Source organism: Columba livia, chromosome 2 (genome assembly GCF_036013475.1).
Source record: "Columba livia isolate bColLiv1 breed racing homer chromosome 2, bColLiv1.pat.W.v2, whole genome shotgun sequence".
In the NCBI taxonomy this organism is placed as follows: Eukaryota; Metazoa; Chordata; class Aves; order Columbiformes; family Columbidae; genus Columba; species Columba livia.
The window spans coordinates 31,570,939-31,824,580 of NC_088603.1; the positions used below are offsets into that span (position 1 = coordinate 31,570,939).

Below are 253,642 nucleotides of genomic sequence, written 5' to 3' on the forward strand. Positions count from 1 at the left end.
TTGGTATGCCTTGGGAACTGCACTCTGAGCTTAATTTGGGCCAGGCTCGTTTTTCCACTTTGAAGGAACAAAATGAGAATTTAACAGTTCCAGGAGCCTCTAGGTAGTTGCAAACTGAGGGCTCTAAAGCATTCACGTGGGTAGAGCTCAGCCCACAGTATAAAGCATATTTTAGGGAGCTTGACTTTTAGAACAGGATTGGACCACCTCCCTTCCTATCAGTGCAGGAATAAAACCAAAATACTTTATTCCCCTTTCTAGTGTCTCCTATGTATATTTTAAGAATTATATATGCAAGTGAATTGCAGTTGTGATTTTCATATCATTTAGGGACGTCCACAACTCCTAAGTCAAAAAAAGACGAGCTTTTGGAAAACACCATCTAAGACAGCAAGGGTGCAAAGAGTAAATTTCATCATAAACATTGCAGAGCTATGCAATATTTAGGTACAAAAACTACTCATGTACAAAAATAACAGAAGTCACCCCTCCTTCTCATTCACCCCCCAAAATGATAGCATTTGAAATTCCAGCATGGAGCAATTTCAGAGACTCATGTCATGCAGAACTCTGTCACTTAGGGCTTTCAGACAGGAAATTCTGCAAATTTGTCCTCAGATTAAATGGTGCCGTGCAACCCAATCACACTACAGGTTTATTTTGAATGCTTGCACTTGGTGATGCCTCTGGCTGAAGATGTCTTGTATGTTTTGGCTCCTGCAGAGTTTGTACTAGAAAAACATTTTGGCACAATTGACATCTACTGTTTAATCTCTTAAAAGAGTAGGGAAATAAAATCCCTTTAATTGGTGTTAGGTATGTACATGTCTTGAAAGGTTTAAGACTAATTTTTAGAACATGAGCTAAATATACAGCCTGAACTAACTTCCTATCCAGCCAAGATGGTCTTTCTAGATGAAAGATGAGGATGCAGAAAGAATGCAATAAAATTGCATCAGAAAAGAGGCTTACTGCCTGGCTTTGCTAAGTAGGGGTTAAAGAGATGTCTACATGGCAGTCAAGAAGTAGGATTTAAAGTTTGTCTGAGGATGTGTGCACAAGCTGCAACTAGTTGGTCAAATGATGATAAACTTATAGACTTAGCAGAGAAAAGTGTGGACTGAAAACTTAATCTGAAATTAGGGGCAAATATTTAGGTGGCTAACCTGTACTGAACTCCAAACTGCCACAGCTAACACTTCAGTTGTAGGATTTATATTCCTATCTAGTCATAATGAGTAAAAAAATTCTGACAATAATTTGTTCGACGTATATAATGAATTCAAACAGTGGGAGTGAAATGAGGAATGGCGGTGTTACTGGAACTTTTCATCTGAAACTCTGTTTCATCAATAAAACTAAACTGCTAAGCTTCTGTGAAACTGGTGCTTCTAGCAAAATCTCTACCTACTCTGATTTCTTGGTACAGTTGCTGAGTGGTATTTGGAAAGTGTTGCTGGACTGGGGTTTTTCATGAGAATTTTCAGAGGAGAGTTTAGACGTGCTCTTCCTTAATTGACTGGATCCATAGACTGAAAAACAACCTTGAAAACCTGGAATAATAGTGCCTGCTTGCTTCAGCAGACCCACCCATGATTGTGTGCTGTAATTTTTCAACAAGATGTGGAGGTAGGACCTGAGGAAACCCATAAAAAATGTTTGGTTTGGCTTTCTGGCAGTTTTCCCCAGCTAGAGCGCATGAAAAGCACTGAGGATGCAAGATCCTGCTAAATTTCCATCGAGCGCCTGCCTCGAACACCACAGAACATTCTGTACATCCCAGAGCAGGGGATCGTATTGCTCTGCTCACCCTGGGGACAGACACCAGCAGCAGCAGCAGCAGCAGCAGGTCATCAACTGGAAACTGGAAAGCTGCCATCTTTTAATTAGTTGCTCACTACTTCATAGTAATCCTATTTAAAATCCTATATAATGCAAGGTCGGGTTTGCTGTACAAGCTGAGATAATGCCAAGCCAAATTTTTAATCATATAATTAGTCAGCAACACCTTTTTAGATGGAATAAATATCATCTCCTCATTAAAATTAGGGAGTGTAATATATAGCCAGGTTCTGTTCTTTCCTATTCTTAATCACTGTCCGGATGAACAAAAATGTTTTCCAACTGACTCTGAATTCAAGAAACCTTTTTTTTTCTTTTCCTTTTTTTTGTTAACTAAAGACAACTGCTTTCTATACAACTTAACCTGGATTTGGTCTCAAGGTCCATATAGACAGTCTTTCAGATACCAGAAACAAATTCTCATTCCTTTTACACCTTATGCAAAGGTATTTTAAGCCGCTCCAGTTTTCAATGATTCAACCAAACTGCTTTGTGAGCAATCACTGGATGCATTTTAAGAGCAAATAATACTACTTAATACAAACTGTACATGAGAACTTAAAGCAAAGGATATCAAAGGCATCAAAGTCTTATCATCACTGTCTGTTGCAGAACTTAATAAGAGAGATTAAGTGCTACTTAGTCACACAGCAAATCACTTCCTGATTCAGGAGTGGAACACGGGTCTCCTGACTACTGATCCAACATCATGGAGGAAAAGGTCCTCATCTGGATCTAAAAGGAAGATTTCTCACATCTGGTCTCTTCCCCACTTCCACCATCATACCGCTTCACTACTTATTCAGGATGCTGGGTTAAAATTTGCTCGTTGCTGGGGCATTTAAAAAATAAATAAATAAATAAATAAGGCAGTAATTTACAGTGGGTGGGTTGATATTAATACAAATTAATAAGGTTCTTCTGTAAATATGCTGCAGTATATTGTGTAATATAATATAATCCTAGTAATCTGAGCCCTTGCTGCTGCTCTCTGCTATTAAATCATTGCCAAAAAGTGGGGAAAAACTGCCAACCTTATGTGCAAATTATGAAGTGTGTAGATTCACAAGATTCTGCCTTATTGACAAAAGAAAACTCTTTTTGAAACAGACTGATTTAGATAGCTGATTTCTTTAAATACGTTTATTTTACCTTGCAGGCGTCATCCATTTGGGCAGGAAATTAACTTTTCAGCCAGTGATCTTTTTCACAACACCTCTTAAAATGATATTTTTGTATGGAATGCTAGCAAGAATAGCTCTGTATGAACACACCCCAAGAAAAAGTTTACAATTCCTGACAATACCCCAAATATTTCAGTAGGTGCAGAGCATACAGGCCCTTGGCATTGAGTCAGAACTCCAAGTCCCAACTCACAAAACAGCAGAGAGCTGCATGCAGAATTTGGCAGGTCTGAGGCTTCAACCTCACCCCAAACAGGCAGACAGGCAAGCAGCCAACCTTTCAAGAACTACCTCGGGATGCTGTAAGTCTCCAGCTCTCAGCCTGGACTTTCCACTGACCACTGAATCATCCCTCCACTCTAGTGGATTCTGTTCTAATGGGTTGTCTTGGGGGATTCCTCTCAACAGCCTTCTTGATCATTAAAGTTCACTCTTTAATTCCACTCCTCTCTGCAGGATCCTGCTCTCCCTCATTCACCTACTCTGTGGAAAATAGATGAGTTTGAGGCTTCCCAGTTTTATAACAGATTTCTTACTCAAACTTACAACATTCTGACCTATTTATCTAACCTACTTGAGCTTAACAGCCATGACATGTAGCATAAGTGTTGCCAGGGATGAACAAAATTAGTAAATAGGAACAAAAGGGAATGCGTCGCCTTTTGCTAATGTGTTCTCAGATAGTGGCAAAGTAGAAGCAGTTCTGCACCTGGAAATGATCTCACAGCAAGCCACTGTCCCAGCTCACCATCATCTCAACTCTGCACTCAGTCTGAAGCATATTTCTCGTTGCACAGGCTGTGTCTGTGACAGGATCTTCTCAATTTTGTAATGGAAGCATTCTCTGGAAAGAGCTGACTGTTACTTTTCCAATGAAAAGTGACCAAATGGAATACGCTCATGGAAAGTCATTCTAATGAAATGCTGCCCACCCCCCCCACCCCATCCCTCCCCAGTGCCCCTCTTCATTTGCCATAAAACGGTATGGTTTTGGTAAATGCTGTCAGTTGTTTATTTTAGGGAAAAAAAATAGTTTTCCACAAGTCATTTGTAAAGCCAAGACAGAGTTCAGATTTCAAAATTTGTGGGAAGTTTTCAGTATTATATTTCCACACTTCCCATAAAAGCTTTGGTACTTGTATATGTTCTTCCTCGTATTCCTTATTAATAAGCCAAAGCAATGACATAAGAAATTGCTAGAGATTCAGCATATAAGACCTTAAAAACTTTTATACCTAAAGAAAGGGAAAAGGAATGTAAACATTGACAAAGTGAGAAAGCAGCTACGTCTTTTACCAGTGTCAATCCTAACAGAGTTTTCACTTGTTCCACTGAGAAAAATAGATTTCCTCATCATCCTTTCTTAGTTTGAACACATTTGCCAAAAGGATTCTTTTCATACTAGAAAACCACCTTTATTTTTCATGTACAGTGTGCTCTGAAAACACCTATATTTTGTATCCTGAACTAGTCTGTATTCAAGGCAAGAAATGCTAGTCTCTTGAGATGGGTCTGCTTTATTTTTTTTTGGCAGATTCCAAAATATAGAAATTTGTCTTACTAACAAGTATAACAAACACACATGACAACACATCTGAATTGACACTGCTTATGCCATGTGGTGACCAGAAGTGCTAGATAAATAAAACAAGACTAAAACAAACATAAGAACCTGAAAGGAGAAAACTGGAATGCATAAGATGGCCGATAGGCCAAGAATGAGACACATTGGCTATATCTACACCAGTACTTCAAACATGCCAGAACAATCCTGGCTTCTGTAAAAAACTGGCATGTCCTGGACCATGACTGTACTATTAAGTTCTCTCACCCTGCAAGTACAGGGCTGGATGCAACATAGAATTTAGAAATGGTCACTGGTGCGTGCCAACTCCTGTACCATGGGCAGAAATTGTCTGGCAGGACTAAGTGGCCCAGGCCTAAAACCATCCTGGGGCAGCTGCAGCAATTTAACTGTGCAGTTGATCAAATGCTGGCACCCAGGAACATTTCCTTGACTTACAAGTATGGATGCAGCCAGTGAAGCCTCTCTGATCATTAATAATAGATGTACACTATCACCCTTCTCTTTCTGTGGAAAACACTAGCAATGTTTCAGAGATCCAGCCTGTTGCACTGCTAGCTCTCTATTTTCTCTTTATGTAGTATACTCATGGAAAAGGGCAAGTCAGTGGAAAGTTGTCCTCTGAATTGCTGGAATCACTGGAAAAGAAAGAATAAATGAAGCAGAATGAAAATGTGAGTTAGAGATGACACTTTGGTTTTCTCCAGGGCTGCCCTGGAAAAGGTTATTTTTAGGATTCTCTTTGTAGTCCTATGTAGTACTTGCATACCTTTTCTGCCTTTATAGTTACATATTTAATGTTTAAGCACCAAAAAAACACACACATACACACACACCAAAAACAAACAAACAAACAAAACAAACAAACAAACAAACAAAAAAAAAACCACAAAACACAAAAACCAAAAAGCCCAACCAACCAATAAAAAACCAAACAACAACAAAACCCCAAAACAAACAAACAAATATAGGTTTCTTATGCATTCCTTTGCAGTCAAAGTAATGAGTTTCCTTAGCTATCTCCATAATAATTTGATATTATTATAGGTCTTGAGTAGATACAAATTTTCTTTTAGAATTTATATCACAAAGTGGATTCAGTAAAAGTCATTTTACTGGTTAACAAAAATAAGAAAAAAAAAAGTTATGATGGATTTTAACTTATGGTTATGCCATTAGTAATACATGCAACCTTGCAGCTGCAAAATATAGAACTACTTTTACTTCACAAGCATTTGTCCAAATATTTTCTTTCATTTTGATCCAAATAGTTTCACACCCACTGAGTTAGACTTTGACTTTCAGGTTCTAGCAAACTGAAAATTTCAATCAGCTCCTCAGCTAGAGTAAATTGGTGTAGCTCCACAATGGAGCAAAATATCAACTTCAATGGAGCTACACCGATTAACGCAGGTTGAGGATCGGATCCTGATCAAATTGAAACTCAATTGAAATTGCTGTGCTTCACCTGGTGTTTATTCACACCTCACATCAAAACCATGCAAAGCTATGAATTTTGCATTATTCTGATCCAAAGCCACACAACATATATGCTTAAAATTGAGTTCAGGTCATTCAGGAGTTCCACAATGCTAAGCAAATCTTTTGATAAATATGGTTTGCGTTACTAGTTTGTAACAAAACTCCACACCAGGTGACTTTTGTGTGGTCTGGTGTTTCATTGTGAACATTTTGCACTGCTCTAATGAAACATGATTTCTAAGACAACTAGGGGAGAGAAAAAGGTTCTATTCAATGTTTTACCCATGAGTTCTGCAATATGCGTACAAATGGTGACCACAACATGAAACTCCTGCTGTCTAAAATCTGAAACCCAATTCCCTATTAAAGCACCTAAATAATGCTTAATGTGATCTTCTAGAGAATCTGTGCAATGGACTGCAGCTCTCGTTATTGGTAGTACTGCAAGTCAAACCACTTTGCCTTAGGTCTTTACATAGTCTGGGATTTCATCAGAGATTGTAAAGGGATTGAAACTAGCTTTTCAGAGGTATTTGTGCAAAAAAACTACCTGGAAGTGCAGGTGGCCATCTAGGGCTAGACCTAGTGTAGGCACTGGGCTCTTTAGAAAGAGACAGGAAAGGTCCTGTGTGTCAGGACAGTCTGCATTGGCCAAGGAGCAACACACTCACAAGAACCCTCTCACCTCTCTGGAGTTTTGTTGGCAGTGACAGTTCTGGGCTTGTGGGATCAAGAGCTTGGAACATAAGGCTGCTCAACCTAGACAAAAGTATTTGCATACGCTTACACATTTATTGCATGTCCATGAATCTGCTGCATTGCCTTTTCCATGCAAGAAATATGTATGCCACATGCAGAGTAGGCCAGATGCCTCCAAGATGCTTTGAACTCATTGTATTTGCCCTGGACAACTGATTTGTGTATGTGGTGTAGATTTGATATCCACAGGCAAAATGCATGTCTGAGATTCCTGGATTGCTTCAGACAAAGTTTTCGGGTAGAAAAATAAGATATATAGAAGGAAACTGTGACAAATGAAAGACTTATGCTAGTGAGGCTTACAACATGCTTATAACTTCTTTCACTCCCCTTAGCAGAAAAGGAGAAAGACAAGACAAGGGTAAGTATTCCCATCTAGATGTGTCCATAATGTGGTGTGCAGCAATGAATCCTTTCAGGTGAGGTATTGTATGTGGGTGCTTCCTCATGGGAGAGTGCTCTAAGCTATTGGCTCCTATATGCAGCCCTGACATGCTGAGCTCTTCAGAAGAGATGAGAGAGGAATGTATTATTTGATACTTCTGATGAAGCTTTGGAGAAAGAGGAGTACCCACCTGCTCAGAGTTCGGCAGGTGCAGCAACACAGACAATCAAGTTCTAGCCACATGGAAAAAATAAATCTATGGTGAGAGGCCACCTGAACTTAAGAAGTTGTAGGGTTAGATGGCACTGAGGAGGAGAAAATCTCAGGCTTCATGTGGCACAGTTCCCTGTAAGAAATTCCCTAATTTTTTGCTATAATAAATACATTGAATACCTATGATACATTGTGTAGGATTTAAGAAGAGCTAAAGTACCAACATCTTCAACAGGGAAGTTCCTTACACTGCTGCAGTTTTGTTACTGTCCCTTTCCCAAAACACCACCATTTTAACATGGCTGAGCCATGCAGGATCTGTTTGTACATGCACTTCACTAAGACACTTCAACTCAGCATTGCTTTCTAAAACACATAGTCTGGCACAAGACTAAACTTCTCAGAAGGCAGAGAGCCAAGGCTATCTTCTTAAAGATTCTTATTGGTAGAGGAAATGTTATATTTTTTATATAGTTCAATGTTTATATCGCTCCCAAAGTACAGGATGCCTGAGGGAAACCCTTTCCTAATCTGCAAAAACCTGAATTAATTTATTCTGTCTTTTAGCAAAGTGACAAGCTATTAAAATCCTGCACATTCCCATCTCTTAAATTAAAGATGTATTAACATGAAGTTCCCCAGATGAGAGCAGATGACCAAACAGCTGCATTACTCCCCACCTACCAAGAAAGATGAACTCCTGGCAAAGGGTAAACCAAGGGAACAAGTCCATGGGCTTCTGCTCTCCAACGCCTTTCAAATAACCCTGTGTGGCTACTTTACTGTGATTTTCAGATATGGTCTCTTGTATCTTTGAGAATCTTGCCCTTAGCACCCAATTCCCATTGCATCTGGGCATTCAGAGGGTTCAAATGTATGCGTTTACATCCTGGCTAATACACTGATTGGTTCTATGCTATTACAACACTTTGAAAATCTCCAGTGGTGATCTGACCATTAAATCCAGCTATAAATTAAACAGGTTAGCATTTTTCTATAGCCTTTTCCTATAGGGAAACAGCATGCTTCTTTATTCAGTATAAGGTTTACTGATGGCATGATTCTTTAGGCATGAAGACAAGGATGTGTTATATGCAACAATGGTATAAATGTCTGAACAAATCATTATAGTATGTCACCATTTCCCTTAGAAGCATCTCGTGCTCTTTGGATTGTAGCCACACCAGTACTTGACTCTAACTTCCACTGTCTTTCACAGAAGAACGTCATGTAGGAACTAGGAGATGACAAGATAAAAATAGCTAAGCTTTCCCCATTGAAATTTCAAGATGTGAGAGAATGGAGAGAACGCTTCCTCTGTCCCTTGGGAAAATTGGTTGGCACCAAACCCAAAATCTTCTTCTGTGGTCTAGCATAAAGTACTTCCCTGGGTAAAAATTACTTGATGAAAATGTTTATTTCCAAAGGCTTTCTATTTTGGGTCTTCAGTGTGTCCATTCACAGATTAGGAGAGACCTTAAAGTTTTTCATAGCACAGTGTTTAACTTTTCTTAGGCTACCATCCCTTCCCAGTCCCGTAAAAAGGTTTACATACAATAGATCACAAAGACCATAAACCGAAGACAAAGACCTGCAGAACGCTGTTGAGGTAATTCTTTGTACTCTGTACATACCACTGCTGTATATTTGAGGAAAAGCACAATAAACTATCTGAGACATCTGGTTTTATGGTTGCAGAACACTACAATGTAAAAAACAGACTCTACAAAGCACTCACATTTCCACCAACTTCAAATGATCCCGAATACCCAGTGGAGAGCACCAAACTGAGTGACTGCTCTCCCAACTGACAACAATAGCTTGATGTTAAATGAGACAGATTCTCACGCTGCCAGTATGCTGTACTGTCATGATTTCTTTGCTCTCCATATGATTAAATAGGTGGCAAGCAGAGTTTGACAACTGTGCATTTGCTTTATCATCTTCTCTGTTAATTCCACTATTAGGTACTAGATCAGATTTCAGTGCCCTGTTTCAAAGAGCACAGCATCTGCTTATCTGAATTTGCACTGCTGTCTCTAGTCAACAGACAACATAAATTCTAAATAAAACTGCTTACTACAGCTATAGTTCTGTGATTTCTTCCAATACATGAAATACATTATCAAAAACCAATTCAGGGATCATGTCATAATGAAGCTGAAGCAAAGCAGCTCTCGGGCAGCTGCTCAGCATTCCTCCTTCTGCCTTGTGAAAGGAAACAAAGATTCCTGTTTGTTATCTAAACCCCATGCCCATAGCACAGCATCCTCCACAGCAAGCTAAAAGCACAGTGGCCAGGAGCAACAGAGCTGGGCTTTGGAGAAAGCAAGTGCTTCACTAAAGTACATTGTTCCTTCCAGGGAAGTAAAACAAATGCACCATATTACCCCGACAAATTCTAATAGTCCTTCAAATTCTCTGTCATCTCAAGGAAGATGTTCAAAAAGCCTCCTCAAAGTCCACATCTTCAGATTCTGGAGAACACATCCAGGTAAGGATGACTTTTCCTTAGTGAGAAGAAGAACTGTAAGACCCTTCAGCTCCAAGACACTTGTGCAAGATTTCAGAACTGCTTTTTTTTTTGTCTGCTGCCACTTTCTTCCATCTTTTGCATACTCTTGAGCTTGAGTTTAAACATCATGATAAAGACTGCTGCAAAGTACCCCAGGACTTTGTGAAGGCACTCTACCACCTGCATAGCAAAAATGTTCTTCAGTTCCTTTGCAGCATGTGGCTCAGTAGTGAGTTCCTGCCGGAGCTCTGCATAGCAATCTCACAGCACCCCAGATCCCGGTAGGAAAACATTCTGGGGGTTGTTGTTAGGTTTTTGGTTTGGATTGTTTGTTGTTGGTTTTTTTTTTTTTGGCCATGGTGGTGGTGTTTGGTGTTTTGGTTTTGTTTTTTTTTTTTCTTACAGGCTTCCAAAGTATTTTCTTGAAAGAGGGCCTGAGTTACGTTTTCTGTACTCACAGGCAGTGTATAGAAAAAAAGCAGCAAAAAGTAGAAAAATCAAGCAGTAACCACCATATACCTAGTTAGATGAAAAACGTATTGTATTTTCTTTCTTTTAGTTACCAAAGAAAACTTGCCAGGGTCTCTGCTTGATGCTATAAGTTGCCAGTCAACAGCTGTCAGCTTAGATCATGGGAAGCTACAGTCCTGCATGTTGTGTTCCTTCAGCTAAGGATGACAGTGTAATAGTGCTTGAAATCTTGGCTTGGTTCACTCTTGCTCTGGAGCAAGTAAGTGAGAATATAAAAAAGTTTTCTGAGTAAACTTACCACTAGTAAGATCTGTTTTGATAAAAAGGTAAGAATAATCCAGGCATCAGCCTGACACAGAGTTAGCGTGAAATGGACCCAATGTCTTTATGACCAATTATGGCCCTAGAAGCTTTTGTTTTGAAAACAGTAGGTTTGATGATATCTGTCTTCAGAAGGAGGATGTACTGTTTCCTATATGACATACTTTCTGTATTGTGTCTTGTTTTCCTGTGTTCTCTGTTTTTCAGGTTCTATTTGCCTCTCAAATATTTTCTTGGGTGATATCCCATTTTTATTTCATTGCTTTTTGCCTTAGAATAGCAGAACATTTATATTATGTGTTGGAAAAATGTCGGTTTTATGGATGTTCTGTCTGTATCCTGTGCCAAGTAGCACATGAATGAATTCACTGATCTGACAGAATTTAGACTAAAATTTAAAGGACCCTCTTAAATATCCAACTTTAGTGAAAAAAAGCTACTAAAGAAACCTTAGATGTTTGGCACTAAGGTTTCTTTCGCTCAGTGTAAGTATACCTAGCTCTATGCATGGTTCATCATGAATGAAGTGGTTGAGTCACCATCCCTGGAGTTATTTAAAAGATGTGTAGATGTGGCACTCAGGGACATCGTTTAGTGGTGGACTTGGCAGTGCTAAGTTAATGGTTGGACTAGATGATCTCTATGCTCTTTTCCAACCTAAATCACTCTATGATTCTATGATTCTATAAATATTTATTTAAATGTCAGATGCGGCATTTGAATCTAGGTTTTTCATAGTCGTCCATCCTAGGCATTTAATATTCATATAGGCTATGTTTACCCAGAGCAAGGACAGGAAAGAGGTGTGCTCACCTATACATTCTGGAGGAGGAAAGTCAAATATGCCTAACTCCTGCCAGCTGAAGCAATGTCTGCTGTGCTCAGAGGAGGTGCTGCAGGTTCATTGTGGTCACTGAAACAATCGCTACCAGCTGGAAGGAGTTAGTTACTAAGACTGGCACAACAAAGGCCAGAGGTTGTGCCTAGCAGCCAAATCATGTCTAGCTATCAAAGCATCTCACTGAAGTTCTGTCTCTGCAGGGTACTGTCCAGGTACACAGACACTGTGCACACAGTGGAAGAAAATCTGCATGCTGCAGGATGCTTTTCAAAGTTCATACTGGTGTTCCCTTGGAAAAGAGTTTGTTTTTTCTTTACATTTCAAGCTCCTCAAAACAGGTAACTCTTTATCGCTGCACAAGTATCAGAGCAGGTATAGCCTTTAACTGAAAAAGAGAAGGGCTGTACAGCCACATGAGTGCAACCACATCATGGAACAGTTGTGTATGTTATCCACATGGTACTTACGGATGTATCTCTCCAAAAAGTCCCTACCCATGTCATTCTGTGTCGGACTGCACTTAGTACAGTGTGGTCTGGGCTGAGGGAGGACCCTCATCTCTATGCAGTTGAAATCACAGATGCTAATTCTTCTGCAGGCAAATATGGACATGTCAGTAAAGAGAATGGTTGGTTAACCAGTAAAGGTGAATATTTCCCTGTGACTGTAATCGTTCTGCATGGAGCATACTCTCATGGATGGGAATTGTTAGCAGTTCATTTCTGTTTGAGAACCTGAATTAGTCAAACAAAGCCGCAATATGGCTTTTTGGGCTCAGGCACAGTTTCTTACCACTGCTTCAGGGCCCTGCCCTCATTTTCTTCCCAGCATGGCCAGACTTGCTCTGGCATACTCTCCATCTTGAACCACTGGCAACTTCTTCCAGATGTTTCCACTACAGCAGTCACAGCCCAGAAATATGGACAGCACCGGTAGCATGTGAGAGTCAGGCATGTTTGTACCCACATGGCATCCTTTTTCTATTGCTTTTATTGAACACTTCTAGATAGAGAAAATATTTGTAGGAATCAAGTTTCATTTCTGAATAATTACACATAGGAAAATGAAATGAGTAATTGAATTCCAATTAATAATTCAAGCAGCTTTAATATTTGAATCTATAATCTGCCAGAGTGTTATATGATCTTATTTCCATTTGATTCCTGAGAGGAAGTGCCTTACAAGCACTGGTACATAAAGTTGTCTCTAAACACAGACACCATCCATCGTAAATGTTTAATGTCCAATCATGAATTACAGTACCTGTTTTAAGTGATCAGCTACTAAAGGATGTATTTAAAAAAAAAAGAAAAAAAAAAAAAGAGGACGGAAATAAGGATTTCTTTCAAGGAAGATTATTTCCTGCTGTTGAATTTCTACATCTCAATAAAGTGCTGCTACATCTACTGTGCATATAGCTGAAAACTGAAACAAAGATCTTAGCACGGAATTTCAGCTACAACACCAAATATTTCAACCTCATTTTGCATGCACAATGATTTAAAGCCTTGGCTATCTGTATACACGTGATACACTACAAAACAGGGCCCACAAACTTTTGTTCAGTTTCCCAGTGATTTTTTCCTCAATCTTTTCTACTATTACAATTGATTGTAGCATTCCTGATAATTTGTAAAGTGTCATTTTTATTGCACACACCCATATTCACTTGCAAAAAATATACTCCATGGATCCTCTCTGAAAAATTCCTTCTAATCACGATAATATCTTAAGAGTTGAGTGACACATAATGAATGAGGTAGAGTCAGCAATAAGTGGTAAAAGTCAGTTCCTTACTAAAAATAAATAAAATACAAAGGAAGGTAAAAATAATAGGATATAATGGAGAAGGGAGGCAGGGGCAAACCTCACAGACTGTTTCGGAATTATTCAAATGCAGAAAAATGGCGAAAAATTCACAGTGGATCTGTTTCTCAGGGAGTCTGGTCCAAGTCTTATTGGCAAGAGGGAAGAGGCAGACTTCAGAAATATGAAATAAGGAGAAAGACATAAAAAAATGGAGTGAGGGGAAGGACTTCATGCCACTTTTTTCCTTTTGGCCTTTATACTCTACACACATTTTCCTTACTCTTACTCATACTCATTCGTCTGGGGGAAATGTTGGGATTGGGAAGTGATCCATGAGAATGAAGCAGCTTGAAAAGCATTATATTAGTCTGTGGAATAAGTAATACTTCAACCAAGTGAAGTAATGGAAACTGCTTCACCCAAGTCATTTAAAGTTGGACTGAATAAGACACTGGAGATTATGCTGAAGGGAACAATTCTGCATTGGCAGGAGTATGGACTCGATGACTTAATAGATCTAGTGTCCATATGCCAAATCTTGAGATCCGGATCCAGTTTTTATTACTCTATCGTTACTGAAGCTGAACTTCCATTCATGTTATTGGGGGCTTACCCTAGCACAAGGAAAAAATAATGAAGAGCTTCAGGATTTATGCAGAAAAACAGAAATAAAAACTACTTCTGTAGAATTTAAAAACTTGACTTGCTGCATAATAATTATAAAGTCTAAGTGCAAAAATAATGGATCTATATAGAACGCGTCTTGAATAATTTCTAACAGCATGCCCAGAAATGTTACACAGAATTTATCCAGTTTAATTAGTTAAGACTCACCAGAACCTTGGACCAGTGAAAAACTTATTGCACACTTGAAATAAGTCTCTGTGTGTATGTTATGCCATACCTGAAATGGGTGAAAACATCTGTGAATAAAATATTGTGATAAAAATTAAATTTTAAGTATACTTTGCCATTTAAACACAAGAAGAGTATTAGAAGCTGTTACTAAAAAGCACAATTTAAATATAGGCAACACTGTTTTTCCCTTTTCTTCATTCAATATCAGTGGGGCATTTCAATGTAAGTGATAGAGGATTTAGGCTAAATGGAGTCTGTTCTTCTTGGTGTAAAAATGTGTGTAAAAGAATACAGGCTCTTCAGAGATTGTGCTTAATTTTTATTTGGTTTAGGTTTAAAACAAAATAGTACTAATTAAACAAAATTATTCCAGAAACACTATTAACACGTTTAAAATGAGAGAGTTGATGGTGCGCTGGGGACAGAGACCTGTATGTCCTTGTATGTACACAAGGGTTAGTTTAGATGGAGTTAAATAGTGCCAATTTTCACTGTATTCCCATTCACACCAATACCTGTTGCCTGCTAAGATTATTCCTGACATGAAAAAGATGAAACAGATCCCTCTGGCACACTATAGAAGGATCATAGACAGAAAAATCAAAGGCTACATTGAGTGTATTGGAAAAAAAAAAAAATCGGAAAGCCGAGGTTGCAAATTCTGTATTTTGTGATATACAGAATTATACATTAGTTACAATAAAGTTAAAACTTCCCAATACGAGGAAGAGGACTGGGAACCATAGGACAGTGGAATTTCTTCCCTTCTAACAAAAAAATAAATTAAAAAAAAAAAAGAAAAGACATTTTAAAAGTTCGTTGGAGTCTTATTAAAGATTTTTACACTATATTGAAAATTTTTGGAGAAACTTCCTAAAATTTGTCTTTTTAGGAATTCTTTTGTGCTTATACTGAGCTGTAGTATCCCTGAAGGGAGGAGATTTTTCTCTTATCTTTCTGAAGTAAGTTTGTTGCCCAACATTACAAGGCTACGAAAAGTTACGTGTGTTCCCAAAATGGGAAGAATGGAAATCTCATCTGATTATTGCTTTCTTTTCTGTTTGGTTTTGTTAGTTAGTTAGTTTGTTTTCTAGATCAACACAGAGGCTGTATGAAACCTGATGTATCATCTTTAAAAATATCACTAAGTCAAAACAAAACTCATCAGTGAGGATGTCCAGATATGGGGAAAAGAGCTGCTGTCTTGCAGCAGCTGGAGAAGAGATGACGGTGATGAATTAACCTTGGAGGGACTCGCAGTTGGGTGTGAAGACAGAACGACCTGTAGCCTGACCCTGACCCTACCCCTGTCCAGATGAGGACTTAAGAGGAAGGTCCCCTTTTGTACAGGGCAAGTCTTAGCTGGCACAGCCAGCTGGGTGGCTTCTAGGTCAAAGAAGTTTCCAAGGCTAAACAAAACCAGATAGATCTGTCAAGTCTGAGCCATCAGTGGGACTCAGGCACTGCCTCCTCCCTTGCATTCCCCTGCAGGTGAGGACACATTTCGCAGCACATTGCAATGCTTTTTCCTTCATGGTCCTACATGTCCAACCCGTCAAGGGCAGAACATTACAGCTGCAACGTATCAAGAGAAAGCAAAAGGGGGCAGTGCCCCCTACCATGTCTCAAACTCCGTAGAAGGCAATCCCAAACTGCAGCTTAGGCTCAGCTAAGCTAAATCTGCCCACATGAGACAGTTTCCACCTTTCACTGGCACAAACCCATTTTGCCAGGTACTTTGCTGGACATACCAAAAAACTGTCACATCCCAGAGACAAAAAGGTATAGAAGAGGCTGAGGAGAAAAGACAAATGATCTGACGTCGCTGATCTGACAGAACAAGCGTTCAGCAGCTAATATTGATTGCACAACTTTAGAGGAGCACAAGGGCTGCTTTAATTTGCACCACCTACCTAAGCAGCTTTGGTTGACTATGGGCATGGGGAACAAGGGCAGAAGACATGCAGAGATAGATATTATTAATACTGTGATATTGCATTAGTAGTTCATGGAGACTGAAACATGCGTCATGTCTCCCCCCAGGCTGTTCAAAGCATGAGACAAAAAGGATAATTGCTGCCTAGAGAGCTTACAGCCTACACGGTGACTAGAACTGCTGCAGTCCTCCCCAGCTCCAGATACACCCTGTAGATGCACCTGACTGCTTGGCCCATCATTATTTTTAAACAAAATGTCTTTCTGCTTCCTTGGGTATGGAAGGCATCACTTTCACAGTATGCTTCATCTGGAACTGTATTTAAGTAAACTCAAGAGAGCATATTCTATATAGGCAATACAAAATACTGTGTGATTTTTTTGCTGTTGTTTCAATAGATAGGCCTTGAGTAATGTCAGGGTTTATGGCTTTTATTTTATCCGGAAAGACTACTTTTTAACGGAAGCAGGAAGCAGTCGTTGGACACACTAAGTCACAATGTATAAATAGCCCTACTGAGCGTGCAACAAAGGCTCTTTTGTGCTTTTTTTTTTTACCAGTAGAGCAAATCATATATGAAACTTAGTAGCTTAAAAATACTTCATCCCTACTTATGACACCTCTACCTTATAAAAAATTACTAAGACCTCTATTTAAATTTCCACCAAAAGCACATTATTTTCTGTGCACTTCTTAGGAGAAGTAATAGGGTACTTGAAATAATATTCTTTAATAATTATAGAGAAATTCAAGAAATTTTCTGTTGTCTGATTACTAAGTGGAGCATACAGTTAATTCATCTCAAGTTGGAATACATTTGTGGAAATATGCTTCTCTATATGGTTTCATATTTATTTCTGCAAGGTGAATACAGTGACAGGATTTTTTAAAATTAGACTATGCTTTTTTTTTTTTAATTATTTTTTTTTTATTAAATCAAAACCAGTAGAGTTCCTGCTTAGCAAGTGTTCTGGACCTCATTTTAAGCCATTTGAAGGAGGTCTGAAGTTTATTGGATTTTAAATAGATCCTTTTCTCCATCAAGGCTCTTTTAAAGGATACTTTAATCTGTCTAATTTACATTCAGGAATTTCATCTTTTACTTGCCAGGCTCTGGGACTGTCAAATCCTTGGGCTTCTTATCAAACTTAATAAAGTGAACATATATAACCAGTAGGATGCATTTTTTCTTATTTTTATCCAAATGCCATTTTCAATCCAATTTAGGTCATATAGGATGCCAATTTTGTACAGCTAAGAAGCTAGATGGGTTTTCCAAAGAAAGATTATCAGTAGTAAGTATAAACATATGTCAGTTCATTAACTCTTAAAAAATATGCAGCACATCAGACTTCATCCCCTCCTACATTGTCAAATACTACAGTAGGTCCTGCTTGAGGTTCTCATACAAAGACTCCCAAAACCAGTGGAAATCTTTTGCTTCCCTAGAGGGGTTCGTACTTAGCAAACCCCGATACACCTGACCATTATATTGAGTGGTCTTGATCTCATCTTGAGATTCTGGACAGATAAGCCTATTCCAGCAACTGGTTAGAATAGATTCCAGTGAAATGTCCTCCAGCTGCTCTGTAACTTAAAGAGTTATTAAGTCTTACAGCTAGAGACAGAAGTTGAATTTGCCTATTGTCAGTCAATCATCCCCTCTTCCCCCTCTCTCCTGCAAAAATAGTACTCCATTTTTACTTGTCTTATATAAGAAGCTTTTTCCCACTTGGTTAAAATTAATACAGCTTCTACACAAGGTGTTGATATGCATTTCTTAATCATGAATATTTTTTTCCAGTGTTACTATAGAGCTTAGGAAGTATTTTTTTCCTCCCTGTACTTTGAAAAAGAAAGATTCTTTTATTTCCAGCTTTAGGAGCAACCAAATCTAAATCCATGCTAATCCCTAAAGTCAAGTAAATTCTAACAGCTCCTCAGAAGTAGTACTAACGTTACCAATTACTTTCTTCCTCTGCTTAGCATGATGCAAATCAATACAGACCAATGAAAGTGAGTTTGATTTCCCTGCACAAATGAATTAGTTGGTACACCAAAAATCAGTAATATACCCAACTTGAATTATGTCCTAAACATCTTATTCCTTGTATACACAGAATATAAAATTAATAAAGTATTCATATATTTCTTAGGCTTAGTGAAAAAGTGAGTCTGTCTTTAGTGGAGCTTTGTACTCTGATGGCCATAGATGAGGATTCTGCCAAATCAAATACACACCTTTCATTAACTTTCATGTGAAGTGTCACTGTTAGCTATAGTTAAATAAACATTATAAGGTAGATTTTCTTATCTCATGCACATGAATACTGGACACACAGGAGAAGGACAATCCCTCTGTTTCTCAGTCTTCAAACAGAAGGAAAAAGTGCTTGAGGACTGACTTATTGCTTGTTCTTTGAGCAACTGGTGTGTCATTAAATCAATATGTAAGATTCCAATCTCTTTTTTTGCAGACAGGCAGCCATAGAGTACTCATTCAGAGATAAGCCTAGCCGATCTCATGTCTTATGATGATAATGAAAAAACATCTAGAAGTCTATACCACTTTTATTTTAAATTCAGGGATAGCAGAATTAATAAAACATATAACAGCACTTTTCAGCACCCTCTCACAAGAATGGAGAACAAATTTCTGTCTTAAATACATTCAGATCCATATATTCAAAAGCTTTAAAGCAACCACTTCTGTGCTCTTAAAGGAAAATGCGGATAATAACTCGGAGGGCTAAACCTGTCCCACTAGCACAGCCCTATGTGAGAGGCTCCTCCCAGCAGCCTGTTCGCCAGGGTAACTAAGAAGAGGGAGCATGATTCAAAATATCTTCTCACCTCTTTCCATGAGCAATTCATCTGGTCCCTCTTGAGCAGTCAGCACACTGATCTCCATGCTAGCTCATTTACAGCAGCTGGTTACTATGGTTGTCCACTGAAATCTTTGCTCACCTCCCATTGCTGTCAGCCAGTTCCTGCCTCTGCTGACAGAGAGAAACGGAAAATCAGGCACCCAGGTCACGCTCACCTGCTGTCACCTGGGCTTGAGCGGGGAGGGGGAGAGCCTCAATATTTTTCCTTCTCCAGGTCTATCCCAGTGTAAAGGCTGCTAGGACAGTGTAGCATCAAACTCCTTGATGAGGCTACAGGCCAATATACATCAAAGGTATTGCAGTAATAGCAAGGACTCACATTCAGTGATATAGAGTCATCGGTGAACATATATGGCTAGAGATAAAGCCTTTCCCAAATACACAGCCTGGGATTTTTGTGTTGCACCTCCTGGGTATGGAACTATATGACAAGTTTTATAAAACAGTACATCAGAGAAAGCAGAGGTTTAATAGCTTCTGGTCATGAGTCAGGTCAGAGGGACAGGGGGATATGCCTGTGATCCTAGGGCAGGTAGTGTCCGTAGCTCTTGATTGTGTTTCCAGCAGCTATCATTTAGAAAGTCTAGATCACCTCCACCAGAACAAAAAGTAAATATAAAAAAATCCACTCCAGTATCCCACAATATGCACACTTCCGCCAGCAAGTAAATACAATTCATTTTACATTCACACTTGAATTATTGTTATACAGCCAATAAAAACAAAATATTAAGCTTACTGAAGAGCAGTTTTAATTTGACAACATTTCTGAAGTGTCTGGGGAAATCTGCTGTCTATGAATGCTGCATAAATTCTGCTGTTGTTTTCTACAGTGCTGCAAAAGGAGAACTTCCAAGTGTCGTTCATAGCAGGAAATGCCTTCAGCCCATTTCTACCCACAACCAATAATTCTTAAGTTAATATCTGGTGGGCCCCTCCAAGCGCTTCAAAAAAGTATGCTTTCTGCAGTGGTCTCGTAAGAACTATATGACATACAAAAATTGGCAAAACAAGTTGTGCCATCTCATAATGATGTGTTCTTTTGTCAGTGTTGTTTACTATAGCAGTGATGCAAGTTGTGATTAGAAAAAAAGTAGCATACAGTGCCTAAAAGAGATTTTTCCTTTTTATGCATTTTTACTCTTCCTTTGCTAAAGAAAAATAAAAAATCCTACTCAAGTCCCCGCTGTCCTGTTCCTACACCATCCTTCCTCAAATCCCTCAGTCATAAAGTGTTGATAGTTTTCATCAGGATTTAGAATAGAAGAATGGGATTTTCCATTCCACTTATCACTATATTAAACTTACTTCCCTTTCATAACAAAGTTTCATCCTACCTATTTATCATACTATTTCTTACACAAGACCAGACTTAAAATATCCCTGTATTTACAAATGTTTTATATGCCAGAAGACTAAAGGAGCTGCGTATAAAGCCTCAGACCATAAGTCCTGTTAACAGCAGCTAATAAGGGGTATCTATGAAGAAATTCAAAAAACAAGGCATACGCAGCATTTTTATATATTCAAATTGTTATCACAGTCCACACAATTTATAATGAAAGCTCCCCAATTTTCATCTCATCCACCAACTTTGTACACCTTTGAAGCTGGCCTATTTCTATTACTCAGATAGCTAGAACTTGAAGTGAGTTAATTGCTGTGACATTTTATACTAGCTGAGGATCTGGTTCTAAACTTCTAGCCATATCTCATTTAAGACTGAAAAATACGCATCCTACCAAATAAATCAATTTGATATTATGAGAGACATATTAGGAAACAAAGCTAGACAATTTGTGAAGTGTTCAGGTTTTGTTTTGTTTTGTTTCTAAATAAAGGTGCATGCTGGAAGATACTTTTATTTAATGAAGTACATTTTTTTTCTATAAACTCTTCGAAGTTCAAAGAAATAGCAACATAAAAATCACAGAGTAAAAGATAGAGCATTAAAATCTCATTGTGGTGTACACTAGAGTCATTTGGGTGATCATGCGAAAAATGAATTTTCAAGCTACTGTCCTGTTCTTTACATTTTAGCATTAGCTTCAAGATTATGCATTTCAGAAACAGACAATACCCACTCAGTTAGAAAGAGATTACCTTAAGTCTTCTTTATGAAAAAACAGGGATAAGTGGGAACCTTCACCTCACATCTATATCTGTTTTAACTGTGCTGACCCCGTTTGTATTTCGCTGCATCAGTGCTGAAAGTCTTGCTCTAAGTTGAAAGATCAGAGATTTGAGGAGCTATTCCGTAATTCTAGTGTTCTTGGTTCTGGCTATTTGATCACAGTAGTTTTTAAGTGGTTCATCAAATAGACCTGGGTTTACCTTTTTCAAATTCCATTATTTAGAATAGAAATAGTCATCTTCTTTCAATTCATAAGGCTAAAAAAGTCAAGTCAAAGTACAAAAGTAGAATTTCTTGGTGTGTCTGCTCTATCACTTTTTGTTCCATTTTTTGAGTGACTGAGTATTTGATTCAGCTCAGGCAGTCACCACTCCCAGTTCCTGAGCTCCAGCCAGGTCTCTCAGGCCCATTCACAATTCCAGCACTAACTTTCCATAATTATTTTATTTCCTTAATCTTCCCAAAGGCTGGTTCAGCCCCAGGTGGGCCTCAATCCTCTCCAAGTTCAATAAGACAGTCTCTTACTCCCTCTGCTATCCTGTCTCCTCCAATTTTGATTTTTGCTGGCAGCCTCACAGTGTCTCTTCTTCTCTCTCTCTTTTACACACACAAAAAACACACATGCACACACACCATAGCATGGGAAATACCTCAGTCATTTGGAGAGAAACAAATTGCAGTTTTCCACATCTAGAAAAGCAGGGAATGAAACAAAGGATGACCAAAAAAAAAAAAAAAAGAGCATGAGGGAGAAAGTAGGACCACAAAACTTTAAATAAAAAAATGGAAGGAAAAACCAAAAGAGTTTAAATATAGCAGTAGAAAAACAATGAAAAAAGTTTCTCATACATAGAAGGATGAGAAGAGAAGAAAATATAAGAGATATCAGAGATAAACAGGAAATGTAAAAACGGAAAAACCATTAAAAAAAAACATTAAACCTAAATAACCCTAAGCTCAATGTAGCTACTGTCATTTCTACCTATCTGTGCAAAATACCTATCACTAGATGTGTTTAAAACAAAGCCAACCAGTTTCATCTTATTGTCTTAATCTTAGCTTATCATGCAGTACTCCTGAAGTCGAAAATGTTAAATGCTGGAATATTCCCTCATCTTTTTCCACAACATGTTAAGCTGGAGTGCAATACATATCATTATGCAAGTGTAATGCTGCATGCTACACCCTGGTGTAGCATGTAACTCCAGTCTACAGAGACTTAGTCTGTTGGCTGCTGCTTAATAAACTATTCAAATACGTGGCTGATTTAAAGCTATGGCTAACCTGTGGAATCCAGGCGTGCTTCCCAGCTCCTACAGCCGTGTGTGTGTGTGTGTGTGTGTGAGTGTGTGTGTGTGTGCTCCAGCTGCACCCCGGCTCCGTGCTAACTCCCCTCCACCCCCACACCCTGGTTTCCGGCCCAGCCAGGTCCCCCCCCAGACAACGGGGGACACGGCTGTGGCACACACCCCACAGTTCAGACAGAGCCTTAGGGAGTCATCTAGCATTACGCTTGCAGCAGCCTGAAACAGAGCTTTGACTCGGGGTAATTATTTTGTGAGCTGAGCCTTGTACGATTGTTGTCCGCTAATAGTTTTGCTGTGAAAGAGCATATCTTTTCTGTCTCTCAAAAGCAGAAATAATTTCCATGCATTTTTTTAAAGAAATTACTTTAAGAGCTTGTACCATATCTAGTCAAAAGAATATGAGCATGCAGCAGGGCCGACCTGGTAAAGAAAGACACGACAATTTGGTAAAAGCAATCAGAGCATTCACGTGGCCACATCACCGTGCACTGAACTGGAAGTCTACTCCTAGGTGTCACTAGTTCAGGCTTGGCCATCTGTATTTTTTCAACAATAGCAATTCACTTTTTAATGAATGTTTAAAGTCTCAGATCCCCTGGGAGTAACAGCTATAGAGAGCATCAGTTATTGCAGAAAGAACAGGGATTCTAGGAATAAACAGAATATTGTGGAATCGCAAACGGGAACCAGTGACTTCATTATTCTGGAAAATGTCTCCTTTCGAACCACAAGGAACTCTGACAATTGAAAAGGTTTAGTCTTGAACAATGGAGTTTTGCAGAGACAGAGTGAAAGCAAAGTTGAGCTGCCTGTGTACTTAGGGCAGGTCTTTATTATGTGCCATATATTATCATGTTGTTTTGTGTTTTGCTTTATCGTTGTTGCACCTTTATTAAAGATGGGCCAGAAATAAAACCCAGATGTAAACGTACCTGTACTTCCAAGGTGCTTGGCTTTAGCTAAGAACCCGGCAGCTGAAAGCCATCCTCAGTATGTTTTATTCTAGAAGGTTTACATTCTTCTCCTCTTAAAATAAAAAACAAGGAAAACTTTTAAAACAGCAAATAAAATCTCACTGTTGTAAAATAATTACATATTATGGGCTTTTTTGCTGTCGTTTAAAGGAATCTGGTCATGCAGGTACGGGGAATGACTCTGACTTTAAAGAGAAATTAAAGAGGATAGCAATTTTGCTCTCTAGTCTGCAGAATACTAAGAACACAGGACACATTCTTGTCCTAAAGTCAAGGGATTTCCTTTGTTTAGGCTTATTAGGCGAATTACAGTCTGGTATCTTGCAGTCAGACACTGAGGTCTGCACTGGATTATTGAGCTGCAGGACACAAAACCATATAAAGCAAGAGATGTCATTATTCCAATGACAATAGAGGAGAAAAATATCCACTGCTGACAGGCCTACTCACTCACAAGTCCATTGGTGTCAACATACATAGCAGCAGAGACAGATAGCTTAGGAAAGAGTTTGTTACATCTGGTTAAAAGGGAAGTGTAAGAGCTAAAGGGGAGCAAAATACTGTGTGTCAATATTTGCCCTACTGAGGAACAGCAGACACATACTGGAACTGAAGGATACCATATATAAAGAAGTAAGTAACCACATGTATTATTTCAGCCCTGTGCCCCAGCTGTAAAACATTATTTGAAGTTATAAGGTTATAATAGTTGCACAGCTGTGGGAAGGTGAGGGTCATCCATTTTACATACATATTCAAATTAAGAATGCAGGGCTGCTGGTACAGACCAATAGCAATGGCCTCAAGGGTAGGAATGTACAGAAAGACAGTCAGAAACCTCTTTTTGTTTTCTCTTTTGGAGATGGATGTGAACTTTTTCACTCCTTTCTTGGTTGTGCATGGTTAGGCCTGAAGATGGAAAACAATGAATGACCTTGGCACTTGAAGTACAGATTCACAGAAAATTCAGGAACCTAAGTAAAGAAAAACATCCAAAAAGGCCTGATTTACACCTAAATTGCATGTTGCCTAATCCCCTAAGTGCTTTCTTTTTCAATATTCAAATGTATTTCTTGAATCACACATTTGTTCATGGCTGGAACTGCCACGGCTGGATTTTCCTCAAGCCACATCTGGATACAGAAACTAGATGTTTTCCGCATATGAATATGTCTGCACAGAAATACACAGGTCACATGTACCTCAGCTAGCTCTTAATGAACTAGTCTGGGTACCAGAATCTCATAACGTATCACTCCCCACTGACTACGTTTTCCTGCTTTGATATGTCTTCATTATGTCTCACTATGTCAAAGAAAAGCAGAATTGCTGAGGTTGGAAGGGACCTCTGAAGTTCATCTATTATGAACCCCTGCTCAAGGCAAGGTCAACTAGAACAGATTTCTCAGGATCATGTTCAGGATCATGTTTTGAAACATGTCCAGGTATAGAGACTCCACAAACTTTCTAGGCATCCTCTTCTAGCGTTTACTACCCTGATCACAGTGAAAGAGTTTTTTCTTATGTTTAAATGGAATGTCTTCCGTTTGAGTGTACTGGTTGCCTCTTGTCCTGCTGGAGCTTGGGCTCGACAAGCTTGGGGTCTGCTGCTGGCACAGCTCCCAGCCCCTTGTCTGCAACAAGGACACCAAACATTTTCTGTAGCTGCAAATCTGCAGGCGGAGCAGGTTTGCCTGATGCCAGAAGTTCAAAGTTTGAAGCCTTCACCTTCATGGTGTTCTCTGACACCAACGGCTCTGCCTGACCCTCCCTTTGTACAGTTGGACTTCAGGCTTTTGCAGCTATGAGGTCTTGGAGAAGTTCTCATCAAACTCCTTTTCTTGTTTCTGATTCTGTGTAGTCTGTAGACCTTTTCCAGCAGGTGACACAGATCCTCTATCAATAGGGAACTCTTGCAGCCAAGGACGACATCTCCCCCAGTCCCAGCCTCAGCGAAGTATCCCTGTACCCACAGACTGGCAGAACTTCATCCTCTCTCAGAAGCTCAGGTTGAGTTGATGCTGGAGGAAGTTGCTTTCATTGCTGCCACATGACAGGTCATCATCCTGCTTGAGCACATGTACACCACCTTCCACAGAGTTTCTGGCCCACTTTTGTGCACCCTTCTGCCCAAACTGGCACAGACCGCTGCATCTCCTGGTTGCCTCTTTTAGTTGTCACACATCTGTGTCACACATCTGTGTCACAAAGATATGTTTAAATCTCCTGAGGGACATAACCCAGCTGATTATCTTAATACAGGACTGACAAGACATGGCTCCCTAAAGCACAACAACACATGCTGTCTTCAACAATGCCAACAGAAACACAGAAACACTGGAGAAGTAATTCTTCTCCCTGGGATTTGACATTATTTGCTGAATATTGGTACAATTCTAGCCATGTTTAAAAATCAGACATTGCTATCCTCTATTTTTACTCTGGAGTGCTTCAAAAGACTCTAGTAAAATCTGCTCATATCATTGAAAATAGTTAGAGGCATCCTTTGACCTTCAGAAAATGAGTACTTCCTATTCACTTGCTCTGGACAGTTCATTGTTTTCCTTTTGACTTTAGATGCTTCCCTGGTCAGCTAGTTAACTGTTCTAGATCATTATTTGAAGCACCTATGTACTGGGAATCTGGACACCTAACTTAGGGGACTACATATTCTCATACAGCTCAGAAGAAAAATACTTAAAAGTCATTATGATTTTACCCTATTGAAATTTCTGGAACTTAGATCCAAAAAGAAGAGTAACGTCCCTAGATACCACTTTTGGTATGAGTCCCAGGTCCTTAAATCTCCAAGGACTAGACATTCAGATGCTCAACACATCTTCTCAGTATATGAATGAAAGCAGAGTTCATTGCAATGCCAAACAAATAAGAGCTAGGAAACTAGCTCCTGGTGTTGGATTCACGATTGCTCAGCACCGTCCACGAATGTAATTCTGTATCTCTCTCATTCCTATTCTAGCAAAGATGATGAGTCAGTAACTATTAGCTGCAGAGCGGAAGGATTTAAGACCTTTGAGAAGCAAATTCCACTTTTAATTATGGAAAAATGAGAAGAGTAAATTGAACACCACCATCATATAATAACCTTCAGTCAACAAGGAATAAAGTAAGAGCAGAGTCAAGATCAGAAATTCAATCATTCCTTCTGTGTTGGGAATTGTGAGACTCTTAAAAACAGATCCACCAGAAATCATGCTTACATAAATTGATTTATTTCTAGTTGCATCTGGTAAAACACATATAACTCTGCACAAGTAAAATTTCAGAGGAGAATGTCCACTCTCTCCCATTATGGCAAATAATACAGAATGGATTGTGCATATACATTTAAACCCTCTTTAATTTCCAAAGCTGCCTACTGAGAATGAGCTGTGGTCTCTGCCAGCTTCCAAATCATACCCAGCTGATCTTTTGGAGATCAGTAATTGTCTCAGAACAAAAACCTGCAGGGGACTATTCCACCAGTTTAGCACTAGAGAAAACCCATTCAGGCACTCAAAACATCCCCTGGAATAGTCTCATCTTCCGGTACAGAAATGGCCAAATAAATAAATAAATAAATCTAAATTTTTAGTGTTTTAGCTTGTTTTTATTGGTAAATGGACTTAAATTTGTATATTTTTAAAAGCAAAATCAATATTTTAGTTTGATTTTCCAAAAATAAACCATCTGTAATAGTGCTGTTTGCCTATCTATCTGTCTATTCAACCTGCCTGTCAGTTCTCCTCAAAAACTTGCAAGGAAGGAAGTGAACATAAAATACAAATTCAAGGAGCCAGACTTCGTTAATATTCAAAACAACCTGTATTCCTTAAATTCAAGTCACTATGCAACATGTTTATTCTCTCTTAAAAGCCTCATTTCAAAGAATAACACTAGAACTTGATGTAGGAATTGTAATTACACAAGAAGAGATCATTCAAACATTACATCTACGTTCAAGGCTATAGTAAAAGCAATCACTCTGTAAAAATCACAGGTATCCAGAATGGTGACCTGGTTAGTCTCTCACAAGACACTGTGACTCAGAGGTGTACAGGCTGAGGACAAGAACCAATAGACGCAAGTTGGAACACAAGAAATTTTGACTAGATATAGGAAAAAAGCATTTACCATTACAGTGGTTACCCAGAATGTCCATGAATTCTCCATCCTTGGTGACACCCAGAACGTGACTGGACCAGGCACTGAGCAGCTCGGTGTAACTGGACTTAATCTGAGGAGTAGGACAGACTACACAGACTCCAGAAGCTCCTTCCAGCACACACAACTTTAAGAGTACTTACATGGAGTCTGTGAGAAGAAAAGAAAGAGCTGGTGAGAGAATTTAAATCCATTCTAATTAACTCATGAAATAATAGTGAATCTTGAAATTGATTCGTATTTCATTGGTAACTAACATATATCAAAGGATGTCTGTATATATTACTGGCTTGCTTAGATACTCTCTCGCCTCTGTTCAGTTGCAGTCATTTGAAACCCCTGTGATCTCTATTTTAGTAATCTCTGAATTCCTGGATAAATCGTAAAAGATGGGAGGCTTCCAAGGCTGTCATCAATAGCCTGTGACTGATCTGTATAAAGTCTCTGGATTCACAAAGTTAAGTGAAAGATATATACACACGTAGCAATATACCTAGAAATAGCAGAAATCAATGTCCAAGAACACAGCCTTGGCAAAGTCAAATGGGCCTAGAGATTCCTTGAATCTAATGCAGGATTGAAAGACGGACAAGTGGTATGCCTTAAGGATACCAAAGCAAAACAGAAGCCAGAAGACTTCAGATGAAACAGTCACAAGAGTGTAGACTTGAGAAGAGACATGGAACATTGACCTGAGTGCAGAAAACACCTTGGTGTAGGTAAGCTAGAAATGTTATCGGTGGTTTCTACTGTTTTCTTAGGAGATGGGATTTTGTGCAGATTCTTTATAAACAAGCAGAATTGTACCCAAGTGAATGTTGTACCTAACTTGTACTACACATCTCTGAATTGAAATGAATTTGCAGGGCACAGAAAATGAGAGCCAGAATGAAAGAAATTAGGTGTGCGATGCAATTGCCAAACACATGTACTATGTGGTATTTGAAATCTCTGAAGATACCCAGTCAGCTCACTAGATGTCACTCCAGAAAGACACAAGTTTTCCTTATCTGCCAGCCCCACATAGGTGTTTCAGGTGCTGCACGGTGTCTCAAATGGCACCCACAGTCTATGTTTAGGCAAGTGAATTGAACTCAGGTTGTTCAGACAGAACATATAATTCCTGTAATCTAGTTTCACTTGCCGTTGCAGAGGCTAGAGCTGCCTGTTTTCAGGTCCCATGTTACATATCCCTTCTTACTCTCATCGCTCTCATGCTATGGTGGGATGAAATAAGGGCCGTTCAAATAAAAAAAGTAAAGGGAGGCCTCATCACTCATTCCAGACAGAAAGAAATGACATGTCAATTCAGGTAGCCCAGCAAGTCCTAAGATTTCTATTTCCAAGCCAAAAGCTTTTGGCTACAGAGGTGGTCACAGACACTTCCATCTTTCTCTTTGGGCAGGAAATACTACTCTTCATTGTTACAAATAATATCCATTGAAGCACTGGAAGGAAAAGACTGCCCACATGTTCTGCGACTGATGCACTCACTTTTCTGAAACCAGAAGGCAAATCCTACTTCCGTTAATATTTAAGTCTTTATTCACGCACACAAAAAAAAAATCACAACAACAACAAAAATCCCACCAAAAACCAAAAACCACCATTGTAGCCTGAGGTTAGACCATACACATTTGATATGATACAGACAAGAAACTGTACTGGACTTGTTTCAGATAAATTTCAGGGAAGGAGAAAGGTGTGGAACAGTTTCTATTTGATGCAGGTTGGGCAGATCAGGACTGTTCTACTTTGAAAACAGACCACAGAAGCAGTAATGAAGGTATAAAAAACACTGAATGGCAAAGAGGAGGTAGATAGAAATAACAGATCATGGATTCTTCCTGTACAAGGACTCGAGGTTGTCACATAAAACTATTGGCTTGCAAGCCCAAAGTAGAGATTCTTCATGCAAGACACTTCGTGCAAAGCACACACAAGCTCTGTGAAACCTCTTTAAAGAGTGTTGCAGGTGCTACAACTTTATATTGTATGAAAAGTGATTAGAAATATTCATGAAAAAAATTATCAAGGACTATTAATTACAGAGTTAAATGGCACATGACTGACTCCAATTTGCATTGGGACAGAAAATTTCAGTACATGTCTGGCCCTTAGCAGACACATTCCTAAAGCATGTACTTCTGACTACTGTCAGACAGGCTGCTGTGCTGGAGAGGCCTCTGGTCTGTCTGATACAACCATTCTTATATTCTTAAATCTCTTACCTAAATGAAGCAGAGCTGCACTTTGCAACGAGGCTGCTTCCAAAGAGAAAATCCGAAGGTAACATATGGCTCTGTGATTTTGAGCAGAAACGCCACCCTGCAGTTCCAAAACTCCTTGTTCATATATTCCCAGCATTATCTGATGAAAAGAACAATAAAAAAGAACACTTCGCTTAAAAAGTCCCAACCAGCTCCAGTGTTATCCAAACCAAAACTCCACACTTTCCTGAGGTTTCCCTGCCAGAACCACAAAAGACATTGGCACGTTCTACAGGCTTAGGCACCAGTAAAATCCAATACGTATCTAAAGAAGACTGATTGCCCGTCCTTACTGCAATGATTTTAAGGCCCAGTGCTCCACAGGGGAGAGGTACAAGACAGCCAGGAAAGACATCGTGAAAACAGACTGTGAGCATATAAATCACCCGTGCAAATCAGACATGGAAGCTAGGAAGATGACTCCTATTTGGAAGATTAATTACACTGTGCATGCTAAGGCAGAGAAAGCACATCTTTTGCTGTAGATAAAATGCAGAATACTGGGGGGACAAGAATGGAATAATCCTTCTGACCCCAGTGAAAACATTGGCTTTATTGAGCCAGGAACTGGAAAAGCTTATTTTTTTATCTCGTGCTGAAATATAGCCCCCATACCATAGCTGGGAGGAGGGCTGGGGCACATGCCTACACTGATTCCATCTAGTATGGAAAAAATATATGTTCTTACAATGATTTTCTTACACCAAAGAATTTGTCTATTTTAATAAGTCCAGAGAACCTAGGTGTCTGGTGATTTCTTGTCATAAATCAAGAGCTCATTAAAAAGAAAAAAGTATGAAAAGAAGGCAAAGATTCTGGCAGGAGTCTTGAGAAAACAATTGAAAAGCATTTTTGAAGTTTCATTCATTTTAGTGCAATATGTGCAAAGGCCACAGCTCGCAGCACTGGTAGTTCTGAAGTCTGTCAACTAAGTACCTAAAAGCTCCTGAATTTACTGAATTTTGGGCCATGGATTCAGTTTGCTGCCTGTGTCTGGATATTTCCTGCTTAGAATAAAGCGCAAAGCTGTGGTTGTGGGAGGGAGGTACAGAAAGTCACGCTACCTGACCAACAGGAAATTCAAAGTGCATCAATTGTAAGAGTCCAAAGAGCTGTTGAAAAGTAAGATAAGGTTCAGAAGGGGATTACTGTGTCCTAAATGTGATATTTTTATTGAGAGGGCAGTGCTTAAATTACATTTTTATGAGCCAGCGTGGCATACCATCACTTTTTCATTTTACTGGGAAGCTTGCTGGGACTTCTCTGGTTCACAGGTGCAGAACGGATTAATTTTATCCTCCCCTGAATAAGACCTTCTGTCCCTCTGTAGCTTCTAACTTGGAAGCAGCATGCAAGGATACTACAAGACAAAAATTGTTACATCATCAGACAGAGCAGAAGAGAAATGGGAACAAAAATGGATAAAACACTAAGACTTGATTCAGCAAAAATATTTACGTGCGTGTTAGCCTTAAGCATCCCTGTTCAGTGAAGCACTAAAGCATGTTCTTGGGCTTAATTGAAGTTAATGGGATTTACACAAGTCCTGAAGGTAATCACATGCTTCACTGCTTCACTAAATCAGAATACAAGTATTATAGGGCAAGGTTTATCCTCAGGGAATTCCATTGAAATACAGGGTGATACAAACCTATAACTCATTTTAAGAGTGTTTATTATTAAAATGCATGCACAGAAATGTGTTAAGAGGAGTGCAGGTTGCACAAGGGCTGAGCCTCAGAATAGCACTTTGTTTAACAAGATATCTGAGACATAAGACCTGTTTAAGTGTAAAATCAGAAGTAACTACAGGGAAGCCAAGGCCGATGCAGCTGAAATCAATATTAAACCCCAGAGAAGGGGATTTTCTAAAAGTATAGGGGGAGGGGAAGAAAAATGGACAACAGGTCCCCAGAGAGCGTGATAAATGATGATGGGTTAGGCAATATAGTTCTGCTTCCAAAAGCCAGGCTTAATCCTCACTCAGGAGTAGACATTGTGCCACATATTCAATCTATCCCTTAGAGAGAGTCAAAAGGATCAAAAGCATCACACAGATACTTAAAGGGAAAGGTCATATTCCCATTGAGGACTAATGACTATATCCCTTCCTGCAAGCTTGGGGATTTCTGGCGAGGGAACTCAAACGGCAATGTTTCCAGCCCTAGCTCTGGCTGTAGGGCGTCTGCTGTCACATCAGCTCCATGAACCCTTCGCCTTTACTCCCAACTGCCCCCACACTGTGCGCTCGCAGCTCCCTGTGCTGCTCCCACAGCTTTTCCATACCTTTCAGCAAAGGGATTTCTTTAACATAATGGAGCTCTGTGATCAGATCACCCAAAGCCACTGCAATGTCTCAAGACTACCAAAGCCTTTGTGGTTACAGAAGAATTGTAGAGAGCTGCTATAATTTAAGAGCAGGGATTTTTTTTTTCCACTGTAGTGGTTCAATGTGTGTTGTGCGCACACATGTGCTTCAGCACAGATGGAGATTCAAATGAATATCAGACCCTTTGGTGTGAGTTCAAATTTCCTGAAGGTGTTGGAATGTCTGTAAAACATCAGATGCCCTTTTGGTTGTTTTTTTATAAATACATTTTAATTCTCTGCTGATTTGACATTTCACTTTATTTAGGAAAAATGGGGGAAAAAATGACAACATATTGAAAAAAGTTATTACGGAAAAAAAGAACAGGGAAAGGGAGGGAGGCTCGCATGTCCCTGGCAGCTACCTGCCTTTCTTATACAAAGCCACCTATGATTCTTCTACAACCACAAACAAGCCAGGATTTCTTTGTGCTCTTTCCAGAAAGGAAGTTCAAAATATGTACATCTACTCCAAAGCTATCAATCTTTTTTACAAGATTATTAAGGGGAGTAGAGAACCATTGTCATCTTTCTTAAAATAATTTTTCCCCGAAGCTTCAGGAATCTTTAAAGTTCAGGATATTTTTTCTTTTTTCCTTTCTAACACATTTACCTCCTAAAAAATAGTTACCTTATGACTGATTTACTTTTGTATCAATAATGTCTATTTCTCTGTTTCTTCGGAGAAAAAGAAAAATATACATATAGATATATATATATCCTAGCTGTATTTAGAGCCCTGCATAGTTGGCTTCAGTTTCAGGTTGCTACTGTCAACCCAGACAAGGTTGGAGAGGTTGTGCATCCTCAAACACTGAAGGATATGCTCCATGAAAGATTTTCTAAATGGTCAGTGAGACCAAAACCAACAATCTCTGAACCTTTAGATTTTCAAAAATGGTTTCAATTGCATATTGAAAATAACATAAGGCAAAACAGCAACAAAAATCAGAGTCAGGCCCCTAAACAAATGTCATCACTGCTTAGACTTCAGTGAGGGTGTTAATTATTATCACAAAGTGAGGAAACCACAGAATTGTTGGACCAAACACGCATTTCATGTGGAGAAAGCAGTACAAACAAACCAAAAACATACATCATTTTCCATGAAGCACAAAGAAGATCCATCTATTTATTCAACAAGCCTTAGGGATCCTCCTCCTGTACAAACTATCTAACGTACTACAATATAACTTGCATCCTGAGGCTATTACAGCCTTTCATATGCCTGTAATTTATTAGCTATCTCAGCTATGAGATTACAACTGGAATAATTCTGAGTGCTGTTAAGAAGGAGCTTCTTGTATCGTATCTACATACACTGTACTATGACACTAGCACTGGAGAACCAGCCTTCTCCCATACACCCACATTTGCAATTCTTTAAGAAGACTTTTAAACTAAACTAAAGCCATTAAATTATTCCACCTGGCTATGTGACATGGGATATAACTACAAGCAAGAATTCATATGCTATACCCTGTGGCTGAGCCACACACATGGTGAAAGACATGTAATTTTCAGTGCAATATGACATCAGGAGCAGTGATGCACATGGTTATCTCAGAGAACGACCAACACCAGGAACACCACATTAGGGCAGTAGAAAGGCAAGAGTAAGTAGTTTTTGAATGATCTCTTTAGAAGGTGTCCTCTTTCCCCCTTCAACCTCAAGGTGATTTGCTACCTGCAGCTGAATAAAAAACGACATATGTATGTATCTATACATGACCATTATCTAGCTGTGGCACAAAGATTTTGTTATCTATGAACCAAGCTAGCGATAAAACTACTTACCATGTTAAGGGCAAAATAGAGGTTAGGCAGTTCACTGATCTGTAGTCTCAGAATTAAGAAATACAGATGCTTTCCTGGTATGCACTCGTTGCAATGAGCAATTTTTAGAACACCTCCTTGCTAAATACTGATGTCACATATGACAAAAAAGCCAACAAACTTAAGTTATGTTTCTATTACAATACTTACCTGAATCATAGCCACACTGCCAGACGTTAGTTTTGGACTGGTAACCAGTAATATTTTATAGGTATGCACAAAGGCTGTACACTGGTTTCAACAGGCAAAATCTAGGTTGACAGAAGGGAAAATCTGCAAGTGCTTTACAAAGGAGATAGAACAAGTTCCACAAACTGAAACTTCAAGTCAACCTTATTGAACCCCTGGAAATTCCTAACAACAAAGTCCTAAAACTGATTTACTGAATACAGTTAAACAGCTTTAGTTAAAGTCACATTTAACTGAGGTCATTCCATATTAGCAATTTGAGCTAACTTACCTAGTTTAACTTACACCAGGTTTACTATGATCTAGTTTTTCAACTAACCCAAAACAATTCAATTTCTGCATTTTCTAACTGATTCATGAATTAATTTTTTAAATATGTCTCATACTTAAAAATTTGTGAGCGAAGCCAATGCTGCAAAAACCACACCTTTCCTTGAATTTACTGCCATCTTTTTAGAAAGTTTATTTAAAAGAATATAACCCAAATATGTGCTTTGCTATGAAACGTGCTTTTCAAGTTCATTTTGCCAGAGAAAATACTCATTTTCCAGAATGGCATATTTCATTTGCTACCAAAGAGGACTGACTGTAACATAAAGCGAGTGGCTCCTTTAGAAGAAAGAGAAACAATTTGACATGGTAGGTCTGGTATCCTTCTGCAATATCAAATGAAGCCCCACATTTTCAAAATGATGCATGGGAATTTAACCATGTGGTGCCCATTAAAGTCAATGCCAGCTCTCACGCTTTATGAGGTCACCAGAAGTCCTCGATGGAATTACACCCCTGTCCTGCATGGCTGATTCTCTTCTATCACAGACAGAGTCTGAAGCAAAGCCCATAAAGCCAACAAAATTGTCTGCAGTCAGTTTGGTCAGGTTCAGATCAGATATTTCTACTGCAAAGAGAGAAACAAGAGAGAAATAAATTACTAGACAATTGCTATTTTAACAGCATGGCATAGGTCCTCTGTTGATACATATTTCTGTATAGCAAGGGGGAAATTATGTCTTCCTGTGGTCGTGCTGGAGGCATTTGATGGGAAAGAGAAACACTGGGGAATATTCCTTGGAAAAACAAAAGGACATCCTGTGAGAATGCAATTATAAAGTAATTCTTTAAGCCTACCTAACAGCTATCATACAGCATATCAAGTAGAACATACTTGAGGAAGAAATATCCTGAGCTCTCTGTGCATCACCTGCATTTTTAGAATTTACCATACTGGTTCACATCTGTCAGTTTTGTATTTACTAGACTGAATCTTTTAATATCCATCACACATTGATAACATTCAACTTCCAAAAGTGAAACGTGGCACCCAGTTTGCACAAAGACTTTGCACATTGTCATGTTTTAAAGCACTCAGTAGTTAATAAAAGACTATGGTCTATTGGTATATTGGTTTTCGTATTCTCTTGGTTGGAATATGAGCTTGCTTTAGCAATAAACTGATATGTTGATTGAACACTTTCCAGTTTTTAAGTTTCAGGTTGTGTTTCTGGGGTTATAACACTAGAAGCATGGCGACCTGCTATAGTTGCCTGAATCTGTGTATGTAAGATATAATAATTTTATGCAGAAAGTAGGCATTTAGAACATGGACCTGCAAGTTCCTAGGAGTTTGTGTGCATATCTCTCATGGTCTGGGTTTCATCAGAGTACAGTGTCCTAAGCTTATTGAGAATTTAGCAAGCAATTTGTATCCACACGTGCGTTAATACATGCATATCTTGGGGAAAAAAAAAAAAAAAGTCTAGAAAAAAGCAGACACGCTTATTGAAGGATCTTTGCACAGAACTAATAAATAACCTCTCTGAGAAATGTAGCCAATTTGGAAGCATAAGAACAATAAGAATTATTGCCTCATTTTTCCATGGGTGCACGGTGTCTTCTGTTTAGTTAGATTTCTGTTATCGAAGGCTATATAACACATGAGAAGGGTACCTTGGCCAGCTGAAAACATGGGTAGTACAACAGTTATTTTACAGCAACCGACAGGATCAGATCAGACAGAGAGGGGGAAAAAGATGATGCTTTAATATGGCACCTCTCTGAACTAGGGAAAATAGATTATTCAAATATAGCTGTACTGCTTCTGCATTCAGGTGTCTTCATACTTACTGCCGCATCTGTCCTCAAGCTGGATAGGTCACCTACCAGATAAGTGTGAATTAACCATACAGGGAATGTAGCGCTGTATCAAATGAATTTCTATAGCAGCTGTGGAGGTTATGGCAAAGTTTCAGAGCCTTTGAATGGCTGATCCCAGCACTATCATCGCTTTTCATTTTCCAAGAAAGATTCTTTTAAGAGAGGCTGGAGTATATTTTCTTCTGTCTTTTGTTTTGGTCTCTGTTATTACTATACTTCGGAAAGAAAAAAAAGTCAGGAAAGTTCAGAGTGGGGCAACTTTTTCATTACAGAGGATTGAATCACCCAGTAAAAGACAGAATTTACAGCAGGAATCCTGTGAAAGAAGCATTGTGTACCTATGTTCACATCCCAACCTTATGATATAGCCTGTAATATTTTGCCTTTTGCAGCCAGACTGCCATTCCTTGCCTTTGCTTAAATGAGCAGTCAGAATACACACAGCTGGCCTGGGTTATTCCCCTAGCCCATCATCTTTTCACCCCTCTGAACATCAAGGTTCATCTAAATTTTCCTGATAAAGACACCACTATGCAGAAGGGAAAATATGCATTCTTTATGCCGTACAGCTGAGTAGGGCTAAATGACTAATATCAAGTCCCAGGCATCAACTTAGAAGGAGCAAAGGGCCGGTGCTGTGAGTGGAACTGGGAGTGGGGGGAGGCTGGTGTGGTGGGATGCAAAGGGGACACGCCAGTCCTTGAGCTGGAGCCAACGCCAGTTACACAACATGGTTTAAACAGCACTACCTCAAAACTGCGTGTTTGTTTCTGCAAAGTGTTCGACTTCCATCTCAGTGCCCTTTGTATGAGCTGAAAGGAAAGCTATTTGAACTCTTCTTATAAACAACATAACTTAGGTACATACTTAACATGAATAAATACTTTGCAAGCAGTGCAGAATTATTAATTAGCAGCTTACATTGACACTCCAGTGCCCTGTTTCTGAGGAAGAAGTCACAACCCCGACACAAAGGCTGGTATACTACAGACATGCAATAACAGAGCCCTGGTTTTTAATAGGAATTTTAGAATGAAAATATTAAAATAAGCACTTTGAGGCTGTCACTTAAACTGAACTTTCAAGTCCTTTTACCCTTACCCTCTACAGGGATTGTTGTAATGAAACCCTCACCATGGTCACTGGCATGATCACCCATACAGAGCTCCTCTTTTCCTCCCCATCAACTTTAACAGGCTGAAGCAGCGTGGTAAAGAATCAGAGAATCATTTTGGTTGGAAAAGACCCTTAAGATCATTGTGTCCAACCATAAATCTTTCAAGCCCTCAATGTTTCTTCAGCAGAGCTGAGGGAAGAAACAGACTGTCATTCACAGAATCACAGAATCACAGAATGTCAGGGATTGGAAGGGACCTCAAAAGATCATCTGGTCCAATACCCCTGCCGAGGCAGGAACACCTAGATGAGGTTACACAGGAATGTGTCCAGGCAGGTATTGAATGTCTCCAGAGTAGGAGACTCCACAACCTCCCTGGGCAGCCTGTTCCAGTGCTCTGTCACCCTCAATGTGAAGAAGCTTCTTCTCATATTTAAGTGGAACCTCTTGTGTTCCCGTTTGCACCCATTGCCCCTTGTCTTATCGATTGTCACCGAGAAGAGCCTGGCTCCATCCTTGTGACACTGACCCTCTACATATCCATAAATATTAATGAGGTCACCCCTCAGTCTCCTCTTCTCCAAGCTAGAAAGCCCCAGCTCCCTCAGCCTTTCCTCATAAGGAGATGCTCCACTCCCTTAATCATCCTTCTTGCCCTGCACTGGACTCTCTCCAGAAGTTCCCTGTCCTTCTTGAACTGAGGGGCCCAGAACCGGACACAATATTCCAGGTGTGGTCTCACCAGGGCAGAGTAGAGGGGAAGGAGAACCTCTCTGGACCTACTAACCACCTGCCTTCTAATACACCCCAGGATGCCATTGGCCTTCTTGGCCACAAGGGCACAGTGCTGGCTCATGGTCATCCTGTTGTCCACCAGGACCCCCAAGCCCCTCTCTCCGATCCAGATGGCTGACGGTGCGTGGCCAAAATGAGCGAGAAATCTGGGAAGAGCAAGCTGAACTGGAACCAGCGAATACAGAGTTAAATAGGCGCTGACGTCATCTGTCGCTAGGCAGCCTGTTGCTGTCCCGCCGCGCGGCCGCTAGGGGGAGCCGTGACTGAGGCCGCCATGACGCAGGAGCGCGGGTTGCGCGCGGGGAGCGGGGGAGCGGGGTTCGCGCCGGCGCGGAGCGACCTGAGCAGCACAATGTGGAACGTGTTAGCGGGTCGCAATGTGGAGGGCAGATTGGTGGCCATTTAAACCGAAATGATTCCAGGGTAAAGTCCGACACTCAGCCGACACGTTCTGGAGGAGAACGCGGGAAGTTCTGAAAGGCGTTGCTGGGGATATCGCATTTGAAAGCTGATTAAAACAACCCTTTCCGTGCAAAGTCTTCAGGTTGTAATTGGAGTGGCTATTAGGAACACTTGCTAGGAATTCAGCAGAGATCTAAAAGAAAAATGTCTTTGTAATTCGCAAGTAAAAGAAAAATAGCTGATGAAAGGTGTGTTTTGTTTTTTCTGCCATTCTAACTTCATGTTTCCTTCTGAAATGTTTCTACTGTTTTCTTACTCAGTATTTTTAAACTGGTTTTATATTTTCTTCTTCAAATAATTGGCACATAATGGGTGCATGAATACAGATTGATGTAATCTTTGAGATTAGGCTCCCAGGGGTATAAAATAGGAAAAAATTAATTGATTCTTCAGTTTAAAAATATATATATATATATATATATATATTCAAAAATATATGATTTATTAGGAGGAAAAGTAACTCATGTTTTCCTGTTGAGTTGTTATAATACAAATGGTAGCATTTTGAACTCTTGGCCTAAAATAGTTACATTGAGCTTTGATCCTTAGGACGTTAACAGACGGGAAGCAGAGGAGTGAATTGGGGTGAATTTAATAGTATCCAGAGATAGAATAATTAACTCTTATGGTGCCTATTAGCAGCTAGGGTCTGAAGGAAAAGGGCTTTGAAAAATAAAACCAGGAAGGAAAAAGAGTAATTTTTGAATGTTGTTAGGTATATTAGTTGTTGGAGAGAAATGGGCTTGTTCAGCCTTGAGAAAAGAAGGCTCAGGGGAGACCTCATCAGCATGTTCCAGTATTTAAAGGGTGGCTACAAAGAAGATGGAGCCTCCCTTTTTACAAGGAGTCACATCGTAAAAGATGATAGGGAGATTCCGACTGGACAGAAGAGGGAAAATTTTCGTGATGAGAACAGTCATTGGAATAATTTCTGCAGGGAAGTGGTGGATTCCCCAACATTGGACACTTGTAAGATTCAGCTGGAGAGGGTGCTGGGCCATATTGTCTAGACTGTGCTTTCACCAAGAAAGGGTGGACCAGATGATCTTTGTGGTCCCTTCCTATCTGTTTTTCTATGATTCTATGAAATTATGACATCCTTCTTTAATATGAGTCATGAAATGAAAGCCAAGTTCATGTTCTTTATCATCCACCAAAGAGGATAACTGTTTGCAAACAGGCCAAAAAGTTGTAGGATACAGGTTACTGTCACTGCTCATTTCTTGAGCTTTTATTCTCTTCTTATATTAGTGAACTTTTCAGTAAATTTAAGCTTTTCAGAATGCATGTGTGAGTACATGGAATAGCAAGCCTTCTTACACTGAGGAGCTACAGATCTCTCCTTTCTTTCCAGCTTTGTTTGTAAAGTAGGTATCAAATCCTATACAGTTAACATAGAGACCAGATCTGTGTAGGTTTAACTGACAGAGGACTTAGCACTATTATACTCCCCGATTTACCTCTAAGTGTCCACATCAGTTCGTACTGCCCAGTGTAGCACATCTTCTTTGTTGTAATAACAACCTGAGCTCAGGCTGTCTGCAAATGCAGCACCTTTATGCCTGTTCTATGGTATTAAGAATCTTCTAGGAAGGACTCCGAAAGTAGCTTTTTCTGTTCAACAGAACATAGATGGGGCTTGGAAAGGGTGTGTTGGCCACAGCACAGATAGGCTGAAATGCAGATTCAGACCTGCGCTCAGAGCCCAAGGTGGCCGTACTTGTGCGTACCCTCCTCTTTAATTGGTGTGTTAAGCATTGGTCTGTTCTTACAAAAACCATCAATGTGCCTGAAAACAACATGCAGGACGTATTATGTAGCTAACAGAAGCCTGTAGAGGGAGAGGTAAAATAAAATTATTCCATAAATATTGGAGAGATGTTCCTGACATCAAAAGAAGCACTTCATTTCTCAAAGTCTAAGGCGTCAGTGCAGGTGACAATGTCTTTCGAAGTGTAGAGTAGATATTAACCCATTTCATTAAAGCTGTGCAAAAACTCAGAAAGATGTACTTCACATCATTATGTATTAAATACCAAAGAGGAAAGGAAGGAAGGAAGAAGAAATCTCCCCAGCCTTTCTGCAAATGCATACAATAGAAGTCATTGAAAAGCCTCTCAGTATTTTGCAGTACTGGACAGTAAATCAATGTAATCTGCATTTCTGCAGTAGCAGGAAACTTTCCAAATGATCGCTATAAATGGAGCACATGTTTTACGTATAGGTTACTATTTTTGGCAGTCCATCAAACCCCTTTGATCTGTAGACAGTGGGGTTTCATCCAGCCAGCAGGACAAGAATAAAAGGCCCATATTCTACCTTGTGCCAAGATCCACTCAGAGCAGGAGATGGGGAGCCGGTTATGGTCACACAACTCAGCAGCTGCTCCTGTGTCAGCTTGAGCCACAGCAGAACTTAGATAATCTTACGTAGTTCAAGGACACCCTAACTAATCCAAGCTTTTTTTCAGTCCCCAAGATGTGCCCATTAAGAACCAAGAGCACTCTTTTCTGCTTCTGTGGGTCTCTCAGTCACTCCCTGTGCCAGCACGGGAAGAAGAATTGGCACAAGAGCTGTTTATACCGCCTTGCGCTGGCTGCACAGCTCCCTGCACAGGGAGCATCCCCCGGGGGCCGGTTAAGCCAGAGCTCTGCAACACCTGCACAATACAAAGTGATGGAAACCAGCACAGAGTGTCTGGCCTGTGGGTCCTCAAAAATGGAAAAAGGCAGATGAAAAAAAAAACACACAAGGCAAGGGAAACCAGGCAGCACAGGAGGATTAGAAAGAAAAGACCCAAACAAAAATTTATAAAATTCAGCAGATCACTTCCTGATTGCAACAGAGCTCAACTTCAAAAAAGATCCACTAAGCCCACACTGCTGCTTCCCAGGACGGACAGTGCATCCGTCTCCCTCTCCTCTGGTTCCTCATCAAAGATTATGTCAAGATTTATGTCTCCCTTTCTGAACAGTTCTGGGAGTTTAAACTGAGCCTCAGTCCATTGCAGCCCCTGCACAAAGGAGTGAGCAGCAAAGAGAAGTGTTTTGCTGCATGTGGATAATGCACTATGGGACACGAGTGTCCGATATCCATGATTTCATGGCTCTCCAAGTTGATTCCAACCACAGGGAGAAGCCATTGTTGACAAAGAGAATTGTAAATATCTAATTTACCCAATACATTCTTTTTTTATTATTATTACTCTGAAATTCATTGCACTCATGGTATATATATAAATACATATTCATTCACCCGTCATCAAAGCATGCAAATCTTAAAACCCCTCTGCTGTTCTGAGTGACATATTTCAGGAATAACTACTCAGAAATAACTGCTGTAGATGTGTCTGGCTGCTGAACATGAAAGTATGGGTGCTGCTGACTGCCTGGCAGCTGGCCCAGCATTTAACCCTGCTGTTTTAAAATGTCGTAAAATAAGCACAATTTAATCTTTTGAAACCTTTTGGTCAGTGACTGTGATTTCCGCAAAAAATTACTTCAAAGGAAAGACAGGCACCTTTGTTGATGCCTTTTTAAGCAGTCATGAGTTCCAAATTATTTTTAAAAAGGGAAGCAGAAACCTCAAAGTGTGTAACACCTCCTCAGGATTAGATGCTGAAGCTATATGTAAACTGGGCTGTAAAAATCGATCCTCCACTAGCGATGTGGCTAAGTATGATATAATTAAAAGATAATGTCAGTGGAAAAAGAATATCATCGTAGACTAATGGGCTCCTCCTGACACATAAATGCCACAGCAAAGCCCCTATTTTAATGAAAAAATACCTCTAAGAAGCCAAGTTATTTTCTTTTCAAAGCAGGATGTGTTGAAAATGTACCTTTTCTGTTGCTATATTTCTATTTTGCCAAATGTCTGACAGAGTTAACACCTCCACCTTGCAGCGTGCATACAATGCATAGCATTCCCCTGTGCCTCCAAAGCACTGTGTTTTACCTATGCAAAAGTCAGCTTACTTCTGCAAATAGTGTTCCTTTCTGTTAATAAGTTGCAGTCTTAATATAGACTGAAGGGACGGTTTTCTTTCCAAACTTAGATGTGAGGAAAAAATTTCCAGATTTAATCATTTGACACAGATTCCATTCTACTTGATTTAGGGAATGTGGACATTCCTAGTCATGAGACTATCTAGGGATAAAGTGACTATTTTCCACCCCAGTCAAGCTGAGCTAAAAATGGCATTTAAACACATAGGGGAGGAAAAAGGGGCTGTGAAGATACCTTGAATAATTAAACAAATTTCCAGTTTACATCAAATTACTCTTTTTGCCTTCACACGCACGCACACACACACACACACACGAAAAGCCTGCTCAGATTTGGTTTGGAATAAATATCTTTTGGCATTGACTATTAAAGCTGAGTGATATGAAGAGCATTTGATCCATCAGTGTATGCTAGGATGCTCTGAAAACGCCTACCAGATGTGGCCTTCAAAAGTCTTAGGCGTCTTCTACTTAGTTCCTGGCTTTAGACCAGTCTGAGGAAAGAACTGGCTGATGAGCTGCTCAGACCAGGCTGATCTGGACACGATATGGACAACTATTGTCACCTACAGAACTTTAAAATCGAAAAGGGAGGTACCTTGCAAGACTAGGCGCCTCCAGGATTAGGCAGCAGCCAAGCATGGGTTTCTGGAGAGCACTTTTGGATACTGTTCCACCTACATCCTGCTTTAGGTGCCTAAGTCCTTTACTAGAGCTAGCCAGAAAGGCTAGATTCCCATTGAAGTCAAGAGCAGGATTTACAGTAACTTAAGTGAATTGGTTCAGGCCCTAAAATGAGAACCATGTGTACATCCTTATGAAGAATATGGTCCCTTCTGTTTATTCATTGTGACTTCTTGCTATATTGAACCATTCACGTGCACTAATCCACAAATAATACGTCAAAAGAGGTTTTGGAGAGTAAAGAGAGTTGTGGATGTTCGTGGCCATCGTCTGTGCTATTCTCAGCGGTTCTGGAAATACGGCAGCCACCCTGGCTAACAGACCAGTCAAGCCACATACACCATTCAGGTCATACATAAGCTGTAATTGTATTACTCGTTTGGCTCGTCAATACTTTTCCATGGAGCCGAAGGAAAGGAGGGCATATGGAATAGAGAAGCAGGAAGACTAATGAATGAGAGAATATAACTTTCAGCGTTTTGGCAATGTTTTCACATCCATTTTTTGCTCCACTCCCCTGAGGTCACAAAAAGCAAATGGCATATTCATTTCCTTCCATCTGTGCTATTCTGAACAGCAAACGGGAACTAATATCTAAACTTTCCTAATAAGCAGGGGTGGGAGGAGAGCTGGGTAATAATTAGCTACTGGCTAGCAATGCCTTGTGGATGATGTGACTCTCAGAGTGATGTTCGTTGTAGATGTATTTTTCTTCTTCCTCTCCTTATTTTGCAATGCAATGACACTTTAAATTAAAACTTAAAAAAAGCCCGCATTCTACCCAAATCCTACACGTCCCGCACGAAGCAGCAGGAGCAGACCTGTGCAGAGCCAGGCCAGCACCGTCCCGTTTTCCTTCAAAATACATGCAATTCCTTGTAAACACTGGGATGAGGTGGCTGGCTAGGAAGCCGTGGTGGTGTCGGATGTGTGGCCATGGCCCCCCTTCCCCAGGGACAGGCTCAGCTCCAGCTGCAGCTGCCTCCCCCCGCTGGCTCCGCAGGAGGGGGCAGCTGGCAGGGCCTCCCCGCCACTGCGCCGCCTCAGCAGCTCGTTCCCCCCTCCCTGGGCCGCAGAAACCAGAATTTAGTGACCTGGCGATGCAGCAAATAAATAAATGAATGGAGCTGGAGAACTTGCTGGAGAGGGCTGCGGGCCGTGCTTCCCAAAGCGAAGGAGAGGAAAAGCGCTTCTGTAGGCGTCTGGCTGGCTGGGTTCCTGTCAGAATAATGATTTCAATGTTACCGTGATTTCACTGAGCAGCACACTGGGGTACATAGGGTCTTGGTAGGCAATTTTTTACAGTTGTGAATGTAAATAAGGCATTTATTCAAATTAACCCTCTATTATGCAGAGAAAACATAAGCTGAGAGGCAGCGTTGCCGCCTCAGTACTGGATTGCAGTGCGTTTATGCAGCAGGGAGCAGGACAGGTCCTGAGCATCACCCAGAGGGCATTGGCTAATATTTGCATTTAAAAATGGGGTTCAAGAGCAATAATTCTGCCACTGACCTGCTTAGCAAGGCAGCTCTACACCATGGCTTCCAGTCTGTAAAACAGGCATAATGTTAGTGCCCTTATGCAAGTCTCATAAAGCACACTTGTGTCACTTGAAAGCACTGGACACACACTTGGTTGGAACCAGATTGCTGCTGCAGAACAACATTCACAATTCTGAAGGAAAAAAGATTGTGTAAGAAAAAAAACAACTTGAAATCCTGAGCTATTTCTTTAAATAAAAGTCTTCTAAGCGGCATTGTACTTATGTCATCCTAAAAGATTTCATGTGAGAGGCTATTTACATATTTTTGTGCTTCAGTTGGTTGGTTTTCCAAAACGCAAAGCAATCCCAAGCCAGGGAACCAAGATGCTTTTTTTTTTTTAAAGAGAATAAAAATGGAAAGTTTTGATAAATGAATAATTCTTCCCTATTTCTTCAGGTCAAAAAATACATTCAAGCCCTTTTCTGTGAGGAAGTTTCATTTTCAACCGACTCATATTTTTATATGAAGATACATTTCATTAAAAGCTTTCTGTCTAACATGGTCAAGTACCACGATTTTGTATTTGGGTACTGCCAAACTCCTGCTGGGCTCCACTCTAACGCCCAGTGAGCTGAGTTCAGCTAGGAGGCTCTTTTAGGTCTTCATGACTTTCTGCCAGTTCCCTGATGCCCAGGAAACAGCATTTTACCACTATGGCAAAGCCTGCCCGCGTTTAAAATGAGGGCGGTTCCTGCCTTTGGTTAGGCTTTTTTTAATTTATTTTTTTTTAATTTTAAAAACATTTCCCTTTTATTTTCATGGTAAAAGGTATTTTCAATATTTTACAAGAAAATACTGGATGTCCTTATTAGCTTTAGGCCATAAATGCCACAAAACAGATTTAAAAACTGGAATAAGCCCAACATAAATGCTTACTATTGGTGAATATAAGGGCATACAAAACAGGGCAGTAAAGTCACTATACAATATCAGGAAAACCATTAAAGAAATCTGGAAAAGCATCAAGATGGTTGGCCTCTTTGTAGTTTCAGCACAAAAAAATTGAGCCTTATTTCTAAATATTTTCCCTAGTGGGAAATAACAGCTTGAAAATAATCCCAGATGTATTCATTTGTGTAACATTTTTCTGCTTGCAACATATAGGCATGGAAAAATTATTGAAGGCTTCAATTCTGGACTTGTATTTTAAAAATGTCAAGCTTTTGAAAAACAGCATCATTTTTCCTTAAAAGCTATTCATTTACCTGGAATGTTGGCCAGCAGGCCTACATTATGGACTTGGTTTAGTTAAGGTTGAAAAATTGCCCAAAGGCAAAAGAGAAGTAGGCAATTTTTGTGGCTCAGACTGTATACCAACACAAAATACAGCTGAGTTGATTTTTGCCCCGGCATATAAAAGAGTTTTGCAAGTAGGGGATCTTAAAAGTGATCAAAAGCTATCTAAGGTATTAAAAGGCTCAAGGGTTGTTTTTTTCCTGTTGTCTTCTTCACAACCAAAATCTGCATCCTGAGGTACAAACAGTTAGAAAGCTCTTTTCAAATGGCTACTGAAAACAATAAAAGTAAAAGCAATCCAAGCCAACAAGTAATAATTTTTAAAGAAGGCAAAATGAAAGTATGTTCCTGTTTGCTCTGCAAAACAAGTTGTTACTAAAATATTCCCATTTAAGGTAAATATCTATTTTTTTAAGGGAAAAAAAGAAACGCGTACACTCAAAGATTTGGGAAGATGTCTTGCTAAAGAAATGACAGTTTTCATTCAATCTAGACCATCATATTGAAAAGCTATTTGTCTGGATAGTACTTACAACCCAGTATTTTCTGTGGCTCATTTTCTGTGACCTACCTACAGTAAGTAAAGTTATCACAGTATAGGTGTCTAAAAATAATTTAAATGGTTGGACTTTTTTTCCCTCTCTGTGTACATGAAATATCTTTATTTTGTGCAGGGAGACTTTAATAAAATGAAAGGTCAGGGGAAAGTTAGGGAATTAAATTCTTCCTCAATAGCCAAAGGTACAGATGTGGGAAGAGCTTTAGTGGTAAAGCCAGTGTACATCAACCCTACAGGGCTGAAGGAAATGCCTGTACTCTGAAAGAAGGAGCCAAGCTCATGTTGAACCAGCCAGCTCCAAGACCAGACAGACTATTGCTGTATCGGTGCAATGCTCTGTGTAAGTTGAGTAAGTGAACAAGGCTGAGTAGTGTGGACATAATGCCAGAGCTCCACTGGCTTGGCACGAGTATCTTTGCACAGTGGTGTTGTCCTGCAGAGCTGTGCTGGCCTGCCAGGAGCCTGCTTGAGGAAGTCCAGGTGACCCCGGGCCTTGCAGTGAAGGTATAGCTGGAAGGAGCATAGGGAACCAGGGTCCATACAGTTAATCCGATTCCCCCAGGAATCATTGCCAGAACTTCTCTGGTTTTTTATTTGAGAAGAATCAAGTCTTTAGAGGATACCATAAAGGGTACCCTTCAGGAAATGTAGCCACTACACAGCCGGCAATATCCAGCTGGCTGGTTGTTCCATGAAAGGTGGTCCTTTTCCTTCTGGGGTGCAGACTGCTGCTACAGGTGCAGTCTTCCTCAAATGCAGAGCATTAGGAAGAGGTTCACACAGAACCTGAGCTCAGCTAGAATGACTCAGATGCCTCATGGTCCTTTGGGAAACACATCAGCTTTGCCCTAATGGAATAAATGTCCACACTCAGGTCACATATGACACTGGAACATGGCTCATGTGATGGGGCAATGGTGGTGAGAAGTGCCATGGATACTGCACCCTGCTCTCTGTATTAGCCTAATGGCAACAAACAGTGGTGGCTCAGCTGTACCTCTCCTCGCCCACATGCTTCAAGAAGTATTTTAAATAGGTAGTCAAAGTGGGAAGAGCGAGTTCAGGGATGGAGCTTCTATATCTGCAATACCGAATCTAGATTAAATGGGAAAAGAAGGACTTCTGACATTTCTTCTGAAAACTTTTCTTCTTCCTTAGCAGAACTACAGTTCTCTCTCTCAAGAAAAAATTGTGAAGAAGACAGGCTTATATTTTTGTGTTACTGAGGCCTCCAGCAGCCAACAGTCAGCTAAGAAAAAAACCACTGAAAAAGTGCAGGCAACGAGGTCTTAATGTACAGCTGGTGAAGCTGGCAGAGATGCCCAGGAGAGCAATCAGACCACAGACCTGAGACCTGTAAAAATGATGGGTGTTTGCAGCTCCCAGCTGCAGGTAATTAGCATATCTGAAAAGTCAGATCAATAAATATCTCATTGCAAGTTAAAGAAAGAAAAATTGTGTGGACATCATTGCTGTCTCCCTGCAGAGCACTTGCAGATGTCTTGGCAAATCAGAGAAATCAGATACGTGGCCTCTGGTTATATCCTAAGTGTAAATTCTTTTACTTACACGTATAAATAAGTCCTGGAATAGAGATAATCAAACAGCGTGTAAGCAATTCCCTTGTTCAGGAATCTCAGCTCATCACTAAAATTGCAATTACAATCAACAATTCCACTTGAAAAACAGATTTTAATATGAGATCAAGGCCAACAGCAAACTTGCCTTCTGATAACAGAGCTCCCTTCACACACAACTGTACATAATGCAGATTGAAAAAAAAAATGAGTATGTCTTTTCATGAATGAATAGTTACTTTCATGCTTAAATAAAAGAAAAATTAAAAAAAAGCCTGGAAGACTGAAATGGCACCACCTGGTGACACCTGCCACGTGGTATGAATGGCTGCACATTAGTACTTATGAAGCTACTTTTGTTGTTTGAAGTTTTGTTGAATAGCTGGCTGTATAACCATAAAACCTTTAACAGAAAACTCTTAATTAGCCATTGCTTTTTTTTTCATTCTGTTGCTATAGCTGGCTATAAAGACAATTGTGGACAGGCATGTGGATTCAGGTACTTCATTCAGAAATTACCAGAGTAAATCAAGTTATATATAAGACTCACCTCACTCTAATTTATAGTTCAGCTCAGACCACTGAACTTGCAAGTAAAATTTATGGGGGAAGAGCAATAAATTAAATTGGGTAGAAACATAATTTTAGTCCTCCAGTTACTTGTACAGTTCGATTTAACACGTAAAAAATGGAGTATAATACTAACTTGTTAATAAAATGTGCACAGCGCTGACATGTAAAAACAGTTTTATAATTGGTTGGTCACTCTGTTAGCCTTGTTGACAACACTAAATTTTCAAAACCCTACATTAGTAACATTGAGCTAACATTATAAATGCAGAAAGCTCATAAATGCATACAACAGAAATTCATTTGGCCTTTGATTTTTTGGGGGGTGTCTTTAAAGTGAAAACTGTAAAATTACCACATAATAAAAGCCAGTACACTGAACACTAATTGCCCATTTATAAAAAGCTCTTTCCCTCCAATCATGTAGGTGTGAGGCATAAACTTCTTGGGTTTTACGGAGCTGCGATTTATACTTTCAGTTCTGTTTCTCTCTGTTGCATTTCATCTTAATCTTATAACAGACGAGCTGGGTTTTATTAATCTGCATCAGCGTTCATTGGACATTAAACCTACGAAGATCCCTACAGGGTTTTAATTGTAGCTGAATTGCCAACAATAATTGGGCCTCCGGCTAACCGGGGAGAGCAGCCCACCCTGGCTGCCGGGCACGGCCACGAGCCGCAGCGCCAGCCCCGATAGCCCACTTTGTCAGCCGCCCGAAGGGAAGTTGTCAAGTCTGGGACCCTGCTGCTTTATTCCTATAACTATGTTTTAGAAACACCTCACAAGTGGAATTGTGGTTGCCTCATCCAGAAAATGTGGAAAGGATTAATGTGGCATGTAAAACAAATCACTCCTGAGCTCAGCTGAGAAAGTGGGTATTAAAAGCACTCCAGTCAAAAGAGCTTTAGTGAAAGGGTCATGGTGATATACAGTCAGCACATGTTGGGCTGGTAAAGCTGCAGGGTGTTTGGAAATGGTAATGGTCCATGGGTGTAAATTCTTTCAAGACCTCTTAAAGGCACATGTGTTTCTTGAGCATGTTCTCCAAACAAGGACCTGTTATAGGTTAGATTCACTGGAGCTTTTAAACTTTATTGATTGGTTTGTGATATTCCAGGTTTGCTTACTGGGTTGTTGGTGTTTTTTTTTTTCTTTAATGCCGTTGATAAACACAGGAAAAGATCCTGGTTTAATCTAAATCTTATAAATCCATAAACTACGTGGTATGTAGCTTTATTGTAACATATTTCAGAATGTGTTGTTTCTTTGTGCCAGCAATCGCTGGCTTCACAAGAGTTAAGGGTCTATCAACATTTCTTTTATGAACACAGGTTGGTTAAAGCATCTTTAGTTTTGAGGTTAAAAAAGTCAAACCCTTAACTTTGACATAACATTTAGTGTGCCTTTATATATGTTTGTAACATTTGTAACATAATATTTCCTAAAGTTATTAAAAAGATGGCTCATGGCAGCTTTTCTTGTAAAACTGGGAGACTTACAGTGCTTAGCGAAAGCTTTATTTTACAAGTTGCACTATTCCTTGTTCTTTTTTTCATTAGGAGTTTCGCTGTGATTTAGCATAAAGAATAAAAAAAAAAAAAGTGATAACATATATGTACCATGTAGCCCTTTTCTACCCAAGGAATCATCACCACAAGACGGAAATGTCCAGGAAGAGGTTTTGAGCAACAAGTCACCTTGACTTCCATCAGAAATGTGAGGGTTCAGTAATTTTGTAAATTAGGCCTTCTGTGCAGAAATCGCTTCACTTGCACTTGAAATGGAGCCATTTCTGAGAAGCATGTGTCAGGTGTTGAGCAGAATGCAGCCACATCTTTCTACAGACTGAGTGGCTGAGAAGAGGAACTGAAAAAAATATTGTATCTAGTTGCTACAGTACTTGCCATGATATAATTAAAATCATGAATAATCACTTCCAACACACATCATTCAGCTGAGAAGACATCCCTGCAGCAAGCGGCCTGCATTTGATTCTAGGAAAGCCTATCACAGTTGTGGTGCAAAAGCTAATGTTTTTGGATTTGGCCAGCAGAATACTGCTTTGGTGAGGTACACTAGAGATTAGGACTTTTTTAGCCTTATTTTTGAATGTATTTTCTTTTATACAAGGCCACTGTTAATGATTTTGTGTAGTCATTTAACCTGTGTTCACTGCAACATACTTAAGAAGCACAGATTGCACTTACATGATGTGTCAGGTAAAAACATTTGTTCTGAATAATTATATTAAATTGAAATAATATTTAAAAAACCTGGGGAGTTGTTTTCTCACAAACCCACAGGACTGTTATGAACAGGGACCGTGATTAGATGATCAAAACCCTACTTAGTCAAGTTAAAGTAAATAAATAAAATAACATATGACCTTGGAAAAGTTTGGGTTCTATGTAGGTTCTGGTTCAGTGCCTCTGGCTTTGGCTCCAGCTACAACCATGACTACAAATATTTTTTCACAGGCTTCAGCGATGACACCATTTGTTACTTTTACTTAGTACAGCACTGGTGAAAGTCAAGATCAATCATTCTCCTGCAACATTTCCACCATGCAATGAAGTTCCAGCCATAAAGCAAAGGGACACATGGTAGATATGATGTCACTGTCTGGCATCTTTATGGATATCAGAAAGCTTTAGCAATGCTGAACTTCAAAATTAAGTTTCCTGTCCTCTTCAGGAAGGTGAAATGTGATGTCCCTGTAACCTGTCTTGAAACAAATGTCCTGTAGCTGCTTTGGTAAACAGCTGAGATAACTGTCCAAGACACCTTTCAATGTTTTGAGAAGAGACACACAATCTAAAAAGACCAAGGCAAAAATAAAAAGGTTAATAGCAGACATGAGTTGTTGTAATGTCATTGTTCCCCATTGCAATAATGTGCGGGAAACTGGACAACACTGTAATCTGTAAACCAGATTATTGGTGTTCTGCGCAAACGTTTTAAAACCCAAACACCTGCAAGGAACAGCCAAATTCTCTGAACAGAAGACTAGTCCTTCTTCTTTTTTTTTCTTTTTTTTTTTTTTTTTTTAACCTGTGAAAAAAAAATGGGCTTAGGAAATGTTTTTCTTTAAGCTTGCTAAGCTACAGGACATGAGGACATGAACAAAGGCAAATTTTTTTCCAACAGTATACAGTTCTCTGGTAAACCAAGTAGAAGTTTCCTGTACCTAGGAAAAAAGACACTGCTTACCTTTTGTTTCAACTCTCATTTTATAACAGAATGAATCTTGCTAGTCTTCATATTAAAACCTCAAATCATCTGTTTCACTGAAACACTGAGGTTGTCTTAAATTGCAGTTCTAATGGTACGAGCTTTTTAAGTTAAATTCCTAATAGCACTGGCTCTCAAGTTTTGTTTCATTTTGAGAAGATTCTACTCTATCTCAGAATTAAACCTATAGATTCAGATTCAAAGATACTGATCGATATGTTCATCATCAACTGCAAGACCAGTCAAAGTTGGAGAATAAGCTAGAAGAAAAAAAGAGAATATTGCGGAAGCTCTCATTTTGGTGTTTACTTTTTTCAGTCAGTGAGGCTATAATAGTTTGATTTTAATCTAGTGTAATTCATTGAAAACCTCAACTTTCCTCTCTGTTAGAAGACAACCTTGTAAATATCCACTAAAGTAAAATAAATAATGAGTAGATTAAATAGGATGCCAGTGGTTTACATCCTGAAGATGATCTCTTTCTTATCCGAAGCCGAAGTTTAACTGTTGTGTCAGTAACCTGAAGGCCTTCAGGTAGCTGCAATTTCTAAGACATTTCACCAGTTAGCAGAGTTAATTTTGACAGAAGAGAAGCCCAGGGTAGAAGGCTAGTGAGTTCTCTGTGCAGCTTGCTACTCAGCTGTTCCTGTTCTGACCCACCATTCTCAGCCCCCCAAAACTGGTTTAGTGGAGTAGAGAGAGATCTAAAGCATCAAGGTCTCCCTAAAATTACTCATCCTTTTACTCTTTTGTGGAATTGCCTCAAATGCTAGTAAGGTCTAGGGCCTTGCTATGCTAAGAGGTGTATAAACATTAAGAAAACAAATATTGCATGCTTTGAAGAGCAGATAAAATTTAAAACCTTCTAAAAATAGCAGTCAGTGAGTTCACACCTTCCTAAATAAGAAATCAGGTAAGAAGAGCAGAAAAAAAAAGTCACAGGGTTTATTATCCTCTCAAGATCCCAATTTAGGAACAAAGTTGTTTCTCTCTGTACCTACTGAGCTTCATCCAGCTTGTTCAGCAAGGGCAGACCAAGAGTCAAGGTTGACTTTTTGGCAGGCCTGTGAAAAAACATCAGTGGTACTGATTAAAAAATGGAAAGAATAAAATAAAGCAGTGAACATAACAACAGGGACGGAAAAAAAGCTGGAGAGAGAATGAAAAAATTATTTAGTAAAAATTATTCTGACTTAATCATTTACATTTGGAAGGCATATACTAAAAAAGAGAAAAATCTAATTTCTGCATAATTTCTTTAAAAATTATTGTAATGCCATGCTGCAGTAAGGCCTGGTGCTTTAAAAACAAAACAAAATAAAACAAAACAAAACAAAGCAAACAGATTCTAGACAAATATAGAAATATTTTACACATTCGATTTCTTTGAATTTTAAATTTAAGTTTTTTGCTGTATATTTCTTCTTCCTTTTTTTTAGTTTTTCCAAGTTAATAGAAGTAGATATAGGCAAGCCTTGGGAAGCCTTCAGCTGAAAGTAAGAAATATCCTGTATTCACGAAGCAGCATGGATTTTTCCCCACAAAGTTGAGCAAAACCTTTTGTCTATTGCAAAAGGTTAAAAAAAGGCAAAGATAAATCCATGTAATCACTCAAGCAGGGAAATGCATAGGCTGACTCACATTTGCTGTTGCTGATGTAGGACTGTTCATGTGTCAGCCGTTTCATGAAGGGCATGGACACCACCTAGCAACCCCATCTAAACCAAAAGAAGAGAAATGTATCTGAGAAGGAGGCAAATGTCCGCTTTCTTTGCTCTGTTTCTGCTCATAAGCTGCCAGTGCTTACTTTCCAAACAGTTTTCCTGTGCGATCTTTTTCACACTTTCCATGCACTTGCCACATTTTCCCAACAATATCTTCCTCTACATTTCTGCAAGAAGTGCTACACAAAGGGCAATGAGCACACATCACTTTCAGGCAGCCTGATAATATATGTACATATGTCTGTGCACACGCATGTGTTGAAAACGTTTATGAGAGTCTTCTTGTGGCACTACTGCTTTCTTGTTCACAAGTGCCATACCAACCCCAAGCATAATATCAGAATGAAGTGCTTGCAGTTGAATTACCTGTATATTCTGCTATCCATACGTTAAATACAAAATGTACTGAAGCAACCTCAAGTTGTCATGTTATACCTCCTATTGGCTGTGGATTTTGCCATCATAAGAAAGAAAAAAAAACATCTAGTTAAGAATCTGAACAGACTAACCAGCCCTGTCTGCTAAACAAAGGAGAGCAGATACAGTAGGCAAATGCCCCCACTAACATCTTTAGGTAGCAATTTTCAGGCAAACAAAAGGAAGCACTTTTCTTTACAATGTACAATTAAATCATGGAACTCATTACCACAGGATGCTGCAGAAGCCAAAAGTACAACAGGGTTCAAAAGGAGATTAGGCTAATTCGTGAAGGATATGTCTATCAATGGCTATTAAGCGTGGTGCTCCGGATGCACCCCTGGCAAAGGAAGTCCCTAACCCACTGCCTACTGGAAGGTGGGAGGCATACTGACTTTATGCACAGTTTTAATGTTCATATATATAAAAATATTATTGTAATTCAGCACCGTAGAGAATTGTTTAGTCCTCAGACTCACAGTTCTTATTCCTACTTGAATACAATAATGTTTGCAATGCTCTTTTTTAGGGGCCCTTTTTTAGCAACTTGAACATTATATTAGTCCTTTCAAGACAAAGCAGTAACTTCTTTTAACAGATTTACCTGATGTTATTCATCGAACTTGTAGAAATCTCTCTACCTTTGTAAAGCTGCAACATCAGTTCCCAGAAACCTGGTAAGTATAACTGAAATAAAATGTGATATGTGCACACCTGTACAGCAGATGGCTACGTTAAAAGTGATTAAACCACATTTCTTTTGGTTTCTTTTAATTTGAACCTTACTCCCTTATGCTTCTACCAAGAAAATGTTAGAGCCAGGACCCCTCTAAGCAACCCAATTTACTGAAGCTGAGGATGCAGCCCTTGATTTTACAAACTGAGGACAGATAATTTTTAAACCTCAAAGAGCACATGCTGCTGCAAAGCTCTTAAAGTAACACTTCTTTTCCCATGACCTTCCATTAGAAATGTGTTTGTGTCATCTATATTGCAATTATGTTCTAATGTAAGATACGCATTGAAGTATAACTATCAAGATTGAATCTACCTTGAAAACTCAGGCTGAATCAGGTTTATAGCCTAGAGGCAAGTTGTGAATCCCATAAAGCATTGTTTGAGGGACCTGGTTAGTGTTCTGTACACCTGCTTAATGTTGTTTTTTCATAGTCACAAATGTCAAACTGCTCAGTAACGCATTGGGGTTTGAATGACAGCCATGCACTTGAGCACCAGTTATGTTTTTTCACTACCAAATTGGACTATAAATGATGAAAAAGAGGTCAGAAAGGAAGTATGGAAGCATACAAATTTGAAAGGGGAAACTGCTAATAGTCATAAACCGTGTGCAATCAAAGGACTGGCAAGTCATTGTGAATTACCTGCTCCATGAATTACTGATCTAACTGCATTATGATATGGAATTTTCTAACTCCTTTCATCTGTGGTGCAATGGCTCCTAACAGCTCCCAGATCAAAAGCAAGAGTGCCAGGAAAACTATGGAAAAAAAAAATCAAAAAACCCACAACACTGACTTTCATTATGAGCACTTATTTGTTAAACTTTTCTTAATATGCAGGCTTCATTATTTATTGATTCACTGATTGGATGTACTGTAAGAATGCCACCTGCCAAATTTGAGGAAATAGCACAGAAATGATCAGCAATGTGACACCTCGGTGCAAGTCAAAACTTGTGAGCATGTGCACATAAACACTCATAGCTTGTGCATTTCTCCACAGGTGGTAAAACGCAGGACAAACATTGGGTTTATGTGGCCTCCTTTTTTTGTAATCCAAATCAACCAAAATGCTTTATAAACAATTAGCTACATGTTAGTAATTTTACTGATCGTATAAAGTTAATGAGGCAATTAGGTTGCACATGCCAATAGCACCAACACGAAGACTCAATCCAAGGCTTACATGAGCAATGAAGACACAATTGATTTCCACAGGTACCTGTCATACATGACCCAAAACAGAATCCTAAGCGCAAGTTATGACCATAACAATAAAGCTCAAGCCAGCACATATATTAAACAAAACATACAGATAGTTCTTTCAGCTGGGCTTAGAAATTCTTACGGTGTGTATTACAATGTTTAAAAGACATTTCTAATTTGACACTTCCTTTTTAATCTGTTTTCATAGACTGGATGAGAAAAAATGAGGTGAGCTACTGTCACCTGAGCAATTTTGAAACAAACAAACAAACGAATGAATAAGTATGTACATATTTTGACAGATGTCTATTTTGTTCGGTATTTTTCTGCTGGGAAAACTCTGAGTTCGCACAGAGATGAAATTGTGAATTTGTTTCATCATGATGACAGTCTGCACAGTGAATAAATCCTTTTCAGTGCCTATCATAGGGAATAAACTGACAGCTGCATCACTATTTCAGTGTGAACATATAGAATACTTTCCACCTAAGATCATAACTGTAAATATGGGATGCGTAAGCAAAGACAAAGCAAAGACCAGTAGTATCACCTCGCTGGTAGATCAAAGAAGTGATTGTAATTTTTTCCTGAATAATTCATATTTTTGTACAGGAAAGAAAACCTCCAAAGAAAGCTACTGCAGAAGAGTGTATCTGAGGGCCAGTGCCCCCCCCCATTTCATATTTTACTACCCCCCCCCCCGGCTGCCCCACTTCCAAGGTAGAGACCTGGTAGGGGTGTCAGAAAGCTGGAGAAGAAGCTACCTGGGGAGCGGGAAGCCAGGGGAGCCCAGGCTGGCACAGGACCAGGAGCTCCGGCTTCCCGGAGAGCCTGCCTGTCTGCTTTCCATCGAAACCTTCGATGGAATCAACATGTTCCTGTGAAGTGTTTCAATATTGTAAAATCAGCGTTTTCCAACAGGGAAGTGTTCCACTGGAAATTTTTCGACCAGCTTTAATAATCAGGGCATCTTTAACATCTCACACAGAGGTGGAGCTGAAGGACATTAAATTCCCATCTGAGAGACTGTGAGCCAAATGCTCTCCTTGCCTATGGCCTCAACTGCAGCCATGGTCTTCACTTGAGCTGCCTGCGGCAGCAGGTTGGTGGCTCACCATGAGTGTCACCATCCAACAGCACAGAAGAACTCCATTGCTACAGCATGACCAAAATGATCAAATGGCTGGCACCACATGGTTGATGTGGCCAAATGTGGGGCCATAGCAAAGACCATTTGTGAATCTCTTGGGAAAAGCTGTTATTTTTTGAAATGTGCCTTCTTCAGGAGCTTGATTCATAAACTTGACAAAAAGGTATGGATTTTATTTATACAAAGATTCCATTCAAGAAAAATTTTAGGAAAAGCTCAACAAGAATATCCAGCAAAACACAGAAAATGAGTGCTTCCTGACAGTTATCAGTCAAACCACTGGCTAGAAACCTCTACTGGTGTTCACACCTCTCTGTGTAACATACATTTTCAGTGAGAGATTTCAGGAGCTTGTTCTATTAAGATGAGCTAAAAGTTAGCTAGGCAAAGGCCTACAAATATAGGATAAATCACAGTAAACAATTATTCGACCAATATTTTAAAGTGAATCTGGATGACAGGAAACTGGTGCTTGATAGGGATTTTTGCAGTGAGTCTAACAGACCCAAATATGTTTCTTTACTGCAAGAAATAGGTAAGAGAAAGATAAATGATATCTTTAGGTAGCTGATGTTGGAACTCAAAAAGACAATGCAGAAATTATTGTCAGCAAGTGTTAAACAATCAAACTACATGATGGCAATCAGATCAAACCAGCTCTTTAAATCCTATTTTGTGACTCATTTTTATGGACTGGATTTCAAATTACTGATGTCCTTCAATTTCAGTTCTGTGCAGCTGTAACATTAAGGGGCAAGAGTTAGCTCACAGCAAGTCATGCAATAGACCAGGTCTTCTAGGGTGAAATTTCTCTCAGTCTAAAATCGGCCAAATGAATCTCAGGAAGAAAGTGCCTATTTCACTCTATTAACCACAAGAGGAAGCTATGGTGACAAGCTCTGGATAAACATCTACAGTTATTTAAGCTAGGTGACATTAAGCCAACCTAACTTTACTTCAAGGTAACTTTTCATGGAATAAATTACTAGTTAAACTTGGTTGTAGATGACTAGCATTTATGTTGATTTTAAATTTTGCAAGAACAAGTTTTACTGAACAGCATAGTGACATCTGTTCTTTAAGATCTTGTCATGATAGAGGAATTTTTAAACAGACCAGATTCTGAGGCTCAGTAAATATTTTACTAAGTGACCTCAAATTTAGGATTTAAGTGTTAGGAGTCTCACTCATGTCAAACCTTACAGCAGCAAGGCAAAGAAAAAGCAGAAATTGAAAAAGCATGAAGGAAAAGGGAGAGATATACCACACACACACACACCCCAAAACAACAACAACAAAAAAAGCAGCCAAAAGTCCAGAATAAAAACAGAAACAATCTACAGAATTAGCAATCCTTTTTTGTGTCATAGGAAAACATGTTTAAACATCAGCAGATAAGCTTACTATCATTACAGGAGGTGGCCTTGAAACAAAAGCCCAAATTTAGAAAGCTGTGCAGCTGGGGAAGCTGAGCCTGAGCTGTGCTTTGCATTTGGCACAGCCCTGGCTGCAGGGTTGTGCCAAGCCCCCAGACACAAACACTCCCCCTTGCCGCAGCAGGGCCACCGGGTGCCTGGCCCAGCTCCAGCCCAGCACCAGCTTTTCCAAGTGCTCCTCATCCTGCAGACACACAGTCACTTGTGTGTTGGAAGCCATATATCACGTGCGCATCCAACATGTAAAGTCACTTTCTATCCTGCACATTTTGGGAGTTTAAATTATTAAAAATTTCATTAAATTATACGTGCTATTCCAAATTTCCCAGCTGATGCCTTCCAGCTAACCCCACCCCCAGCACAAAGCAGGAGGTTTTTTTAATATATAAAGGATGAAAAATGTACTTGGGTGCTGCTTGTTGAAAGAGGGGAACACCACATGCAGTTAGCTATAGATGAATACTCGTGGCCACTGCTGCCCCTGCCACACAGTAAAAGAAGTTACGGGTCCATGCATTTTGGGAAGTATACTGGTGCCAGCCAGAGAACATGCAAATATACATGTGCAGTCAACGCATAAGCACCTATATATATTCATACATAAATATGTGTGTACATATCACCTAAGGTGTGAGGAGCTTGGGAAATATCCCAGGGCACATGCACTTGAATTATATTTGAGTGTGTTTGTGTATATATGGGAAAGTGGGTAAGCACAGCTGTACACATGTTCCTCGTGGGCCCCCGGCATGCCTTGTATTTCTGCTGGTTTGGCTTGGTTACCTCAGTGCCCAAGTCTACAATAATGCATGTCACCCTTGTGGGTAACATTTTGTTATAAATCTAAGCATGCAAATATTTGTGTCAAAGCTGTCTACGCGTGCAACCAGTTGAGAAGCTGAAATGCCTTCAAGTAATGTAGCAACTGTTTTCATTTTCTCTCAAATGGTGTTTTGGTTATTTTCAAACCTCTGCCTTTTTTTATTGTCTTTATTCTGCTCTAAAGCTTGACTGCCTTTCTCTTCTTTGCCTAAGTTTTGGGCAGTGAGAAGAATGTGTAGGAGCCATCTCCAAATTTTAATACAAAGACAGCTAAAATTCCAGTCTGTATCAAAACAGTCCCTTGCAGAGCTGCTCAGCATTTCTTTTGTCTACACAAGCCCTCTCAGAGAAGCCATAATGCAGCCCTAAGAAGCTACCAGTGACCTTTTAATAAATACTTTTCTTCTAATGTGGCAAGGTCTTTGAAATTTAAGTTATAGATGTGACAGAAGGATTGAATTCAAGTTTGTCCTATCGTTGACGTAGTGTAGCTGGGTATGGAGGCCATACCTGTGCACTCCTCCAGTGCACTTAGCCAGTAGTTGCCTGGGTGGCCCAGGGCCTTCCCAGCAGATGTGAGAACAATGGGCTGATGGGCAACAATGGACAGGCCGGAGAGACAGTGGTTGACTGAACTCCTTTCTGGCCACCTTCACTACAATGTACTTCCAGGGGCACTCCAGGAGCAAATTTTCGAGAGTCCTGAGAGACCCTCAGGCAGGTCCCACTGTGCCTAGAGCAAGAGATAGACGCTACTGGTACACTTCAATAACACATTAACACTGTAACTGGAGAACTTGGACACTGAGGAGGCTCCCTCAGGCAATTCCTGCAGCAGAAATGACCAAACTGTACATTAACAAGATACTTGTAAATAGTAGAAAGTGCAGCTGCAGAAATGGTCACGTAGGACAGTCTTTTGTACATAGTTAAAGTAATTAGGAGATTAGATGGTTTGCAAGTACTTTATGATAGTCAATACCAATGGATCATGGACATGCTGGAGTAGTCATGTGGGATCACAGCCCTTACAGTTTGGGAAGTCTCACCTGATCCAGCTAAAGACGTCGTTGCAAGACACATTGCAATGTAGACTACAGTCATGATCTAGACAGTGACCAATCATCCTGTTTGAGAGATTTGGTTCCCCACATGAGTATTACTCTATACAGATAGGCCAAAATCTCTGAGTGTTTTGATTGGGTGGCTTTTGCCTTTCTTTTTTTTTTTTTCTTAAAAAAAAAAACAAAACATACATCAAATACAACACTACTTAAATGTAGAAAATCTAAAAAAAAAAAAAAAAGGAAAAGGGAAGTTTCTGCTAAGCATCCATCTACATGAAGCAACAACAGGAAAATGTGGACTATGCTGGAATTCAAGGAAAACAAACACAAAATTGGCAGGACTCAAAGTAAGTCCACCTGTCTAAAGACAACTTCAACTGTAAACACTTCGGAGAACTAGTTACCACCCACATTGAAGAGGACTGAAGGAACCAAGATTAATTCATCAAAACAGATCTGACCCTGACTTCCCCCATCCCAACACTCCCCTTGCTTACTCTGTCATAATCCACTTACCAGTTTTTCTGAAGTCAGTGGCCCAAAAGGGCACCTGACCAGGGCCTCCTCAGTTTAACCCTTTTTACACAAACACAAAGGAATAATATCAACAATAATAATAACAACAATACTAGTAATCAGTCTTTCTTAACAAGAATCAATAGCAATCAGTTACCTGAATGTTCATTTGAGACTTTTGTTCTGCAAGATAAGGGAGCTTGTGCAGAATAGACAAGCATCAAGGAAGAATTCTCTTCTTCCTTTTACTGCTATAAATTTGAAGCAACTCCAAGGAATTAAACCAAGTTTACAGATTCTAAAATGTGGTAAGAATTTATCCCATACCATGTATAGCAACAGACTCTTTAGCAAACTGAAATTAAGAGGACCTGGAGCAAATAAACAAATATAAGTAAAGCACTGTCCTTAAGTGAACATCAGTAGTTAAAGAAAGGGTCCTCTATGAGGCTGTAGGCAGGGATATACATTCATAAGTCCTTGTCTGTTGTGGAGTGATGGGCCAAATTGTATTTAGCCACATCAGCGGCAATGACTCTCACAAAGAACAGCAGGAGCAATAAAATTCATATGGCTAGCTTTCATACATGTAAAGGTTTCTTGTACCACGTGGCATATATTCAGTTTGTAGGAATAAATATATTAACTATGTTTTTCTAACTGAAAACATTTTCCACATGCAAACAGACTTAAAAGCACTTTTATAAAGGAGATGCAATAATCAGATTTTTAACTCTGACTTTAAATTCAAAACAGAACTTGAAGTAAGTCTTTGGAGATGTTCCTCTTTTTGAAGGAATGCACAGTTCTTGTTACCTACTTGAAGCAATGAATGGCAACACTCAGTCACAAAAACACAACAGCACTCCTTGGGAGAGGGATAAGGCTATATAAAACACATTTAAACACCAAGATGATAATAGCCAGTAAGATGTGGAAAAGACTGAGGCAAAAGTAGATTTGAAATTTTAAGTAATATCCTCAAATCTTTGCTTATCAACCTTTCCTTGTTTCCAAAGAAACAAATCATGTCAATTCCTGTTCTCCAGCTACACACAAATGGAATAATTATTACTGAAAATAACTTCTCTCAGAAATACAAGATCAGTTATTTTCACAAAAGATGTGGCCAACAGTGGCAACATGCAACATGAGCTCTTTGTTAAAGAAAACAGCATACAATAATGGCTAAACTGCCATCACATAGCAAAAGAAAATATCAGTTGTTCATCAGTGCTGTTACCATGATTTTTATTTGAGTGTGTGCATTGGACCCACATGGGCATGGGAGCCAGGCAAACAGCACAAGGAAGGAATGGGAAGGAATGAAGCAAGGAGCCCTGGTGATGACCTGCACAGCACATTTCATCTTCTCTGGAAGATGCCCATGCAGACCCATCTGTGAATCACCTCTCATTTTCTTTTTGTAGGTTTAGCTTACACCTTGCTGGCTTTGCTGAGATGCAGGAATTTTCAGGAGAAATTAACCTCTGCTCATACATAGGTAGAGTAAAAAATGCAGAGCATGCTTTGAAGAGCAACAGATGTTAGGGAAGTAGTTACTACTGCTAGAGTAGTAGTTCCCACTTGTAAGTAACATTTTGTTCTTCTTTGATGTGGTCTGTGTATATCCCCTGCCACAGAAGCCTAGCAAGCAATAAAATGCCAACAGAGGTAGGTCCAGGAACTATAATAAGACAGTACAGGTACAAACTGAGAGGCGGTAAATGAAATATTTTCCATCACTAGACTGTCTGGACTGGTGCCATAGAAAGAATAACTGCCTAGAATGCCAAGAGACCTTGGTATATCTTATCTAGGAAAACAGGATGAAAGAATAAGCAGCAAACACATCAAGGACCATAGTATTGAGCTACCAACCTAAGAGTGCCAAGATGCAATGATTTCCTTCTCTCTTCAATTTGCACTGCCACAGTCTTGTGTTATTGAGTTTCTTTGACACTTAGGAACTCGTATACACCACCTTGCACCAGCAGCACTGGGAAGAACCTCTCCTGTTCCTGTGTAAGAACAGGAGAAGCATGTTGGGATATTTGTCACACAACATCCTTCTTACATTATGTCTTTAAGCAGTTGTTGAGTTGGAGTTTTTACCTTCATGTTTCATATTCCTTGCTGGACTCTTCTTTCCTGAATTAACTACTCACTTTATTAGCCTGTGTAAAGTTTTGGCATTCTATGACAATGAATCCCACAGACTGATGGTAAAATGAAGTGTTACTTTCTTCACTGATTCAACACAGTCAAAATGTTACATCATTTATTCTGCCTTCTCTGGCGGACAATCATTAAAAGTGCATACCTGCTCACTGGACTCTAAGATTGTTCCAGTTACACGTTGACAGTTTTTATTACAGTAGGACACTCAGAAGTACTACGGACCTTGTGATTTCCATTTCTTCCATCCCTTTCCAAACAATTCTAATGTGAGTGAGAAAAATGTTACACAGGCTTTTCATAACATAATAGAATACAGAATGTTATTATATTCTCTATTGTTTGTAAAATCAGCATTAAAATACTTTTTGCATCTTTGCTGTGTTATAACTAAAACAAACTATTGTTACAGCAGTGGGTTGTTTTGCTGGTGTTGGTTGTTGGGTTTTTTTCACTTTTTGCTTTTTATTTTTGGACTATTATTAGATGTAGGTAACAAGCCACAGGAAAAATTCCAGCTAATGTTTTCTTAATGTAATTATTTATCTTGACTTTTGAGACACTTCTTTTCAAAACCCTTCTGAACTGCACTGCCCTTAAGTGCACAAAACAGACAACCTGAATGAATGCATAACTGGGGTATAGTGAAAATTAAAATAAAGCAAATACCCTTTGGGAATACATTCATATCACAAATACCCTAAAAGCTGGAACTGGTTGATCTGTAACAATGTCAAAGACACAATGTTTCAGAAACAACTGATGAGTCAGCTGCAAAAGGTTGAAAGATTTGGTTCAGAGAAGCCTATTTATTATATAATGAAACATTTCCGTAACATCCCATATTTGACATCCCATAAGAACACCAGTTGCAGGCTGAGCTAATAATACCACCTATTATTGAAACTGCAATAACATATCCCAGTATCTGACCCTCTCGCCAGCTGCTTATAAGCTTGTAAATCTTTAACCATTTGGGGCTGTAATTTTCCATTTTTTCTGTTTTCCTATGACCCATTTTTTGAGTTTTTTTCAAACTAACAAAACACTATGTTTCTTTCCAATAAAAGCTCTTGGGAGGAAAAATGTTGTCTTGTTCCTGTGAAATAAGGCCTGATGAACTCTTGTTGAGAATCTCTCCGACATTCGTGCTTTGAAATAGGAACAAAAAAATTGGGCTATAGGGAAGTTTTGAGGAATCTTTTTGCAACTCACATTGAGGTATTTTATAATAGATCCATCAACTGTTTTGAACTTCCAGAACCAGTTCCTAATACCTGCAAATGTTTGAAAGAGCACAACCCATTTAAAAGAAACATTTTAAAAGTCTTCTTTCCCTTTTGGAAAACAAAAAATGTATGCGGAATAGATTATAGATGGTAAAACACTCACCTGCAAATGATTTAATAAAAAAAGGAAGAAGTATTGGTTCAGTTTTCACCATCTCTACAATAAAAATGGAAATATGTTTGGTCACATGTCACATACAATATGCTTCATGGGTATGTTTCTTAGCCTTGTATGCTATACCCTGTGGAAGACAGGCATTTTCACTGTTGCTTTGACCTCTCAAATTTACTGCATTTTCACTGGCTAGACATTTTCAGCCCTTTTCCTAAGCTGGCAATTAAAGTCTCATTTGCAGCTGTGCTTGTGAAGCTGTAGCTTCCATTTTATCAGTTTTGAAAGCCTGGGATTTATTTGATCTGTGGAACTGTAAAATTCTGCTTTTGAGAATATAAAAAGTACATAAAATATTAAAAACATAAGAAATACCTACTATCCTTGGACAAAAAACTATTGCCCCACAGCAAGATGACGAACATGAGCAGCAAACATAAAGAAAGGAAGAGGAAGAAAAGCAATAGTAGTTTGTCCTTTTCTGGAAAGTCTGGCTTGCTGGCTCCGAGTGCATGGAATGAGCTGCAGAGGAAAACGAAACTAGAGAATATGTAAAGCTGGGAGATGAGATCATCCCCCCAAAAACAATCCTTCAAATTCATAGACACTTCTGGATTCATGAGGTGAGAATAACCAGCACTGAGGGCTGTAAAATTCATTTGTAGCATTTGAATTTGTTAACATGCATTTGCAAACTGTCTCCTCCTAGAAGGGGGAGCAAGAGATGCCCTGGAAACCAAGGGCAGAGAAACATATCTGTTTAAAAAATGCCTCTGAAAATAAGAGTGACAATAGCTCGAATCCGGACAGCCTCTTTACTAGCAGTCTACACCAATTCAATCAAGTGTTACAGCTACCTTTTAAGTTTTCATCAGCATACTATTTTGCAACAGCCTGATCCTGCAAATTATGCACCTTCCCAGGTGCGTAATTATTCACACATGGAGCCCAGTGAAAACAATGGGTGTCAGTGCATGAATAACTACCTGGAGGGCTGAGAGTCCTGAAATTGTTTCTGCACATGATAGGTAAGTTGCATATTTACAAGGGGATTTTCTTCATACGTATATTCGGGTTTTTTTCTGTTTCCAAAACTAAAATTGAGATAGGCCCATGTCAAAATACCCAGACAAAACCTTCTGAACTTTGACAGTGGATAGAGTCCAAACCTACAGCAATCTCAAAATTTTGCATGTATAGTGGCTCTTTATAGTGGGTTGGATCCAAACCTCACATTGAAAAAAATCCCCCAGGCAGTAGAACTTGGATCTGTGCTTTCCGGTTTGAATCCAAACTGAAAGTGTTGCAAGAAATGGCTCATTAGTTTATTCTGTACCATTTGCCTCCAGAAATCTGTCATTGAACAAAGGAACATCAACATTTGGAAAAAAAGAAAAAAAAAAAAAAGATATATTTGGATAACCCAAAGGCCCTCGAAGTGTTGTAGCTCAAAATCTTCTGGAAATCAAGGCCTATTGCAGAGCTGTCTTACATCTCTCTATCAGTGGAGACAAAGCTGACTTTTGCCACAGCAAGAACATCAACATTACACTTGGGGTGGCCAAAGTTTATGAAGATAGCAAAACAGATCCTCCCATGAGGTGGAGGTGAAGGTGAGGGCATGATTAAAAGAGTCAGTCAGATTTTGGGTAACTATGACTAAAAGCAGTATTTATTTTATTTTCCTTTCAACTCTTCTCCTTTATTTATGTATGGTGTTCCTCTACCCCACCTGCCGTGATAGGAAGAGTCCTTCCTCTTCCTCGTGCAGTTGTTCATTCCCTCTTGGTCTCAGAGAAGGGATGGGTCTAGAATCGGGGTAGGCCAGTTCCTCATGGGAAAACAAAAAGTGAAAAATTGAGCCTTTGTCTGATTTCTTTCCTTGTGAAGACAATTACAGACATTTATTTTGTCTCTTTTCTTGGTTCAAAAGCTAGTTAATGCCAGAGCCAGAAAGGTATCTTAAAGAAGTACCATATCCCTACAACATGCATGTCTTGTGTCCTCTTAATGGACAAATGCAAGGCTTCTCCTGACTTGATGTTGACATTCAGAGACCAAAACATGGAAAGAAGGAAGGGGATTTTTACCTCATGTTAACATCTTCTCAGTCCTAAAACAGGCTGTAGGTCTGTCTGAACTACTGCACTGGTCATGGTCCCTGTAGCACTGACGGCTACAGCCTCAAAGCAGTATGTCAGCAGCTGAGTGCAGCAGGGCAAGAAGTGTCTCTTAGCTGTGTTTCTTCGTCAATTGATGCTGTTCAGAGATTTCTCTTGGCTGTTCAAACCATCATCAGATTTGGTAAACTATTTTAAAGGCTTCCTCTTGCCAACCAGAGAGCAATGTTGAAGACTTCACCCACAATTTGGCTGGGATTGGGTTGCAAACAGCCTGCTGGCAATTTTCAAATTTTCTTCCACTAAACTGAACTGAAGCAAAGTACACTACTCAGAAGCATTGTAGAAGACATTGTCCTGAATTTATAGCCCTTTGAATTTTACTGAGTTTTCCACTAACCTCAAGCAGCTTTGGCCCTCACATTGACCCATAAGAGTCTCAGCTCTTCTCCACTTCGTTTCTCCATCAGTTATCATTTTCTTCATTTTCTACATGGCTACTATTAGTCTCCCTTCCTTTATGGGGCCACATTTGAGAATTAGAAAACAGAAAATAAAGTAGTATTGGGAAATTAAAGCATGTTTGCATTTTATACTTGTGTAATTTTCTCAACAGAAACTTAGGCCTTATCTTTCAGTTCAGTCATCATGCTTTATGAAGAAATGCTGTTTCCAAAAATGGATTTGGTCACATAGTGATTACAGAAGGATGATATTCTGGTTCTGAAGACATGCATTGTCTGAGGGGTTTGTTTGTTTTCTTTTAGATTTGTTGTTGTTGTTTCTTTTTATTTGAAAGGGAACCTTAAATGGACTTTCGTAAAACATAAATTGTTTTTAAGCTTTGGCATAATTCCTATAAGTGTTCATAACTTGTGTAAGGAAGTCATCTATCTTACCAGTCTAGGTCAAACATAGTTTCCATGTTAATTGGATGTATCAGATCTGATATGTCAATGACAGTGCTTCATTTTAATCAGCAAAGAGAGGGCTCTTTAACCTACACAATGCAGGTATAGCCTCTCCCAAACTAAATGTAACAAGTCTGGAAATTATAAAATCACAGGCACTCATTCCAGGGCCCTAGAGATGCTGGACACTGGCTTTCTCTGTGGGCTCTCACTTGTGGTAATAGAACACTGGAATTCTACACAGTAATTATCACTAAATTATAATTGCAATAATGGATGTGTTAAGTCATTCTAGCAAGACCAGTCTCCTGAATATAATCACCTAAAAAGGATGTATAGTTATTTTTGCTTTGACCCAGTGGAAACGTTCAAAATATCCCCGTGATTTTTGAAACAGTTACATGCAATTTTTGGTACTTTCCAGAACAGGGCTGATTAACCCACTAATAACCAGAAGTTTTTTATGTCATGTGCTATTGAAATATGCCTCTGTGCACTGTAGTCTCTGCTTTTAAGTAATTTGCTGCCAGATGAAGGGAATTTTTTTGAATGTATTTTTGGAAGTAAATTCCCAGTGTTACAACAGCTGTTCTGAAATGTGTTGTGACAAAAATATCCACACAAAATGATTTTTTTAATACATTTTCCAGTTATTGGGGAATAACTATTGGAGTAATTTCTTTGGAGCCTGTACATTTCACGTAGTAATATACATCTATTACATTTCAGTATATCTGTGTTTATACACATTAGCCCCTTTCTGTGCATATTCTGCCACTGTGGAGATTTAAACTCTATGAGCTCAAGACAAAGTAATCTCCTCATGACTGAGCTGTGGCAAGTTCAGTACTCAGTTCAGCAACTCAGCAAATCCCAGCATGGTGGGCATGGTGTCCCAACTCCATCCCTCTCTGGGGCAACCAGCTGTGCCTGGCCAAGCTCAGCTGTCTCCAGCCCATCTCGTCTCCAGACAGTTCTTTCGCTCATGTCGTCACTCTGTGAGTGCTTATCAAGCCGCAGCAGCGCCTTTGGGCAGTATTAATGGATATATCATGCCGTGTCCCTGGCACAATCCACACTGAAAACCAGGAATTTACACTCAAGAGTCCTTAGGGATGTGAAAAAAAGCACTGCTTTCAAAGGCTCCTGTCAGAGCATACTGCTCTCACAACTTTTCAAAGGCAGATGGCACGTTAGTCAAGAAAGCATCACAGCAAAAGATCCCCCAATCATTTTCAAATGAGACATCACTTATTAAAAGGAGATGGAGACAACAGAGATTGTATTAAGCCACTCCAGATGGAGACGGGTCTTCTTCTGGTCCTTCACACTTAGAGGTCTGATTCCCTGATGCTTTTGACTTCGGTTGCTTACTGCCATTACTGCTAACTTATGTTACTTCTATTTTATGCTAGTGTGAGCCTAAAGGAGCCAGAGAAACTGAAAATTGTTACTAAGGGCAGAAAACCCTTCAACAGATGGGAAAATGATCCCACTTGGCAAAAGGCAATGTTTGGTACTTAAAAAAAGGAAAAAGCTTTTGGATTTCAGCCACCAAATCCAGTCCCCAATCTTGGGCTGTGCAGAGTAATTCCCAGAGCTCAAATGTAATGTACTGCTGTGGATCATCCATTAAACTGTCTATTGAAAGAGGTATAATGCTAAACAGGCTGAGGAGAGTCTATCATTCAGACTAATGCTACTCTAGCTCACAAAAGCCTCAGAAATGTTTTTTGTAGGCAGGGCAACTTGGTGTTAAATAAGTTCGTTTGCTGTGAGAGCCAAGATGCTAAAGCATTAGAAGCCCAGAAGAATATGGCTATTTCTAGGGGCTGAATCATGACACAAGTATGCAACAAAATGGAAACAGAGTAAACACTAAGAAACAAAGAAAACTGCATCAGTTTCTACCTCTGTAATAAAACCTTAGAAACAACATACAAAGCCTTAAAAAAGTGCCAGAGATTCTTGCTTTGAAGGCAATTTTATAGAGGTATTTTAGTCCAGTCAGTGACCTGTTCAGAAGCTCACTGATTCTGTAACTCCTGTTGCAATAGTGTGAAATGTGTGAAATGTGTTGTTTTCAGTTGATGTCTGGGTGAAGTTTAAAACAGCCACTGAATGTGTCTTTAATATTGTCATCACCGTATGAAACACCATACACACAGTATCATAAAAAAAGCATCCTAAATGATTGTGGAGAATGCAGATTTACTTAAAAAATTATCAAAAAATAGAATGTAACTCAAGTTTCTTGAATATTTAGGCAATGGGCATTTTTAAAAAAAAAATCTCAGCATATTGAAAGGAATATTTTTCCTCCAATAGACTTGAGCTCACTATGATTGGAATAAAACACCATCATTAATCTGGTTGTCCTTATGCTTCAGTTTATAGGTGCCATGGCTATGCAAATGATAAAACATTTGTGACGTGAAACAATTAATCAAGAGGTGTATTTCTCTATTATTTGCATTGTTCATGTCCCCAGAATAAAAATGGCTTAGTGATTAGGTGAGTCATTTTAAACTTTAAGTCATGTAGTTATCAATTTGCATATAAATACTCAAAAATAATTTTGTACTTTAAAGTGTTGACAGTCTGTAGGCAGGGAGCAGAGATGACAGGAAGAGGGAAGGAGAATACACAGGACTCTTTATATGAAGTATGTGGAGTTGCTTTATGTTGAAATCTCAGTTATATCTTCTTGGTCCACAGCCATAATCCGTGACCCCACAGCACAGTCTTACTCCTCCATGGTTCTTTTGGACTTAACTGTTCTATCCCTCACTGTCCTGTGGTGTCTAAAGCAGAAAGGGTGCTAAAACATGTGTCTTAAAGACTTGGCTCACTTCTCTGCAGTGTGCTATATAACTATCATTTATTAGAGTATTATTTCATGGTTATGTTTTGCAGTGAGAAACGTGGGACCAAAAGATTGTAAGTATATTAATTCAACTTTTTTCTTGCTGGTATTTTAGAGAGATAGCCAGATATATTTACATACAGTAGTTTCCTCAGTCTCTTTGTACCTCATTCTGGTTTTGTACAGCCTGATGTTGGGTGTTTGCAAAACATTGACAACGAGTACACAGTAAGTGAGAGTTCTGGCCTTAAAATCCTCCCTTGAAAAACAAAATTGTTCTTTTTGGGATGATTCTGAGAAGCACTGAGACAAAAATTAGAGGAACTTTGTACCTTTGCCCTAGTTGAAGAAAATAGTAACAAGACAACCTGAACCAAACATGGACATAAGCAGCCTCAGCCCCCAGTGGAGATTCACATCAAGGTCATCTGTCAAATAAGCAACAGTGAAGTACGTGTGCAGAGAGTTTCTTGTGACATATGCCCTTTTCTGGCACTGAAAGTAAGTAGTCTTCATCAGACTGTGGGACAATTTATTTTAAATTGCAGCTAAAATAGATACATTGAATTTAAAGTTATAGGTCAAAAACAGAAATTAGAGGTCTTACAAGTATGATTTTTATGTTTAGGACAGTGAAGGGCTAATATAAAGAGTCTTTCTCAGCCAGCATGTGGAATAACTTAAGACTCAGTCATCCTCTTGAAATGGTAAGCACTATCTCTCAGATTTCTTAATTCTATTCAAATAGCAAAAAAATACATAGAGAAACAATGGATAATAAATTATTACAATTTACACCTCTTCATTCATCAACTTTTAGGTGCACACTCCAGCACCACAAAAGGATTCCACCATTACACATCCAAACCAGAGAGGAAAAGTAACAAGCACTCTGTAGAGAAGTAAAGAGCCTGGCCAAAAAAATCCCCTGACCTATGTCTCACACGAGAATTGTAAACCAGTAATTTAGGGGTTTTTATATGACGATCTTAAGAATCTTCCGTTGTGACTACCACTTCTGTTTCACACTTTCCTCAGATACATAACTTTCCCAGTCATGTAAGAGAAACTGATGAAAAAACAAAACAAAACAAAACAGGTTTTCCGTTGTGTGGTTTGTTTGTTTGTTTTTTATTCCTGTAAAAATTGCAATGATAAAAATATTAATATTGACATTTCATAGCTGCTCCTACATATCACTTTATAAGAAACAGATCTCCAGGACTCTGACCAAGGAAGACTGATGGAGTTTTTACTTCCTCTAGGAAAAGGTTTGAATAATGAAATATTTTATGATGTCTATAGAGACATTCTTTTTATAATGTTCTTTCTTAAGAATCTTCCTCACAAAGAATTCAGGGTTTCAAATTATTTAAACATCATTAAAATAATCCTTGAACTTGTAGCTCACTCGGTTCAGGCTGTGCTGTATAAAACTTTCTAATACCTTTCCAAACAAAACAATTACCTTCTGTCATTGAGAACTGTTCAACACTGAGGAAAAAAGTCTGATTGCTGAAAATAGGTGTCTACTGCCAGCTTAATCCTAAGATATCAAAGACATCCACACTGTAACAGCCTAGATTGCTGAAACGGCATTAGATACCTTTGTTTAGGTACCTGAATTTTTCCCTATCTCATCCCAAGATCTCATCCTTTCTGAAGATCCACAAAGGAGATGATTATCCACAATCTAGTTATAATTTATGGTGTGTAGGAGACTGTGGATGGATGCCCTTCTGGGGCAATTTGTGTCTGCCAACCAAAGATGCTCCCAGAAGGCTTGGAGTTCACCAGTGTGAAGCTGCCACTCCTGGGCAACCACCAGGAGACACCATATGAGCAATACTTTGTGTCCTGCAGCACATCTTAACAGCGATGGCCAGTGCTAATGCTTTGAACTATCACCTTGCCCCAGCTAGACTCAAAAACCCAAACAAAGCAGAACTATAGGGACAAGGGTCTTCAGTTCCATGCTAGCAGAAAACAGCTGGGGATAGTAACATCTTAAACTAACACAGCTGTCTGCAAATTGAACATCTGTCCACAGGCTAAGTATTTGGCTATATAATAAGTGGAACAAAATAGATACACTTTGAATGACTTAAATATGTGATTCTTACTAGTAGATATTCTCTTAAATCTTACAAATCCCTAAGTATTTCTTGCATTACAAATATAGCAACCCTCATTTGCCTACTTTGTGTCGTGATTCTCTGTCAACTGGAAGAGAAAAAAAAAGGAGATGCAGAAATTCTACGATGCCACTTGTACAGGATGTTACTTGCTAGGGATTATCACCATTTACTTTCAAAGCAATAGTGGTAATCACACACACACACATATATCTATGGAGATACACATGTGTCTTCAAATAAGTCCTCTTAAAACTGAGCAGTCTGTGCTGGGTTACAAGTATGGAACAAACGGAAAGTAAATTGAATGGATTGCTCACTTCCCAAGATGTTACTGAGTATGCTAAAGCCAACAGCAACCTTAGATTGTGCCATTTTCATGACTGTGGCCTACGAGGGGCTGTGTGTTTGTGAAGTGCGAGGTAGTCTTTCTTAAGAGACTCTGTTAAGCTCTGATGCAGAGCAATTTCTATGCATTTTGTCAAAACGTCCCAGTTTTATCCCCCACACTGGCTCTGTCCCACTCACTCAATCTGGCAGCAGAGTTTTCTGTTGTGTCTTCATCATCTAACCTCCTACCATCAACCTGGCAGGGCTTTCTGCTTTTCTGGGGAAGAAGTGCCTCAAGAGTGCCCTTCAGGGTCCATGGAAAATCAGCTCGGTCAAGGGAAGCTGCTGTCAGTGCTCTGCTGTCATCTCCCTTCAATGCTGCCCTTCAGAATGTAGTGCTGTGCTTTTGGGGCTCTACTTGCTACAGTTTTCTTCCAGAAACACTCAGCTTTTTCAAAAAGTATTCAGCCATATCCTTCAGCATTACAGCTGTTTGGTTTTGATTCAGATTACTCCCTGAGTATTCAGAAGGCTGAGACCACCACACAGTTGTTTGTGCAGTTGTGGAAGGAGCAGCTTGTAGTGTGTAGTTTCTCCAGTTTGAGTCCCTGTCAGCCTTGACAGGCAGGTATGTCAGTAGACCTAAAATTTGAGAGCTCTGGGGAAATTCTTCTTCCTAACCCTCTGAGCATCCACCTGAGGTTCAGGCAGTTACTCCGTATGACTTTTGTTAAACCATGAAGCAGGTGCCTCCTGCAATTAAATTTCAGCTTTAGCAGTTGGAACCTGCATCCTTAGCTGCCATCCAAGGTCAGCTTTGCAAGATGGTCAGAATTAGCCTGTCCAGTGGAGCACAAGAGGAAGAGAGCGTGCTTGCACTGGACAGAAAATCAGGACTGGGAGATGTATATCTACCAAAAGAGTGCTTCGGGAAAGTTACTTTATTCCTTGCTCCTGCATATCCCCATGTGAAAAGAAAGAAGAATTATTGCTTTCTCCTCAGAATACTGTGAGGTGGGGAATAAAGTCCATTATATAGTTTGTGAGACATAGACTGATAGACGTAAACATAGCTGGATTTGATAATAGTACCTATCCTGAAAGAGTCCCGTGGGCTGGGGTCAAGGTGGACAGTTCCTGACAGGATCAAACTGGGACCTTTTTCTAACATCTATATTTTCTCTAAATAAAGGCAATGAGCACTTATAGCTTTTCTGTCAATTAATATCTGCTATACCCTTGAGGAGGCCCTGCAGGGAACAGCCCCAAAAAAGCAGAGTTAGAAATATAGAAGATGAGTTCTCATAATTAATCTCAGGAGTGGCTGAACTAGTTTTCTCATCAATGCTAGGCTTTTTGTTTGAGCTCTGCAGTGCTGGTTTCTTACTTGCGCCCATTGCAGGAATACATCAAAAAGAGCAAATCTTCTGAGGCACACCAGGACAGTGACTGGCAATTTCCTATGGTAAACACGATATGATTTATTTTTATTAGCTATGGCATGAGTGTATATTAAAATGTGAGGGCTTTGGCCCCCTTTTGCTCTAGTATTATACAATATATGCTTCCAGTCACTTTACAGAGAAATTTTTAGACAGCTGGACCATTTTCCTTCCCATCCCAGCCCTCCAGGTTTCTTTTAAGAAACACACAAATATAGATGCCTAGCATGCCACGTTTTTGCCCTATTTTGGATTTAGCTATTGAGGAAAACTAGGAAAATAAGCATTTTTGTCACCAGAAAACAGTATTTGCTCCATGACAAATGTCAACCAGTGCCTAAGTTTGTTTCCCTCTTTTGCACTTGAAAATTATTGATCAACCACAGGAACAGAGGAACCTTTGAGTACTAGCCCAAATTGTCTGAAAGCTTTTCTTGGTTTCCCAAGCATGAATTCCACAGCACTTACTATAAAGAAAAATATTTACAAGCTGGGTGGTAGCAGACACCTGGGTGGAGTGAAATTGATAGTGGGAATAGAAGTCTGACTCAACTGTAGTTAGAGTGAAAAGCTTACCCAGAAAATACAAACGATAAGCCATTAATAGAAACGGTGTTCTCGAGATTCATCCCATGAGTCTGATAGTACAGCAAGGAAATAGCATCAGCAGTGCCAACTGGCAGCAAAACAGAAAAACAAACATCAGCAGGGTATTAGAAACTGATCTTGAAGAAAAAATGCTGTTTACAGGTAAGATATATTAGGTGAGACTTGTCCTGTGAGTGCAGCTCTTTTATGCAGGGAAAAGTCATGAAAAGAGCCTCTGAAAGCTTCAGATGCAACTGGAGAAGGATTTCCTCCGGCAACCACGAGGAAGGCTTTTGGCTGTCCCTCTAAAAGTCACTGGTGACCCCAGGCATCAAATAGGCCCCCAGTGGAGGTGGGGGCCACAGAGCCAAACCACATGCATTTCAGACACATTGAGCAACACTGTCACCAGCAGAGCATACAAGGAAGGCCTCTGGGCTACTTAAATTCTGCAAAAATCTGAATACTGCCCCAATTCTTGCAGCAGCCTAAGCTAGAGACGGGGCAGAAGTGGGCTATAACTGGCTTCACTTCTTACTCCCATGGGTGTAGAGTCATGTGCTCTTTGGCAGGTCACCCAGGCTGTCACCTCTAATCTTTTCTCACTTGCACTGCCATGGAGTCGCCTTTGAATTTAAATACAGACATATTATAAGAAAAGAAGCAGGAATACTAAACCCAGAAGTTGTGCTGGGAGAGACACGTGCATACAAGCTCTGGTTTCCCACAGGAACACCATAGCACCCACTGTGCATCTCCTCGTGTCCCAATAAGCAGCCAAGCCATACAGAACTGCTCCTGTTGGGCCAGGCCCCCCCACACAGCTTCTTCCAGGTGTGAAGTGTTTCCGTCATCACTGGGATAGCACACCCTCCTGGGCTTCAGAGGCTTTGGCCACAGAACGAAAAGGAACCATTTGTCCGCTACCTTAAAATCTCATATTTTATGACTTAGTTCATGGCAAGTCACTTCCCATGACCATAAAGCAAAGCCTAAGTGGAACAAGGAGAAGGAGAAATAGAGGGATATTCTTATTCTAATGAAAAAATGAGTAGGCACATAAGCCTAAAGTGACACATGGGAAGATGTCATAAGCATTTCTTTGCTCTGACAAGCCACTTTAGCAGTGAGAGCATCGGAGAAGACGCTGGTGGCTAAAAAGGAAGAATCCTCAAAGTGGCCACAACATTCAAGGATGTGTTCAGGTCTGAGTCAGCTGTTAATTAGGTAGCTTCAAATGGGAGAAGTAATTTATAAGAAGCCTTGATCCTGAAAAAAAATCCTATGTATTCTATCTGGAATTATGACAGGCCAATGAATATTAGATAGAAGAGAGAAAAAGAAATGAGGCAAAACAGTGGCCAGGAAAAGTCTTTAACTCCTTATCACCTTTTCATTAACATCTATCTTCTCGATCAGATTTCAGTTCATCTAGATGCATTAGACTGGCTGGTGGGATGACTCAGTCATTGAGGTGAATAAACTCTTTCCAACAAAAAAGCAGAAGGTGACCAAGTGTGGCCATGATAATCCTTTCCCCAGTGATGCAGGGAAAGGGCAGAGAATCAGATGCCATGATGGGCAGTTTTGTGGTGTTAATATAATTTGAAACAAAAGTAACCAGGGAGAACAATTCTGCAGCCATCTGATTTCAAGTTTAATGCTGCTGGTGTGATCTCGTCACTCCAAATTACTGGATTAGGTAAATAAACTTCCCTAAAAATACAGCTGCTTTGATGGTTTCTTGCATTCTGTTGGCTTGTATCTAATTTATTTATTCCCATTCAATTTGTAGAACAGACTCTTGCAAGTATTTCCCAATAACTTTTAAATTTCTACAATTGCTGAGATAGTGTCTCAGACAAAGACCTATAGGGCTGAAATAAAAATAGTGAAGGGTTCAAGATGACATCATGTTTTATGAACACAAGACGTGACCACAAATAACCTACAATAACCTTTAAAATTAGTTTTTTCCTGACTTCATAAAACAATATTTTATTTGGCAGGCCTTTATTGGCAAGCACTTTGAACAGTTCTATTTGTTTTCTGTAACCAGGAAGACACAACCAGTGTTTTCACATAGGTTTCCTCAGTTCTGTGGTTTTGCCATTTTCTGCCTCTTTATTACTGCCTGCTGCTGTTGAATATTTTTCTTTGGGATGTTTATTAAGAACAAGGATATGAATTAAAAAAATAAAAAACCTTTCTTTATAACAGCACTGGTGAATTTCTCCCATTGTAATATTACTGTATCAAAAACACAGAAATAGATCATGGTATCTAGAATGATCTGGTTGCTTTAAGTTTAAAGATATGTAATAACATACATCTGGCTACATGTATATTATGAGAAACTGAAGGAAATCAGCCCATATGTCCTTTGATGCATTAAGCAAGACCAAGGTTTAGAAATCCACCATAACTTGTAACATCATATAAAATGGAGGAAGGGGCTTAGCCAGTCACTGAACTAAATAACAAAACAAAAGCTAAGTGTTTCAGTTAAAGTAAATTAGAAACTAATATCACAGAGCGCAAGAAATGCTCAAGGTTTCTTAGGGGATTTTACCTGGGATTAGATGCTATTTTGTTTCAGCATCACAAATTTATCCTAGTTGTGAGAGCCACAACTTGAGAGGAATGTTATTCAGAGTGCTGCCTGTAACTGAATGGGACTGCTCTCTGTATTTGATACTGCTCAGGCTTCTGTTGTTTTGAGTTGTGCTGCTGTGGAAAAATATACCATTTTCCCACCACGTCTGTAGGGGTAGTTACTCTACTCCCAGTACCTTATATATGTAATTTTGGGGTTTGGTTTTGGGTTTTTGTTTGGTTTTTCTGTTTGGTTGGTTGGTTTTGTTTGGTTGGTTTTTTTTTTTTAATATTCTTTAAAAACATCTCTATAATATTTTTGTTCAGTATATTTTAAACTAAGAAAGAAATTTAGTCTGCAGTCCAAAACGCACCATTCAGCAAAGCCCATCCCTCCCAAATGTTTTGTATGTTTGAGCAGGGGCCATGCAATTCAGATGAGCTTTTCAGCTCCTGTACAGGGTTTGGACTTCCTAGTAATCCCTTTCTCTTCTCTACAGCATGAAGCTTGAGTGAATAAGGAAAGTTCCAATAATTAAACTTGCTCTATTGACCTAACCAAAATTAACTGGCTATGCAACAATGTAGCTGTCCATGTAAAAACAGGAAGTCAGATTTCCCCAAGTAACCCTTATTCACCATGAGAAAAACAGCTGGTGCTCTCCCTTTACATGCAAGTGTGTGGGGCATGGATAAAAGATGTATACTTCTGATATCCTCTCTTTTAAAAGGGTGTGTTTTTTTTCCAGTGGAAGTTTTCCAGCACTCAGTTCCTGAGAGGTAGGGCCCCAAGATAGTCTGGTCAAAATAGTTAGAATCATATCTTTGTAAGGAGAAGTCTGTGAAAACGAACAAAGAAGTCACATTAGTATAACATGAATAATCCTCCCTGACCTCCAAAGAGAAAAATAATAAAGGATTTATTACGCTTTTTTTTCCTCCCTAAGAAAGAGTAATAAGAAAAATCCTCCTTACAACAACAATAACCACTGTTTCAGAATCAGAGCTTTTGTGTCACTGTTTTTCAGTAGTTACGCTACATTTCTCCCAGTACACTGCTGGGATTTTTTATTTTTTATTTTGCTACGCATGCTTGCACATCTGCTCCACATGTGTGATCAGCAACTGGATTTTCTGAGCTGAACGTCCTGTTAAATGGACAGAGTGGGCAGATCATTCCTTAGAGAGCAGAGAATCTGCCTCTGGTGGATTGCCGCCAAATGCAATGGTGTAATAAAGAAAAGAAAGCTGCTCATTCGGATTGCTCTGAAATGAACTGTGTCCTCTCCTAAAATACCATCTGGTTAGGATCCCTGGAGGCGCAGCCCAACACACCTAGGTCTGGCAGTCTGTGTGTTTGATGGCTGTAAATGTCTCTGCGTAGGTCGACTGGGGGAAGGCAGGATCATTAAGAATTAGAAGAGGTGAAACAATTGTACTCTCATTCCCTTTCCCCCACCCAGACAAAATAACACATGAGGGTTGTGGAGGTGATTGTACTTTCTGTTGCTGAAGCTGACAGCTAATCTTTAAAATGGCTGTCTTAGGCTTCAACTTTCTCTGTGTTGTCTAAACGTTTTGTTTTCGGCTGGTGTAAACCAGCAGCAGTCTGGACTGATCATCTCTCTTCAGATTTGGCCCTCAGCACATTAATCAAGGGTTTTATAGTAAACTGTATGAAGGAGATTGAAGCGAGCCTTATGGTGTGTGTGCAAGAAAATCCAGCTTCCAAAAATCAAATCACACCAGGGACTGATAACAGATGTACAAAGTAAGAGGAGAAATTAACAGATGCTTCCCAGTTTGGGCCATTATCACCAATGAAACCCAACTCATATGGTCTATAGGTCACATTAAAAAGCGCTGTAGATGAATCTGGTTCTTCCCCGATGCTGGCAAAATTAAGATTGTTACTGCACAGTGCTGGATCTATCCTGAATACAAGTTGATTTTCTGAAGCACTATCAGTGCTGCTAAAGTCCCTCTGTGACTTCAGCAGTTAGTTCTGCAGCCCAATAAATAGCATCACACTGGTTTGAATCCCTCTCTGTAATGGATGTCCTGTAAAGCAGGAAATGTGACAGTTCCATTCTCAGTTAAGCAAATACTTAATTTTAATTTTCTTCTCAGACTCCATCTATTCTGGTGAATTAAACAGGGCCTGGAAACATTCTTGGGCACTGGATCATGATCATTTACAGTGTTAAACAGCCAGGCAAGTCCCTAGCACCCTCAAGGCTGCTGCCAATTACCATTCAAACTGCTCCCAGGCACAAATCTGAAGCAGGGGATTTCCAGAACCATTCCCAATAGGCAATTTGCAAGCCACCACCCACTTTTGAAGGTTAAGAGTGTTTACTAGAGCTGAGCTGGCTGCCCCATGCTTGTTGGCCTCAGTTCCTGGGAACCTCTGGGAATGTCTCGGCTGCCCATCCACAGCCCTGGACAACTCTCACCAGTGAGACTTAATTTTAAGCGGGGGCAGAGTCTACCACTTTTTGAGGCAGAGGGTTTTTTCTGCCTGGGGAAACCATTTTCTTTGTAAACAAGCCCAAATTATAAAACTCGAGTTATTTTCAGAGCTTCCCTCTGCAGCTAGCACTTGACAGGATTTTGGCTCTGCAATTGCCCTGGAAGCTGTTTGATGACCGAGCTCCTGTAGTAGTGTCATTTATGGGATGGATCTCAGCCTCTAGCTAATGCAAGTGCTCTGCCCCATTGAAACCAACCTAAAAATGTCCTGTTTGGTTTTCTTTTTTTTCCAGAGGTGTTTTAAAATAGCTAGCTATTGGTTATATTGTGAGTTCTTATTGTCCTTGTTTATCCATCTGCTTGTAATTGTGCTGGGTTCAGTTCAAGATGATTTTTAACTGATTTGAAATCATTAATTTGATTATTGCTTACCACCCAGCAAAGAAATGGCCAAAAAGCAGGATTCTGCCTTTTCAGGACTTTTCAAGAACTTGGATTCAACTCAAATACAAATGAATTATTATTACTAGTTTTCAAATGTCTCTTGAGCCAGACATTATAAAAAATTGCATTAGAAACAATGACAGAGAGCGTATCGTAAAGAAATTACTCCTTTGGCTAAAACTGTTATTTTAGCAACTAGGGAACTGAGAAAAACATCACTTTCACTAACAGCTGTGCTGGCTCAGTGGGTCTCAGACCAGGTATTCCAGGGAAAGTATATTGTTTTACTGGTACTTTCTGGGCTTCCTTGCCTGAAGCTGAAGCCTGGCAGGAATTCCTGAACCGACCAGCTTCCAGTCCCGTGGAGGCCTTTGTCTGAGCCCAGCACTTCCAGGTTCCAAATACCAGCTACAGACGTGACGGGTGCAAAGAGCAGGACTAAAGGCCAGGACTCAGAAGGCTTCCAGCCAGCTGGGAGTAAGCCCTGGTGCACAAACCTGGGAAGCCAGCAGCTCTCAGCCTTGACTTTGTGCTGCTTGGGGTTTGGGAAGTGCAAGGCCTTTGGTATCCAGCATTTTGGAGTCAGTGAACCAGCTTTATTCAACGGGCAGTTTCTGACAGACCATTCCATTAGCTAATTCCTGATAAAAATTAGTGGAACAGACATTGGGTAGAAAAGAAAGCAGTGAATTGAGCTGTTTATCAACTAATCACTATGATTAATTAGTGGTATATTAAAAAGTTGAACTGCCAAGCCCAAGTGAAGGTTTTTCAGTTTGGCAGTTGGAGGTGGCTGCGCAGGGAGGTTAAATGTTTTCAGCCAGACCTTAGATTGGGTTCAGAATAAGGCAGGATGCATCTAAGGAAATAATACTTACAAAATAAGACTATTAAGTAATATAAAGAGCTCTCCCATTGTTTCAAATGCAGATCCTATCTTGATCATTGTGTACAAAAATATGATTTAGTAAATAGCTAGTTGAAATTAGACAGAAGCATTAAGACAAATGCTGAAAAAAAGGTTTTCATTCATTATGTAAATCATGGTGACAGGGTAATAACTAGCTATGAAGTGGAGCCATTTTTGTGATGAACTAGATGACTCAGACCCCACGATTTGAAATGAACCCATTTTGAAGTCTGGTTAAGTTCATTTAGAGGTTTTCAGTATTTTCTGGTTTTCTCCTGCCTGCCTTTCTGGGTCCCCACTGATGCTCAGCATTCTCCTCTGTTCCTCACAAGCTCAGATCTCCCAGGAGTGTGCTTCCCTTCTCGGTGACAGCAGCACCACATGGCAGCGATGCGGCTCCTGCCGCAGCCAAGCCGGGCAGATCTACTCACACTGCCAGCACCAGCAGGGATCTACAGAACCTTCTGCAAACCAGGCTTGTGGAGAAGGATGGGGGCAAAAAATCATTTGGAAGTGGACATGAGAAATAGGAAGCTGGCTTGAACAGAAAGGCTTCCTTCTTTGAAATTTTCTTTATCAGCAGAGCTAAGCACTTTGTCCTGCATGGCCGTACTTTTCCTCATTGTGAGTCAGGAGAACTGAGAAGCAGTGATTGCCTGTACAAAATCACTGAAATTGAGTCTAATCTTCTCACCCGCCTTGGTAACTGATCTGCTGCCCTTTGAAAAGGCTTCCTGCTGGCTCAGATAGGTTTTTTAATTTGGTCCCCATGTAAGTATAGCAGAAAGCCCTTAAGCAGGCAAATAAAGCTTTGTGGAATCAAACCATTGTATCTTTTGTAATTCTACTACAATGCATTCAATAATTCAAATCTTAGCTATTTTATGGGGTCACATAAATGGAAAAGGATATTGAGGAAGACACAATGTGGGGCATAGAGTCCTGCATGATAAATAGGCTATTTTAGCACATATGGTGTCACAAAGGCAGAGCTCTTCAGACCCATGCAATAAGCCATGCCACCTGTCTTCTACTCTGCCTGGCACATGGCTTTCTAGATCCCACAAATCTTGAGAAAAGGACTCAGTAGTAATGTACTGTGCTATACCACACCACACACCTCCTCATTTCACAAATACCATGACAGCATTATGGATTGATGGGAGAAAAACAAACAAACAAACAAAAAAAGGCAAAAAACACCTACTACTGGGGAAAAATGTTTGCCAACTTTGTCTGTTCAGTGTTGTCAATACAGTTTTTAGTTACCTCAGCAAGTTATGGTTAGGTGAAAGATAACAGCCTGCCAAGTCTAGAGAGTAAACATTTTGTGTTGGTCCACCCACAAAGCATTCAAATAAGAAACTGGAGCTTGTTCAGCATAACTCAGGTTTAGCTATCTCATTTTCAAGACAGTTTGCTCTTCATGGCCTTTTACATCCCAGTCTCTTCATGTTTGTTCTCAGCCTCCTGAACCTTCCAGCCTGCTCTTTCATGTTTGACATCTGGCTTAATCAGAGTTAGGTTATCATTATATTTGTGAACATGTCTGATGAAGGTGCCTTTTTTATTACTCACCTGCAGTCTGGTTTTAAACATTAACATCTTAAATGTTGATAGGTTTTATTCTCATTCCCCAAACTGCATATTGTTTACACGTGTTTCTCCTAGGCATATAATGAAGATATTAAAATGAAAGCAAATAGATATGTGCATAAATGTTGCATCCACACAACATACATTTTATATATAGATATATATATGTGCATACTACATATAATGTATGCAATCTTTGTGCATATTTCTTTTGACTAGGACATGGCTTTAAATTCAAATATTTCTTCAATTATAACAGCTCTTAGTGATGTATCTCTAAGTTTACTTAACAGTCAGAATGGACTTGTGTTGACAGTAAAGCAGTCCAGGGGCTCAGGCCACCATGTAATTAAGGGCTCTTTCCACATGAAGTTGGTAAGTAAGTTGCACCAGGTGGAACACGACAATATAAAAACAAGAAAAGGAAAAAGAAAAAGGAAAAAAAAGAAAAAAAAAAAAAAGGAAAAGGGAAAAAAAAGAAAGAAAAAGAAAAAGAGAAAGAGAAAGAAGAAAAAGAAAAAGAAAAAGAAAAAGAAAAAGAAAAAGAAAAAGAAAAAGAAAAAGAAAAAGAAAAAGAAAAAGAAAAAGAAAAAGAAAAAGAAAAAGAAAAAGAAAAAGAAAAAGAAAGAAAGACAAGGGAAAGCTTATCCTTGATATTATAGAGCAAGAAAGGAAAAAATAAGGGTGTATTGTTCTAGGAAACAGAAGAAGGAGTTTCCAGAGGAGGTTTCTGTTCTCTTGTGGAAACTGAGGTCAATGATATTTTTCAATTCAAAGAAGATCAGGAAAAAGTAATAATGGAAAAAAAGTAATCAGGGAAAGAGTCCTTGCGCAGGAAAGGTACACCTGAAGCTCATGAAAGTATGGGCCTGGAGAGGATTGATTTGAGGCTGACAACAGCTGCTTATGAAGGGCAAAGGAACTCTGCAGCTGATGTGGCAGAAGGGAGTTAGGCCAGCAGGACACACAGCTGAGGCTGAGATACAATCTGGAAAGGGGCGCAGCTGACCAGGAGCATCAGTGGTTCTCACCGTTGTCAGAAGCGTGTGCAGTGCTGAGTTCTGGCAGTGGTTTCACTGTTCTTTCCCTGCCTGATACATACCCCTGAAGCTACTGTTTTTAGTACTTAACAGTGCACGGATCTCTAAAGTATGGAAATCCCTACAGAGCAGTGCGTCAACTAAAGTAAACCATTTTCCTTTATCTGAAGACTTTTGCTCTTCTTACTGTAATCTGCTTGGAGATTACCAAAGTTTGTCCATGAGACTTCAATCCTGTTCCACCTCAGAGAGCAAGAGTGAAATGTTTTTATTAGGCATTGCTGAGCCATATAGTTTCTTGGTCTCCATCCCTCAGGAGAAATCTGATAAAGTATCTCAAAATGTTTGTCAAAATTTCTGCTCTTGTTATCCTTTTGGACCTGAGACACTGGCCAAAATTCAAGGGGTTCAGACTGTTCCAAAGAGGAGAAACTGGTACAGGAATCAATATTTCTCTCAAACAACTTTGTACATTTACAAGGAATGGCTTGACCTTCTTTTTTCTTAGGAGAAAAACCACAGTTATTCACCACATCAACGTCCTCCTAAGTTACCTCCCCACGAGGAATCTCTCTAGGCTTTTCAGCATTGTGCAAACAGCTGTTCATTGGTTTCTGCTCCTTTTCCCTCTATACCATGGAAAGGAAAATGTTGCAGAGGGATCACAACAGAAGCCAGGCTAACAGAAGAATCAAATTAATACAGTTGTGTCAGATCTGTGTTGCACTTAAGCTAATGAGATATACTGAAAGTAGTGCTTGTAAGTGCAAACCCAGCACAACATGCAGGAAACTGATCTGTTTGGGGAATATTGTTTACAGTCTCCACAAGACAACACCTGGGTTACTATGGTTGGACCCTTGGGTTACTGTGGGGGATATCTAGGCAGGCCTTCTTTTTGATTCCATTCATTTCTCTCATATATGCAACTATTAATTTGAACTATACCCTTTCCAGCCCTCCAGCCAGAGAGCTGATATTCCTCAGTTGCTGTCAGTATGTCTCTGTGTTAGTGTGGAGACCAGTGGCGCTCCATGAACTGTTTACTTGACTCCAGGTGGTCAAAACTGCCCACTTCAAGGGACCTTCATTAGACTGTCAGTGACTGAAAGCACTGGAAGAAGCCACAACTTCAGCAGCTGTTTTCTCTTTCTATGAATAGTATATATGAAGAGACAGGTATACCATGCACCGCTTTACCGGTTCTATCTGGAGTAATCTTCTGATCTTTAATGTGGACACTGTGGATTTTAGTTTGAGTGCCTGGGATCCAAACTTAGTAAACTTAGTGGGTATGTTTTGTTGTTGTTTTGTTGTAGTTGTTTTGGCTTTTAATGCAGCACCTTGCCAAATCCTTCAAACTGGTTAGACTGTCACAGTCCTCTATAGAATATAGCCAATGAGCTATTACGAATAGGGGGGTCACAGGAGCAAATAATTGTAAGAAAAGGTGGGAGCAGAGGCAGTAGCAATTCCTGGGTGTGTGCTTCTGTCCTGTAGGAGGGGTATAATCACGTTATTTTGCTGTATAGGCTGTGGGTGAAGGGAGACTAAGAAATGATGTCTCTCAGCAAAATGGTAACAGCTCTCCCTAGCTATTCCACATTGCTTGCCGTCACCTTTAATGAATGTTTATAAAGTACTTGGGATCTTCCCATGCAAAGTGTTACAAAGGAGCCAGTGATAATTAAATGTTTTATTATGTACTTGTTTAAGCCAATGCTAACAGTAACGAGTGGAAAACCTAAATCTCTATGTCTCAAAAAGGTCAGAATAATTGGAAAAAGCTGACTGTCTGGGTAAAATGTGTGAACTCTGAAAAAAAAAGCCTCTGTGAAGAGTGTGATGTGTTCTCACAAATGGGTGGAGAAAGGGAGTCTTTTTTATTTGTCAGCACTAGTATTTAATCTAATGTGAGAGATTAAGACAGAGAGCGGATACAAACAGAATATTTTCTGTGTATGTTGCACTGATAGAAGTCAGGACTTAAACTGGATAATGTATCCAAGAGGATCCAGTATCTATACGATGTTCAAACATACTACATGTAGGTGGTCATTAGACAGCTTCAGCAAAGAAGTCCAATCAACTTATTAAGAGCTCTGAATCTTCTCTGAACTAGGGTGGGACACTTGTTATCCAAAGCACTGAATACTAATGCTTAAAACAAGTAGATGCAACAAACAGTGCAAAAGAACGAAGAGGTTGGTGACAACTGAGAACAACGGTGACTTTGCCCTGGCTTAAACACAGGACCTATAAATTAACATGTGTGCAGGTGCAATTCTGAACGTGCCTTTGTGCATGTGCACACACGTTCAGTGCCTGCCAGACAGAGATCACAGGGAGCTGCTGCAGCTCCCTCAGCCCCTGCTTGGCCCTGGCAGCAGTTGAGGAGCTGGTGATTGTTTCCCTAAGCTATGCACCAGGTGCAGCTCCTTTGGCTCCAGGCTGCCATTCACAGCCCTACACTGCACCCCCTTGGGCAGAGCCCACACCATCTTATGAAAAGAAGACAATTGAGAACCAGAGAGTTAGTACTTTGGTACTGAATTGATATTATATGTATCAATGCCCCTTGCTGTCTCTATCCCTAGCCATTACTATGTGATTGTATGACTTTATTTTTAAGATAATGTAATTAAGATAATGTAATTTTTAAAATGTAGGATTGGCTGAACAAAATACTCAATTGTTTCACCACACTTGTAAGCTTCGTGCACCTACCTACCTGTGAGCCGGTACAACTACAACAGTGGGCAGAGGTTTTAGGCTCACATTCCTCAGCCTGAACTACACATCTGGAACCTAGGTACATGGCAGGAGACCTTACCCGCTTATCCCCCCCCCCCCGCCCCGCCACACACATTTACTTCATAATATCATAAACTACATTAGCTAAACCCATTAACCAACCTTTATCATACCCAGCATATATATCATACCTAACAGGGTTAAGTTGCTAAATGGCTCGATAGATGAGAACGCGTGCTTTACCAATGGAAGCAGCCGCAGCGCGGTCACAGGCTGCCGAGCGCCCGCAGGCGTCCCCCGCAGCCCGCCGGCCGCCGCTGCGCCCGCCATGGCTGGTGTTCGACTCCCCCTGCAGGCACCGGCGCGGCCCGCCCGGCTGCAGCCGCCACCCGCCGCCCCTCGGCGTTTCGCCTGCTCCCGGGCATGTTCGCTTTCCGCCCCCTGCGGTCACCTACCGTTCACCGGCGCGTTAATCGGAGCAGCGTTCCGCAGAAAAGGCTGTTAAGGAGTAACACCGCGTGTTTATCACAGGAAGAACCTCGATATTGTCATCACTCTCTCTCCTCTTGCTCAGCATTTTGGAGTTTCACACCCTCTTTTACAGACCTCCGGTGCTTCCAGGGGTCCTGTTTTCTCCTTGAGGTAGAGCCCCCTCCTGCTCCTGTGCTGCTGCCCCCCAGGACAGGTCTCCATCAGGCCCTCTCGCCACTGCTCTGTGGTGACAGCTGAAGGACACCGATGGTCTTTTTCAATCCCTCCATGAATTCTGACACCCGAATATTTTTCAACCCCTATCAAAGACAAAAAGAGACATTTGCTTTTGTTTGTTTGTTTTTTTCCTTGGTATGAATAGTGAAAAAGGAAATTTTGAAACATCTCTTTGAGTACTTTCAATCAAAGTAAAACATACATCATCTAAATGCACATGGTTTCAAATGCTTTGTCTTAAACTGGTATTAGACTGCATTTCCCTATAACAGCATACTGCCTTGCGGCAGGAATATTTGCCACGTGTTTCCTATGGAGTCCTCTCCCCAGCTGTCTTTCACAAAGACTCAGAGATGCGCGACTCCCACCCTCGCTCAGGGCTTGCTCAGAGGAAAGTTGTGGAGGATGGTGTCCCTCAGGCGCCTGGCCAGAGAACAGCAACAAGAACGGGCACGAGCACCTGCGCCGCTCTCCTCTGAGACCTGTGTAGCCATAAAGAAATGCACAGCATTGGCTTTGGTGAATTACTTGAAGCCCATGTGTTTAAAGTCAGCTAAAAAACCCTAAAATATTCCAGTTTGGTTCCATGGATTTTTTCCACTTTGTACACACTGTGTTTTCTCCCCAAAAATTCATTCAGGTGGAAGATTTCCAAAGGTTTTCTCCTCACGTTGGCCTGGGGTGGAAGGCAGGCAGCAGTGAAGAGGGGTGTGGGGACTGTTCCCTGCTGAGGGTCCCTCAGGAAAGGATGATCCTGAGCTCAGCTGCCACCCCAGACAGCGGTCTGCCAGGCTGAGCCACTGCAGCTCCCTGGGGACGTGCCGAACTGCTGTCAGGACGGGACTGCGGCTGTGAGGTACCTGCAGCACAGCCCGTGTGCGGATCGAGGAGGCTAAGCCTGGAAATGGCTGCCAGGCAGAACAGGGAGGAGCCGGTCCTCCAGCCCTTTCCTCAGCCAGGGAGTGAGCTGTCCTCCAGCAGGCCTGAGGGAGCCTGTTCTGAGCCTGGTGGGGTTACACACACCCTGACTGGCCTTGCTCCCCTCACACTGAACACACAAGCTGGAAGTCTGGTTTCCTCTTTTAAATGCTTTGAAGAAAGCCTAGTTCTTAACAGTGTAGTCATCAGTGTGAGGACAGTCCCAGGCCTGTCCAAGAGAGATTTCAGCTCAATTCATGTTGCTGATGCGGAACATAATTAGGAATGAGCATTCATATATCTATTGCACAAAATCAAATCAGTCAAATGAGAAACATGGCTGGATAATTTTAATACACTGATAAATTCTGCAGTCCTTGCCTATATTTCAGGTACATGAGTAATACCACCTGTTATCTCTGGAGCCACTGAAAAATGAATGCAGTGAAAGAGATTTCCATGATTCAACCGGTTAATCAAGGGTTCCCTGATAACACGGAGTTGTTTTCAGCACTAGACTATTATCTCAGAAGTAATAAATTTTACAAGACAGCACTTTTAAGCTTTTACAGTTTTCAATTTATAAAGGACTTCATAAATATGAATACAACCACTATAACAAACACTACTGTGAAGTAGCCATTATTCATGTACCACAGAGAGAGAGAGATGCTAAAGCACAGAGATGTTTACTAACCTGCTGGTGCTCGTCTCTCCCTGAGCAGGACTAGGGCCCAGCTCTGCTCACTCTCCAGTCTGTACTTTAAACCTGGGACCACGTACACAATACGTGCTTTGCTCTTTAACTGGGAGAAAACAGAGCAGTGAGATATAGTAGGGACCTAAAGGATCTCTGCAACCTAGCACTGGTCTGACCATCCTGGTACCTTGTCTTTCCTGAAGTTACTGTTTTCTTGACTTCTTCCAATCTTTTTCAGATGCCTGTATCCGGCCTCACTCCTTTTGTTGTTTATTTAGGCTATGATTTCCTTGGGGCACATGCACTGTGTCTCAGTCGATATCAGAAACCCCAAATAATGCATTCAAGTTACAGTGGTGTGTTAGTTACTTCAGAAGATACATTCATGAAAGCAGCATCTGACTTCAGGTGCTGTACTTACCAATGAACATACATGACAGTTACAGCCGTAGGCCCAGGGAGCTAACATGAGGTGTTTTTGTTCCACTTACACATATATATGCAGCGAACCTGAGGGCATAGGCAAGGAGTAACCTGTTCTAGTCCATGTTGGAAGTACCTGCCAGAAATGGTAACCAGCAGCCACTCTTCAAAATTATCATTGGTAGGCAAAATAACACATCTTTGATGTTTTAAACAGCAGATCACCCACTCAGCACTGCTGACATTTTTGCTAGCTCTAATTATTTTTACTACGATTATTATTATTACTGCTGGTGTTATTGTTATTAATTCTTTGGCTTAGTTATATCATACTTGTTCTTTCCTTCCCAAGAATGCTTTTCTTCAGTACTGACCTTCTCCGGCACTGTAGAAATAAGGAGGAACATATTTCACAGACTGCCTTCCAATATAACTTTTATTTTCATGCACATGAGTCATCTCCGTGGATAATGAATATCACCTGCTTTTTTACATATATGCTAAAATGCTTTGCCAGAGTAGGACCTACAAGAAAGCTATTTACAGCCTTTATTTTCATTTGAGTGACTATTTTTTGTGTCATCCAATTAAATTTTTTATACACCCCTGCACATTTATCTCAAAGTGTACACAGGACTATGATTCCCTGCATAGAATTTTACATGTCCAAAAGTTAGACATCTATTTGAAATTACCTGAATGGAATCGAGGTACAATCAACTCAAGTAAGACACTTTTTCTCACCTGTTTTTGTAACTGAGTAGGGTGAATCACTTCCTATGTTTCTGTGCATAAATGGGATAAGCATTCTCTGAAAGGGATGCAAATAAAAAAGTTACCTGTAATTATGAAACTCACTGTTGTTTTAAAGTAGTTCATCGGGTCATCTGTACATAATTTCTACTTGATAGCAAAAAATGCAAGAAAATCCAAACCTGTGTGGAGGTGGTTGCATGCATGTAGTGAAACCAAGTGTGCACCTGCAAATATCTCGTACAGGAGTGCTCCTCAGCTTCTGGGCTCTCAACTCTTGCTATAAGTGGTACCACTGTGAAATCACAGGATCATCTGATTTACCATAACGCTTGCTAGATGCGAGTAATAAAAGCCACAGCCTAGCCCACAGGCAACCCAAAAAAGCTTCCAACAGTATTTGCTGCTCTACAGTTTTTCATTAACCTGAGGTACTACATTCCATAACCAGGAAAAACACAATTTGAGTGCACAGACACAAAACAACGTTTTAACTGCAGAGGGCAGGAAAGAGCTACTGAACAGCACCGTGTTTTACTTCCAAGGCTCATTACTTGCAATATGTAGTTTTCTAAGAGTTTGATTTCTTCCACACTATGTATAATATCACATTTTAGTCCTGAAACATCATCTAATGATCCATCTGATTGATTTATTGGGAAAAAATACAAACCTAAATAACATAAATGATCAGATTAATTCTAGAGGATATTTCTTAATTATAATCATGGACTAGAAATCATTCTGTCATTCTCGCTAAATGTAATGCATGTCACTTCTCACTGAAATTTTATTTCCCATTTTACTTTACACTCAAAATCACTTTGGTTTTGTTTATTTATTTATTTTTTCATACATAACTGCTAATGTAGGATGAGCTGATGTTTACCTGTTATCCACTTAAAGCCACTTTGAAAACCCCCAGCCGTTCATTAATGATCACTGGAGTCACTGACCACATCCAGCACAGTGCAATGCAGCTATTTTCTAACACTGTCCACATGCTTACAAGGCTTTCACCAAATTGGGCTTCGGATTAAAAAAAAAAAAAAAACGCATTGATATTTTCACTGAAGTATAAATTATCATTGAAAAAAAGCAGTTGAAGATTTGTAATTAGAGCACAGAATTTTCTGGAACTTGCCCATTTGGGCTGTATTTTAAGGTCTTCCGGAAATCTGAAACAGATCTTACTCTGGGTGTGTTTCCAGAGGAATGAAAAAGGTCTGCAGAAACCGCTACCAAGAATCCAGCCTGAGGCAGGTACGTGTTGGCAGGAGCAGTCCCAGCCGATAACAAACGCTTTGCCATCCTCCACCCACACAACCTGATTTGCGTGAATCCCCATTTTTCCATTAACCCCCATGCTAAGCATCTTTCCCAGACTCCTCTTTAAGATACTCGCATCTTTGTTATTCACTTTGCAGTCGTCAGGGCTGGTGTGGGGCTGTAGAACCCACCGTGCTCAGTATTTTTTCATCCTGTCTCAGTACCCCAGGCTGTCACTGCTGGGAAACAGGGAAGGTGGAGAGGAAAATACTGGCTCTTCCTCTACTATAGGCACTGTTCGTCTTCGGTTAGGGAAGATTTTTGATAAAATATTGATGGACACCACCAGAGGGTGCATTGCTGCCACTGTAACGCTGCTCTTACACTGTAAGTAACCGTGCTCTGTAGTTGCAAAACTTCGGACAAACACTGTACCTTTGATTTCTGTGGAACTGCCTACACAAAGGTGCACAATGGAAAGCAGGATTAAATACCCAAGTCAGTGAAGCCAATTGCTTTAAAAGAACTGAAAATGAAACCAAACACACACAAAAAAAACCCAACTAACCACCACCACAAACAAGGAGAAGTAATATAGTATTATGCCTTTTGTGCTGTGCACTCAAGGCATTTTTGCAGGTTTTCTTGAAATATCCATCATAAGAGTATTTCTTTGATCCCCTGCTAGCAGCCACTCCCAGAAGGGGTGAGAGACATCTCGTTTCCTTCCTTCCTTCCTTTCCTTATCCTGACCTACCGGTCTGGAATGCAGTTCACCTCTGAGCATTTTCAGGTGTATCATTTTCAGAAAGGTTTGCATGTCACAACACACAACCGGGGCTTACTTCACTGCTTACAAAGCCTACACTTGACAGCCAAACAGGGGAGCCACATACTGTGTCTGACCCTCCCCTGCTTCACCTACGTATAACAAATATTCACCTCACCCTCGACATAGGCAGGACCCAAGACTGAGAAGTTGAAAAACTAGTGCCTCAAGGGTGCAGTTAAGCGGCAATTTAGGCTGGTCTATGCCTGTATTGCTGCAGCCCTACATGCCCCCAGCACATCCCTTCATAACAGGCATCATGACATACCTCCTCCCCCAAAGTCATCCCACCTGGTGTCTCTGGTGGAAGCCAATCACTTCTCACCGGTTTAGCTTCCAGCCTGATAACAGTTTGGTTTTCAGCTTCCCCAGCTGACTTGCTACACAGCAGCACAACTCTCCGTAGTAGCGTAAAGGAGAGAGGGACAAACACAGTGTCTAGAAGAGGCCAAGCTACTTAAACAAAGCACAAAATCATGCCTTTAGGCTTCCTGTGCTGTCACTGGATTCAGAATGAGTCTTTGAAGAGAGATTTTAGACTCTGAATTGCCCTTTAGAAGTGCCCCTATTGCCCCTCCATACAACAGGACTGTGGATGCTTAAGCTGGAGAATTCCAGAATTCCAAAAACATACTTGGCATTAATTAAGACCATAATGTTCCCCAACCAAATAGCAAGGGAGTTGAGCACAGCATAAATACACACATAAAACTGCAGCACAATAAAAATAATAATAATAATAAACCCCCAGCATGGTTATGTGTGAGTTAGCTGAAGATGGCTGGAGGGAGGAGATGCCAAACATTCTTGAGTGCACTGCAAGGAACTTTCAGTCCCATTGATTTCAATGGGGTTTCAATCAGGCTGTGTCTCTGCTGTGGAGAGGAACTGCTTCACAAAGCGTCGTGGGGTTCCTTGGGTTTTGTCTCTGAGCAACTCCTGGCAAAGCCACTGGTTTGTAAGTGAAAACACACTTTTTCCAGTCACCAAGACTGCAAGCTGTACCTGGATTTGGCTTCTTTTCTTCTCTTCCACCCTTTGTTGCTGCTGAGACTCTGATAGATTTGCAACTCTGGCTCCTTGACTAGGTGTTGACTTTACAAACGCAAGTTTGGCTACTGAAGGGGGGCAGGGGATGACCTTGGGGCAGATCATTTCCCCTTCAGTGGGCCAGCTCCGCTTGCAGCTCAACTCCAGCTAACAGGCGGTGTTCAGCGTCAGCCCAGCAGCTGCCATGCAGGAGGTCCCTCCCTTGGGCAGCTGCTGCTCGTTTGCCTGCAGCTGGCAGCGGAAGTGACATCTGTTCTCGGTCCCAGCTGTGAGCAGCGCTGAGGTGCCAAAGCCCAAAGGCCTCAGTTCTTGATCCAGGAGCGAGGAAGGGTTTCTGATGCCAGACCATGGCCTGGCTTGCAGGGGAAGGGAGGGTTGGGGTGGGGGGAGATTGTCTCCTTCAACGATGGTGGGCTGGGAAGAATGGAAAGAGAGGGACAAATAGGGAGAGAAAGAACAAGTAACAGAAGTAGGGGAAAGAATGGGAAAAGACAGGAATGGCTGAAACAGAAAGGAAAGATGAAATTTGAAGTGACAGGGGCAGTCTGAGGCAAGGAAACAAAGGGAAGGAGGCAGAGTAATGAAAGAGATGCAGTAGTGGCAACAAATAACTACCTAAGGGAGGCAACTATCTAAAAAGGCCACCGAACAGGGAGACGCCTTAATCCAGCTGCCATCTCAGGCACTACTGAGCCTGGAAGGCTTTCCTGCCTGCAGCCTTCAGCCCGTTGTGCCATTGAAGAGGTCTGCCCTGTAGATTTTGCTGTCTAGAGGAGCTTGGTATATTCTCTCTTGCCTCCCTGCTTCTCTAACTTATTTAAATTCACATCACTTTTTCCTTGCCCAAGTTTCTTGCCCTCTCATTTATCTCTGTAACTGTGTTATAATTCAGTGTTGTGGCATTCTAAGTGAATTATAACTTAGGTTTCTGAGACAGGAATACGTGCAGCATGAAGGACAAGATCCGTTTCAGTCTGAAGATTGAAAAGCAAACTTAAATTACCCTGGGAATAAATATATTAAGGAATGCCACTTTGATCCCCAGGTTGGTGTATGCAAGCTGAGTATATATAAATGTATTTTCACAGTTGGTGCTGTGTGCTCAGCACAGGCACTGAAATAGTGTTTTTCAGATCTCAAAACTAACTGAGCATTCCTGGAAGAAATAACCCAGGAAAATGTTTATCTCACAAGTGCTTTACAGCCCTGTCAATCAAAATCAACTTACACTGGGAAAAATACAGTGGCAGTGCCTGCTTCTTTCCCTTGGTGCTTTCCAGAAGCACAAGACAAACTGAGTTGTGGTAAACAACCGACCTGAGGAATGGGCCAAGGGGGACAGACATCGTAAAAACTTACCAGTCCAACACTGAAAGGGCGGGCACTGGGGGCACACAGATTTGAACCCCTTTTGATACTTTGCCTTGGTATGTTACTGAAGGCACCCAGAGCAGCGAATTAGTCATTGAACTGGTTGCCGTTACAAATTATTTGAAACCAGGTGCAAAAGATTGGATTGATTGAGTTGGGAGGGAATAATGAAAGCAGTTTCTTAGTTTCTCAGAATTCAGCTCTTCAAGATTGGCTTTAAATAATGTAGTTATCATTGAACTTTTTGTATCACAATTGTATATAAGATATAGATAAGATATATTTTTATATCTTAATATTTCATAACAGATTTTCCTAATGAGAGCCCTTAAAGATATTCTTTTTACAAGTTTCAGCAGCTCTCCCTGCTTCAGTGAGAATTAGTTGTGGTTTTAGTAAGTGATCTTTGAAACAAACAAGAGGAAATTCCTCTGAATACTATTCTTTCACTACCTACGCAAAGAGAAAAATCTACCATCTAGTAAACTATGCATCTGGATTAACCAATCTAATAACTAAATACTTTTTTTTTTCCAGGCAGATAGGAATAGGACTAACACATCTATTATATGGACCAGAGAGACTAATCAGAAGTTAGGTCGAGGCACTACTAATACTCTGAAGGGTGCAATTCATCCCATAACACAGAGTTTTTACAGCTACCAGCCATTTATATGGCCCAGTCACACTTGGCCAGGTCAAAGGTAGCTCTCACCCAGAACTCTGGCTCCTGTGGGAACATTGTTAACGTGAGCCTGAACCCCAAAGCCTTCCTCAAGAGGGACAAAAGGAAGGACGCATCATCTGCACATCTTCGTGGATGCTTGATAAGATGAAACTAGAATTTTTCAGATCAAAGTTACAGATGAAGGAGATATGAGACAAAAAAGCTTTTGCTTATCTGTAAATGTGCTTTTCTTCAGAAATAAAGCCTGAACACAAAGCAGTGAACAGCAGCAAGTGTCTGACACAGGCTGAACAGAGCAAACCAACTATGACCCTTCTCTGGTGGAGTGACCTACAGACAGGAGAAGTTGCTGTATTATCAGAAAGGGCTAAAGCAGTAGCTGGGAACCTTATGTGTCTGTTTGGATGGCACCTAGAACAGATTGTGGGGATGATGAGGCTCTGGTGTCACACAGAAACACAAATCTGAGTGCACCAAAAGCTTCAAGGCATCCAGACCCATTTTTTGTTCTGCTGCCTACATTAGTTATTGACATGAGCAAAAAGCTTCCCGGTGATATTTTAAAGTCAACTAGAGTTGTGCCACTGGTTACAATAAGGTCACATCTCACTTTGTTTCCCTTTGCTTTCTGGTTTGGTTTGGGGGTTTTTGTTTTTAATTCCATTTTCTTCTATCTTTTTAGAGGCCTTTTTTTTTAGAGGACCATCAAACCATCTTTTTCAAGTTAGGTAGCCTGGAAAGCTAAAGAAAATAGGACTGTAACTAGCAATTCTGCCAACTGATCTAAGACGAATGAAGTAAGTTCATTTTCAGATTTCGCATGAATTGAGTTTGCAACATAGAAATCTAATTCACTCAACTTTTCAGTTATGAAAAGCTATATTCTGTATTCTCTCTTCTCATGAACGCTACCCAAGGAATACTAATTAGAGTGCTTGAGGAGTAAGGTAAGCAAGGCTGGCAGAGTCTGAGCTTTTATTTACTCTGTTATCTCTGTCCAAACGTTCAAAGCAATATGGGTGGTGACTGATGCACTAGATAAATTCCTAACAGCATGTGTGTACAAAAGGCTGCCAAGTTTCTCATGTATATAGCTATTTGTGAGATGCTATGCATAGACAAAAAACAATCAACAAGTTTCTTCATTTCATTTTATATCTTTATTCCCATTGTAAGTATTGACAGTCATCCAAAAGACCATTTAAATTTGGTTTGGATACACAATAGCATTAATCACAGTCCAGTTTTTTTTTTTCTTACTGTGGTTCTAATATTTCATGATCAGTTTTAGTAGCACTGTTGGTGTATTTTTCAGTGTTTGTAGATTATTTAAAGAGAATGTTAATGGTAAGAAAAATCCATAATGCAAAGATTAACAGTATATTAATAAAGCTTATTATATTCCATTTAAGGTTAGTACCAAGTATGTCTGATGACCTGAACACAATTTTTGTGCATTGTCTGTTCTCTTTTCAAAATAAGTTCATAAACAACCACAATATATTTTTTTATTACAGCAGTTCATTGCAGTAACATTTTAAAATGGATTTAAATCCTTTTAAGAGAATGACGTGAGTAAAACAACCCTAAAAAGTAAAAGGTTCTGTTTAAGCAAGTGACAATTAAACACAATCCAATACTAAGGAAGTATCACAACGTATAAGTTAGAGTGGATGAAGAACAGAAAGGACTTTCTGAATTCACTTCTATATTATTATGTAGGGAAAATACATCACGGATTCTGTGATTCTGTGATTGTATTTTAGTCTTCAAGAAAAGAAGAATCACAAAATACAGTGAAAGACATCCTTCATCATGTCTTTTAAAAGTCTGAGAGATGAATTTCTTCATCAAATTCATTAATGTAAAAGCAAATTCAGAAAACTTATTTGTGAAAGCTGTCCTGTTAAATTATGAATACCAATAATAAATTCTTTAGTTCCTCATTTATTTGCATAGTCTGCATATGAACAGGCATGAATATTTATATTAATAAAATATGCCTATTGTATAGCCATACACAGAGCTAATATGAATGCTTGTGTTGTACAATGTCAGAAAAGGACAAATTATTAATCAAAGTAGAGAGGACAGAAAAGCAAAGAAGAAAGCAGACGATGCACGAGAACTTTGTTAGTTGCCTTAGGATGATTTCTTTGTGGAAGAAAATGTGCCTTTGGAAACAGAACAGCCAGCTAACAACTCTTTATTTTATCGTGTAATGAAGGAAGGTTGGGATCAACACCAGCTTCTCGCAGAGATTTAAAACAGAGATATAGATAGTCAGGTGAAGGGGAAGAGGAAGGGGAAGAGGCCGAGTGTGGATGACACTATCCTAGGTTTTGTTTGCGCCCCAGAGGGGTTGGGACATGGTGGGAGTAAGGGGAGGAACGCTGGTTTCAGAGGGATATGTGCTGAACTCACAGTGGTCTTGCTCAGGACAAACCGAATATCAGGCTCACTGGTCACTTCTGGTGGGGTTATTTCCCCAGGACACTGTTCCAAGCATGACAGGTACATGAGACATTAACCTAACACCTTCCCAAGTTGCAGGAAAGCTGGAAATCCTGAGTCTGATGCATAGAGAGGGACACACGTTTTCAGGGACTGTCCTCTTCTTGTATTGCTCTTAGTGGTTGTGATACCTGGAGATACTCCACATAATAACCACTCACCATTTTACGTTCCTGCCCCAACATTCCACACTTGAATATCAATGTAGCGTCTATTTGAACTCATAACACTCAGTTCTCTTCACTGCTATTTAATACATACATATGCCAACCAGCAAGAGTCAAAAACTGTATGCATGTAGATGAGCTAACAGAATCTTCCTATTTCTCCATTACCTACAGATTGGGCTACAAAACATTTTTTTCAGCCTTAACTCTTCCTTTATGCATGCATATGCAAATACATGCATATACGTACCCCCAGAGGTGCACAGACAAAGAGTATGTGTACCACAGGACTCAGAGGAGTGACTGGAGCTACTTGGGAATGCTGGCGCAGGGGCACTGGCACCAGTGCTGCCCTGGGGCACTCCCCACAGCCCAAGCACAAAACGGGGGTTTAGCACCTCGTTGCCCCCAGGAACATCTTTGTTTCAGGGTCACCTTCATTACATGGAGGACAAGGACCTGACCCTCCAAACCCACCTTGCAATGTGCATTTCTGTTGATGTCAGGAAGGCTACACTGTATTGTGAACTCTGTATTCGCTAATAGGTATAGCAGTCATTTTAAAATAATTTCATGTAAAGAACAAGAGCTGTGCTTTAGGGTGATTTTACCTTAAATCAAATTTCATTCATGCAGTCCTAGAGTACAATACACATATATGGTTAAAGACAATTCTGTACGAAGACTGAATGCTTTAGTGTCCTCTGTGCACCTTTTCAAACAATCAATACCTCACAATAATGTCTCAGTATTATTCCTCACAGTATGTACCCAGTATATCTCAGAATGAGTTGTATCTCATTTTATACTTTATACATAATATCATACCTGCATTTTAAGTATCAAAAATACGCTATTAAAAGATCTTAATAGCAAATGTCATAAATCCAGAGTTTTCATCAAAGGGTAAAATGATTCAAGACCTTTGGTGAATGGATGATGAAAAAGAAACATTTCCAAAAGCTACACGTGATTTATGGTCTTATGCTACCAACAGCTGCCCAACCAGCTCTGGGTTTCTGTCCTTTATTAATGCCAGGATAAGAGCAGCAGCAGAATTTACTGTGTCCTGAAGCAGCAAATGGTCCTGGGGGAAAAAAACAAAAAGGAGTGGGGGAAACAATATGTTAACAAAAGTTGAAAAAGTAAACATTTAAAATCAATTACCATATGATTGTTGAAAAAAAAAAATAAGAACATTTGCACTTATTAGAAGAAGAACTTGTAAAATATATTTTAAGGAAACACAATTTCATAGTAATATACATTTTCCAATGTCTACGATGATTTAAAAAGCAAAACTATTTTTCAAAAAGGAATATATTTTAATTGCTAGAATTAACGCCATCTCTCCAGAGACCACCAAAACAGACACTTGATTCTGTCACTTGCTTCCTAACTGATGCTTGAAATCTAAAAGGTAGTCAGAATTTGGGGTTTGAAAACATTGGAACACAATTGAGTATTTAATTGAGTAGCATAGTTAAAGACCTATAACTTTAAGCACCTACTGAATCCCACCTGTAGTCTACAAACGACTTAAACTCACAACAGCATTTAAGCACTGAGACTTCAGTAGTTTAGGCCGATCTTTGCATCAAATAACATTAAAAGTAGTCTGGTTTTGACAGGCAAGTATAGAGACCAACACAGGATGAAGTAATAAAATGAGACTTTGATTTTGTGCTTCTAACTGAGCACTCCAGCTCACATTTGAAAGAGCCCTTTGTCTAATTGCCAAGTTTTCTTAATTGTATTGACTATAAAAGTTTGGCCTCCTGCTACCAGTAACATTTTCATTTGCGCACTGGGAAAATATCAATAGGTGCGGCCAGACACAGACACATCTCTGCAGAGAGAAATAGGCGGGAACAATTTCTGTGAAGCAACAGAGAAAAAGAAAGGTCTACAGAACTCTGGGGAGAATCTGGAAGAGTTTCAAATACAGAGAGGAAGCTACAAAGAGAAAGCAAGAGCTGTTCTTCATGTCCACAGTGGACAAAACTGGAAGCAATAGGCTTAAGGGAACTTAAACTGGGACATGAGAAGTTAGGGAAGTATTTTAACATAAGGACTGGAATACAATGGAACAGATTATTGGGCAGATCACAGAAACTTCATCATGAGGATCCTGTGACATGAGACCTGCACATGTGTAAATGGGGATGCAGGTCCAGTTTCCTGCCTTGGGAAGTATCTTCCTGCAGTATCTTTTCACTACAACTTTCCTAAGATGCTGCACCAAGGAATAATTTATAGATTACATGTTTGAGACACTTGGATTAATGGAGAAAGAAGAAATGGTTTCAATAACTCACTTAAAACATGTTAATAACTGCTTTTTTAACAATAAGGCTGCTGCTAAGCAGACCTAGCTGTTCAACTAGTACAGAGGGGAGATGAAGACTTAGAAGTTTGGGTTGCAGGAAAAATTGTCAGGGGAAAGGTATCCCTGGAACATTCTGAAATATAGCATTATATTTTATCATGCTGTCATTAACTTTGTGCTTTATGTAAATGGCAGGAAAATGCTAGAGAGGTAAATTGATAGAATTAGAAATATCTAGTTTATACCTGATTCTTTTATCGTTCCTGGAAACTGATACTTGCATGTGACTAGATTTTTATCCTAAAAATGATCAAATAAGTAAGTTGTTTGTTACAATTTGTAAACTCCCAGAAGATTACAATTCTCACAAATTTATGTTATATATTCCAAAGTGTAGTAAAACTATTTATTAGTGGTCTAAAAAATTGTCTTGGAGTAAGAATGTTCACCACAGCCGTGTCTTGCAGTTTACTGAGTGATGCCTCCCATTCAGTGAAGCAAGGGCTGCACAAGTCGGCTCAGAGGTCCTGCTCCTCCAGCACCTTTTGTCATGGACTGAGGGTACAATGAGGAACTCAGAATCCACCGCTCCAATTTGGAAGGGGTTTCACTCCCTCATTTCCCACAGGTATAAATGGCTGTATGACGTACACGGAGAGCAGAACTCGCACACGCACCCCTCAGATCGCAAACACTGCAATCACTTTCAAGATCTAGCAACACATTTCTTGATATTCAGCAGTGCCAACCTCTTCAAGTCCCTCATCGCTATTTGTTCCGTTTGCCTCGAGAAGCACTTCACAATTACAGACACTGTGTTTTCCAAACAGGCCTCCAGCCATGTCTGAAATTGGCTGGAGGTGTATATTTTTTTTTCCCCATTTCACAAAAAAAAAAGAAAAAAAGAAAAAAATACACCTGGCCAGGAATGCTCTTATGTTTCTCCCAATAAATCTTTCCACATCCTCTGTTGGTTACTGGATTTAGTACACATTCCTTTGCAGTAATAAATTATTTAAGTTTTTGAAGATAAAAGGAAGCAAGAGAAAGAAATTTAACTTTCACAGGAGAGACTGAAAATGACACCACAAGATTCCTTCAGACTGAAAAAAGCTTTTTCTAAAGCTAAACCTAAGGCTTAAGTGCTAATTTCCATGTTCTGAAGGAAAGACATGCAAAAAATTGGGAGCAGTATTTGTAACGCAGGCGATGTGGCACAGTAATGTGTACAGAAACCTGCATACAGAAGTGGTTTATAAACCACGCTGAAATCACCATGTGAATTGCAATTTGCTCAAAAAGAGAAACACAAAAAGTAGGCAGCACAAATTGAAATGCATTTGCAAGTTTCACAGTTACTTCACTTCTAATGATCTGATTATTAATACTATTATTATAACAGGATTGGTTCCTGTAAGTCATTCTTTTGGAAATAACCAGAAGTGTATTCTTTAAGTGAATACACACTATCTTATTTAAGACGACAAATGTAATAGAAAATATATTCTTAATTTTATATGAGCTACAGTTGATGGTTAAGTGACATCATGAAGCACATATTGAAGCTTTCAACAGCGCAGTCCTTTGAACTATTTATCATGGGAGTCACTAATTTTTCCTGGTAACGCTGTCCCAGTCTGAAGTCAGGGTCACCTACTCATTGAACAGTGTCCAGCACCTGGGCCTGCGAGCCAGCCTCTGAGTGCAGAAGAAATCAGTGCCACAAAGGTCAAGTATGTGCCGATTTTAACTTGCTTTATTCTCACAGTCACAGTCTTACTGGAAAGAGGCAGTAAATAATGCAAAAAAAAACCCCTGGACTCTTCCAGGAATTTCAAAATCATTGTATATCGTGTATCATTCTGAGAATCAGAACTCGCCCTTATGCTAGAAATTATTGTACTATCTGATAGTCATAGCCTACCCATAATTTACAGCTTTAGTTGATCATTTCTACTCCTTATTATCACAAAAAAAAAGAACAGAAAAAGAAATTTTAGCAGCTGAAAGAGAAGACATTGTTTAAAGCATAGGCATAGTGCTGACTGACACAACAGTATTCTTTCTTCTCTGAATCCTGCTGTGAATTTCACTTTAGGCCATTACTGTGCACTTAAGTGGATCTTTTCAATGTGTCACAATGATACTTAGTTCTTCCCTAAGTAGTTATAGGTAATTTGGTTGCCAGCAGTGTTAAACAAAGAACATTAAAAAGAATTTGAGTGACAGAATTCAAGAGCAACCCAGGAAAGAGAAAGAATCTTGTGGGTATTTATTAAACAAATAAGTGAGCACTTCGATTCCCCCGGCTATACCCTTAAAACCCCCATTTTTCTGACTCTGCAGTGTTACTTCTGGCACCAGTGTTGATTCCAGCTGATAGTGCCTACAGGGAGGCTGCAATAAGGGTGCCAGGACAAATTTAATCTACCACACCTAACTCCATTGCACATACAGGCCCCCAATCCTCTTTTATAGTCAATGGCATAGCACTAAATCTTTCAAACATCTCATTATTAGTTGCAGGAAGTCAAATAATCAAGCAGAACCAGGTCTTCACACGTCTAATTGCCTGCCGTGTTTGCATATACTGTAACGACGATAAAAAACAGGATGTAAGAGCAGAACGATCAATACAAATGCTCGTGTAGCCCACAAGAGCTCTCCCACCCACTGCTCAGAGTGGCAAGCCCTGAGCAGAGAACATACTCCAGCTCGCTACTCAGTGAGTGTGTATCCCTGCACGTGCTGGAGGGATCAAACATGAATAGTTCTTTCCCTCATCAACGAAATCCTTAAAAAAGACCATGACCTTTAAATAAGACTCGGAGGCACTAATGACTGTAAATGGATTAATGACTGAAGTTCCACATGATCAACTGATGTGCCAGATGCCCCCCTAAACCATTGTGATACTCACTGTCTATTCATTTCATCCAGTTGTCTTAAATGAGTCTCTTGTAAAAAAGAAAACCCAAAAAACCCTAACATTTCTTGGCCATTAATAAATAGATTTTTTTTATTGTTTGAACAGATTATTAACTGCATTTATAAGCTAAAAACAAAACTTTTACCACTTTATATTTATGTACTTTGGAAAATAAAGTACTCAGAAACACTGCCAACCTTATAAACCATAAATCCACATAACAGTACTTTGATTCCAAAATAAAATATCCACTTTGTCTGTTATTAAATAGTAAAAATATTCCAACATAACCATATTGTGTGATGGTTGTAACTCATATTCAGAATTTATTTGATGTAGAGTTACTGACTGCAGGGGTTTTCTGGTCCGCACAATAAGACTGGGAATGGATACAGGGACAGAGTTAAAGTTGTGCTTGGAATATGCAATCTGATACTTTGCAAATGTGCATTTATTTAAGAAACTGTGAGGATATCTGAATATCTACTGACATTCCCCTAACGATTCATTTCCTTGCTTCAATCTTTCTTCTTTTTTTTTTTTAATCCCCAGCTGGAGCTTCACATACATGCATTTCAATTTACATAGGTACTAGTTCAGTTTAAGCATAGCTTGAAAAACACACATGACCCTTTTTAGCTAAAAAAAATAAAAATAAAAAGCCTCTGCAGGTATTACCTCTGCCTTTTACTGTGTCCCTCCAAAAGAATAAAACAGCTGTGTTCCATTATTTGCACTCTGTTTTGCTGTAGTATTATTTGACTTTCCATTTAATACAGTTTTTAAAAATTAATAGAACTGATTATAATTAATAGCCCAGATTATAATATATAGGTGATGGGAAACCTGACAACATGATTTAAAGATGCTGCCAAACTAGGGAACAGGGACATAAACAGGGTTCTGTCTGCAGCGGGGATGGACACCCCCTGCCCTTGCTGCGCCATTGTCCGCCTGCTCCCTGGCACAGCTCCGGCTCCTGCCAGCCAACAGTTTCCCACACAATGGCTGGGCAGGGTTCAGGGGACAGCACGGGCCAGGGACTGCTCCCAGGGGACAGTGTGAATGAGGCCACCCTCTTTTGGGAAAACAAGCACTTAGCCATATGGACAGGAGGCATGCTGTGCCGTTTAGCCCCGGGGCAACAGAACCATCCCCGGCCTGCATTATTACCAGTATAGAAGTAGCATAAGTGTTGCTGGGAAGTGACAGTTGTGCCTTTCTCTCCCTACCCAAACACATCAAGAATATATTGAACAATCAAATAATCCCACCTAGAATTAGGCACAAATCCCATGTAGCTACCACATAAACAGTCATCATTTAAAAAAAGGATTAAGTGCTCTACGGACACCTTTCCCACCAAAACAGAGCAGGAGGGAGGGAGGACACAGAACAGCAGACAGCACTTGTGCTGTATCTCACCCTCCTGCCACCTCAGGGAGACAGGCTGGAGCCAGCAGAAGAACCGTGGGATGGAGCATGTCCACTGCTCCCTTCCGCAGGGTGGGCCTGGGGGCACACCAGCCATACCACACAGCAGCAGTGGGAGAGAAAAGGGCTGAAATAGTCAGTGTTCTGGCAAACATACTGCAAAAGACTGTGTTGGCAGTACAAGTGGAGCTGCTGTTAATTTAAAGCTCCATGGGATGCTGCAACTTATACTAAGGCTATGCCAGGTGTCTTCAAACATCACCTGATGTCACATACTGACAGAGTTTCATTTGCACTCAAAGAAAGTGAGTACAGAATCCAGACTCAAAACCTACAATACTTGAAGTTTTAATCTTCAATTTCTTTTTTTTTCTTTTTTTTTTTTTAACTTAAAAAGGTGATCTGAGGAGGAACTGAGGTTTTTCCACTACTAAAAATCAATCGTGTAACATGGTTTGGTGTAATTTGACCATGAGGAATTCTCTGGCAGATTCACGAAGAAGCATTTTTTCCTACTCACGATATGTAGTGGCATGCAGCTACATATTAAAGCAACCTCCATTTCTGTAACAGTACAAATTAATCCTAAGTCTCCTTTCTTCTCAAAATGCTTCCACATCACATTTTTGAATCCATGTGCCAAAGGCTCTGTTGATAAGTGACATCTCATACATAATATCAATCCAGCAATTTACCTCAATAAGAAGATAGCTATGCAGATCATTTTAAAAGATAAGAAAACTATTTCTCTGAGTATGTTTGCGTTTACTTTCAAGTAATACATAAATAATTAAGGTAGTATTTGAGTTCAGTTAGGTAGCTGAGTTCAAAACTACTTCAGCAGGTTGATAATTGAACCTCTGTATACACACCCTTGCTTCCTTTCTCAACTAAGAAAATGCAATCAGTTCTTCTTTAGTGGATATTCCTCAGAATAGAAATAATATAGAAATTTAGGTACTCGGGATGCAATGAGGGTTGAGAAAAGAGATGAGTAGTGCTGGAAGAACCAAATTGTCACTGTGCTGATGAAGTCTAACAGAACTCTTAGTTAATGAACTCTGACAGATCCGAGCTAACTTCCTGCAGTTAAATAGCTGTACATCTGTGCTATGATCAACCCAAACCCAGACAAATTGTGCATAATATGTGATAGTGTACTGTACCTCTGTCTCCTGTACATTGATCAACCATGCCTCTTATAGTTCATCATAAGAAAATTGAAAGCAATCAACATTTAAAATGACTGTGTGGATACACTGAGATCAGACAAGTATTTTAAATCTCCTGGAGTCTGTAAGGATTACATCCCTAATGCTATTTCATGTATCTCTCCACCTAAGAATATCAGATTCAAAACTGAAGGTAAACACAGCTCTTTTGAAAAAATAAATAAATAAATAAATAAATAAATCCCAAATCAAAACAAAAAGACCCAACCACCACAAACAGCCAACCCCGTAAATTGGATTAATTGCCTTCTCTAGTACAAAGCAAATAGACACAGTTCCCCTAAATCAGCTGTTCTAAACCAGCTCCATTATCCAGATGCTCTGCAGCGTGTAGGTGACCAGGGTTCAGTTCTGTTCTTTGTGCAAGGTGCTTCATCTGCTCCCCAACTCACACTTTATTTGGATTGGCTTTAAAATCCCTGTGGAGGAATTCCCATTTTATGTGCAGTCGCTGTATCACAACAGAAAGATGACATGAATCCAGCCTAGACACTAGTCCAGATGCCTGGGGAGCAAGTGAAAGCTCTGTTTTAACTTTTGCTCCAAAGTTTGTTCATTTGATGTAAAATAGACAAATGGTGTTTGGAACAACCATGAGCTAGGTGCCAATGCCTCTGTCATCCGCATAACTAGACTTTATATTTCCTTGTTCTTGTCCTCTCCAAGTCGTTTTTTTTTGTTTTCCTGTAAGAAAAATTGTTAGCGTGATCATACTGAATAATCAATAAAAATTCCTGGACCAAAAAATTCTCTTAAGAGTTTGTTATAAAAAGCATTTTCAGCACATTCAATCATTACAGCTTAAGCAAGAGTTTTCATTCAGCACTTACCCCTATCTGATCTAAGCTCTTGGCAAGAGTGAGTATGCCAGTAGTGATAGCACAACCGTCTGTCAACCATCTTTCCTTCTAAGTTGTTCAAAAAGCTACCTCATGCTTGAGCTAGCAGCCAATTCTGCCACCTGTTTGGGACTAGTATGAAAATACTGGCAGAAATAAGCCACGTAACAGATGTGGTTATCTGCAGAAGTATATTATGTGTTTGAGGTTTCTTAGAGGTGGTCTCTTAATATAGTATGTTACCAAATAAGACTATAATACAAAATGTATTCATGTTAATATATGTGACTGTACTACCTACAGGCCCTATGAAGTATCACTCTGGCAAACTTCTAAAACACACCATAAGGGTTTTTAGGGGGAAGGAAAAGAAGTTTCTTACTATCATACAGGAAAAGCGAGGCGCTCCTAAGGCACAAGAAACTTGCTTCCTCCTCTGACAACCCGCACTGCAAGCTGCTGAAAATCTGAGATTGGGCTGAAGTTGAGTGAAGCTGCGGCAAGTCTTTCCTCTGGTTTCCAAAAGCTGTGGTTCAATCTGAGAGCACTGACAAATCCATGTGTGAGTGGGATTTAAGCCTCACATGCAGCAGCAGCACATTGCAGTGTTTCCCTCAGTGTGTATGTGCGGTGGATCCTCTGCTGCCTGTTCCGCTGTGAGAGTCTATAAATCCTTTGATGGGCTGCAGCATTAAGTTCTGCAGGCGGCCAGGAACACGTAGCAGACCTACCACACACACACCCCTACCAAAAAAAAAACCCACGGGTAAAACAGTGCTGGCCCCCTGCAAAACATAACACCTCAGTCCTGCAAGTCATTTGGAGATTCGCAGCACACCAGGCACCAAGCAAAGATGGAGCCGCTATGGATCATGTGTGAATGCATTGGACACATGGGGCTAGTAGCAGAGCAAAAATGGTTCGGCACAGTTTAGCTTGTTTTTTTCCTGTTATAAGGTGAGAAATACAGCGTTTCAAGCTCAGTTTCACTCAATGATTAGTGTTTTAGCCCTAGTCAGCAGTATTAGGAAGGTAAAAATGTGTATGTGGAGAAGACGGAGAGAAGTGTTGGGGGAACAAGCTAGGAGAAAAGAGAATAGAAGAAATGACGGAGGTAAAAGATTAAGTACGCAACTATCTCGGTCCTCAGAATATAAAAAGACATACCTTTGCTAAAGATCAGGAGAATTACTATCAATGCCAGAGGTTCTCGGTGATTAGCAAACTGTGTCATGCAGTGCAGGTAAAAACAGAAAAAGTCTTCAAAGAACCAAGTAGGACATTTCTACGCAGTGAGATCTGAGGTCATCAATGTAATTGTAAAATTACAAGCAGGGAAGTATCACGTATCTGAATATTTCTCTTCACTTTTAGAGCACCATGCCATCATTACTTAGGATCTGACAAAACCTACCTAATGGAGACAGAGAAAACAGTACAGCGTTTCTTCATCTGAACTTCTAGCAAGAGCAAAAAAAGACATATTTTATGGTAAATTTAACACAGAATATTATGATATCACAGGTTTTCCCTTTCTGTCCCATCTTATGTTGACAATATAGACTGGTTGGTTGTTGCACTTTTCAAGAAAAACATGAACACAGTAGTTCACAAACATCTAAGCTGCTAATATGTGGTACAAGACATGAAATGCTTTACTATCACAGGTTACAGAATTTTGCATACAAATGTGCAGCAGCGGTTTTATATAATTTGTGACATAAAATTTGTGATTGTGGTTATCAGTGTTATATAGAAAGTCTGGGCAACTTTTAATAACAAAATGGGAAGGTCTTTGGAAACAACGAATGATGCATTTGAATTTCCTAACGGGATGCTGAAAATCAGTGCAGAGGAAACGTGAACAGGTTTTTTTTCCATTTTCTCAGTCTAAAACACACTTTTCTTTCCTCCTACAGGTGCCAGCTTCATATGGAATATTATGCATAACAGACACACAGCTCTTCAAAATAAGAAGAGGCAAGCTTGCATCCATTTCAACATAAGCATTCTGTTCAGTCATTAAAATCTTCGTTATACAACTCCTACAGACTGTGAATACTCTGAAATACAAGCACATGGCTGCAGTAAATAATTGATTGGAAACATTCCTTTTGATTACAGATCATTTATTCGAGATGGTTCAGAGGAAAAACTGTATCGCCTACTAAAAAACAAAATTCAAACTTCTCCTTTGGGGAAAGAAATAAACAAAAAACAAGAGATTCTGATGGGCAAAGTATGTGTACACATGTGCTGGGCTATTGTTCACATCCCAGTCTTGTGGCTTCCAAACTTTTAGGATGATAATATCAGTTCAGTGGGGTAAAGGCCACATTCCAATCTTGGTTACAGAAATACACACCAAAGTAACTACAGTATTACGAGACCAGTTGCTTTGCAGTTGCAGAGACTGGAATCCAACTTCAAACTCTGCATTTTGCTACCAAAGACCTAGTACTTAACTGGTTTTAAATTGTTTTCTCAAAATTTCAAAAGCAGCTTCAAAGTAACTCAAATGTCAGTGTTTAGAGCAGTGAGACACACTGAGAGGGAGTGGCTGTCCAGAAGCTCATCGTTAAACATTTGATATCATAGATTTCCCTAATTTGATACTCTTAATGAAATCTAGCTAGCTGCTTGCAAGTGGACTTTGAGTTGCACCATCTCATCGTTGTCTGAGGATGGAATGATTACAGAATAAATCACAAAACCTTCATGTTTAAGTTACCCACTGAAATTTGAAAACATCCTTTAATCAACCTTGACATTTTAAATTAAATATCCATCCTACATCTTTCATCTCACCACTCAAATTCTACTTCTCTGACCACTTGTGTGACATTTAGGCATAGTTTATTTCCCGTCTCTGGCTTCTTTTCCTGTCTACAGCTGACGGTCAACAGCCTACTGGAAGGCAAAAACCATGAATTCCTTAAAATTCAAGACTTTTATGTAAGGCCAAGCTCGTCTGCTTTCTCCCCCAAAAATAAAAATACCAGACTGATGAAGAAGTGTCCAGAAACGAGACAAAAAGTTACAAGGACATGAGGTGACATCTCTCCTTGGAGAGTAAGAGGAGAGGAGTCACCAGGGGAACAACCAGTTACAACACAAGTTATTAATAAAGATTCAATCCCTTTGTCTCGCACACCAGTATGATGCTTTAATACATTAATTTGGTGGTAATTCTGATTGTTCTCAACATCCCTTTGCACAGAGCATGGACTTGTTCCCTACTCCAAAGCACTCCTCATGCAGTAGATGTAAGAAGCTGGAAAGGAACTTGCATTTCTTGCAAGCACAAATAATTCTACAGGCAAAGGAGCTCTAAACACACTCAAGTGCACTCAAATGTATTCAAATACACTCAAAGCTGCTGTGATTGGAGAAAGTGTGTTTGCCTCTGTGTATCGTTTTCTTCCAGGAATGTTGCCTACACTATGTTTATTTACACACTTAAGACTGGACAGTTTATCTGAGCAGCACCCGAGGCCATGAACTGAATGAATTCCTATCCAGTATGCACAAGGAAATAATAATAATTTCTAAAAAAGTTGATCCAAACTCTCAATTTCTCTGTTTTCTATGTATTTGTCCTCCTTAGTTCATAGCCTAAAGCCAGTGAAAACAGAACATTTTCCCAGGTTAAAGTTTTCAGCTAAGCAATGGAGGGAGCATATAAATTTTGAAAAACTAATCCTAGAGGAAAGATGGTCCTTTGAATCTGGTGTGAGCAGAAGCGCTGGGTTTGGAAAGCAGCAGCAAACAGCCTGTGCCCAATCCGCAGAGCAGAGAAGAATCATAAAAACACACTAGGAAACCAATGCGGCCAAGTGCTGTTTTCACTGAGGGGCTGAGAGGAACAGCCTTGGACACACCGAACCTTTTGTGAAGTGTGGATGGTAGCTACGGATGGACAGGGCTCAGGGGCGTAAGTACCATTTTTAAAGACACAATCAAAGCATCCTCAAGTGAGCTGACTTGCTAGCAGTGTGACTGGCACAGCATAAAATTTCAACACAGACCGATCACACACGCAGTTACTCACTTTCTCAGCTGGTTTTTGCAGCCCCTCGGTAGCTGGTGCTGAGATGGCTGTTCTGAGCCTGGGCCCCCACCTGAGCACCCCTCCATAGCTTGAATCGCATGAAAGAATCTCTCCTGTCACTAGCTACTGACTAAACCATCGCACAGCTGGAGGGCAAATAGCCCATTCCAAAAAAACAACCCTTTGAGTATAAGCCTAGTGATAGGAAGGCAGGAGAGGCTCCAAAACTGGCCTTGTAGCCAAAACACAGCAAACAGATGAAGCATTCAGTACCATTCCTCAGGGTTCCCTGGTAAACACAAAATATATAATCCTTACAATTTTAAGGGGACAGATGTGCTTGCTTTTACATTCTGGTTTTCTTTCAGGCTATGCGAGTCCAGCGACACCACAATGACAGAGCTCACAGATGTTCTCTTACATAAAAATCAGGGTTTGCCAAGACAGGCTTCTCTTTCTTTCTGCCAGCTAATATCAGCCCAAACCACGTAACACAATAGCCTGTCCATAGGCAAATAAAGGCACTCAAAATGAAAATATATCGAAGTGATAAAACTATTGTAAAATAACAAAAAAAAAAAAAAGATTTGCCTTTTTTTTAGAAAAATGGCTATTTTAAGACTTTAAAAAGAAATAGAAAGAAATTGAATGAAAAGTAAAAAGAAAAGTAATAAAGAAATAAAGGTATGAGTCTTGCTTTAGCAGATGGATGAATTGTACTCCATAATTAGGACATCTTATTAAAAACGAAACAGACAAAATATTTTGTTAGCTATGAACACATCACTTTTTATGAGATTAGCATTCGATGTTAAGCTTATCCTTCAGGTATGTTGTATCTTGAGTTGCATAACAGAAGAGTCTGTGTTTCACAGCCTTTAACACTTTCAATTAAATTGTTACCAAAGTTTCCTTTCAAAAGATCCTAAAAGCATCTTGTGCCTACTTGCAACTTTAAATATGTCCATAACTGTCTGTAAAGATAAGTTCAGTTCTCCCTCATATCTCCTCATAATAGGCATTTGATTAAGAAACTATTTATGACAGTTTCCAAGGGCATGACTAAACATGATGTGTGAGTTTACCACATCACTTACTCCTCAGTTTAAAATCTGGGTTATCCAAAGCTGATTGAAAGCAATGGGCTGAGAACAAGTGACCAGTGCTGTTTTCATGGTGATGGGCACTAGTCTTTTTCATGGGAAAGGGGATTGATATTCTTCCAAGACAGGAAGGCAAAAGAGGTGATATTAGTGTCTTGCAGACTGCCCGCATGTGGAGTGATTTTGTTTTTCAGCTTTCCCTACAAAAGCTGAATATTCAGCTAAATATTTCTGTCGCAAATATTTAGAAGTGATGCAAGAATCATGATACGGGATATTAAGTAAATACCTGTATAAATCACCGGCATGATCTCTACTTTAAAATGTCAATTGGTAATAATATTTAAAATAAACTCAAGAATAATTGAGAGGGCTTAACAACATTATTGGATTATTTTTCACGGTCAAAAATAAAAGCAAGCAAAACACTTAAGTAGTTTTCAATCTGATAGTAATTTCGACAGCAGTTAATCATTACAGCTCCTAGGCATAAGACTACAGAGGAATTTTAAACTGATTTTTAAAAGTCATTACTTTTTTGTAAGAACTGTATTGTAATAACAACATTCACGTTTAAGGGAAACATTGTAGTTTAATGTTGTTGGGTTCTGGTGTTGATATCCACAGCTACTGAAGAAATAACTCCCACAAAATGGTGCAGCTACTCAAGGGGGAACACTCGATGGCACAGACGTGAATCTGAGCACTCGTGGCGTGAGCCCAGCTATTACAGCCTGTAGAGCTGCTATGTCATACATTTGTTTGGTTAAAAAAGGAATAGAGCTGTTTAAGCCTCATTCAGAATTAAAAACTAATTTAGCTGCTCAGATGAGTTAGGTGTTAGTTAAGACTCAATCTCCTGGTGCTTCAACTAGAAAGCACAAGATTTTCTCTGACTTTTACTTGCCCTTTTTTTTTTCCTCCCAGCTTCAATACTTGCTTCCAAGTGCACAGCTGCATTTAGAACTGCATGCATCTTTTTACATGGACAATGATTTCACATTGTTCATCTCCTCAGCCTGTATTGATTAGATGAATGCGTGGTTTGGCTTTTCACAGACATGTTTTAAAAGTTTTCTCTGGACAAAAGAGTAATCTCAAACTCCATTTCCACTAATTCCTCTCTCGATTCAATATCTCTTTGTCTTCAACAAACTGTATTCCCTTGTGCCTGCTCTTGGCCTCATCTTTCACCCCATACGCTCTGCTGTCTGTTCAGCAAGCAGAACTCTGTCTGCAGCGCTGTGTACGTGCCACAGCCTCGTCTCTTAACACCCCGAGCTGACTTCAGTCACAACGTCTCCCTCACAATGACTACTGAGATTAACTTTCTATTATTTTCTTGAAGCTTACCCGTTAGCAATTTTTGCAGTAACTTTAGCTGCTGAATACCCTTTTATATTCACAAAGTGAGATTCCATTTTCCCAGGCAAACAGATCTGCTAAGAGAGCGACACGTTCCCCTTGAGTCCATTGAGAAAACACAGGCTGTCTTGTACTTGGGGCTCGCTAAGTACTTGCTTCAGTCTAAAGATGGGGCTTAGAAAGCCTCATGCTCTCAGTTACTGCTTTCTGATTATTTCCTACTGGTTTCCACATACTGTCTCCTTTAATCAGCCCTGACACTAGCAGAAAGGATTTCCCAAAATGTTTAGCCTAACCTTCACCTGAAAAAAAAATACTATTGTCTTCATGCCTTAGTTACTTTACTCCTCTTACAACATTGATGTTGCAGCACAGATTTTTCTATCAACTGCATAGCATAATAGAAACAGGTATTAGAAAAAAACTTCCTGCCTTCCACTCCCATTAAATTTTAAAACTACTTCTCAAATCTTTGCTCTCCTTACCAATATCCCGGACAACATAATTTAAGCAACTAGTTCAGCTTTTCCCTGAGAAAGCTGCCATGGACCCTCCAATTTTCAAAGTTCTGGAGTTGGCCACTGTGATGTTACTTTCTGCTGTGACTTTAGTGTGTGTTCAAAGGAACCAATATTGTATTTACACAATAGATAATACATAAACTGTAATAAGTTATGACAGGCATTGTATTTCAAGACAATTATAATTTGCCTCCAGTAGCTTTATAAGGCATGAGACTAAATACCTATTGAGTTTTACCACCCAAGAAGAACTGTTTTGGACTAAAATGCCTGGATTATATTACTGATATAAAATAGAAAATTAACTTCAAAATAAGGAAAACAGGCTACATATTGATTTGTGAATGATCTCATTGCACACCAGCTCCACAACATTATTTTTGTCAAGAGCCCTGAAGCTATTTATAATGGCAATTGCTATCAGTTCATTTTCAATTTCTTAACTTGTTAGGCGAAAGAAAAACACAGTTCAGATGAAAAGAACTAGAAAATGCTCTCATAAACAGTTAAAAAGCAGAAGTAGTGCACGATTGTGAGATTTTGCCAGCACACTGTTTGTAAAGCATACATGAATTTCTTAACTTAGAACCTGAAGATAACATTTTAAAAAATTCGAATTCACAGAACAGTGCTAGTTCATGAGCAAAGGGTCAAAATTCAAGAAGCATATTCACCATGCATTCATTAAAAAGGCAATCCATGAATCCTTGTATCTAAGCAAGGTAATTCAAACTGCTGTGTGATTTGCAATTGCAGTTAAGGTTTGTTACTTGTGAAAACTCTTACGTCTGTTTTGGAATCAGTTCCTTCTCTTGCAAGAACTGTAAAAGCATGAAAAGCATCACAAGGCACTGACATAGATTATTTAGTTACTGCCCACTTTGTCAGTCCAACCTTATGTAGAGACACACACCCACAATTCAACATCAGCAGAACATGAAAGCTTTTGGATGAAACAAACTACCAGCAAAGACTGTTGGTAATAACAAACTCAATCATCCTCACAGGAGGTAGATACGTACGTACTCTCTGAAGTCACACATAGGAAGGTTGCACTCAGGTGCTTCAGGTGCAATAACTGAGGATGGCTTCTGGCAAGTGCATTGCAAGGCTCTGAGGGCACCCCATAGACATCAACTTTCTTGCAAAAGTATAAATATTTCTGATATTAATTGCTCATTTGTTACACATATATCCATACTGTACTTAAGCTGGGACTCTAAATCTCTCTTGGCTTTAAGACACAAAGCATTACTAGCATTACTGATAAGTGTACCTAAAAAATATTTTATATTAGTCTTGATAAAATATGTAAACTGCACACCTTTGTTTCTACTATAAACGATTTCTAAAGCATCTTCAAATGTGAGATCATCAAAAGCAGACATGAGCATGAAAGATATTGTGATCAGCCAAAGAACATTTCGTTCACCACTCCTGCTCGTTGTCCACTCTGTTCTCTCTCTTTTGCAAATTCTGTTTCTGCAACTATGGCTTGAGACATGACATGAAAAGTAGAGAGTGAAAAACAGAAGGTAGAACACTACTATACAGCTTAAACGGGTGAACTGTATAATCTAATTACATAAATAAAAGTAGGAATCAGATTCCAAAGGCAACATAAAAAAGTGAGAAATCTGGCTTGTATGCCAGTCAGAGTTGGTTTCCATGTTTTATTTAACATGAAAAGCATTGAAAGTAGCAGTGCACTACAGCCTCCTGGGGGACAGGTATCAACAGTGGCTGAATGACATCAGAATTTACTGGTAAAGATAATATATCCATCCATGCATACATGCTTATACATAAAACAGGTGAATAGGTGAATTAATTTATAGTAAGAATAAAGGCAACTTTTGAATACAAGACTACCATTATTTCATAAGGATCCCTTTGTTAATATGTATTACATGTCCAAGATCAGAATTTTTTGTGGTAGTATTTGGAGACAAGGTGTACAACTGGAGAGTTACAGATAAAGGACTAGCACTGAATTGATATAACCTCACAAATAATCCATAACAAAGCCCACGTAATCATCTGATCTGACATACATGAAAAAATGTTTTAAAATGTTTACAAAATATCCTTCTGTGTAACATAAGGAGCTCTCAGTGTCTATTGTGATGAAAGCGATATGTGGCTATAAATGCTTTATTTAAAAGCAGACAACCAGATTGACACAATCCACAAGAAATTCAGGATTACAAAACCAAGCAACGGGAGAACAGCTCTTTAAGTTGTTACTAAAATTTACTCTTACATCAGATGACAGGATCCAAAACCAGATCAGATTTAGACACAGATTCACAGAAGAGTTTTATGGCTTTCAGTAGACCTAGGACAGGAAAAGTGTGCTCAAGTCCAGAAGTACCACTTTCAAAATCCAAAGATACTCGCAAGTCAAGTAGTTCACATATTTTGACGCTATGCACCTGAGATACTCTGGTTTAGAAGGAACAAACTGCTAAAACACATAATCACTAAACCTAAAATCTGCTAAATCTCTGTATATTTTCTCTAAGTTGTCTGACTTACTGCACTTCATTAAGTGCAAAAAAATGGATAACTAAATCAGGAAGCCTCCTTCCCCTAGACCAGGGGTGTCAAACTCATTTTCACTGGGGGCCACATCAACCTCCCTGTTGCCTTCAAAGGGCCGAATGTAATTTTAGGACTGTATAAATGTAACTACTCCTACTTTTATACGGCCCTAAAATTACATTCAGCCCTTTGAAGGCAACTGTGAAGAATTTTAAATACCCCACTAATAGGATGGAGATAAAACAAATTAAGAGTCTTGAAACTGGAAACGGTTTCCTTTCCATTCTTTCTTGTGGTGAGTAACAAGGGTGGCACTGCACATGAGAAGTGTCCAACCCACCAAGATTAAGCAAAACAATTAAATATGAACATTAAAGAGTCCTAACAACTAATTGAGCACAACTGAGATGAAAAGAGAAGTTCCATAGACTTCAGCGATAGTCAACTTAATTAATCTCCTTTGCGTCTTTTAAACACCCAGATTTAATGAGTGTAGGACAGAGCATATCAGAAAAATGAAACATGCCTGCCAGATACTGTTGCTTAATTCATTGGAAGGTAGACAGGGAAGCAACAGATGAATGACACATACTGTATGTGGTTCAGAGATACTACCAGTTCACTCAAAAGTTCATTTTAACAAATGCACAAAAGAGCTCTAAAAATGTCAGCTGCATTATCTATAACCGGATGAGTTTATTAAGTCTATTCCCAAGTTACACCTATCACACCCACTCACTTAGGCAAAGACAACTGTTAATGAAGAAATATCTTCTAGTTCAATTTATTCAACCCGTGCTACAAATCTGCATTCAACAGAGCACTTCCAATTTGTCTGAAGTCACGTTTTCAAATTGCATGAATACACACTGGAGGAAAGAAATTCTACTCTTCTTGTGCATATGCCTTGCTTCTCCATACTTCAAAATTTGGGTCATTTCTCAGTAAAGCTTTTTTAGTACCATCACCTTCTATACTTCACTCTTAAATTGCTTTTTTTGAGCACTCATATGAGGCGGCTGCTGTTATATTATTTATATTTTCTTTCCTAGAAACAGTATTTTCCCCAAAGGTCTAGAAAAATTTTTAAGCAAGCAAGTGCTACAAATCCTACCATTCCTTACAGTATAGTATTGCTGGTACCATCTTGCCTTAAGTTGCATTTGTGTGATTATTTAGACTACTGAACAATATCAGTATATAAAATATACTGTACGAGTATTTAAGACAAAACACATCTCTATAGTGAGTACAATGTGGAGTAAAGTCCAAGTATCAAATTCTTATATTCTTGGATATAAAAACACATATGATGTTAATAAACATATTGATCATAGTTTTGCAAATGCACACATTTAAAAAAGGGATGCTTTAAGCAAATTTCTTGAACAAACTTTTTTCTCTTTCATCGAAAATATGCTGAGTGTAAGACTAAAATTTGTATAGAATACTCCTCTCTGTTTTGTAGTATCTCTGCTTTTGTGCAATTCAAATACAAGAGTACATTTACCACAGAAAAAAAATATATATATATTTTTAGACACAAGTAACTATGTGAGGAAATCCAACACCCATCAGAGGACAGGCTTTCTCACCATGTCTTTCTTGGTAATAATTATGGAAAGAACCCATCTATTGATTTTGCTATGAATTCATATGCTGTTTCAAAGTGTAAACCTGCATGCTCTATCACATGTAGGTGGTGGGATGAGAACAGACACATCTCTCTTTTACCGTACCCAAGAGTTTCTTGTGCGTTTTCACTCTGTAATTTTGATCATGAAATTCATTTCAAAAGCATCTTTTAAAAATAAACCTCTATCCTAATTTCTACTCTCTTCCTACATTTTGTTTAGAACACAGTGGGATGTGGTCGTGGGGCCATTCAGAGAGACCTGGGACAGGGTGGAGAACTGGCCAAGAGGAATCTTATGAAGTTCACAAGAGGGGGAGATGTGAAGTCCTGCAACCAGGGAGGAACAACCCCACGTGGCAGTACAGGCTGGGGACTGACTGGCTGGAAAGCAGCTTTTCAGAGAGGGCATTCAGTGTCCCTGTGGATGACAAGTGGGACAGGAGCCAGCAATACACCCTTGCAGCAAAGAAGGACAAACAGCCCCCTCGGCTGGATTAGTCATTGTGTCAGCAGCATGTCAAGAGAGGTGACTGATCCTTCCCTGCTACTCAGCACTGGTGACTCCACATCTGGAGTGCTTTGTCCAGTTCTGGGCTCCCCAGTACAACAAAGATACGGACTTACTGGAATGACTATACAGGAATACAAAGATGATTAGGAGAATGGAGCATCTTTCATATGAGGAGGAGAGGTTGCGAGAGCTTGGACTCATCAGCCTGAAGAAAAGAAAGCTCAGAGGCATCTTAGCATAGAAATAACTGATGGATGAGGATGAAGAAGCAGTCAGTAGTGACCACTGAAACCATAAGATATAATGAATGGGAATATCAAAATAAAAAAGGCAACAACAACTACAAAAAAACCCACTACCACAATCTGGACACTGTGAAGGTGGCCAAACACTGGAACGGTCAGGCTGGAGAGTCTGTGAAATTTGTCCTTGGAGATATTAAAAACCTGACTGGAGAAGGTCCTGTACAAGCCCACTGTAGCTGACTCCACTTTTACAGGGCAGTTGAACTAAAAGATCTCAAGAGGTCCCTTCCAACCTGAACAATTCTATGATTCTGGGACTTGGAACCACAGGAGAATCATTCCTGACAGTGCCGTAACAGGCATCAACCTGTGGGTACGACTGTCGACATTTACCAGAATATGAAGCAGAACTGGTGGCAAAAAGCCAGTACAAAAGCACAATGTACCTTATTATCATACTTTCTAAGCAGCACCACTCTCAGTTATATCATTCATCTCAATGCACTAGTAAAATCACTGCACATATATCCTCCCTGTTCTCTTAATGGACTTCTTGCAAATCTACCTCTCTTTTAATCTTCAGAGCACTATTTTGCATACAAGTGTCAACTCTGGCATTTCATATCAGAGTCCTGCTTGTTTAAGTTGGAGTGTGTGTGTGTGTTTCAAAAATGTCGGTTTTGCAGCGCAAATGAGAGTATTGGTGGATATACTGTATGTTGCTGAACAATAAGTCTTAAATTATTTCATCCTATATTACCCCAGAAAGACGCTAAAATTTTAGTTTTCCTGAAACTGGGGTTGGGTGGCGTTCTTAACCTGGGCACAGCTATATTGTGTAAGGTCACTGCAGCACTAACTTAACATTCCAGGAGTAAATCTTGCTCTGGCTGGATTTAAAACCAGTATTATACCACTGTAACAGTTTTCAGTTGATCGTATACTGCTGCAAGAACGGAATCAAGCCCAAAGTCTCAAGTTTAGTGCTACATCTTGATGTGTTTTGAAACTCTGAGAAGTGCTCTCAGAATAACAGCATATGTCATGTTCACCTTCGATGGTAAAGTTAATGTAGATATAGACACACTTGTGTGTTACAGCCTCACCGCACCACCATGAGGTTTCAGCAGAATTTTCAAAATGAGAGAGAAAAACAAAGTTTAAAAGGCATTTATGGAGAGGTTGTTTAACAAACGCCTGACAGAACACATAATTCACAGATGAGGTTTATAAATGTTCATCAAATCAGAAAGTCATCCATCACTTGCCCTATATACATTGTGAGATAGGTATTTAAACTCAAAAGAAAAGCACATTATGAAGTCTGAGCATTAGAACTGATGGACTGTTTAGAACTGTACAAAATTGCTATGTTAATACCACTTGGCTTTAACTTTCAGTGCACACTGTGAAAAAATGCTTGTTTGCTAACTGTATTCCCATCACTTCCAATTTTGAAATATCTATTTAATAACCAAAATACTGCTTAGCAATAGTAATACTTACTGTTTCCACATTCTTTTCATGTTTAGTCTATCAAAATAAATTGCCATGAGAAAAACAATCAGACAACAAAGTCTGTTCCTATCACAAGAAGATCCTTATCTACATAACATTTTTTACTGATGAATTGAACTCCATAAAGCGTTTCCCATCACAGCTGGCTTTGTACTCAATTTTAGACATGCGGCACCTTTACTACTGGAAGTGCTGCCGTCCTTGTACCTGCACTAGTGAGCACAACCCCATATATCTGCAAGGCAACCTGGATCTGTGTGTAAGATACTCATCTCACTTTTCGAGCATGTGAACAGCACTGAAACAGAGCCACCAGCCACATATTCTCAGTGGAGAGGGCTTACTGCACTTTGGGATATGTCAGGAAGTATTTCTAATTATCAATATTTGAGCAATACTACCTGTTCGGGCCAGCCTGCTCAGGATATTTTCTTTTGATGAGGGATATGAAGAAAACAACATCTGGAGGACTTTTATAGCCCCAACACCCTTTTCTTTAAAATGATTGTCTGACTTGATGATTCACTGTTGTAATTTTTCTAGTAACTGGCAACTTTATGTTGCCAATTATTTAAATATCAAAATAATATATTCGCCTGAAGCAATAAAAAAACAATAAAAATAAGAGTTGGCATTTATTACTTACATTATAAAAATTCTGATGCAAAGAGTTCATCCAATTAGTGAAAAGAATAAATTAGTTAAAAAGTACACTATGCAAAATGTTTAATGCTGTTTTCATTTAGATTATATTTGTATTCAAGTCCAAAAACAAGTAGTGAGAGTGACGGGGCTCCGTTTTGCGAATCCTGCCATCTGGCACAGGATCCCTTGGAAGAGTCACAGAACAACTGTTTAAGCACCAGCTGCTGTCGAGGAGACAGATTTCTTCTGTGAGGGGCACGGAGGGGAAAAGAACAGCCAGATGGGGGGATCACTGAGACATCTTCTCCTAAGCCCAGCCTCTAGACTAGCAGCATCCAGGCTTTTTAGATTTCAACTAAGCAAACCACCCACTCTCGGCCGCCTCTGCTCAGTGCCAGCAGCCAGCGGCCTAACAGCTGAGCAGAACTTGTGAGCTAAGGGAAATGAAGATAATTTAGAGCAAATAACAAAGGTAACAGGTAATTCCATTGCTGAATGGAGTAAGGGAAAAGGACTATTTGCTCATAAAAGGGATGCTGCTGCTGTAGATGAAAGTAAAGATAATTACATGCGCTGGAAAGACAGGAGAGGGGAAGGTTGCCTGGCAATGAAGAGAGGCAGGCAGCTGCTGCAGGGAGAGGAGGGACATGCCTGCTGCTTTCCAGTGCAGAAGGGACAGACAGCTGAAGCTCAGGTTCTGGAAGACCTGGGTTAATATTTTAACCCAAGGAACCCAGGAAAAAATAATAGCTCCTGGGATTTCCTAAATTCAGACTTCTTCACCAAGTAGGGCAGCATAAGAAGAGCAGATCAATAGAATGATATAGCTGCTGCTGAGGACCTTGCAATTACACAATACACATTTCAGGGATTCAATACACATTTTTGGGGGTTTTACTTCAGACTAGTTCAAATCTGAGCCCCAGAGCAAGTGTTCCCACTTCAGCAGTTCAAAGGAAAGCTACCCCACAAAGATTTCATTTCCAGAGAGCAGATATTTCAGCTGGATACTCTGGGAACTGCTTCACAATCCTTTTATCTGTCACAGGTGATACTGCTAGGTGGCAGGGGCAGTGACCTGCATCTCCCTTATAAGCCTCACATATGGAGTCAAGGCTTATTTCTGTTTCGCTTCCTGTTTCTTCTCTGTGTCTCTCTGTCCTTGCTTACACAAAAGTGCCACCATAAAGCCCTCAGGAGTTTCCTGTCGATTCTGACGTTGCACCACTATTTTGTCAGTGACCAATGCAGGAGGAAAAGTGACCCTGCTCCTCTGTCCATGGTAGTTACTCCAAGAGGATACCCCAGATGAACTGACTTCAGACCTCATGGAGGCACTTCAGTCTCAGCAAGGAGACAGAGTCAATGTCTTCCAGGAGTCTCTACCACCACTGCTGCTTTGCCTCTAGTCCAACACCACCTGAAGGTGCTAGAATCCCTGTATGGGACTACATCATCTTGGGATGTGGTGTGACACAGACAGTACATGCAGGACTTTGGATGCAGAGATACAGTGAAAGCATTGCCATAAGCTGGCACCATGATTTCACCACGCTTCAAATAAATTTTCGGTGCCTACAACTGTATTCAGTTACGGTGGGCAAAGCCATAATCAAAATCTCTGAGGACGTTTTGCAAACCATGGTCTTTAAACAGCACATACATACTCCATATGTAGAATATCCTTTTCTTACATGAAGTGATATGATATGATCAAGTCTTGAAACTGGAGACTTTCACATTACACAGTGAAATTCCTTCTTGAGGGACAGCAATCGCTGGCATTGAAGTCAACGGCAAAGACTATGAGGTTTTATTAGTCTATGATGATAAAAGCAGAGCATCTTGGCAGTATATTTCATAAGCAGCAATACAAAATATTATGATTCCAGAGGTTCCCTTTGTTATACTAATGTAAAAACTTAACAAAAGCAAAAAAAAGAGGCAATATGCCACTAATATATTTAACATTTGTCAACTATGCTAATGTACTACAACACTAATACCAGCTGGTTATTTCGGAATGACTCACCTGGGAGTCCACCCTCTATTCTACTCAAATGTAGAAATCACCTGAAAACATTTCTATTTTGCCAGCCTAAAGCAGCAATTAATAGCTATAAAGCTTGTCCAAGCCCCATTCCAGTGTACCGCAGTATACAAATAGAATTTTGCAGCAAATATGTCCAGGAAACATCATCTATGATGTTTCTTGTTCTTGCAAGTTGTAACTTTCATATTTATATTAATGCATTTGGGGTTTAAAATTTTACTTGTAATTTTAAAGAAGTAAATAGCCCTGCCATTTCTTTATTTCACCTTCATAATCTTGCACTAAAATGATGTTAATATGAATAACAAAGTCTCTGTTTTCTTCTAAATTAAAAATTTTACTTTGCTAATCTCAGTCTTCACAGCATAATCAACCAGTCTGCAAGCACAGCAAGTTCTCTCTTTTGAATAGGATATACCAGCATCATTGCAGAACTTAATTGCCACTGAAATGATTTTTCCCTCAGCATATCAGATACTAATTGGGTCTCCACTGTACATCTTAATAAGTCATTGAGAAATGCTTTTTAACATGCATGTGCGGTGAAATATGATGAGTACTCCGGCAAAATCATTTTCATAATTGAGTAGCTGTTAGGAATTCCATTTTCTTAAATAAAAGCATAAAACTGGAGGAAATCTCCACAGTCTCCAAACAGCCTCCAAAGCCCTGCTCCCGAGCTGTCCACAAACAAGATTGCTGAAAAACTGGAATACCATTACTATGGCAACATGGACCACAACACTAAATCCTGCTTCTCACAACCAGGCATGCAGACAAACCCTCCATTCTCCTAGAAGGGCTCCCAGGTTCCAGGCTTCTACCCAGCCTACTTTAAATTCAGCTTTCTTGAATATAATTAACCAAAACCCACATTGTTTATATACGCTCATACATAGTAGAATAAGGTACCAAAATATTGCAGAACTAATTTGAATGCCACAAAGAGAAAATACTTTAAAATAACGTTGTTTTCTTTAAAGACCATGATTGTGGAATATCAAAAGAATGGAATAAATCAAAATAATACAAGGTAGGGAAAAAAAATCCCACACAACAAAAAATCCTATTCAGCCTAAAAGCTCAGCATGAAGTAGAACCTGTCCTTATTCCAAGGTAAAGATGAAGAATTCCTCACCGCTTTTTCTTTCATTTAGATCTGATCCTGTGTGTTCACTCCTCCCCGAGAGACTAAGATTTGTATCTCCAGATCTGGCCGGACACAGCATTCCCTATAATATGTCCCTCACATAAAGCACAGCATCAGTGGTCCTGTCATCAATCACAGATGCAGAGAAAGGAATACAAATATGCTTATTTCTAAACCCCATAGCTTGTCGATACTTGAAAAGAAAGAAATCACTCCATGAGTATCTCATAAATAGCATTTACTTACAATAAAAGCATTAATAATTCCAATAGTATATCTAAAGAGCTATGCAGAAGGCTACTGATCTATCCAAGGGTAGGGGAAGGAAAAACTAATAGAATTAACAGTTCAAAAATTCTGCGAGGCAAAACAAACTTGAAAGCTATAAAACACTGTTGGAGAAAAATGTGGAATCACACTAAGATCTTGTGAACTAAAGCTGTGAATCCATACACATTCCCCTCCTTCAGTGATATTTGCCCTGGGCTACTACATTTCTGAAAGAGGGTGTCTGTGTAGAGATTTACAAATTAACTTCACTTGATTTTCAAAAACTGCTGTTCATCATTGCATCATGTTTTCAATGGGGGCAGTCAAAGAAACTCAAGTACTTCAGCTGAAGCCACTAAATATTTGCTAACTTGATACTCATGTCAATTCCAGGGTGGAGAAAAGCCCAGAAATTAAGGATCATGTTAGGCCCATTTCACAAGAATTTTGAGGAGATCACTGTTTTCATTCTGACTTTTAAAACTCCTTTCTGCGATTTGGATTTTTACTAGAGTTCTTCCTTCCTTTTTGCTTATACTAAAAACACTGCATCCTAGTTTCTTCTCTACTGAAAGATGTGAGTGGGAAAGATGGAATAACTAGGACATAACCTGCATTACTGGTCCTTTTCTTTGTATCTGACAGTTTGAGCAAAAAAGACCAGTTTTGCAGTTGCTCCCACTTTACCCTTCAAAAGGCCATGATGAACAGATACTGTTAACAATAATAAAATATCTTATCCATCTAGGAAACGGCTATAGTTTAGAAAGTGAGATGTTCAATCTATTTAAAAAATAATACGAACAGGATCTTTCTTCGATGTAGTGTGCACTCTTCATGGCTGGTAGGCCTTGAGTGTTTTTGCACGCATGAGCATGCGTAGGAATGTCTTGTTTCAAAATAAACAGTAGAAGCCTGGGTAATAAATTCATCTGGATAAAATCACATGCCTAAAATCCCATTGCCTCTGAGTATAATTATAGTAATAAAAGCGTTGCTGACTGATGAAGAAATGTACTATTTATGCTGCAGGGATTGTAAATCAACACTTCTTTATACTCAGCCAGTTAAAAAATCCAGTCTGCATTATAAAACTTCATTGGTATATAAAATAATTCACCTCTGGACTGTAGTGATTAATCCTCCTGGCTTTCTCCTCCTGCATTATTCCTTTCCTATGATTTATATTATTGTAATGATAATAAATTCATCAATTCAAGATAATACTTGCCCTTTACTGGATAAAACATGTTTATATAAAATGCACGTTCATTGTCCTAAATCACATCTTTAAGATATCTTTCATATGTAGTAAAACATTGTCTCAGTAGATTAGAGCAAATATTTCCAAACATGTCTACAAAGCACAACCCTCAGAAACCTCCTATCTTATTTTAAAATCATATCTTTAATCTTATTTTGCTCACTATATCCCTGGAGTGAATATTAAAAAGAAGGCCTATTTTACAGTTGCCAAGTGGGGATACATCATCTGAACTGCAAATTTAAATTTAAATGCTTTAGATCTTCTAGCAAGATTAAAAATGTGAGTAGTGTTTTCATCTATATTTATGAAGTACTTATTGATAGTTTCCATATTCTGTCAGTAGGGGCAGAAGAGTCTTCTCTCATCCAGAAATGGTGTGGATATTGCAATGCCTTTCCTGTTCTCCATGGAAGAATGGTGGGCAGTGGTCCACCTTCCACTGAGCCAGCTCATAATTAACTTTACGTTAGATCACTTTTTGAGAAAATAGAGGCAAAACATACTGCTCACTAGGTCCATTTCCTATTTTGAATACAAAGATTCACTCAAAAGTCAGAACTCCAATAATGAAGGTTTCTCTGTACAGCCTATTTCAAGATACTTGTGCATAAAGCGTTTTAATACCACGTGATCACTGTCTTCTTCACCCCACAAGACACACTGGGAAGTGCTGCAGACTCTTAGAAATGGTAACATGACTGCAGACCCCATGATCTACTCCACCTGTGGCATAACAAGCCAACTTCATTGCTGCTGCCCTGCTCCCCACCTTTTTTCTTCCCATCTCCTGCCATTTTCATTCCTGTCTTGCCTTTTTTTCTCCCACTCTAACTAAAATGTCTGTTTACCACTTATCCTCTCTTCTTGACACCAGGTGCCTAAGCTGAGGAGGACTGTGAGCACAAGAAATTCATTCCGCCCCACCTCAACTATTACACATTGTAAAACAGCACCAAATGGGCACAATGAGCTGCAATGTGCTCGCTGGGAAAGAAAAAAAAAGACAAAAAACCCCCAGACAAAGCCTGTGTGGGGTCTATTCAAAGGCTTTGTGGAAGTGACAGCCATAGTGAAATCTGGAACCTGGGAACAATAAACCATGATGAGTACAGAGGAATGCCTGCAAATTTCAGGGCTGTAGCTTTCACTGTCATCAACAGCGTATGTACAAGAAGAGTGTTTATATAGCAGCATCACTTGGCTAAATCTGGATTAATGCTTATAGGAAAAGAGGAAAATATATTCCTGATATTGTGTTGACTCTCCATAGCAGGATGCAGCTTATCGAACACAAAACCAGGATTTTGCTCAGTTTTGGCAAAACACAATGTTAGGACAGGCTACATGTATTTGCTAAATAAGTGAACAAATCACACTGCACACAGTAAATCTGCTTTCAGCTGCTAAGAGAACTATACAAATAAGAACATTCCTTTCTTAATTGGAGAACCATTTTTCTAATCTTACCCAACAAACAGATCCTATGTTTAAGTCAGAAAGCTTTTGGTCAGTTTTACATTAATCTTGTACTTACCTCAGTTACCAAATAAAGTCAAATCCTAGAGATACCACAACTTCAGACTAAACACAATTTGTAAGGATATCAGGTTGCTTACGGTGCTCACTGAAGCTTGCAGAAACAATAATCATGTTGCTACCAATGATAAAATCATAGCAAGATAAAGAGCCAATTGGACCAACACTATAGGAGTGTATTAGCCAAGGCTAATTAACACCAAAGTACCCGATGATAAAGCTCATGCTATAAATTAGCACACTTTAAGCTGTTCTACCCAAGGTTCCCATCCTGAGTGCATCTGATCTTACACATCCCTAATTATCCTGGCAAGTACTATCTGAAACACGGCTCTGCTGCCCCTAGAAAACGTTTCTTGCAGGTCCTGTATATTTACAGCATTTGGGTAATCGCTCTCCACTGCCAGTTTGATAAACACTCATACAAGCATTCTGGATCATTCCTTGCACATTTTTCACTATCTATATCAAATACGGAATATCAATAGAGAATCTCTGAAAAAAACCCACTTTGATAGTTTCACCAGTGTTACTGCTTTTTTAGTAAAAACAATATTTAAAATAAATTTCCTGTTACATTTTGTCTGTGAAGAAAAAGCTATCTTCAGTCTTCTCTGTTGTAGCAATTAAGTCTGTGATGGGCTTTGATCTGAGACAAGAGTGGACATCATTTCTAACAGGCAACATGAAGAAAGATCTTGACTTACAAAATAAGATGTAACTGAACGTTAACATGATTTGGGCAGACAAATGAAGGTGAAAAAAGTTGCTTTTCAATAATAACCCTGAACAGTTCTGTATGCCTGTGTGTTCGAAAGATATTGCTTATGTCCCACTTAAACAAGAATATGTAGGCGGTAATTAGGCACTGAGCCAGTGAGCCTCCAAGCAGTTTCTCTTAATGCTGTAATATTAATTAGTACAGAATATGTCCTTGCTGAATAGAAGGGGACAACAGCCTAATTCATAACAGAAAGAAGAGGAAAAATATCCACAGTTAATTACATAACATTTTTTGCCAAGCAGTGAAAAACTGAAATAGATCGTTATACAAAACAAATCCACACTTCAGATAAGCTGTATCAAGTCACCTATGCAAGATGGATAAGAGGTACCAAAACCAATACAGAAGGAAAGCAAAGACAATAATGTTCACTTTAAGAAACAATCTTGCATGTAGAGTGGGGGATGCTGGATGATGATTTTTTTTCTGTCTTTAATTTCTAACTGCCTCTGTATGAAGAAGAATAAATATTATTAGCCACTGATTTTGTTCAGCACTGAGCATTCAAATCCATCTCTTTTAGAAAGAGACCAGTTTCAAACTCCTACAGACAGAGTTGCAAGGAGCTGTTGGCACATTATATAATTATGAAATTGTCCCTGCTTTTCCACTAGATGTACGAGCTCTGTTAACAACAAAAGCATCACTACAGTTGACAGAACCACCAGCTTGCATGGCTTTGCTATTGCTGTGTCTGACACACAACCTCACCATGAAAAGCTGTATTAGAACAACCAGAAATTTTCAGCAGCTACTTTCTTACACCACTAAATTTTACCTCAACCCTCACACTTGGGATGAACTATTTCAGCAAGATTAATCTCTGATCACTTACTCTTACACACACAGAGGACGGCACAGTTTCTATCAGACCAAACCTTCCTGGACAGAGACAAAATGGGGAATCTGAGAAGCAACCCACAGCCTTAAGTGGGTCTCCCAAGTTGACCAACCCAAAACCAAGCTCTGTTTAGAGTTTTGTTTACTGCACCCTCTCCTGTGCATCAAAAACCTGTATACTAATTTACTAGATCGTACATGTAGTATTAATAGTCTCCATGAGCCTGTAATGGTAGTTACGCCATAATTCCACAGACTCATCTTTGTGCCTTCAACTTGGCAAGCACAGAGTGTGCTTTGAGGACAAAAATATCAAAGCTGATCTATGCAACTGGTATCTGATCTAGTCAAAGCAGGACTTTGGAGCCATTTTACCTCATTTTGGATAATGAAAGATCTCACAAGACAGGGAGAATGTTCTAAAACTTCAGAGCAAAGTAAGAGAGTGGATGGAACAGTTCATGTGTAGTCAGGCTTACAAAGAGTAGTTTTACTGCTGTCATTTAAGTAGAGATCATACTTTGTCTCTCAGATGTTCTATTATAAATTTTTGAGAGACACTTGAGCACGTATCCGCATAAGAATGGAAAAACTGAGTCAGGGAAAATGTTGAAGGCAGAGGCTCTGCCAAAAAGCAGCATTCACACTGCTGCCAGTACCACACAGGTTGAACCAAACTCAAATGTAAACAATCCCATTTTTTAAAATATTCTGCTTGGTGGAAACTTCAGAGATCAAAACAGTTATAAATCAAGCAGATTTATTTACGCACATTGAGAAGTAATGGGCTCTGCTTCTCAATAGAAAGTATGACTTTTCTGAGCTGGTGGGAAATTACACTGTAAGGCTTGGAATATAGTTAAAATGTTATTTAGGAGCATGAATAAAAATTGGCTTAGGAAAACAACAGCTCAAAGGATATTTTAAAAGTGAATATAATTAGTTCAGACTGCAAATGCTGGAAACTCTATAATGATGACATTTTCCTCCTTTTTTTAATCCAAGCATACAATAGGAAAATAACTTTCAGAAATTACTTCACAACAAAATTCAGATGAAAATCACTACCTATAGAGGTTTCCTATGACATACCTGTCCTTCCCTGAATGACAGTATTTTTAATAAAATGTAAACATACCTCATTCTACCTCTACTAATCCTAAATTCATGCATTTTCTTGTCTTAAGAGAATTTTCGCTGTTAAGTGTAATCTAACTTCAAATGCTATGCATCTCACGCTATCTTGAGATATGAACATATCTTCATACCTAGATGTTCCAAAACATATTGAGATGAAATGTTTAGAGACTTAACATTAGCAAGATTAAGTTGCCACAAGATTTGCTGCTGTTATCTCTTAAATTTTAGAAAGTAAATAGCTCTCAGCAACCAGAAGCAAGCAGAAGAATGCACTAAGAGATTCTTCTGGCCTTATCCTTAGTGAAGAGAAACATGTATTTATTGGCTCCAAGTGAATTTCTTTGCTTGCTTCTTGCTTGGTGGTTGGTTTAGATGCTGCTTGTAGCAAGGTCTGTGAGCTGCTTGATGCAAATGTGGGTAAGGAACACTGAAGGACCAAGGGTACATTCGCACCTTTGAACACAGTAATTGAATTGATAACATGAGGCAAGTGGCTAAATGAGAGACCATGGCTGACAAGGGCAGGAGAGCAAGACATGGTTCACAGACATCTGGGGCGCTCGCAAGAGAATGTTCCTTCATTTCTCTATAAAGGCAGATACGTAGGAGATGAAAACAATACTCATGTAGCAAAAAGAATCACACACTGAACCTGAAAGACAGTAGGTGTGCACGAAATATGTTGTGCTAGAAATCTCAAAGGCAAGATTTACCCAGGACATGAGGTCACAGCTAAAGAAAGCAGAAAACAGCCTGTCCAGACAAGACAAGATTTGTCAACATTTGCTGAACAACAAACCCAGGGTGACGAGCCACAATAGGAGCAGGAAGATCCATAGAGGCATAGGACAACAGAGACAAAGCAGAAAGAAAAAGAAAAAGGATAACAGGAGAGAAACAGAACTGAAGGATAAGTTTCCTGTCCCAGGAAACAGAAAAGAAACAGATCAAAATATAAGAAATCTTGCAACAAGAATCAGATTGTGCAGCTAGACCTACAAGTGTGAGGATCCTGGTTTCTGAAAGAGTGAGGATCGAAAGCCAAGAAAGAGGAGGTCAACATCACAGACTGAAGGAGAAAACAAGACAGAACAAATTGCAGATGGTGGGGAAGAGAAAGCGAGGAAATCAAACCGACACAAGAACAATGTTTCATATGACATTTTGAATTTAGAATGCAGACGTCACAGAATGGGTCAAAGCTAAGGGAAAGAGCCTGGATTACATATACTGAACACAAAACGACAAGGGGACAGAAATGAAAACCACATACTGAAAAACTGAGGAAACTTGTTGAAAAGAAGGTAAATGAGTAACTAAGAGAATAAAATCCTTACAGGAAATACAGATGCTCCTAAGGGCTCAAGGCAGGGCAGAAAGAGGGCGGTATGGTAAAACAGCAGGATAAGGGAGATGGAAGAACAACAAGGCATCCTTCAAAAATATGGAGACACGCCCAGATAGGAAAACTAGAGAGAATCATCATTTTTGGCATATTAAAAATGAAAACACAGTAAGGCAAACAAAACCACACAAACACACACAAAAATGAGGAACAACTAGCAAAAAGAATCAAAACCATTAATAAATCTTTCCTCACAGACATCAGAAGGAGGAGGCCTGCCAGAGAGTCTGTAGAGCCACCTGACGGTCAGTGTGTACAGTGAGCACTCAGGAAAGACACTGCTATTGAAGGGAAACTAAATTCATTCTCCACAGTGGTGTGGGGAAATTCACATGCTGGATCCCCTCTTTGTTAACAGCCTAATAACCTGTAAAATTGCAGTTAACTGTAGAAGAGGTATGTAAGAAATGAAAGAGAGGAATGGAACAAATCCTTAGGACTGTATGGCATTCACCCAACAGTTCTGATGTTCAGCTCCTAACAGAGATGCGCAATCGCTAGTTTGAAAATTGCCTTAGTAGGCACAACTGGGTGGTAGTAATCGCCAATTTAAAACAAGAACAATATGGAAAGATAGAGAGAACTGTAGGATAGAAAGTCTTAAGCCTGTGCCAGGCAATTTAACAAGAAATGAAATACCAGATATTAATAGTAGACAGCAAGTTAAAGATGATGGTAGAGTTAATGTGGTTCTGGTTTTAAGTTTTACTTTGCAAGCTTACTGGATTTCTTCAAAAGAGCTGGTGACAGTTGATTGACTTTACTGGTATTTCCATGACTTTCAACAAAATTCCTTGACAAAGGTTTTTAAGAAAACTCAGGTGCCACAATGTAAGGCAGAAGTCCTGATATGGATCCTGACTTGTTCAAAAGACAGAACTCGCTCTCAGAACAGAACCTGCATAGTTCAGGTGGGATTTGATATAGGATCTATGTTGTTTAACACATTCATAAACAAACTAGACAAATGAGTAAGCAATAAGACAAGTTTGCTTACGATAAAACGTTCATTAGGGTAGGGCTGAGTGAAATGAAGTGCAGAAAGACCATTATAAACTGAGTAAACAGGCAATAAAATGGTAAATGAAACTTAATACAGATTATTACAAAATAATGCATATGTATTTTGCATTTTAAATGATGGGATCTCACCAGACCATTATTAATCAGAAGTGAGACCTTGCAATTAGGACACTACTTTGTGTGTCTCTCTTTGTTTTCCAGCCTATGCTGTTGTTCACTAGGGGATGCTGGGGATGAGAAAATTTTACATGGACCTCTGGGGACTAGACAAGAGCTTGAAAGATAAGTCTAATACTTCCATGGAAAATAGCTCTATCTCGGGAAATACTTAACAATAAACGAGTATAGGGAGAGAATGAGGGGATGTCACATATGCCTGCCCTGATGTGATTCTCTCCTGGCATTTCCTTACAGCCAGTGTTGGACACAAGCAAAATGGCCTGGACAGACTTCTGATCTGATCCACTAGGGTCATCTTTGATGGTAATAAATGATAGCATAATAAAGCCCAAACCTGAGATTATCAGGACAGTTACTTCCATACGAGATGGGTAAGCGACACAGTTCACATAAATCTCAAGAAGGTTCAAGTGCACCAAGAAGCTACTAAGATAGACAGGTATCACACAAAGGGAGGATGGAAGAGCTTGAATTCTATATTCTATAAAAATAATTCTGATAAGGATATGACTGCACTGTGAATGCAGAAAGAGATAAAATACAACCAGTCTTCCCATAAAAATGAGATATGAAGAAAAATCCAGCTCATTTTGGAAGAGCACTTGACTGGTTACTGAAAATAATGCAAGACTGGGAAGCAGGGGTTTCAACTCAGTGTCAGACACGCTCTTCCTGTTCTATTTTCTTGATGCTATAGCTTCACCAATTTTTTAACTGCATTTTTGAATGTAACAAAGGTTATATGAGTGTTGTTAGTTGTATTAAGAGAAACATTCTTAAGTAGTTGCAGAAGTAATGTATAAAAAGGAAAGCTCTCACTCATCCTATCTAAAGACGCTTCTTTCGTTCAAAGAAAAATCCTACTGCAGTCAAGAAACAGCTTTAGCATAACAAAATAAAGTAAATGGGGGCTGGATTAATTCACATTTTTTCAAACCCAGAATCAAAAAGAGAAGAAGTCTCATTTGAAAACAATAGAAAATATATGTTGGGAAAGATCTAGAGTAGCAAAAGCAGGTTTATAATTTCCTACTGTTTCTATCACAGTTATGCTGAGAAAATGATCTTTATTTCAAATAAACTATAAAAGTTATTGCTCTTCTGATATTTTCAATCCAAAATGTCTATTATGTTTTATTTCTGTCTTCCCAAATAATTTTTAAAAGTTCACTAGGACTTAAAGGCTGTGCACAGGCTGGGGAGTGAAGGGCATTTTTCATTCTTGACATTATAGGGCTTTTGTCATAACGTGTAATATCATATATTATTTTTATATACTTCAGCATTGGGTTTGTTCCATAATGGATGACTTTCATATGAACAATCTGAGATAAGCAACAAATAAGTTTTGGGGCTTAGTATCTCAAATCCCTACAGAAACATCAAGCCCTGCTTCCAGCCCCTGTAAAGAAACCCCCAAGAATCAGCACAGAGCTGGATTACTTGATACCTGCTTGTAAACAGCAGAAGAATGTACAAGTGGAAATTAGTATTTTCAATATAGATTCGATGGCCATTGCCTCTGCTACACAAATTTTAGGAGCTACCATACCTTGAGGACTGCAGCAAAAGCCACTGAATGGTTTCAGTTACTAACAACGTACAGCTTGATGTGTTTAAATGGCTGAAGAACTTCATAAGTTTTCCTGGTCAAATACAGTGAAAATGTGCTACAAACCAAGGAAGTTATATGGTTGAAGGGATAAGTTACATGGCACAGTAAAAATAATATTAAAGCACAACTGCTATCTTTATCATTGGATACATGTAAATTAATGGAGCAGAAATTACTGATCTTTGCCTGCAGAAACCCAAATTCCACAGAAATGTTACAGATCTTTGCCATATGATTAAATACAAGACCTACTGTAAAATATTGATCAACCTCTATATTACCAGCCAAGCTAGCATCAACTCAATAAAATACCATTTTCAGTGTTGTTTAATACTTCAGCTATAAAACCAAACCTTGTATTGAAACTGGAAAAAGTTAAGTGAAAAATTTCAGCCATATTTTTTTGCTAAAAATGTGCATCGAAAATACAAAATATCATTAAGAAACTAACACAACAGAGAGCTGGTAGCATTTTCAAAATGCCTCTTAAGCACGCAGGACAATTTTAACAAGCTTCCTTTTCATTGTTTTTTTACATATTTAGAGCTAAGCCAGAAAAAACAGATGTGCTCATCTCTATAGGTGAATATTTTGGTTACCTGCTAAATGAGGCCTTTGGGGGATAGTATGGAAGCAAGATGAGAAGCCTAATTTTTGATGGCCAGTTCAATTTACAATTTTGACTAATTTTTGATGCCCAGTTTAAACAGTAAAAGAGTACAAGGAGTACAAGCATTGCTTTAAGCCAAGAATTGGAGCACTAACAAATCAAAAGTGCAACTGTCCATAAACAGCTATAATAGACTTCACAGGTTTCTGTTAGGCAAGCTAGCAATGAAAAAAAAAAAGGAGTTAAAAGCAGTCTGTTTGCAAACAAAATTTTTGTCAATATCCTTTCATCTTAAATGTGTATATGTTTCCACTGAGAGATAACAGGTCAACATCAAAGCTTCCATAAAATGGAAAAAAATTCAGAATAACTCATACTAACAGATCTGAAGATGAAACTCGGATTTGACGCTTATGGTATTTGTTTTTGAAAATGGTTCCAATTCAATGTTTATTTTCTATCACATTGAAGTATTTAGCATAATTAATACATACATACTTTGCTAGGTTGCTATATTGTATATTACATTTTCCTTTCCTCTAGAAAGCTCGGCATTTCACCTTTCCAATCCATTTGCTCCCAAAAATTCCACTCCATGTTATTAAGCTATTTTAGAGTAATATATTTTATACAATTAAAATATCCACAAAAGAAAAAATTGGCAACATTTACTGACTACCATTGCCAGAATGGCTGAACTGGGCTATAAAAGCAAGGAAGTTTAAAGACCATTTTATGAAGATATGACTTTTAAGATAAGTCTACATCCCTTAATATTTTGGCTGACAAGGTGATGGGAGAACTCTGACTTCTCCAATTATAACTTCAGTAGCTGAGGTAACTCTAAAAAGGTCATGTGTAAAAGGTATAAAACACTACTCTCATCATTTTCCACGCAGCTCGTTAAACTCCTAGAAGGTGTAACAGCTGAGACAAATCAAACAACTTTCCGACCTTTCTCTGATAGAAGCCTATACAGTTGTTTCATGAAAACCCAAAAGGTTACCAATTATTTTTCTAAAAAGCTTGTCTTCATCAGACTAGGAATTTGGTACTGCACTGTGAAGGCAGTTTGTGAAAATGCTTCATTTGAGTGCCTTCAGTAAAGCTGCACAGTTGTAATAAATCCACTGATCTGTTACCTGTTTTGGCTAGGAGAGGAGGAAAAGGAAACCAGGAAAGGTAAGGGAGAGAGAAAAATGGAGAGAAAAAGACAGCAAGAGAAAATGAGCAAGCAAATAGAAGAGCACATATGCCTGCATTCAGAGTAGACACACTAAAACCCTGGAAAAAAAAGAATAACGGTAACAATTTTTTGATCAATGTGACCCAGTCTCAGGCTTGAGGATGCCGCTAAAATCAGCAAGCAGCAGCGGTTCCCGCAATGGCACACACCAGAGCGTTTCAAACAAAAGTGACTCTTCCAGGTTTTGTGTAAATAATTTAACACTCAGCTGTTTATGATCTTTCCTGACTTAAAGCCCAAAGCTTAACCAACATTTTGGTAAACTCTGAATTAATATATTTCTTAATTGACTAATGTTCCAGAGACGTGACCTTTTTAAGTTTCTTGACATGCTTTGAATGGTGCAAATCAGATGCAGACGGCTGGTTTGGTCAAACAGATTTCAGTTCAAAATAAAGAGCCACATAGCCAGTTTACTATTTCTTTATGTATTACATAGTAGAAAAAATATTCACACATAGAAGTATTACTTTGGAATTACTGAGCTTTCTAGCTTTCAAACATTAAATTTATAACAGATTTTCCGTAGTTAAGTAATATAAATATTTCATTGACAGAAAACTTAAGAGAACTCTCCAACAATCTTGATACTAACACGTAAAAATTATAGAAACATGTTGTGCTAACAGGCAGTTGTTACAAACAGTATGACTAAATCTCTATTTTAAAACTGTGCTATTTTCAGAAGTTCCTGTAAATGTGCTTTCATGTGAGCAAGTCTGACAGACAAAAAATTCTGATGATCAAATCAACCAGATGGACCAATGTTTTTGATCACATACTTTTGAACAAAGCCTGTTAAGATTTCCACACATTTACACAGTAAAGTACATGAATGAATGACGAGCTGTTGGAAATTTCAAAACAAATCAAAGATAAAACTATCACAATGGGTCATAACGCTATCAAAGAATCAGAGAATGGTTTGGGTTGGAAGGGACCTGAAGATCACATTGTTCCAACCTCCCTGCCATGGGCAGAGACACCTTCCACTAGACCAGGTTGCTCAAAGCCCCATCCAACCTGGCCTTGAACAATTTCAGGGAGATGGGGCATCCACACCTTCTCTGGGCAGCCTGTTCCAGTGCCTCACCACACTCATGGTGAAGAATTTCTTCCTTATATCTACTCTAAATCTACCCTCTTTTAGTTTAAAGCCATTACCCCTTGTCCTATCAATACATGCCCTTGTAAAACATCCCTCTCCAGTTTCTTGTTGGCCCCTTTTAGGTACTAAAAGGTCACAATAAGGTCTCCTCAGAGCTCTCTCTTCTCACACTGAACAACCCCAACTCTTTCAGCCTGTCTTCATAGGAGAGGCATTCCAGCCATCTGATCACCTTCATGACCCTTCTCTGGACTTCCTCCAACAGGTCCATGTCTTTCTTATGTTGGGGCTCCCAGAGCTGAACGCAGTACTCAAGGTAGGGTCTCACCAGACTTGAGTAAAGGGGGAGAATCACCTACCTTGGCTTGCTGATTACACTTCTTTTAATGCAGGCCAGGCTTTCTGGGCTGCAAGTGCACATTGCTGGCTCCTGTTGAGCTTTGCATCAACCAACACTCCCAAGTCATTCTCCTCAGGGTTGCTCTCAATCCATTCTCCACCCAGCCTGTATTTGTGCTTGGGATTGTCCTGACCCATGTGCAGGACCTTGCACTTGGCCTCGGTGAACTTCATGAGATTCACCTCAGCCCACTTTTCAAGCCTGTCAGGGTCCCTCTGGATGGCATCTGGCATCCCTTCCCTCAAGCATGTCGACTGCACCACACAGCTTAGTGTCATCGGCAAACTTGATGAAGGTGCACTCAGTTCTGCTGTCCATGTTGCTGACAAAGATGTTAAACAGCACTGGATGCAATACTGACCCCTGCAGAACACCATTCATCACTGGTCTGCACTTGAACATCAAGCCATTGACGACAACTCTTTGAGTGCAACCATCCAGCCAACTCCTTATCCACTGAGTGGCCCATCTGTCGAATCCATGGCTCTTCAATTTAGAGACAAGGATGTTGTGCACGACAGTATCAAATGCTTTGCACAAGTCCCCGTAGATGATGTCAGTTGCACTTCCCTTATCCACCAATGCTGTAACCCTGTTGTAGGAGGCCAATATTATTCAGTATATTCATTAATGATTTGGACGAGGGAATTGAGTGTACTATCAGCAAGTTTGCTGATGACACCAAGCTGGGAGGAGTGGCTGACACACCAGAAGGCTGTGCTGCCATCCAGCGGGACCTGGACAGGCTGGAGAGTTGGACGGGGAATAACCTGATGAAACTTAACAAGGGAAAGTGTAGAGTCCTGCATCTGGGCAGGAACAACCCCAGGTTCCAGTATAGGTTGGGAAATTACATATTAGAGAGCAGTGTAGGGGAAAGGGACCTGGGGGTCCTGGTGGACAACAGGATGACCATGAGCCAGCACTGTGCCCTTGTGGCCAAGAAGGCCAATGGCATCCTGGGGTGTATTAGAAGGCAGGTGGTTAGTAGATTGAGAGAGGTTCTCCTTCCCCTCTACTCCACCCTGGTGAGACCACATCTAGAATATTGTGTCCAGTTCTGGGCCCCTCAGTTCAAGAAGGACAGGGAACTGCTGGAGAGAGTCCAGTGCAGGGCAACAAAGATGACTAAAGGAGTGGAGCATCTCCCTTATGAAGAAAGGCTGAGGGAGCTGGGTGTCTTTAGTTTGGAGAAGAGGAGACTGAGAGGTGACCTTATTAATGTTTATAAATATATAAAGGGTGAGTGCCATGAGGATGGAGCCAGGCTCTCCTCAGTGGCAATGATAGGACAAGGGGTAATGGGATCAAGCTGGAACACAAGAGGTTCCACTTAAATTGGAGAAAAAACTTCTTCTCAGTGATGGTAACAGACACTGGAACAGTCTGCCCAGGGAGGTTGTGGAGTCTCCTTCTCTGGAGACATTCAAAACCCACCTGGACATGTTCCTGTGCGACCTCATCTAGGCGTTCCTGCTCCAGCAGGGGGATTGGATCTTTTGAGGTCCCTTCCAATCCCAAACATATTGTGATACTGTGATCTTTTGGGGACATTAAAAGGTGATATGGCCCATTCAGCCTATTGTTCTTTATGAGAAATCTTACTATTTTTGTGTGAGCCATTCCCAAGGGAAAGGGATAGTTTTATGTTTGATTTCCTGAGAATCAAGTTATGAGTCTCCAGTTCTGCATCTTTTATTCACTGAAAATTCTATCAAGAGTAGTTTTATTTTAGAAGTCAGTGTTGTAAACCTTTTTCATCATAACAGTACTACCCATTGCAAAATATGCAGCCATGACTGATTGCAGACTGCAGTAATAATTAAGGATAATTAATGTACAGCATCCTTAAATATAAATCACTGGGGTTTTTTGGTGAATGACTTGCTAGGTGTTTGTATTAATAAGCTTACAGATGCTGATTTGTATGAGGTTACTCACACAGAAAGTTTCAAAACGGATTTGGTTTCCCTCTCTTGTTCCACACTCTGTGCAAGCGAGATCACCCTGGCTCATCACTCAATTGCCCAATTTTCCTTCATGAAAGAGTGAATAGTCCATAGGATCATGCTACTTAAAAGTTGAGTTTCTGGCTCTTGAAAATACCAAACAGTAATTACTTGGCCTTAAGTACTTCTATGAATAGATGTACGTTTTCAGATTCATTACAATCTATTATGTCATTGCAGCTGAAATTAAAAAAGTGTCATCTTGAGAGGAGAGAGGTCTCCAGACAGCATCCCAATCATTCTAATCAGACTGCAATCATTTGACCAATTCTGTGCTGATTATTAAATGAATTAAGAAGCATGCAGGGGTCATGTAGGGCATGGCTCATTTATTTCCAACAAGCTGTCAAAGTTTTAGTTTGTGATTTTAGTTCATCTGCCCTTCAGTCTCACCATCTCACTACTGGTTGCCAAACCATATTCTGCTTTGCCACTTGGATGATCCCATTTGGGGCTGTGATCCCTGTTTTGAGAACCACTGCCTTAATGTCTGCCCATAATACTATTTTTAAGGAATCTTTCAAGAAAAAGAAACCATAAACATTCACCTTTTTGATTTACCAAACCAGAGAGAAAACACTTCTAGCACTCTAAGTATTTCTTAGGCCATCAAGCATGCTGTAGATGGGCCTCTCGTCTTCAAAAATTCTTAAAGACTACAATAAATGTCCAGTGTCTTTGCATAAGAAATCACCCACACTTCAGTTTCCTTTTAGTTTCAAGCAGCTCCATAACAATTATTCTATTGTATCTTTTGGTTTTTTTTTTTTTTGGTGTATGGATTGTGATTCTTCTGGTTTTCAGTGTAATTTCTTTGTCTTAATCAAATAGCCATTTCGGATGCGAAAGCACTTGGGGCCACCTTACCCCACAGTGAGCCTGGGCACACACTTCTGTTGGGACCCAAAATTCTGTCACTGCTTCTCTGAAGTGGGATTAGCTGAAATTAATATAGTCCTATAACCAAATATATCAGCATTACTTTCATATCTTAAAGCTTTCACTGGCTTCCTGTGTCCCTCCATGCATGCTTAATTTTGCATAACTGTTCTTTTTTATTCTCTGTTAAAAGTAGCAAAGTTATTACTGAAACTTCTAGAGCAAGATTTTATTATTGTGACCTTTACAAGCTTCTGAATTTGCTCCCATATTAGAAAACGCTGCTTATATTTTCTTTTTATGTCTGTTGACTATTTTTTGTTTTTAATTCAGTCATATGACATTATTATTATTATTTTAAAAGGGATAATAGTAGTAAATAGACAAATTAGTATGTAATAAAAACATTACTGTCATATTTAAGTATAAAACCATTAACTACCTAGAATATGTTTAAAGAGAACAATACATGTGTTTGTGAGATCAAGGAAAAGTTCAGTATTATTCCATTGCTCAGAACACAGATCAACAAATAACTACTGCATGCAACCGAGGTCCCCTCCCAAATCGTGTAGTCTGAATGACATAAACCAATGCTTTTGAGATTAATATATTTCCAGCCCTGTATGGATGCAAGGTCTTGACATTACCTTCAGTATTTTTTGGCTTCTTAGCAGTTATTAATACCTCTTTTAAGTAAAACTTTGTTTCTGTAAGCATACCTTTGCTTCTTTTTATAGCTTTTCCCCCAGTATCACAATGGGCTGTTTTGCACTGCACTCTACTAGACTAACTACTATAAAAAAAATTTCTTGTCCTAATATATAATAAGAGCACACCAGTCATTGCTATTTTCAAGGTAAAGTACTCATTAAATCAAAGCAGCTGGCATTTTGCTAACATTGTCATCAACATATGCCAGTTACATCTCCCATTAAAAAACCTGATTTTTCTCCTTATTTTTAATTCACTTTGCTTATCAACTATTTCCTTCAAATCACCTGAAAAACCCTCAAAAGTTAACTCCAAGGTTCAGACTCTGGAAATTACTGAATACTGTTTTACTGTCTTTGTTTGGAATACGTAAACCATTTCTAACATGTGGAATTGTTTTAGAAAAGAACTGTCTTTAAAAATATTTTGATAAACAAAACTCAGATCAACAATATTTTCAGGATGCAAACTAGAGCTGTTGTGAAGCTGATCCAATCTTTGTATCAATATCAGTAATTTGGCATCCCATGCATGATGTTTATAAGAGAAATAACTGCGTACAAGCTGTGACCATGAACTCATTTTGAGCAAATGGAAGGTACAAAGCAGGTCATTTATAAAAAATACCAAAGACATTTCCTTTAATTTCCTTGATTAGCTTCTTGGAGTATCAAATATTTATAGAAGTACTTGATATCTCTTTTTCTAAATACCAAATAAACACTGCATTTATAAATCGAAAATGAAGACATTTTTTTAAAGCCTTCATATACTCTCCAGTACTGTCAAAAATGTACTCCAAGGTTCCAAAAGCATTTCACTTCCATTTCCAAAACATTAAAAAGTTATATCTCTGTATGGGAACTTGCACAAGAATGGCGAGGAGGTTAAATGTAAATACGCTCAATCGACTTGCAGCTGTGGTGTAGAAAAAGTGCATACATCACACTAATTGTTTTACTGACCTCGTGTGCTTGACGAGTAGAACCTCTGTTAGATAACACAGGCCTGTGGGAAACTCTAGGCACCTTATCACTATGTCTGAGATTCCTGCTTGGTTCTGAGAAAGAGCAGGAGGCTGCGCCTGCCCGAAGCCTTGAAATACAGGCGAGCTCAGCAGGCCCAGTGATCTTCTTAACAGGGCTGAACGGACCAGCGCCTGCGTCCCGGCTTGTGTTACCTCTGCACGGGAGCTTAGGTTCTATTTCAGAGATCCCCCAGTAGAGAGGTGACTAAAAGAAAACTTGCTCTTTGCAAATGCATTCCTGGCCTCTGGTTCTTCTTGCAACATGCCTGCATTGGTTCACACACTCTCAAAAATATTTCAACAAATGTACTTTTCTAATACAGAATCTTAAAGAGTCCCCTCATGTTCTTTTATATCAACGTATCATCACACCTACTTAATCATATTACCCTTATAGACATAAAATAATTTCATCTCAGTATTACCATAGTCATGTGCCTCAATGAATTCTTCATCCCTTACATTTTATCCCTGTTTTTGAATTAGTAAAATTGTGTATATCAACTGTGCATGTCTGGTAGTGATGATATAATCTGTCAGATAGAGGAAAGCTCTGTGAAGTAATCTGTCATCACTTTTCCTGAAATAAACTATAGCTTTCAGGGACTTCTGGAAACTCACTACTGACAGACATTGCTGCAACAGGCTGAGTATCCTAAACTACAGCAGCAGGTGCTTTTTGTGTTTCCGCTTCCTCTGGACCCCCGCATCGTGCCTGTATGAGATTCACCTTTCCATCCTCAAGCGTGGAATTCACCTATGGATCCATCTACTAGCTAATGGGTTGTGCTAAAAGTAAAATACCTTGGTGAGTCTCAAATCATGCTTTGGAATTTATGAATGAATGAATGAATGAATGAATAAATAAATAAATAAATGTAAAGTTTTAATGATGTCTTTTCACCTCACAAATGCTTTTGTTCACAGTGCCCCCCTCTCACTCTCCCCAGACCAGCAATAAAGTTTGGGTTATGTCATTTCTACATTCATACGTCAAGTCTTTCCGTAGGTCCTCACCTAGAAACAATTAGGTTTTGTAGATTTGCAATCAAAAGAAAACTGGATAGATATATCACGTATACACACACACAATCTGTATAACCTATTTGATAGTCATCTATCGAAACAGGGACAATTAGCAACTCAGGACTGTATCCCCACCTGTGTGAGCAGGACTTGTTTTAAAGCCATTTTAAAACAAGATAGCTAGAAGTCATTTACTTATTTTGCAAAGTGTTTTACTTTATATAATATTTTTTCCATGCTAATAAATGATGACTTTCTGTCTGCAGTGACCCTCCATAAGCATTCGAGCTTTTCATTTGAAAAAAATGAAGGCAATGTTCTGGTGCAGTTCTCTTAACACCAAGGATCAAGAATTTCCATTCAGATCTCATGTTGTTGTTTTACATGTCTGTTAGCGACAAAATGTTTTGGTGCCACATTCACAAAAATCCTCTGCAGATTATAAAAGTTTTTCCTTTTTTTCCAGATATGGTTATTAACTATTGTTATCAACATATGTACATTTGATCCACTGTCATATAAAAATCATAAAAAACTACCAATGATGTTTACAAGGAAAAATATTACTTATACCAAAGCAATATTTGCGATGTTAATTTTTGCCATAATAACACGCTAGTGTGACCTCTTCAACTTATGTTTCAAGAGTAATTCAAATTATTTTTACCAAAGAAAGCCAGAATTTTCCCTGGAAAAGTGGAGTTTGATAGTACCAGAAAAAAGACACTAAACAGTTGTATACCACCATGCATAATGGTTACTTGGGAAGACAAATGCCATAACTCCAAATGCCCCCTTCCTTCTTCTTCCCTCAGCTAATATATTGAGCATGATGTCATATTGTATGGAATATCTCTTTGGCCAGCCTGGGTCAGCAGTCCTGGCTGTGCCTCCTCCCAGCTTGTGCATCTCCTGCCTTCTGGCTCAAAAGTTCGTGACTTGGTATAAACATTGCTTAGCAACAAACAAAACATTGGTGTGTTATCAACATTCTTCACATTCTAAGTCCAAAACACAGCGCTATAACAGCTAGTGGGAATAAAATTAACTCTATCTCAGCCCAAACCAGGACAATACCTAACTCACTTCTTCCTTCACTGTTGACTAAGAAAGTTCTGCAGCTGCAAAACCTCTGTCTGCAATGAAGGCAAGGCAGCACACATTTCTGGTTGGCAGAGCATGTTTCCCATGCACAGATTTTGCGAGTACAAAGGATGCTGGAGTGCTAACCCTTTTCGTCTCCAGCTGAGGCCATTTTCTGCTATTGCAGACATGGACGCTGTTTGTTTCATCACCCTTTCTGTAACCTGAGTACCAAACATTGGTACCAACATGGGGGGGAGCCTGACATTTTCACATGCTTCTAAAAAATCTTTACCATTTATTCCTCTCTAATCAAAATGCTTGCATTTTTGCCTATAACTAGAGGCTCTTCTGAATTTTGAACAAGAACAGGCAAGAATCTTCCCAATAAATGTTTTTCATGTAATATTTCCCTTTGATTTTGTTTTAAATGAAGATTCTATCATGAATCACATAAATCACAAAAGTAGATAATTTGCATATAGAAAGAGAATTACATACCTTATACTGGATAAGGAGACCATAAACCAAAATATTTTCATTTTTCACTTCCCTTGCAAATTTCTTGATCCTACTTAGTTCTTCCATCCCAATGCTGAAAGAAATATTTTCTGAAATATCCAAGAGCACCTGTAAAGGAGCAAATATGGAAAAAAAAACACCAAAACAAAACAACATTTTTTCAAAGTGTGTGATTTTAGACTGCTAGTTTTTAATATCTCATTTTTATGTGTTAAGAACATGTAAAAATACAGACTAACAAAGGTTTTTCGTATTTAGCTTCTGTTACTATTGAATGACACCACCTATGTATTTAATGACACAAAAATTATTTCTATTGAAAGCACAGTGAAACCAGTATGCCAGAACACATCAGAACATGATGTTCTAACTGTGTATTACATATCTCTAATTAAATTAGGAAACAAACAACATTCTTTTCTAAGATCTAATCTAGCTTTCACAGATTTTTTTTTTTGTTACTATCAGGACACTAGAGAGATAGAAGTATTTTCTTCAGCATCTTAAAGGTTTTCAAATTGGAACTACATTCTTTAAAGATTTATTTTGAATCTACCACCTTTTCAGTACCACATATCAGTTACCTAAATTGGATTAAATTCAAGATAACACGTCACGTTTCAAAAGCAGAAATGAATTCAACAGAAGGTAGGGGATCAGACTGTCCTGCACTCTTGGGCATGGAAAGGCAGGTCTTCTACCCAGCAGGGATGCTGCACAAACATGGTGGGTCTTCCAGGACCTGAGCTGGTATCTCCAGGGAGGTATCAACCAGCTCAGGGCTCCCTGAACCCTTTCTCAAGGCTTACATGTACCCATGGTTCAATTAGTTTACTTGACAAAGTTTCTATTAACTGTAGAAATCAAAATTAAGAATGATGCTTTGTGTGTATAAAGTTTAAGCATCCATTAATAGCAGAAATACCTTTTCCCTTAGAAGAAACAGAAAATATTTTTCTGGCTGAATGATTCCATCTATATAAGATTTATCCATAAGTACTTACCTATAAGTACTGAATCTATAAGAGAGACGGAAGTATAGAGGTAGCCCTAGAGATCTTTTATGGGAAAATTACTTCAAGCTCCCTTTGTTCCTTAAGTTTAATTTATCCTGACAGATAATAGGCTTTTACTCATTTTTCCCTGCAACACTTTTTAAAAAGCTCTTTACATTCTAAGTGCATATTCACGAGCGACAAGACTATTGTCTCCTACTACACAGACAGAAATTAATTTTCAAACACTCATTATTTTGTTATTTTTTACTGAAAACAAGGCTATGTACTGCTTATTTACTGCTATTTACAAGAAATGTTAAAGTCTGTTATTTCAAGAGAGTGACCTAGCACCTGTTTGCCATTATGCTGTTGCGCAACATTAAAGAGATTTTCCTCACACTTACTTTTTACCAAAATGCAAACATTGGCAACTAGAGTTGAAGTATGAATATTTCTTTCTTAATAACCCTAAGTAATAACAGCAAAATAAAAATCACACCTATTCATTTAGACACTTGCATCTATAAACGTGAACACATATTACTCCATTATGAGGAAAGGCTGAGGGAGCTGGGTCTCTAGCTTGGAGGAGACTGAGGGGTGACCTCATTAATGTTTACAAATATATAAAGGGTGAGTGTCACAAAGATGGAGCCAGGCTCTTCTCAGTGACAACCAATGATAGGACAAGGGGCAATGGGTACAAACTGGAACACAAAAGGTTCCACTTAAGTTTGAGAAGAAACATCTTCTCAGTAAGGGTGACAGAGCCTGGAACAGGCTGCCCAGGGGGGTTGTGGAGTCTCCTACTCTGGAGACATTCAAAACCCGCCTGGACACATTCCTGTGTAACCTCATCTAGGTGTTCCTGCTCTGGCAGGGAGTTGGACTAGATGATCTTTTGAGGTCCCTTCCAGTCCCTGACCTTCTCTTATTCTGTGATACTCAGAAAAGTAATGTCACCTTGAGAAAATGATTCTTCTGGTTCTAGCACAGTTGGAAGGGATACTGGTTTGATGCAGACAAAAAATGGCATGAAGTTTCTCCTGTACCATTGATCTTCCCTTTTCTGCTATGGCCAAATACAGTAGTCGCTGCTCCAGCTTACAGATGCCACCAAAAAATCCAGTCAGGCACCAGGATAAAGGACAGTCTTTGAAATTTGGACAATTTATAGGAGAGAGTATGGACAGAAGTCATCATGTCCAGTGCAAGCTCATCCTTTTACTGGGATAATTCCCCCCAGGCTGGTTAAATAAACAATCTGGCACAATAATAACACCTGTCATTTTTACAACCAAAGAAGATGAACATTAGAAGGAAAAATAAAACTGCTTCTCTAAGTTATCAGATTGTTATGAAAATGTTACACATGTCCTGAAATCGAAGAACAGACAGGAACTTTCCAATTACACAAAAGTATACATAGGACTGTTCCTGATTATGAGGTTAGAATGGAACCAGCTGCTTTCCTCACTTATCCTTTCAATTCTTCGCTACCAGGAAGAAATTAACTTTAAGAGTAGAAAAGAATTTTTCCTGTACAGCTAGTACCTAAAACATATGCATTTAAATGTCATCGTATTGCTTAAAATTCTTAGTCACGTTTGCCTGAAAAATATCAATGTGGCCTTTTATATCAAAACAGAAGGGTCTTACAGGACTTGTCACTAACAATGCATTCAGGTTCTATGTTAAATGAAGTATATAACCAAGAATAAAGCTGAGGAGAATCCTACTCATAAGCCTTAGTGAAGAGGATACCCAACATTGAGTTTAATTAACGACTGCTGAAGGAAGTCTCTGTCCCCCAGCCATACCATCTGTGATGAGTTTTTGGGATCAGAATTTTAAAGGACTTAAATAGTTCCCAGTGATTAATATGAGACAATGATTTGTTTAGTTAATTGGTCATTTAAAACATACTTTCCAGTCCTTCTATTTTTTCCTTCTTGTATTTCGAAAAGACAGTGTGGTAAGTCCATAAAATTTGAATGTGTAGCACAAAGTGCCTGTTTATATTTAGGGTACTTAATTTTTTTTAAGATACTTTCAATAGATATACATGTGACTGTGTTTTAGATGTTAGCAAATTCTTCCACCTAGTGATAAGACTTTTCTCCCACTGTTTCGCTTTGGGAAATTTCAAGTAGTCGTCAGGAACAACTGATGGATCTGGAGTATAGTGAAGTGATTAAATACTATTATTTTCTCCTGAAGCTATTTTAAAAGGTGTTCATCTAAATAATTTGTTCATGCACCAGGCTGCTCAAGCAAGTACACTTCCATTAAAAATGGTGCTGGATTCCACAACGACTTCAAGACCTAGTAACTTAGTGGCAAAACCTGAGTTTCAGAGTGAGCTTGTGTATACATTATCTGCATTCATACCTACTTTTCAGGAAATATTAAGTCCAGAATATTTATAGCTACAGTTACTAAAACAAAGCTCTCAGATTCCATGTGTTACACCAAAAAAGCACAAAATTCAAACTCCAAGGTAGGAATTAGCTATGAATCAGGCGCAAAATAAGAATGCTTCTAATACTGTAGTATTACGTAGTTACGTAGTTGATTCACAATTGTAACTTTATCTGCACACCCCCAAAATTTAACAGAAAGAAATGGGTTTTTTTTATATTCCTTATAAAGGGCTAATGAAAACATCCTGAGTCCACAAAAGAGCATTCTGCATATCTAGTAGTTTTGTAAATACGCAACAGAAATAGAGGTGTATCATTACTGTGATTATCAAAAGCAGAAATAATTTATCAGTAAAATTAAAGCTCCACCCTGAACTTCCTCAGAAATAGGGTCAAGAAAAAAAGATGGCCTAGAAATAAAGTGCTATATATTGATGTTCACAGAATCACAGTAGCTTAATACAAGACAATAGCAAACAATAAGTAAGGATATAACTTTTTTCATTTTGAAAAGTACTTGATCTTCATGATATCTCATTTATTTGTTAGATCAGTAATGAAATTTCATTACTTACATTTCAGATTAAGCCTAAAATTGAGAAATAAATGCTCAGCTTTACCTCCAGATCACTAGACTACACTCTTCAGAAACTATTCAAGCCCCATATAAAATACGTATCTGTTCCTTTTTCAGGAGCTTCATATATGGTATTATATTTTAAAATCACAATATATTATCTTGCATTATTGCTGGAAGGTATAATAAGTATAGTCCGGGGGCACATTGCTTGCAGACATGTGGCATTAATGACACTCATTTCACGCAAGACTTCTGATCCCTACCTATTGAGCCAGAATTAATAATGACAGAATTAATTTGGGCTGGTTACACAGCATGGAGACTTTCCAAATCTACTCATATTTTCTCCTTTTTAACAGTCTGAGTAAAATAAAAGTCGTGTACACCTTCAGCTGTCGCCCACATGAATTGTTGCATTAGTCTGGCAGCAATATTCAAATAACGAGAATTTCATCCAAAAATACACTTTAAAACTTTGGCCACGTGCCAGAATAGATTTTTCAGTCTTACAACATCTCAATAAGTAAAGTATGTTTTTAAAGTTATATTGTAAAGTACTTCAAAGTTAATTTCTAATACTTGGACCAGAAAAGCAAACAATAATTTTAAAACTTTGAATAAACCACACAGCATAGAAAAAAATAAAGCCACTTAATTCTGCTTCAAGTGAGCATTCAGGCAGAGTCCATCATTTGCAGCATCCCCAGCAGAAATGGAGCACAACAGCAAAGCAGGAGTTAACAGTTCAACATGACTGCCCATAATGAGTCTTTTACAGAAATATACAAATAATAACTTGTCATTTGGTAGTGTTGGTTTATTTCCTGACAGCATGCAGTGCATTTGCTGAAGTGCAAAGGATGCTCTTTACAGTCCAATTTACAGTCCAAATTTACAATTTTACTCAGAGCTATCAGCATCTCTTGAAATAGTTTAAAACTAGTCTAACATTTAAAAATGTCTCACTAGATGCTTTTTACAGTAACTTACAGGAGTTACCCACCAAAATAAGGACAACTGGATATAAGAGAGGAATATTTGATTTTTCCAACATATCCACTACTTGCTGGGTTTCTTGAACAGCATGGTTTTTATCCTAAATGAAAAAAAATGTTTATAATTACTGCAAACATCAAACAATTATTTCATTAAAAAGGAATTCCAAAATCTGATATTTACCAGAAAAAGATCCACCACTTTTTTTGTTTTGTGAGTTTTTATTTGGTTGGGTGGTTTTAAGATATTTGTAATGCTTTTGTCTGGTAAAGTTATAGCTGTTTTAAAAAAATAAGATTAATTATATTACTCTTAAGAAAGAAAGATAGCCAGATAGATAGATAGATAGAAATAACATTCTTAGGTTCTTGACTGGTCTCAGATATGATTCAGCTCAAACCTTCTTGTTCACATCCAGGGACTCAAATACAGAAATACAAAACTGGCACATACGTGTCCAAAATGGGAAACACTAATATAGACCATGGTAGAAATTCACAGTTAAATGGCTACACATATGACATCCTTCTTCTTGAGACAATTCACTTCAATACAATATCTATGAACGGATATTTTAAACTACTTTCAGTTGCAGCCCTCTTGTTCAAGAACTCATGGCTGGTTTAACAACATACTGACTGAGGCGCAGAACCAGGAGAGAAAGAATGAAACAGTATCACGAAGGTCTAGTTTGGTGCACATCAGAAACACCAAACATCAGAATGGATACACCAACAGGATAGAAATAATCTTATTATTCAAATATGTAATCATGATTTACCACTACTAAGAAGATTAAGTGCAAAATGAAAAGCATGCACCCTCTTTCTACTTACATTTATACAAACAAAATTGTAGCACTGTCCTGAAATGACGCTTTGCAGATGGCTATCATTGTTGCTTAGAGATACTGATATAGATTCAACCTGATTAGGAAAAAAAAAAAAGAACAATATTACTATGTCACAAATTTGACTTCACCCTTAATTATCTGCTAAAGTTTCCACCATGATGGCAGTTTGGTCATTCAAATGTTTTAAAACTGGCAGTTGCTACTGTAAATTACACAATTTTTCAGGTGATGACAGTGAAACAGAGTCCAACACCCTGCAGTTTTCTGCAAGTTTTTGCTGAACCGTTCTGGCAGGAAAAGTCACTCTGGAACTATTGGACACCAGTGCTGCTCCCAGGGCACGATGAGGATGTTCAGCTGTGGTCAAAGATGAAAACACTGTTCATAGGATCAAGATGATCTCATGATTTTAGACCACTAATTCTGAGAAAATCTCTATAATGTTCCTATACACATTTACGTTGTCTCCATGCAACTAACAAAATCAATGGAGTGTGTATGACGGACCAGGTGCACAGGTATTCTCTAAGATTCTGCATATGACAAGACTCATTTAGAATTTCTCCTGAAAAGCATTTCCTCAATGAATACTTTAAAATACTGTCTTAATCACAGACATACTTACTTTGCAAATTTTAACTGTAACAGCAGCTAAGAAACTATCTTATACTAATTAAAATAAAAAGTAGATTCTGCTACATTATCTTCTTCAGGATTGCCTTAAGTAAAACACCAAACCAGACAGTGGAGAGGGAATTTGTTCCCTAAGAGAAGATAACAATTCGAAACAAAGTAAAAAAGCTGAAAATAAGTTCAAAAAAAACTTCATGTTGCTTCTATTAAACCAGCAAACCTCACTGTTCCATTGCTCAAATGAGCTTTATTTCTGCCCAGGAGACATATTATATGTAGCAGCAAACAACAGAACCAAGACACTGCTGTGTTCCCTCGAAATGTCACTTAATCCACAACCCAACAAAAGGACCATATACAACATTTTAAAAGGCTTTGAGCTGTTATCTAAAGCTGTATTTGTCTCTTTCTATAATACTCCTGGAGCTAACTTGTTGGCAAAGGAAGGTGGTTTGAAACCCAGAGGCTGATGTTTATGCATTAAAGACTTTAGAAACATTTTGGGCTGAAAATGTGATAATGCAGCCCCAAATAGCTGATGTTTAGTACTTCGAGGAGATTTAAAAACAAAACAAAATAAAACAAACACAGAAGGCAAGAATTACTTAAAACACTTGAAAAGCACAATACTCCTGGGCTGTTCTGTTTGAACTTCTGCAGAAATAAAACTAGAAACCCCCGGTATCTTCACAGCCTTGCACATACATAGATGAACAGGAGCATATCACATGCCAGAGTCTTTCAGAAGTTAAATGGAACATGACTCAAGGGAGAAGGCCTACATTTTTTTTTGAGATACTACAATACATGATGCTTATGTATTCTTGAGCATTTAAAAATTAATTTCATGCATCAGAGTTTTGATTTAACTTGAATAATTTGATAAAGCAGTACATTAAGCCTTTGTTTTACAGCTATATTATCCAGCAAAAATTAAATCAGATTTCCCTCTTGAAAAAGTAAGCACAGCTGCCCAACGAGAAGTGTCAACACAACATCAATTAACTAAAATTAATTATTCTATTTATCATGTTATTATCCTGTGCAAAAGTATTTTTAACTAAAATTAATATTAATCAAAGTTATCATCTACTTGGGATAGCAAAAATTACCTAAAAATACCACCTCAGTACAAAGCATTTGTCACATGATGTTGCAGTGTTTAAACAGAAAAATGTATATGGACTTTTTTAATAACTTCTGGTCATTGTAGCAATTGATATTCAGGTAGTGTAAAGAGGCAGAGATGGTAAGCTTTTAAGAACATAAAGACAGGAATAATAAATATGCTTTCTTTAATGGTTTTCTACTTATCAGATGTCCTACACTGAATTTTCAACTTTATTCAACATCTACTTTAACTAAATCGAACAATAATACCTGGGCAGTGGGAAACTGTACAAGTTGGTTAAATTCAAAATTTAAAAGTCACACTTAATACCAATCCAGCAGACAGACAATGCAATTATTAGGAAATTATTAAATGATGAAGGGAGTGGAGCATCTCCTGTATGAGGAAAGTCTGAGGAAGCTGGGTTTCTTTAGCTTGGAGAAGAGACTGAGGGGTGACCTTATTAATGTTTACAGATATATAAAGGGTGAGAATCACGAGGATGGAGCCAGGCTCTTCTCAGTGACAACCAATGATAGGACAAGGGGTAATGGGTTCTAACTGGAACACAAAAGGTTCCACTTAAATTTGAGAAGAAACGTCTTCTCAGTGAGGGTAACAGAGCCCTGGAACAGGCTGCCCAGGAAGGTTGTGGAGTCTCCTACTCTGGAGACATTCAAAACCCACCTGGACACCTTCCTGTGTAACCTCATCTAGGTGTTCCTGCTCCGGCAGGGGGATTGGACCAGATGATCTTTTGAGGTCCCTTCCAATCCCTGACATCCTGTGATTCTGTGAAATTTCTACTAGTACAACACTAGTTCATTTCCTAATCAAAACCAACCAAATACTTTTATATACTGCTTGTGGATATTTATCCAGTCACAAAAAGAACACGCGACTTCATCCAGCTGATTACATTTCATTTGATAGTAGCCCCTGGTCACTGAATAAGCAGAAGTACATCATTTCCAGTCACAAAGGTAAACACCTTCGACCCCAATTTAGTTTGCTTGCTTCAAAAGAAAAGGCTAAATAACAAAGGAAAGACTCAACTTATGTCTTGCACAGTAAGATATCTTCTGTAAAACACTTATTTATTAGTTATATAGTTTACATTATCACTGATTAAAATACCTACTCTGAAAGTACTTTGCAAGCAATAACTGTTGCCTTAACCTGTTTTTATGTTTGTTTTGTTGTTTGGTTGGTTTTTGTTTTCAGAAAAGATTTTATTTTTCTTTATCTCATTTTAATTTTCAGGTCTGTTTCCCCATTATTGGCATTATCATGTTATCGGAGTTTCTCTTGAAAATCCCCCTAATAGAATTTCTTTTGAATTCTTCTGTAAGGATTAAGGACACACCTAGAAGTTAACAAATATCCTAAAAGTAAATATGGCTGCTACTAAGACCTAGAGTGTCAAAAATATCTAAAATGGTAAAATATCGACCATACTTGGTTTAAATTTCAGATAGTATGTACTCTACAGAGTGATCCCCAATTGGTGTCTTATTTGGATTGCGTACCCTCCAATTAGCCCTTTGAAAAGGCGCAGCTTCCAGTATGGTACATTTAATGTACTTAAAATGATTATCACATGTTGTACACAAGGTTACTGTGCTTCACTTGAGAATGCCAGATATATTTTTTCTAAGGTGTTTCAAATTCAGAAGTTCTGTATATTAGTAAGCTTAAAAATTAACTCTTAGAGATTTTACAGTTTAAAAACAAGATACTCAATACATATATATTACTTTTTATAGATTTTCAATCTAAGGGTTCATAAAATGAATGACTAGGGATGTTTCAAGGAAGATGGGGATCTTGATGGAGTTCTTTGGCAGGTGCCACTTTGGAGGTATGTTTTGAAAGTGTTGAATTGAAATGTAACAATCAACGTCATTATGAGGAAAGACAACATGGATGAAAAAAGAGAAGAATGGTGCCAGAAATCATCAACTATATAAACTGCTTTAATAGAGCCATCAAAAAATTCAGTCCCATATCAGTAGGAATCCCTTCATTTTATGGCCTCATTATACATTATTTTATTCAAATGCACCATAGATTTAAGTACTTGACCAACCCAATGGTTCACTGTTTATGCAATGTAAATTTGGCCATATGTTGAAAATTTTAAACAATTTTGATGCCAGTCTGATTTGAGGTTACTAAGTTTGGAGTCACAGTGTTGGCTGATGAAACATAATGCATTCTTTGACTTACTGGCTTGGAAGAGTTTCTCAAGGTTTAATTAAAGTGATTACATAATATCTAGATAAGTTAATGCTTAAAGAAGTGCTTGCTTTTCTAATATGGGTAATGATGTCTTCCTAGCAATTGCAGAAAAGTTTAAATGGAGAGAAAGAAGGAAAACTAACAATGGATCTGATATCAGTGAAACAGAAACACACTTCTGCTCCATTGTTCAAGCTACTCAGACAAGAAAAGATCTTATTCAATTCTGCTAATGTTTTGCACTTGTAAATGCAGATATGTAATACATGTAAAGCATGATTTTCTACACTAAATACAATTTTTTTCAAACAAAATCTGTAAGTATGTTAAATGACATTTCTAGATATAAAATAGCAATAGTTTGCTACAGAAGAACATTCTAATATTAACCGAGCACACAATGCAGAAGACCGGCAGACATCAATAAAAACTTTAACAGAAGTAACATCATGGGAATCAGGAAACCTTTATTTTTGAACAGCTATTCCCCATCTGTTTCTCTGGGTAGCAGAAAGAAATGATATCATCACATAAGATATAATTAAGACCAGTCAAGATTTAAGCAATTACCAAATGTTAATCACCTTTGAGAAAATGAAAATCTTTGATTGTTCTATTAGTAGGAATAATGAAAAAGAGAGTTAAAAGCTAGTAGAAAATTCCACCAACATACTACAGCAAAGGCTTTAATGAGCATGCACTATGAGTGAAATGCACCCCATCTCTCTGCAAAAAGACTGATAAATTTGACTTTAGATTTGCAGCTCTGCAGAAATACAACTTACTCTTTAATTGGTTCAGACTTGAACTCAGACTTCAAAGTAACAAAAGCATTTCCTCTGTAACATATTTGTAACATTTCAGGCTTACTGAATTCATAAAATCTAAAGAAAATGGCCTCTCTGTTGTCTGGATCCAATTTCTCCTCTAATCTAATATATACATTTTAAGAGAATCTGCAAAATCCCCCCCTACAGCATAATTGTGCAGAAGATGTTCCTCTCTTGGTAACTTCCACACCTGGTGTTAATTCCTTATAATAAATACTGCAGTGACACAGGAGGTCTCAGTTTCTGTACTCACATTATTTAGACCATTCCTTGCAGGTTGTGACAACCAGAAACGTTACATTCATCACAGAGTTTACAGCCATAGAGTTGTACTTACTCTTATTTGGCTTTTCAGAGATTCATGAAGGAGAAAACCTACTTGGGCAGCAGCTTCCTTCACATCAGTAATAACACAAACTTGTTGTGAAAGGTTGTCTGTGACCAAGAAAAAAACCCTTAGTATTTCATACAAATATAAATTAATCAAAATTACTAATCTGAGAAACATTACCTTCAGTTCACATACTGCTGTCTCCTGGCAGAATCTTTTCAACAGCTGTAAATTTAATTCTAAGATGACTTATTTCAAGGCACAGTTAATATAACTACATCATTTCTATATTTTTATATCTCAAATATAAAATTAATATTTTATATTATTTTGTACAATGTGAAAACATCAGAGCCTATTTAAATAAAGGTGAGAAGGCATTTGTTCAGGTCCACGTTACTGACACTAGACAACAACCAAGGAAACAACTTTTTGAAAAATTCGTACCACTTACCACTTCAACAGATCATTAAATGCAAGGTCAGCAATATTGAGAAAAGCAAAAAAAACCCAGGAGATAGCATAAATCCTCTTCCCAACAATTTTTACTACATAATAGCATATTACTGTCTCCTGTTCAGGGAGGCAGCAGCCATAACTGTTCACCTCAATATCAAAAAGTTGCAGAGTCAAAGATTTCAGCATGGGGAACTTCTTAGATCTTTTGTTGGTGTGGGGAAAAAAAAATGTATAGTATTTTGTTGATACCAAGAACAATAATTTCAAGTTATCGCCTGATCTGCTCCATAAAGCAAATATTTTTGAAAACTAAGATTTTTCTCTTGCTACTGATTACAGTTTCAAGATATAGTGAGCATTTTCCTTTCTTTAAGCAAACAAATCAAAATAATCAAAGTCTGGAACTCCCACTTCTGATTCAGGATTTTATCCGTTAGATGTTGAATCAATATGCAGACCAAAACATAAGATTTCCAATGTCTTTGGGGAAGTTATTCCACAAACCACTAGAAATTTCATATATGTAAAGTCTAATTATATTTAAAGCAGACTTCAATGAAACTTCAGGGACAAAAATATACCAAACATCACCACAAAACAAATGAGTAGTGAAAGACATAAAAGAAATTATAAAAATATGGCATAACTGCTCTTCAAACAAGTCTGAATATAAAGATACATATTTGTTGCACGTGGAAAGGGTTTTTTTTAATTACATAGCACAGAATAAGTTTAATCAGATGCATTACTTAAGTAAACATCTCACTTGCTATTGTAAATTCAAAGACTTCTTCACAAAAATAGACATATAGACCCGAAAATTAATTTTAAAGCTGCTGCAGAGTTCATATTATTGAAAAGTGACTTGTGAAAATTAAACAGTATTTTGTGAACAGGAAAAAGTGAATTAACCACTGAAGATCCCAGAAGATAACTATAATGATTTTATGAATCATGGCCATTTATTATGTCCAATATTTATAATGTGACAATGAAAACAGTGGTAACAGCTGGCTTTGTATTAAGTTAGCAAGAATAGGGAGGGGGGAGGAAAGAGAGAGAACAATAAACATCTGCTTATAAACCATCACAACCAGATGAAAGTGAGGATTAAAAAAATTCATGGCCAGTTCTCACCCGACTGGAAATCACAGGATACCACAACTGTGGGAGAAATTATCTTCCCATAGATTCACCGGGCAAAAAAAGATACTGAACAAGCATCAAAGTTGGCTTCTACTTAATACAGAATAACTTTACAGTCTAAAAAATGGGTGAACGGGAAACCATATTGATTTAATTTCTTACCAGCAGAAAGCAAACCGCTGGTAGACTGAAATCAGAGAACAAGAGCCACTTGAACTTAGTACTATACACAGAATGCAGATACAAGATAGACGTACAAAATAAATAAGACTGGTATATCAGATTTCAAGGACCCAGATTCTATGGAACTAAGTAATTTAACAACGAAAGTCAAATCAGAGGTATTACAAAAATCCACATGTGGAAGAAGGCTGTGGAATCCAAAAAGGCACCATAACTTACGCTCAGACTATTCTTTTTAAAAATACGTCAGTTATCAACAGCAAGTGTCTGAAGTAACCTCATAGGAGGCTGCCCTATAAAACTGCAACTATAAAAGCTCATCTCATTCTTCTTCCCAGCCCCCTTAAACTTCTAACTTCTTGTAACACCACTGAGAAGCGAGAGAAGACCACCAGAAAAGTGACTAAGATTTGTAGGTTAAATTTAATAGAGAAGAAAGCAAAAACTGAATGAAGTGTGGAAAAAAATGTATTTTTAATCTGGAGGTGGAACATAATGTTATAGGTGGAAAGTCTATTGATAAAGTATGAAAAACTAAATTAATTATAACACACACATTGAAAAGATGCTGCATGCTTTTAAATGATCAAGAAAATTTAATAAAGTCTGGGAAATCATCATTTATAAAATCATCCTAACAAAGCAACAGTGATGTTCTAGCTGAGGATTAAAACCCAATTTAAGTGGCCAAAAATATCTATACATTAATTTAGACAGTCTGCACCTTTGCTTTCCCATGGGAAGGCAGGCTGAGTGGAGCCCTCATCCCCACAACTGCCCATGTCCCATCTCTGACAAGCTTGTGATCCCCAAGGATCTCACGGGTTCTTGCTGACCACCAGCAAAGTTAAGTGCCTGCAGCACTTCATTCCTGGTTTTCAGAAGTCCGTTAGGTGAATTCAACAGTCATTCTGCAAAGCCACGTCATGGTCATGTCACAAGGAAGTTTAATACTCAGCTAATAAAATTCTGTTTTTCTTCAGAGTGCTGGGTAATGCAGGCTGGAATGAACCTCAGGAGGCCTCTAGTCCAAACTCCTGCTCAAAGCAGGATCACCCATGAGGTCTGGTGTGGTTGCTCAGCCACTTAATCCCTTGGCTCTTGAAAACCTTTGAGGACAGAGACTCCACAACCTCTCCAGACAACCTGTTCACCACTTGGCTGTCCTCGTGGTGAAAGACTTTTTCCTTTTATTGAGTTGTAACTTCCTTTGGTCAGTTTTTGCCTGTTACCTCTTGTCCTCCCACCATGCACCACTGTTCCACTTTTCTTCCCTTCTTCCATGGCATACCTTCCCCTTCATCTGCCCAAGCTTTTCTTTTGTTCTTTTTTCCCTCACTATTATATTACCTATCAAAATCTTTCTCTTGCTTTGGCTTCCTCTTCCTCTACTTAAACTTATTATTTCCCTTAAAACTTCTTCTTCCCAATACACATCTCCCATTTACTCTTGGCTTCCTTCCAGCTGTACCTGATTATAGTGTAACTCTCCCCATACTGCATCACATTTAATATCCACTCAGAAAGTACTTTTTGCATAAAATTAACAACAGTTGAAACTTTACAACACAAAATTCTGTTAGGTTAAACATCAAATTTCTCTATCAGGAAAGAGGTAAGAATTTTCTTCATTAAAGATAAATTTAATACAGGATTTCAGAATTTGTTTCATTAAAACTCATTCTCTCTCCAGCAGGAAACTTAATTTTCAATTCTGCTGTGCCCTTCTTTGATATTGTGAAAGCCTGAGATCACATTATTATTCAGTAACACCTGTTACAGTCTTTATCCTAGGATCTCACCAAAAATTACAAATTAAAATGTGTGCATGTTTATGGCACTACCTCAGTAAAATAATGTATTAAATGTACTCTAACAAATGACTTAAAAGGTTAACCTGAAAAGCACGCCACAAACAAGCAGCAATTAAAATAATACGTTTGAATGAAGATCATGAATATCATATCCTAGGGAATTAATACCATAAGAATAAAAAGGCATCTGAATGGCAAATAGATTTTAGCCTAAAGATGTAAATTTTCTCTTAATTGCACATATCTGTCTATACATACACTTATTTTTGTAAACATATGTTCATACTATGCCATTCTTGGTCTGTCATTACAATTCCTGCTATTTTGGAAGTACATTCTATTCATCAAAATACTTCTGAAGTTTGTATTGGATTCAAAATGGCAAATTAATTTATCAGAACGTAATTTTCAGTTTCTGCACAGCAATGGCTTGACTGCTCTGGAAACTTAGTATGGTTCTCCTTGACATTTTTACTATCTCCCGCTAGAGATGCTCCTACCACTGTAAACACAAGAATAATGAAATAAGTACTGCCAAGCATTTAATTGATTCATGCTCAACAGAATGAGCCAAAATTGTTATTCTTATAGGTAACCAAAAATATCTAACCATTTTTTGTTTATTCATTCCACATTTCTCTGTAGCCACAAAAAAACAAACATCAAATTTGACACTGCCCCGACCAGTATCAGCATGTAAGAAAGAGAGGAACATTTTGTGGTAGAAGCCAAGGAATAGGGTTGTTTTCACCTGACAGTAGCTATTCCAAGGAGAACCTCCCCACCAGCCAGTCTATGTCTTTGCCTCAGAGCAGAGAAGAGCCACCGGTTAATGAGTGTGCCCATGAAAATGCAGCCAATCTCCAGCAAGATACCTGTCCTTTGATAAACAAAACTTGCACCCCTTCCCTTTCCCTTTTCCTTTCCCTTTCCTTTCTCTTTTTTAATAAAAAGTCACATGGATCTTTCATATAACACAAAAATAAGAATATGACTCCCAAGAAACATTAACAGTTTGAAGGCATTAGGATATTTTTCTTGGCACTTGCAAAACATGAGTGTACCTACATCAATTGATACTTATTTAGCCAAATGTAAAGGCAAAATATCCAATCTGCAAGTGCATGCACTTGTGAAAAAGTCACTGCAGAAGAAAGGCCCTTAGGAAAAGAAAACAGGGGAGGTGAGAGAGTCAAACTCTAAGCTACAATCCTCTACTGAGAAGAACCACTTAAAGTTTGCATGTTGGAACTAGAGTTCAAAGATACCTACCCCGAGGGCAGGAGTCCTAATGGAAATTTTTTAGGATGTTTTGGATTAGCCTGATCTTAACAACATTTCTAGATGAGTCACCCTCATTGTAAGATGATGTTTGCTTACTTCAAGACTATTAAAAATAGCATGTGCCCCCTTGTCTGCATACTCTACAAGTTTGTACCTGCTAAAGAAAAGCATTAAATTTACTGTTTATAAAACAAATGATATTAGGACTCAGACTTTCAAAATACAGGTGTAAAAGAGACTTGAGGAAGTAAGCAAATTAATAAGACATGTTTTAAGAAAACAGTCTCAAAGACAAATAACTCATTAGCCTATTCACATTAGTGAAGTGTTTCTTTTTATTGCCTTGAATATGAAAGCTACACATAAATACCTACAGTACAAAAATGTATGCATGCATGTATGTTTTTCTTACTCCCACCTGAGTTAAGTTTAGCAAGCTGAAATTTGTCAGTTATTATGTCTCATTAGGGAAGCAGTTAAAAATCTAGCTGTGCTTCTATGAAACATTTGGGACTTATTAGATATGTAGAACTACATTTGTAATACAGCAGACTATAGAAATAGTCTCATAATTAGAATCTAATGATTAATTGTAATTTTTCAGACATAATTTAATTGCCAAACATATATTACCATAATATTTTTCTTATATTTAATTTGATTAGTTACAGAATCATTAGTTAAGACATGGACAATAGACAGAAATTTAAGAGTACCTCAAAAATAAACACGACAGCAAAATAACATGTCAGACTGAACCACAAGGAACATGTTCCTTGGCAAAACTGTTTATAGGCACAAATGTAACCTTAATATTCTAGCATAAACATTAAAGTATTTAAAAATCTGTTGAAGTTCATAATTCAAAGCAAAAACCCTGCTATTTGAAAGCAAAAAGAAAAAAGTTGGGTGAATAATTCTCATCAAAACAAATATTTTTAATATAGCTTCAACTGATTTTCTAAATAGAACAAACAGGTCAACAGAAAAGATAACTGTCACTCTCTGAAGTTGAAGGAAACCAAGTTTCAGTCACTAATAAATAGAACTGTAGATGACATGAAATTTGGAACTGTAGTCGCGAAATTAAGTATGTATACTCAAATGTTCTTCATCGCTTCTGAATTCATCCAGTGATAAAATGTGCATCCCATGTAATTCATCCAGGCATAAAATGTGCATTGGATCACTTAATAATAAAGAAATCAGTTGTGAAGACTCGAACAGTACTGAGGTGCCAGTGTGAGGCCAGTGTCCTTGGTACCCTACACCCTCCCAGCCTGCCCATTTAGCTCCTGGGACATCTCCAGAGGGCCTTGGAAGCGTGCAAGGTGGCACACCAAGAGCTTGCAACCCAGCCTTACAGTTTCATGCGGGACTTCTCCTTCAGGCACCTACACGGCCTAAACCTGAAGTCTGAATCCACCCAAGTGTGCGATACGGGACTGTACTATCTAGTACATAATGCTGCATCTCAGTCCTGCATCCTCTTCAACAACTTAACACAAAGAACCCTTGTGTAGACCACCATCCCAGAGGTAACACCATTTATACACAAAGTGATATGTAGTGTCAGGAAGAGTACCCTCTTCTCCATATAGGTAGGAGAGATTGCTGGTTGCTGTGCTCAGCAACATCACAGACAACCCAGCAGCCAGTGCCAAGCATAAGTAAAATGAGTTTTAACAAGGCAAAACACAGTAAATTCCACATCAGAAGGCACATATTCTTGCCATAAACCTGCCTTTCTGGAGTTCCTGGCATCTCATTATCAACCTAAAGAAGGAAAAGGAAAAGGGAAGGAAAAAGAGGAGGTAGATATCCAGAAAACCTGTCTCTGAGGACACCTATGGCTGAACAGTATGTGAAAATTCACAAGCATGTGGGTCTCGTGCGAGCCATGAATAGCGTATTGGCACAGTGGGGACTTCTGCTAGCCAGGTTTGTATTGCCAGACCAATGAGCACCAGCAGAAAGCCCTTCTCTCCAGAGACTATCACTCAAACCATCACAAGAAACATCGTATGGAAACTGCCACTTTCTTGCAGGGGTTGCTTCCCCATCAGTCTCTGTGACACGCTTCCATGACACCAGCCGGTCCCTAACACAGAAGCTCATAAAGAGCAGTGAGTAGCTACCACACAGCAAAGAGCTACCTAAGTTGTGGGAGAAAACACAGAAGGGTAATGACACCAGGTAGGAGGTTCTGAATTTTTGAGAAAAGCAGACACTGTGATCCAGTCAATCATTCGGCTCATAGGAAAGGCCTAACTGAGCCTACCTTGGCTTGTACGATGGTTGCCGTTCTAGAAGATGATGTGCACTTGAAGGTTTCCCATAAGCACAGCACAACACAGTGGGATATTGCTATTAAGACTACTTTTGTAAAACTAGCAACCATGAGACTGAATGATGCAACAAGGGGGTACAACAGAGTAATGCTCAGGAGGTCAAAAAAAAATACACCCCCCTTAAATATACTTTAAGTGTGGCGCAAACTGTGACTTACCTAACATTAATTCATATGGCTCAATGGTCCACTAAAAATAAGTCATGTTATATCAATGTGAAGATTTGAAGCCCTTTGAAGGGCACAGAATAGATAGGGCACAATTCTCAAACCACAGACTTGGAGTGCTAACAGTGTCTATTCAAATCCTCATTAAATACAATTAATTATGTAAGATAAATCTTTTATGAGGTGTCCTAAATTGCTATGGAGGGCTCTTATTACACTGCTTGCATAAGGAGTGAAGAATATGTAAGGCTTTCCCTTCCTGAAATCATGCAATGCAACAAAAAGCAAATCTATACTTCAAGGAACTTAAAACACAGTTTTCCATACAGACCAGGCATAATAAAAGACTATTGTGGTTACTGAAGCAGGTATTTTGCATGCTGCCATAGTAACAGACCATTAGATAAATAAAGATCAAGTAAGGGATCAAGTAAAGCCTGATTTACAACCATGCAAGTCTTCATTTTTACTTCAAGCTACATAAATATTTACCATAACCAACAGCTGGAGAAGATTGCACTTGGTTTAGTGAAAACAAAAAGTTTGATAACATGGTGCAATACACATGTAAAATATGTATCTATGAATGGTACATAGAGAATGACTAATACAGCGTTTTTGTTCCAGTTATAAAAAGGAACTTAGTGAATGTTCCCTCCATCTGAATAAGTGGCATCCCCATTTTCTACTCAATCAGTTTTAGAAAAAACTGCTTGGAACGGATTTTATTTTTAAAATCAATTATAAGTAACCATCTTTAATGACTTATGTGATTAATGAAACTCTCATATAGACAGGAACATTGAAATTAATTTGCATGAAAGCTGCAGTATTGTTTCAGGTTTATAATTTTTTGCTTGAAATAATGTGCATGTGTTACATAAAATTAGCTTAAACTGCTATAAAATTTTTTTAAGCGGAACACTTCAAAATACTACTTGTTTTTCTTTCAAATAAACTCTGAAGAAGAAAAGATAGCACTGATTAAAATAATACAAGGAGTCACCTTTATAAGGATGAGAGGGCAGCAGGAGATAAACCATTTTTTCACACTGTATTTGTTTCTGATTTCCCCACAAGAAGTGTGATGGCTCTGTTCCCACCTTCCAAAGAGCTGCCCTGTAATGACGGGGATATGTGGGGAAGGAGAATAAGCAAACTGGACAGCTGAGAGACAGGATGAGTGACAGGAGCAGGGCGCTATCTCCTTCTCTAGCTACATGAAGCAACACATTTCACATAAGTTGCCCATCTGGCTTTCTCCTCGCCCACTACAGAAGAACGTCTCTAGTAAAGGATGAAATAAACTGCAAGATGAGAAAGAACTTCTGATTTTTCTTTGAAGTTTACACATCCTCATTACATCCCGAAGGCCCTTTGAACTAAATAACTCTTAAGCATTTGACTAATACTGAATGATACAGTTCAACAAATTGGCCTTTGTATTGAAAAAATAAATACAGTCTGCAGTTAAGTTCAGGGAAAATGGAAATTAAAGTGGATCTATTTGATACAGTAATGACTGAAAAATTGCCATTAAATATTAAGTACATACGTGGTAAATCAATATGAAAAATACACACGCAAAAGGAAAAGAAGATCAAAGTTTACACAGAACTACAAGTTTACTGAGACTTTTTCCAAGTTGAATATTGAATCTTTTTCTCAATATTCAACCAACATAGTCCATTCGTCAAGCTGATTCATGGCATTTACATCATTTTATGCTGTCACTACGGGCTTCAGCAAGCTTCACTGACAGAAGTGCAACAATTCTTGTTACAGCAAATGTTTACAAACATTGTAACAAAACAGCACATCCCAGCCACTGAATCTGACTTCTTCATTTCCTAATTAAAGTTACTACCAGAGGGATTTTTTCCTTCTACAGTCTCTGCTATATAGATAATACTTAAAAGTATAGATAATTTTCTGTCCTGTAAAAACATACATACACAGTTAGAATTAGGAGTTCAGCGAGAACAGTGTAATGGGATCTATATTTAGACTGGAAAAAAATAACTTGATTTTTTATAGTTTTGCACTTCTCAAAGGTTGGAAGCTTCCCTTTCTTCATTGATCTATCATTCAAGGTAAACTATTAGTTCCAATTCCTACTCATCAAGGAGATAAAATCATTGTTTAATGTTACGTTATAGTGTACCATGAAATCCATCTTATGCATACTGATTCATTCAATTAACTATTTTTGTCTTATCAGCCATTTTGCTCATATGACAACCATAATAACAATATTTGAGCTTTTAAGATTTATATGCAAACTGAATTGTTTTATCCAAGGAAAGATCACTTAAAATTAAATGAAAACTACTACTTACTTTTCCAAGAGCAGAAGAATTTCAAAAAACTGAGAAAAAAATGCTTTGATAATCAAAAACTTATCTAGATTTAATTTCTGAAAATCTCTTAATGGCAGAAAGAATTCTGTTTGGATTAAGTTTGTAAATATCCAACAGCTATCAAAAAATAAGTGGACAAAATGGAGAAACTGCAAATTTTGAAAATGTTTTTCCAGTTTAAGTCAGGTCACAACCCCATTTTCAAAGCTTCCCAGTAGCTTAAATAAGCTAAAAATACTGGTTTGAAAATATTAACCAAAGTAATTTCTGAGATGAAATATTCTTTTCAGTAACTCAACAAAGCTGATGAGAAATGGCATTTATAAGCCAAGAGATGCTCATATTGTCAATCACAGCTGAACTAATCATTTCTAGGAAATCAAAGACAGACAGTCTCCCTTCCAACCTCACAGCTTTGTAATAAAAAAATCTGAGAATCTTAGGAATTCCCAGGCTTTCCAGATGTAGAAATGTAATGTCCTGTGTTTCAGTTTGCGTCCACTGCCTGTTCTCTTTTGCTGAACATCACAGAGGAAGAGTCTGGCTCCATCTTCTTCAGTCTGCTCCATTTTGCATTTACACATATTGCTAAGATCCCCCTGAGCCTTCTCCAGGAATAACAGTCCATATTCCACAACAACTCCTCATATGACAGATGCTCCACTACCTCAATCATCATCATGGCCCTTCACTTGAATCTCTCCGGTATGACCATATCTGTGCTGTACAGGGGAGACCAGAACTGGACCCAACACTCCAAATGTGACCTCCCCAGTGCTGAGCACCTCTCTCAACCTGCTGGCAATGCTCTGCCTACCATAGCCCAGTTTTCAATCCACCTCACTGTCCACCATTCTATTTTGTACTTCATCAGTTTGTCAAGGAGAACGTCATGGGAGATAGTGTCAAAAGCTTTGCTGAAATCAAGGCAAACCATATCCACTGCTCTCCCCTCATTCACCAAGCCACTCATTTCACTGAAGATGGTTATCAGGTTGGCCAGGCACAATTTCCCCTTTGTAAATTCATGCTACCTACTCCAAGCCACCTTTTTGTCTTTAATACTTTTGGAAATCCTAATCTTGAAAGCTAGAGGAGTGTGGAACCTTTAGGAATCCTATTCAAAACAAGATTTTCAAAAATCCCAGGCCTCCAGCTATGGAGATGAGAGCTCATTCCCTGTCAAAAACAGAACTTCCAAGACTTCCCAGCCCTATCTCCTCCATACGTGCCGGAAAAATCCAGTCAGGTGGTTCTTGCAGCACATCTAATATGCAATATTTGCCCACTGTAAGAACCAGAAACTTCAAACTTGCTGCATTCCAGGAGATCTAAAGAAGTGGCATACAGACTGCCACAGTGATATCTGAGCTCTGTTGAAGCTTTCTAGCCTGTCTACGGCAACAGAACTGATCTCTGCATGGCCTAATTTACCCAAACCAGAAGCTAAACCAATACCGGATATTGCAACAACACATCAGCCACCAAAGTGAACAACCAGTCAGTAACTCACCATGCCCTAAACAGTACATGGGGTTTGCTCTGTTTTTCTGAAATAAGAACCACACTCTTTTCTCTGGAAAGACATTTTTAATCCAAAGGGAAGTTCCTTTCTCTTAATCAGTTTCTGGGATTTTATCCCTCAGTTCTCAGTGCGCTCATTATACAGTACTTAAGAGTTCTTCCTTTCTACATTTTTTCAGAATGAGTCAATCTAGATAAAGAGTAAATCTGGTTTTTTTATGTTAAACTGCTGCAAAAACACTGTTCCCAGTACAGGAAAAGGTTAAAAATTCATTTAATATGGTATTTATAAATTAACAGAATACCTCAATATCATATAGTTGCTATATCAATTTAGGTAAACAAGTTGCTGTATGTAAAAGAGTGAAGAGCCCTAAAGAGTTAATATTTAATTTTCAGTCTCCTACTTAGATTAGAAAGATGGAACACATTCAGAATTGAGCTGGAAATGAAAGAAAAAAATTGTTTATTCTTTATAAAGCCATTCAAAATTAATTTCTATTTGACTCTGTAATATACGCAGCTTTTTATAAGGTTCTCTATTCTAAGAGAAGTAAATAAAGGTAAATAATGCATAATTTAAGTATTCCAGTGAACAAGCTAAAACAACTTACCTAAGCACATTTTATTCTTCATAAAACTTTTCTTAAAGACATTTAAAACTACAGCACACAAGATTCTTAATCAGGCTTAGGAATATGCAAAGTGACAGCCACAAGGACGAACACATACCCTTAATAATCGATTCAGCTGCATACAGATCCCGCTTGTAGGTCACCTAAAGGACAAACAAGTCTCATTAGGTTTAACACAGCAGGAAGGAATGCAAAACCAATAAAACAATGCCCTGAAGGCAATTCTTTACATTTGAAATACCATAAACAAATGACATTGTCAATTTCTTAATTCTGGTAAAATATCTCTGGCAAGTCATGAGAACAGAAGTTGCAGAAATTACTGGGGACTCAAGAGAAACCTTTTTTAAATACTTAGATCTGCTTAGAACTCATTTGAAACCTAAAACTATTTTTAACCCCTTGAACAATCATTAAAACATTATACTGTATCTATTTTCACACATCTATTTTCATGATTCCTTAAAAAACTGTATTTCTACTCTATAATTTTATTGTGAAATAGATTGATTTTTATAGGACTTGTGATTGTAAAAATGACAGCCAGGGAGAAGACTCATTATTTCTTTTGCTAATATAGGTGTAATTTTTCAGCAGTGCAAGTCTATTACTGTTAATGAGAGTTTAATCCATCAGTAGGAGTCAGTGAGACTACAGCAGGCTTTCTATGAGCTTTCAGAGGATTAAACACCATCAAGATCTTCTTGAAGACATTCATCAGATTAAGGTAGATTAATCAGATCAAGGTAGATGGACAATAAGATGCTGAATATTTACTTGGTACTTGCAAAAAACACCTTTCATATCTCCCTTTGTAGCAATTTGTAGCAGTTGACAAACACAGTATTAGGTTTTGTAAATAAAATAACAGGAAACTAAAAACAGCAGCCACCCAAGATACTAACAGTCTTTGCTAGCAACGTCTTTGCAATGACATGCAGTGACATGAACTGACACAAGAATAACTCCTAAATACTTGTTGTTTTTACTGCAAATTCCTTTTATGTTAAATAAACTAATACTGGCTTTTCTGCATTTGTTTCTCTAGAGTCTGAATAACCTTTTTCTTTATTTTTGAAATGCATTAATAGGATTCCAAAAGCTCTAGTGCTGCAAAGTATATCTTACAGCAGAAGCGTACAATTGCAGGTATCAGCATTTTAGTCTCCAAGTAACCAATTATTTGATTTTAACATAAGGATTCTTGTAACCACTTTCCTTTCCGTCTCATAAATTAAGCTGTGTATTGTAGCCAGAAACAGATGAATGATATTACCTTTCTCGTTACTCACAATTTCTCCAAGGAATTATATTATTTTAAAATTAAAAAATAACTTACTTCCCCACAGCTTGTCCTGAAGGAGAAGCAACCACAGAATGAACTTAGCCTGAGAAACCATAGGTATCTGAGTTTACATACTGTTGGGAAGAATCAATGTCTTGAATTATTGAGTGAGCAATTTTGTTGTGAGGTTTCTTTTGAATTACCTGTTTCTAGAGGGCTTTTATACTGAGCTTTCACTAAACCTGTAAGAGATTATCATTTAAAAGCCTTTCAAGAAATAAAACTACCTAAGCTCTGTCAAAAGTGGTCTCACATACTCCAAGGTTCACAATCTCTCCGAGCTGCAGAAGTATTTCTAAACAGTCTGTTTTTAAAAATAAGTTACTTTATAAAGTAGACCCAGTCTTCAAGAAAACAGCACAGAAAAATGAAACATTAAGAATGGAGCTTTAAAATTACTTCTGAGATTCTGAGCCAAACAATAGCAAGTATGTTTTTGAGTGGTGAGGATTTTTCACGGTATCAGCATTAAGTCTTTAAATGCACACCAATCTTTTTGAAGTGTTCTTTCAATGCAGTTTTCACTTGCATTATACACATACATATATATTACACTCCAACAATTATATTGTTACACTATTTTATACTTTATTTAAGAGGCTGTTGCCCCAGAACATTTAAGGTCATTTTGTTTAAAAGGCATCAAGCACAGACCAACTGTAAAGGTGGTGTTGATAGTGTCATTCTGTTTCCTTTTTTGTCGTCTTGATCCTAAATAGCTTATAAATAGTTATATTAAAACTACATTTATAATAGAACTTATAAATATTTATATTAGTAAAGTAATTTGAATATTCCTGCCTGGTTATTGTCACTACAAAGAATGATTTTAATTTTGTAATTTGTTACCAGAAAGTAAACAAACTCTCTCTTGCTTTAGTTCCAATGGTAAGTGACTTTGAAATGTTACTTTTTCTAACGCACTCTAAGCAGACAGTGCTTAGGTAGAATAATTAAGAGTTAGCTCAATAAAACAATATACATGCACACACAAGTAACCTTTTTGCACAGCTTTGAGTCATTTATTGTTACAGAGCTTGTGTACCTAATAAATAAACCAAACTCTTACAAATACCAGATCTGCTCTTTAAAGGTTCGGGTCCATATAGGATAAAAACAGTTTGTAATACCTGGACTTCAGAAACTGTTCCCCACCTGTTAATTGGCTGCAGTTTTTCTGTTCCACACCCTCTGAAACCTCAACTGAACAATGATTACTTATTTCATTTCTCATTTTTCTGGATGGAATATCTTTTTGCATCTTGTTGGAAAACAAACAAACAACAAACTGGGGCCATTGGGAGCACTTCAGTTCTTGGCATATGAAATCTAATTTATCTCAGCACTGAAAAGGCTTACAGAAAAACAAACAAACCCCCCACATGTTAGAAATTACATTATTATGACAGCTAAGGAAAGACAATTCTGCTTCTGAAAGGTAATCAGTAACAAATAGAAATAGGTCCTAACCATTTTGTAGGCAAGTACCACAAGAAAATTGGCAAACTTCTGCACTTCATCAAGCTGCACAGACTGAGCACAAATGTTCTTTAATGTTATTGCTCCAAGTCACCTGCCAAACACTGTGTGACCAATAGCACAGTGCTATCCAGGCAGGACAGAGCCAGCTTCCTCTGTAGCCTCTGACTATTCGCTACAGAAATGATTTACTGTTTCACAGATCTCATCATTTTTATGCTTTTGACTTTGAATGTCTTCATAAGCCACAGAAGACACCAATGACTTTCAGCTACAAAATAAGACAGGGAATAAGATGTGGAAGTGATAGGTACTTTCATGATATGGCACCAGCATCTTTGTGTATACTATATATGGCATATTCACTGCTCAGCACCAGCTGCAGCACAGTATCGGCACATAAATGGGTGCTATTGCTACTGTCACATGTTGCACAATATTGTCAACACCGAGACTCCGTGGTGGGTTGACCTTGGCTCTGTCTCTCCCCTCCTCAGCTGGACAGAGGAGATAAAATGTAATGAAAGGCTTGTGAGTAGAGGTAAGTTCAGGGAGATCACTAACCAATTACTGTCACAGGCAAAACAGACTCGACTTGGGGAACTTAGTTTAATTTATTGCCAATCCAAATCAGAGCAGGGTAATGAGAAATAAAACCAAATCTTAAAACAACTTCCCCCCACCCTTCCCCTTCCCTTCTTCCTGGGCCCAACTTCATTCCAAATTTCTCTACCTCCCTCCCGAAGCGGTGCAGCAGGACAGGGAACGGGGGTTGTGGTCAGTTCATCCCACGCTGTCTCTGCTGCTCCTTCCTCCTCAGGGCAGGACTCCTCACACTCTTCCCCTGCTCCAGCGTGGGGTCCCTCCCACAGCAGACAGCTCTCCACAAACTTCCCCAATGTGAGTCCTTCCCACGGGCTGCAGTTCTTCACAAACCACTCCAGCGTGGGTCCCTCCCACGGGGTGCAGCCCTTCAGGAACAGGCTGTGCTCCAGCCTGGGTCCCCCACGGGTTCACACGTCCTGCCAGCAAACCTGCTCCAGCGCAGGCTCCTCTCTCCATGGGGCAACAGGTCCTGCCAGGAGCCTGCCGCTGAGTGGGCTTCCCATGGGGTCACAGCCTCCATCGGGCATCCACCTGCTCCAGCCTGGGGTCCTACCTGGGCTGCAGACAGATCTCTGCTCCACCGTGGACCTCCATGGCTGCAGGGGGACAGCTCAGCCGGCCTCACCATGGTCTGCACCACAGGCTGAAGGGGAATCTCTGATCCGATGCTGGAGCACCTCCTGCCCTCCTTCTGCACTAACCTTGGTGTCTGCAGTTTCTCTCTTATATTACCACTCCTCTCTTGTGGCTGCAGTTGTGAAGGTTTTTTTTTCCTTCTTAACTGTGAAATCTCCATTCTTGGGGATATTGAAAATTCAACTGGCCAAAGCCCTGCACAGCCTAATCTAACTAACCTGGCCCCACTTTCAGCAAGGTGTTGGACCAGATGACGTGTAGGTATTTCCTTCAGACTTAATTATTCCATCATTCTAGGTCAAAAGACTACATTTCATCTGCTGGGAATCAGTAGTATCTACAGATAGTAAAAAACTAAATAAACATTATAAAGAACTAAATTAACTTTATGAGTGTGTTTTGTCGCCCTTCACATAAATACCACGCTTTGCAATGAGAACAATGAAATCATCCAAGAAGTGATGTAATGCAAATATGCATGACATAATCTGTCCCACAGAAGACTGAATAGGAAAACAGACAGTATAGTGTTTCAGAAAGTCTATGTCCCTAGAAAGGTATTGAAAGAATTTGCTATATGCAACCAACGCATAAGTAAATTCTGGTGCTAAATTGCACAGGAAATTTGCACTGCAGATTCAGGAAATTACCTTTCTGCATAAGATTTACTGTCATATTATTAGAAATTATGTCCTGTTGGAGGAAATTTACTGTCAAAGACAGATGGAGTGATTTGAGCTGCTTCCAGGTCCTTCCATGTGGAAATGAATAAAATAAAAAAAAAGTAAACACTTAAAAATTGCATGACACAACAGCTACTGAGAAAGAATAATGTCCCACCATCCAAAACAATGAAATGGGATACTGTTAAGTAGTAGGACGTATCCTTTGGCACCTGTATACACACCTGCTTTGTCAGTCATCAGGAACCTGCAGACAAAGTGAATGATGTTTAAAAAATTTAAAAGACTGTTTGAAGGGGTCTTAAATGTTACAGTATTACTAAATGGAATGAACTGCTCCAAAAATCAAACTGTTGTTAGCCAACTATTTGGCATCAGAAAAAAACGGATGTCCTCATAGGAAAAGCGGAGGAATATACACAAAAGATATAGGAAATGGCAGGAGAAAGATCATCTCATAAAAAAATGTTCTTGGTTTTAGAGATTATGGATTTATAGTTGTACAGATTCTCAAGTTAGTCAAGTACCTAGTTGGTTTTCCTACCTTCAGATAAACACTGACTTCATTGATAACCTCAGGTAATATCTGCCCAAGTCTGTCTACAACAATGAGCTCTAAAAAAACCTCATTGATAATCCAAAAACAATTCTGAAATTTGGAAGAGAAAAGCCTAACTATTACAATTGAAAATATATCTGAGATTTTTACAGCAATATGTGAATTTTATTAATCTTATAAGATATATAAAAACACAGATTATTATTGCCTTTACCTTCCAGAGGTCAGCTGTTCCTTCAACAAGTTTGGCATTTGTTTTACAGTATTTCAGAGCCAGATGCAAACATTCAGTTCCATAATCCAGGTCATAGTCTGTACACTGTAGAAATTAAAGCAGAAAAAAATATTCTTAATTAGTCTTAAAGAAATCATACTTCTAAGCAATAACAGATTGTCTTTCATTTATTAAAACTTACATCTCAAAAGTCCTTTCCAGAATGATACATGCCGTATTGGGTAGGTAGGTTCAGGAGGGATCTGAAGTAAAACCCTTCCAAGAAGCTTATGCCAAATTCTAGCTATCCAGCAAAGTGCTACAGAAGTAAATAAACACTTTACAACCACAAATTAGGTCAATGACGTGTTGCAATATCTTGCTACACCTTTATGTTGTTAACTCAATTAATGAGAAGTTACATGTATAAAATTTTTTTATTGTGTTGAGGCCTCTCCAAAATAAATCATCAACCTTCTAATTACAAAGTTGACAAATTGTAGAAGCATGACTCTTCAAATGCCTTGTTCTTTGGTTTTTGCAGCGTCAAAAAAGGATGATGGTAACTAAAAATCTCTGTTTTCCGTGCATGTTTCTCTCCATATTTTTCTCCAATTATGTGCACACAAAATAGCAGTTTAACACTGTTCCATAAGCCTTCCAGATTAAAAAAAAAAAAAAAATCACCAAAACCACCAAAAACTTTGTCTGCTTTTTAGTCATCTAGAAGAGGCGTTCTTCTCTCAGCAGCCCAAGCAGTTAGGCTTCCTACAGTTAGTGATTATAAGAATCTGTTAATGGAAAACTGATTATGGTGCAGAATCTCACGAGCCACAACAGAGATAGCTACAAAAGCAGGAACTAGGAGCTTATCAGACAGGACTACCTCAAGATGAATTGGCCTGATTAAGATAAAAAAGTTCTAGTCTATTTTCATATTGCTAAATTACCGGTCCACCCCGAAACATGAATTACATCTAACAAAGAAGGATAATTTCAGATAGAGTCTTTCATAAAAACGGAGGTATTTGAATAGACCACAGGCTGGGTAGCCCCATATTCAGTCGCTAGGAGAGACTGACAGTGGATAGTCAAGGATAAGTAAATAAGAACAAGGCAATCACATCATCATATTTTCCCAGAATACACCCTTGGCCTCACATAAAGCTATTATCCTGGCTTAGGAAATCCCTAACTTAAGAAGTCCCTGAGGGACACATTGAACCAGAAGCAACTGCTTTAACAGTCCTCAGTGAATTACAGGAATCCTGAACTCCCCCAATTACTTTTTGAATAGCAGTATTTTTGTTAGCGCTGGCACCAGGACGCATCTGATCCATCACTCTTTTCATCACATACTCTGTTGTTCTGACAGAAAAGGGAGTGCAAAACCACCTTCTCAGCTCTTCAAAATGCTCCACCACATCTAATGTCTTTGCATGGGTAAAGATCAACATCTACTCAGTCATTTCATGTGTGGAAGGAAGGTACTTCAAAACTTTGATCAACCCTTTTGCCTTCTTTTACTTACCTACCAATTTTATCATAACATCCTTCTACAAACCTTCTTAGTTAGACCTTATCTCTATCAGCCAGAAAAAAATGGGTATCTCCACCTCCTGTTCCAAATTATTTATGAACAAAATGAACTGCACACAGGGCCAAGCACAGATCTTCACAAAACTCCACTGGTAATTTACTGCTCTGAAAACTGGACATGTACTTTACCTCGTTATATTCTAGCAAATAATCCCTCTGGTGAGTCCTTGTTCTTATCCCAAATGTGTTCAGGTTCCTCAAAGAGCCTTTGGTACAAGCTTCAGTGAAACATCGTATTAGGCAAGTAGGCTGTTATCAGCTTCAGTAACCTCACACAAGATGCTGGTTAACTCCTCAAAGAACAACAATTAGCTCTGCAATGCACAAGCTTTCCTCTAAAAAGCTGAAATAACCTTTCCACTCTGTCAAATTTAACCATGTGTCTACAAATTGGAGTTTTGAATAAAATGTGACAGGTCAGGTACTGTGCTCAGTAATTCAGAGTCTCCTCCAAGATACAAGAATTCAAAATTGTGAAGAATGCAAAAGCCTAAGTGGGTTAAAGAAGATCCAACTGAGAGTGCTGCAATACAACTTGCCTTTTTCTTTTTTCATTTCCTTAAAAAGTTTAATTAAAAAGATGAAGAAAATTTTAGATTCTATTCTTGTTTTATAATGCATCAGTGAAATTCAAGAAATTCATCAGCATTATACACCTGAATTTATTACTAATACACACAGATGTCTTAGAAAATCACAGTTATCACTTTTATATTATTTAAATCAGTAATTTTTGTGATTTCAGTTTGTCATAACTGTAATCAAACATAAGATCATTTTACACAGTCCACTTAGAAAGAAAAGTAATTTAGCCGTTTTGAAGCACTTTGTGTAACAAAACAAAACAGACACAAGAAGACAGAGTAACTTAAAAAGAAAAACTTATTTCAAAATACTAGACAAAATAGAGTTTTCAAAAAGACACTTTGGAATATTTTTAAATTAAGTAGAAAATATTTCTATTCTTTGTTTTGTTCTAAAGGAAAAATTTTCTGGTAGAACATAAATTCTTTTCTACTAATTTAATATATGGGTAATGAATGATACTAGGACAAGACTAAGCAATTCCAACTTTTTAGCAAGGTATTAATCACAGGTAATTAGTAGGGAGTGGAGAAGTTCCATAAATGGGCTAAAGCATCTCGAGGGTACTGCTGGCTTCAAGGGATGAAATATGACACAAAACAAAGTAATAATTAAAAACATATTTCACTAACACTTGTACATCATGACATTTACCACTCTAATTATATGTAATTGTTTAAACCCAAACATATTGTCACAGTGTACTCTTCTGCAAGTCTGATACACTGATGTCAGAGAAGAACAATGAAATGGAAGTATAAGCTCAAGACCAGCTGATTTTGTATATTATCCATATGCTAAACAGCTCCACAAGTGAAAATTCAAATTCATATTTAAGGTGAAGAATTTGAAAGCTTCTATATTGCACTAAGAAATTCAGATAACAAATTAAGCATTATCAGGGAGTGCCTATAATAAAAACTTGTAGAATATCTATGCAGAAAATTCTTAGTGATCCAGCCATGCAAACAAGCTCATCCTAAGTCTTCCATATGTATTTCATTGTACAACCAGAGCCAATTCACACTACAGCAATCTGTTTAAAACTCTTACTATTTCTAAAGTATCTTCATGAATGAAGGCTTTTTAACATACAATTTGACAGGATACAGTTAACTGAACTTGACATGCACACACAGCTTTGTGGGACAATAGACATAGTTTAAGTTTTAGACCACAGATTGGAAATGGTGGAAACAGCTGGAAATATTGGCTCAAAACATATCCACAAAAGACAGAAAACAGATTAGTTTAGCTCTTTAAATGGCACAGAAGGAAATATGTTATTTAAAAATGCTTTTGAACTGTTGAATATCCAAAGGCATTTTAATAGGTAGTTATGGGGACTGACTTTTTTGTGGGTGTTTTTTGTTTGTTTGTTTTCCAAGAGTGGATGTTTGAATAAAGTGCTATGGGTAAAGTGAGATACATGTTTTAGCATTACACCAATTCTTCTTCCCCACTCCCCAGATTAGTTTGAAAATATTTGGATGAATAATATTACTTCCTAAAATGCAAGCTACTCTGTTGTTGCTCAGCTGTAAATGTGGAACAAGGGGTTAGAGAAAAGCACAGCTATGCAGCCTGCATCTCCCTGGTACTTACTAGAAGTCCATAAGCTGACTTGTTTCCAATACAATACTTTGAACAAGTAAAATGCTAAAGAAACAGTATTTAACATTAACAATTGCTTTTACTGTTAACATGCACTATTTTACTGTATCTTTATACTGATAAAAGATTTTGAATGAATACAATGGGAACTAGTAAACATACAACAGAACACAGATGCAAGAAAAATCTTCATGACAGCATTATCATTTGCTTATTTTGTCATCATTCTTTAGCTATAAAACAAGAAAAAAAATCAATATGTCTACATTGAGACTGAAAATTACTGTTCACTGTACATAACTTGCTGCTGGGCAGGAGGAGTCCCATGGACGAGAACGCAGAGCACAAACACACAGTGACACAACGTGAACTTCTTAAAGTCATAGCTACTAGCCAAGGTTGGGGATAACTCTACTCTTTCTTCTTTTCTTTAAATACAAATTTGTTAAAAAAAAAACACACTGTCACAATACGTAAAAGCAGAATCTTTGTGGGATTCAGAAATGTCTATGAATGCAGAGAACAAATACTTATATCAGACAACGAATGGACTTCTGAGCATAAATTAAACAAAATCATTGTGTTACAACTAGGAAAAAAATTGTAATGTGGATATTTTTGTTGATTTTGAACAGGTTCCTTCCACTTTCTTATAAGCAACAAACCACACATGAATCTGTGACCAAAAGAAAGGACCTAGGACTAAAGAGCTAGATAGAGAAACCCTTGTTTTCAGTGCACCATTCTATCAAAACCACTAAGAAAAAATGACGTTAACCTTGATTTAGAGCCATCAAGGAATCATTACAACAAAAACAATGCAATAAGGTAACTAGACAGTTAGAAAATATATCCTTTTTATCAACTGTCATTTTCTATCTCCGACCTCAAAAGGAAGCAGAAGACAAAGTATAATCACAAGACTAGATCCTAGCACAAGGCTGTGATAGCCCCAGCCGCCTCAAGTGGGACTCTGTATAAAAGAAACAGAAAAGTCAAGGTTTAAAATTCTTTTGAGAAAGCATAAGACCTATCTTTCCTGTTTTTAAATTCAGGCCTTAAGATACTTGCAGATACCCTACAGGATTATTATGATAGTGTCTGTATCATTAAAACCTACTCTTCAAGTCAGTATTTTTCTAGCTGCTACTGCTTGTGTCCGTGCAAAAGGTGAGATCCGAACAAACCAGTCATCCTGTATAAGAAGTACATGAGTACAACCTTACACCAAAACCATAAAAATACTACTATCACTTTGAAAAACCCTAGTTCTGTTTGAAAATTAGATGGAGAGCCCTATCACCTACATACCCAGAGAATGAGGTCTGTGATGTTCTAAACAAATCATGATTGACCTGTAGAGAGAGGGGGGAAAGTGCAGCTTTGCTATTAAGGAGCAAAAAGGTCCTTTTCTTTGCATTTTGATACACTAAGCTGTCAGTAGCTAAGAGATGAAAAGCTGTAGCATTACTACGTCATATTTCTCCTAGCTCTCTCAGAACAAGCAGCAGATAACAATTTAGATGGGTGGTCTCCCATCTGCTGGATACTGTGATTCTCTCTCAGTATTCAGCATTTTTTGAGTCTGTGCCAAACGGGTGATTCTGGTGGATACAGTACACTTATCAGGGTGCATCCAGTAACACTTTAAACAATACTTGCATAATCCAGTCTAACTTCCAAGTTGAAAAATCGCAGTATGTCTCCACAACATAGACCCTCCGAACTGTATCTGAAGACAAAATGCCTTTTCACTGCTACAGAGACGCCAGATTTCACCCAGGGCGCGGCAGCTTTGCACCACTGCACCAAACAGTTCCAAGAGCTAATATGTGAATTTGTGAAGTGCTTTGAGATCCTACAGGATGAGGAGTGCCATAAAATGGAAGTAATTATCCCATTAGCAAAAAAAACTATTTCTTTTTTTTTTCCTTATGCAAGGCATTAGAATTTCTCCAAACATTCTTGTGGCAGAAATTAATTAGGGCAAGGTGGGGATTCAAACAATATCCTGGCTCTACCATTGCACCAAGGAACTAATCAAGTACAGAGCTATCTAAGCTAGCGTAGTTTTCTCAACAGACCACCAATCTAGCTTCAAGTTTTGAATAAATGAAAGCATTACGGACAAAATTCATTTAGTATATTTCTCCTGAAAAGAATTTTGTAGAATGGGGTAGGTTTTAAGGGTGGGAGGGTGGAGGGATTTCCTCCAAATCTCAGGATGAAGGCACTAGGGTAAAAGGATGCCAAATGAAGTAACTGTAAAATATCTTTGGGAAACATGTCAGAACTACAACCTTAAGAGTGTACAAATTAGGATATCCATTTAGGTGTATTTAAACAACAGCCTGTGTGCGTCAGCCTGAAGATGAACAGAGAAAGGCAATCCAAATCCTCTGTAAAACTGCGTTATTAAAAAATTAGCTCCATTATAATTTTGCATCAAAACAAAAAAAATTACCAATTTTCAGCAGGAATGAAATGGAATAGAACTCAGGTTCTCCTGAAGTTTCAAATAAATCATTTTTTAAATGGGATTAAAGCCAGAGATAAAAACCAAACCAAAATGCACCACAACAATGAAAGGGTGCTGCTAATAAAGTAAAAACTTCTCATGTAAGGAGAAATGAGTTTTCTTTCAACATTTTGGAGCTCCACAGGTTTCCTTGTCAAACAATCAGATCTAAAATCCTAATGACCCATGGACAAATAAGGAGAAAGACTTCCTTTGTTAGTTTTTTTAAGATGCTTAGATTGCACATTGAAAAACTCACAGATATTCCCCATCTTGATACTATTATCTAGCTAATTAAAATCTATATTATACCATCAAAGGAACTGGAGTAGGAATTTAAACAAACTGAAATAATCCATGCTACTTTATTATTCAGTTAAGTTGACTTGGACCAACCAAGTAGATAGTTCCACTAAAACTGTAATTACCTATTGCATTTCATAGCCAGATGGAAGTGTGCTGCCTTTGGGACTCCATACAAAGAAAAGCATCAGCTTCTAGTACTGACTTAATACAAATCATACAAGTAGCAGATAACTATTGTTTTAGCTAACTCTTACCTAATTCATTAATCACTTCTTGATTCAGTATTTCAGAACACAGTTGATGAGAAGGAAGAAAACCTATAGACACAAACTGGAACGCAGAATTAGGAAAAACACAACAGTGTTGTTACATGGCATATATTTAGAAGACGTGAATATGTAACTACAAAATACAAAAGCAAAGTGGGTGACCAGTGCTGGGAAGTGGATCTCCATATAAACACCCAGCACATAGAAATCACAAAACACATTTGAAGATGAACGAGGTAAACCGATCATCCTTACAAGCTAATACACTTAATAAAATATGTCTGACACTTTTTTAAAAAAATGAAGGCCAAGAAACATCCCATTACAGCTTATGATAAAATCTATATATCTTACCTACTGTTAGCCATATGTTAAAAACAATGGTGATCTTTTTTTTCAGTGTTTTACACTACAAAAACAAACAGCTCTGACCTGTATCACTAATTCATGATTGAATAGCACTAGGGAATTTTTTTCCCCCAAGTGAATGTTTACATATTGTAAATATTACGCTGTTCCATCTCGCCACAACTTAGATGCCTTGTCATACACAGAGTTTCGTATTTGGTGAATGTTAAAACATAAAAAAATTGAAGTGCCCTGAAGATTCAGATATCTTTAGTCTTAGGGGGGGAGATGAGCAGAGTGCTTTTTCTCAGGATCCCGGCATTAGACTTAAATGCCCAAATTCTGCCTCACATGTTGACCCTTCAGTCCCTTTTCTCAGTCTGACCCTTGCTCCCAAAGTTGCCAAGGTTTTAGTCAACAATTTGTCCACTACTGTTCATTTAATCGCCTGTTGCCCCTGGCAATGTTAATTTGACAGACATTGATTTCTTTAACAAAGAATGAACCCACAGGAAAATCCCCAAATCAGTCTAGACAGGAATTGCCTGACCTGTGCCAAAATATTACTGAACTGCTACAGCTGACTCCACTTCCCCACTACAGAGGATACTAAAATGCTTCACGCATGTTTGAAGAAGAATCCCAGTAATGCTGTGCCCTTTCAAAAAGCAATTTAGAAGTTTACAAAATCCACATGGAATACACTCCCTATTATTTACATACAGAAAAGACAATACTTTGAGCGAATATTTCTACAATGGGCCTAACAAAAGCCAACTTCCTTTCTTACTCTGGCAAAATCTTCCTTGAACATTCTCAGGCCTTTGTTAGACGAGAACAATTTTGGGATTTCCTTTTCTTCTGCTGAGGACCAGGTTGGACAGTTTGCAGAATATCTCTTCTCCTCATCTCAACCCCATCTGGTGACATCTTGTAATGATTTTTTGGGGAGTGGAAGAACATCTGCCTCCCAGAATCTAGCATCAAAGTATTTGCATGATTCTCCCTGACACACTGTTATTTTGTATCTTGTCATTACTATGCTTATATATAGCAGCTCTCCTGTGCAGGCAGATGCTGTAACCTCTTATAAGTAAATGTGATTGCTTATTATCCAGGGTAACGTTGGCTATGAACAGATGTACAAATTCACTATAGTGCCAACAAGTACTAATGTCTACATAGTTTCTACAAGGATTAGAATCCCTAAAGTCAATCTGTTCCGAGTGGATATCTGAAAGGAGGTTATAGACATGCATCAGAGAAATGTCTCTAAACATCTTCAAGCTCATCCTCCTCCAATCAATACTCCTGCTTCCTGTTCCTATTATTTTTTTTTATTTCAGCTTCATTGTTCTGATTAGCTAAATATAAACTTCTGTAACCTACAAAAGGTCTACTATCAACAGATGTTTAAACTACCTATGCAAAACAAACACCCCCAAAATATGGTGTAGCTTTTGTGGTAATTTTTTCCAGGTACAGAAGATCTTTAGACTACACGTAAAACAACACACAAAAGATTATCAGAAAAAAAAATGTGAATCAAAATTATTTTTTAAAATTAAGATTGTTATAAACCTGTCACTCTATTTTCAAATAGTCATCAGACTTTGCCGTGCCATCAACATGTCAAGGATTCCTGCAGAATAGCCTTCTAATATGTCTCACCCTTTCCTCCACATTGTGTAGCTTGACTTCACCAGACTTGTCGTATTGGTGAGCAATTCTATTTTATCCCCAGCATTCATGGTGACAATTCTATAACCATCATATCACAGAATCATAAAAGCATTTAGGTTGGAAAAGACCTTTAAGATCATCAAGTCCAACTATTAACCTAGCACTGCCAAGTCCACCACTAAACCATGTCCCCAGGCACCCGACCTACATGTCTTTTCAACACCTCCAGGGATGGTGACTTCCCTGGGCAGCCTGTTCCAATGCTTGACAACCCTTTCAGTGAAGAATTTTTTCTTAATATCCAATCTAAACCTCGCCTAGTGCAACTTGAGGCCATTTCCTCTCAACTTGCTACTCAGCAGAAGAGACAAACACCTTCCATGCTACTCTCCTTTCAGGTAGTTGCAGACAGCAATAAGGTCTCTCCTCAGCCTCCTTTTCTCCAGGCTAAACAGCCCCAGTTCTCTCAGCTGCTCCTCATCAGACTTGTGCTCCAGACCCTTCACCAGTTTTGTCGCCCTCCTCTGAACTCTCTCCAGCACCTTCAATGTCTTTCCTGTAGTGAGGGGCCCAAAACTGAACACAGGATACAAGGTGGGGCCTCATTAGCATCGAGTGCAGGGGGACGATCACTTCTCTAGTCCTCCTAGCCACACTATTTCTGATACAAGCCAGGATGCTGTATCTTGGCCACCTGGGCACACTGTTGATTCATATTCAGCTGACTGTTGACCAACACCACCAGGTCCTTTTCTTCTAGGAAACTTTCCAGCCACTCTTCCCCAAGCCTGTAGTGCTGTCTGGAGTTGTTGTGACTCAAATGCAGACCCGGCACTTGGCCTTGTTGAACCTCATACAGTTGGGCTTGGCCCATTGATCCAGCTGGTCCGGATCCCTCTGTAGAGCCTTCCTACCTCCCAGCAGATCAACGCTCCCACCCAACTTGGTGTGGTCTGCAAACTTACTGAGGGTACACTCGACCCCCTCATCCAGATTGTTGATAAAGAGATTAAACTCTCGCCTAGGCTTTTTGTTTACATCTCTGACACAGAAGCTAGTCAGGATATTCTACGTACCACTCCTCTTCTGTTTCCATTTTCAGTTGTTTCTCTGCCAGATCAGGAAAGGCAGAGCTTTTTAATTGTTCTTGCTACCTTCCTTATTTTGGCAGATACATTGCAAATACAGGAATGCTTTGTTAAGTTTGGATATTTCAGCCCTTGTACATTGTGGTTGTGTCACTTTGTACACTAACGTGACATGACACAACAAGATGCTTTGTGTTGAATACAAAAGATCTCTGAGATCCCTGTGCATTTCGCAGTATGTCAGAAACAGGTATTACAGAAATCAGTCTTAGCCTACCCTGATTAAAGGAAAAAGGCAGTCTACCTGGCTTCCTGATACTTTGACTCCTCAAAAGACACTGCTCCAGGGGAACACTTGACTTCTAGTAAGTGAAGTCTTCCCTCCACCCTCTTCCTCCCAGGCTTACAGGATCATACTTTGCATTTGCTTCTTTTTAATTTAAAAAGCTGAATAGAAACTTGAAACCACCTTAAGCAAAAATGAACAAGTCTGGTCTAAGGAATTTATCCTTTATTTGCTATCTTTGGAAAGGGTGGTTTTTCAATTAACACTTAAACTTTTCTGATTTCCCTTAGGGCTGATAAGAATTGAAGAGAAACATGCGTTTCCAAAGATCAGGAATTTAATTCTTATTAACTTAAAAAAACACAAAACAAAACAAGAAAAAAAAAAACACAAAAACAAATAACAACAACAACAAAACCTGGCTGGTTTTGTTCTAAGTAGGTTAGAATTAAAGTAAATCATGGGTTCTGCAATTTTACACCTCTTCCATGGGTTTTACTAGTTTTACTCTCAAATTAGAACATATCAGAACTAGGAGCACTGATACAACATTATGTTTTCCCCTTAACACACTTATATGGCCTTTTACTAAACATCCCAAGGAAACTCCTGGCTAAAATAAAGCCTCCTGCCTGTGAAATACTACACACATTACAAATACAATTCTTTCTCCCACTGTGGTTGTTTCCACTTGTCACTTGTCCACCTTGTGTCAGGCATGCATCATACAAATAACAGCTATAACTTTTATAAATGTATAACTTTTATAAAATTAATAAATTGAAGGGCACAAAAGAAGTGCTGGTACTTCATAAGAGTATGAGACAAGGAGCCATATATTCAAAGAATGACACAGGCATATGTAAGGAGGCCTGTATAATTCATCCTTTTCTCACTTCAGGACCATTCAATGCTAAATTAGAAAGTCCTACTACAAAGTGGAGGCATGAGAATACTTCACTGAAGTAAACAGCTGTTTTCCAAAGCTTCATATAACTAACAGAACTGAAACGTGCAACAGAAAACATTAAGCATTGTTACATACAGGAGTAGGTGCCTGTATATGCCAAAATGCCATTAAGTCTATTTATTTACTTATTATAGCTAAGTGCTCTACGTAATGACACACAAGTTAGGGTAGTGAGGTCTTTTAAGATCAAGACATCATATTAGCTCCACTGGCTGTTGTGGGCTCTCAATAGTTGCTTAATTTCAATATTGACTTTAAGTGTTTTTAGTCTGGCTTACTGATGTCCAATACAGGGGGAAGAGGTATCCCCAGTTAAATGCAAAACTCGTAACAATATAACAGAAACTGTACTAAAATGTTAAAATCAATATCACTATTCTGGAGAGGAAGAAGTCACTATTTCCTGAACAGTGGTCTTCTGATCCTGCTGCATTGGAGCAGTTATCATTCGAGGTAGAAGAATATTGAAAAGCTTTCACTCCCCTGTTGCACCTCCACTTACCTGCTATATCACAAAAAGGCAGAAACAAAGTACTCCCAATTCTTATTTCACCAGGAAACAACAATGGTTCTCAAACTGTTTGCACTCCCCCAATAAAAAAGTAAAAATACAGGACATTTGAATGTCTTTTTTTTCCTCTCAAGCAAATACACAGACACATAAAAAAAAGCTACTTCCACTACTTATAGATGTTAAAATTGATGCTAACTGAAAACATCTGAGATTATTTTTAAGGAAATATTTTCATAAATCTATAATATTGCTTCAGTATGGTTAAAAAAATATTCAACATTAATCATCAGAAGACCTGGCAGAATCCAGTACCTCACCAACATTTTTTGACTGTTCTTCCCATTTCAGGATTAAAAACAAACAAACAAACAAACCCCACTTTGCAGGCAGAAGTCCTTGGCTACCTTACAATAGCAAAGCAGAAAGATGAACTAATTTACCCGTAAGAATCAAGAAACATTGAATTGTGAGAGGAGGACTGTTGCAAAAAAACAAAGATTTAAAGTTAATACATCTTGCAAAAGGAGAAGTGACTAGTGGTAACAATGAATCCTTTTAAAAACAATATAACTCCTATCTTCTTGCAGAACTTAATTTTCTCACATAACACAAGCAAAAATTAGAAACACAATGGAAATTATTTCATAGCGTACTTCAGAGGTAATGGATGGAATACTTAAGCCCATTGCTGGGTAACTGACCATACAGACTCTAATTTGATGTCACTTCCAGACCACCTTTTTTGTTTCTTTGACAAAGTGGTTGTAATAAGGAAACCCAAAGCCAGAAAAATCACATTAAACAAATAAAAGTAATGGGCTTTAACCTCTGAAAAGTGCTATTAAAGTGGGCTTCAATATCAGATATACAAGTGATGAAGAATGTTTGTTTCAATGAGTTCTCAAAGTCATTACAAAAAAATGGAGTTCATGCAATTTTTGAGCAACAAAATGTACAAGGTTTCAACAGCGCGACTTTAGAGCTGAGAAGTTAACACTTATGATGTCAGAAATCTTGACATCATCACAGTTAAATCAGAAAGCAACATGTATCTGAACAAAAAAAATCTGTTTAGAATATGTATGTTCTAGGCAGCAGAGAAGAGGTAACAATGAAAACTAAATTGAGATCCAGAACACCAAAATGAGATGCCTCACAACCAAATGCATGCAAGCAACCTGGCTGAATGTCCTCAAAATCTGTGCTGGATTTTTGGCACCACACATAAAGGAAATTCACTGTAGCATACATACATTTTAAGATCATATTGTAAACCATCTTTGGCATTTGTTATTTCTCCTTCAACTCATTTTATGTACAAGGCATTTTTTTTTTTTTTTTTTCCCCAAATTATGACTATCATTTTTTTAATCAAGCCAGAATTGGAAAAAGTTTTCTAAGGGAACGACTCCTAATTTGATAAAGATCATACAGGAGTATTTTTACCTACTTTAATAGTGTTACTAGCTTATTCCTTTCTAGTTCTAAACACATTCAAAACAGCAATAAAAGGAGAAGCACTAGTCTGCTCTGTCCAGATTGGTACCAGACAAGAGGAGCAAAAAAGACTACAGATGGCAAACCTGCAAGGATCAGGGAACTGACCTTTGAATGAATGTTGCAACCTAGTGGTTAAGATACTCAGAGATCTCAGATTTGTGAAAAAGAACACATCTGGAAGTACACTCTCTAAATCTACCAATGATGCATTTAAATAGAGACAAACTTTAAAAGCAGTATTCCACATTACCCACAATATAACTGAAAGGCCTATGTTATTTGAAGCAATAATTCAAATGGACAGTTTCTTTCTAAGGAATGCATGTTTGACTGTTGTTTCCTTCCCCACACTGTTGTTGCATAAAGGTCACAACTGTATAAAATACACAGGAATGGGATCGTGATCCCATGCTGAGTCAGCCAAAATGAATTCCATTCCCAGACTTGTGAATGACTCGCAACATGAGTAACAAAATTATTTTTCTTTAATTTTTGTTCATCTGTAGAATGATACTTATCTACTTTACCAGGTTGTTGTAGGAACTAACTAATAACTAAAATATATTAATATTTAGAGATCATCACAAATTGCATCCATTCCTACAAAAATCTGTCCTACAGTAGCTTGACTAAGTTTTTCAGGACAGCAATTATCTATCTCTTTTGTATTTGTTTGTACACTTCCCAGAACAATAGGGTCTTAATCCTTGACTTGGACAGCTAGGCACCATTGAAACATAAATAATTAGCAAACAATACGAGTTGAGAGGTTTAGCAAAGTGTTATCCTTCGCAGAGCTCCAAGGCACAGAGCATTTACATGACCAGAATTTAGCCAATGTAAAGGGAACTGGGAACTAGGAACCATAGCCTCAGTTGCCTGCTAACAACTTCGGTGGCTTGCTCTTGAAAGAGCAGGGACATAAAAAAAAACGACTGATGGAATGCATATGCGAGAAGAGAACACTATTCAGAGGAGCACAGGGACTGAAAATATAGTTGCCTTTTGAGCAAGGCATTTAGAGCAAAAGCTTTTTTATGTATTTGCCAGTTCTACTGTATCTGCAAACGAACAGCAAACAGAGTAGGAGTTTGGGGTTTGTTTTGGTGTTTCTTTTTGAGAAAAAACATATAAACATGCACTTTGCCAAAGAGACACATCAGCAAGAAAGAAACAGCTGTATAATCAACAGTAGCTGTTGTCTCTTGAGATGTGTTCTATGCACATGTATACCCACTACATTCAAGCAAGAGTCTCACTTAAAAGTATCAACTGTGTGTTATCATACACACCAAGAACATCCTCCTGCTTCTTGTCAGAAGTAAGAAAGTTGGAGCTAGTCCAATCCCTTGAGTAACTCTTCATCTTGGACAGCCCTTCATTTTCAGCATCTACAAACAGCTTCAACTAAAAAGCATAAAGAGCAGAACAAGGAATTTGTGCCAACATTTTTAAGTAAAACAATTACTGAACAATTAAGCAACTGTTTCTTCTTCATTGCATGTCCACACATTTGTTCTGTTGTTGGTGACTTCTAGGCTACGCACTCTCTGAAGGTGGATATCAGTAATTTGGGCTTGTTTAGAAATGAAAGACTGATGGAAGTGAGACTGTCAGCATTACTGGAGTGAAAAATAATTCCTTCCAAGTGACAAATGAAGAAACGCACTACTTCCAGTCAGTCGAGAAGATACCTGGAGGACAGGCAATTTCCACAAGGTGATGAACGAAAAGGAAGTAGAATGCTGAGATGAAAGCCTGGAGTGTTTCCAGTAAACTGTGAATGCAGGCTGGGGCAAGAAAAGAGCAGTCTCCAAGAGGGATAAAGGCAAAAGAGTCATGGTTTAACACACAACCCACAATTTTTATTTTCTTAAACAAAGATGATGTTAAAGCAATATATTAAGAAAAAAATGGAGAATTACAAAAGATACTAATGAAATATTATTTTTAGCCACTAATCAAAGTACGTATAGTACACATGCAACATGAAACAAATTATACACTTATTTACCTACATGTATCAATTTAATGTTATCCCAGTATTTTAGAACAGCCTATATCCCATCATATTATTATATGTCATTATTACACTGTTTATGCAAAACTCTTTGATACTCTCTGTCAACAATACATACTTAATACATATGTAACTTTAAACATATGTAACTGCTCATTTAAGTAATCTATTTAATGGGCAATACAAATTAAAGCAAATCTGTCTTTCCAATAGTTTAGACCCCTCGTCCCCTCTTACATGTGGCAGTTCCTGAAAAACTTGAACAGGTTAGAATGATAAAGCATTTTCGTCAAAGGACTACAGAGAAGTAATACACATACAGTTGCATGCTATCTGAAATAGATGCTGAGTCTCTGTTTTTGAAAGAAGAGCAATAAAGTTTTGTTTTTCTTTTTTTTAACTAAAGTAAATGGAAGTCTTAGAAAGTCACAGAGTCTTACCTGTTGGTATGCTTCATAGATTATATCAAACAAGAAAGCCTGAGGCATTTCACTCGCTCTGTACTTGGCACGTTCCAACGAGTGGTCTAAACAGCCATCTGCAGCAGAGGCAATAACCGTAGAAACTAGAGGACGAATTGCTCCTGCTGCCTGCAGAACAAAACACAAAGAGAGGCCTAAATGTTATTAATATTAACGTATATCAGAGAGCTGCAGTCAAATAAAAGTAAGAGCTTTAAAATACATTTTCTACCTATTTATCTTTTATACATCTCATAATGCACAAGTCATACTACTTAGTCTGTATAAAACTTTTGACATGAACATAGCAACAGAAGACTGCATAAGTACACGCTGCAGGCCAATTTCCAAAAAAATAAATCTGAAGTCCTTCATAAACATCTACTACAAATACACGTACAAAGCTGAAACCTTTGTTTTTCAGACTTTCTTCTACATACATAGTAGATTGTTTCTGTGAGGGCAGTTCTAGGCCCATTCAGATATCAAATAGCAGGAGACATACCTGAGAAGTATTGACAACCCACAACACCCATTGCTTTAATAGATTTCAATTTGGCTAAACAGCTCACAAATAAGCAAAAAGTTTCAGAAAACTGAGCTTGTTCCTCTGTGTTGAATTCACCCTGTGAAATACTGAGCACCCACACTTACCAGTGAAATAACTGGGAATACAGTTTATACATCAGAAATCATTCAATATCTAGCAGCACCATGCCCCAGAATAGCTGTTTAAATGCTTATATTTCAGTTTTGGTTTTGCTTAGATTTGAAATCAATGAAACATATATCTTCGATCTTTTCATCAATATATAATAATAAATATCTATGGCATCTCTGAAACCGAATCATTTTAGTCATTTTGACACCAGAAAGCTACCCACACTTCATCAGTCACTTATCAGTTGTTCACATTAACTTTAGATGAAGCTAAAGGCAATTGGGACAAAAGTTGTCCATACAATAACGAAGAAGAGGATGCAATGGAAGAACATTGCTTATCACAGGGCAAAAAGCATGCCTTTTAACAATGCCAACCACTGAGAATAGCATCCTTACCCTATACTGTTTATTATCTATTTTTAAGAATAATAAAAAATAATAATTGATGCTGTTCCAAAACATTTGGAATTATCCAACATCTTAAATCAGTATACCTAATAAAACACTCCCAATAGTGGATTTTGACATTTTTCACTGCAGCCACAGATCATCATTGGAAGTCCAATGAAGGTTGACACAGAAAACAGGTCCCTTATCATGTAAAATAAAAGCACTGTTATTGTTGATTATCATCTACCTTCTGTTGGCAAATCCTGCCTTCATATATGTGAGTCTTGTCTATTCTCACAGGATTTCTAACCTCAGATAAGCATAGGGTGACAGAATGGCACACTAAAAGAGAGCCCAAAGTTTTTTTTTCCTCTTGGAACAGCAAGAATTAGTTGTCTTCCCTCCCCCTTTCACACTACTGAACAATAAAACAAAGAGGAATGCAGTGAGCCTTTTGAGCACTTTATGAGCTCTAAAATACAGCTTCTTAGTTCATTCTTTTACAGAATGAGGACAGAGATGTGAACCAATTTCTTATGCCCAAAGAGGACTGATATGGATGAACTACTGGGGCAGGGAGAAGAGAGAGAAAATGTTCAAAAGATTCATATGACAGAGAAATATCTGAACCACTTTCTCAACATCCAAAAAGCACTTTTTCTTTCTAATATATGGGAAGAGATATCTCTATAAAACACTATATGGAGCAAAACATTATCATCCAAAGGCAAAACATGGTACAGAAAGATGAGCAAGAACTATGAAATCACAGAACCGTCTGTAAAGGATCTTGAGAGGTCACCTAGTCCAAGTCTCTGTTCTAGGCAGGATCAATGTTACTCTTGTCACAGAAAAGAAAAACTGACAAAATTAAATACCACTGTAATTTTAGTAATAGGTCAGTATATTAAATGAGGAGTAAATTTAATAGACATACTTGGAGAAACAACTGTGCACAAGCAGAAGTCGAGAGACTACATAATCTGCAACTTGTCCCCACTCTAGTTCTGATGATCCAGGACATGGATTATTACCTCTATACCCCAGCTGCTGGGCATTTGGACTATGTTATTTTGCTCTGCTGTCATATTTTAATTGGTCACACACACACATTAAAAAAAAAAATATAAAACGAGAAGGTCATGGGAAAAAAAGACAGAGCAGCATGCTAGCCACAGCTTTTCTGTAATTAGTTAAGTCTTTTTTTGTTTTTTCCCTGAAACAGTTACCATTCCAGAAAACAAGTTAGCAAAAGACGCTTTCTTAGGCTGATCCAATATTTTATTACGGTTTTTAACAATCATGTCATGTCACATTTTAAGCAAAAAACAGGCCAAGAGAATACAATGTGACTTGCATAACCAAATCTCACAAGTGAAACACGCACTCTGAGGAACAAAAAACCAAACTGCAATTCTAAATAAAATTGAAGTACTTAAAATTATATTCTTAAAAGAGCTCTGAAACACATTGTTTTCTTGACATCTGGTTTATTGCACAATAAAAAATCATGAATGTCTGTATCTGTATCTTTGTGACAATACTGAACCACATCTCCTGCTCTGCTGAGGCCTAGCTCTTCCAGAAGATTCAGGAAGGCATAATTTCTAATAAATCCTAACATATCATGTTTTAAAACTGACAGTTAATGTCTCAAGTAATTGGAAGCTTCATGGCACCTAAAACCTAACAAACAGCTTTTTTCAAACAACTACAGCATTGCTTTACATTATCCCAGAATTGAGTCCAGTGCAGCAGGCTGGGAGTTTTTCACCTGCCATCTGTCCATTTCAATGAGAAATAGCAAGTTGGGCACAATGAGAGGTCTTCTGCAGCAAATCCACTCAAACTATAGCTGACACTGACTAAAAAAGTGAAGTTTAATACAAATAATAAGAATTATGGCTGACTTCTGACTATGTGAGGGAAATTCTAACTATGAATATAGTCACATGACAACTAGCAGTCATTGGATTCCAACAAAAGGACAACTCAGTCCAATTCCTAAAGCCAGGAAGTTTCTACTGCACAGAAAACTTTCATATGATGAACAGATGGGGGTCCAAAAGCCACGAATCCATGAGCAAGAGCAGGGCTGTCAAACTCATTTTTGCTGGGGGCCACACAAGCCTCACAGTTGCCTTCAAGGGGCCAAATAATTTTAGGATTGTGTAAATGTAGGGGTAGTTACATTTATACAGTCCTAAAATTACATTCAGCCCTTCAAAGGCAACTGCGAGGCTGATGTGGCCCCCAGCAAAAAATGAGTTTGACATTCCTGAGCTACAGCATACTTGCTAAGGTTCAGAACTGAGTTGAAACCTTAATGTCCTGAGAGAAGATATAGAAACTGGTTGGTTGTTTTGCTCAGTACCAGCGCACCTTTTTGCAGGACGCTTCTCTGTCCCGGTACACATGCACAGGCTCCCTCAATCAGATAATACGACACAACATAGGGCTGAGTTTACCACCTCAATCACACAAGAACTACATCAGTTCCTAAGGTGATGTTCAGACTGGGTGAAACTGGGATCAGTCAAAGGAAAATACTAGCATGTGTATGCCCTCCATTGTTTTCATATAGGACAAGAAAGCTGAGTCCCTTACACAGGAACCTTGCATCTGCAGCATAAGGGTGTCTCAAAAAGATGAACGCAATTTCAAAGCCCTTTTGCTTTGAAATTGCATCCCTCTTTTTGGAACACCCCGTACTTCAGGTGCATTCTCTAGCTGGCATATGCCAACAGAGCTGCCAAACCCAAGCCAGCTTACATGGACAACACCACGTGTGCTTCTGTGTCCAAAATCAGCTCACTAGTATCTTCCTTCATAGTGTAAAAATAATATTCAGCATGTAAGAACAGAACTGAGCTGTGAAATTTGTTCTCGTATACAGGCAAAAGAGCAGCACAGTTTAAGACGTATGGTTTGTTCTGTGATGTTTCCTTCTGGTTAGCGCAAGCATCTACCCAACTCAGCACAAAGGCTTTTCTGAACTCCACTCCTAACAGTCTTGCAACGAACTGAACAGGGAATTTAGGTGCTTAAGGCAATGCTACAGACTACATTTTTTAGTTCAGAAACTTAAACATTAGGGCACAATATGGCAAATAATACAATAAGGTAGTACTGTATCTAAAGGGGATTTTGTCCCTGGCAACTCTGGAGTCTAAGTGAGGAACACAATCATCCAGCTAGTCTGCATCTATTCAGTTACAACACAAAATATTTTATCCTTTGCAAGGAATTTTCTTGTTGTTTTTCTGGTTATAAATCAGTAACAAAGACCTATTTCCATACTAGTATAGAGAATGTATACTGAGTCTCAAGTATTTGAATTTTATTTGTTCTAATTAGGGAAGCTTTGACTTGCTATTTATGTCAGGAATGTACAGGTTTTTGGCCTAGCTCTCAGGCAAGAGGTTCAGACACAAATTTAAAAAATTAATAAAACAAAGGAAATCTGTCCTCTTTCAAAGTTTATGCACTTGTTAATGTCACTATAGTTTTACAGATCTTTCTTACGCTTGGAATTAGCCCACACAAAATCCAAATCCTGTGAGCCTAAACCAAGTGTCTGAATCTTATACTGACATTTCCCTACCCAGAGTACACATCTTCCAATTTCTAATCATTTTGAGCCAGATCTCGAGTAGATTTGCTTTCAAAACCATACACAAAATGCATCATACACCCTTCCTGAATGTGAAGTGGACAGATAATAGATAGTTACACTGAATTCCTTCAAATGTCGACTTTACAGCTGTCAAGCCACTCCACTTCATAGACAGTCAAGCATTAGCTTCAGTGAACCTGCAACGTCCAGGAAATACATACACTTCTTTCTCCTGTTTTTTCATTCTTTGTTAAATAAATTAGTTACAGTATCAAAAGATCTGTGGGCCAGCTCTTATGCTTTCATAGCATACCAGACATTGAAACAAACACTGCTAACTGGTTAGTTTTGGTTTTGCAGACAAAATATTGGAACAAAACCCATTCTTTTAATCTATCATTTTCTTCAAACAATCCTAAAATGTCCTGAGAACGCAGAATTCCAACCATTTTAATGGAAGTGACAGACTGGTATCACTCAGAAGCAAGCGCATCCATCCATCCGCTGAAAACTGAACGAGTCTCTCGATGCTTTCGGAAACAACAGGTTTCTTTTATAACACATTTTAAACAGCACAAATAAAAAATGTTTACTAACAGGTTCTCAGTTTTGTATTCAGGTTTTCTTTGCACAACTGCATAGATCAGAGCATATATTCAAGATTTAAAGATTCAATGGCAACTGAAAAAAAGGTAGAGAATGAAGTCCACCATGCAGGTCAGTTTAACAGGTTATCATAAGCCTTTACAAAAGATTCAAGATGTACTTATCCACCTTTCCACTAAACAGTAACACTGTATCATACGTTTATTCTGACAAGAAATTGTTTAGATGCATGTATTGAGTGAACACATAACCAGGGTGTGGTCTAAGATCAGACAACACAGTCAGTTAGTTCAAGCAGTATTGATGACACCTTTTATTACAAAATGAAGTATGAATGTTTAGGCCACAGAAGCCTACACACTATATAGTAACCTGGCTAACATAATGCAGTACAGCTTATTTTACTGGAAGTTCATAAAATCCTTGTCTTATTAAAACAAACAAACACACAAAAAAAAACCCCACACAGAACCCATTAAAATTTCAGAAAGGACTGGGGGCAGGGGGAGATGGAGCTCCTATCACAAGCAAGAAATTATCTGCGCTAAAAATGGCCCTAACACTCCGCATCTAAAATACAACTTACCAAGAACAGGTTACCAAAGAGCCAGAAGCTTCAAAAAACCAACACACCCACATCTCTGATCTAGCCATTTTTGGCAGCCAGAGTTGAAACAGAACAAAGATAGATAGCTGCAAAGCTCAACAAGTTGAATGATATGGACTAGAAAGAGAATTAAAAAAAGCAATGGCACAAAATCCTTACAAAAAATTCCACAACTACAATTCCTTTTGTTTTACAACAGTGTGGTAAGAACCTCAGACAACCACAGATCCTCCAGGCCAGCATACTGAAGGAAAAAAAAGAAAAAAGTATTCTATGTCTGTCATGCCCCTGTCCCCAGCAGGCCCCAAGTACTAATGCGGAACCACAATGTTCACTTACATAGCCAACTTGCAACCCTGAACTTCGAGTAGGAATCACAGCCTAAAACTCTACAGTCTAGTCCTAAATGAGCAGACTCTCCCATCCCTCTGGCATGACTCCCTTCTACTTCATTATTACACCAGCAATACCTTTCTTCTCCCTTTAGAGCCTCTGTTTCTCCTGAAATTCATTTTCCCTATGCCTTCTATCTTCTCAGGCATCTAGTAGCGTTAAGTAAAAGCACATTTTATATTTCAGTCATCCTAATTGCATTAGACTCAATGTTTTAAAATTACTTAGGAGCAAGCCTGATACTAAACACATGCAAACATAACTTACAAGTGCTATCTTTAAAAGCCTTTGCCTATTCTCATGTATTTTCATATTTTCTCAATATTTGTATTCATTAATTTTTATTCTTTAATCAGAGTCGTTTTGAACTCTAAGAAGCAAAATAGTACTGAACCAAGACTCCCAAATAATTTAGTCACCCTGTCTTAGAAAAAATAAACTTGTCTTACATATATACACTGGAAATAGAAGTATATTAGAAATACACTTTCATCCCTTCAAAGCAGCTGACTTCTTTGAAACTGTATGCTGGAGATTGTGGGGCTAATCACACTTAGTAGGACAAATATGTTTTGGAATTCCATTAAAGTCAATTTTGTAGAGGTGAATTTGGTAAATATACAAACAATTTTATCTTGCTTTTTCATGAAGACAAGGATTGCTTTAGGATACTGTTCAACTACATAACAATAACAATCGATGTTAATTTAGATAAGCTAGGTATCTAACAGTTTACAAATATGTCCCGGAATGTTTTCTATTAGGTTATTATTCATATGTTATGAAACACTATAATCTCCTAAGGATTTCGGTCTAAGTTAGGTCTGGCTATGAACCAGCAAAAGAAGCTCAGAATAACTATAATTAATATCTTCTCATTTTATTCCATCAAACTGTTTCCACATGTTACTACAGGGAAAGTATTCTTTTTACACAGATCAAACTACTTGCCATGAAGGGCATTCACAGCCATCTACAGTGTGAAAAAATACAGAAATAAACACAGGATCTGTGGTGCATGAAACAGGTAGAAACATGTATTTCTATTCAGACATCTGCACTCAAGCTAATTGCATCTATAGTAATCAACATGCTTCAGCCACCCTCAGTAATTACCATTTAAGTTAGAAGGAACTGTCTCTCCTGAAAGATTTCTTATTTCAAATTTATCAAACAAGCTTCAAAGCAAAATTTAAAAACTTAATTATAAGATTAAAATACTTCATGTATTTAAGAGGACATTCTTGTCAAATCTTTCATATTGTAAATCTGAAGGGGAGAATATCTAATAAAACAAAGTCATGTAACTATCTTTGTAAAATCAAGCAACGAGAGAATTTTTTCCTATGCACAGTCAAGGTATCACATTGAAATATCATATCTTTTTATATATATATTTCTTTTTTCCTTTTCTGCATTTTGTATCCAGCTGTTGTCTAGGGCTACATTTTATCTTCTCTATAATCAAAAGTTGTAATCTATTAGAAGTTGTATGATTCTGCTGCAGAGATGGAAGACTTGAAGTGTTTCCTCCTCCAACCTACAGAAATCCTGGCAAAACAATTCTATTTGGATGCAAAAGATCTGGGCATAGACAAAGTAAAGACACAAACTACAAGCTACCACTCCTGTACAGAAGTACAGCTGATAACTACAATTTGGCTAAAAGTGCAAAGTTTTCTGAACTTAGGTGCGAAGACATATCCAAGCCCAAACTAGCCAGACTTCCAAACTGAACTGATTCAAGCCTGCACATAGTCCACGGTGTTCCTAACCTCATTCTGCAGCCCAAACCCACCTCCTCGCTGTGCAGCAAGGCAAGGCAGCAGTCTGGACGCATGGGTTCAACTCAACTCTGTCATCACCTGTCCCCATAACTCCTGTTAACATCATGTCCAAAAGACCCCCCAAATCAACACCTCAGCTGCACGCTTCTCTAAGGAGCAGAGATGGCACACAGTCAGGACTACAGGACAAGCAGGATGACTCAGTACTCTCATTACCATGCAGTAACACAAATCGGAGTCCAGAGCACATCACACTTTCACCCACACTCACACCCAGACTCTACCATGCAGCACAGACACCCTCTGTGTGGCAGTGCTGTGGTGAGGACAGGATTCCTCCTACCTATTTCCTCTACCAATAAACAAATACAATCCGCAACCTGGGCTGTGTATCCATTGGAGATTAAGGGTGAAGAAAAAAAGGTTCCCTGCTTCATGCTAGGTATTTTCCTTAAAAAAAAAAAAAATAATAATTCTTAAATTACCTTATTTTTATTTTTGTTGGGGAAAAAAAAATTAAAATTCATAGTCATTATGGGCACACCACCTTTGATTCTCATTAGAGAGGCACCCACCTAAATTTCTCCTATGTAGGCAGTATCACCAACCAGTCCAATTCCAGCTTTCTTGACATATTCATACTGGCAGCTTTTAATTGCCTAAGGACAGCACTTGTTGAATGTTAAACGAGCCTGGCGTAACACAGATTTTAAACCTAGGCTTCATCCAGACAAAAAGAAGGTTAATTAGAACAGATGTAAGGAGTTTTAAACACTAAGAAAAAAGGCTTGTATGCTGAACTTCACCTAATTTCCTTAAAGTCTGTTTACCCAGCTGGCTAGGAGCAAGTCGAACCCACTAAAATTGGGCACATGTTAATCTTAAACCAACACCAGGAAGGAAGAAGTTATAATTGTGTTTATTCCTAGCTGCAAAAGAGGGGATGTTTAATCAGAAATTTAATATATGCTTTGATCCAATGTTAATGAGCTGACACTATGTTGTACATTGAACTGACTTCAAAGACACGCTATGCCTTAAACAAATGTAATGTATATTTATGACACTGTTTAAGAAAAAGAAAACATTTCTTCTAATGAGGTCACCTTTATCAGAACATACTATCTGAGTAACTGGGGATAGTACGTGTACATCGAGACATGTTAGAGCTCCAATTAGCTATAGCAAACTAAAGAAGATTACTGATAACAGGAACTGGTGCTCAAAAATTAAGACTGCACGTGTTCTTTTTTACTTTACATAATTTCAATTCTTTTGTATTTAAAGCATTTACCTCCAGAGTGTCAGTAAATAGTGCATTGATCTTACTGACAGCATGCAAAATTCTAAATGTTATTATATAGTAATAGTAAGATTTCTCAAAGAAAAATCAAAAAGTTTCCCCTCAAAAAGACAGGACAATAAGAATATGCAACTGAAAACATATATACGAGGTGGAGGATGAAAGCAGAACTAGGCATATCACAGGCTGTGGTCTTTCAACATACAGCACTGAAAACAAGCTCAGTAACATACTGAAAGTGGAAAAGAAACAAAACTGAGAACATATACATGCACTTAAAAAAGCAGAGAGCGGTACTACAAACTAGGATACAATTAATTTATGTGAACGTTTCATATTAAAATTGGGGCTTTTTTAAAAAAGCAGATTAAAAATACGTCTTAGGAATATGTCATTTATGCTGCTATAGTATTAATACTGCCATGTATCAGATGAACTATTTTTAATACAATAAGGAATAAAATCACAAAAGTTAGCAGGATTAAAACAATAAATACATTTGTAATGGTGTCATACAAGTTATATAGCATTTTTCTAGTGCATTCCTTATTTGTGCATTCCATGTGAGAAATTCAAGAATGGTCACAGAAGTTTATGCTTTCCATAAATACAATAGTACTGGATATTCAATAAAATACATTTTGTCATATCATTAGCAAAATAAAGTCTTATTACCTCAGTCAACATATTCAGCTTATTTTTGTCACAGTGATAATTGGTAACATTTAACAACATGTTCTCATTCATTAAGGTTTTCTTCTCTTCTTGATGGATTTCTTAAAGTACTTCAAAGTTTGTATAAAGTTTACATACTGCTACCAAAGATCCATACCAAGTACATGATTCAGACCACACATAGCATCCTCCACCTAAAGAGGAGCACATGCTGGTATAGCACTTCAAGACTTTCTTACGATGTATTTAATCTTTTCAGTTGTCAGCAATACTTGTATAAGTTGTATACTATACACAACTATGATGGACTCCATAACATGTAAAATTCAATCTAAGCAATTTATACATTCCAAAGGAAAACATGTGGCTATTATGCTACCAATAGTTCTCAATACTTTTAGAACTATTTTAAAGTTTACTTACAACTTTAAATTTTGGCATTCATTCAACATGACAATAAGGTGAGCTACCAGCACTTCCTTTTTTAACTTGTGCTGTACTGAAAACCTAGATAGCAAAAACTATACACAATATTTTCTATAAAAATTAATCACAAACCCAATAATTTTTCCCTCTAAAATTAAAAATAATATTTATTTTACTCTGCATAATATTATCTTGCATTAACAAGTAACGAAACACATCTTACAGTCAGCAAGCCGTCTTTCAGACCCTAATTACTGATTTAGATTGCAACAAGCTGTCAGTTAGAGTGCACTGTGCCACAAAGAATTTTGCATGTTACAGTGAGTCAATATAAAGAGTTAACATTTGCACTCAGCGGAGAAGAAATCTTGAAGCTACAGCCATAAGAGTTACACTTACAGTTAAGAAATTATGTTTTCCCTCCAGAAAGTCTACATCATTACAAAACCAGCAATCCCATCATGTGACAGCTACTGATCTACTGTACATCACTGAGCACATGGTTTGCATCATATTATGAAGACAGAAAAAAAAAAAATCTTGAGGTGTTGTAGGAGGACTCTTGCACAATTTGATCAACCAAATGCAAAACTGCAATGTTTAATTAATAACTCTTTCCCACACACACAGTCCTGAGCAACCAAAACCACGGGCGCTACCATTTGTGGTCACACAGTTCCCGCAGCAACTCTGTGCCTGCTTATCAAATGTCTTTCCCTTCTGAATTTGCTCTTCTGCTTCTCTCTGAACTGCTTGTGTCCTCTTCTTGCAGGAAACCTTGCACCCAAGCTTCTTTCTCATACAGCCCATTAAATTCAAAATTTCAAATGACCTCTTTATACAAGTTTCAATTTAAGACCCTTTCTCTTATCAAGGGCCTTGTAAAATGGATCATTATACCTTAGTATGCCAGTTAGGCTCAAGTAGTGACTTGAATACATGTATGTATGAATTCGATACCTCATGAATTCTCTTCTACATGTTCCAATGCTGCTCAAGGCAGTTTTAGTTCTGTCTGTACCACAACCCACTTATCTTCTTGGAAGCAGAACGATAAGCACAGAACCAGTCCAGCAAACTATTACAGCACATGAAACAGGCCAGGCTGGCTTTCAGAAGCTTCACCCAACTTGCAGGGCTGGTGTCATCCTTGCCACAACCACTCGGATCACAAACTCAGCCAAAACGCAGCTGGGGGCATTTCTGGATGAAATCTCAGATTTCTTTTCAGTGCAGTATTTTCTGAAAAAGGCAAAAACTCAGGGAGGTGTGCATGCCTAATCTTTAGCCAGCAAGATATGGCTAAGAATCTCTTGCAGATCTTGCCATGTAGAAGTGGCAATGATCCAAGGCCCTTATTCAGCCCCTCACACATGCTGGACAAGCTGAGATTTCCCTTATTTTAAGAACTACTCTGTACTCCTTTGATCTACTGCAGGAAGAAGAAATCAGAGTGAATAAATAGACACAATTTGCTAAAGGCTGTTTCATTTTCCAAAGTCATACTGTTTTCACAGATGAAGATTTTAATTAGACTCAAATCAACAGCAGTGTCATGTGCAGTTTCGCTAAATTTAAAGGAGGTACATTTTATAGACATTACACAAAAATTACCTCAGCAACTACTTAAGCATAAGAAGCTGTGCTCAAAACTTATTTCCATTATAACCTCATCCTATGTAAAAAGAAAAAAAAAAAAGAGAAGGGAAAAAAAAAGGTAAAAATTACTCTATGTGTAGACTTCCAGAAGCTAAAAAATATGGGTTAAGTCACCTCTTTTAAAAAGGATTAAATACTAGTTGTAGTAGGCACAGCTGGCTGTTCATACAACACACAAATACCACAAAGAAGAAAGGAACATTATAATTTAAGTTTCTGTCTATGAATGCAATGAATCATCTAAATCACTTAAATTGAGACTGGGAAATCACAAGAGTTGTGTCCCCCCCTTACCAGTGCTCACCCACCACCAAAGACTACATCTTGCTAGGACAAAGACTTCAAGCATTTGCTGACAATACATTAGTACTCCATTCGACACAGAAAACATCTAGCAACTTAGTTGAGAAGGTTATAACTTTCTATGGGACCAATAACGCCACGAGCTATGGAAACATCAGTATGTTTCCTATAACTACCCATTACTACAGAGCTGAAAAAGGAATAATGCATTGTATAACTATTTTCTGTGCACCAGCAAAACCACACTCGATTTCTTCACACATCCAGAAGAGTTACAGGACTATACTGAACAGACTCTGATCTTCACAATAATTTAGGTCTGTTGTTTTCGTCTAAAATTGTTATGCAACACCCCTACAATTAATTAACACGTATTTTTACATTGACATAAGTCAGAGTCTCCTAAACTACAGAACTCATTCCATCAGTGGAATAAAAATCATGTCAAGATGGTAACATGTCATCAGTTCTTGATTCTGCTTTTGCACAAGCGTCTGACAGGACAACGGGAGCCCCTCAAACTATCAAGCATACAATGAAAGCAGAACCCCCAAGAACACAGCCACAGGATGACTTCAGATGACCCAGTGTATAAATATGAATAAAAATGGTCTGCTACTGATGCAACCTTTACTGTTGGTTAAAAGGAGCTTTTAACTGCAACAAAGAGGACCAAGATCATGTGTGAAATATTACATATATAGCAAAAACAGAGGAGATAAGAAAACATAAAGAGGTAATTGCTTCTAAGATAAAAAGAACAAAGGATGGACAGAGCAATCAGAACTGCTCCAGCATGGCCTTCCCCATCCAGTTGTAACACACTAGATCATCTTATTTATCCACCCAAGTCCTCCCTCGCCCTCAGTTGGTTTGCCACCAACTATATTTTTCTAATGCAACTCAACAATCATAATACATAAAGCATTTATTTTGCTGGCTAACTGGGTGAAAGAACAACATGTGTATGGGTGTGTGTTTTCTGTGCGCAGTAAGAGTGATAACCGCAGCACTGAGAGTAAACTCAACATCAGGAACAGACTGAGCATAATATGTAGTTCTTGCTGTGCATGGGTATTGACTGATTCAGGCTATGAAGATGATGAGGGGGCCTAGAGCACCTTTCTTACGAGGAGAGACTGAGAGAGCTGGGTCTGTTCAGCCTGGAGAAGAGAAGGCTGAGAGGGGATCTCATCAATGTTTATAAACATCTCAAGGGCAGATGCCAAGAGGATGGGACCAGACTCCTTTCAGTGATGCCCAGCGATGGGATGAGGGGCAACAGGCACAGACTGAAGCATAGAAGGTTCCGTCTGAATGTGAGGAAAAAATTATTTACTTTGAGGGTGACAGAGCACTGGAACAGGCTGCCCAGAGAGGTTGTGGAGTCTCCTTCTCTGGAGACATTCAAACCCACCTGGACACATTCCTGTGTGATCTGCTCTGGAAGAACCTGCTTCAGCAGGTGGGTTGGACTACATGATCTCCAGAGGTCCCTTCCAACCCCAAGCATTCTGTGATTCATGGGAATAAGAGTCCTTGAGACTGAGTAGCACTTACATCTGTATTGCTATGTATGCTGACAATTAAGTAACGGTGCTAGAAAACTTTCAGAAACCAGCTTTTATAAATGCCATTTTGATTCTGTCTTTTCAAATAAATAAACTATACTTTCAAATATAGTTTAACTACAGAAAAGGAGTCTCTGACTGTAGGCACCTTTTTTTAAAAACTCTCAATAGCAGAACTGAGAAGTTCCCTCCCCCACCTTCCTGATTGCTTTTCTTGTAAGCATTTTTCTTTTTAGTTATGTTCTTTAAAACATAATGTTGGCAATGAGATATTGCTAGAGGCTCTGGACTGTTGCCTTCTGAAGCTTCCACTTTTCCCAATTTTTACAAGCAATAAAGAATTTTTTTCTAGAAACATGTAATTTTAAATACAACATTACCCCAAAAACATACATGGAAGTTAATTGGTTACAAAGTAATATTTTCACATAATCAAGGGATTGTTTGGCAGATTTAAGGCATAATTTATTAGCTCTGGATAAGGTGCGCATTTTGATTCCTACAGGCAAATAACAAACTGATTAGTAAGTATAATAAAGCAGTTTATTTGTCTGACAATTGGCAGATAGAGTTGCAATCACTTATTTGATCAATTGCCATTTTAAAGAACATTAAAGCTTCTCATAATTATGCTATCTATATGGTATGCAGATGAACAACAGTATGGCATTATCCCTATTACACTAGGGATTTAATATGATGTTTCTGCCAAGTTTTGTACCTTTCTACATAATGCAAAAGGAAGTAATTACTTTCTTTACTGAAAGATTGAAGAATTTACTCCCTTTTAGATATGCAAAGAATTTGACTATAGGAAGAACTAAAGATGATAGCTTCTCTCAATCTATTTTTCTGGTATTCAAAACCACACATGTCAGTCTTGAGAAAGGGTCTTGGCTCTCCAGTCATTCAGTTCTTCAGAATTCTGTACTTGTCAAGCGAAAACAGCCACCTCTATCTGGCAGGAAGCTTTTCCTATTTGTTACATAAAGTGACATTCTCCTCATGTTCCCTTAATCCAAATACTTCATCAGGTAATGTCAATAGCTAACAGCTTTCGGAGTCCACTTCTCTGATGGCCCAGCCTCACTGAATTCAGTTCATCTAAGGCAGCACATGAAGCCAACAGATACCACACACATTGAAGACAGGTATTATACAATGGAAAAGACTATGACAGATGTATAAGATTACCTTTCTGAGATCAAATGATACTTCAGTGATTTAGGTAAGGAAGTATTTATCAGTCAGTAGTTCAGATGAACTAAAGTACACTGCCTTGAGAAGGTCAATGGAGACTACCTTGATTCCCTACTGTTTTACTGAAAATGTCTTACACTAAATTAAAAAGAAAACCCGGAAAAACATGTTACATTAAAATTACACAAGTTTCAAGAAAAAGTGAACATGTTAAACTTAAGGTATATCATACCTCATTTGTCTTTAACATGCAAAGACAACTAAGCACAAACACATTCAGAAAACAGTTATTCTTATTTCAACTCAACAGCAGTACAATTTAACCCCATTCTTCTACTACTCTCAAATAGTCTCACTTAAACAGATTTACAAAGGGGATCTATTTTAAAGTCTTTGGCAGAGAATCAATTCTGGAAAGCTATTTTGTGCTATATGAGAAAGGCCAAAAACGTTAAAATTCTAATGGAATGTAAGTGTTAATTACTGGAAACTATGTTCTGTATCACTGAAAACAAGAGAGCACAGTTTCTATTTTATTGTCCTTTCTCATTAAGCCAATCTACAAAAGTACAGGCCTACAAGTAAAGAAGCCAAATATATATTTAGATTTTTAACTTAATTTTCTGAGACGTTACATCATTTAATTTTCACAATAAATATTTTAACAAGTCGTATGTTCCCCTTCGACATTGAGATTTAAAATAAAGGTGGAGGAGCACTAAGGAAATACCACAATTCATACTTTGGACTCTTTATTCCACTGTCAATGTTGCAAATCACTTGTCAATTAGCTTATCTTTTACCCCAATTCCTGAAAAACACATTCAGTGGTAATTTTCCTAGCTTTCTAACACCCCAAAAAATGTGCTGTCACTAATGACTTCTACCTCAAATCATCTCCTTGAAGAAGAGAAGCTTTCTACTGTCTTATTAATGGAGAACTGAAGTACAAGGTAAAGACGGCAAATTGTACAGACAAGCCTGCGAATAAGTGGTGATTTCTTACATCTCTCTCCTAGTCAGCCACTTTTTCCACCAGTTCCTCTTGTTGCTAGTGCATGCCATAAATAACTCTTAATAACTGTACTTCCATAATACTTCTTCCAACTCTTCCCCCTCACATATCACTCACTTTCTCAGAAATCTGTCTAGTTTCTAGGAATATTCCCAGTCCTCAAACGGAGATATGAACAAGGAGAATCTCTAACCTATAGCTGGAGGCTTCTTACTTCGCCTTTTTCCCCAGAAGTTTGCTATGCTTACAGATTCTAGAAAAAATTACCCTTAATACAGATAGCTCTCTTGCCATTTATTCAGGATTTGCATAAAAGTTTGAGATGAAAACACATGAAGTTTGCAAGTCAACCACTGCAGTGGTCTCTTAGGCTACTATTAATAATCACTAACTGAACTACTCTAGTATTAGGTTAGAATTCTGTATGGAAAAATAGGTAAACTACCTTTATGTAATTTAGCTTTCAGTTAACAAATTGCTGGTTAATTAAATCTGTTACTGACACACTCTGTGGTGATAATTATTCCCCACAGCAAACAATGCCTGTGACACTTAAAAATGTCTCCCTCCCCCATCTGACCTCTCCACCTAACAGGGATTCTCAATCTGTTCTGCTTACAAATTAGCATAATACAATTGCTATAAAAAAAACCTTATTTATCAATCATATAAAGAACACTGCAGAGTTCCATTGCTATATAGTACATACCCCATGTTCTTTAGCAGCCATAACCACTTTTGAAAGAATATCTTCTTCAACAAATGGCCTCACAGCATCATGGATAATCACTACTTCTGGCTTCTGGAGCAGATGGTTGGAAAATTCATTCTCTGTAAATACTTTCAGTCCATTGAATATTGACCGGTGACGAGTTACTCCACCTTTTACTACCGTAACTCTTTTGTGTCCGTATTTTTCAATGATAGACTTCATTGTTTCAATCTTTTCAGGAGACACCACCACAATAATGTCAGATATCCAACTTATCCTAGAAGAAATAGTACAAAAACAGAGAAAGTAGACATGAATGACTAAATAAAAGTACAGATCTCCATGAAACAAAGAAATTCATATCAAAAGAAATTCAAGATGGCTACACAAAGCATATCTCAAAATACTCAAAGTCCATTTTTGTGTGTGTATAAGCACTCCACCCCTAAAGGGAGGGCTACATTAGAGGATCTCTACCAATACATGGACGTCAACTGAAGTAACTGGAATTCCAGGAAGAAACTTGCTTCCAACAACCAGTTTGCAGAGAGAAGAGGTTAAAAAAAAAAGCGCACCTTCTGATAACCCTTCCAAAAGCCTTCAAAACAGTCTCATTCCTAGCTTCAAACATAATTTCTAAATCCATCAGCTATACTTTGTTATTTTTGGCTTTCTCTAAACTCAGTCTCCAATAAACTGGTAAATCCTGAGACCTGGAGTACTCCATGTTCTACTGTGCAGGTACACTGCATCCAAGTGAATAAGAGGATCACAAAAAACTCTGAAACAAAGATCACCATCAAGACAGGCATGAGTAGTAATTGACAGATTGCTAATGAATCAAAATTGTGATACTTGAATATTGACAGAAAACATTAGACAGGTAGTCTGGAAAAAAAACAAAAACACAACACACAAAGGTTTCTGCTCTAGAAAGCTAGCAAAATGTAACACAGCTATGCTAGGCAAAATTACAGCAATATGAAAAGAATATTTTTAGAGAACTCCAAGCTTGTACTGTTGGTATCAGCCTAGCTCTACAACAGGGGTGGTGTGGGGGGAGAATGACCCGCAACTCACAAGATTGAAACCAGCCATAACGGAAGTCAAGCTGAGGTCATACTTGTGTCAAAGGGCCTAGGAATACACATTATAGTCACATGTGACATACTGTACTTGAAAATAACAGAAATGCTATAATTCAAATCCAGCTATTTCAGTGTCTTATGTCCTAAATGCTACGTGGAGTGCATTAAAAAGGATTTTTAATAATTTTATTTCCTTCCTCTGTCTGCACAGATGACAGGAGGGTTTTTAGTATAACATACAATAAACTCATCAGATGAGGAATGATTACAAAACCAATTTACTATAATAAAACTCCTTGTGTAGCCTATAGATCCAAATACAAAGGGAAACTAATATGGTATGTATATTCTTCCAACTAAAACTAGTAAAGCTATTGAAACTAATTTTGCAGACACAACACAAAGGCACTAAATACTTTCAGTTGGAAAATTAAGAGTAAGAAATTTACAGTTCAGAAAAAGACAGACTTAAGCTATTGGTTTCTGCAGTAACACATGAGAAGGCATCGGCTAGGATTCCTTACTCCAAAAGGGAAGTTATCTGTCATACAAACCACTCCACTAGAACAATGTGAAACAGAGCATCATCCACCTTCTACATGTTTTTGTAATTAATACAACTCCATGGTAGATTATTTCAATGCATGTTAAAATGACTATTAAAACTAAAATAAATTGAAGTGCTATTAGAATTCTTCAAAAGAAAAATATTATGTTCATTTTATTATTAACAAAGGCAGAAAAGAGAGCCAAACCAACATATTCTCAGCATTTTTGAAGTATTGAAGTTGTTCAAATGTAAAATCTGAAGTCATATGGTTTCAAGTTTCATTTCATCTTGTCACTCACCACACATTTAACGAAAGGTTTTCAAATCTCTCCAATGAGTCCTGGCATAGTCTTACGTTTAGCCATCAGGCTTAGCACCTCTGCAGGACTTTAACTCGGAACTAGGACAAACTAATCAGATTCATCTCAGTTCTTTTGAATATTGAGAGTCTGTGGCTTAAAAAGCAAAGTTCAAGAGCTATTTCACACTAAAAAAGAACTATGCACTTCTATTTGCAGATAGGCTATCGCCTTGCACAGTTCCCAGTAACAGGGGATAGTCTGCACATCCACCAGTGACTGTGTAAAAACACTGACATTTTCCATTCTGGATGCAAATGAAACAGATTATGAGCCAACTGGGTAGTACACAACAGCTTCTGAGAAGAAGGGAAGAGAACAGAAGTACTGGCCAGGCTATGATAAAACTCTGCATGGGGCAGAGGTGGAATGGCTCAAGGCTTCCAGTGGTACCGAAAAGTGACAGGATGCGGTCACAGCTCCACCCTGTGTCTGGATAAACACATTTATAAACTGGAGTATGTCCTCCTTAAACTCATTCTGAACTAATATTCTATAATTAGCGCTGGGATTCAGAGATGCAACCTGTTCATATAGGAGTATAAAGACTGATTAGATACAAGAAGAGCTTTGGCTTTGAAGCCTAACATGACTCATCAGAACTGATTTCTAAAACTCATGAAAAGTACTAATTTTCTAAAGTATGCTACAAATCCCCATGAATGAGAACTGTGCAACACACAGGTGCTTACTCTTTTAAACATCAGCTTATGGAAATGTTGCAAAGTGTTCTAATGAAGTAGAAAGATATCGTATACACTCAATCTGGCAGTAAATGGATCTTTTTTTCCTCTTTCAATTTGTCACAGCCTTTTCTTCAGAAAGATTTCATACTAAAATAATAAGCAGCTCAAAGGCAGTTTAAAAATAGAAAACACCTTTTCCATTTTATAACTGCAATATTAGATCAAGAAAACGCAAGCTTCAGAAACAATCAGCACAAGCCATGAAAAACATCGGAATACTGTCCACTGATGTACTTTAACAAGCACTAAATACAGAACGCCAGTGCTTCCATACAACATCTGCTGCGGTTCTAAATCAGGTCTGATCAAATAAAATAGAAGCAACAACTCCAGTTACAATCCCTTAACTTGGGAAGGCCTCACTAGAAGGAAAACAATGCAGCAGAAAAGGACTATGTGTTTTTTTTTTCCTATGACTGTCTTTCTGGTCATCACCTACAGAGAGACAGACCAACCAGCTGCCTAGCAGAAAACAGTATTGTTTCATTCAATTTCAAACAACAGTATTTATATCAGCTAAGCTAGAACTCAAAGTACAGGAGCTCATTAACTCAGCAACAGATTAAGCTACCATGTGACATCACAGACTGCAGAGGAAATAAAATAACCAGTGAGTTAAGCTCTGAGACTCCATCACCTAAATGGCTTATTCAGGTATAGATTTGACTGAGGTTTAACCTTCTGTTAGTTCACTCACATGTAAACCAGTGCTGAGCCTTCAATTTGACACACTGTTTAAATACTCACAGTTTCTTGCAACTCTTACCCAGACCAGTAACAACCCATATAACAGGTAAGCTACTGGAATTGACAGTTTTACGAGCAAAACAAGGCCAGAACCAGGAGGGCACTGCTGAGACAGCTGTCTTTAGAGGTACAAGGTAAATCTTTATGTTACTCTTGCTGATCATGTTATTCAAGTGCTGAATGAGAAAAAAAATGTCAAGAACAAAACACATTTGCAGAATGCAAATTTCCTTTTGCTCCCTAACGGCTTTATGACAAGAAAAAAAAATATATGACTACATATGTATATTTTACATTACAAAAATTTAAGTCTGAAAAGTTTCACAGGTATATTAAGGAAGTTTTGAACATCTCATGTACAGAGGCCATCTTTTTTTTTTCTGGAAAGAAAATGTTCCTTATTAGTTAGGCAAGATAACAAAGATATCTTAATAAAGTAGAAACAGATTGTTTGCTATGATTATTATTAGCTCATAAGTAATTTTAACAATAAGCTGGAAATAACTGGACAAAATGAACTATCACAATGGATATATTTAACAAAACTGTAATTGCGTGACCTGTAGAGCAAGTGAACGTGCACCAGCCAACAGGGACAAATACTTGGCAAATAAACTACACAAAACACTTCTGAAGAGGTGATTTTTGGAAGCTCCCCCAGGTGATTTTTTTTTTTATTATATCAGGTCACCTGTTTAAGAGATTACATTAGAGCAAGCAAAGTAAATAAAGCTGTCTGAAACCTTTATGGAAAATTTTTATTCTGTCAGTAAACATGTTAACTCCGCTTTTCTCTTTCCTCTTTCATAACTTCTCACCATACTTTCAACAACTGGTGGAATATGAGCACAGCAAGAATAGCAGCAGCTTATTTGTCCCAGAATTTTAATATATTTTAATATTATATTAATATTATTAAAATATTTGTCTGAATGTGCAGACAGACCTGAGATTCCTGCCTGTCTCAGAAAGCAGATTGGAAAGGTTCTATTTGAAGCAAACACACACCTCAATAAAAAAAATTAAAAAAAAAAACGAACACCCTAACAAAAAACACAAACTACTAGTCCATATAGAAGCAAAAAAGGAATAATGCTATTCTAATCCTGTTGAACTTGATGCAAAAGCCTTGCATAGTTCAACAAAAGTAAAAACAAATCCAATGGGGAAAAAAGAGATTTAACTTCTCTAATACACTTTAATTTTATCCCCCAGGTAGGACCTGACCTTCCTATCAGCACCACTGTCCTAGCAATAAAAAAACAATCATTTTTCCTCACCCCATTGCTTTTTCACCTTTTCTTCCTAAGGGCATAATCTTTGATTATTATTGGCAGGCCAACATTCTACATACTGTCATCCCATGCCATGCAACAGAATGTGTTGCTTATTCATTCGTGTCTGCTCTTGTCTGCCAATTTTTCCACATCAATATTTAAGATTCTCACTACTTTCAGCTGAACAGTGTAAAAACCTTTTCTCCTGATTTTTTAAAAAGCACATGCAAACCAGCTGCAAATTCTCAATTTGTTCATGTATTTCCATCTATGTGTTGTCGCATTTCTTCCAGATTAAAAAAGGCATAAAGTTACAGGCTAATGAGTCAATGATTCATTCAACTACAGCAGGTAAACGGTAGACTTTAGAAGATAGTATCAAACTAAACACAGAAAATCTGCCACTTCTGGGTGACAGGTAATGTGACAAACTGCATTTCCTCAATACTACATTTTCATGCATACATTGGCACAAAGTAAGAACAAGGTACCTCCTTTGCAGTTTCAGAGATCAAAGTAAAAGTATGGAGATGAAAATTAAAGCCATTCCAAGCTTTAGAGTACATCTGTTCCCAACTCCCCATACACACAGACACTCCAGTATGGAGATGGCAGAAATCTCTGCCTGTGACAGCACTGGCACCAGTTATTACACTCCTAAAGTTAAGCAGAAACACTAGGTTGTTACTTGCACAATCAACTTGTGATCACGTGCCTGGTTGGCCTGAACAATTAGAATTCAACCTTCTAATTTTGTGCAGCTTTAAGACATAAATATAATATTATTGCCTAAAGAACTGTCATTTTCCTGAAGCTCACTGGCAGCAAAAACTAAAGAAGGGTTTTTTTTAACAAATAACATTTTATTTTCCTATGAATATTATTTCCTCCCCAAATCTCACTCTGTTCTCTTTTCCAGGTCTCCAACACACTGAGGATATTACTCTTCACTGTAGATTCCCATGACATTTTGGCAGAAGCTACAGCTATGACAAGCTTTGGACTGGAGCTTTTACTTACTGATGTGTTTAGCTTTGTGACTGACTGCTGTTGAAAATTAAATAAAGAAAACAAGCAATATTTCTTTCATAAAGTAACAAGTGACCCGAGGGAAGCCTCTCTGGGTGGGAATGGAAAAAGAGCCCCAATCTTGGTGTTCTACAAGTTTCCATGAGTTAAGAACTTTGGGAGATGTTGGCAGTTCCATTTCTTTTCACCACCCTCCACTCATCCCCATTTATTCTCTCTAAAATCTAAATGCTTGCTTCTCTACAAGTTACTGCAAAACATCCAGAGTGCAGCTGACGCTCCACTCCTACCTGTAGTGTTTCAAGTGACACTAGATACAAGACTTACATTATGTTAACATTTGACAATAATATATTAACTGTCAGTCACATGCCTAGAACTCAACAGCCTTATGAAAAGGAAAAACCTGACTGCTAAGATATCCTATTACTTAAATTCTTCGCTGCAATGTAAACAAAGGAAAGTCACGCATGCAGCCTCACATTATGTAAGCTATCAGCTTCTGGCCCAGCAACTGGGTCTTAAGTCAAGCCAAGGGGCATTTGAGCTTCCTGCAGAGACCAAGAGTTCCACCACCACTGTATGGGGAGGGCATAAGAACAGTGTGGACTACTGAGGTTGTCTCACTATGAAGAGTGGATCCTCTTTCTAGGCCTCTAGGCAACATTAAGACCATCTCCAAAGCCTATAAGAGAATAGATATTCTTTTCCAGCCCTCTGAACTGTATTAAGACCCTCTCCAATGGCTACAGCAGGCACCTAGCTCAACAAACTAGCCGATGCTACAGAAATCCTTGAGCTTCAAGGCTGAGGGCCTTGAACAGATCTCTAGTAGCACTGGAAAGCAACACAGCTCCAAGGCACCGGCAGCACTGGGGAGCGAGAAGACCCCGTGGGTGGTGGTGCCAGAGCCAGGCTGGGACACGGGGAGCACCCAGCCCTGCCCAGCACCTCTCAAACAATGTTAGGGATTGGAAGGGACCTCGAAAGATCATCTAGTCCAATCCCCCTGCCGGAGCAGGAACACCTAGATGAGGGTACACAAGAACGTGTCCAGGCGGGTTCTGAATGTTCCTAGAGGAGACTCCACAACCTCCTTGGGCAGCCTGTTCCAGGGCTCTGTCACCCTCACTGTGAGGAATTTTCTTCTCCTATTTAAGTGGCACCTCCTGTGTTGCAGCTTGCACCCACTGCCCGTTGTCCTATCATGGGTTGTCACCGAGAAGAGTCTGGCTCCATCCTCGTGATCCTCATCCCGAGTACGGCTGCCCGGCCACAGCTCAGAGCACCCCCGCCCTGTCACTGCTCACACATGTGCACTGGGCGGGGAGACCAGGTCCCGCTGACATGCAAAACCAAACACTCTGACGGGCGGCGGCGCCGAGGACGCCCAGGGCCTGAACCAAGGGCGGCGGGCGGCCGCCAGCGGCTTCCTAGGCTCGGCAAGAGCCGGCGGCCGGGCCCCAAGCGGCGGGAGGCCGCGACGGAGGGGAAGGCCCGCAGGGCACGGACGGGTGCTGAGCGGCGCCTGCCTTGTTACCTCTCCATCGTCTGCACCGTGTAGCTGACGAGCGGCCTCCCTTGCACGGCGCAGAACTGCTTGGGGGTGGCGCCACCCAGGCGCTCCCCGCTCCCGCCCGCCGGCAGCACAACCGCCACCGGCGTGCCGGCGGGCCTGGCGTCGCCGCTCCCGCTGCTGGGCTCCATCTGCCTGGGGCGCTGCTCCGCTCCTCACTCTCCCAGCGCCCCAGCAACACGAACGCAGCTGGGACAGCTCTACCGCCCGCGCGTTTTATTTGCCCGCGACGTCCGCAATCCAAAGAATCTAGCGCCCGCCCGCCCCCAGCGGGAAAAGGGCCCTGCTCCTCTCCCACCCCGCGCTACCCAAGGCCCCGCAGAGGCGTGCGGGCCCGGGCGCGGCCGGGCAGCCCCGCGGCATACGCCTTGACCTCGAAGGAGGCGGGAGGCCCCCCTCGCCTGCGGCTCCCAGTCAGGGAAACGGAAGGCGCACAGTGCCACAAGTGGGGTACAGCAGCCATTGGCCCTTTAAGTGCCCGGCGCTGGGTTGTTCCCCACAGCGCATGCGCTCCCGGGCGGGGCTGCTCCACCTGCGGCGCGTCGGGGGGGAGTTGCCGGCCGGGGCGGTGAGGGTCGCCATGTCAGTCCCTGGGGGCGGCGGGAGCAGACGCTTCTGCGTGGCCTTCCTGGCCTGTGCTGGTCGAGGAAGGCTGCTCTCTCTCAGGGAGGAAATAAAACACCTCGTATCTGGGGCTGAGGGGAAGGCGGGCCGAGAAACGTGGCTCTGCGTCTGCATGCGAGCCCCGGCTGTCGGGGGACTGCTTCTCCACAGGCTGGCTGGGGAAGCCAGCCAAAATCTGATGTGTGTCCTCCTCGTTCCTAGAAGGCAGGGGTTGAAATAGAAGCAGTCGATTCACAGGGAGGAGCTGGGATGTTCCATCTTAGGGAGCTCCTGTAGGCCGTGGCTGAGACAGGTTGACCAGAAAACTCCCAGGGCTGATACCCATTAGATGGCAGAGGAGACCCAGTCTGGAGAGGAGGGGACTTGCTAAGCGGGACACCAGGCCACACATTTGTACTCATCAAAACAGGTCTCAGGTTGATATGTCTGGTTCCTCTACATCTTCAGCTGTAACTTGAATGTATTTAATTACTACTCCTACACTATCTTCACCTGAAAGTTTTGGACATTTAACTGCAAAGATGGCCTTGCAAATCTGAAAGGAGTGCTGTGAGCTTGTTGCTGCTTATCAGGGCACAGTGAGGGCCAGCCACTCCAAAAGGGAAGGGGAGCCTGGAGCAAAGCACAGTATCAAGGCAGGTGAGAACAGTAGTGTCACCAGAAAGGAGGCAGGATTGGACCCTCAGGGTCAGGCTCAGTCCAGTGATCACCTGGCAAGGCCTCAGTGAGGCAACATGTCCCAGGGCAAGCCAGGAAGCTGAGGCAGTGGGTGCAGGTCAAGATCTGGAAGGCACCAGATCAGGTGCAGGTGTAGGGGGCCAACAGTAAAGACTGCTTAAAAGTAGCTTCCAAAGGAAAAGGAGGAACGAAGGCTTCCAGCCTTCCTCATAACAGCTCTTACTAGTGGAAGACCTGCCTTTGGACTTGACAAGCTAAATTCTTGAACTCAGCCAACTCAACTTCTTAAAAGTGGGTGCACTCAGGACCCTAACGTTGTCTTCTTTGACATGATTTTTAGAAAAAAAAACAGTCTTGTATGCAGGCTGTCCTAAAATGACCAGAGGCCCTATAGTCTGCAGGATTTTTTAATCTATTCTTTATATCTTTGAGAAGCTAACTTATTTACAGTTTTTTAGGTTTTTTTCTCTTATTTGTGTTCAAATAGACTATTTCAGTTGGAAGGGGCCTGCAGCAATCATCTAGTCCAACTGCCTGACCAATTTAGAGCTGACCGAAAGTTAAAAGCATGTTTTTAAGAACATTTCAGAGGATCTTGGTCTCCCAAAGCCTCTGCCATCATGTCTGAACAGAGGACAAACTGGCAGGAGATCTCCACTCTTTTCCTACATGAACTCTGCACACAAGTGACCAAAGCACAAAAGCCGTCTGCACTGCTCCCCAAACCTGCAGCCACCCTCTCTGTGTAAAGAGGAACTGATCTGGAACACTTATGGAGACTTTTCTGAGGAGTAGGTCTGATCCAAAAAGCAGCATGGCAGGAAGTTTATTCTGTCCCAGCTGAGCTGCTTTGCCAGTAAAATGATCATATGAAATCGCAGAGGCATCATATGTAGGAGTCATACAATAGGAGTGAAGTGATCCGTGCTAGCAAAGGCAGAGTTCACAGATATCCTTGATACCTGCAATAGCAGGAAAGTCCCAGAAAATTGGTCAGGACAGTGGAGAACATAGGCACTTCACATGCAGAGGTGTCTTGACAGTTAAGACAATGAACAGAAATCACATCAGCTCATACCATGCAGTGAAACATGAGAGGGACTGATGCCAACCAAAGGAAAACACTTTGAATTAAAACGTACAGATGTGCCTTCTAGATAACGATGTCTCCAAAAGTTTCTGTAAGGAAAAAATACATTATCATGGGCATTGAAGGAAACAGGCATGTAAAGAAGAGGAAAGAATATGACTTATACAGATTGCTGAGTAACTTCTGGAATGGAAGCCCTTTGCACCAGTGAAAGCATTAGGTAGAAGTTGAACTGCCTTCCTCCTGACAAGTGTTGGTCTCATTATCTTCAGGACTGTTTATCACATGGGATTATTTTTAGAAAATCCATTGGCTCATAAACTGTGTTTACCTGTTTTTTTTCCTTTTCAGTAGGTCTTATATTTTCTTTTCTTAGGAAGTATTTCTTTACACCTAATTCCTGACAGGTGACATACATTTGTCTGTTGTCTCTTTTTAGGACATCCAAGTTTGCCCTGACTCTTCACCTCTGTGCCGATTGCCTTCCATTCAGCATCACCTCTTTGTTATCAGATGCCCAACATGAATTTTTCTTCTTAAGGTAGGCACCTCCAGTGTCCACAATTATCTTGAATTCCATAGATTATATTATTCTGACTTTTTCTTGCAGCAGTTCTATACAAACATGTTGACGGCAGGTTGTTCTGCAACATTCCCACTTTTTTTTTTCCCAATGTAACATACTTCCATTCATAAAGAACACAGACGTTAACCTAGTCACCTGTAGCTGATTTTCCAGACATTTTTCTTGTTTGCATTATTATAAGGTGCAAAGCAAGGTGGTTTTAGTTCCCATGGCTCCTCCCACAGTACATGGGTTCTGAGGGGTAGGTAAGCAGGATATTGCCAGACACAAACACAGCCATCAGAACTATTTTCCCCTTCCTTCTTGGCAATATGTTTTTGCAGTCCCCCTGCTGCAATGGTCTGTTCTGCCTAGTACAGTCTCTCCTGCCCAGCTGGTGTTTCTCCACTTCATTTATTTCATGCATATTAGTTTCTTCTGTGAAGGATAAAAAGTCAGGAGAGATTGAGGAAAGAGGATCACATGCCAGAATTGGTTCCATTCTTGTTCTGAAGCCCATTTTCCCTATTATGCTAGGTGGGTAAGACTTGATCTGTCCAGAAGAAATTATATTGGATAATAACTATGATGGATGCAGACTTCAGTGTCATCAAATATGTTGTATCTTGAGATTTGATGATCCGGCCAAACAGCACTTTGAAGCTGCTTTTGGCTGCACTTGAACATCAGATGCTTCAGAAGTTTTCATGCTTTCCACAGTCCCTGTGGAGTAAAAAGATCCTTGGGTTGATAGCACTTGTTAGTTCTTCAAGAAGTCCCTCAGTATAGATTTTTGGGGTCTTGGTTAGACTGAGTTGGTTACTGCTATTTTTCCTCTTATTTTCTGTTTTCTTAGAACATTATGTAGAAGGAAGAGCATATTTACATCATTATCAATTTATGCCATATCTTAGGATGAATTAAAAAAGCTGGGATTTTCAGTTTTACATCTTTTTAATATCCATTTGATAGTAACAGGCAATGAAACACAGTGGCATTTTGTGAATACATATTTTGCTTCAGTTTCATTCCATTTTGCATTTTTTTATGGAATCAATCTAATAATAATAATAATAATAATACCTTGTGCATGCTCATATATAAACGTTTTAAGTGGGGTAAAAAGTAACTTCACACATATTGGGAGAACAATTTTACACATTTTTTTAATTGCATAAAGAGAGATGGAGACAACATTTTTGCCTCAAAGCAAGTAAAAAGCAGGCTAATTTATCTTTTCTGTGCAAAGGTATAACATCTGAAACCACAGTAGTTATTTGCAATTATGCAGTGTAGAGGTTTTGATTGCGGGGTGACCATAAAACCATGGCAGATGTATTGTTAATCCCCCCTCCCCCCACTTCCCCGTTCAGCCCCTCTCTCTCCTCGCTTCCCACTCAGGACAGGCGATTGGGAGAGAAAGAAGGACAGAGAGAAGAGAGTTGGAAAAATTAAAAATGTTTTACTAATGCTACCAATAAAAATAGAGACAATAATAAAAAATATACAAAACCAATCTTGAAAGTCCCAACAACTGCAGGGCCGGCACTGGAAGTCCTGGACTCGACTCTGCAGCCAACCGGAGCTGGATTCAGTCTCTCACTAGGCCTCAGTTCGCAGGGACGACTCACAAGGTCCTCTCCTAATGTCAGCCATGAGGAAAAGGGATAAACGGACGAGATCCTTATGATCTCCCACTTTTATATGACGTATTCATGTGAATGGGATGTTATATTTCATTGCTCAGTTTCTGGTCACCTGTTTCTCGTTGCCCCTCTCACGAGATGTACATCCATCCTTATCAGTCCAGTGACCTTGCATACCATTGCTATGTCTACCAAAACATGTATCTGGCTTTTCAGGAAAATGCAGCTAATATGAAGGCTTTAGCTGACAGGCACATTCACTAAAAGAGAAACTTGTATTTAACAAAACCAGGACATGCAGTAAATATTCAATCATATATTTGAAAAGTGATTTTTTTTTATTTTTTATTGAAAGGAGATATGTACAAATTGGAATTAAATTACAGAAGTCAAATTCACCTGCAAATTTAACTGCAGGGGGAAAAAAAAATCATCCGTTTCTATGGCTGAAAATCATAATAGTATTTCCAGAGAACATTAAGTTATTGGAGTGGTATAAATCATATTGAAGGGTTTTTTTGAAAAATTAGTAAAAGAGTAAAATGTCTCAACTAAAAATTGCAATCAAGTCTTCTGCAGATGTGGAATAAATAAACTGAGAAATTTTCTGTCCCTTTTCCAAAGTAATTTCTAAGCTCTTAAAGCATTTTTGGCTTTAATACAGGCAAAATAAGATTAATTTACCTTTCCTTGACCAGCAGCAAGGTTCACTATTGTGTGTTTGAAAGCGAAATGCATGCACTCAAGAAATATTTGGCAAAATAAAGTCGATTACAAGATCTACAAGAGACAAAGCAAAAAGTATTTAAAATCTGAGAGCTGTTATTGCAGCTAACATGGTATCTGCAGCATTCTGAACAGTGATGCAGGCTTTTAGCCAGAACCTCATGTTTGCAGGACTGTACTGCAGTAATTTTACCCAGACATAGAAGTTGTTACTTCACTGGTGGTAAGCCTTAAAATGAACATCCAGAGCTGTAAGTAAGCAAGTGGAAGGTCAGTTCTCTTTAGAGCATTTTTCTAGTCAAGTAGGATAGCAGTCTTGGCTTTCTTTCTTTAAGTCACCAATAACTGTCTGTAATTGTTGGAAATCACTGTTTACAGAGACAGACACAGGTTCTTTGCTGTCGTGGTTGAGACAGACAAATGAGATAGACCAAGTTCTTCCAGGATGAAAGTAGTAGATGCCATTTATTGCCACAAGTGCATTTTTATACAGTTTTAACAATTCATGTGTCTCTTCACTATTGGTTACAAGTTACAGCAGTAACATGTCATTGGCTATTTTTGCTATCATCAATGTTACTCTTCTACTCCCTTCTCTCTCATGGGTACCTCCTTAACATCTCCAGATACTCCTTTACTCCCATCTTTCTCATGGGTAGGCCTTCATATCTTCAAGGCTAATTTCTGTTCCCATGCCCTCTGTCAGGGAATCCACGGACCCACCGTAGTCCCCCACACTTTGCATATCTAAAGAGATTAGAAAGTCCCCAAAAAGGCAGTATTTCAGGTTTTGCCTTGCATGGCTGTTGCTATTTATAGCAGTTTACAACAGATCTCAAAGTCTTAGGCTTCATCGCCATTTCTACATATAAGTAGGAAAAAAAAAAAACAGAGAAAGCATAGTCTGGCTAGGCATTTTATTTTCAGATATTCTATTTCATTTCTGATTGATCGCTAGAAAAAATAATTGTATGCCAGTTTTCTTTTATGCTCTTCACAATCTTTTACTTGTTGCCTGTGACTGAGACCTATTCAACCCACCATATAGTCCTTTTGGACTGACTTACATCTTCAGTTTCAGTCTTTGTTGCACAATGGCTCTGTCATAGTATTTGCTCTGTGGTGACAGTGATTACCAAGTCACTGTCATGTCACAGGGACCATATACTTTGAGACAGTATAATAGATAGTGGAATGCTGAAAAAAGAAAAAATATTTTCCCTCAAAATCATAATTAACACCTTTGTGAAAATCTTATATAATTTCATATTAGCATATTTTGATGTTTGTATTGTTACAAACATGATTGCAAAGGGTTCTTTCTTGCTCTGAGATTCTTTGATGAAAGATGCTATAAATGTGTGGAATACTTACATAAAGTGTTGTGCTATTGATGTGCTCCTATTGCTATGTGGAACTAAGATCAAAACAGCATGTATTCAGCAAGGGAGTTATGCACATGCATAACTTAAATGATGTAAATAGTTCACTATCAAATATCAAAGAGTGCTTACATGCCTAATATACAATGTGCATAGAATCACCTATAGATGACACCCCTAAGGGCAATTCTAGGTGCTCTTGCCTTCCTATGCAGTTCTGCAAAATATTTTTCATGTATGTTTTTCGTCTTTGACAAAATGATGTAAAGAGCTTTACATTTTAATTAATGAGGTAGAAGTGTTCCATAATTTTTAGTTTGTTGATAGTTGAAGAATAAATAGAGAATATGGAGGCTACAAATGTAAAGGAAATGTGGTCTCTGAACACAATGGAGTGTTTTCATACTTGCAAGTCATTGTAGTGAAGTGTTGAAAAACATACGTTGAGTTTCACCTGTTGCATCATGTGTGTTTTATGTCACAGCTTTGGCATTGTTTTACATGCTTCTAGTAGATAAATTTCTTCTAGAGTCTATGAATACTTGATACACAGAGGGAGCATCTTGTTTATGTTCGGTGCAAGTGATAGAGAAAAAATTAACAGAGATTTCAGCTGATGTTTGGCACACATTTTAAAGCTTCACCCTAAAATGTTATATTCTCCCTGGAGTGTTTATCTGTACTGTACTTGATAATCCTTTAGGCTCTTTCTCTGGGGTATGGAAGGTTAGTTCAAGAGCTACTGAGTATTTTGTGTACACAAAGTAAAATACCTTCAAGATAAGAGAATTATTGCATAGTATCTAATCCAACAACTCATGAGAATGAGAGTCCCTGGCTGGAGGAGGTCTTGTGAAATTCAGAAAGGTTAAAGACTTGAAGAAAATCTACTGCTTTGGGGAGTGCTTTGGCAAGTCGGTGAGGAAGTAGAGGCCTCAGGTAGTTTTTCATTAGAAATGGTTGATAAGTCTTAAACACTTGGCTCTGGAAGGGTCTTTATAGGTTCTAGGCACGTTTGTCAGATGTTAAGTAATGCCAAGGTTGAGTAGGCCTGTCTGCTCAGCTTTAACATCACCATTTATTGTGCTGCTTTATAGGAATTGTGGTTTAGGGTGTTCAACTGCCAAGAGTTCATTGTATAGTGATCCTAACAAAGATTAAGACACGGAAGTTGAGAGCCCAGAGGCTTTTTTCCGTTGTCACTGTGACTTAACAGCAGGTGCCAGCCATTAGGGTAATGCCCTATCACCTCAGTATAAAAATAAATGTTTAATTTAATCTTTTTTGGATACACATACAATTGTGACTGGAGAAACAGTTACCTCTGAGGAAACACTAACAGTAGTTTCCTTTTCCCAAAACAATTCAAAGGAGAGATAGCCTATGAACTGGCTAAATATGTGGTGTTAAGTGACAGATGCCAGTGATACAGAATGATGTAACTACTCCTACATGTATACAGTCCTAAAATTACATTCAGCCCTTTGAAGGCAACTGCAAGGCTGGTGTGGCCCCTGGTGAAAATGAGTTTGACACCCCTAATGTAGTGAAGCACCTCTAATGTAGTGAAGAGATAAAGTTATATTTAGAATAGAGTTGGGATTTTCATTGCCTTAAATCTTTGTTTTAATTTTGGTGTGTGCGTATTATCATGCTATGTTTTATTGCTTTATTGTGTTCTGTGTTATCTCCTTGAAATGTTTTTGAATGAAGTGAAACAACATGATGGACAGAATCAAATGACACCAATGAAATTTTGCAGATTTGGTATGAATATGAGTACAAGCTTTCCTATTTATTGCTACACTGAAAATATTGCTTCTGCATCTCCTGTTGTGTTAATCATGGTCCTTATTCTTAGAGTGACGGGAATGTTATTAATTAATCTCATATCTGAAGAACATAAATGAACTCAGTTTGTCAGAGTTTATATAGAAGGGATACTATCCATGTAAGTTTTTACTTAACAAATTAAGTCTTGTTCTAGCTATATGATCAGGGACTAAAATTGCAGCAGGTGTGACAAGATACTGTTCAACACAAAAATTTGCCTTTGCCTTCATTGTGGATTTGTATGGTACACATTAGACAAAACAATCACATGGAGCTAGTTCATTTTTCTCCTCTTCTTTTGAATTTTTAGTGTTACGTTCTAACCTTTTTGGCACTTTCTAAGGGAAGTGCCTTAAAATGCAGCCAGCCTCATGGAAAGATTTGTGAATCTTTTTTCTCTTTATAAATATTTGCTTTATAGTGAGCAAAACCTGCAGGATGGTAGTCCCTAAAAACAGTAGTCCTTTCCTAATCCTTTGCCCCATCCTTTTCTGGCTTGTCCAGTACTAGCATGAAAATGTCAGATTGGAGAGAGTGAGTCCTTTGATCCCATTCAGTATTTGGAAAGATCAAGGTTACAGACTTTTCCCAGCTGCAGTGATGTGGCTACCTGTCATCCAGCAGTTATATAGGGAATCAGGCTGTTTAACCTAACTAACTACTGGAAATAAAATAGTTTGGTCATCGAGACACCAGGGAAAGAAGAGTTAGATGTTGCCAAAGCCAGAAGTTTCGAAGTGGAGGGCAGAAGCAGGCAGGTTTTTTGAAAGGCGCTGCAGTATTTGAGTAGATAAAGAGTACCACAAAGTACTACATTCTTAAATTAAGATTCAGATAGTGGCTTGAATGGTCTGTCTAATGAGGGCTTTTATGGAAGAAGTATGCAAAAAAGTATTTAATTAAGCAAATAAAAATGGAAATCCATCTTAATATTTACTTTCTTCTTGGCAAAGGATGTTGCAAACATTTTCTTCTGGTGGAAGTGTCAATATTCATAACGGATTACAAAAGGTTCAAAAGAAAATATGGTGGTATTTCCTAGTTTTGTTAATAACAAGTTTCTATTTTAGTGAATGTGCCTGTCAGCTAAAGCTTTCATATTAGCTGCTTTCCTGAAAAGCCAGATACATGTTTTGGTAGACATAGCAATGGTATGCGAGATCATTGATAAGGATGGATGGACATCTCGTGAGAAGGGCAACGAGAAACAGGTGACCAGAAACTGAGCAATGAAATATAACATCCCATTCACGTGAATACTTCATATAAAAGTGGGAGATCATGAGGATCTCAGCCCTTTTTCCCTTTTTCTCATGGCTGACGTTAGGAGAGGACCTTGTGAGTCGTCCCTGTGAACTGGGGCCTAGTGACAGACTGAATCCAGTTCTGGTGGGCTGCAGAGTCCAGTCCAGGACATCCGGTGCCAGCCCTACAATCTGCCAGAGCAGTTGTTGGGACTTTCAAGATTGGTTTTGTATATTTTGTATTATTTTCCTCTATTTTATCAGTAGCATTAGTAAAACATTTTTAATCTTTCCAACTCTCTTCTCTCTGTCCTTCTTTCCCTTCTGATTGCCTGTCCTTAGTGGGAAGAGAGGAGAGAGGGGCTGAAGGGGGAAGCCAGGGGAGAGGGGGTTAACAATACGTCTGCCACGGTTTTGTTGTCACTCCGCAATCAAAACCACAACAGGATAATAGTTGCAAAGCACCTGAAAGAGATTTTATGGATAAGTCACTACCTGCATGGTAGTTAATGGTCTTGTTCACAAGACCTGTGACCTGCTGTAATTTTATAAGAATATCACTGAGAATCTGCTCTTAGATTTTACGTAGCTCGTAAACAGGATTTTGAGCCAAATTGTTCAACAAGGAAGTCCAGGTGTGTGGTAAACTGGTAATTTTCTAAGAAACCTGTAGGTGAGTCTTTTTAGCTTTGGCAGTATTATTCTTTCCCCTCAGAAAGAGGAAGCTGTGGTTGACTACCAGAAGATATGATCAATGCAGTGAAACATGAGTTTCTGTGAAGATGTCAGATTCTGAAGTCTTCCTGACTTGCCCTCATTCAGTATGGAATATGTGGATAGTACAGACACACTGTGCTGTGCATTCTTCCCTTTGCATGAGAAGAGAAGACAGAAACAGTTAGAAATGGTTATTTACCATGTGAATTTAGACTTGGCAGTGCATTAAATCCCAAGGGTAGCATGTGAATTGGCTAATGTTTGGCTTAGCAATCTGAGGACAGAGCAAGTCTTTGGAAGTCTCATGAAAAGCTGTGATCATCAGAAGAAACTGCAGGACATGGAGCACATGCTATCCTCCATGTGTCACTTTGTTCCATTTTTTGATCCATTTTCTCTTCTTTCTCCTCTTCTAGACACACCCAGATTCAGACAGTTCAATAACTGAAAACAAAAGATGCACTGCAGTGATCCAACCTGTTCTCCACTTCTATAAGCTGTTCTGGCTACAATCCTGAAAATTGCAGTAAAGATGCACAAAAGCAAAAATTCAGCATGCTTTTTCATTGGAATAAAAAAGCAAGTGATCCTTGCTAACAGCAACATTTTTGCAGCTTTACATTTTAGAAACTCTCAGACCTCTGTTCTCCATCCCAACTTAATGGCCATAGGGAATCTGAAAGAGCTTTCTTCAACCCATCCCAAAAATAAATGAATAAATAAATAAGTAAATAAATAAAATAATAATCTAACAAGCAACAGATGTTTAAACTTGCTTCAGCTGCAATTAAAAAGTCTTTGTGCTACAGAATCTGTTTTAAAGCTCTGCATAGTTCTGTTTCTCAGTGGCTGTTCTTGTGGTAACGCTAGACAAGTGCTTTTCACCTTAGGCCCTCTCCCTCAACTCTCCACTGTTTCATACAAAGGAACTTTAATGAATGTGCCTTCTTTAACCCGCCAAAGCATCGAACTTCACAGACTGGTTTATGCTTTTACTGTTTTCTCTGCAATTTCCTCACTAAGTCACTTCTCACTGGGCCTAACAAAACAAATCAACTGTGGAACTCCTGGGTCAAGTCAGAGCATGACTTCTCAGTAGTCAAAATTTAAAAATTATGCATCCAGTCATTCTAAAAAGAGATTTTAAATATTTTTGTATCAAAAAGCAAGCGAGCTGTAGCAAGTATAGTTCAGAACAGCTAAAGGTTTAAACAATAAGACAATACTTAAGACAATACAATAAGTTCAACTACTAAAATAGTGCAGGCGGCAAGAAAAAGACAAAGTGTTCAACAAAACATTTTTAGGTGATGTAACTTTACTTACGTAGATGGTAACAAAGGTCACTTGTTGACAGCAGTTGTCTTGGAGGTTTAGTAAACAGAACTATATTATTGTTCCAGTGTATTGCAATTTGGGCCTCGTTTCCAGGGAGGTTAATTTTTAAATTTTCCTTTACATTCATGAAATACCATATTCCACAAAGAGCCCTATTAAAGCCAGTGGTCCTGATTTTCATATATATAAGACATCCTTTGTATTTCTTTGTGGTTGTATAGAGGCATTAAGAAGGCCTAAACTCCAGCTAGGTAATGTAACACTATCTCATTCACTATAATATGTTGTCAAACCAAAGTGAGTTAAGAAGAAAAAAATAGAGTTACCATCCAGTGTTTGTAGAGCTTTTTCTCATCAATTAGTAGTGACACGATATTTTCATGGCATGTAGTTTGATGAGTGTTAATTAGGAATGAAGAGTATTTTCTTGTCATTGAAGTACTAAGGTAAGTAGATGTTTGAATATTAACTTGGTGTTAGGCAGTATAATTTGTAAATCACACTTTTCTAGTGTGACAGTCCACATAATTCACACGATGAGTGAGCTGAGAGGGTGGATGTCTTTCAGAAAGATGCATGGGCAGACTTTGTGTTGTGGGGGTGACTTTCAGGCAAAATTAACAAATCCAGTGACAGAATGTCTTCTTAACTCATAAATCTCTAGGGAATTTTCAGTTTTAGCCTGGAGCACTATGCATGTTTGTATGCATGTCAATGAACTTAAAATCGAAGCCCTTTGCCTGGCCTACAGGTAAGGAAATGCATCATGAGAATAGGATACCTTCCAACACTAAGGATTCCTTATAATTTTCCACTGAACACCTCAAGGTTAATACTGTGGCAACAAGACTCTCACAGTGGAATGTGTTGAACAGGCCTTTCCTGATTAATGCTGTACTTCTTCAGGAAGGATATAAAGGTCAAGGTTAGGAGGACTACAGTGATTTACTACCAGGAATCTGTTAGGAACTTTGAAGGGTGTTATTCAAATATCTGCTTTATTTCTAAACATGGCTGAACTTGGCTTGGGTGGTTTTGATTCCAAGGCTGTTGGAAAGGAGAGAGCAACAGAATTGTTACTGTTACAAAAAAACAGATAAATAAACTTCTCAAAGGGCCCTTCTAGTCTAGATGGCAAGTGTCAGGCCCTTCTGACTTCTGCAGTTCATAATGTCCTAATGACACATGGTATCCCACCACTGGCTCTCCACAGTGTGCCCCAGAGTACTGCCATGCTGTCAAACAAATCAGCATCTGGCTAAGTTTATTTCTAGTGATATCTAAGGAAAATTGATTTCTCATTGTAAAACAATTTACCCCTTAGCTGGGGGCAGTTTTCATCAACTCAAAAGTAATGAAATAATGATGGTAGATTAACAGATTATTTCTAATTTATTCACCTCTAGTTTTCTAGAGGAGCAAGTATGAGAACTTAAAAAACTATTAGGTTCTTTTTAAGATGTTTGAAATGGTTTTTAAGAAGCCCCTCGACTTAGTGATCTACCCATACGATAGGATATTATTGAAAAAGTCAGTTTCAGTTTCTATATATTCTTAGTGTAATAAATCTAGTCATGTAGTGGTCTAATTTATAGAAAAACTTATCTGATCTGCTTCTACATTATTCTTTTTCAAAACATTTACATGCTTCTTGTATCTGTTTGGCTTAATATTTCAGGTGAAAACTAAGAAAATTCTAGTGTGGGGGTTTTTTTTAACTCTAAAACAAACATTAGAAGATGTATCTTATTTTAAATTATTTCAGTTTAACCAGTACTTTCTATGGTCTTTCTATGGCATGTCCAGCAAAACTTCATGAAGGCATCTTAACAGAAGTATGTCAAATTATTCCCCTTGAGATAGTTATGTGTGAAAAGACAAAGTAGGAGTTATGATCTCTATTGCTAAATGCAAACTCTTATTAAATGTGCATAGTGTTCCTACGGTCAAACTTCACTGGCTGTAGAAGAATCATGAGGAAGATATGTGGTTTTTTTCACCATTCTTATTTCTAGGAGTCAAACACAGAATGGACAGGGTAGCTTTACTGATGTGTAGTGACTATTGGCTTTGAAAATTATTTTAGTTAAATTTTGGTCCATTATCTCAGTCTTTCATGCTTTATCATCTTGTAGAAGTAGCTGGAGAACAATATAAAAATGGACAGATATTTGGCATTTGGGAATAATCTTTCCCTCATTAAATGGATTGATAGAGACTCTAATGTCTGTTAAAATAATAACCTAGGATATCTGTAGGTCCACTGGACCAATATGCTTAGGAGCAATGTCATGTCACCTCTCTCCCTGCTAACTTCTTTATTCATTGTCTGTCTTCTTAGGCTTAAAAGAAGCACCTTTAAGATCAGAGGATTTAAGTATAAACGGTCTCTGATCTCATGTTCTCATCATTCTGATATTTTCACAATCACAGAACTAAACTGGAAACAACTAGGTCATTAATGCAATGTTTCTTAACTGTACCACCATGTAGATCACTTAAAATTAAAAAAAAAAAAATCTATCTTTCTTACATATAGCAGATTTTAAAGATAATTCTTGAAAGCAGCTTTGAGGAAAAATCATAAAATTTTGTCAGTGAAATTTAGGTTTCACTACGTGAGGCAGTAGCAATGATTTTCAAACAGTTCTACATTAGCGACCAAGGAAGATCTCTGCCAAGAACTTCATGATGAATCTTTTGAAATTAAGATGCAAAATGGAACGATATAGAGAGAAGGTCAATGAGAGCTTGTGTGAGACCTTATCAGGCAAGACTTTCCGTTAGTCTCTACTTGTGTCATCTTTTCTGTGGGTGCAAAAGGGTTGTAAAAGTTAATGATTTAAGAACAGCAAAATCCTGTGATGAAATCTTGCCTGTAGTATTTCAGTTTAGTTTGAAAGATTAAGAACAGATGATTCTTGAACTATGTATTGAAAGGTGAATTGGTTACTCTGTATTTCCAGGTACATTCTATAAGAATTTGTGGATAATGTGCAGGACTCTATTGGTTCTATGGGAAAGATGAAATTGCATGTTATTTTTACCATTAGTCTTTGACTTGATCATCACTAGTGAAAATAAAAAAATGTGGTGTCATACTAGCTTGTAAAACTTCCCAAATATAAACTTGTTCTGCAATGTACAATTTGAAAATTGTTAAAATTGTTAAAAACCTGACTTGGACCGTTAATAAGCACCATCTGTTAAATGGCCATATAAGATTTTTACATCCAAAAAGAATGCACAGAAAGATTATTTTAACGTTAAATATCACGGATAGATTTTTTTTATCTAAATAATGTTCTCCCATGTTTTAAGCTTAAATGTTGTGACTGATTAAAATATGTGCATTTTCATACATAGAGCCAGACAACAGTTTTTTAGCAGTGTTTATTTTTGTAAAAAAAAAAAAGCCAGTGAATTTCAAAGGAAGTTATCATATCTGTCTTTAGATTGCACACTTTTAAACAAAAATAATACAGAGTGGAAAATGGGAAAAAAAATAAAAACACCACATTTTTATGTTGCTACTTCAAAATAACACCTAAATCTATGAACGCTCAAAATGAAAATATATATATCAAGAATGCTAAAATGTCTATTGTACATTATCTACAAAATATATGTTCTAATCCAGCCACAAATCATCAGAAAATACTTCGATACATGAGAAAAGCTATAAACATAAGAACATTTTGGAGGGAAATAACACACATAAAAGCTCATTAAATAATTACAACAACAAATAAATAGTTTGTTCAGCTTTACTTTTTGATTGCTGCCATGCATATTTTAATTTTTGGTATACTGGGATAAGAGAAAGGTCAGCATGCAAGGCAATTTTTTTAGAATGAATCTGAAAGCAGGTACTAGGTGGTGTGTTTTTAAGCTGTTGTCAGAAGTTCATTAAACATTATATAGAAGGCAATAGATGTGATAACTGTTCTCATGAAAACACACTGTGAAGCATCTTTTTACAAAATAGACTTCAGTGAACGTTCATGGCAAATTTTCTTTGCTTCCACAGCTGGAGACAATGTAAAAGTTTATAGGGTGAGTTTAGAAGGCTTGTGTTGTTCCCCATCTTGAGCATTTGGAAAATCACTCAAAAGGTCCATATGCTGAGAATGCCCCTTTTGATTTTGGTCAAAGCAATAAGCATGTAAGTGTCAACTGAGAGCAGAGCAATGGCAGACTTGTCTTTAAGCAGTCAGAACGGTAAAGCAAATGGTTACAGGTGAGTTCAATTTTGGCAGGAGGAGAGGGAGAGGAGAGAGGAGAGAGAGTCTGACTTCTAACTTGTACTATGTTTGCTGGATTTACTGGCTCTTTTCCTCTCTTTGTGGTGCTGGATAGGTTTTGCTTGAGAGGTTCCCTCAAAGTTGTGGCTGGACTCATTGTGCTGCCTGGTGTATCGCTTGCACTTGCAGGCTGTGACCACAGTTATTTTGTAGGTTCTTATACTTCCATCCTGACACTGAAGCTGGATCCTCTGGGTGCGAGTTTTGTCATTGACACATCTCCACTCCTGCGAGCTCCGCCTGCTCCAGTACTTGGTTCCATAACCTCCTCCAATCCAGTTGGGAAGCAGTGGCAAAGGGAGGCATTCGCCAGCGCACACCAGCTCCTTCAGCGGATTGATGCTGGTGCACTGCCCATCTGAAATGTACTTGGTGGATCTCAGTTCCCGACAGCCAACTTGAACACGATCTGCAGAATGCACACAATAATAAACACTGAGATTCAGAATGGAGAGGTTTCCTTAATCAGTCATTTTGACATCAACAAGCCATGTTTTGCAGAAATTAAAGCAGGCCGTAATCTTTACAGACCATCTCTTTATTGTTGTGCCCCCCAAGGGCCTCAAGCACTGATGGTATCTCTGGGTATTACCACAGCATAAAGAAATCGTAATGATATGCACATAAGCAGTTGTGGCAGAAGAGGCAATTTTATTCTCTATCCTTCTTCTCAGGGACATACCTTTTAGAAGAGAAAAAATGCCCCAAGGGAAGAAATGTTTCCTGCTTGTTCTCAGTCTCGGGACTCTGCTCTGTGATGTGTAGAACAATTATGTTGGATTGTTAGCAAGGGGGGAAATAGTGCTTTGGAAACTGTTTATGTGCTTTTAAATGAATTTCAAATAGTGTGTTTCTTCTCATTCCACAGCTACAGTGGACTGAGTCTCCCATGAGCACTGCTGCTCTGAACACAGATACTGCAGAAGTGATAACAGCTGGAGTTACCAGGGAATGGTGTTCTGCATGCAAAGTTTGAATGATTAGCAGTAATTATTTCAGAGTGGTCATTTTGCCCTCAGGGTAACACCATCTTTGTATCTGTTGTAGTCTTTATATTATAACATAGAGGATCCTTCAAATTCTCCCAGGCAACTGACATAGAATGAACATGCAGAGCTTCTCATACAGGCATGTTTGTACCCGTCTGTATGTGCAGCTCTGCACCCTGCAATAAACACAACTGTTTATTTCAGTAATTACACTTTGAAATAAACGCCCACAGTGCGCTTAATTTTAATAAGCAATCTTTACTGGCTATACTCTCCCTCTTTCTGAAGGACAATTACGGCGCAGATTCTACACACAATGCAATTAACTAACGCCTTTAAAATAGAAGTAATTACTAGAAACATTTTAGAATGAATCATAGAAGGCTTTGAAGGTACATCTACATATCACAGCTAGAGGCTGCTTCTGTTTCTACTTGGATTTTTGGAAGCAAGTTCTGTACGGAGACACAGAGTTAAGATCACTTCACCCTGTCCCCTCTGTCTCAGGATGGGCAATCAAGAGGGACTGTAAATCTGCAGGCTGATCTGAGGGGCTCTTTCCAGGACTTTCTCCTGCCTGCCTTGAGGAAAGATTCAAGGTTGCCTTCCTGCAGCTGCACTCAGGAATGTACCTCGAAGCAGCTGGTCACAGATTTGAGTCTGTATGTCCTTCTGTTTTTATGTCTTGCCTGGCTCAGCTTTTCTCCAGTGACAGCTCATTGATGGTGAATACCTACGGGCTGCTTCAGTAATCTCATAATGATGAGATGCTTCCTGTGCACTTAAACCCTTAGCATTCATAGAAGCTGACACACCTGGCTTAGCTGAAAGGTATCAGTGTCACTTTTTGCCTTCACTTTCCAGGGATGACGCTATTTTTATCAAATCCTTGTGGGTGGGTTGGTGTGTGTATGTATGTGTGTGTCTCTATTTGGATTTCTTTCATTTTAAGGAGGCGGGCAGGGGAGGGAACAGATAAAGTCAGCAGAAGGTTTCCAGGTCCACATGTATCTGACATAACTCAGCAGGAAAAGACTAGGTATAAAGAGGCAAGTTAGAGCAGAGATCATAGGTAAATTATGAGCTGATTTGTTTACTTTCGCTGGAGGTGTTTAGCAGGTAAATGCTACAGCAGGAAGTAAAACTAAACAGCGGGAACAAAATTCAGAGTTTTTTATTGCATTTGAAAAGTAGCCCAGACACCTCCCCTGCCCACAGTGGGAGGGTGAGTTAAGAAAGCGAGGGCTTTGGAAATGCCTCTCACTCCTTTTCCTTGACCTTGCTTCCCCGCCGGATAACCCACAAAACCCGGCGTTCCTGGATGTACCTCCCGCAGGAAGTAACCTGCCCGAGAGAGCCGGTCCTACAGGACTCGCACGGGGGAGGGAGGCTTTGCTGGGGGCCGCCCGGCCGAGCGCATCCCAGCCGGGACCCAGCCGCAGCATCTTCCCTTCCCCCGGCTCCCCCGGGGCGCCGGTTCCCGGTAGCGCCGCACTCGCGGGGGCAAAGCGCGCTGCAGCGGGCGTCCCGGCCGGGGGGCTCCGCTCCCGGGGCCGGGCTGGGAGGAGCCGCCGCCGCCGGAGGGCGCGGGACGCGCTGGAGGTGCCGCCGGTAGGATACTCACTGTTACGGTCGGATCCAGTGCTGGTGTAGTGCCTGCCTCCATTCCTGGCTTGATTTAACGTGCTGTTGCTGCTTGGGCTCGCTGCAGCAGGTTTAACAACGTGGGAATAAAGTATCTCTGTGGCATCGTTCTTGAAAGCCAAGTAGCTTTTCGTGAAGATGCAAGCTAGGAGAAAGCCGTAGAAGTGGATGGCAGGGAGAAGCATGGCTGGCTCAGTCTCTGACAGAGCTGGATGAAATCTTTTTCTTCTGCTTCTTCTGGGTAACTCTGAAATTGCTCTTGAAGGTTTCCTTTATATATTCAGAGAGGCTTGGCATTCGTTCAGGTGTAAAGTTGTGGATAGCTTCAGAATGAAAACCCACAAAAGGGGTGGGATCCCTACATGAGCCTGTGGAGACTTTCACCAATCGGAGAGAAGACTGCAGTAAAGGAGGAGTTAGATGTGCTAATTGCAGGATTCCTGTTTGGGGCTTTGGAGGGTATTGGAAAACTCTGAGGCACCACACAGCAGCATTCGGGTTGAGAAGTAGAGGCTGCCGGCTCTGCCCTATGATTCCGTATGGCCCTGCATGCCTGGCGTTTTTACGTGATGTGACTAACACGGTGTCAGTCTCTCTTGCTCCTTTTATGCAAAGTTACGTCTCCTCTTCTCGCATGTGACTTTCAGAACACTTTCCAGCTCTGTAAGGATGCAAAAGTTTATAGAACTTACAGAAGACTTCTAGTTACACAAATGATGTCTGCTATATTCCAAGAATGCTTAAAAAAATATATTGTGAATAATTTAAAGCTGCCTCTAGATGCTTTAAATTATGCAGCTTTGATCAACAAGGAGCACTGCTAGAGAAACTACTTGTTTTAGAGGAATATGCTCTCCCTGGTGTGCAGAGTTACAAGTATTTCTGTATCACCACACATAAAAAGCATCTCCTCTAGGCTCCTTAGTACAAACATATCCATATTCATAGCTTCTCACTATACTCATTCACCAAACAAGTCTTTTTTAGTTTTGTACGTTGCCTAGAGCATTCTTCTATTTTTAATATATTATTTCATGTGATAAAGAAAACAAAGTGGAAAGAATACTCCTTATTTTGGCATACCATTTTACTGTGACACAGATTTATTTGATTTTACAGAAAATTACATGGCCCAAATCCAAACGCTAGTGTAAATTGAGATGTTGTCAACAGGCCAATGCTTGTCTGCATCATGGTGAACACTCTGAAGATTTTTGTTATAAATTAAATAACGGTGATCAACACTGAAAGCTCTAGTGTTCTAATTAAAAGGAAACACTTTTATTGGGAAAAATCATGACCGTGCAGGAGGCCACTTTATGTAAAGGTTAGACTCTAACTGCACTTACAATCTTTGTAACCAAGTTGATATCTATAGAGTCATCCTGGATTTTATTTGCTGTAATGGAAGCAAAACTGGAACACAGGTCAGTTACCCCTACTGTCAGGGTCAAAATCTTGTTCAGAAAAGAAAACTTTGTTTCATCGTAGTCACAGGTGGAAGTGTATCAGCAACACTTTCCACTTGCATCACTAGGAAAGTTACCCTGGATTTCAGTAGGGGTAAGTACAGATCCACAGTCAGTGCCAAATAAATAGTCTTCACTTAAAAGACACAGGAAAAACAGGAGTGTTGCAAGGTGAAGTGAGTTTTACTGGCAGGGCTGTGTGTGGGGAAGTGGAGTTGATTGCCTGCATCTATTATGACTAGCCCAACCCAGTTCTGGAATAACAAGAATGTTGCAAGGCAGAGTGAGATCTTTCAGCAGAGTGATGTACGGAGGAGTGGGATCACTGCTAACCCCTGACAAAGCTCCAAGTTCCATTCTCATGAAACATCTTATTTAACCACAAAAGCAAAGATGTGCATTTTACCTTCTCTTTAAAAAAGCAGAAAGATATGCACATTACAGACGGTTAGTATTTTAGTATTATTTTTCTTCAGCAGCAGCTAACCGAAGGTCTACTTCGTCTGTGTTCAAGTCCTACCCATTTTGTCTCATATTCAAAGACCATACAGATCTTCACACATCTCACCTTCCCTACAGGGTAGTCTCTGTGCTGGTCCGAGCCAATATAATTAAAAAACATGAAACCCGTTTTCCAGTTATCCACCGTACCTGTGGCTATCAGTCAGGGGACCTGTTTGTAGTAGAAATATTTTCTCACATTAGAGAAGATTTAGAAAAGTCAGAAGTTTCCCTGAGAACTGTTTTCTTTGAAACAAGACATGTAATCTTCTCACAGGAAAAATGAATGGGACCTTGCAGTGTCTGTAGGACTAGGTCTGCAAGGAGCTTGCTAAGCCTGAACCTTTTCAGCTTTCAATGAAAGCTAAAAATCATCCTTTCAAATTTGGGCTATACGAAAGCATTAGGTTTGTCATATACTTGTCTTGGTCTTATCACTTAGAGAAGGAAGACATCAAGACAAGCCTCTTACAGCCTTTGTAAAGGAAAAGTTTGGCTCCAAATTTGTCATAGGAAAAATAATACAGATTATCTTATTTTTCTGTGCACTAGACACACAGTAGACAATTTAATTTGTATTTTCCATTTGTTACAAATATTGCATGAAAATGTCATTATTTCAGTTCCTTGGTCAGTACTGTCAGCCTCCCTGCTTTGAAAGGTAAGCAACCTTCTGAGGAGTTTTTCAGTTAATTTGATTTATACTTTATTTTGTCAAACCTGGAGCTTGCAGTGTTTCACTTTTTCTAAGTCTTCCTGAGAGAGATTAGAGGTCACATGAAGGGAAAGGATGCTGATCAGTCAATTTTGGTTATTCTTCCTGAGTGAACTTCACAATCAAAAGGTATTTCTTAATGCTTAGCTTACAATGGGTTCCTAGACTTAAAATATTTTTTGCTATCATTAATTAGATGATCGTGATAAGTTTTCAAAAGTAAGGGGTATAAGTTACCTTTCTAGCCTCCAAAATAGACTTATGCAATACATAGTCTGTCCTTATTCTACTCAGATTCGATGGCTTGTGTAGAACATTGCTCTGTGCTTAATCTCTAATATTGGCCATAAGGAATATATTACACATGGTCTTTGAAGTCTGTACTGGCTTCCTTTTTGCCTCTGGGCATAACTCAGGATGTTCTTATTGATCTATAAAACCCTATATGCTTTGAGTCCTAGGCAATAAATTCTGTCTCCTTTATCTTCCATTATGACGCTTCAGATCAGCCGGGGCAGCGTGACTCTACCTGAGTGTCTGGAGAGGTTGAATGCTCAGTGTGAAGGGCCCAGGATTTCATTGCTCCTAAGGATCCAGGAGAGATCCATTCTGCTGCTTGCCGTGGTGTAAAGGCCATTGGTTGGTGAGATCCTTGAAAGGTGATGGTGGGGAATGTGCAGCGGTGAAACCCCTTAGCCAGATTAATTTAAACGTTTGTACATGTACCCAGGGATAAAGTGCTACATTTAACTACACGCTTTTTTCAACTTAACAGTCCTGCTTCTTAATGGACCTAAACAGAGTGGTAAAGCCATCCATCAGTCTTCCAAGGGAATGGTATCCAGAGTTATCCAACCCTTAAGTCTTGCGTTCTCCATTTTCTGTAACAGAAAGAAACGCATTTATCTCAATGGATGCAGAATAATACAAGGCATATGTTCTGTAAAGATCTCAAAAGAGAATTCCCTTCCTCATGGTCATTTATAAGTCTGTCAGGATCCCATTCTCTGTGTTTCTTAGACACTATAATGATGTCCAAAGGGCAAAGTTTTGTGTGGAGTGCACACACCTGTCTAGCAGCACAAAACAGCCACAGGGAATAGAAGGGTATGCACTGACAAGTACAAATGACTGCTGGAGAGCCTTCTCATTGCAAACCACATGATCACTGAACACGCACAAATAAGAAGGAATTCCCAATTTTTCATAAAACCTTGGCCTGCCTAGTTTTAATAAGAAAAGCAGGAAAATGACATAGTCGGAATGAAGACTGCAAAGAAAGAAAGTTTCAAAATTAATTTTTATATTTTTATTGTTAGTCCCAAAGAGAAGACCATTAGGGCTTTGCATTGCTGACTTGTTTCCAAAGGCAGATACTTTGAGAATAAGTACAGGCTCAGATAAATGACTGCAAAAAAGAAACTGACATTTATTACTTTGCACCTTAAAACAGAAATGACTGTCAGGCTATTTTCTGTTAAGCAATAAGCATATTAGTAATGTACTTCAAAGCAGCATAGAATGTGATTTGGAACATGATAAGAGAACTTGTCTGAAAGTGAGGTAAAATTATAATAAATGCAACTGTTGAGAACTTGTAAGCTGTTGTGCAACAAGTTAGCATAGTTTTAAAAGCTCATACAGAAAACATGTTAGAGAACCAAGATACCCCCCCCATAAATACTCAAACCAAAGATTTTTTTAATACTGAGGTTTTTCTATACTAAGTGGTATTTTTTAATTTTCTCACAAAATTACATTTAAGACATTCAATGGAAACATAACATATATTCTCATTAATGAGAACGACTAATTACTTCTGATTTATGTCTTCATCTCCCTAAGATTTTGTATTACAATTTTATTTCTTTCTACTTGCTCTTATACATAATGTAGACAGAATAATTTAGGTCAGGCTGTGGCTTCAAAGGAGGCAATTTATCACTTTTATTGAAAAAGACATTAAATACAGACTGTAAAGGGGGAAATATTTAAGTTTATTTTGAAATTTTAGGAAAATTTACAGTAAAGAACTGTCTGCGCTAATTATAATTGCCACCTCTTTTTGAGCATTTGCAATATGATTTTAAGACCAGATTGAAGACAGTGTGGCTGCTTATAATCCAAAATATGTTTTATGATTTTCTGCATATATTGAAGAAGAAAGAAAAGCAAACCAGGGTTTTACAATTTATTTATTTTTTTAAGTATTAGAATAACAGCTTTTTTTTATTTGAGGTAACATTTTTGGAAACTCTTAGGTGACACTGAAATGTAACACATATATTTTAAGGAGATTTAGGGCAATAAGGCAGGATTTTTTAATATACATAGACACTGAAGTCAACTGGACTTCATTGTCTACATACTTTCTAAAATGTTGCCCTAAGGAGTGAAAGTCCTATTGATTTTCAGTGAGCCAGTCGCTTAAATGCTTTTGAAAATTTTACCCTCAGGTTAAAATTCTGAAACTCCTACTCAGAGTTAAGCAGGCAAAGTCCCATCAACACGCCCCAGTTGCAAATAAAATAGAAACTGAGGAAAGGTTTTGAAGTCTGTCTTGTTTCTTTACATATAATTAACTGAACTCTTAATATATCACTATGTTTCAGTAAGCTGCTTTGTGTTTCTAATTACGTGGTCTGAAATGATTACAGTGTATTTAAAAAATGCACACTCTACAACAAACCAGCTAAGGAAATCTGGCATAGTTTCAGGATTTCCTAGGCGAACACTTGCCAAACCTGTTGTTAGATCCAAAGTCATAATTTAAAAACAAGCCCACAAGGTATCTGGAAGAAGATCCCTCTTTCCTTCCTTCTGCTCCCTCTCCCACTCTCTTACAAGGAGATCGCTTCACCTTATCAAAACAGAACAGTTACTGACATTTGTTTCCTGGTAAGAAACCTATCCATGCTACATTCAGATTTTAGATTTGGCTAGTGCATATTGTTATTAAAAAAAAAAAAAGGTTCACCAAGAACGTTAGTGTCCACATTCTTCAATCAGATAAACATGCACAACTCCCTACTGAAATTAAGGAAGTACCTGAGGGCAAAACCTGTCCCCAAATTAGAATTTTAATAATTGTAATACTGTGTAATTCTTTCCCTGCCAAAAGGCAGAAATGGCCCATCCTGCACAACAAATTCAGACTTACCATGTGATCAGTATCAGGGTTTCACTTGTAACCCATGCACCAGAATATAATTGAATGAAGCGTATGCACTTTATTTTATTAAAATGAATCCATCCAATGTTATGGTGCATTTGTACAGTATTGAAAATCTCTTACTTGCACATGTAGGATCAGCTATAATAGGGCAAATATTTCCACATTTTCACTCCAAACACGGTTTTAAATTCTGGGAACCTTACTTAAAATGGAGATCTATCTCTCTCTCAAAGGATCTAAAACAATATAATTTCATGTGTAGGTTTTTACTCTCAGCTGCTGATATTTCCTTGCTACCTGAAGCTAGTTTCAGACACCTCATTCTTTTTCAAGTCCCAAACTGTTTTGTGCAATCAATGAATAAGGCTGGATGAAATTAAGACACAGAACCAAGTTTCACCTGCCCACGCAGACACTACAGCCCATCCAGACTTCCTTTCCAGCAATTCTAATTCCCTGGAATTCACACATAAAAGAAAATGTAACACAGAGAGATGACAGATCCCTGCTAATTGAAGATCTCTTCACTGGAATGCTCCAGGATCTCTTTTAAATCAATAAAATTACATTTTTACTAAACTAAGGTTTTGTAAGACTTTACTATGACTACAGTACAGCCCTAACAAACAAGGCAGCAAAATGCACACTGAGAGTCAGGTTTCCAAAATTCTAGGGCTAAGTGCTTTCTTTACAGTTTTTTAGGCTTTTTTTTACAGTGGGAACATTTTGGTTTTGCTGTTGACTCACGTACACAAATATAACGTATAGAAACACATGCACACTCAGTTTGGCTAAGAGTGTGAAAAATGCTATTGCTATAAAGTTGAGAGGTGGGAATGAATTTTCAGTACATTCCACTCATTCTCCAGGTTGTATGTAAAATTTAATATCAAAACACTTCAGGGAAGAACAAAGAATGGAAACGCTCTGCAGCAGTAGATGTCAAGATTTCAAAATCTTTTCTTCAAAGTCAGAAAAAAATCCTCACATTCTGAGACTCCTTATGGAAGAAATTTCAGAGAAAAAAGAAAATCTAACCAGAAGTTACTTCTCGGTATTGATTTTTTCTTCAATTAGTCTTGACTTTTAATAATGGCAGTTCAACAGCAGCAGGATAGTCCCTGCCTTTAGCATGACACCAGGTTTTAAAGGATTATTTATCTTATCCAAGCTTAGATGTCTCTTAGTATACCTCTATGGTAATAGACAATTATTAGCTATACTTGCTTAATCACAGAGTTTTAAGCAAAACCATCCTCTAACCTGAAGTTCGGTGGGATTTCAGTCTTCAGTTAATGCTCCATATATGATCACAACCGATTAGCACTTAGAATTAAAATGTAGTTAAAGTAATATGGTTAAAAAACAACTTAACAATGAGGCTGCTGTCAGCAGAGATAATGAGCAATGATGAATTTAAAATGACTACTTCTCTAGAGGTTCAACTTTGTCTGTACTGTTCATAACTGACCAGAACTGTAGTTCTTGTCACTACTGCACCTGACACCAGTGTCCAGAAGCTGAATAGGCTCCACAACAAACGTATGTTACCCCATAATCAAAACCTTGTCACTGTTCATGTCTGTAAACTTCAGGCAACAAAGATACTCTTTTTCCAATGTGAAACATGGCCGTCGTGACAGAGATTCATTTTGGGACTTCAGTCTTAAAGTCTATTTGGAATTACAGACTGATTTAGATGTCATATAAACAGTATTCAGAAAAGCAAATGTCAGAATGTTCCATTTGTTCACTTGGTCTTTCTGAAATTCTTCAAAGCTTTTTAGACAATTGCTTTTCTAAAATGTATCCTAACAGGAAAACATTATACAAATAAAGTTTTCATAACTGTCAACATCTGAATTTGTTTTTCAGCAGGAATATTTCCAATACATTTTCGCTCTGAGGACAAACAATAGTGTCCTCCCTTCTGGTAGTTTTCCTCTAAAATGTAGCTCTCATCTCACAGCTTCATGCTTGCCTGATTAGAACAACATAATGATTTTTACTGTAAATGGAAAATCCTGCAGGTGAAAATCTCTGGCCTGATTCTTCCCTGATGGTAACCAGATAGGGCTCTTGTAAGTCCAGGAGATGCAGGTTTCCTTTTTAAGCTCAGATGTAACAAGCCACCTTTGCATCGACATCCAGTAAGAGATGGTGTTTTGCTATGTACGTCTGACCTGCATACTGTTTTTTCTAGTTAGTTGCTACCTCTTGGGAGGGTAGCACCATCAAATCTTGCCTTCCAGCTTCCCTTCAGAGTTTTGCATCACAGCTGCTCACTTCCACTCAGCTGTTGTGTAGCCACATGGAATTAGGACCCCATACTCAGTCCTGAGTTCTATGGCAAACTCAGGCAAGCTGTTGGCGCGTGAGGGGTGTGCTAATGGCTGCCTGGCATTTCTGTGTCTGCCCCCCTGGTTCCTCTGTATGGGAAGCCCCTTTTGCAACCGACAGAAGAGACAGAAGGAATCTCCCCAGAGATTTTTTTGCACAGCTGAAGCTTCAAGAGGGGAAAAGTATTTGAGATACTTATTAAGGCTGCATACTTGATAACATCATAAAGAGCTAGTGGATCGGGCAGGTCCAGGAGGCAATTCGAGGACACATTTTATAAGATAGGTATTCTAAGGAGACTTTGTTATCTACTAGGTGGCAATGCACTTCTCACCCATTTGTGTAAAAAAGGAGTGGAAAAGAATTTTAGTAGTTTCTGTAGCAGGTGAAAGTACTTGTTGCTGTAGAGTTTCTTCCATAGTAAAGAACCATATCTGTGAGGGGTTTTATTCCTTTAAATAAATTCCTTTAAATACTTAAAGGAAAATTACTTTAAAATTACTTTAAAATTCTGTATGTGCAAGAAGTTATAGCATAATTTCTGTTTTATAATTGTAGACAATATCAGTAAATGCTGTTATATCTCAAAGGCCTACATGAACTTCTAGGTTGCGCCCACTCTTGCCTATATCCAGGTTTACATCTTCTTAGATAACTGTACTGCATGTACACATGTAGCGTGTTATAAATTGTGCATAGAATAGCTACATTGTGCTCCTTCTAAAAAATAAGATGGAGAACATAAAAGAAGGATGTCTTACTCAGAATAAAATATTTTGTTCTGGGCAATCCAATACATAATTATTTTCAACACTCAGTATCATTATGAGGTTTGTTTAAAAAGCACTGAAACTGAACTACTGGAACTAATTTACCAATAAGACTTTAATGACTTTCTCTGTTCTTAAGTCATGTGAGGAAAGTGGTTATTTTATTGCTATTAATTTAGTTAACAAGTTTAAACAAAAATGAATGGATATGATCATTACTAAGGACAGAGGTGTATGTGGCCATGAAATAGTTAACTTTATTTTACATTATAGAAAACCCTTGCTGTCAAGAATAAACTGTTTAAAATAGACAATTTCTTTTATAAATGCTTTTATATAATGCTTTTACTGCAGCATTAACTTTCTCTAAAGGTCCAATTCAAACCTGGTTAAAGTCAATAGAAAACCTTCAATTGTCTTAAAGGGAGTTGGGTTTAGAGCATCCACACAGGGAAACAATCACCAAGAGACTAGCTGGTAGTGTTCCGATAGTCTGTGTTCATAGTGTGCACATTAAAATAACTTAAAACATCTGTCCAGTAGGTGGCATATGAGATCTCATAGTTTAAAACATAAATAAAGCAATGGCATGTCACCATCAACACAGGAAAATGGTATTTCACCAGTTAGGTCAAAAAGGCCAATATGAACTATAACTGTCTATGTGCAGAAACCAATGTTGTCTTTTTATTAGCTTTTATTTAATTAGCATTATTAGATTCCCATTTCCATGTTATTAATAAAAAACTCATCGTGTTTATGAATAGCATGGTTATAAAATATTTGATTCATCCAGCTTGTTAAAAATAGTTTACATTTTTCAGTTTTTCCATTACTTAATGTTTATTACTTATGTCAGCACACTCGTGCTTGTAATGTGGTGGCAGTCCTTCCCAAGTCCTCATTCCAGACATCTGAGGGACAACTTAGTTTCTCATTCTTCCTGACAGAACTCTACTTTGCTTAGAGGTCAGTAGTGAACGCATAATTCCCTAGAAGCACCTTGTCCTGCTATATGCATTGCTTCCTATGGACATTCCATGCCGAGGCTCCAATTTCATCCTCATGCGACATGCAGTGATGCCACTGTAAGAAATCTGGGACTGTCCTTTAAAGGAAGGCTTGGGAATTCTCCATTCCCATTCGAGTCCTCTTCGCATCACTAACTGTTCTTTATTTTGATACAATAGGTAACGACGTAGCAGTGACTTAATACTGCATCACCACATCAGACTAAACCCCACTTTGTGAAACTACGATTCCTGAAAGAACTTGAAAATATCTTCATTATCCCACACACAAAGATTAAAGGAAGGAAGACAGTCCCAGGAATACAGAGGCTGCTTAATGTAATCATACTTCAGGATTACTCTTGGTTATTAAGGTCCTTTTTGGCTAGGGATGTTGCAGGGGATTGAAGTCGCTCATTGTTTGCCTTATTACCTTCAGCAAAACATCTGAGGAGCAGGAACACTGAGTTTGCTCTCCAAACCTAGCCTTCAGCTTTGTGGCGCGCATAATCTCTGCATGGTAAAAGTTCAGGCTGTATCCTGAACCCTAATTGGTTTGGGCTCCAGCATCAAAAGTTGGCAGTGTACTTGAAAATATCTCATTAATCTAATCTCGTGATTTTGGGGCCATTACCATGTTTTTTATGTCTAGGATTTGCATTTGTGGATCTCAGAATATTCTCAAGACCTAACTCTCCCATAATTCACACCACAAACCCTTAAACTAATACCAAGGCGTTATTTTAGCATGAGTGCCAGGATGTGGAAAAACTCTCACTACACTCAGAAACCCAGATTATACCCAGTAGCTTTGTGTGGGCCAAGCTTTTGTTCAGGCAGGCTGCCTGGCCTGCACCCAGGCAAAATCAATCATAGTAATGGTTCATCAGCTAGTACTGGGAGGTTGTTTGTCTTTACAGCGGTGTAGATTATTTAAAACCAAGCTGTGAGTGGGCTACGTACAGAAGTATTGATGGAAAATTTGTGGGGCATGTGGCTTAGTGTGCGTATGTGTGCAGTCAAACTTTCTTTTCAGTTTGTAGTCTAGACGTGGCCTTATGGCTTGGATTTGGAAATACTGAACCTCACAGAGATGAAAGTAGGGTTTTATACCCTAAGGCAGATGGGTTGGAATGTGGAGAAAACCTAATAATGCAGGTTACTTTAAAGTCTGCAGTATGACTGTGGTCAATCCCGCTCTTTTAAATGGGGAGGGGGAAATTTCATCTCATCAAAATTTGGCAGGTACAATTCAAGATAAATAGTTTCAATCTCTAGTGACTGTGGTTTGGAAACAAAATTAAGCTTCTAATAAATTTCTGTAAATTTTCTTTCCAAACGTTCTGCTAAACACAACTTCTCTCTTGGAGGCAGCTGTAATAATAGAATCTTTTACATTCATAAAGTGCTTTTCATCCTGAAAATTCCCAGCAGACTTTGCAAACTGCTTTTGCTCAAAATCACCTAAATGTGACTAAACTGCATGGGCAGCAACAACCAGACATGGAAGCACAACACATACCTTGGACCATGGAAGTTTTGGCCAAAAACACTGGACTAAAATTCTGTTGCTATTGAAAGAATAATACTGGAATGGCCAGGACCCTGGATTTTCAAAATACTCAGTCCACTAAGTATCTTGGAAGGTAGAAAAAGTGAAATGGTTTGGTTGGGACTGGACTAGTAAGAGCCAGGGTGTGTTAAAACTAATGCTTAGAGTGTTAGGCTTTCCTTGCCGCATATATCTGGATATGAGTTCCAGCTCTCTCTGTTTTGCATGCAGATGAGACAGTTGTCAGGTACAAAGCCTTTAAGGAGGCTGCAGACAGGCAAAAGCACTTTCCTACAAGAAAGTGATGAACTTGATGTTACTAGCAACCATTTGCCAGACTGCTATGCTCTGTTAAAAATAGAAAATATTAAATATAGCGGTAATTTAGAAAGAAAATAAGTACTGCATGCGAGCAACTAATACAAGTAATAGTATTGGGTGAATGTATATGTTAAGATCATGAGCTTTTTTGTTACAGTGGACATAAAATGGAGAATATAGTGAGTATTCATTTTGTTAGCTTGCAAAACTGTCATATAGCATTATATTTTGGCATCAAGCACGTTGAAAGATCCAAAAATGCTCGATACAAGTTAGAACTCAAATGTCTACTTCTTGAGAAGAAAGAGCTCTCACGGAGTTCACCTAAATTGTGCATAAGTGAGGCAGGATGCAGCTTGCTGAAGAGTGGCTGCACCATTCACTGAAGTGCTGTTAAGACTGGATTTAGTATGTGGCATTAGAAATAGTAAATCAATTGAAACTGCATTTTTGTGCATTAAAACAAAAGTCTTAATAAAATAAAAATGTATTTCACCAGAAGAAACATTACACTGATTGTTGTTTTCTGCCTCACTCCTGCCAAAGGGATAGTCCTTATCCAAGCATTTTAAGTAAATTATCAATAGAACACTTATGGACAAAGCACAGCTCATATGGTGTAGATAATAAACGTGTATAGAAAACATTTTAAAATGTACATTTTCTTTTTCCCTTTCTAATTGTAAACTATAACAGACATAATTCTCCTCTCCTCCCCACCCCCCAAATCTTTTTAATGAGTTTTTGGAAGAACTCTCTTAAAATTGGACCATTTTCATTGTTAAAGAAAGTAATGATAACAATTGATGTTGTTTCTTGGGACCTATTGTTCATGCAAATTGTTAGGTATTTTTCTTTTCCATACAGGGTCTACTGGCCAAGTTGTGTGTTGTTCTCTGCCACAGGCTGTGAAGTTGTTTATGCAGTATTTATTTGTTTAAAGGATAACTGTTTAGAAAAAGAGAAGGAAAATACTCTATTTCTTTTTAAGTTCATGGAATGCAAATTTTTCTTGTTTCTGAGATTGTATTTGCAGGAGAAACATATAAAAAAGGAAAACTGATTTTGGCCGAAGTCTTTAAATGAGCCAAAAAAAATCAGCTGTCCACTTTGGTTGCTTCATGAGGATGGTTTAGTTTCTATCAGCTTTACATTTGTTTGAAAAAGTCACTAACGCAAAGCGCTATTTTTCATTAGAGCCCAAGAAACTAAGATTATGGAAGCCACAAAAAATTATGCAAATTATTCATTTTAGAAGCTACAGATATGGCAAAGTATTTGATGCACACATAAAAAGTATTTAAATGTTATTTGTTACTATTTTTTTAATGGAAGAGTAAACAGAGCATGGACCCAATTTTATTGCATTTCCCAATGCATTTTTAATATTGGAAAGACAGAGAAGATTGCTAGTTGATTGTATACAATCTATGCAGGTACTTTTGTACCAACCTTCATAACCTGTATTTGACTGAAGAGTGTGTTTCAGAAAGGCACTGAGACGTGAAGGAAGCAGATGCAGAATCCATCTCTTCTGCTAATTCAGACATTCACCCTTGCCATTAAGAATGTGTGTCTTATCCGTAGTCTGAAGGTTTGGACTTCCATTTTTTTGGCCGCAAAATTATTTCTTATCTGTAATACGACCTGGTACTGTCCCTTTTAAAGGTACAGGCACATTAGGTTTCAGTAATCTGTAAGTATTCTTTTATTTCTCTCTCATTTAAAGCTGTTCAGTCTCTCAGACAGCTACCAAGCCACTTAGCTGAACACAAATGAGTTCTTTTTGTCTTTAAGACTATGGTAGCAGGCCTACTATACAGAGAGTACAAAACATCAAGTAATTCATGACAAAAATCTATTTTAAGAATGGTGCTGTCAAATTCTCGGCAGTATCAAAGTGAATAATTCCTTTAAAAAAATGGTTATATGTGTCTCCAGCTTTTACAAGCTTTGCTTCACCACGCAAATAGATACTGCTGGAAAATTAGGTGGCTGAGGCAGCCCCCCCCTTGCCCCTGTTTTTTGACATGTAAAGATTATATAGCAAAAACTGTGCCCATTTGAGGCTGGTCGGTGATTTTTCATTGGATGCTGGGCATTTTTGCCTCTGCACAGTCCAGTTATGCATTATACAGAATCATTAGACTGATTTCATTGAAATGTACTGGTTTATGAACTAGTAATGCAGATGTTGTCTTTGATGCTAAAGCTAGACACAAATCAGGAGGTTGGTGCTTTCATAGACATGAAACTAAAACCTTCCTAGAACTTGTGGGATGAAGGTTGGTGTCATTTGATGTGAACTGGGGGCAAGGTTACATGTTCAGGCGAGTACTGTGGTTTCTGACCAAAATCTCCATCCCCTAGAGGTATATTTTGTCTGTATTTCATCAGGGCAAACTCCTGAATCTGCAGAAGGCTTTAGCAATTGCACTGTTGCCCCACACAGCAGCAGTCCAGGTGCACATCAAGGGATAAAGGCCCTGAATGCTGACATTTTAAACCACTGACAGGTACATATAGTTCTTCCTCATGTTTCCTAAGTGCCGTAGAAGTTACGGAGAAGTAAAAAAAAAACTTTTACTGATAAACAAGTATTAAATACAAAGATTGGAAACTAATTAGAAAATTGGAGATGGAATATAGTGAATAAAAAGATGGAGCATACTTTTAAATAGAGTTCCAAATAGCTGTACATCATTAGTAATCACTTTTATATCAGATTATGAGCTCTAATTCAACCATTTCATAGAAATCTATGACTTGAAGCCTAAAGAAGCCCAAGTTCTTTGTTTTGTTTGTTTTATTGTGCTGTTGGGGTGTGTGTGTGTGTTGGTTTTATTTGTTTGTTTGTCTTCAGTTTCTGTAACTGTCATTCTGGGCCAGTTCTCCCCGTAGGAGGTCACTCCCCATTAATCACTCTGCTTGAGAAGTGGCTAAAAGACGGATGAGGCCAAAGCACAGAGCTGTGCTGAGGGAATGTCTGCTGGGAGAAGGGCTGATCTACACAGGGCAGGAGCAGAGGGAGGCCACGGAGCAGTAAATCCACCTCCTGACCCGTGGTAGCTCCAGAACCTTCATCCTCATCCAAAGCAGATGCTGGAAAGAACACCAGGAAAAGAAATATTGACACTCTTCGGAGTTAACTGAATCAGTCACAACTGAGAGTGTGCGATCTACATGATAATGGGTCAGCCTTTCTTTACCCATGATTGTGTATCTATTTGTCCAACAGAGAAATTGCCTGTTGGCAGCAGTTCTCATACTGCAGAGTAAAGAGGAGACAGCAGGGGACAATATCATGGTGAAAGCAGAGGCAAAGGTGAGAAGAAAAGTTTGCAAACCTATGTATTAAAATATTGAGCACTGTAGTTCCTACTGACTGAGAAGATATGGTTGGGCACTTGGTAAGCCCAGAATCAGAACATTGATTTAAGAGCCAGCTTTAGAGTCCTGATTTTGAAAAAGTATTGGAAGGGGATTGAGACCATCATCAGTAAATTTGCTGATGACACCAAGCTGGGAGGGAGTGTTGACCTGCTGGAAAGCTGGAGGGCTCTGCAGAGGGATCTGGATAGACTGGAAAAATTATTCCAATGGGATGAAGTTCAGTAAGGCCAAGTGCCAGGTCCTGCACTTTGGCCACAACAACCCCCTGCAGCGCTACAGGCTGGGCACAGAGTGGCTGGAGAGCAGTCAGACAGAAAGGGACCTGGGGGTACTAATTGACAGGAAGCTCAACATGAGCCAACAGTGTTCCCAGGTGGCCAAGAAGGCCAACGGTATCCTGTCCTGTATCAAAAACAGCGTGGTCAGCAGGACAAGGGAAGTGATCCTTCCCCTGTACTTTGCATTGGTGAGGCCACACCTGGAGCATTGTGTTCACTTCTGGGCCCCTCAGTTCAGGAAAGACATTGAAGTGCTCGAGCAGGTCCAGAGAAGAGCAACACGACTGGTGAAGGGACTTGAACATAAGACCTATGGGGAGAGGCTGAGGGAGCTGGGGTTGTTTAGTCTAGAGAAGAGGAGGCTTAGAGGTGACCTCATAACTCTCTATAACTACCTGAAGGGAAGTTATGGCCAGGTGGGGATTGGTCTCTTCTCCCAGGCAGTTAGCAATAGGACAAGGGGGCATGGGCTTAAACTCTGCCAGGGGAAATTTAGGCTGGATATTAGAAAGAAATTCTTTACAGGGAGAGTGGTCAGGCATTGGAATGGCCTGCCCAGGGAGGTGGTGGACTCGCCGTCCCTAGAGGTTTTTAAACTGAGATTGGACATGGCACTTAGTGCCATGATCTAGTAAATGGACTGGAGTTGGACCAAGAGTTGGACTTGATGATCTCTGAGGTCTTTTCCAACCCAATCGATTCTGTGATTCTGTTGGCTTAAATATTGAGAATTTATGAAGCATTTTGTACAGATGGTAATATAGCCTATTGCCATGAGCTCTTTCAGTTTAGTCGACAGATACATAATGAGCAACATGCTACAGGAACCACAGATTCTATTTTTATTTTCTATTTGTTCCTTCCTGTCTTTTTTGCTAGGAGAGAATTTAAAGGAATATTGTGTACTTTTGTAAACACAGAACTAAATTCTACTCAGAAACATACCTGTAGCCCTATTCACCAAAAAACAAATTTTCATCCTCTGGCTTTCTTTGAGACTTGTTTGGTTTTTTTTATGTAGTCTGTCATGTTTCCTTTCCCTGTTGTTACTACAGACTCTGTGGGGGTACCGTCAATGAAGATTCACCAGAATTCTCCAATGTGAGATCTTCTTTTTGTGTTGGCTTTTGTCCTGGCAGGAGATAAACCATCTCCTTCACTTTGTCTGGGACACAGATGAGTATGGGCAACATTCTTCCACTATTGAGTCATTAATCAAAAGGATCTGGTTTTCCACTTTTTAGTGGCCTCCCTTTTTCCAAATTTTGTCATTGAGTAGACTGTTGAATATTTTCTATTTATATAAGCCCAATCTTTTTCTAAAACAGCTTGAATTGATTAGTTTAGTGTCAATATTCTCTAAACCATGCATTTTTTCTACACTTTTAATAAAATACGGACGCTTGAGAGCTTCCTCCTTCTATGGTTCATTGTAAAGTGAAGGTGGCAAAATGTAGTTCAGCAATAAAGAGCACCACTCACCATTGTTTTTTCCAGACATGGAATTTTGATAAAATTTAAAATTTGTCCATGAGTATTCAAGTATTGAAAAACATTTGTGAGTTTCAAAAATCCAGTGTTGGTATCTGTGAAATAGATGGAGAACCTCCTTCCTTCAGGCAGCTCCTAAAGAATATGTTGTGGGACACCATCTGGTGGATAAATGTAGTTAAAGCAAACAGTTATATTTGAAAACAAGTTTGGTTTTTTGTTCTATGAAGTTCATATTTGCTCAAATACCTGACAGTTTCCTTAGCCTTATCTAGTCTCATACTAATGGAAGATTAGAAGTACTGTTCTGATGCAAATCCTTTACAAGCATGTCCTTGAAGTAAGCCAGACCATGAAAGACCTTTGCGATTAAGGTACTGAAATGGAACAAATTTCGAATGTTGATGCTCCCCACGACTACATTTCACCATTAACATTTTAGCATGTGCTTCTGCAGGGTATATTGTGCTTTTATTCACATCATGAAGCAATCTCAAAGCATAGGAACTAGGTTGTTTTTGGATGAGATCAAACTAGAAGACATGCTCCAAAAGCACACCTAATGCTCTTCAGCCACAGGATCAGGCTACAAATACCCCTAGGCAAACTTTCCTGAAATGTGTGGTGTGGATGTTAAGCTCTCAGCACTAACTCTTCCATGCCACAAATCCTTTCCTATTAGCCTGCACTACTGACTAATGCAGACATCATCCATGTGGCTCACCTGAATCTACGTGCAGAGAAGAAGCTTACCTAGATGGGCTTTGTGAATCTGACTGGAAACTTCAGTCCATCCAGCAAAGTGAGCTTCAAAATGGAAACACAGGTGGGACAGGCTCCTGTGCGTCTCAAGATTTGTTACATCGATCTAAGGTATGTTGTAGCCACTAAAGAAAAAGCCCTGGACCAAAACTTTTCTCCTTAGTCGAGTCCAGAACAATTCATTTTTAGAACATGTTTTGCTTTGTTGTTGTTGTTATTTTTTTTGTTGTTGTTTTTGGTTTTGGTTTTGTTTTTGTTTTCTTTTGTCCTGATGTGATAGGATAATTTTTTTGAGAGATTTCCTTCGAAGTAGGGTATTCTACTGAATTTGTTAGCATTTTGAAGACAGCATTACTCATATGCATTTTGTCTGCTGCTTTTATATTTCTCATGAAGCAAGCAAATGGAGAGATAGGGTGTCCTTTTTAAAATTAAAAAAAAAAAAAAAGTGGAGACAGAGAATCACATCTGTGTAAAATTATAGACAATGTGCTGAAAATTTACAGATCTTCTGTGAGCTCTTCCTTAACAAAACCTCACACAATCATCCCCTTTTTATGCCAACAGAGTGAGTTTTACAACCTGGACTTTTCTACATCATAAATGTAAAAATAAAGTCAGTGTCTTGGGAAATATTATTGGCACCACTATATTTCTAATGAGCTATAATACATTGCTATATGCTGGTTTCTAGGTTAAGCCTGGCTGTAAATTTGTAAGCACATACACCCATGTAGTACTTTCACTTTATATGATACAATATAGAATCTTAAAATATACAAGCTGTATATTTAAAATGAAGTAACCACAAATTCTTACAATTCAAAAAGCAGCAGGATTCCTGTGAAGAAAATACATGATTGACTCAAATTCTTTTCACTAGGCACAACCAATTTTTACTTGTATAAGTCCAAGATAAGTAACACTGGTTTGTTAAGTAATTTTAACAACAAACGTTAACTATTCAAGCCTCACATGCACTTTTAGGATTAGTAATGCCTATCAAATTGATGCTTACATTTAAGTAGAACTTAAGAACAGCCCAGCTGTTTTCAGACATCCGCTCCTCTTTCACTTCCCGCGATACCCCATTGCTATGTTAGGGATGCCAGAGGTACATCCCCACCCTGTGGCGATATTGTCCATCTATTGGTCTAACCCCTTTCTGAACCTGTTGACCCAGTTTGCCTCTACCATCTCATGTGATAGCGAGTGCCAGAAGTCCACTGGCTTTGTTTTGTCTGTTTTAAGCTGGTGTTCTACTATTTTTATTAAGTTCTTCTATTACAGCATAGAATGAACAGAAGTTCTGCCTTCACCTTATCCACTGTATTCATGACTTCATAACACTTCATCATGTTTCTCCCTAGCCTTCTCCTTTCACTGCCGAAGACTCCCAACCCTTTTAGTCTGTCCTCATAAACTCTATCCCTTATTCATTTCAGTTGCCCTTAGAGCTACATGATGTAACACAGAATGCCAAGACATTTTTAAAGATTTTGAGAGCTTCCCAGCAAATTCTGGGATCCAATTGCCTTATTGGTGAAAAGAAAACTGAAGGTTTTCATATTATCAATCTGACAGCTGCTTTTCTAGTTAAACAGGATACTTTTCCTTATTGCTTATTCCTAAGGGTTAAATAAATAATTCTGGAGAATATAGTTTGATCTTCCTCCTTATTAATTTCAACCTACTATTTTATCCATAATGCTCTTCATTAATTTTAAATTAGAAATGTTGAGGAGTACCTTATTTTTGCTATAGCAGGCTAGTATATTTAGCTGTGCTTCAGTAATACTTAGACTTTCCTCTAATGTGATATTTGGTTATTCCTTTAATGCATTTATCTATCTACAGCTCTTTTAATTATGTTAGGCTCTTCTGGAATGTCTTTAAAGTTTTCCTCAAAGACTCTGAATCATATATATTCATTGCATTCTCTGACACTCAGTATTTCTCTTGCTCTAGCAACCTAGGCTGAACACGGGTTTTGAAAACTTTTTGCTTTCATTTGAGGGTGTTTTTTTCCACCTTGTATGTTAGAGGTTTCATTTTGCATTAGTAACAAGTATTATGTACAAGTACAGAAGCTTATGGTCACAGGTAGCTATCTTCTTTTCTCCCAGGAGAAAAAAAACAAGCCATGTGCTGACTGTTACTGATTTATGGAACACAAAGGCCTCATTCATTCTCATTTCAAGGTCATCGCTATGTGATCTTCTTGACAAGTTTGAACAACTTGCAGATAAGCATCAAGAAGTCCTCATGAATAACAATGACTAAACTGTCAAGACAGTAATAGCATGATTGAAGAGAGCATCCTCTAAATGCAACATATACTAAGGAATGTGGAGAAAACTTGCATGCGTTACAGTTGTGATAAAATAGGATATGGCATTTTTAATGTAATGGTGAACTGGATTACTGATTGGAATGAAGTCTTAAATGAATGGCTTATTTAGCCAAGAAGAGAGAGGTTTTGACATTTTGAATAAAGCAGAGTGATGTGCAGGAAGCTCAGAGAATATAATATCTTTCTCTGGCTCCTTTGTTGCTCTGTGGGAGGCCACTGTAGAGCAGTCAAGGAAATTCCTTGATGCTGCTGAGTTTCATATGAGCAGATTGACAGGATGCACAGTTTGGCACAATTGTCTATTTCTGATCAGGAATACAAATAGCAGAGGTGGCAAAGATCCAAACTGACCTATACTGGCAGAATAATTTGAGTAATTGTTCAGGGAACCATAATGCAAACACATTTAGTCCTTTACTTTCACGTGGAGTTCAAAATGCTGCAAAAATCTCACAGTATGCCACACCATTGTGAGTTCCAGGCTGCACATGTTGATTAATAATGTGGTGAGGTATCACACAGGACTGAGACAAGAAGATACATACAACAAGGTTCTAAAGAGTGATAAACTGGGTTTATTTAATTCCTGGATAATTTTAATACAAGTAGGACACATGTGAAAATTGGATGGTGAAGATTCCCATGCCCAGTACCACTAGGAATGTCATGTATACTAATTAAGCAAATAGAAACAAGAAAATAGTGTGTATGTATTTTCGAGGTGCATACAATTCACAATAGACCAGGTTTCCAGTCTCGGTGCCAGATAAGCCCAGCCAAAAAGGATAATGATTGGCTTCATGCACCATTGCACAGCGTCTAAAGGCATTCATAAGCTATGGTTGATTACATTTTGAATATTGCCAAAATGAATACAATCCCCTCACTGTTGAACGAGATCATAATATTTATATCGACAATTGA

The 253,642-nt window shown here is 38.7% G+C and overlaps 2 protein-coding genes and 1 long non-coding RNA gene across 8 annotated transcripts; all 3 read right to left on the reverse strand.

Annotated features, from left to right (window-relative positions):
- Window positions 1-23,243: 23,243 nt before the first annotated feature.
- LOC110360280 (uncharacterized) lies at window positions 23,244-32,119 on the reverse strand. 2 transcript variants are annotated; one of them, XR_002416063.2, is made up of 4 exons: window positions 31,161-32,119; window positions 29,900-30,038; window positions 27,639-27,818; window positions 23,244-23,556 (listed from the first exon to the last, which is right to left on the reverse strand). It is a non-coding gene; the product is annotated as an uncharacterized LOC110360280 (long non-coding RNA). The 2 variants fall into 2 exon arrangements; XR_010470970.1 differs by lacking the exon at window positions 23,244-23,556 and having other exon boundaries at window positions 27,114-27,818.
- A 64,856-nt stretch (window positions 32,120-96,975) lies between these two features.
- CRPPA (CDP-L-ribitol pyrophosphorylase A) lies at window positions 96,976-214,466 on the reverse strand. 5 transcript variants are annotated; one of them, XR_010470057.1, is made up of 12 exons: window positions 213,773-214,193; window positions 206,434-206,713; window positions 189,490-189,639; window positions 173,750-173,854; window positions 168,325-168,370; window positions 156,311-156,408; window positions 151,142-151,231; window positions 150,313-150,405; window positions 145,288-145,416; window positions 108,450-108,696; window positions 106,836-107,127; window positions 96,976-99,606 (listed from the first exon to the last, which is right to left on the reverse strand). XR_010470057.1 is itself a non-coding variant. In XM_065051215.1 (10 exons), the coding sequence occupies exons 1-10, from the start codon at window positions 214,388-214,390 to the stop codon at window positions 99,502-99,504; spliced, it is 1,146 nt and encodes a 381-aa protein (XP_064907287.1). In that variant the 5' UTR covers window positions 214,391-214,466; the 3' UTR covers window positions 96,976-99,501. The 5 variants fall into 5 exon arrangements, 3 of the variants coding, with proteins under 3 accessions (XP_064907287.1, XP_064907284.1, XP_064907286.1); XR_010470056.1 differs by lacking the exon at window positions 106,836-107,127; XM_065051215.1 differs by lacking the exons at window positions 106,836-107,127; window positions 108,450-108,696; window positions 213,773-214,193 and adding an exon at window positions 214,341-214,466.
- A 14,938-nt stretch (window positions 214,467-229,404) lies between these two features.
- SOSTDC1 (sclerostin domain containing 1) lies at window positions 229,405-233,165 on the reverse strand. Its single transcript, XM_021299050.2, has 2 exons — window positions 232,569-233,165; window positions 229,405-230,364 (listed from the first exon to the last, which is right to left on the reverse strand). The coding sequence occupies exons 1-2, from the start codon at window positions 232,771-232,773 to the stop codon at window positions 229,949-229,951; spliced, it is 621 nt and encodes a 206-aa protein (XP_021154725.1). The 5' UTR covers window positions 232,774-233,165; the 3' UTR covers window positions 229,405-229,948.
- Window positions 233,166-253,642: the final 20,477 nt, after the last annotated feature.

Excerpts from the sequence above, each read along its gene's own strand:
- CRPPA (XM_065051212.1), bottom strand. The coding sequence starts at position 213,939 with ATGGAGCCCAGCAGCGGGAGCGGCGACGCCAGGCCCGCCGGCACGCCG. Across the intron at positions 145,417-150,312 it reads ATCCAGTTGTCCTTATTTTG|GTGCTCTTGGATATTTCAGA; the intron begins GTGGGTAACTCC and ends GCTCCTTTACAG. Across the intron at positions 99,607-145,287 it reads GTCTCCTTATCCAGTATAAG|GACCATTTGCTGCTTCAGGA; the intron begins GTATGTAATTCT and ends TTTTTCCCCCAG.
- SOSTDC1 (XM_021299050.2), bottom strand. The coding sequence starts at position 232,773 with ATGCTTCTCCCTGCCATCCACTTCTACGGCTTTCTCCTAGCTTGCATC. Across the intron at positions 230,365-232,568 it reads CACTGGATCCGACCGTAACA|ATCGTGTTCAAGTTGGCTGT; the intron begins GTGAGTATCCTA and ends TGCATTCTGCAG.